The following is a 205877-nucleotide window of genomic DNA, read 5'->3' as shown; positions in this document are numbered from 1 at the left end:
GGTGCGCTACGTCCAGAGTGTGCAGCTGGGCGGTGGCTGCAAGACGTGCCACCGTGCACCAACCGCCCTGGCGTCCTTGAGTTCATGCTCCCCTTCTAGAAGGATGCTTCTGAGTCACAAGGAGCTGGTCATTTGCTCAGCCTTTGGTCTCCCTCCACGGTGGGAGGCTCTCTTCGCTTTTTTAATCAAAATCTCAGCTGACATCTCATTATGTTACAAATTCAAGATTAAAAGCGGTATTTTGTTGTTCTAAATTACAAATGCACACCAGTTCCTTAGAAAGCTAATGAGAAAAGGCTGTGGTGAGGACTATAAAAATTTATAATCAGGGCAACAGATGATGGAGGCAGAGCCTCAGCACCCCATTGATTTCTGTACTCTGGGCTGTCCAACAGCAAGAAGGTCCTGATTTGCACAGAGAAAAGGGGGTATCTTACTCCTCTAGTTTTAGGACAGTGGGTGTGCCTCGGCCTAAACCATGAAATCCTGGAGCCGTCTTCACCTTCACGAGGTCTACAAGAAGTTCAGGCAGCAGACGCATCACTCCTGAGGTTTGAACAGAAATGAGGCCACCCGACCGCTCCCACTAACCCACTGGGATGCGTTAGGGGTTTCTTTCAGGTTGTATTGGTTTTTAAATACCATACATTTATACACACTTTTTTTTTCTTTTGAAGTGAATGTTTATGGAAACTTGAATTGGTTCCAACAGAATGCCAGGTCCCACAGGACAATCTGAAGATCACGGCCGGAGCCCCAACCTGCCCAGGTATCTTGAGAGCCTTTGGCAAGCTGTCATCTCATCTCCTTTCCCGCTCCGGCCTTTTCCTCCCAAATGTCAGGCTCAATGTTATCCATCAATATTTCCTGAGTGCCTGTCCCCGCAGAGGCATGGCCCCGTGCTTCGTTTAAGAATGATGATAGCGTTAATATCGTGAAAACAAATGAACCGTCTGCTCGGAGCTTAGAGTTGGTGGGGAGCATCCAAGTTCGGTCTAGTTGGGCAAAGTCGTTCAGACCGGGGCCCAGGCAACATCCGGCTGGATTTACAGGGTCCCCCGAAATTGCTTCCACCTCAGAGGGGCCCTTGAACAGAGTTGTCGCTTCCCCTGTGGCCCCCCAGCTATCTTGCTCCCTAGCGGCAATGCGCCCGCTGGTTGAGAAAGAAAATGTATGATCGCAGAAGTAGGTTTGTGTTCACGCGGAAGGGCATTTGGTGGCGGAGAGTTGTGCTTCTCGCTGCAAAGCTGCCCTCTCAAAGACTTTGGGCCCTTCCCGTAACCGGGAGGGAGAGAACAGCATGGATGAAGACCGGGCTGTTGGTGCTAAGAATCCTGGAGGCCCGAGGAGCCGAAGAAAGCCTATATAGTATGCCAACTGGCTGAAAAATTATCCCGTAGCAGGGGGAAAAATTATTCACAGAGCAGGAGGAGAGAGAGGATGGTAGGGGTGACCCACCCAGAGAGGAAAATCACAGTCCCTCTCGGTGTAACTTTCACCAACTCTGTAGGCCAGGAAGGCAGGAAGGCAGGAAGGCAGTATTCAATTTGGATTCTTGTAAAACAGGAAACACAAGTAGTAGTATGCAAGACAGTAGGTAAATCACACCTGAACCAACAAGAAGCTGCTGAGAGTTGGGAGTCATGGCTGAAACACCAAGCAGCTTTGAAACTAGGAGGTGCTCTAGTCACTTTCCATCGAACCAGCATTTCTGTCTCAGCGGTCTTCTGGAATGATCCAAGGTTATGGTAGGTGTCAACCCGTATCGGCATAGGAGATGGGGGTTGAGCAAACAGCTGGATGAGGCAATCATATTGCCCACCCCCACGCATCCTGGCGGAGTAGGAAGGGCGTCTCGGCTGGAAAGAGTGGGAAAACCCCATCTTTCTGGAAGGGCAGTACTAGTGTGAGTAATGCACACATTTCCCCAAACTTTCTCCACTTCACACATTCAAATGAATTCCAGGAACTCTGGCCAGGGACAGTGGTGGGTGGCCATAGTCACCCCTGTACATGAAGCCATACCCCTTGGTGACCTGGTTTGTGTTTACCTTGCCCAGCAGACGTGGTCCATGGTACACATGAATGATGGGGATGGAAGGGGGGCACAGGGTTGATACTGCTACTCAAGTAGGGTGGGATCGCTCTGGTGGGGTAGACAGGCCGAACTAGCTCCTTCTTTGTACTCCAGAAGAATCTGCGGCCTTGGAAAAGGTCAAATCGAAATTGCTCTGGTGGAGTAGATGAACCAAACTGGCTCCTTCTTCCCCCATTTTGGTTTATACCACTCCAGAAGAATCTGCAGGCTTGGAGAAGGTCAAATCGAAATCGCTAATAGTCAGTTGGAGGCTGGGAAAGTGCAGGCGACACCCTCGTTTCTAAGGAAGGCTACACAGTGAGTCCCACAAGCAGGGTACCAGGACACTTGCGAGGTAAAAAGAAACTCCCTTCTTTTCACCTCCTTTGTTTGACATTTTCTTTTATTGAGATGAAATTCATATTAAGTACAATGAGCCACTGCAAAACACACAATTCAGTGATATTTAGTGGATTCACAATGCCGTGCAACCACAAGCTTGCTCTAGTTTAAAACTTTTTCATCAATCCATAAAAACACCCCATCCCCATAAGAGGTGACTCCTCCTTCTCCCCTTGCCCATCCCCTAAGTAACCTCTAATCTTCTTTTGGTCTCTCCCGGAATTGACCTATCCTGGATATATATCATACACATGGAGTCATACAAAATGTGACCTTCTGTCCCTAGCTTCTTTTACTTAGCAAAATGTGTTTGAGGTCCATCTAAGTCATGGCTCACTGATATTTTATGGCTGAATGATATTTCATTGTATGGCTCTACCACAACCGGCTTATCCATTTATCCACCAATGAACATTTGGGCTGTTTCAAACATGTGGCTCTTATGAATAGTGCTGCTGTAAACATTTGTGTCTAAGTTTCTGTGGGTACATGCATTTTCATCTCTCTTGGGTATATACTTAGGCTTGGGATTGCTGGCTCATAAGATCATTCTCTGTTTACCTTTTGGAGGAACCATCAAACTTTTCCCACCAGTCGTGTATGCCGGTTCCAGTTTCACTACATCCTCACCAATACCCAGTTAGAGTTGGTCTGATCATGGTCATTCTTGTGGGTGTGAACTGATGTCTCACTGTGATTTTAATTTGCATTTCGTTAATGACCAGTGAGTTTGAAACACCTTTTCATGTGCTAATCTGTCCACTTGTAGTTCTTCTTTGGAAAAATGTCTATTCAAGTCCTTTGCCCAGTTTTTAATTGGGTTGTTTGTCTTTTGTCTTATACAATATGTATACTGTAATGGTATACATATGTATGTATACTGGTGTGTGTGTGTGTGTGTGTGTGTGTGTGTGTGTGTGTATTGGATATTAAACCCTTATCAGAGAAATAATTTGAAAATACTTTATTCCACTCTGTAGTTGGTCTTTTTCACATTCTTTATAATGTCCTTTAATGAACAAAACTTTCTATTTTGATGAAATCCAGTGTATCTATGTTTTTCTTCTGTTGCTCATGTTTTTGGTGTCAAACCTGAGAATCAATTGCCAAGTGCTGGATCATAAAGATTTACCCCTATGTTTTCTTTTAATAATTTTAGCCCTTCTGTTTAGGTTGTTGATCTGTTTTGGGTTAATGTTTACATGTGGTTTGAGGGAGAGGCCCCAATCTCATTCTTTTGAACATGGTTATCCAGTTATCCTGATACTGTTTACTGAAAAACCTATTCTTTTCCCCATGGAATGGTCTGGGCACCCCTGTCGAAAATCAATTGGCCATGGAGGTTTGGGCTTCTTTCTGGACTCTCAGTTCTATTTCCTTGGTCTATATGTCTACCCTTATGCCAGTACCACGCTGTTTTGATCACTCTAGTTTTGTAGTAAGATTTGAAATTGGGAAGCGTGAGTCCCCCTGCCCCGTTTTTCTTTTTCACTATTGTTTGAGCTATTCAAGGATCCTTGAGATTTCTTATATATTTGAGGGTTGGCCTTTCCATTTATGAAAAAAAAAATTGATTTCTAATGGGGATCTCTTTGAATTTGTAGATTGCTTTAGGGACTGTTGCCATCTCACTATTAAGTCTTTCAACCCATGAGCATGAGATGCCTTCCCATTTATTTGTCTTCTTTCATTTCTTTCATAAATATGGTTTTCAGTTATAAGCCTTTTACCACCTTGGTTAGATTTATTCCAAGGAATCTTATTCTTTTGGGTGCTATTTTAAATGGAATTGTTTCTCTTAACTTCCTTTTTAGATCATTCATTACTGGCATATAGAAACACCACTGATTTTAGTGCACTGATCTTATATCTGGCAACTAAACTAACCTTGTCTTTCTTTTTCTTTCTTCTTTCCTTTCTTCCTTTCTTGTCCTTCTCTTTTTCTTTTCTTTTTTTCCTTCCTTCCTTTCTTCCCTTCCTCCCTACCTTCCTTCCTTTCTTAATTATACACTACGTGTGTGTGTGTGTGTGTGTGTGTGTGTGTGTGTTATGGGATTTTATATAGAGAGAATCGTATCACCTGCAAATATAGTTTTACTTCTTCCTTTCCATTTTGGGTGTCATCTCGGGGGAAAACTTTCAGTCTTACACTACTGGATATGATGTTAGCTGTGGGTTTCTCATAAATGCCCTTTATCATATTGAGGTACTTGCATTTGATTCCTAGTTTGTTTGATGTTTTTGTCATGAAAGCTTGTTGCCTTTTGTCAAATGCCTTTTCTGCCTTCTGAAATGATCACTTCTCCTTTCTTCTATTAATGTGGTGTACTTAACACTGCTTGATGTTTTAAGTAGGCTCCATATCCAATGTGGAATCCAATGCAGGGCTTGAACTCACGATTCTGAGATCAAGACCTGAGCTAAGATCAAGAGTCAGAAGCCTAACTGGCTGAGCCATGCAGGCACTCCACTGGTTGATTTTCTTATGTTGAACCACCCCTTCATGTCCGGGATAAATTCCACATGGTCATGTGTAAGATCCTCTTAATGTGCTGTTGGATTTTGTTTGATGATATTTTGTTGAGGACTTTAGTGTCTATACTCAAAATGGATATTGGTCCATGGTTTCTTTCTTTATGGTATCTTTGTCTGGCTTTTGTATTGGGGTACTGCAGGCTTTATAGAATGTGTTAGGAAGTGTTGCTTTTTCTTCTGTTTTTTAGAAGAGTTTGAATAGGATTACTGTCAAATCTCTGACTGTTTGGTAGAATTCACCAGTGAATCCTGGGTTTTTCCTAGTTGGGAGGTTTTTGATTCTCATTCCATCTCTTTATCTATTACAGGTCTATTGAGCTTTTCTATTTTTTCTTGAGTCAATTTTGGTAATTTGTGTGTTTCTGGGAACTTGTCCATTTCCTGAAGACTATCTAATTTATTGGCATACAGCTGCTTATAGAGTTCTTTGATAATCCTTAAAATTTTTGTAAGGTTGGTGGTAACATCCATGTTTCATTTCCAATTTTAGTTATTTATGCCTTTTTCTTCTAATGAGTGTAGCTCAAGTGTTGTCAATTTTGTTGAACTTTTTAAAGAGCCAGCTATCAGTTTCATTGACTTCATTTTTTTTTCTATTCTTTTTTCATTAACTCTGTCCTCATCTTTATTATTTCCTTCTTTCTGTCGGCTTCAGGTTTAATTTTTCTTTTTCGTAGTTCCTCAAGGTATAAAGTTAAGGTGTTGATTTCAAAGCTTCCTTTTTAATGTAAGTGTTTACAGCTACAAATTCAATTCTGAACCTGCCCGTCACTATATCCTGTGTGTTTTGGTATACTGGGTTTTCATTCATCACAGAACATTTTCTAAGTTCCCTAGTGACTTCTTTAACCCACTGGTTAAGAGTATATTGCTTAATTTCCACATATTTGTGGGATTTTTTTTTTCAGTTTTCCTTCTGTTATTGATTTCTAGTTTCATTCCATTTGGTCAGAGAAGATACTCTGTATGATTTTCATCTTCTAAAATTTGTTGAGAATTGCTTTATGTCCTAACATATGGCCCATCCTGGAGGATGTTCCATGTACACTGGGGAAGAATGTGTGCTCTGCTCTTGTTGGGTAGAGTATGCTGTGTATGACTTTGATGTCTAGGTGGTTTATAGTGCCGTTCAAGTCCTCTATTCCTTATTGATCTATTGTCTAAGTGTCCTATCTATTATATAAAGCAGGGTACAGAAGTTGCCACCTATTATTGTAAAACTGTCTATTTCTCCCTTCAATTCTGTCAGTTTCCTTCATATCTTTTAAATCTCTGTTGTTTGGTGTCTATGTTTATAATTGTTACAACTTCTGGATGAATTGATCCTTCTATCAATAAAAATGCTCTTCTTGGCCTCTTATAACAATTTTTCACTTAAAATCTATCTGCCCTGCTGTGATTTAGCCACCCCAGCTCTCCTTCGGTGACCACTATTTCCACTGAATATCTTTTTCATCCTTTCACTTTCAACCTATTTGTGTCTTTGGGTCTACACTGAGTATTTTGTAAGCAGCATATAGAGCTTGTCTTTGTCATCCACTTTGCTAATCTTTCTTTTAATTGGCAAGTTTAACCCATTTACGTTTAGTGACTCCTGATAATGAAGGATTTTTTTTCTGCTGTTGTGCTATGTGTTTTCTATGTGGCATATCTCTTTTCATTCCTCAGTTCCTCCATTACTGCCTTCTTTTATGTCTGATTTTTTTTTCTTGTGAATCATTTTGATTCCCTTGTCCTTTTCTGTATCTTTCATTTATCTTCTTTGTGGTTACCATGGGGATTATGTTAATATCCTAAATTTATAACAATCTAGTTTGATCACCTTTTTGTTTTTCTTTCCTTTCAAACAGACTGTAATTTTAATGCAGTTTTAGGTTCACAGCAAAGTTAAGCAGAAAACAGAGTTCCCATATACTCACTGCCTGCCACCCTGCTCTCTGCAAATGGCCTCTCCCCTGACCCCGCCACTATCAGTACCCCCCCACCCCAGAGAGGTGTATTTGTTACAACTGATGAACCTACACTGATAATGTCATTATCACCCAAAGTCCAGCATTTACATTAGGGTTCACTCTTGATGCTGTACATTCTATGAATTCAGATCAATGTTTAATGACATGTGTCTACCATTATATTATCATACAGAGAGCAGTTTCACTGCCCCAAAAAGCCTACTTCATCTATTCATCTCTCCCTACCCCAGCCCCCGGCAACCACTGGTCTTGATCACGCCTTTTAAATAATTAAAATAACCAACCTTCACTGAGTGCTTCCTGTGTGATGAGGACCATGGTATGTACTTTCCAACAGCCTTATAAAGTTCCCATCTTAAAGCACAAGAATCTAGTTAAAGAAATTATCAACTGTCTAAGGCCACCCAGCTATAAAATGGCAGAGCTAGGATTCAGACCAAGTTTGTCAGGCTCCAGAGACTGAGCTTTCTGGCATTCACACTGATGTCTGGATGAGGATAAGGATGAGGATGAGGGTGGCAATGGTGGTGGTGGCAGTGGTGGCAATGACAGCAGACAGCATTTAACATTGATGGAAACAGTGCTTACGATGTGCTGGCCCTGTGCCAAGTGCCTTCTGTGCCTTATCTCTTCAATCTTCCCCCCAGTTCTGTGAGGTAGGCACTATTATTATTGCCATTTTACAGACGAGTAAACTGAGACTCAGAGAAGTTAAATCGCAATCTCCCTCAAACGCCCAGAACCTACTTAATGGAGGCTGGTGACTATCACTGAAGGCTTTGACTTGACACTCTGCCAACCCTCTCTAGGGCTGGAGATGGCAAAGACAAGGAACAAGGTCCTTGGCTGAAAACTGGTTGGTTTGGGTTTTTGAAGTTCAAAGTCCAAGCACTTAGATTTGACGTTATTTGACTTTTTCTTTTACAAGGACACACGAGGTCTGACAGCACTTCTCTCCCACAGGCACGGCAGACTCTGCCCTTGGCTGTCTAGCCTTAGTTATTGTCTTTCTTGTCACAGGGAGGATGGCCCTCAGGCTTCTGGGTACACAACTAGGGCTCAGAAATAGCCTCCTAATCGGCCTCATCAGCTTTGAAGGAGGCCACTGCAGGAGGGGCCTAAGTAGGCCAACACTTTAACCCAGTTATATGAGGGCAGCTGTAATCCAGGCTGATCATGTCTTGTTAAGCTCTTGTGAGGGGGTGGGGGGGTTGGGGGGGAGGAGGGGATATCCACATACTGCTTTCTGTGCCCAAGTATCCCTGGGTCTCCCTGCAGACACTCCTTCCCCTTCTGGAAGAGCTTGGCCTAAAGGCCACAGAGGCCAAGGTTAATGAGAGTGGCTGCCAGCACCCAGGGAAGGTTGGTGGCCATTTCCCACTGTGGTCAATGTCCATGGCTCATGCTGCTCCAGGCCAAGGTGCTGCTTTTCCTTGAAAGGCCCACTGCCTAACTCTTCTGCCTTGTGGGACAAGGTGAGGAAATCATTGTCTTCCTCCATGCGGGCCAGACAGCTGCTCATGTCAACCCCAGGAGTTCAGAGCAAGGCTGGGCTCCTGCCCCCTACAGCCTTCTTGGCTCACCTCTGGCGATGACTGGCCCTGGGAATTCCCCACGGAAGCAGGCTGAGCTGTCTGGCCAGGTTGTGGTTGGGAAATAAAGAAACCAGAGCTGTCGGGGATGGCAAGCCTGGCTTTTCTGGCTCCCTACCCAACTCTCTTTCTGGCTTCCTCCTTCCCTCCCTCCCTCTGTCCCTGATGGTTGGCACCATGGGTTTTCTTATGCAGGTGTGCTCCGCCCCCTCCCCTCCATGGCCCACAAACCATCTGCCCCAAGAGGCAGCCCAGCAAAGTGAGCCCCCCTCTGGTCAGGAAGCAGAGAGCTTGCCTGGCCTGCCTGGACGCTGGCAGGAAAGGAGGAGGAGATGGAGTGTTGAAGTTTGTAAGTTTTTCCGAAAGGGTTTCCTCTACCAGGAGGGTGACTCTCCTGGGGGCCAGCAAGGGGAATTAAAGGGAACAATTCTGGCATCTCAGCTACTCTAAGGCACCTTGGGTTGTAAGTTGTCCCCAGTTTATCTGCCTCTGGAAAAGAAACTGAGCTCTGCTCGAACTATGTCATGCCATGGATTGTAAGCTGCAGCCCAGATTTAGAGATGTTAAAACTCAAAAAAAAAAAAGAGGACGGAGAGGCCTTAGAGTCCATGAAATACAGAAACATTGTTTAAAACTGAGGCATCTAAGAATGGAATAGCACTAAAAAAAAAAAAAAAAAAAAAACCCAAACCAAAACAAAACAAAACCGAGGCATCACCTCTGCTACACACCCCAGAGATGCCCAACCACACAGGGCACATTAAGGCACAGTGGGTAAGTGTAGTCAAAACCCCAAAGACCCTTTGTGCTCTGAGAATAAGCATCGTAACTACAGTGTCTGGAAATAGGGCCCCTCTCTGACACCAAACAGGCCTTTACAAAGCCATCTTTCTCCCTGGGTGTCCCACAGCCACCTTGGAGTTGAGAGAGGTAAGATTCGGCCAAGGGCACCTGGGGCCTTAGAGGGGGCGGAGAACAGCGGAGTGCTACTCCAGTGGTTTCTTCAACTATCACATGACGACCGCAATCGAGGGCTGGTGAGCGTGGAAAGAAGTGACTTCAACGTCTTTCCTGATGGAATTATTTACAGAACCTTAAGGTATCGAACGGAACAAAATTGGGAGTTGTTCCAGGTGAAGCAAGAGAAAAAGGCCAGAACCTCACATGCCCAGCCCCCACCCATCCCTCATCCCCAGGTGGCCTCTCCAGACCCCTTGTGGCTCTGAGGAACACTCTTCAAGTTTCCAGAGTGAGGGGGCTCCCACTGTGTCAGCAAGGTTCTTTTTAGGAAGCTGAATTTTGGTATTATTCTTCAGACCTTTTTGGCAGGTCTTAAAAATCTCATTTATAAGAGGCCCGGGAGTAGAGGGTCAGGGCAAAGAGATGACTCACAACCCAGCCTGGAAGCCTCAAGTGAAAACAAAACAAAACAAAAGTTTGCTTTGCATCATGAGTTGGGGTGAGGCCTGGGCACTGGGAGTGCGGTTAAACTCCCGCGATGATTCTAACACAGGACAATCTACAGGCTCCTGTCTTTGAGGTTCTCTATCTTGTCAGCTCCAATGTTCTCGAAATCTGGGGGTGTGTTCTGGACGGCACAGGAAGGTCCCTCCATTCCCAGGGCGGGCAGGAAACCCGAGAGCCCAGAGCCGCCTTCTAAAAATTTCCTAGGGAAGGCATTGGGGACTCCTGGAAAGTAGGGAAGAAACAGCCACAGGGACAGCCTAAGCAGGCAGCACCCCTGCCAACCCCTTGAAGGCGAGGAGAGTGGGGAGAGGCAGGAGAGACCAGGGAGCAGAGGGGCAGCTGGGGAGGCGTCGCTGGAAAGAACACCCACGCAGCTCACGCCACTGGCCCCATGACCTATCAGAGCTTGGTCAAGGAAGCGTCTGACCTCCTTGCCAAGACCTGCCTCGTCGTGAGACTCCAGGGCTACTGGCTGGCTGAGATGCAGGAGGAGCTGTGCTGAAGTGAGGACATCGGCTGCAAAGGGCCAAGCCCTCTGGGCCATCCGGGAGCCACAGGAGTGGCCTTCCCTGTCGCCTCCCCGGCAGACGCTGAGCCCTCTTTGCCAGGCGGCTCAGACACCCCAGATGTGCCATCCAGATGCTGGGCAAACGCTGACTGGGAGGGGGGGTGGAGATTGGCGGTAACAGAGAGTCCTTGACTTTGGACGAGGCCTGCCTTGTCCGTTGCCAAGGTTAGCAAACCACATATCCTTTGAATAAGCCACTGCGTTTGTCAGACTGACGTGGATCTCTGCCCCTCCACTGGCCTCGGCAAAGCAGGACAAGGGGAAAACTCAGTGAGGGATAATCACGGTGTAACCATCCCAAGCCACTCCTTCCCCCTCAGAGGGGCTCTGGCCATGCCAATACCAACTCCGTGCAGCCCAGGGAACAGAGGGGTGACCCTGGTGGGGACTGAACAGCTAGCAAAGATACGGAGAAGAAGTTGGAAGCCTTGGTTACCTTCCACCCAGGGGCCCGGAGAAGGCTGGGCGCGGAGGCCCACAGAAAGGCACACAGCTCCACATGGGAGAGCCCATGGGGTGAGGGACAGCTGATGTGGCAGAGTTCCTCCCTCGGGGGGCAGTGCAGCCGCCCACCGTGTTGCATCTCTCTGGGATGAGCTGGGTGGTCACTGAGCACCTGCTATGGAACAGGTCCTGTGCCGGGGACAGGAGAATGAATGAGTCCCCACCCTGTCCTCCAGGAGCTCAGTCTGCAGAGGGACAGACAGCCGGAATGCACTGCCTAGTTGGGGGTGAACCTGCAGTGAGAACCAGGAGCGGGACAGGAGCGGGGTGGCAGGGAGCAGGCAGCGGCAAAAGCCAAGCTGAGAGGTACCTAAGTCAGACCGGGGCTCAGGGAAGCCTGGCCCAGGAGCAGACACTTGAGCTCAGGCTTTTGGACAAGAAGGGAGACCGGGGAACTGAGAGACCCATGCAAAGAAAAAAGGCGAAGGGGAAGACAGCCAGCGGGAAAAGTGGACCAGGAGATGTTGGGAGCAAAGGGTCTCTCCCTGTGTGTGGTCCTGGGGTACATGGGGCTGTGGGGGCAGATGTTTACAGGGCTGAGGGAAGCTGTGCAGTCGGATCTGCATTTGTCGCCTGCAGTAGGGGGGGCCAGACTGGAGCAGAGAAGGCCCAGGGCAGAGAAGGCACGGCCTAGGTCACTGCCATCCAGCTCTTTCTAAAAAGGGAGACATGTAGAAAGGCCATGTGACCCATCTTTCTGTTCTGGGCCAATTCTTGCCCCCCTTTACCCCTGTGCATTTCGGCTATGTTCTGGGGCTCTCCCCGGGGTCACAGGATGGGTTTGGCTCCTCTGCTTTGCACATTCGTGGGGCTCCCCTTCCTCTCTCTTGCCTTCCACATTGCCGCCTGGCTCTACTCCTACTCCTCTCGGGGCTGGGGGTCCCCGGGCAGGGTTTGGCCCAGTAATCACAGCCCCCCAGACGGGCAGCAGAGTCCTGGGAGAGCACAAAGCACATGGGCTGTGGAACTTAACACCCAGCATTCTCCCAGAGACTGCTCTCTGGGTGTCTGCCCATCCACTGGGGACAGCATTACCAGCCAGCTCGGCCTTCTGCTGCAGGGATCACAGGAGGGAATGTGTGTGCAGGGATTTAGCGCCTTGCCGGGCACCCGGATGTAGCCATCCTTCTACAGGTGGAGAACCGGGGGACGTGGCTCAGCCTGAGCTAGCGGTTCTGTGGCCCCAAAACTGCATGGCCCTGGCTTAATTATAGCCTGGCCCAGTGCGCCTGGCGGGGCGGGGTGCTGGATGAAGCCAGCGGATGGCCCCAGAAGACAGTCCCTGCCAAGAGCAAAAGACTTCCTGTGTCGCTGGTGGAAGCAGGCAGCATGCGTGGGAATTTCTGGGTGCGTGGCTCCCAGGGCAGAGCTGCCCTTTGGTGGTCCACCACGGTGTGGGGTGCGAATGGCCCCTTTGGTCTCCTTTTCAAAGCAGAGGGACTTCCGAGAGGGTTCTGGGAAGGAAGGCCAAGACGCCTAGGTTCTCATGAATCTTTTAATGAGAGTAAATGAAGAAAACATTGTAACATGAAGTCCCATGGTCAGGGGGTCCTTTATTATTCGGGGATCTTCAACCACAGAAACACCTAAGACTAAAATTCTAGAATGCTAGGTACACAATTTAATGACCATTTATTTCCAAAGGTGACTGCAGAAACTATTTCCGTACACAATCAAAAGGCTTTTACAAAACAGAGAAAACACATTACCAAATGTCCCAGGGAAGTGGGCAAACTGGTTGTGGGGGGTGCAGCACAGAGCACCTGAGAACCAGCTTGGCAAAAATAGTCCCCCTGCTGCTGTCTAGGAGCTTGAGAAGACTGGTTCTACAGGGGGCCCTCAGGAGGGGGTATGCGGAGTGCCGGGGGGTCTGCCCACAACACAGCAGATTTACCTGGGGATGGGGAAGGAAGGAAGAGTGAGCCCAGGGCAGAGGCGTTTGCCAATTTCCCGGCAAAAATCAGACTATCTCATTCTCTCTACCACAATAACACGGATATAAATGAAGAATTCTTCATAGTACAAAACTCACACCGAAAGAAAGCCAGTTCCCAAAACAACAGCTTTGCTTGAGACGACTTTTGCTTTGCTTTGTTTCTTGCCATGAGGAGCAAACCAGTGTACCAAAAAAAAAAAAAAAAAAGTCATAGACAAGAGCAACCACAAGTGACTAGGTTTTCCTGAGCACAGACTGGTTCACTCTATATACAGAAGGTGGCGGCTCACTCCCTCTCGCGGACTCTGCCCCGTCTGACAGGGCAGGGTAGGGCAAGGCCTGCAGTGAGGGACCCCTCTCCACATGGGGGCCTGCTGATCTACTGAAACCAGCACCCGCATCTTGTCCCTCGTCTCCTCCCCTACCGCCCCCTCAGTCTCCCAAAGAGGACAGAGAACTCTGGATCAAAGGCAACAAATCCAGGGAGGTCTTTTTGGCCCAGAGAGGGAGAGGAAGGACTTTCGGGTACCCCCACCCCCACCATGCCCCAACACCAATGTGCAGAGATAGACTGACCATTTGCTGGTGATGAGGAGGAGGGGAGCTGGGCCCACACCACACAACGCTGAATTAGCAAGGAGTACGGACTGCAGAACCCTGACGGAGGCTAGGCTGGAGGTAGCAGACGGCAAAGTCAGCCGACCGTCCCGCTGAACCCCACCGTCCTCCAAGCAGACAAACGAACCCGTTCCCGGGCCTCTGGGAAGAAAATGGGCCAGACCATATTTGGTGTATGGAACCAAATACTGGGAACAGGGATGGGGCTATAAGCAGGTGCTATCATCTCTGCTATTCTGAGCTGCTGCCTACGCTCTCAGACTCTCTCTCTCTCTCTCTCTCTCTCTCTCTCACACACACACACACACACGGTGATCTCCCCCACGCTGGCAAATGGCATCTGAAAAGTTGGCCAAGGTGGCCAGGGAACCTCCTTGGTGCCACCAGGAAAGCCCTAGGCAGGAGCTGGGAAGCCTGGGCCCCCTGGTATGGGGGGCCACCCTCCAAGGCAGGCTGCCTTAGGTGGGCTCAGACCATGTCAGGTACTTGCCACACCCCAACCCCTTGAATAGAAGCCGCGGGTCCCCTTTGTCTGCCTGTTTCTGAGCCCCCCTGGCCCTAGGGCTCCCCCTGCTGCTCCCTCTTTCCCTGAAAGGTGGAGCTGCCTCTGCCCCAGCCAGGCACATGGCTTCTTTCCCTTCCTTCTTTCCTTCCAGGCAGCAGAGAGGACCAGCCAGAATAGGGCACCGAGCCATAGCCAGGGAAAAGGCGAGCTTCTAGAAGCATGCCACCGCTGGAAAGACTGGGCTGACTGGCCACCCATGCCCCAAAGACAGGGAGGAAGGGCAAGCGTGCAGAGTCTCTGCGCCACCGCGGCATTTGGATGCCAAGCATCCGCCTACAGGACTCCGTGTTCTGGAAGGAGACAGAACGTGCCGCCAGGGGCTCCTCCTGTGACCTCCTTTTAATCTCTCCTTTTGTAAAGAGCCAAGGGGCACTGAGGCCTTGCGTGTTTTCTTATCAGTCATCCCTACACGCAGCAGCTCGATGATCGCCAGGGTGGATCCAGCTGCTCAAGAGGGACCCCTTCCAGAGGACAACCCTATGGTGAGAGACACTGAGACAAACTTGACCAAGCCCTTGGGGGGAGGGAGAGGCAGAAAATGGAGTACATCATGAGGAGGTCAAGGGGAGTAAGAGTACTCGGTGTTCCCCCTCCAGCTCCCCCACGTCCTGGGAACTGATCGTCCCCTGTGCCAGCAGCCTCTGCAGCAGGGCAGCTCCTCCCGCAGCTGCTTCCCAGACCTCACCTTGCTCCAAGAGACTCTCCTGCACCCCGCTGCCTTCTGTAGGTCTGTCTGCTCAGATCACGACCACCGAGTCACTGAAGCTGAATCTAGGTCTTTACAGTACAGTAACACCTGGAATACGGGACCCAGGCCAGGACTACTGGGTTGCCTAGAGTGGGGCGGGGGGTAGGGCCATCAGAGGAAGTCATCGAACCAGGTTTTCTGTTCTTAGGCAAACCTGTTCTTAGTTAAAACCCACAAGGAGTCAGCAAATGCCCAGCCACTGGTTCTCTCCTTGAAGTCTGTGTGACTGAGCTCAAGTCTTTATGCCAAAGGTTTTCCTTTTGAAGCACTTGAACCTGCACCCATGGGGACCTGATTTCTTGGTACCTCCTTTGCAACCCAGACATTGGCTTTGGGGGTGGGCCAGGTCGGCAGGGAAGTGTGTGAAGCCCCACCATGTGAAACAATTCGGCATGGAATCTGGCTGCGGTGATGATACATGGCCCTAGGGTAACAACACCAGCAGGATCTGTATCTTCCCCCAACCCAGGATGCTGACATAGCCTGTGAAAGCACAGAATGCATGGATAGGAGCCCCTGCGGAGATGGGCCCCTGACCCAAGGATTCTCTGAGTTCAAACATCCAAAAACAAGGGAGCAAACAAATTAAAAAAAAAAAAAACCCAAAAAGCAAAAAACCCAACTCCAGCTCACCCTTCCCTGAAGCTGCCTTTTAGAGAGAGAGAAATATTTAAGGGGTATTCAAGATTAAAATGGCATCTACTATCAAACATTCAACTAAAATGGAGCATATGATTCAAATCACAGTTTTCTCAAGTTATCACTTCCATTGATTAATTTCTAACGCTCACTTCTGATAGGGATATGGGTCACTTTTTGGCTCCCTCAGGCAGAATTTACCCAGGGTCCTGCCTAGTAAGAGTGGTGGATATTTTCAACTTGTTCACTTTGGATCTGCTATCCCAACAGCTCTCCATTCCCCTCAATGGAATCTAGCCCTGGGGCCAAGGAGTGCCCCCACCTCCCAACACAGGCAGCATCTTGGAGGGAGTGGCTGGTTGGCTGCTTGCTTTGAGTCATGGGACACCAGTGGGAAGACTCTGGCAGGTTCTATTTTGGCCAAGAGCTGGGAAATCCCTTGGCTCTCGGCTTGCCGCTGGTATAGAAACAAGGCCTCGGTCCCATTATGGTGGGGGCTGTGCTGGAGACAAAGGGGGACCCCAGAGTAAGCCTGGAGGTCCCTGGCAGTGGAGAAATGAAACCCAACCCAATCTCATCACTTCAGTGCCAAGAGAACTGCTGCTTGTTGTTCCCCATCCCCTCAACCAGCTGTCATTAAAGCACCAACAAGCAGAGTGAAAACCACTGACTACCATCGCCCACGTAAGGCCACTAGGAGCAGGGAGGAAGAGCCAAAGGGGAGGAGGAGGAAGAATCCAGCCCTTGGCACGATCCCCCACCCCCAGGCTCCAGGAGATGTCCTGGGGGTTAGAGCTGGGGAAGGAAGCACGGTGGAAGAAAGTGACAGAGAGGAGGGGAAAAAGAAATACACCAAACATCCTACTGCCCTCTCCCCATGATTTCATCAAGAACTGGGTGTTCTCCAAGTCAAGTCAGGACTTGCTTCCTCAGGGAGGAAAAAAAAAAAAAAGACAAGCACCTTCAGTCTATTTTCTTGGCTGGAAGCCGGAGCAAATCCAGCAGATATTTACACAAGGGCCCAGCCATGTATGAGAACAGGATGACCAGCTTCCCGTGGGTCATGGTCATGAGAGTCTGGTGTCCCGAGGCCCAGATGCGATACCAGGGGCCGTAGAATGGGTCTGAGATGGCCGGACACAGCATGTTGTTCAAATTCACTTCGGTGACCTGCAGGGACAAGGGAGGTAGAGTGAGCGTTCACCATCCTGAGGCTTTCTCTGGCTTCTGCCAGTTCAGCCATCTCTACCTAATGGGGGGCTAGACAAGGAGGGATTGACCAATCCCCACCTGTTCATGATGGGATTTCTCTGCCCTAGGGTTTTGGGGGTGGGTCAAGGCTAGAGCCCTTGGGAGGTGATGGGGGAGGCCATCCAATGGAAAAGCTGTTTGGAGTTGCTCAATCTTGCCTTCCCATTGGGTCCAGAGCCTGCTGTCATTCCTAAGCATCTACCACGTGCCTAGTCCCCGGAGAGGTGACAGGGGATGACAGAACAGTCAACGGCATGGTCCCTGCCTCCACTTATAACTGGCCACCAACCGAGTTGGTATGGGCAACCACATCTGACCTCAAACCAGACGGTGCTCACCAGGTTTCCCCCACCAGGAGATCTGGGGGGAGGGTACAGAATGGGCACTGAGTTCTCAGAGAAGATTTCATGAAGGAAGTGGCACCCTGAATGGACTCATGAAGGATGGATGGGGGTCATGGCGAGGAATGGAGCGAGCGGGGCCTTCCTTGTAGGAGGTGCGGCCTGACCCAGGCCTGCAGGTGGGACTGAGCATGGTTTGTATGGTGACATGAGGACACGGACCCCTCTGGAATCAAGCAGTCCCAGTGGAGAGCGCTCAGAGCCATGTGTGAAAGTCATCCTGTTGCCTTCCTCAAGTGTGGGAGCATTCATGCCACTGGCCAAGAGCTCCAGCTGTCCCCCAGGCAAACCAGAGCAGAGCAGAATGCCAGGACTGGTGACCTCGGTCATGTGCCTTAGTCCGGCCAGGCCCCACGAGGCCCCACATGGCTGATGCTGCATTCATGCTGCTCGCACACAAAATCAGACACGCCGCTCCTGCCCCGAAGACGGCTGCGGCACCTGCCTTCCAAAGCCCTTCCAGCCCACACGTTAGAGACAAGTCCTCACCACCTCTTGGGGAGGCTGGCGGTTTGGTTCCATGTCTCAGAGAGGGGCCAGCTCTCTGCCCTCGACGGGGAGGTGACTCACCCAGAATGGTGGCAGAGCCGGGACTTGAATTGGGTCTCCTGACCCCCCATAGCCCCAAGTTCTTCCTCCTTCACTTTGCCACCAATATAGACAACCATGCACTCAGCAATGTTGGGCTCTGGATAACTCAACTACTGAGTCCAGCCTTCATCCACGCTCCGGGCGGGTCTGAACACCCCAGAATGCCATGGGAGTCCCCCCGACACGGCACTTCCACTGGCCACACAGCTCAGGGCCTGGGAGTTGGCCCAGAATGGACCTAAGGTTGGAAGCCTCCTCTCCAGGCCCAGGCCAGGGTGGAGGTCCTGCCTTCACTCCCCACGGGGTATGTAACAAACCACTTTCCAGCCGCAGCTCGCTGTTTGCAACCTGGGTGGTCGTGAGCGAAGGGCATCTTTGCCTCCCCAGGGATGAAAGAAACGGTCAATACTGTAGATTTCCGAAAACCCTTTGGAGAGGCCCAGGCCATGGAGCATAAATCAGCAACCCAGACACAACAATCTGACATCCTGGCCTTTGGCATCTTGTATTTTCGAAACAAAACGATACACCAGCGCCAACCAGGATTATGAAGATTTATGGAGAACTCTGCACAGAGGGGGATCGGAGGGGACCAAACCAAACTTACCAGGCCCAGGATCTGTAAGATGCTGAAGTGGTAAAAGAACATGAGGCCAGTTGAGAGAAGGGCCCACCGGAAACTGCTGAGGGGCTCTGGGGTGTAAGCACCTGGAGGAAAAGGGGACACGGTGAGACTCACTTCTCCTTTGCTCCTTGAGGTTACAGGTGCCGAGGCCGCAGCCACCACTGGCCAATTGGCCCCTGTCGCTACTTAGAAGATGGGCCCGCTGACATACCAGGGCCATTACGGAGGGAGGATTTTTTTTTGGGGGGGGATGATGAAAGGAATGCATGATCGTTAGAGGAAATTTAGAAAATGTTACAGGAGTGGCAACGAGATGGGGAAAATGAAGAGCACCACATCCCCGGCCCTCTACTCCCCACATGCGGCGCTGCTGGCTTTTGGGTGTGCATGCCGGCTGGACTGCCCTATGCCTCAGGAGTTGGTTTGCTTTTTTTTTCTTCTTAATTACTAATTGGAGTCTAACTGTATATATAATCAAGCACCCTTCCCTTTCACATTGACTTTCGTCATTCCCTCACATTTCTAAAGAGAGAGCTCTTTGAGGAAGTGTGGCAGCATAGTGGTTGGAACGGTCCACTTCCATGGCCCACGGATTTGGGCTCAAATCTAGATTCTACCACGTCTGGGCTATGTGGCCCTGGATAAGTTGTGGAAATTCCCTAAGTCTCAGTTTTCCTGCCTGTAGATCGAGGATACCAGTCCTACCCTCTCCTTAGCACTGTGGCAAGGAATGAAGGGAATAAGCTACCGGATGCTCGTGGTCTAGACTTGGGTACCACATGAGTGTTCCACGGGTGTGAGGTGCTACCATGAGCACACCATGATCATGCTTCCAACAACGACAGAATGTGCTGTATCCAACGGCTGTGCCATTTCCCAACTGTTGCTCAACTTCTTCCCCCGCCCCAGAACAGCAAGAATGATATATTTTCCCTCTAGCCTCCCTAGGAACGAGCCTCCAGGGAGGCATGGATGCATTCCAGAGCTGGCAGAGCTGGAGTATGGCTTATAGGATGCTGTGGGGTGTCACTCGGAATGGAAGGCTTGGAGATGGGGGTACTCCAGAATGAAAGGAAGCTGGAACCCTCCCTCCCAAGCAAGTGCGTGGCAACATTACATCCTGGAGTAGTATCTTCCCAAGTCAGTCTTTCACTGATTCATCCATTCATTCACTAGTTATCAGGCACCTATTATGTTTCCAAGCTTCATGCTAACCTTTGGGGTATAGGAAGATAAAGAAGACAGGCTCCCTACAATTCCAGACTCCTAGTCTGCGGGGGGAGGCAGACATGCCAATTGACAATTAGAACCCAGTACAATGGTGGGATGCCTGTGTTCTGTGCCCCATTATCAAGGGAGGACAGAACTCAGCTGGAGGCGGAGGAGGAGGGAGTTGTAGGAACAAGGACTGCTTCTCAGTAGAAGGGGCACAGAGCAATCTCGAAGGACCAACGGGACTTAACCAGGGGCCCAGGCATTCTAGAGCCAGCAGCTTGCGCAAAGGCAGACATGCAGACATGAGCCCCGAGTGTAAGGCAATTCAGAGAACTATGGGTAAGAGTTGGGGCCGCGTGGAAGGTGTGGCGGGGTGGTGAGCAGGAGTAAGACTCGGATGTTGGTTGAGGGATGGCTTGGGCTTCAGCCCATACCTGCAGGGTCATGAGCCCCAATGCCACAAGGCTCAGGTAGGCAACTGGGAGAAGAAAGCCCGATCCCCTTCTAAAGATGGCAACCACCACTCGGCTCCATCCAACCACTGCCCTACTGGGACATGTTCCCAGAGTTGCCATTTTTTTCAGTTTTGCAAGAGGAGCCAGAAATACAAACCTGTGTGTGGAATTTCCTGATTTTTAAATGTTGGCAAATAATTCTGAATGTTTTAAGAATTCTCAATGGACCGAACAACACATGTCTTCTTGGATGGATTTCAGCGCATGGATGGCGAGCTCGGAGCTGTGCTGCCGAGCCACAGGAAGGAGCAGGAAAGTGATGTAATCAGACATGTGCTTGACAAAGGTCCCGCTGGCTGGTGCAGGGGAAGGACTGGAGCAGAGAACATCGAGGCAGGGAGACGGATAAGGAGGCTGCTGCAGGAACCCAAAGAGGGAAGGGGACAGACGGCCCTCAAAGGTCATAGAGGAAGGGCTGGAGAGAAGTGGAAGAAGATCTCAGCAGATATGAGTCATGGATGCTGGGGAGCAAGAATGAGGACGGACAAATCTAGAAAGGCCTCCAGCTTGGGCCTCATTGGGTTGATGGTACCATTGATTGTGATGGAGAAGAAAGGAGAAGGCAAGAGGAGGCAGAAGGCAGGGAGATGATGAGGCCAATTTCAGACATATTGAAATCGAGGCGTCTGCGGAATATCCAAGTGGACACGTCTTGGTCAGTTTCACTCATCTATAAAATGGCATGCCACTGCCCACTTCATAAGGCTGTTGGGTAGATGAGATGACTTAATTTAAGTCACGTCTCACACTCAATGGAGAAGATGGGGCTGAACATCCAGATGTAGGTGTCAGCAGCACCCACCAGCTACTAAAGACACAAGGGCACATGTGGACTGGGAGAGACTGGGAGAGGAAGGCCAGAGGCAGAACACCAAGGAACACCTCAGGGGCAAGGTAGAGTGGGGTGGGGTGGGGTGTGGCAGGAAGAAGGAGTGAGGTGGGGTGACTGAAGCCAGGTAGGTCTTCTGGGGGAAAAGCTCGGGCTTGTAATGGGCACATGAGCCAGGCTCACAGCATCTGTAAGTCACAAGGCCCTTGGAGGGCATCAAACTCACTCTTCCAGGTTAGAGATGGAGACACCAAAGGCCAGGAGATTTGTGGTGCCACCGCCAAAGTAAGAGCAGGGCGCTGGGCTCTTGGACGCTGCCAGGCCGCTCACTGCTCAGTGCCCCTGTTGCCACTTGTCCAGACCACCACCATACCAAGTCATAAGGTCTCTTTCCTTGTCTGTTTTCCTCCCTGGACCAGAGCTCCACGGGGAGGGGGACCTTGTCAGACTCGTTTCTGTGCCCCTAGCTTCTAGCACAGCGCTTGGCTTGCAAAAAGGCACTGGGCTGCGCACTGAAATTCTGCGCACCTTCCTGTCTGCTGAAATGAATGGGAATCGGGCACTGTGTTGTCTCCCTGGCTGCTGGGGTGTTAAGAGGAAGAGCGGACCTGGAGGACCCGCAGGTGCCTCTCAAGGCTGGAGCTATTTCCCTCCATCCTCTGCTTGCTCTCCCTAGTGGCAGCTGGGCAGCAGTAAGCAGTCCAGTGGGTCACGGGGTCCCTGGAGGAAAAGGACAGGAGAGGGCAGCCAGGAGGTCTTTAGCCTCGAGGTAGCTCAGCCACTGGACTGGGGAAAGCCGGGATGAGGCCCCTCTCCTCATCATGCTCCTCCCTGCCTTGCAGTCCCTGCCAAACGCTATGGGGGAGAGGCACACTCAGACACAGCCAGGGGTCCACATTTTCACTACCCCTTGCCCCAGCCCCCACTTTCCTACAACCACTTTGAGTTGCCCCATCCGCCCCACACCAGATTGTCAGTTCCATGAATGAGGGGCCATTTCGGAATCCCCCCTTTACCTCCAGCACCTGGTACACAGTAGGCACTCCAAAATTCAGCCCAGTGTGAGCGATTGAACGGCACAGCCCTTCTGGAGAAATCATCAAACTCTATAAAACCCTTTGGCCTGGCAATCCTACTTTGAGGACTTCCGTCAAATACCTAAAGAAACCAACAGACCACCCTTATTTGCACAGAGATGTTTACACCTGCACCACCTGTAACACTGAGGACCTGGAAACAAACCAAGTGGGGAAATAAGGTGAACTCTGGCCCCTTGGTATTGTGCAACCACCATTCAAATGACAACCAAACCATGTGTGTGAGGAAAAGTCCCTGGCTTGTAGTGGCATATGTCGAAGGCAGAACACCAAACAACATGCCAGGGATGGAAAGTAGAGCTGAAGAGGTGAAAACAAAGGGCTTGGAGGTGGACAGCCCTGGGTGTGAATCCCCTGTCTGCCACTGCCTGGGGTCAGGGCAGGGGGGCAGCGGGGCGGGGGGGGGGGGGGGGGGAGGGGAGGGAGGAGGGTGTGTCCCTGGGGCAGATCCTGTTGCATGGCCCTCTCAGACCGTTTCCTGTATGAAGACTGGAGGTAACATCCACCTCTCAGGGCCGTAAATCTGCCTCTCAGGGCCGCCAAGTAGAATAAGAGATACAGAAAAGTAAACAGAGCAGCTTGCTTGGCACACAGCAAGGGGCTGCTACTTTTATCATGGAGAAACCATAGCCATCCAAAATCTCCAAAAAGACTGGGAGAAGCCAGGGAATCTTGCAAAGAAGTGATCTCTGTGAAGGGCTGGGGGAGGGGGTCTTGACTACGGTTTCTACTGTCTTTCCACTGTTGTTGGTTCTTTTCGTTGTACAGATAATCAAAGATTCAATTTCTCAGAAACTTTAAAAAAAAAAAAAAAGGAAAAGAAAAGAAACCAGAAAGAGAGCCAGTCAGGAAGCAAGCAAGCAAGCACCCTGAGAATAAACGATCCACTCCACATAGATATATGCAAATGGTATGCAAACGCGCATCATTCCTTTTTTTCTCCATATACCTGAATGTGGCCCTTGGGATAATCCGAGTGAAAAACCAGTTTTCTTCTAAAGGAAAAGAGAAACTTAAGCACTTTTGGAAAAATTAAACACATAAAACTTTTTTTTTCTACTCTAAGAAAGAAATGTGACATTTTTCTGTTAGCATCGTGTATCCCAGGAGGATAGAAGCGTTTCATCTCTAAAGGTGGGGGGAGCGAAGATAATAGCTTTTTCTGAAATCGATTTCTGCCAGAAGGAAGCGTCACACGTGCTGGGAAAGAAGTCACCTGTACCACCAGCAGCAGCAAAGACAGATCCCGAGAGGCCTCCCAGGGGCCGTTCTCCCATCCTATAATCCCACCCAGGAAGGACTTAGACCAAGGAGTTGAGGCTGGGCAGGGTGGCATCCTGTTCTCTGGTCTTTGTCCTGCTTCCTTCGACCCATTCACTTCATCCAACGCTGGGCACCAGATCCCATGGCTAGGCAGTGGGGAGAAGGGGGAAAAGACAGTCCCCGCTCCTGACAACTGCCCGGCACTTACAAGTGAACAATGAGGGGAGCACCTAGGTGGCTCAGTGGGTTATGCGTCCAACTCTTGATTTTGGCTCAGGTCTTGATCTCAGGTCTTGATCTCAGGGTCCTGGGATCGAGCCCTACATCGGGCTCTGTGCTAAGCGTGGAGTCTGCTTGTCCCCCTCCCTCCACTCATGTTCGCTCTCTCTCAAACAAATAAATAAAATCTTTTATAAATAAAAGAGTGAATCACGAGATGGTGTAGGCAGGTAAGCACAGGAAGTAAGGGGGCACAGAGGAAGGGTAGCTGGAGACGACAGCTGAGGTGGGTTTTGAAGAAGCACAGGGAGGAGCTGGGGACAGAGCGTGCAGGAGGGAAAGGGTACTCCACGTGGTGGGTACAGCCCGCCAAGAGGTGTGGAGGCATGACGTGGCACACTGTTTGCATGTCATCTCAAGCAGGTCTGGGTCACCGGAGCATAAAGTGGGAGGGGACACGTGTCAAGAGATGAAGCTGGAGAGACCAGTGGGTGGGGTCAGGCCATGAAGAACCTCATTCGCCATGGTCAAGAACTTGGCCTTGATCCTGAACATGATGAGATGCCACTGAGAGGTTTTACACAGGGGAGTACAGGTCAGATTTCTGTTCAGGACGGCTAGGGAGGCAGGCCAGGTGGCTTCCAAGTCTATGACTTCAGAATTTACTACAAGTCTTACGTCAGTAACTGAGTTGAATTAGGGAAAAGAGGAGTTCAATGTGGAATGCGCTGACACCGAATTCCTTTGGGGTGTCCCCGTGGAGAGCTTGGGAGAGAAATGGCATGGACAGAGCTTGGAGTGGAGAGATCAATGAGAAGAGTCTGTGGAATGAGAGTAAAGCACCGATCGTTGCCAGAAGAAAGTGGACCCCCTGCCCAAGAAGACAGGATCGAAGACAAGATGAGCCCGCCAGCCACACGTGACAATTTACTAAAGGAATTAAAATTAGATAAAATCAGAAATTTGATTCCTCGGCTGTGCCAGCTGCATTTCTAAGTGCTCACATGAGTAGTGGCTACCCTATGGGGCAGGGCAAAAGCAGAACGTTCCTACCATCAACGAACATTCCACTGGGAGCACACTTCTCTATAGAGGTAGAGACCAACACCTCCCCTGGCTTTAGCGACATGCTGGCCATGTACTCTCAGCAATAGCAATTTCAGGAAAATAGTGATACAGGAGCTAGGTGGTCACAGCTAAAGAGTTTTTTCAGGTGTACAAGGAAAGGAATTCCAGGGGAAGGGAACAGGATCTGCAAAGGCACAGAGAAATCATTACTCAAATCCCCAATACTTCATTCACGTCTCTGAATGTCCCCTTCATCCTTTGGCTCACACCCACCCTGCCTCTGCCCACGAGGAGCCTGCTTCCCCTCTGGCCTTCAAAAGCAGTCTCACTCGTTTTTCTCCTTTGGCCCACGTAGGTAGGGTGGGTAACTTCTTACTTTGCACTGCTGTTCCCAGACCACTGGCCCTCCTCTCTCCCTGAAACCTTACAACCACCATCCCATACCACCCCACTATTCTTCCCTTTTATGGCTGTCTACAAACATCTGCATCATGGCCCTCAATATCCCTTGAGGATGTTAGTACCTGGCTTGGTACCACTCTCTCCAAAACCATCCCTGTCCTATTTCTTGATAATTTCCACACATGCCTGGATGAACCTTCTAGGACCCTGGTCTCTCGGTTCCTTGCCCCCCCCCAACTCCTCAGTCCCCTTGTCCTCTCTAGCACACCAGCCGCTCACTCCCATGCTCATGCATGAGACCTCAGAATTGTGAATATCTGCAACCCCCTCTAAGTCAAACATTCCTTCTTCAACTACGACTTCTTCTTTCAGGCTTACACTCTTACCCTGACCCTGACACTTTGACACAGCCAGAATCTGCGATCAGTAGGTCCCACCATCTCTCTGCTGTCTCTCGTGGCTCCTGCTTCCCTCCTTACATTCCGCGGCCCATCAATCGAAAGATCCCTGGCACCCTCCTTTCACTTCACAGTGCCTGTCAGGATCGTACTCATCTTGGTGGGGGGGGAACCCAACAACCCAGCCCTGGTTAAATTCCAACGTGTTCCTCTTCCTTGCTTGCACCCACACAGCTGAATGTGTCTGGAGAAAAACAACAGTGCTGACTGTTCTCACTTCGAATTCGTGCTCACAGACCTCAAGTGCATCCTTCGTGTTGCCAGGCAATCATGCTTTATCTCCCCTGTCCATTCACTCTCTCAGGCAACAATTTCATATGGACTCCTCTCTTCTCAAACCTCCCACAGGGCTAGCCCATCCGCATTCTCAGATGATGCCCTTGCCTCCTACTTCACTGAGAAAAAAACGAATCAGGCAAAAAAAAAAAAAAAAAACCCTCTTAAATCTGGGGCACCTGGGTGGCTCAGTCAGGTGTCTGCCTTCAGCTCAGGTCATGATCCTGGAGTCCTGGGACTGAGCCCCTCATAGGGCCCCCTGCTCAACAGGGAGTCTGCTTCTCCCACTGCCCCCACTCATGTTCTCTCTCTCTCTCTCTGTCTCTCTCTCTCTCTCTGAAATAAACACAATCCAATCTTTAAAAAAATTTTTTTTCTCAAAGCTCTCACGATTGCCTCTAACTACGTACCTGCCTCAGCAACTGATGTGCTCTGCCTTCACCCCGCTGGCCATGGACGTCCTGCCCAAGACCCCAGCCAAGGCCAGCCTTCCCCTTTGTATCCAGATCCCATCCTCTTTCACCTAGTCAGTATCGCTACAGCCGCTACAAACACCTGACTTTGCTTCCCCTTCCATCCCCAGCCCCTCTTTAGAGCAAAACTCCTTGAAAGACTCCTTTATACGTGGATCATCCAGTATGGCAGCTACTGGCCACGTGTGGTTACTGAGCCCTCGGGAGGTGGCTAGTGTGAACTGACATGAGCCGTTAGTGTAAAATACACACTGGGTTTCAAAGGATGTAAAATATCCTGGTAGTGATTTTATTATGCTGGTTACATTGGAATGAGAATGTTTTGGATATACTGGGTTAAATAAAATAGAAGAGATGTTGTTAAAATTAATGGCACCAGTTTCTTTAACATTTTCTGAGTGTGGCTACTAGAATATTAGATTATTTTCACAGCTCACAGCTGTGAGCTCCATTTTTTTTTTTGACAATACTTGTCCATACTTCCTGTCCACAATTCCTCTCATCCCATTCTCTCTTAACCTGCTCTAATTCGGCTTCTGCTCCTACCTCCCCCCTCTACTCACTCCCCCCAAACGGCTCCCCACAGGGTCACAAATAACCTTTCCACTGCTGAATCCAACGGTCAATTCTCAGGCTTCATCTTCCGCATCCTTTTGTTCTGGAAATGTTCTTCATCTGGAGTCCAGGATACTGCTCTCCTTTCATTTTCCTCCTGCTCCACAACCTGCTACTTCTCCGTCCCCTCTAGCAGTTTCTCCCCCTCTCTGTGACCTCTAAATGATGGAGGGTCAGGCTGCAGAACTCGGAGGTTTTCTCTTCCCTATACACTTTCATTCCCTGAGCAGTTTCAACCGATCTCATGGCTTGAAGGCGATCTATGCACTGATGACTCCAACATGCACATCTCAGCCCGGACCTCTGCCTCGAATTCCAGGCTCACACATCTCACAGGTTGCTCACTATCTGCACTGGGGTACGCAAATGGGCATCTCCTGTTCTCGAACCCAGCTTCGGACCTTAGCTCCTATGGTAGATGATTACCGTACTGGCTCCCAGTAAGTCATACCCTCCCAGTATCCACACCCTCATGTGCTCCTCTCCCATGCTGATCAGGCCACGTGACCCATGTGGCTCAGCCATGCAACTTGCTTTGACCCACGGGATTACATCAAAAAAGTTGCCAATGGAGGCGTGATAAGCACCTGTACCTAGGAGTGTGCCCTCTTGGAATGCTGCCCTGAGAACCCTGTGCCATGAAAGGCCATGAGGATAGAGAGGGCCAGCTATCCCAACTGCTCCAGGCGAGCCCAGGCAAGACCAGTAGAAAACTATCTCAGTCAGCAAGGGCTGCCATAACAAAACACCATAGACTGGGTGGTTTAAACAACAGATGTTTCTTTTTTCAGTTCTGAAAGCTATAAAGTCTAAGATCAAGCGCACAGGCAGATTCATGTCTAGGGAGAGCCCACTTTCTGATTCACAGGACAGCCATCTTTTTGCTGTAGCCTCACAAGATGGGAGGGGCTAGGGAGCTCTCTGGCCTCTCCTTCTCCAATCCCATTCATGAGGGCCCCGCCCTCATGACCTAATTGAACCCCAATTACTGCCCAAAGGCTCTATGTCCAAATACAAGCACACTGGGAGTTAGGATTTCAACATAAGAATTTGCCGGGGCTGGGGCACAAACATTTGGTCCATAACAATGAATGACCCAGTCTACCCACACAGTTGTGAAGAAAAGGATGTCGCTGGGGGGTTTATTTTGGGTTCCTCTTAATCCCTCTTCACCAATTTTGCCCACCCCCCCCCAAAGCCCCTTCCCTCTGGCAACCACAAGTCTGTTCTCTGTATTTAAGAGTCTATTTCTGTTTGTTCATCTGCGTTGTTTTTAAGATTCTACATATAAATGAAATCATACGGTATTTGCCCTTTTTTGGGGCTTACTTAGCAAAATACTTTTCAGGTCCATCGGTTTTGTCACAAACTGCAAGGTCTCCTTTTCTTATGGCTGAGTAATATTCCACTGTGTGTGTGTGTATCTCACAGCTTCTTTATCTAGTCATCTACTGATGGACACTCGGGTCACTTCCCTACCTTGGCTATTGTCAACAATGCTGCAATAAAAACAGGAGTGTGTAGATCTTTTCCAATTAGTGTTTTCAGTTTCCTCAGATAGATACCCATTAGTGGAATTACTGGCTTGTACAGTATTTCTATTTTTAATGTCTTGAGGAACCCCCATGCTGTTTTCCACAGTGGCTGCACCAGCCTGCATTCCCACTGGCGGTGTAGGAGGGTGACCTTTTCTCCCCGTCCTCGCCAATACTTGCTTCTTGTCTTTGATACTAGGAATTCTGACAGGTGCGAGGTGGTATCTCACTGTGGTTTAGACTTGCATTTCCCTGATGACGCATCATACTGGGCACCTCTTCATGGGTCTGTTGGCCATCTGGGTGTCTTCTTTGGGAAAAAAATGTCTATTCAGGTCTTTGGCCCATTTTTAATTGGATTATTTGGTCTTCTGGTGGTTAGCTGTGTAAGTTCTTCATAAATCTTGGCTACTAACCCTTTAGCAGATATGTCATTTGCAAATCTCTGCTCCCATTCAGTAGGCTGCCTTTTTGTTTTGTTATCGTTGCCTTCAGTGTGCAAGAGCTTTTTAGTTTGGTGTCATCCAATAATAAGTGCTTTAAGCTATTATGTTTTGGGATGTTTGTTACTTCCATTCCCTATCCCCCCCTCCCAAAACCAATGAACAAGAACAGAGCCCTTTTCCTAGTCTTCCTGATCTCAATTAATGATCGTCCATCTAAGTTACTCAGGTCATAGCCTTCAGGAGTCACCCTTGACCCCTCCTTCTCTCATACCCTATATCTGATCCATCAGCAAATCCTGCTGGCTGCACCTTCAGCATGTATCCCAAACCCAACAACTCTCCTCTGGCTCTCCTGTCAGTACCCTAGCCACTAGCTTCTCCTGCCTGAGTTACTATACACATCACTTACAGGTCTTCCTGCTTCCATCCCTGTCCCCCTGCGGTCTAATTTCAGCACAGCAACTGGGTGACCCCTTTAAAAATTCATTCGGGGGACGCCTGGGTGGCTCAGTTGGTTGGGCGGCTGCCTTCGGCTCAGGTCGTGATCCCAGCGTCCTGGGATCGAGTCCCGCATCGGGCTCCTTGCTCCGCGGAGAGCCTGCTTCTCCCTCTGCCACTCTGTCTGCCTGTGCTCACTCTCTCTCTCTCTCTCTCTCTGACAAATAAATAAATAAAATCTTAAAAAAAAATTAAAAATTCATTCGGATCGTCTGAGTCCATGGCTCAAAACCCTCCAATGGCTGCCCATCTCCCCAAAAGTAAACTGCCAAGTCCTTCCTGTGGTCTGTGAGGCCTTCTATATAATCTGCCCCTCATCTACAGCACCTTTCTGACCTCGTCTCCTACAACGTAACCCCTTCCTTCACATGGCTCTAGACACACTGACCTATTTGCTGTTGCTGGATTATTCTAGAAACATTCCATGTCAGGGCCTGTACACTTCTTTGCTCTTCTTGGCATATTCCTCCTCTAGGTATCCGATGGCTCAGTCCCTTGCCTTACAAACCTTCACTCAAATGTCACATTCTTAGTGAGACCTTCTCTTTAAGTGAGGCTACCTCATTTAAAACTTCAGCCTCCCTAGTCATTCAGCGTCCCTGTACTCCTTACCCTGCTTCAGCTTTTCCTCTCTGACACTTAACATTATCTGACTTACTAGACACTTCACTTGATTCTTTACTGTCTCCTTCCACAAAAATGTAAACTCCCTGAAAGCAAACATGTGTGTCTGTTTGGCTCACTGCTTTATCCCCAGCAAGTGCTTGATGCAAAGTAGGGGTTCGAAAAATATTTGCAGAACAAATGAAGTGAGCAGCCCCACATGTTTGAGAATTTTCGGCAGCTCAGTATCACTGGACTATCATATCAGAGGGAGGGATAAAGAGGAGATGGGAGCTGGTTCGTGAAGAATTCTGCTTGCCACATTAGATATTTTGGACATTACAAATCACCTAGAGATCTTGGTAAAGGGCAGGTGCAGTGTGTCTGGGGTACAGATCTAGGGTCTGTGTTTGTAACTGACTCCCGAGTGCTGTGGGCCCACAGACCACACTTTGAAGCAAGGGGCAGAGCTTGCGGTCTGGCTGCTGACTGAAGTAGAGTGAGGCTAGAGGCAGGGATCGAACAAGTCAGGCATGATCCAGTCTGAACTAAAAGTGGAGTACAGGGAATAAATTTGAAAAATGATCAGGAGGTCGAATTGACAGCATTTGGTCAATGACTGGATGTGGGGGAGAAGGGGAGTGAAGCGCCGATGACTCTCTGCAGATCTCTGGCCCGGGTGATGAGTGGATGATGGTACCACTCGATGGGATGGGGACCATGAGAGAAGGTGAGGGCTTGGGAACAGGGAAGAGAGTGACTAATTTAGCTCCCAACAACAATGCCATCCCAAACCTTTGTGCCCTCTACACGAGACGCCTCCATTTCGAGCTTTTGCGAGGCTATGCCACCCAGGGATGATCCCAAGATGACCACGGATATGGGATTTCCCATTCTCACCACTGAGCACAGGCCCAAGTCAGGTTCCCCTTCATCCAGGCATTTGACCAAATGAACTGCGCCTTCTAGTCTGTTTAACGTGTAAGAGGCTGTCCTGAGGTAGATGTCCAGGTGGAACGTCCATCTGGTAACCTCCTATCCTGAGGGGCTGCAGAGCCCCCTCGGGCCATGCCACCTCTGGCTAAGGCAACTTAAAGACCCCCCAAATCTCCGAGGATCCCAGCCAGCCCTCCGACAACCGCCCATGGAGTGAGGGCCCTGAGCTGGCAAAGTATCCAAGAGGTAGGCCCGGCCTAGCAGCTTCAGCACTGGAGTCCAGAGACCCCGGTCCCAGTGTCCACTCTCATCCATGTGGTGTGGATCAAAACCCGTCTAAGCAGCACTGCCCCACTTGCAGGTCCTCTCTACCCTGCAGGAGCACATAGAAAAGCTATTCTACATGGAGCTATTCTACACAAAAATGGTATTGAAACCCGTAACACACCACAGCACCTTGCACACGGTTAGTGTCAGCAAGTAGGGGGCCACTCTTGGATCATTTGAGGCAATGAGGCCTAAGCTTCAGCCTGTATCCAAATCCCTTAAGGGAGTGGTGCTCAGACTTCAGCTGGCCTCAGAAACCCCTTGAGGGCTTGATACAAGGGAGCTTTGCAGCCACCACCCCAGGGTTTCTGACTCAGTGGGTCTGGGGTGGGACCCAGAGTCAGGAACCTGAGAATCAGTATTCCTAATAAGTTTCCCAGTTAGGCGGCAGCTGCTGCTGGTCTGGGGAGCACCCTGTGAGCACCTCTGTTCTTGAGAACTTGTAGGAAAAGCAGATGTCTGGGCCCTGCCCCAGAGACCTCAGTCCAGGAGAGGGGCCCCAATCTGTCCCTGTCTGAGAAGCAGTGCCTCCTGGAAGCAGGTAAAATTACAATGGGAAGTACTTCCCTTAATTCTCCAAAGCATGCTTGAGCCCCAATTCCTTCCTCTTCCAGGGGGAAAATCCCATGGTCGTTAGAAACTCTCCAATCCATCCCCCAGCACAAGCCTCAGCCCCTGGCCAGTTTTTCAAATTCCCCAGCCGTCCCCTCACCCCATGGGCCCTGCAGGAGCCTTCAGAATCTGCCTGAGCCTGGGTCCCCAAGCCTTTCCCCTGCCCTCTGCCTGGCCCGCAAAGTGGAAGTGGGAAGCCAGAGACAGAGAACTTTCCCAGCACCTTAAGACTAGTTAGTCAAGAGAGGGAGATGAGCTAAAGGGCTGGGGGCAGGGGGACAGGCAGACTGAGGTCAGTATGACCTTGGGGTCAGTTTTCAAGCCCTCACTGGCCACAGTACTCTTGCTTTAACTGTCCTAGAAACTAGCACACTGGCTGTGTCCCAACCCTCATCCTCCAAGAGGTAAGCTTAAAGCTTATCTCCAGAGACTCGTGGCTTGCCCGTGTAAACCTTGGGGTTCTCACACCCCAGTTTCCTGAAATGTCCCCAAAGGACATCTGATCTGCTGTGCTTCAAAACACCTTTCTTACCCTGTGTCAGGCCTGAGTCCCTGGCTCCCCAATTTTGAAACAAGAGCTCCCTCTAGTGAAGTAGAAAGGGGTTTCCAAGTAGCCTGGAGGCTCCTTCACCCTGGGGGGGCCCCTCCAGGAGCCCCTCTGGGAGCCCCTCTGGGAGCCCCTCCAGGAGCGGGGCCCAGATCCCCCTGGCAGCATGGGACACCAGTGAAACCCTCCCCAGAAGGGGGTTTTGAAGGCATAAAAGGCAAAGTGTTACAGGAGAAGCCAGTGATATTAAAACAGAGTCATCAAAATAGGAGAAAAAAATCTTTAACACAGTCCTCGCATGTTTCTTTACTAATGCATTTAATGAGCTCTAGCAGCGAGTAGAACCACTACCATGATTTCAAGGCAGTGGTGAGCATCAACTTTTCTCACCCAAGTTCATGAACCCCTTATTCCCTATTCATGAACCTCACGTTAAGAACCCCTGCCTAAATAAAACCACCGCACCCACCCAACTGAAATCATCCACGGGGATGAAGAAAAGGGGAGGGAGTTCCTAGAGTGGGAAATTGGGTCACCAGCCCCGTGGGTCCGAAAGCGGGGTGGGCGCTCTCCTCCACCCCTCCTGCAGCCTCCTTCCCTCCAAACCATCCCAATGGAACCTCTGGAAACCTGATCCTGGTACTTCCTTACCCTGTGGAGCCCTGGCTCTCCCCCAGAACACTGCTCCTCCCTCGAGCTGCTCTGAGCCAAGGCTCTTCCTCTGCCTTGTCCTGTGCTCGCAGCCAGCTTGTGTGGGGAGAATGGGGGTTGAAGATCCCCCCTCCCATTACTGCTTCTGGATGCTTACTCTCGTCTTCTTGCAAGCTTCACCTTCTCTTTGTCCCCATGGTCCTGCCCCACCCAACCTCGTCCTTCAGGTCACTGTCACACTCCTCCCAGATCACTCTCGCTGAGCTTACAGTCCCCCTTTACATCAGGCCTTTTCCTGCCAGCACTGCTCTGGGGGATCTCACCACCCTTGCGGCTTTCACTTCTAACATCCTAACCTCCAGGTCTCCTTTCCCTCCTTAATTCCATATACCCGCACCTTCATGCCACCTTCTTACTCATAATCAGCTTCAGGGAGCACCCCTGGCCAGTCTGCCTCAGTTCTAGTCCTCTGACCACAACCTCCCGTGGTTGCAGATTCCATACCCTCATTTCTACCGGGCACGAGCCCGCTCACCTCCTGGTGACTTCTGATCCCTTGATTCCGACCCCACCCCCATCCCCATGGACGTCCTCCTCCTTCTTCCTTCCATACCATCTGCGACAGCATGACCGATCACTTGAACTAGCCCCCTCAGCTCCCAGTCGGGCGGAGGTTGCTCTTTATCCCGGTTGCTCCACACTTCTCCCTACCCCCTCACTAGCTCATCCCCAAGGGGTGGCCTACTAAGGGCAAGAACCTAAGAAACGGCTCTAACCACACTTTAGGAGACTGGTAGGCAGAGTCACGGTACCTTAGCAAACAGAAACCATATGAAGAGCAAATTTACATAGTGGGAACAAAGTGATGGGCATTATTCCTATTTTACAGATAAAGAAACTGAAGCCCAGGGAAGTTCAGGAATTTCACTAAGGTCACATGGTTCGTAAGCCACAAAACTGAGGTTTGAAAGCAGGTTAGTCCTGCTTCGACAGGGCCGTATCTCAAAACTGTCTCATCCAACAGCCAGCAGCCAGGCCTGTCCAAATTTCCTCTCGAGCTCCTCAGTTCCTTTGCCTGGGCTGGGAAAAAGGTCAAGGCCGGTGTACAAACCTGGCCACTTCAGATGGTCGGGGTCCAGAACAGAAAGCTCAAGTAGGTGTCTAAACCAAAGCTGCAGGCTCTAGCCTCACCTGCCAAGGCAGCCTTGCCAGTTCATAGCAAAGTAAGCACTCTGCTTCCTGTTCTGTTATTGTTCCTTGGGTGACCTGCCCTTGGTCAGAAAGCCGAAAGGAGGAAAGTGAGTGACAAGGTTACTTACCAAAACCCTGTCCCAAACCCCCAAACCCCCCTGCTTTCTGGATCTTCAACACTATCAATCCAACCTTGGATAGATACCTCAAATCCAATGTTCTGCCCCTCCACACAGGCTGCTAAGCCTTCCTGGAGAAAACACGGTCACTGTACAGACCAGTGCCGGAAAACTGCAAGGAAATCTGTTTCAGGAGGGTCCCCTCAGCGCAACTCACCAAATTTCTGGAGCTACACTGTCGGACATGGTGGCAAAACCATGCCTCGGTCCTAGTTCCTGGGCTGCACTAGCCCTGTGCCCTCTGCTTGGGACCACATGGAGCGAGCGGCGACCACACTGAGCACAGCAATCTCCGTCAGCGCAGAGAATTCTATCGGACAGTGCGTGAACAGTCCAGACTTCTCTCCTGCTCCCATCTCCCGCCACGCCCCACCTCCATCCACTGCAAAGCCCCTTCCTTCTCAGCAGGGGCCAGTACCTGTGGTTCCTCCACTCCCCTACCTCCCTAGTACCTTCAAATTACTCCCTCTCACTACTGGCCTTCATTTTAGCACCTAAATGTGCCCAGCCTTGGGCAGAGAGGAAAGGGGATGACGGGAAAAGGAAAGGCAGGGAAAAGGCTGGGGTAAGGGGAGAGAAATTGCTCCCTTAGCTCTACAACAGCCTTAACCACTCCTTCCTTAACACCCTGCCCTTTCCCTCCCATCCCCACTTCTCCAACGGCCTTACTTCACTAGAACTCTCTGAACCGACGTGGTGTTCCTGATCACTACCACCTGATGAACCTTTCTCCTGCCTCGGTTTCCAGGACAAAAGCCTACTCCTTCTTGCAATCCCCTAACACTCCTCTTCCTTTTTCTCCTATTCACAGGTTGATGTTCCCTGAGGCCTTTTCTCCAAGTTCTATTTCTTCCCCACTGGACGTAGCTACTCCAGACCATCTCATTCACTTCCCTGTACGTGTGTGCACCACCTTTAAACCAATGATACGGAAGTCAGCCTCCAACCCACACTCCCCTAAATGCCTCCAGAATATTCCATCCAACTGCATCCTGGACATCTCAGCCTGATAGCCTAGAAGTGTCTCAAACTCAAGTTTTAAAAAAAAATCTTGTGGGGTGCCTGGGTGGCTCAGATGGTTAAGCGTCTGCCTTTGGTTTAGGTCATGATCTCTGGGTCATGGGTTCAAGGCTCATGTCAGGCTCCCTGCTCAGTGGAGAGTCTGCTTCTCCCTCTGCCTCTCCCCCTGCCTGTACTCTATCTGTCTCTCTCTCAAATGAATAAATAAAATCTTTTTTAAAAAAATCCTCCCTCCTAAAACATGTTCCTTTCCTTCTGTGGCTCTTGTCCATTAGTGGTACCCTACCTCCCCCTACAACCCGGGCAGAAATCCTGGGGCCTCATAGACTTTGCCCTCTCCCTCGCTCCCATAGCATCTTAACTATAATAAATACTATCAGCTTAATTATTTAGGATTATTAATATAAATTAACATAACAACGATCTTAATTTGTAGAGCCTCGGTTCCTGAAAAGACAAAAAGAGGAGACTACTGCCACCTTGTGGCAAAACACTGATAAACACTCTGATGAGGCCGTTGCAGTGCTCAAGGCAAATGAAAGTATAAAGAGAACGTTCGGGAAAGAGTGCTTCAGGCTGCTTAAGGAAGTCAGACACAACTCCGGAGAGGACAGGGCAGCATCGCTGAGCTAATGTTCAAGGAGGACATGGAGTTTGCCAGGTTCCAGGTAGACAAGCTGTTGTGTGCGCGGACATGGTGTTGGGGGCAGGTGGACCAAACCCAGCAACAGATTTATTCATTTGGAAGGTAAAGTAATGGGAGTTGAAATCTCAGCGATGGGAAATGAGGTCAAAGAGACAGATAAGGGTAGAACTGTAACCATCTTGAATGCCATGTAAAGGAGTGTGGTCTGCCTCCCAGACAGGATTTCTTTTTTTAAGATTTTATTTATTTATTTGACGGAGAGAGAGATCACAAGTAGGCAGAGAAGCAGGCAGAGAGAGAGGGGAGAAGCAGGCTCCCTGCTGAGGAGAGAGCCTGATGTGGGGCTCAATCCCAGGACCCCGAGATCATGACCTGAGCCGAAGGCAGAGGCTTAACCCACTGAGCCACCCAGGCACCCCACCAGACAGGATTTTTAAGCAGGGGAGCAAAATCTGATCAAATAGGCTATTCCGGACACTGGAGGGAGGACAGATAGGGGGAGACGTAGGGGGCAATCGAGGGGCAGGGACCTGAGAGAGAAAACTAACTAGTCCCTGGCAACAGAGGCTGAGAGCCTAGACTCGGGCAGGGAGGGATGGAAACAGAGAAAAAGAGCTGAATTTGCAAGTATTTTGAGAATCTGGATCATCAGGAAACCTCTGAACTGAATGGCGTCAGGGCTGAGGCAGAGGAAGAGATCCAGAAAGTTTCTGGCCAGGTTTTTGGCTTTGGCCCTGGGTGGATGGTGGAGTTAGTAATACAGGAAAGAAAAGAGGAGGAGAAAGAGCAGCTGGGAAGAAGGCGTATGGAACTGAGTAGTCTAACTGTAGTTTCCTTTGGAGGACCTGTGGTGTTTCTTGAGCCTGCGGTGAGATCTGGGGTGGAGAACACCAGGATCTCTGGGGCAGGCAGAGCAAAGGGGCCCAAAGACCACCCACCAGAGGAGAGAACCAGGAGACAGGGGTGTCATGCAGCTCAAAGGAGAAGCAGGCATCAAAGGGACGCCAGCAAGGTTAAACCTGCTGACAAACACGAACTCCATAGGCACAAGGCTCTGTCACTTCAGAATTAAGCAAGGACCAATCCTGACCTCAAGAGCCACAGAGGAGGAAGACAAATGCATAGTTAACAAGAGGCAGTACTGCGGTAGTTAATAATAAAAGTACGTAACACCAGGTGCCAGGCATGGTTCTATGTATTTACATGTATGAGCTCATTGAACCCTCACGGCACCCCTGTGAGATAGGGACTATTCCTGTCCTCCTTTTACAATTGAGAAACAGATGCAGAGAGATTTAAGACACCAGTCTAAGTGTCAAACTCAGGATTCGAACCCACAATCCATCTGAATCCAGTGACGACATGCAGAAGCAGCGCTGGGTGGTGGTGAAGCTTGCTCGCCTGGTTTCCGGTGCCAGATGAAACTCTAGTGCTCCTAACCTTTGTGGTGCTATGGATTCCTTGGGCAATTTGGGGCCTCCCCTCTCAGGATAAAGGTTTTGGTTGTTTGTTTTTTGTTTGTTTGTTTGTTTAAAGATTTTATTTATTTATTTGTCAGACAGCGAGCACAAGCAGAGGGAGTGGCTGGCAGAAGGAGAAGCAGGCTCTCCGCTGAACAAGGAGCCCAAAGCAGGGCTCCATCCCAGGACCCCGGGATTATGACCTGAGAGCCCAAGGCAGATGCTTAGCCGACTGAGCCACCCAGGCGCCCTGGCGGGATGAAGTTTTTAAGGAGACAAAATAAGAGACACAGGATTAGAAAACAGTAATACTGAAATAGTGAGATACTTGAAAAAATCAAGGCTTTGAAATGTTTAGGTAATGATGAAGTGAAAATGGTTTTGTGAAATCCTTACAGCAGCCAAAATGGAAGAACAATTGACATTGACAACAGCACCCTGAGTCCTGTGGACGGTTGCCTACGATTCGGCACTGAAGGAAACGCTGGACGTCAGTTGTAGTTAATGCAAATGAAGATGTGATTTTTTCTCTCATCCAAGGTCATGGGCCCCATAAGTCTCGTGGACTTACAAGGATTAAATGGGATCAAGATCAGGCAAGTAAAACACTTACCCAGTGCCTAGTTAGTGGAAAGTGCAAAATAAACGTTAGCTTGTAAGATATGTACAATGTGCTGTGTGTGGCGATAGAGTCCTTTATTCATTCAGCCCCAAAAGACCAAGAACAGAAGAAGGGTTCCTGTCCTCATGCAGACAGGCAGACACCTGCACTGCAGTGTGAAAGGGACAATCGCAGAAGTTCCAGGGCCTGCCTGGAGAAACTAACAGCCAAGGTAGAGTTTTGCAGACAGAACGGGTTCCAGGCCACCAACCTGGAGAAGGGCATTCCCGGTAGAAGTCTTGCAATCTTCAGGGCATGGAGGCATGAAAGTTGCACGGGAAATATAGGGGACCCTAAGGATTTTGGTATCCCCTGAGTGTGGGGGACAAGGAAGGGAGGAGCATAAAGAGAAGAAGCTAGGGAAAAGGGATCAGGCCAGGTCGCACTGGACCTTTTGTGCCTTCTGGAAAATCCACTGTTATCCGGGGACAAGGGGGAGCCACTGGAAGTTTCTGGAGCAGGGAAGTGCCTGATCCTATCTGGGCTTTTGGCACAGCTTTGGAAGCTACAGGAACAGGTTGTTGGGTGGAGACAGGGAGGCTGGAGGTGGGGGGAGACCACGTGGAGTCAACTGTCATGGTTGAGGTGAGAGAGGAGTAAGGCCCAGGCCAGGGTAGGAAGACTGATGGACTTGAGAAAAACTGGGGAGGTCAAAGCAGAAGAACATGGCGATCTCTCTGCCCAGCAGCCAGAATGATCTTTCCCAAAAGCATACCTGATCATGCCCGACTGTCCGCTCAACCATTTGGGGACAAACGAGAAACCATCTGGAAATAAAGTCGGATACTTATTGCACATTGTCTACTGGGATAAATTCCAAGTGGATGAAAGATTAAAAGCTTTAAAAGAAAAATGAACTATTAACACAGAAAAGGAAAAATATGGTATATATTTTTTGTAGCCTGGTAGTGGAGAAGGATTTCCTCACCATGACTCCAAATTCAGAAGCTATATGGTAAGAGCCAGATAAATTACACAGAAATGTAAACACCCTACCCAAAGAAATCATAAGTTAAAAGATGACTGAGAAAATGGGGAAAAATACCCACAACTCAGATCACAAAGCGTGAACTCCTAATACTCATATACAAATAAACTGAAATATATTTCAATTATATAGAAATAGAAATAGAAAGTATATATAGAAATGTATAGAAATCTAGAAATAGAAATATTTATTTCTATTACATATGAATATACAGAAATATAAACAAATATATAGATTATAAAGAGCTCCTAAGATTCAATTTTTTTAAAGATTTATTTATTTGAGAGAGAGAGAGAAAGAGCACAAGCAGGGGGAGAGGCAGAGGGAGAGTGAGAGGCAGGCTCCCCCCTGAGCAGGGAGACCAACTTGGGGCTCGATCCCAGGACCCTGGGATCACGACCTGAGCCAAAGGCAGACCCATTAACCCACTGAGCCACCCAGGCGCCCCTCCTAAGATTCCATTTTGTTAAAAAGGCCAACAACGCAAGGAAATGATGAGCACATGAGAGGAACATGGAGTTCAAAGAAGAGGAAACTGAATGCCAGTTCAAACATGTAAAAAGATGTTCCCTTCACCCAAAGTAAAAGAAATTCAAATTAAGTCTGAATTGCTACACCATTATTTTTACCCATCAGATTGGCAAAAACTGAAAAATGCTGAGAATCCACTCTTTTGGGGAGGGTGTGTGGAAACAGGCACCCTTACCCACTACCGGTGGGCATTTACATTCATCTGACCTTTATGAATTTGGAAACACCCATCAACATTATGAACACACATACTTTTGATTCAGCAATTCTACTTAGGGGGATTGATCATATTTGAGACCCTCACACACACACAAATTTGCGTGGGTACCAGATCACACAGCACAGTGTTATTTGTATTAGCTGAAGATTTGAAACAACCTAAATGTCTACCAACAGGAGACAAAATAAATAAATTATGGTGTACTGTCATAGCCTTATGACCCCAAGAACCCTGGAGACATACCAGTGGGTTCAAATCCCTGGTCTTCCCCCTTACTAGTGGAGCTCCAGTTTCCTCATCTGTAAAAGGGATGTAACAGCAGCCCTTCCTAAGAGGACTGTGGTGGGGATGAAACGAGTTCATGTGTGCGAAGAGCTTGAAACAATGGCTGGCACCTCCTAGTGCTCTATAAAGCATAGCTATTTCGATTAGACTGTATTTTATCATCCACACAATGGAACACATGGGCTACTGTGTAAAAGAACGAGGAAGCTTCCTATGGGCTTACAGGAAGAGCTGTCTAAAGAAATCCTGTGAAGGTAAAATAGAAACAACAACAAAACAGTTGTGCAGTATGCTATTTTGGGATGTGTGTCTTACAGAGGAGGGAAAAGAAAAGAGTTTTTGAATTTACTTATATATGTGAGAAGAAACTCTGGGAGGAGATGCAAAAAACCAAAATGGCGGCTACCTGGGGAGTGGTAGGGCATACCGTGTGGATGGGTAAAGGGTGGGAAGGTGATCTGTTACAGAATGATCTTCTGGATTTTAGAGTTTGAACTCTGTAAAGGATTTACATAGAAGAAGAATCAACAGGAAAGCAAGCTGGTGTTATGACCCTTCTTAAAACTTTCACTGGCTCTCCATAGTTCTTAGAATAAAGGCCAAATCCCTGACCATGGCTGACAAAGCCCTCCATATCTGACCCCTGCCTGCCCCTCAGGCCGTGTCATCCAACCTCTCCCTGGCTCTCCTTCCTGACACAGTGCTGTCACACGTGTGTTTTCGTGAGGTTATAAGGGTGCACCCCCCCCCACCCTACTCTTGCCTAGTGAACCCCCAGTGATACGTATCCTTCAGACTTCAGATGAAAGGTCACTTCTTCACAGAACTCTCCCCAAACCTCCAAAGTAGGTGTAAGTTTTATTCTTAGCCCTCATTAAAGCATGTTCCCTTCCTTCAGAGTACTTACCTCAGTTGTCACTATATATTTATTTGATTATTCGATTCATACCTGTCTCCTCCCATTACATTATAAACTCTATCAGGGAAGGGATGGTATCTGGTTTTCACTGATCAGGGCATCCCAAAAGCCAGTGGAGAGCCTGGCAGAAAGAAAGAGTATACAAATAGCTTGCTTTGGTTTGAATGTCTGTGCCCTTCCACATTCATATGATGAAATCCTCACCACCAAAGATGGATGGTTTTGGGGGTGGAGCCTCTAGAAGGTGTCTTAGGTCATGAGAGTGGAGCCCCCACGAATGGGATTAGTGCCTTATAACAGGGACCCCCGAGAGCTCCCTTGCCCCATCCACCATGTGAGGACGTGGCAAGAATGGGCCAGCTGGGAACCAGGAAGAGGGTCCTCCCAAGAAGGCAACCATGCTGGTGACTTGATCTTGGACTTTTCAGCCTCTGGAGCTGAGAACAAGAAATTTATGTCGTTTATAAGCTACCCAGTTGGTGGTATTTTGTTATGGCAGCCAGAGAGGAGTAAGACGTATGTGTTAGATGAAGGGATAAAATAGGTGCGGGGGTAGGGGGATGATTTCCAGGTTCCAGCTGGAGTGATGGGGTGGTACCATCTATCAAGGACCACAGGGAGAGTAGCGGGGCTGACGGGAAAAATAACGAGTGCAGCACAGACAGACTGAGTTGGAGGTGTGCTGGAGCTTTCAGGTGGAGATGCTGAGTAAACTACACGAAACTAAAATCTCATTAAATCTGGGCTGCCTACAGCAACATGGCGGCCATGACTCTTCCGGCTGGTGGCTGACCTGTGTGAACACGTGACTACTTGGGGAGCAGCAGAGCCAAGAGGGAAGCCCAGAACAGAACTCTGGGGAAACGAACATGTCAGGGAGACAGGGGAAAAAGAACCCCCAATGGAAATGTGTGGAGGCATGGTCAGTGAGGCAGGTGAGCCAGGAGTGGGAGAGACTTCGGAGGCCCTCAGAGCAGAGCCATCCAAAGAGGAGAGATCAACATCCACCATAGCAGAGAACTCCAACAGGAGCTGAGAGGGAGCTGTTAGGTTTCGTCAGGTAGACACAGTCAGTCATCGTCAGCAGTGTTATTTCCGTGAACAGGTGGGCTGCAGGGGCGGGGGGGGGTAGATACCCCATGACAATGTTCTAACGGATGGGAGGTGATTGAGTAGATGGGGTCATGAAATGCAGGCAAGTGCCACCCACGGTTATGTTCTGTTCCTGGGGTGATTTCAGGTGGTAAACAGGGAAACATTTCATTTTTAATAGCTATGTATTTAAAAACATTAAATATGCACTAAAAATATTAAATATTAAAAATATGTCACCAGTGTACTAAATCTAGTATTTTATTAAGTACAAACATATTTTAGAAAAACAATATATATATTTAAAAATTCATATATAAAAATATATAGTTTTAAGTATATATATTTATAAATACATATAAATATATATATAATATATATATTTTTTAAGACTTTTATTTGAAAGAGAGCAGGGGAGGGGGTTGTCGGGGCGGGGGGTGGGGGAGTAAGTAGAATCCCCGCTGAACAGGGAGCCTGGCGCGGAAATCAATCCCAGGATCCTGAGATCATGACCTGAGCCAAAGGCAGACACTTTAAGTGACTGAGCCACCCAGGTGCCACGAAAACAAATATATTTCAGGAAAAAGAAAAATCAGTAGATTTAAAGACATACGTAGATAATAATACAGATGGCTCTGTGGATAAGGCACAAATTATCATACCCAAAGAACTGAGTTTTAGGAAATCTTGTTTGGCTAATAATCTTTGAAGATGCTTAGTTGTGGAGAGAAGATGAAAAATGATGGTGTAGGGTTGAGAGAAACATTTTTTTTTTCTTTTTTAGAATGGGAAGACTTCAGCATCCCTCTTGGCTGAAAAGCCAGGAGTGACAAAAAGAGTTGAAAATCCAGGTAAACAAAAACAAGAGAAGACAAAAAGAGAAGAAAATCCAAGTAAAGGAGTGAGACTTGATGGCATGAAGTTCCAGGGGTTGGGGAGGAAGGCGAGATAAGGACAACACAGCTTCCTCCAAGATGCGGGCTGGAGTGCAAGGACAAAGGATGGGAGTGGGGAGAAGCAGCTTTTAGAGCAGAGGGAAATAACAGAGGGAATCCCTGCCAGGAAGTCACTGTGTTCTCAGTCCTTGGTAGACAGTGGGGAGGACGGGGAGTTTGAGGAGGGTGGTAAAGGTTCAGCCCATGACTTCTCAGGGCAATGTGTAGCACAGCTGACCAAAGACAGAACACAAGAGCAATGGTGTTAAGGGCACAATTATAATAGACCATGAAATCTGAGGGGCCCCAAATCTAAATGACTTGAGAGATTTCCCCCAGGAGGCCAAGACGGGGCATTGGGACTGGACGATGATGCCTATGAGAGGGATGAGGGGCTGAGGCACTTTTAGGAGCTGGTGAAACGAAATTTCCAGTAATTGGTTACAGTGGGACGAGCTGATTTAGGAGGGTGAGGAGGCTGGAAGGAGTAGAGATTCGGGTCACAGAAAGGGACATAGGAGCTAAGGATCTTAGATAGACGAGTTTTAGGGGGAGGGGGAAGGCAAGGCCGGGTGGCGAAGACAAGAGGACACAGAAGTCACTGCACGGGAGAAGTCCAAGCTCTGAGAAGCAGGAGTGGTTCGAGTGGTCTTCACTGGAAACCTCTATGGTTGCTGGCCAGAGTCGGAATAGAAAAGCTTGAGTGCCAGGCATCTAAAGGCATCCAAAGGCATGTAGGAATATGGGAGAAGTGGCCAAGAGTGGTCATAGTGAGGAAAAGGAAAGGTGGAGAGAATGGTAAAGGAGAAAGCATTTTCACTGAAGGGAGAGATGGAACATTGGTCTGGAAGAGACAGGGGGGGCCCCAACAGGCCATGGAGCTGAGCAGGGAGAGCGACGTCCATTAGGGGGCGCTTCAGGCAAGAGATAGAGGGACTTGGTGTTCCATGGAGAGCTGGTTAGTCCGAAGGGATGGGGTTCTAAAAATACATATGGTTGACCCTTGAACACCACGGGTTTGAACCTGGCAGGTCCACTGAGATGCAGACTTTTTTTCTGACAGATGCAGAAAAGTACCATAAATGTGTTTGCTCTTCCTTATGATTTTCTTCAAAACATTTTCTTTTCTCCAGCTTATTTTGTTGTAGGAATATAGTACCTAATACATGTGACATAGAAACTAGGTGCTAAGAGACAGTTTCTCTTACCAGTAAGGCTTCTTGGTCAAGAGGAGGCTATTAAGGATTTAAGTCTGGGGGGAGTCCAAAGTTGTGCATGGGTATTAGGGCTGTGCCGTGGGGAGGGGACTACATTCCTAAGCTGCACATTGTTCCTGATCAACTGTAGCTCCAGAGAGCCAAAGGTAAGGCACTGGGAGAAAAGGAAACAGAAATCAAGAGGCAGGCTGGAGGAAGAATAGAACAGTGGGGGAGAAAGGATGTCCTGTTTCCTACAGCGGTGCCAAAGGACCACAGAAGTGAAGGAGGGACGGGATCCCACTGAGCACCAGCCAGCTACCCCCAAGCCACAGAAAGCAGCGGGACCTTGGCTTTCAGGAAAACAGGGCTCCTGGCCGTGGGCGGTATCTGCAGGACAGCTGTCTTGCCTTGGATAGACACTTGGAACTCGGTTATTTCTGGAAAATTACACGACTTCTAGGAAAGTGAATCCTCCAACCCCTCAGCTGTTTTGATTGATAGGGAATCTTCTTGTCCCTGCTCACTCCAGAAGGATTTGCCCTCTGCAAGGCCCAGGTCCAAGGCTCAGGAGCAAAGGTGAAGTCAGCCTTAGGAAACCTAGCCTTTTCTCGAAGTGCGCATAATTTCCCCCAAGCGAACAGCAGATGACAGCAAAGAGCCAGAAAGGAAGCAGAGGCGTCACAAGAGCCCAGAAATGGTGAGGAATAAATCGGATTATGTTCCCCCAGTGCCCTCTGTTGCACTTAACCCTGATGTAGTAAAAATACAACGCTCTCTTCCCCCCTAGACAGGAACACTCTGCACCGGGGCGTCTCTGATTCCCTAGTGCAAATGCTGGGCACGTAGTAGGTGTTCAACGAATACGCTGTGGGGGCAGCTGGCTGGAGGGGAGACCCCCTGACCGGATGTAATTAGGAAACAGACACCTGCCTTTTAGGACAACAAGGTGTGTGGGGGGAAAGTGCTCATCTGAGAAGGAATCTAGGCCAGGCTTTGAATCCTGGCTCTGCTACTTAAGGCCGGGAGCAAGATACCTAGCATTTCTGATCCCCAGTTTTCTTCTCTATAGAAGGGGCATTTTCCACCAGGGCTGATTATGATGAGAGAACACACAAAACGGGTCTAGCAGAGCATCTCACACACAGGAAACACTCAAAAAGTTGGTGTTCACCGTGGTTATAATTACTGTTAGAGTTTTTAGAGGCAGCAGAGGAGAGAGGAAAGAATCACTAACAGTTAGTGAGAAATAAATTGGAATGAGGCCTTGGAATCCCTACTTCCTCTGCTCGGTTCCCCCCAAACAGTGCAACAACAGATCCAACAGAAGGCTGCATTGGCATCTATCACTTCTAGAAGCTGCAGCTTCCCAGACTGTGGGGTTTTTTTGTGGGGGGGTGCCGGGGGTAGTGGGGATGCCTACTTGGTATTTGCCAGGTCAAAATAGTCAGCTCAGCTACCTAACAGATTGTTGTGGGCACCTCAGAGCACCTTTGGCCAGAACTTGACTCACAGGCCCCAGAAAGGGGAGGTGGTTCTGGGGCTCTGAGACAGCTGCCTGCCTGGTTCTAGTCAGAATGAATGTAACCCTCAGACTCAAATATTATTAGGAAGCTGTTTCCTGCGCCACAGGAGACAGACCTGAAAAATGGCCCAGGGCTCCTGGCTACTGAGACATTCCTTAGAGTTTACATGGGGGAATAGTGCATTGAGAGCAAATTAAAAGGAAGTGCTGACTTGGTGAGACCCCAAGTGGCTGCACAGCATAAAAACAGCCTCAAAGAAGACATATCCCAAGACGCTGACAGAAACCAGGGCACAGGGGGCCAGCCTCTCCAACAGCAGGAGACTCCAAGGGGAGCAACTGTGCCCATTCTCCAGTGTGTGTCTTGAGGCTGGCTGGTCCTTGAGGCTAGCTTAGGCCAGAAGTTCTCGAGATTTGCCAGGATTCCTGAGTTAGAGGAAGCAGGACTTCCATCCAAACTGTCCTCCAGTGGCCCCAAGGGCCCGTGTAGCTGTCATTTTTAATGTGTAGAAATGAAGCCCTTGCTGCTTGAATTGAGGTGGGGGTGGTCTGGACTCCCTGAAAGTCCCAGCAACTAACACAGAGAGGCTAGTAGCTGAGACTAAAAGGGGATGCCTTCCAGGTATAGGCCTTTGAGGAAGGTTAGAGCCCTGAGAGGGAGGGCTCTCACAACTCTTCTAGAAGGGATGGGAACTCCCCTTTCATCTACCACATGATAGAGGAGGGAAGGGATACTTTAAGCGTCACTGTGAGGTCACAAAGAGTTCAGTCAACTTTCCTAGACTGTCTCAACCAAGTTGGCGGTCTCTCCCTTGTGACGAAATCAAGGTCAATGGTTTATTTTACAAGGTAATCCCTGTTCTCTTACCTGCTTCTCTCCATCCTATAACCCCACAGTCCCTGAATTTCTTGCCGCTCTCAATATCTTCTTTGCTTCTGACAGGATGGGTATAATGAGCAAGGGCATACAGTCCCTCTCTTGAGGAGGTCAGGGGGCTTCCGTCTCTCCTACTCTATGCTGCACACTGAGGCAGGGGGAAGGCACAGCATGAGCGAGCGACAAAGTGTGTGGGTACAGGGAGGCTCCCTGTAAGCCCAACACCACCACAGACAACGAGCCCAAGGCCTAGACCCTAGGACACACAATCAGCGGCAGTGTGCTCGCCCACAAAGGATGGTTCTGAAAAGCCCCCCAGGACTCTTTGCAGGCCTTATCCGTGCCCATCTCCCAGCCCCTGGCGTATAGCAGAAGACATCCTGCAGACACCCAGCCAGGCAGCAGCCCAAGATCCTGGTAGGCACCCAATACACTGCGATTCCCCCAAACAGAAGGGAGCGGCGAGGTGTGACAGGGACACGAAGGTGTGGTTTGCTGGCCTTACCTCCTTTCCAAAGCAGGTAGATGGGCACCACGTAGAGCATAACATGCTGAATGTAGTAAATCTCCAATTCGAAGGGGAGCTGGAGGGACAGGAGGAGGAGAGGTGTTTCAGAGCAGGAAGCACTCACGTCAATAGCTTCTCAAGTTGAACGCCCTTGCTCTCTGGGACCCGCATCATGACCCCCCGCCCAGTGAGTCAGGGGCTCACTTCCCTTCACCATGAGGGAAAAAAAAGAATGGAAGGGATGGACACTTAGGACCTAGGCTGGCATCTTTCAAAACATATTTGGCAGAGATGGTGCTTGCAGAATGTTCCACGAAGAAAGCTGGTTACAACAGAAGAAATGTCACACAGATCAGGTACCCTGGAGAGCCACCGTGTATCCTCGTGGTAGAGTGAGGATCTGGGTCGTCTCTGCAACTACAAAACCGGCTTACCATGGTCTACCTAGTGTTTCCCAACCTTAGTGAGCCTATGCCTTTTTGTTCACGTAACACTCAGTACTCTGTGGGATATACTCAAACAAACACAACCTGAAGTCCCTCCTTGCTCCTGGGGAGGAGGCAGCAAACAGTTTAAAAGCTTATTCCTTGGCTGACATGAAGAATGTGTGGAATAGGATTTCTTACTCCCATTTTCCGGGTTAAAAAAAAAAAGTAATTGCTAGGTCTGGCCTGGTCTAGATCCAAGCATAAAGAGTTTCCCCACTGGATATCTGGGGTCAGTCCAGAGTTAGCCCTCCTTTTGGGTGAAGACCAAGCAGCTGGGCCGATTCTGACAATGGCTTGCCAGAGAGAGCATCCCCACCCTCACTCCCTCCCTGGGACGGGCGGGCTCGCTCACTGCTGCTTTCCACCTCTCTCAAAATGGAAGCTCCAGGTTCTCGAAGCAGAGCACGGTTTCCACCTGGCACAGGGACCACTACAGAGTTTGGCAGAGGGCAAAGGAATGGAAACAGCTGGATGGCTAACTCAATTCTAGAGGAGGGGAAAAAAAAACTTCAGCAGCTGGCACAAGGCCTGGCCGCTGGGGCTTCCACAGCCCACAATACACACACACACACACACACACACACACACACACACGCCTCTAAAGGGAAGCCCAGAGAGACAAGGACACCCTGGGGGAAGGGTCAGCTGCCTCCCTGTTCCCTACAAGGCAAGCACAGAACCCAGACTGTGTGCTAATGACAGCCCAAGCCTGCCTTGTGCCAAGGGCTGGAACCAAAAGATGGCAGAGCGCCCAGAATGGGGGCTGGGATGACTGTGGACCCTGAACAGAGACGCTGGCTCTGGCCCTTGAAAATAAAAGCCCACGCAGAAGGAAAATTTCCCGCGGATCCAGACGAGGCCCAACTACTATTTTATGCTCACAGAGGGATGTGAAATCTCCAAAAAAGAGATGAGGTTCTACGGGGCTCTGTGGACTGTGCTGGAATTGCTAGAAAAGGCCTGATAATGGACATCACTAGCATGAGCTCTGGAGGCCTCGGAGGTCTGCGTTGGAGCCTGGCAGTAAGAGGATCTGGGCTCGCCCTCCCTTCTGGAATTGGAGACTGCTTCATGCTTTTTCAACTATTTCCAGATCCATGAGCCACTGACGCCTCTCGAAAACCCCATGAGGTAGGCAGGCCAAGTATCCCTCTCCTCCTTTGACAGATGAGGAAAGCGGTCAAACGGGCTTGACTGCGGTAACCCAGAAAACAGGCAAGGGGGACAAGTTCCTATCTAAGGGATTTGACCTCTCCCTGGAATAGGTCTGGGGAGCCAGGCAGCTGTACCCCAGGACGGAGCCAGCCATGTCCTCAAGCAGGATCTCTGTTTGCTTCCTGGACTCGAGCTGCTGTATCCCCTCTGAACTCCCAGTGCCCACTTGCTTTTCCCTCCCTTCCAGCCCTCCTGGCCTCCTGGAATCGCACCCTTCACCTGCATGTCCCCGGAGGCAGTTCAGGACTGCGGCTACGAGCCCCAATTTGGGAAGCCATCAAGTCTGTGCTTCTAGATTTCATTATGCCCTTAATAGCCTGGTGGACTCACTCTGGCAAGCCACGTCACCTCTCCGCCTCTTCCGGCACCAGTAAAATGAAAACGGTTACACTGCTCTCAGATTATTGTAATTTTTTTTAACTTTTATAGGTCGATCCTTTTTTTTTTTTTAATTTTATTCATTTGTCAGAGAGAAAGTGCAAGCAGGGGGAGCGGCGGCAGGCAGAGGGAGAAGCAGGCTCCCCACTGAGCAAGAAGCCTGATGTGGGGCTCGATCCCAGGACTCTGGGATTATGACCTGCGCCGAAGGCAGATTCTTAACTGACTGGGCTATCTAGGTATCTCAATTTTTAATTTTTAATATAACAAACATGCGTACAATACTCATGTGCCTAGAACAAGTAAGCACTTTCTTCACTATCAAGTCACCCAGTCCTCATAACAACTATGCTGTTCCAGTCATCTCCAGATATGAGAAACTGAGGCACAGAAAGGTTTGCTGACCAAGTCTACCCAGCTCATGTGGTAACAGAGCCACGATCCTATCCCCAGGCAGTCTGGCTCTAGAGTTTACAGGATCATCCAGCACACTGCACTACTCCTGCCCCGCTCCCTCCTCTACTCAAAAAGCCTGACACCGCTGTGATCAGTGGATGTGTGGTAACCCTCCACATGGGAACTGGGCCCAGCCCCTCCCTGTTCACATGCTCTTCACCTCCGTGGCCTGCGCTGGCCCACTGTGATCCCACTGTGAGCCCACATCATGCCATGGCCAGGCCTGGCCGACCACACAGGCCTCTCAGCCCCCAAGGCTCTTGTCACTAGCCCGCCGAGGCTCTGTAGGCACCCTGGAGACAGTGGCCTCCAGAAACATTTTCCTTCCTCAGAGGGCCACCTCACCCCCTATTCCAAGAGTTCCCCACCTCAGAAGGCCACGGAGAGTATAAAACGAGGTGTGGGCACTGGCGACAGCTCCGGCCAGAGAGGAGAAAGAGGATAGAGGCAAAGGAGGATATGTGTGTGTGGCAAGGGAGGGCAACAGGGAGTGGAAGGGAGGGAGGAGATGAAAGAGAAAGGGGCAGCATAAGAAAAAAACACCCAAGTGGCAGGAAGAAGGGAGTAGAATGGGAACAAGAAAATGACCCCTCGTCATTTCATAATACTTACTAAATACTTATGTGCCATGCGTGGGGTTACATAATTTTACATGCACTATCTCACTTAACTATTACAAGTCTCTGTGTAGCAAGAACAATGGTCATTCCCATTTGACAGATAAGGAAACTGAGGCACAATGCTGTGAAATGACATCCAAAGAAGAAACAGGGCAGGGCGCCTGGGTGGCTCAGTCAGGTGAGTGTACGAGTATGGGTTTCATTCAGCTCAGGTCATGATCTCAGGGTAGTGGGATCGAGCCCCATGGTAGGCTCTGTGCTAAGCATGGAGTCTGTTTCAAATTCTCTCTCCCTCTACCCTTCCCCCAACTCGAGTACACTCTGTCTCTCAAATAAATAAAATCTTAAAAAAAAAAAAAAGAAGAGACTGGGCAAGGATGGCATTAAAGGACATTCAGCACTGAAGAAAATGGGTAGTTTTCTTTACTGAACACTGGATCTGTCCTGAGTTCCCCAAAACTTTCTCACAGAGCCTCCCCCATCTTCTCTTCCCCATTTCACAAACACGATCTGGAAAGTGCTATACTTCCCTCAGCAGAAGTTCTGCTTTGCTGATTCATTTCTGCTCTACAGAACTCACAACTGGAATGCTACTCCAACATACCTATCCTGGTGCCTTTTTAGATGGAAGATTCTGGACGCTTTAGACCAAAAGTCCTATATCACCGCAAGTAAAAGCCAAAAATCACTAACAGTGTTTGAAACCACACAGGTCATTAGCTTCCTTCTCACAACCAAGTCAACATCCATCTATCTATCTATCTTTCTTTCTTTCTTCCTTTCTTCCTTCCTTCCTTCCCTCCTTCCTTCCTTCCTTCTTTCTTTTTTCTTTCTTTCTTTCTTTCTTTCTTTTAAAGATTTTATTTATTTATTTGACAGACAGAAATCACAAGTAGGCAGAGAGGCAGGCAGAGAGAGAGGGAGGAAGCAGGCTCTCCGCCAAGCAGAGAGCCCGATGCGGGGCTCGATCCCAAGACCCTGAGATCATGACCTGAGTCAAAGGCAGAGGTTTTAACCCACTGAGCCACCCAGGCGCCCCCAACATCTTTATTTTATTTTATTTTTTAAATCCAAAGAGCAGACTGATAAACCCCAGCAGGCCTCTGGGCTCAGACTGCATAAAACATGAGGGGCATGGACTCTGTCCATGATCAGAGCGTGACTCCCTTTCTCCCAGTGAGCAACCCTGCCAGCCACACCACCACACTCTGCCATGGAGACAAGCAATCCCATCATGCCCTCCATCCCTGGTCATCTAAGTCACTATAAGAAGCCCCAAACACTGGGGCACCTGGGTGGCTCAGTCGGTTAAGCACCCAACTCTTGGTTTTGGCTCAGGTTGTGATCTCGGGATTGTTGGATTGGGCCCTGAGTTGGACTCCATGATCAGCATGGAGCCTGCTTGGATTCTTTCCCTCTCCTCCTCCTCTGCAACGCACCCCCCCCAACCCGGCCACTTGTGTGTGAACTTGCAATAAAAAAACAAATCAATAAAACAAATCAATAAATCAATAAAACCTTAAAAAAAAAAGCCCCAAACTCCCAGGTCACCATGTAACACCTGAATTCTAATCCCCTCCTACCACAATCTGACCTCATCAGCCACCTTCCCTCAATTCTAGAAACTCCGGCAGCCGACCCTCTGGAATCCACAGACTCTTCTTTAGCAAAATCCCCTGTATCCTCACTGTCCTCTGAGCAGTCCCTTCACCTTCTCGCTTTAACAAAAACCCGGTTCCCTCTCCCTCTGAGAACGCTGCCCTCCCAACAGCCCCCTCCAGTGCTGGGTGGTTTGCCTGCCATGTTGCCTTGTGCCATGGGGGCCAGGAGGGGTCCTGCCTGCTTGCTCTCTCCTGCTGCTTCTTCATTGGTGCTTTCACGATCATTCTCTCTGCTTCCTTCCTCACCACTCCCCTGATTTCAATCTCATTCCCTTGGCCTTTGCCACCCACCACTTTTCCCGCTGCAGTCACCTACAGACCCTCTCCCCAGGCATTCCCCTTCCTCCTCGAAGACCGTGCCTCCTGCCTCCCTTGCCATTTTTTTGCAACACTCCCATGTCAAAACCCATGTGTTCTCAACCGCCACCTCCTACCTAGCCAACTCACCCGCCTCCTATCCACCTTCCAACCTCACTGGCACCTCCGGTCCACTGATCCCACCACCTTTTTACTGCCCCTGACTGGCCAGCAGTCCTCAGTTCCACACTTGCTTATCAATCCCTTCACCATATTCTCAGCTCTCCCAACACTCTCTCCCCCACATGCTACTTGCCTTGCAAAGCCACAATGCTGGTAAAATCTGCCAGAGAAAAATACGAAGCTATGCGGTTGACCCTTTAAATTCATGACTACCAGTTGGGAGCCAGCCCCTAATGCTACCCTATCATCCATCTACATTCCCAGATGCATTCGCTCCCCTCTCTCCTGGGCAACTATTTCACAACCTATCCAACTTTCCTCAAACCTCCCCCCATCCTCCTCCATGGTGATAAGGTGTCCTATTCCATTTGAGGGGGAGAAAACAAATCAACTACAATTTCTCTCATCAGAAGAGAGAAAAACTCTTGCCCCACTTCACCCTTGCCCAGGTGAATTCTTTGTACAAACTTTAAATAGCCACCCCTTCTTCACCCCCATGCCAGGGTGTCAAGAAGATCTTCGGCACCTCGTGCAGTCAACAACATACTGGTCCTGCAGGTGATCGTTCTCTCGTCCTTGAAACACTTTCTGCACTAGGCTTCCAGAATACCCCTCTCTGTTCTTCCCCTGCCTCAATGACTCCCCTTTGCAACCCCCTTTACTGCATCTTCCTTCTGTGCCTCATATTGGAGGGGCCCAGAACCAAGTCCTTGGCTCTCTTTTAGAGCTACTCTCACTCACTAGATCATCTTACCCAGGGTCCTGGCTCTAAAGGCCATGTGGATACTGATGACTTCCAAACGAGTATGTGCAGCCTAGAGTCAGGCTGCTAAGACTGAAACTACAGCTCCATCATTTGGTTGCACTGTACTTTGGGGCCAATCCCTTAGTCTTGCTGAGCTTCACCTGGCTCATTTGTAAAATGGGAATGATAATGATAATGATGCCGATCGCATCAAGTTGCGGTGAAATTGGGTGAGGTATGGCATGTAGGGTTCTTGGCCCAGCGCTGGCACACGGCACGTACGCAACATTAGTGCCGAAGAGGAAGATGGCATTAATCCAGCCAATAAGCAGTAAAGGCAAAATTTCAATTCCAGCTAAGACTGGTTTTCTAAGATTTTATTTATTTGACAGAGAGAGAGTGAGTGAGAGAGACAAGGAGCAGGGGGAGGGGCAACAGGAGAGGGAGAAGCAGACTCCCTGCTGAGCAGGGAACCCGATGTGGGGCTCGATCCTACGACTCCAGGATCATGACCTGAGCTGAAGGCAGACACTTAACCTACTGAGCCACCCGGGCATCCCTCCAGCCAATAAGACTTAATGTCAGGCCTCTCTGGGTCAAAAGCAGGAGTTGTTTTTACTTCATCATCCTGTGTTAGCAAGAGCCCCCAGCAAGAGATGGTGGAGTTTGGACCTGTTCCATAGCCCAAAGTCACACATCGATGTATTTGTCAGATGATGACCAAGATAAATTTTAGCTTCCCAATGTGATTCATTCTTTGGGCCCATCTCTAGGTGAGTTTTCCCTGAGACTTTTTTATTTCTCAAAGGTATGTCAATACCACTCTCCTCTTCTTACCCATGACAGTCCTATTCTTACTATCAACCAGTTAGTAGAAAAAAAAAACACTTACTGAGATACTACTGGGTGGCAGAGAATGTTCCTGGCTCTGGATATACAGCCATGATGAACACACAGTCCCCACCCTACGAGAGTGCGTAGTCTAGTCAAGGAGGCGAATGGATAAAGGGATGAGGTCAGTGTAGCAAATGATCACAGAAAAACCTACAGATCAAGCATGGGATCTGGTTTGAGTTTTCTCTAAAAGTGAGGGAGAGGGGCGCCTGGGTGGCTCAGCTGGTTGTGTATCTGACTCTTGATTTCAGCTCAGGTCATGATCTCAGGGTCATGAGATCCAACCCTGCATCAGGCTCCATGCTCAGCAGGGAGTCTGCTTGGGATTCTCTCTCTCCCTCTGCCCCTCCCCACCCACCCCCACCCTGTCATGCTCTCTAGCTCACAGGGGACCCACAACAGGAATGTCTAAATCAAACTCAAGATGGAGGGAGCAAGAGAAGGGAGGGTGGGTAGCTGTGAGAGAAGGTAAGGGAGCTGATTCACCAAGACTGACTGATTGGACAGGAGGAAGAAAGAAGCCAAAGGTGACCCTAGGACCAAGGGCCTAGATGGTTAGTAGGATGTTGGGGCTTCCTCTTATGTTGGGGCCTATAGTCAAGGAAGCAGATTGAAGGAGACTAAGAAAAGCAGCTAGGCTCATGCTGAGTTTGAGGCCAGTCTGCTAGCCTGGCAGAGGAACGCCTACCTCAGTGGGAATGTGGGGCTACATCTTAGGGAGGCCGGAAAGTTGCAAGGCAAATGATATACATGTGTAATGGTATGTTTTGATCTAGACATGTACATTATAAAACACTGGCATGGAAAAATAAGAAGATGAAACTCTGGATGCAGAGAAGTGCTAGTATTTCCTTTAAGCCTCCTGAGAACATCTATGCACTCCACTTCGCAGATCCCTGGACCATGGTCCTTTCAACAAGAGAGTGTGGGTGGAGAGAGATGGAAATCATAACCCCAGGTTAGTAACCACAGAGAAATAACTGTGAAGAATGGGACAGACTGGAACATATTGTTGGGGTGAGGGAAAGAGCCAGTGGAGAGGGAGAAGCCAGAGAAGCAGGACAAGCAGGAGGCACTGGACAGTGAGAGGGCCTATAGCAGGCACGGGCTGGGACTGGGGGCATGGGAGAGGATTAGCTTGGGCTCCAGGAGATGAGGAGGGAAGGCTGAGCCAACGTGAGAATAACATAACTGTATGAGGGAGGGGCACGGAAAAAGTCCAGGGAGCTCACAACCTCGGAGCCCATGCTACACAGCAAGAGATTTGGCCTTACCAGAAGAATCCACGGCTGATGATGAGGTACAGAATTAGGAAGAGGTGGTTACAGAGGGCAGACCCTGGTCTAAGCTCAGCCCCACATTGCAGAATCCCAAAAGAAGTCAGAGAATCAGACAAGATCATTGCTGACAGTCTGAATGTTGTGTCTCTTCCCCTAAATTCATGCCCCGATGTGATGGTCTTAGGAGGTGGGGCTTTAGGATGTGATCAGGTCATGAGGGGGGATCCCCTGTGAATGGGATCAGGGCCCCTGTAAGAGGGCCCAGAGAGCTCCCTCACCCCTTCTACCCCGTGAGGACCTAGCAAGAAGCCTGCAGTCCAGAAGAGGGCCCTCACCCAACCACTCAGACTTCCAGCCTCCAGAACCATGAGAAATACTTATCCATTGTAGAAGCTACTCAGCTCATGGTATTTTGTTATGGCAGCTGAATGGACCAAAACAAGAATCTATCTCCCGTAGAGGGGAAAGGGAAGGGGAAAGGAGGTGACCCACTCTTAACTGAGGCCTTGGGTAATGTTCCTGCCACTTGAGTCTGGCTTTGGAACACTTTGTCTTCATTAACTGACCACAGACTTGCACTGTGGGCTATGGGTGCCACAAACTCCTTGCCACTAAATGCCACTTGTTAGAGGAGCTGCGAAAGGAATACCCACGACCTAAAATAAACCACAAGATACTCATGGAACAGAATAGCAATCTGCCATTAAAAACAACAATGTGCCATAAGCAGACAGCCTGGCAAATCCAGAACGTGGAAGAGTCTGTAAAAAGACTGGCCCGGATTCGTCAGGATATCAGTGCCATGCAAAAAGAAGGCGGGGGACCATTTGCAGATTTTAAAAAAATAAACAAACAAACACTAAATAGACCAGTCAAAAGCAATCTTGAAACCTGACTGAATCCTGATTACAAAAAAAAGAAAAAATTAAAGCCATTCTTGGACCGATTGGGAGAAATTTCAATATAAACTGATTATCAGATAAAGTAGACAGTATTATAGGATTGTTGATAATTTTCTTGAGTGCAATCACAGTATTGTGGTTGTACAAGAGCCCTTCTTTATCTTTATTCTTGGGGGCTGCAGCAAGTCTTTCGAACTGAAGTGTCAGGATGTCTGTGACTCTGTTTTGGAAAAGAAGAGATTGTGATAGAAACAGAATATGGAGAAATGTTTAGTTGTTACATCTAGCTGAAGGGCACATGTTGTTGTTCACCATACTATCATTTCAACTCTTTGCTACAAAAATTCCAACAATAAGAAGTTGGGAAATTTTAAAACTTTAAATAAATTTAATTAAGGTAAATTTGTACGACCTAATATGGTAGAGACCCTAAGATATACAAATGGGAGGGAAAAACAAGGTGCATTCATTTGGGAGAATAACTGGTCAATATTTACCCAAATTTTTAAATACCCATTCACTTTGACTCACTTTTATGAATTTATATTAACAGCAATGCTTGTATTCACACCCAGAACCGTATGTGTAATGATGCTCAATGCAAAGTCATTTGTAATAACAAAAAGTACACAACAACAAAAAAGTAAACTGTCCATTAGTGGGAAAGTCATCAAAAAATACTGTGGAGGACAAACTATGCAACCATTTACAAAAAAGGGAGGTGCAACCATTTACAAAAAAGGTAGGTACAACCATTTATCGGTAAAACTGAGCAAATCTAGGGGCGCCTGGGTGGTGCAATCACTGAGTGCCCGACTCTTGGTTTCGGCTCAGGTCATGATCTCAGGGTTGTGAGGTCGAGCCCCATGTCAGGCTCCATGTTGAGTGCAGAGTCAGCTTAAGACTCTCTCTCTTTCCCACTGCCCCTGCTCTCACTTGTTCTCTCTCTCACTCTCAAATCAACAAATCTTAAAAAAAAAAAACCTGAGCAAATCTACATTGTACAAAGCATGATCCTTTTTGTAGAAGAAAAAGGACTGATGAGTATTTGTGCTTTTAGGTGTATGTAAAATGCATAATGCAAGGACTGGGAGGATATTTAGCAAACTAGGCAGAGGGACAGGGTTGGGGAGGAGAGGCTGGGATAGGGGAAACCTTGACTTTGGATCTGAGAGACATGTACAGTTGGAGCTTTGTGACAAATGAATATATTCCTTTATTAAGCATGAAGCTAAAAGTTTTTAAAAGTCAAAGACAAGGTCAAATGATGAATGTACTGAACTGTTAGCAGCAATTGCCTCTGTGGAGTGGGAGGGGAGAACTTTCGTGTTATATAGCCTCCTTATCTCTACACTGCAGGAATCCTTAACTAGAAGGACGCATTCAGCTATTAGGGATGATTACAGTGAATTTTTCTACCTTCTACGAAGCCCCCTCTCAGAGTATCTGAGCATGTAGAGAAAAGAACACGTAACGTAACGAGAGTTGGGGGAGGGTCTCTAGACACCCACCCCCAACGCCCGCCAAAATCCTTTGTTCTCCCAGGATCTTCCCTTATGACCCACTTCCAGCCCCAGTAAAGACAGCTGCCCACAGCCTGACCAAACCCAGGGTATTCCATCCTATTCTCACCGTCTGATGTGGAGAGAGGGACTGGTGAGAGGGGAGACAGGTAGGGGGGAGACTGATCCTTGGTTTCAGAGTCCAAATCCCATCAGGGCTGCTCCTGACTTCCTCCTCAGTGCTCAGAGGCCACAGAAGAGCAGAACAGAGTCATGGTTGTCAGGAAGCTGCCTCAGGTCAGCTCCCTAATGTCAGAACAAAATGTTTTCAACCCGTGAAAGATGCTGTCTGCTCTGGTGGCCCAGCTACTTGCGGAAGCGCCTTTTGGGGTATGAGATACAGCAGCCCAGAGTGGACTGCCTCGGCGTGGCGTGCCTGTAACAGAACTTAGACTAAGTGGCAATCTGGGGTCAGTCAGCCATCATGCATGCTGCAAGGCCTCACTCAACTATTCCCTTTATGTAAGATGAAAATGATATCCCCTAGCTCTTCTTCCTTCTCCTACCTCTAACAGACTCAGGAATTAGTCAGGAGGGGAGTTAGGGCTTAGGAATTGGGAGGACAATGTGGGGAAGGAAGATAATGGTGCTCATAATGGATTATGCTTACTAACTTTTATGGGGTTGTGTCCCCACCCCCACCAAATTCGTATGTTGAAGTCCTAACCCCCAGTACCTCAGAATGTGACTGGCTTTGGAGACAGGGCCTGTCTCCAAAGGAAGTAAAGATAATAAAATGAGGCCCAATGGGTGAGGCCTAGCCTAATGCCTGCTGTCCCCACAGGAAGAGGAAAGTAAGACACAGAGACGCAGAGCAAAGACCACGGGAAGACAGCCAAAGAAGACCGCCATCTACAAGCAAAAGAGAGAGACCCTCAGAAGAAACAACCACTACTGACACCTTGATCTTAGACTTCTAGCCCCCCAAACTGTGAGGAAATAAGTTTCTACTGTTTAAGCCATCCAGTCTATGGTATCCATCATGACAGCGTGAGCAAAAGCAAATGAAGACACTGACCCACCATATACTACTGAGCCAGGCCCTGTACTAAAGCACTTCACACCTGTGAACTCCTTCCATCTTCCCAACACACTTATAACGTAGCTCCCATTGCTATTCTCCAGTTTTAAGAGGAGGAAATTGAGGCATAGAGAGGTTTTCTTGTAATAGCAAGGTACTAGGAATGACCAAATGCCCATCTAAAGGAGAATGGAGAAAGACATTGGGGTCTATTCATAGGACGGAATGCTTTGCCCCAATGAAAACGTAACTAGACTTACACTCAGTAACAGGGATGAATCTTAGTCATATAATGTTGAAGAAAACAAGCAAATCCTAGAAGACTGTATACAATATAATAACATTTTCATGAGGGTCAAAAAAAGAAAAAAAAAACAACTAAAATGTACAATGTAATACCGTTTTTATAGGGGTAGAGAACAACTAAAATTAAATATCTTATGTAGGAATATATATATATATATGTATATATGTACATGTATATATTCATTCATATGTACATACGAGAGAGAAAGATAAAGCTTTTCAAAAACAGCAAAGCAATAATGACCAAAATTCAGGTTAGTGGTTCCATCAAAGTGGGTAAGGAGGAAGGGAGCCGGGTGGGGGAAGCACACACAGCAGACGTCTGTACTATTAATGGGGCTGGTTCGTGGGTTGGGCGCATAGCAACGGCTTATTACGTTATGCATAAATAAATAAATGCACCCATGAAGAAAATTAAAGCAAGCCATGCACGGACCACTGGTGGAGTCCGCTAGGAGTTAAGGATTATAAATATGATTACCACAATTGTGGGCACCCCATGTGGGTTTAGAAAGAAAAGGGGGTGGGGGTTCAATCAAATAACTTCCCCCAGATCTCAAGTCTCATTAAATGGACTTCCTGATACCTCCTAGAACTTGGCACAATACTAGACACACAGATTAGTGGGTATTTATCAACTTATTTAGAGATATGGCAGGAGAGCACTGAGAACAGACAGATGGTCAGACCCATGAAGAGAATTAGAATGCCCTCCTGACTGCCCCCAAGAATAAGGACACCACTGCAGAAGGCTGGACTGTGTGGACCACACAAGACCCAGACTTCCATTTCTGGTAATACTCAATGGAAGACCGAATATAGCCACGAGTGGCCCCTGGGCACTCCATCATAGACAGGGTCCCTGGAGCTCTCTCTCTAGGGGAGCCTGCTGTCACAGGATACAGTGTTGTGCTATGGTTGTTCCATCTACTGAAACTGATTGATGGGAACGTGGTCTATTGGATGAACAGACAGAGAAGGCAGAGCTCCACCAATCCTGGCTGGAGAGTGGGGATCTCAGATCTCCCACCCTTCTCTCCCAGTTCCTTTTCCCTTTCCACACTGCCACTGCAGCACAGAGGGAGTGAAATTCAAACGTATCTGGAATGATAATTCTCGCTTAACGGCCTATTCGGTTCAAGAAGAAAAAGAATTTTTCTCTTGGTTCCCATCTTTGGTACTAAGAGTTGGGTCTTGAGGCACACCAAAACACCTCGCCAGGACCAAGTTCGAGGAGATTATTTTCTCGGGACAGCTCAGCTCAGGCCACACATGTGCTATCAGTGCCACCTGGACCTTGCTCCATGGGAAAAGCATCCATCCCTCCTCTCAAGACAGGGCCTGTACTCTCTGGCCCAAGTTGCAGCTGACCTTTGGCCTAGCTTGGAAACTGAGCAACACCAGTTGCATGCAGTGAATGTGGCATGAGGCCCAAATGGGAGTGGTCTGATTCTTTCGACACCATCTAGACCAATGACAAACTGGCCTCTTCATTATCAGTCACATCACGAACACCCACTCCATACAGAACCTCGTGTCCTCCCACCTCTCCAACACATACACAGATTTCCCAAAGCCCTCTTCATGAATTCCTGTTTGCACTGTTTGTGTCTCAGGGTGGGACTCGGGAAAATGGAGGGGGAGAACAGTAGTTAATGTCTATTTGGAAGAGAATTCTGGAAAGCAGAAAGCCATAGATAGGCCTATTTCCGAGCCAAAGCAAAGCCTGAGCTCAGCAGAAGATGTCCAGATGGCTCCCAGAGCCAACAGTCTGTCACCGTCACAGGGCAGGAGCTGCTGGGAGCCCACAGATGAGAGTTCCTCATGCTTAGAGACTCCCTGTCCTTGGGAGAGGGGAGAGGTATGTTTGGGATCAGCAAGAGGAATCGAAGTAGGACTCCCCCGACCCTTCTGTCAGTCCCTACTCTGCCCCTATGGAACAGACCCCAGAGGGCAGCCCACGAGTCAGGTGAGAAGCAGGGAGGAACCAAGGAGCTTCTGAAAGATTCCGTCTCTTCTCTTCCTTTCTGTTTCCCCACCAAAGAGGCATTTTAAGTTGCTGTCATCTCAGAATAACATGATCCTGGTCTATATAGACATGTTTCACTTCTCTAGAGCCCACTCCCCCCCTGCCACCCACAACCTATTTTGGGCCAACATAATTTACAATTCCCAGAAATGTCTGAGAAGTGGCGTACACACTTCTGGTGCCAAAGCCTGGCCGGTTTTACAGATTTTCATTTAGCAGGTGTCTGTTGCTAAATCAGTAGCAGCTGCTAATTGCTTTTCCTCCCTCGAACCTTCAGACAGAATGAAACATCTGGTGTTCTCTCACTTCGGGTTAAAATCAGATACCTTATCATTCCTCCTTTGGGTGCCATTTTTATTAGAACGCTTTCAGCTGACGCCTGGAACAGGCCACACACAGCACTGTCACCTCAGAAGATTTGGGGGGGGGGCAATTCAAAGGACACCACCACCACAGGACACCCCTACCTTGTGCCTCTAGGCCTCCTACCCAGCTTCGGGGTTGCTGGCCTCTCGCCACAAGGTGGAGCTTTAAGCCCATAACCGCCCAGGGAACCAGGGCCTCAGGATGGTCCAGGTCACCAGAAAGCGATGAGAGGGGAGGGGGATGCGCGGAGTGGGGAATCCTGAGCCAGGCCCACTGACCTCTGCAAAAGGGTGGCTATGGATCGGGCTCTGTTAGAAAAACTCTTGAACAAGAACTGATGAGCTTGTTGGCTGGTGAAAACATCTGCCTGTCAGGTGAATGGCACACCCTCCTTCCATTGTGGACAGAGGCTCCCGCACTTAGGACCCTTCTGAACTCTACCCTATATACCTCTTCATCTGGCTGCCCTCCGAAGATCCTTTCCAATAAACTGGTAAACATCAGTCCATGTTTCTGACTTCGGTGAGCTGCTCTAGCAAGTTCATCGAACCTGAGGAGGGGGTCATGGGAAACTCCAATTTACAGCCAGTCAGAAGCACAGGTCACAAGCTGGACTTATGACTGGGATTGGAGATGGGGGCAGTCTTATAGGACGGAGCCCTTAACCTGTGAGATCTGATGCTATTGCCAGGCAGTGTCAGAATGAGTTAAATGGTAGGATACCCACCTGGTATCACACAACTGTCTGGTGTGGGGACACACCACACCACACACACACACACACAGAGCATCCCATTCAGTACTTATGTGACAGGGGAGTCAGAAAGAGCACTGGTCTTGGAGTCAGGAGACCTGAGTTCTGGTCATAAAGCTGTCGTTCACTGGCCATACGACCTAGTCATTCCCCTTTCCTGGGCTCTGTCATGTGCAGTATGATGTAGTTAGATAACCTGAATTTCTCAGGACCTCCCAAGCTCGAAAGTGCTAGGATCCAGTTGGTTTTCTGAAGCCAGTATTTGACTCCCATAAAATTTGGAGCCACCTGGACTCCCATAAAATGTCCTTTCTGTTCCTCAGGTGCTACCTTTTAGGATGTTTTGGAATATCAGCACTGTCCCCAACATAGCCGTCTTTCCCAGCTTTGGGGCACAAGCAAATCTGGCCCTTTGGGGAGTCCTCTGTGCCCTGATCTGAGTCACCATCAACCCCTTAAATTAGTTTAACAAACCATGAAGCCAGCTAACTGCACTGTCTGTTACTAAGACCTTAATACTCTCTAGCTTGTCTAGCTTGGTTCTTGGGAAAATGACTTACCAACATCCAGATTATACTCTGGCTTCCCCTAATAAACGTCAGAGTAATCCTATCAAAACAAAACGTGGTAAGTTTCACAGTAATGTATTTTGGGGAGCCTACGCTGGCTCCTGGTCCTGTTCCACGTGACTGGAGACCAACTGCCTCAGACACCGTTCCTCAGTTTGGCTGGAGGCTGTTCTGAATGGGTATCTCTTAGATCTAGAACTCCCAGTGTTTAACCTTTGCTCCTTTCAAAAATCGAAAGAGCTAGGGTGCCTGGGTGGCTCAATGGATTAAGCCTCTGCCTTGAGCTCAGGTCATGATCTCAGGGTCCTGGGATCAAGCCCCACATCGGGCTCTCTGCTCAGCAGGGAGCCTGCTTCCCCCCTCACTCTCCACCTGACTCTCCACCTACTTTTGATCTCTCTCTGTCAAATAAATAAATAAATAAATAAATCTTTTAAAAAATCAAAAGAGCTATTCAACCTTGCTTTGGGTTCCCTCACCTAGTTATGCTCTATGAATTGTCAAATTCACCTGCAGTGGATTTTAGGATTTCAGGTCCTAATATTCTTTCTTTTTTGTTGAGGTATAACTTACATACCGTAAAGTACAAAACACCTCCATTTTTGTCAAGCCCTGTAGTCTGGGCCTCAGTTACAACAGCTGGGGCCCTGATCAGGAAGACCTCCATTTTTACCATGTATGCTCTGCCCACAACTGCTGGAAGATAGGGATCCTTAAAGGACGGAACAGTAGCAGAACAAGAGCCGAGTAGGACGGAGTTGCCTCTGCTCCTTTGTACACTATCTCGGTCATTTGCTTCCTCTCCATCTTGCTTCCCAGGCCTTTTAAAAATTCCGCCTGCACACCAATCCCCAGGAGATCTTGTTAAAACGCAGACTATAGGTCTAGATGGGGCCCAAGACTGAATTTGTAGTAAGTTCCCAGGGGAGGCCAATTCTGCTGGCTGGTGGGCCACACTTTAAGTGTCAAGGACCTAGGATACACGATGGAAGGTGGGGTGGTGTACTGGAAAGAGAATGGGTTTTGGAAACAGAAACATGGGTTCTAATTTGCAAGTTGGCCACTCACTAGCTCAGTGCCTTTAGGTGATTTGCTTAATCTCTCTGCTCCTGTAGGCAGGCAGATTTTGCTACCCCAAGGTTTGCCTCTTGGGCAAATTGGTTATTCTAAGCCGGTTAATTCGAAAAAACCTGCAGACACAAAAGCAACTCTGAAAATGGAGTCCATTACCCATCGTAAGAGACATTTACATCTGTTATGGTGATCTGAACTGACTAATATACCTACCTAAGTATAGGGACTATTCTGTAACCATAGCCACTATATGCCAGCACTGAAGGATCCTTTTTTTTAAAAAAAAGAATTTATTTATTTGACAGAGAGAGATCACAAGTAGGCAGAGAGGCAGGCAGAGAGAAGGGGGGAAGCAGGCTCCCCACTGAGCAGAGAGCCCGATGCGGGACTCGATCCCAGGACCCTGAGATCATGACCTGAGCCAAAGGCAGAGGCTTAACCCACTGAGCCACCCAGGCGCCCTGGGGGACCCTTTTTATTTGCCTTTAATTCTCTCAGGGCAATGCAGTAGCACTGTAATTTAAGAGAAACTCTATTAGCTTTATCTGTTCTTTCAAATATGCTTACGCTTTCATATTTTAATTTGAATGTACATGACTCCGAGCCCCTGAAGTATTGCAATGCCTCCCTTGGGATGAAATGACATTTTCTCACCCAAAGCAATTCCAAACTTTGAATGACTAAGTAACTCCACATCGAGCAATATCCTACCACCCACAGTTCTCCAATAGTGAACATTTATTAAAGGTCACTGAAGACACTTCCTCAACCTGATAAGGGCATCTGTGAAAAACCCAGAGTTCAAATCGTACTTGATGATGAAAGACCGATGCTTTCCCCTTAAGATGAGGAAAGACAAGGATGTCCACTCTTGTCACTTCTATTCAACACTGTACTAAAGGTTCCAGCCAGGGCAACTGGGCAAAAAGAACAAATACAAGGCATCCAGATGGGAAAGGAGAAGTAAAACTACCTCTATTTGCAGATGACATGATCTTATCTATTTAAAAAAAATTGAAAAATACATACATACACAAAAATATTAGCAGTAATAAATGAGTTCTGAAAGTTTACAGGATACAAGATCAATTCAGAAAAAATGAACTGTATTTCTAGAGTAGCAAAGAGCAATCTGAAAACAAAATTAACAATTCCATTTGCAATACCATTAAAAGGAATAAAATACAGAGGTGGCTGGATGGCTCAGGCGGTTAAGCATCTGCCTTCAGCTCAGGTCCGGATCCCAGGGTCCTGGGAAGGAGTCAGGTTCCCTACTCAGCAGGGAGCCTGCCTCTCCCTCTTCCTCTGCCCTGCTCATGTTTTCTCTTGTTCTCTCTCTCAAATACATAAACTCTTTTTTTAAAAAAAGAGGGAAATACATAAGAATAGATACAACAAAAGAAGGGTAAAGCCTATATTCTAAAAACTACAAAACATCATTGAAAAAATTAAAGACCTAAATACATAGATAGAACACATCCTGTGTTCACAGACTGGAGGGCTTAATATTGCTAAGAGAGCAATATTCTTCAAACTGATCTACGTTTAATGCCACCCTTATGACCGCTTTGTAGAAATTAACAAGATGATCCTGAAATTCATGTGGAAATGCAGGGCACCAGAATGGCCAAAACAACCTTGAAAAAGACGAACAACTCTGGAGTACCCACACTTCCCAGTTTCAAAGCTTTCTACAAAGCTACAATAATCAAGACAGTGTGGCACTGGCATAAGGAGAGACATATACGTCAATGGGATAGAATTGATGGCCCAGAAATAAACCCTTACTTTCATTTTTGAATGAGTCTTGAAAAGAGTTCCAAGACATTTCAACAGGAAAGAGTCTTTCAACAAATGGTGCCAGGACAACTAGATATCCATATGCAAAAGAATGAATTTGGACCCCTTCCTCACACCATATAAAAATTAACTTGAAATGGATCATAGACCTAAATGTAACAGCTAACGCCATGAAACTCTTACAAGAAAACAATCATAAGACTTCATGGCAGTGGATTTAGGCAATAGTTTCTTACACAGGATACGAAAATTGCAAGCAACCAAAATAAAATTAGAGATTTGACTTCATCAGAGCTTAAAGATTTTGTGCTTCAAAGGATACCATAAATAAAATGCAAAGGCAACCCACAGAATGGGAGAAAATGTTTCAAATCGCCTATCTGATAAGAGTCTAGCATCCAAAATACATAAGAACTGTCACAACAATAAAGAACAAATAACCCAACAAAAAAATGGGAAAGAATTTGAAAAGACATTTCCCCAGAGAAGATATACAAATGGCTAATAAGTATATGATAAAGTATTTAACATCATTCATCATCAGGGAAATGCAAATCAATCCTACAGTGAGTCATCACTTCACAGTCATTAGGATGGTTATAATAAAAAAGGCCCAACAATACAAAGTTGGTGAGAATGCAGAGAAGCTAGAGCCCTCATATACTGCTGGAAGGAATATAAAACTGCACGGCCACTTTGAAGAAGAATCTGGCAGCTCTTCAAAAGGTTAAAAAACCGAGTTACCATCTGATCCAGCAATTCCACTTCTAGGTGTCTACCCAAAAGCTGACATTCAAACAGATACTTTTACAAGAATGTTTACCGTGGCATTATTCACAATGGTCAAAAGGTGGAAACAACCCAATGGCCATCAGTGGATAAATGGAGCAACAAAATGTGGCCTATCATACAAAGGAATATTATTCACCCATGAAAAAGAATGAAGTACTGATACATGCCACAAGAACAGTGGATGAACTTGAAACTTTATGTTGAATGGAAGAAGTCACTCAGAAAAGGCCACACAGTATAGGATTCCAATTAAATGAAAAGTCCAGAATAGGCAAATCCATAAAGACAGAAAGTTCATCAGTAATGGGCAAGATCCTAGAGAGGGAATAGAGAGACATCACTAATAGGTAGTGGGGGCCCAGGGCAGTGGCCCCAAGATATGCTTTGGTGGCATATTGATTATTTTAAATTAAAGTTACTTAAGAAACAGCCAGTGTAAGGAAACTCAGTCTCCCCGCCTTTTGTCTCCAGAAAGCAAGAAATACATTTTCCATGTGAAAGGTACCTTCCCTGCACCAGAAAGCAGAGGGACATCCTTATCAGCAAAGGCAATGAATCTAGGGCCAAAGAAGCCTATATAAAGAAATCTTATTACTTCTGGTAATTTACTACCCAAATTCTGTTTAGAATGCCTTACAAATTAAAGGTCTCAAACGTAAGTTTTCCTTGTCAAGTCCTCATAAATTTATTGTTTCTTTGCGTAAAAAGTATAAAAGCTGCCTCTTAGTTACTTCTTAGGTCCCATATTTATGAGACCTCTGTATGTACAAAGGAATTTTTTTCTCCTGCTAATCATCTTGTGTCCGTTTAATTCTTAGACCAGCCAGAAGAACATTGAAGGGTAAAGTGTTTCCTTACCAACAGGTACACAATGCTGCTTTGGGGGATGATGACGATGTCCTAAAATTAAATATAGTGGTGATGACTGCACAACTCTGAAAACACACTAAAAATATTGAATTGTACATTTTAATAGGATAGATTTATGGCATATGAATTATGTCCTAAGTAAACCCCCCCTTAAAAAAGTGACTGAAGGGAGGGCGCCTGGGTAGCTCAGTGAGTTAAGCCGCTGCCTTCAGCTTGGGTCATGGTCTCAGGGTCCTGGGATCGAGTCCCGCATCGGGCTTTCTGCTCAGCAGGGAGCCTGCTTCCCTCTCTCTCTCTCTCTGCCTGCCTCTCTGCCTACCTGTGACCTCTCTCTGTCAGATAAATAAATAAAATCTTTAAAAAAAAAAGTGACTGAAGGGAGAGATAACAAGGCAATTACTCATCTGTGTAGTGCTTTTAACCTTCCAAAGCTCTTTGCTATCTCTTTGTTATCTCTTCTTATCCACTATCCCTTCTTCATGACTGTGAGGTAGAGAGAGCAGATATTACTAATCCCATTTGAGAAATGAGGAAAGGGGAGGGCTCAATGAAGCAACATTATATCATTCAAAGTGCCAAGTGGCACTCAGCAGCAGGTTGGGACTGGAACAGGATGCCTGGCAGAGCTGCACATTGGATTTACCTGGGTGATTTTTGAAAATGAGTATGTTTTTAAATCGGCTCTGGTGTTTCTAACTATGTGGCAGGGGTCAAGAACAACTGCTCCACAGGGGCGCCTGGGTGGCTCAGTCCATTAAGCGTCTGCCTTCAGCTCAGGTCATGATCCCAGGGGTCCTGGGATCCAGCCCTGCTGTGGACTCCCTGCTCAGCAGGGGGGCTCTGCTTCTCCCTCTTTCTCTGTCCCTCCTCGCCACTTGGGTGCTCCCTCACTCTCTGCCTTTCAAATAAATGAAATTTTACAAAAAAGAAAAAGAACTGGCCCACAGACTGGAGAAAGTGATACCACCCACCAGAGAAGGCTTTTATTGCATAAAGATACACTGCTTGGGGTTAGTGGCTCAAGGCTGGATGAGAAGCACTGGTTACAACTGCTGGAGGCTGGCCCTTCTAATCTCATTTTAAGAAAACAAAACAAAGGCAGACAACTGCAAGCTCTGGAGGCAAGAAGGCTACTGCCGGGTGCTCCCTGCTGTCCCTCCCTCCACAGGCTGAAAGGCTTGGGCCTCACTGGCAAACCCAAAGGTCTGGATAGTTTCTTCCAAGTAGAAGAAAAACCAGGAGGAGGCCTAATTCACCTGTTAGCATGGAGGAGAGAGAGCTGGCCAGTTCTCAAATCAAACAGGCGGCCTTTGAAACACATGCAAAAAATAACAGTGCAGTTAGTGTGGAAAAAGAAGCCTGCCAGGGAATTTTAATCTTGCTTAGCATGGCTAATTCCGAAACAAAGCCCCCTTTGCTTCACCATCACCCAACAGCTTAAGGAGCAGGGGTGGGGGTGGGGCGCAAAGTTCTGAAGACAAACATCACAAAAAACGCATGCCAGCAGGAACAACGCCCCTTGATTTCTAAGATAATATTGGGAACTGCAGTAACGACAACAGCATCTGACACTATATACCAGGCGCTGGGTGTGGACTGCTTACCACACATAATCTCCATTCACCTGCACACCATGTCATAGATAAGAAAATGAGTTCACAGAAGCCAGGGAACTTTTGCAAGGTCCCATGGCTAAAGGCAGGGGGCCAGGCACAAAACCACAGACAGGGTGGCTCCAGCATTGACACATGTGTGTGACCCCTACACCAGACTAACTCTTCACATCTACGCAGAGACAGAAGACTTTGAGACTACGCAGCAAACAATGTTTAACCATCGTTATGGCTCAATGACGTGCTTTATTCTGGTGTTTTTCTGTAGTCTCTATTTTTTTTCCATTATGAACAGATATTACTTTTATAAATAAAACAGTTATACATTTGTAAAGATAAAGGCACAAACATCTCACACTTGTTGTTGTTGTTGTTGTTGTTGTTTAAATGAATTGAAAAGGGGCACCTGGGTGGCTCAGGCGGTTAAGCGTCTGCCTTTTGGCTCAGGTCATGATCCCGGGGTCCTGACATTGTGCCCTGCATCCAGCTCCCTGCTCAGTGGGGAGTCTGCTTCTCCCTCTTGCTCGGCTCCTGCCCCCAGCTCATTCTCTCACTCACTCTCTCAAACAAGTAAATAAAATCTTAAAACAAAATAAAATGCATTGAAAAGTAACCACCTTTGCACTGATGGTGATTTTTATTTTTCACATATACTTTCATGTATTTCATAAATTCTCCCCCATACACATGTCTTTTGCTGTAATCAGGAAAACAGTATTATTATAAGTGGTTCAAAAAAAATAATTCACCTGGGAAAAATATCATCTATCATCCCTCTGTCTTCACTCTCAAGATCTCAAGACACATGTGAGAGGGATCCCTGGGATTTCCCTGAGCAGAACAGAGGGTTAGACTGGCCAACGAATTCATTTATTCTCTGTGGATACTTACTATATACTAGGTGTAAGGTCCTACAGAGGACAGACTCCACAAAAGTCTCCACCCTTGCCCACCAAGACTAGTTAAGATGTAGTGCTGGGAACCCAGAGAGGACTGGCTGAATACAGAGTCCAACCCAACTACAGAGTGCTAGGCAGCCACGTAAAAGAACGAGTTACATCCATTATCTACAGTGATCACTGATCACCCACTGTTAACTTAAAGGAAAATACACTGGAGCAATGTTTACAGTGTAATGTAAATTGTGTAGGAAACCTACACCCAAACAAACCAACAACCCTAGAAATACAAAAACTCTTTCTCAGCATTTATGAGCAAAAGAAAAATGTAGAAAGATACACAAGCCTTTATCACAACTTATCCCTGGGGCACAGCGGGGCGGGGGTGGGATTGAACATTGGTGGGTAAAATGATGAGCTTTCTCTTTATGTTCCTATTGGTTTTGCAAAGAGTATATCCTATTTTTATTAAAAACAAGCTTAAAAGTATAATCAATCCCCCAAATCTCTAATGGGTATTGTATAAAATTTACCACAAAGAGTTGATTTGGATCAATAACTGAAAATCAATGTAAGTAATTAGGAAAGAGGAGGAAGTCCATGAGCTTTGTATCAGAAAGACCAATGCTCTCAGACCAGTTCTGTCTCTGTGTCCCTATACAAGCTACTGAAAACTTTGGATGGCTCGAGGCACCTGGGTGGCTCAGATGGTTGGGTGTCTCCCTCAGCTCAGGTAGTGATCTCCAGGTCCTGGGATCAAGTCCTACATCGGGCTCCCTGCTCAGCAAAGAGAATGTTTCTCCCTCTCCCTCTGCCTCTCCCCCACCCTTGTGTGCTCTCTCCGTCTCTCTCTCTCAAGTGAATAAATAAAATCTTTTAAAAAACAATAATTTTGGAGGGCCCAATCTATAAAACAGTTATGCTAATTCTACCTCACAGGATTTCTGTGAGGATCCCAGACTAATAACTAACAGCTAACCCTGATTGAGAGCTTCCAGTTTGCCAGGTGCTGACCTACATGCTTTACCCATATTAATGACTTAATCTCGGGATAGTTTTAAAAGGTAAACATTACTATCAACCTTCCTTTTATAGATGGGAGAACCCTGGTCCACAGAAGTTAAGTAACTTGGCCAAGTTCCCTCTCTCTCCCTGTTTCCCTCCCCCTCTCCCTTTTTCACAGGTGTGCACACACATGGCCAGGGGCACGGGCACGGCACACATACACGCACAGGAGAGTAGCACAGCTAGGATGTGAACCTACATCCATACCCTTGCTCCCGGCATCCACATTCTTTTTTTTTTTTTTTAAGGTTTTTTAATTTACTTATTTGTCAGAGAGAGAGAGAACACAAGCAGGGGGAGCAGCAGGCAGAAGGAGAAGGAGAAGCAGGTTCCCCGCTGGACAAGGAGCCTGATGCGGGACTCGATCCCAGGACCGTGGGATCATGACCTGAGCCAGGGGCAGACGCCTAACCAACTGAGCCACGCAGGCATTCCCTACCCCCACCCCGGACATCCATATTCTTAATACACTAGGGTGAGATATTTGTGCAAGAGCTTTTCTGGCTACGAAGTCCCATCCACCTGTAAGGAATTCTTATCAGTAGAGGTGGAAAAGATAAGAAATGCCCAGGAATCCAAAGGCGGTGATAAAGGGTGAAAAGACGTAACAGAAGCAGGGTTGTGGATATCATCTGGTGGCCTGCAAATAAGTGCCAATGTCTCCACATACAACGAGAATTATGATTCTCCATCCTGCTTCTCAGACTCTCGGGGACAGGATGAGTGCACGGTGATGAATGCTTGGTATCATACCCGCCCCTCGCCAGCCCCCACCCTGTGCTCCCGCCACAGCCATGGTCACCATATTCCCTTAGTTGAACCACTTTGTTCCTCTGCAACTGCGTGCATATTCTAATCACCCTCTGGGGCTCAGCTGGGGCTTTATTTCTCAGTGAGACTTTTTCAGATCGCTTAATCCACTGGTCTCTCCAGGAGGCAGTGTATGAGCATGCCCGGGGCATGGGTTTAGCTGCAGCATTTTAGAAACCATGTAACTCGGGCACCTGCGTGGCTCAGTTGGTTAAGTGACTGCCTTAGGCTCAGGTCATGGTCCTGGGGTCTGCATTTCCCTCTGACCCTCCCCCTTCTCATGCTCTCTCTCTTTCTCTCATGCATTCTCTCTCTTGCTCGCTCAAATAAATAAACCCTTTTAAAAAAAGAAAAGAAAAAGGAGCCATGTAACCCTGAGGAAGTTATTCAACCTCTCTGAACCCATTTTGTCATAGGTAAAACAGGGCTCTTGTGCAAGTTAAATGCTAACATATGTAAATTACGTAACACACAGTAGGTGCCTGAGAAATGCCGCACACAGCACAATGCATCACACCAAAACATGCTCATAGAAGTCTGGATGGACTGCTGGGTTGGGACAGACTCACGGAGGACCGAAGACGCTCCAAGATTAATCTTGAAATAAAGGCAGGGATTAGACATATTCTAGAATAGTCCCTAGCATTTGGTTTAGTTTGGCCCAGGAACACTGGACTCTTGTCCACATCTGAGGCACAGTTTTGCCCACATCGAGGCTCCAGAAAGCAAAGGCCTCTTCTGAAATGAAGCTTTTCATCATTTAAGTACTCTCAGGAAAGCAAAGGGCCATTCTGTCCCTAGTTGAGGTCCAAAATTCAAAGTATACGTTTTTTAAATAGCTCAACTTGCCAGTCACAGAAATAACTTTTCTAGGTCAATTAGCACATTTCAATGTGCCAATTAGCAAAGAGTAAGATTCTCAAGGCGAAGAGGCAGACATGGGGACGAGGTGTGCCAGTGGTAAAGCTGCGTCTTGAGTACATTAACATAATGACTGTGGAAGCTGGGGAGCCACCCCAGTAACGGAAACAATCATTACTAACCCCTTCCCCTTGGTCTCGGAGTTAGGGACATTCAGGAGAACCATCTAACAGCACAGTAGCTGGGCAAAAGGGGAAGAAGGGGAAAAAGAACTAACATAAGAGATCAACAGGGATGTACAATAATGGGCAATTTTGATAATGAGATAATAATACACACAAGGCTTTGGGCTTTGAAGAAGAAAGGAGCTTGATGAAAAGAATCATTACCATTCTTCTTATTATTATTCTCGTAGAAGACAGATGGCTGCAACCGCAAATAGAGGCCCGGCTATAGTCTTCAGTCAGGGAAGGGGGCTGGTACGGTGTTTTGGAAGTTCGTTTTCTGTTTCCACTCCCCCTTGCTCAGAACACTCTGCTTTCTGAAGGGACTCTTGTGGGCATTTGAGGACAAAAGGCACAGGGCTGGGGATGCAGCTTCTGCCCAGTGCCTCACTCTGAGGACCAGATCAACCTTGCAAGGTACAAGATGGAACTGAAAATCTAATATGTAACCAGGTTCCATGGGCGCCCCACTTAGCTCCTGCCTCTTGGCTTTCACTTTCCAGAAGGTGTTTTGGCCTTGAAGAGACATGTTCTGTTAAGTTACAGGCAATAGGTAAGGAACCCAGCCTCAACACCAGCTGCAAAGCCAATGGCTATGACAAGGAGCTCATAAACTAGGCAGCATCTGTTCTTCAAACCATGGACTACTGCCAGCTTGGGTGGGGGATCTTAACATGGGCTCCACAGATGGGCTAGGGGTCGGTGGCGGGGGGTAAGGGTGTGGAGGGACAGCAGGTGACAGTCTCCTGAAATTACCTGCAAAACCGTGTTTGTGCATTTATCTGGGAAAGACGCTCTACGGTATTCTTCAGCTTCTCAAAGAAACCTACGGCCCAACTCTTTTAGGTGGACTGAAGCTAAGAAGCATCTCCAGCATCTGGACTCACCAGCTTTCAAACTCGCCCTGAACTGCAGTCATAGAATAGGAAAAGAGCTCTGAGGTCATGTGAGTCAGGAGAGCTGGATTTTAGAGGCAACCACCTTGGCTCCTAAGGCAAGGCATTAATCCATCGAAGGACCCCGTCTAGAAGGTAAGATGAGACCAGACAAGCCTTTAGCTCCCTGCTAATATAATAATCAATAGTTCCATGATCCATTTCCTCTCCTTCCCTCTAAGAAGCAAAAAATTGCCCTTAAGACACGTTATCGGAAGCCAGAAACAGACCTACTCCAGAATCCCGGCAGCAAAGACCATTTCCTTGTAATATGAGCCGTTGGAATACTTGTTCCTTCCTCCAAGGTGTCAGCTTCTAGGATGGAGAGCCAGGAGAAACTGGAACCCAGGCATTCTCTAGCTGGTCTGCAAATCCCAGAGCCCGTAAGGTACAGGACAGAGCTCAGCAAATGGAAATCCACTGATGACCCCAAATCCTTCAGCTGACCATGGCAACTTCTTGGAACTCCCTCCTTCTCTGTCCTTATATACCTGAGTATATGTTTGACTGTGTTACTGACGTACACACTAGCTCACTGTCTTTTCCTTGCTTCCATATAACTACTCAGAAAAACAACAAAAGAAGATTAAAAAGAAAGGGTCAAGAAGAAAGAGCAAAGAGAAGTCAAAAGCTAAGTTCTTACCTAATTGGATCATCAGGCTTAAAAAAGAGTTGCCTGGAGCACCTAGGTGGCTCAGTGGTTAAGCCCCTGCCTTCGGCTCAGGTCATGATCTCAGGGTCCTGGGATCAAGCCCCGCATAGGGCTCTCTGCTCAGCAGGGAGCCTGCTTCCCCCTCTCTCTCTGCCTGCCTCTCTGCCTACTTGTGATCTGTCAAATAAATAAATAAAATCTTAAAAAAAAAGAGTTGCCTGCTTCCTGTGTCTTATTTTAAGTCAATCTGAGCTCAGCTAAGGGGTTACAAAGCAGAAAGTCCTAATGGCCAGAGGTAGCCCAGGAGAGGTCCCAACCATTTAAAATAACCAAGTCAACACCAGCTGACAAGACACTTGCAAACAGAGCCCTGACTCTGAGCTCTTCTCAGCTTCAGCTTAGAAAAAAGGGCAACAAGATTATTTACCAGAGTGATTGGAATCACTCATTAAGCTCATCAAGGAAATTTCAGTGTTAAAGAAAGTTACCTGAACATTCCTGATGAGCTGGTTGGCTATAGCTTGATATGTAATTAGAAAGTACTAGGTGTTACAGCAACTATAATAGCAAATCTGCCATGAGAAAGGGGAAGAAGGGGAGAGGGAGAAAGAGAAAGAAGGGCGGGCGGGGAGGAGAGAGAAACATTGCTTTCTGTACAGAGTAGAAAGCCGTTAGGGGCTGAATTATGTCCCCACCAAAATTCATATGTTGAAGACCTAATCTCAGAATGTCACTACATTTGGAAATACCTCCTTTAAAGAAGTGACTAAGTCAAAAGGAGGCCATTAGGTGGCCCTAATCCAATCTGACTGGCACCCTCATAAGAGGAGAAAATTTGGACACACAGAAAGGTATGAGGGATGTGAATGCACAGAGAAAAGACCACGTGAAAAGGCATCAAGATGGCGGCCATCCACAAGCCAAAGAGAGAGGCTTCAGAGAAAACCAACCCTGCCAGCCCCTTGATCTCGGGGATAATTATCAGTGCCTTGCCTCAGAAGTTTATTGTGAGGATCAAATACATTAGCCCACATAGAGCACTACCAGACTCAAGGTAAATGCTCCAAAAGTGTCAGCTGGCCCAGTGCAGACAGGCCACTGTGGTGTGACAATACCGGCTGAAGGAAAACTTCACCACTGCTGTTCTGACTTCAGGTGTCTGAATGAGCTCTGGCGGGGGGTGAGGGGCCTTTATTTTCAAGCTCGCATGACGGGAATCATCAAGTCTGCTGATGCTCAGTGGTTCTGCAAGGCAAAGACTATCTGGTTTTCCTTAGGGAGAAGGTCCCACTAGGAAGAGAGACGCATGTGACCTGTTTAGAGGAACCACACCCGCCTCCACTGATGGTAGAGATGGATCAAAGCTGTGGGCTGGAAGCTCTCAGACTCAGGGCCACTGACTATATGAGCCCAGGGCACGGAGAGGGGGCATTTTCTGGTGCACCACCCCTTCCTAGAATCTGACAGAGCTGCTGAAACTGAAGGAGAGCAGCTTTTTCTCTGCCCTACCTCTTCATCCGAGAGAACAGTGACAGGGTGAATGGACAGGTGGGATAAGATAGCGCAGGATCCTCCGCTGTGCCTTAGCCCGGGACCTCCAAGGGCAGGGAGCAGACCCCGCCTCCAGTGCTGTTCCACGTCCCTGAGCCAGGGAAGAATCTGTTTTCAGTGTGTTTGCTTTGCGCCATTCTTGGGTACCTCTCCCCCACAGCTCTGAGACCACTGCAGGAGATCTGCTGAAAGACTCGGATGAAGTCAGGCAAGTCATAGATTGTGGGGAATACAGAAGGCGGAGCAAAGGTAGCTAAGTTAGCAGCCTGTGCCTGCTCACAGGGGAACACTTGGCTGAGTGTGCTGGCCTTTCATGACAGAGACGATCCCACCTGCCCCTCTCCCACCCTGGTGTTACCCTCCTCAGGAGGTCCTACGGTATCCTACACAAAGATGTTCTTTGGAAGAAAGAGGGGGAGGCCCTCTAAACCACCTGTTAAAATGCAGATTCCCATGCAGCAGGTTGGAGGTCGGGCTGAAAATTCTTTCTTTCTCACAGGGAGCACCTGCGTGATGCTGGTCTTCAGACCTCAACTGGAATTCCACACTTGGAATAACTTGGGATCATGATCACCTAGGATGCTGATTCTCCAAGAGTGGTCCGAGGACCCCAGCAGTCAACATTACTTGGGGACTTACGACCAGTGCTCATTTCCTGGTATCACTCCAGATCCTCTTAATCTGACCTTCTGGGGATGAGGTCTGGCAAGCCTCATTTCTCAGCCATTTTCTCGGGTGACTGCTATAGACAGACTAAGTTTCAGAGGCATTGCTCAAAATCGGTGGTCCTCAGCTCCACATTAGAAACACTTTTCAAAAACACTATGCCCAGGCTGTGTCACAGATTAAGAACTCAGACACTCAAAGGGAGGGGCCAGGGTGTCAGTCCTTTAGGTCTGTTTGTTTTTCATTGTTGTGTTCATCTTTTGGTTTGGTTTGGTTTGGTTTGGCTCAAAGCACCCCTACATGAGCTGAAGGCAAAATTTTGAGCCTGGGTTCAAAATCACTGCTTTAGATGAATGCTTCTTTTAATTTCTATTGATGCACAATATGCACCTAGAAACATACAACAATCATAGGGATATATATGAATATTTGTGGGGAGGGTGTGACTACATCTTTGGAGAGAGCGAAGTATATCTGTGCTTGTAGGGCCTAGAGGCTTCTCCACTCCTAACTCTGCCACTTAGAACTTGTGTGTCTCCCTGAGTGTCAGTGTCTTCCTCTGTAACAAGAGGCCATAATGCTTGCCTTTACCTACCTCACACAGCTGTCATGTGAAAAAACCCTGTAAACTATAAAATGCTATCCAAAGAGGAAGGATTATCATTTTGAGATTTAAACTACGATCTTCAATGCATGAGGCAAATTTAAGCCATGAAAGTAGAAAGCAGTAGGAAGGATTTTACAGGTGATTTCTTTCCCTGTGCTTTCTAACATGGCTGGCTAATCCCTCCACAGTCCCACATGAGGAAGTCTAAGGACAGGGCCCTGCCACCCCAGCCCTATAGCTCCCTCTTGTCTCTATGTTTGCTTAATACCCAGCCCCTGGCTATAGCGGGATTCTGCAGGCTAGCCACTGGGTATGGGGTGGCCCAGCCCACCCTGTGGGTTTGGCTAAATGGGGAAAGAAACTAATTCTTGCCCAACAGGGCCCTTGGCAAAGCAGACAGGCTTTGAGTCTCCCCGTCAGATTATTCTGGGCCAATGTGGCTGAGTCCAAACTAGAGCCCCTTAGAACATCTGGAAACCTCTAATGAGTGGGGCTCCCAGCCCCTCTTCTCTCCACCAAACCTCTCAAGAGCTCCTGTAGGCTTTTTCGGTCTCTCCTGGTTCTGGCCTGAACATTTAATGCAGCCCCAGAGTTCCATCAGACACTCCCACACCTACCTACCAAGCTCCCCTGCACCCAAGAAGGGCGATGTCAAAGTGCAATAGTAAATACACATGTATTTTAAAGCTCACATGGGTACATGAGCCCAGGCCAAGGGCAAGCCCTGGATAAGGAAGGAGGGAGCAAACCACTCGTTTATAGGTTGGCGGTACATTCTTATAAGACGCTACTCACCAGCCGGGTATTTACCACAGGAAACACCAGGGCAAGAAGTGCTCCATTCAGCATGTGCATCTGGAGCCTGGAGGAGGAGAAAAGAGAAAAAAAAATGTTAAAGTCCAGGTCACACTCTGACTCTGTTGCACAGGCAGGCAAAAATGTGCCACGTTATGCCCTGCCATATGGGAGGGCATGTAAAGAAGTGGCTCTCGGTGTAAGAATGGCCCTAGAGTTGGTGCGCACAGAGTCAATTTCAAGCGGCCTATTCCACGCTAATGAAATGTTCTGAGCACTGCCTTAAAAATCCCCCAGATGCTCCCTGAACGCACTTGGGCTACAACACTTGATTACAGAATGAGCTCTGTGCTCCCTAATGTCCAGTGGGCCGCCAGCAGCAGCTTCGGCCACTGCAGCTCAGGCAAGAGGTGAAAACACGGGCTCCACCAAGCGAGGAGGGCCCTATGATTCGAGTACAGTCCTGGGATACCTGTTTCGTGTAACATGGCTGTTTGTTTACACAGCCAGGCCCAATCCTTTCGCCCAAACAGCGTCCCAGGCATGAAAAGGCGAGTCAAACCAGCCAGCAGACTGCAGTGCTTTGTCAACTACGGTCCCCGACTTTCTTAGAAATGTCCTCAGGGCTGCTGCAGGAGGTGGGGACGGCAGAAGTGGCAGGCTTCCAGGCTTGCTTTGATTGATTTTACAGACTGGGTTTTATGACTTAAAAGCAAAACAAAAAAGAAAAACTTCAGGGGGAGGGAGGCGGGAAGAAGAAGAAGAAAACCACTGGTCTCTAGCATCGGGTAATAATCGTTTCCTAATACCAGACTTGTTGAAGCATATGCTAGAAACCCTTTATAACTCAAGAACAACCAGGCCAGGAACCAACTGCCTGAGAGCTCAGAGGAGGGACTTAAGCAGTTTCTTTCATCATTCAAGGCAAATGGTCCTTTACTACTGAGGGAGAAGAAAAGAATGACACACAGTCTTCCTCCTGAAGAAAAGCAGATTTGATAGGTCAGCGCTCGCTCTCTCTCTCTCTCTCTCTCTCTCTCTCGTGCACACACACACTCTCACACACAGCAGCACTGCAACACCAGGATTTCCACACTCCCTGAATGGGAAAGCAGTCCATACTTTTTGTTTTTTAAGATTTATTTATTTGAGGCGGGGAGAGCACACATGCACAAGAAGGGGGTAGGGGCAGAGGGAGAGGGAGAAGCAGACTCCCCACTGGGAGCCCGATGCAGGACTCGATCCCAGGACCCTGGGATCATGATCTGAGCCCAAGGCAGACACTTAACTACTGAGCCACCCAGGCGCCCTTTGAAGACACTCAAGTACTCTAGGTATTCTCTCGAAGCTCACAGATATGTGCCTAAGACTGAGAGACATTACAAGGAGACCCACAAGAACTGCACAGAAGCCCCAAGGATGGTTTTCATTTCCCACAGTCTGTTTATTACTGTTGCTCATTTTTACCAGTGCCACAAGGATGGCGATAATGTGCACTTAGCATCATCTAGGCAAGTTATCTAATTAACTGCTTTACATAAATTCTCTCGCTCAATTTTTACATCAATCTTCTGAGACAGGTACAATTACTTTTCCCATTTCTTGAAGAGGCAACCAAGTTCAGAAAAGCAAAGTGGCCTGGTTCATGTCACACATAAGCTAGAAGAGCCAAGATTTAAGCCCAGGTTTATCTAACTTGAGACCCCAAACTCTTATATCTCTCCTGCTGCCTGATACCAGAGCTCCCCCTCCCCTGCCACCGTCCCTCACAAATGTGACCTCAGGTGGGGAGTCAGAGAGACTCCTGTCTCCTCCCTTTGGGTTTCAGGGGTCTCTATACCACCTTAGCCATCCCCTGGCCTAGGCGTAATATGCTTTCAGGGTGGTGACCAAGGAGAGAATGCTCCGAGAACTGACTGCTGAAGACTCTTGTTCGAGCCTCAAGTGCCTAGAGCAGGGGTCATTAGTGGCCATTCCAGGCCTGGCCTAACTCTGTCCCTGGGCCTGCCTATGGGAGGCCCAGGACATAAGTATTCTTGTTTAACCACAGCATAAACATTCACCCGGGAAAGAGAAACATCACATTAATAGTCCAGATAAAGCCGGACTCTGGTCCATGCTTTGCCACTGGCCTTAAAAGAACTCTGGCACATACACAAAGCCAATTAGCTAGGTGGGCGCCATAAGTTAATCATCATTGTGAGGATGGTGGAATTGATCCCAAGGGCCCACAAAAGGCCAGAAATAGAGAAGATACAACCAACGTCCAGATTCCAAACAACTAAGAAATTCCCAGATAAAGACAAGCCTGGGTCCTCAAAATTCAGTTCTACAAGCTACCAGATAAAGACAAGTTCTGGGTCCTCAAAATTCAGTTCTACAAGCTACTATATATACCAAAGCATGGATTGTCCCTAATACTTAACAAGGTCTTATACATCAATAATTACAAAAGGATTGAACATGTACAGAGCATTTCTACATGCCAGTCACTGGGTTAAATACTCAAATGCATCATCTGATTTATCCTTCAGTTTTTATTATAATCATTATCTTCTTTAATTTCACGGCTGAGAACATCAAAACACTGAGTGATTACATGACTTGCCACAAATCGCTGAGTTTCGAGACTGTGCTTTTGCCACTGTACCTTGCTTTAAATCCAAGACCTGAACCATGAACATTATACATGTTCCATGAGTGAGTGTGTATGAGAGAGAGAGAGAGAGAGAGAGTCAGACTGTAGGACAGGTAGGAAAAGATTCTGGGCTGCCCATTGAGAGAGAGGGTCACACCTAAGGGCAACAGAACTCCCTGGGCATTTTGCAGCAAAGCTATCCCTCAATTATATACCTGCTCTGCCTTCTATAGACCCTGAGCACAGCCCAACAGGTAAAGTGACTGGCCGTATGAAAGGCAAAGGCTTTTGTTTTCACTTTATATCCACCTTTGGCCTGCCACTCAGATTTCTGTTGTGTGTGGGAAATGGATAATGGGCCACTAGAAAGTCCTGTGGGAGTTGCCTCATCTGTACAACGGGAACAACAGTACCCAACTTATAGGACTGTTTTGAGGAGTTAACATGTATAAAGTGCTTAGAAGAGCACATGGTATATAGTAAGACTCACATATGTGTTTCATAAACAAATGGTAAGGAGTTCGCCTAAATCTTCAAGATGTAAAGGGCGGGGAGGGGAAAAAGGGAAATCATGTGAGAGAGTCAAACTGTAACAAATTCCAAGTATGAGGATGTCCACGGAGAGCAAAAGCACAGACTGAAGACCAGAACTAAACAGCACAACCTGGAGATGGACCCCTGTTCAGTCAGTAATACTTGTACATCTCCTTGACAGCTCAAAGCCTTGGCCATTATGATTGTCACAAATATTTTGTCAGCTTTTTTGTTTTTGTGCAGGAGAGTGAGCTAAATTAGCTTAGTTGGTAAGAAACTGGCAAATGTCACAGGTTTAATTCTCTTTCAGGTCAGTTCATGCCATTAAATTGAGTTCCACAAACATAAATCAATCCACTACTATGTGTCTAACATGGTTCCAGGTGCTGTAGAGAAAAGGAGATCAGTATAAGACATAGTTTCTGCCTTCAAGAACATAACATCTTACTGACAAGGCAAGAAATGAAATACTGAAAGGAAATGTAGTATAATGGTGAAGAAGTCAGGGTTTGGCAACAAACCTACACTCAATTTCCAGATCTACCACATTGTGGTTGAGTGACTCAGGACAAGTGACTTAAAATACGTGTGTTAGTTTCCTCAATCATAAAGTGGGGCTAGTAACAGTACCTCGCTGAAAAGTTTGTTGAGAGAATTTAATGAGACCATGTGAACTGATCAACACAGTGCTTAGGACATAGTAAACACTCAATATATGGCAGCTACAATTATCCTTAATAAAGCAATGTAAATGAATATCACATTACTATTCATAACAACAAAAGAAGCTACAAAAAACCTTCGTGAGATGACTTATATTTCACCTTAATGCACTTGATTACCACCAAGAACCAAAAAGTGCAGAACAGATGGCAAGTTATCTAAGTGACTAGAAAAGCAAGTTCATAGAGAGGAATTCTCAAAGGGAATTACAAAATACCTTGAACTGGACAAAAATAAAAATATAACATATCAAAATGTGTTGGATGCTTTTAACATAAAATTAGAGATTAGGAAAAAAAAGAATCATTTCAACTCAGTAATCCAAGCTTCTGCCATAAAAAATCCAGAGAACAAGAGCAAGATAAACCAAAAGCAAGCAGAAGGAATGAAACAATAATAGAAGCAATAATCATTAAAAGTAGAAACAAAAACAATAGGGAAAAATCAATGAAACTGAAAGCTTGCCTTTGAAAAAGTCAATACCATCGATAAACTTCTAGGAAGAATGACATGCACAAAAGGAGAGAAGACAGGACTTACAATGTCAGGAAGGAAATCAGAGATATCACTGCAGAATCCCCCCCCCAGGAATTAAAATAATAATAAGGAGAAACTTGGAACAATCTATGCACAGAAATTTGACAACTTCAATAAAATGGAGAATTTCCTCTAAAACAACAAATTAACGAAACTCCCCCAAGATGAAACTGATAACCTGAACAATCCTACTAAAGAAATTGAGTATATATACAACAGACTTTTATTCAGCCATAAAAAAAAAGGAAATCTTGCCATTTGCAACACCAATGGCCCCTGAGGAAATTATGCTAAGGGAAATAAGTCAGATGGAGAAAGACAAATGCCATACAATTTCGCTCACATGTGAAACATAAAAAACAAAAACAAAAATTGAGCTCACAGATACAGAGAACAGACTGGTGGTTGACAGAGGCAGAGTCAAGGTGGGCAAAATGGGTGAAGGTGGTCAAAAGCCACAAAGTTCCAGTTATACAATAAATAAGTGACGGGGATGTAATGTACAGCATGGTGACTATAGTTAATAATACTGTATTGTATATTTGAAAGTTGTTAAGAGAGCAGATCTTAGAAGTTGCCACCACAAAAAAATTATAACTGTGTGGTGATGGATATTAACTAGATTTATTATGATGAGTGTTTCAGAATATATAAAAATATCAAATCATAATGTTGTATACCTGAAACTAATATACCACATGTCAAGCATATGTCATTTTTAAAAAACTGAATTTGTAGTTAAAATCTTCTGAGTAAGAAATCTCCGGACTCAAATGGTTTCTGTGACTAAGTCTGCCAAATATTTATACAGTCTTGTCCAGAAAATAAAACAGAAGGAAACATTTCCCAACTCATCTGATGAGGCTATTATGCAGACAACAAACCAGACAAATATGGTACAAAAAAAAGAAAGAAAATCAAACCTAAATGAATATCCCTCATGAATGCAGAAACAAAACTACTCAGTAAAATTTTAGCAAATCTAATGCAGCAATATAAAAAGATTAAGATTCTGCAGGCGCCTGGGTGGCTCAGTTGATTAAGCATCCAAGTCTTAATCTCAGCTTAGGTCTTGATCTCAGGGTCATGAGTTCAAGCCCTGCACTGGGCTCCACACATATGGAGCCTAATTTAAAAAAAATGAATAATATTTTGTGACCTAGTGTTTTTTGTCCTGGTAATGAAAAGTTGATTCAATGTTTGAAATTCAATTAATAAATTCCAACAGGTTAACAGTATAAAGACTACAAAGTACATGGTCATATCAATTGATACAGAAAAGACATCTGCCACAATTCAACATCTATTTAGATAAAAAATAAATACCAACAAATTAGGAATAGTAGGTAACTTCCTCAACCTGATAAAGAACATCTAAAAAAAAATACTACACCCAACATCATAATTACTGATGAAAAAACTGAATGCTTCCCCCACTAACATCAGGAACAAGAGTGTCCACTCTCTAAATCAATAAGGCAACAAAGGGAAAAGAAGAAATAAAACTGTCCCTATTTGCAAAGAACATGATTATATATGTAGAAAATCTCAGAGCCTACCAAAAAACTCTTAGAACTGATGCATGAATTTAGCAAGGTTGTAGGATTGTAAAGCCAACACATAGACATCAATAATATTTCTACATAATAACAGTGCAAAATTAGAAACAATTTTTTTAAGATTTTATTTATGTATTTGAAAGAAAGAGTGAGCAAATGGGAGGGCAGAGGGAGAGGGAGAGACAGATAATCTCTAGCAGAGCCACTTATGTGCCCCCGGAAACCAGTTTCTTTAAACTATTTATAATATCTCCCCCCCAAACTGAAATACTTAAGTCTAAGAAAATATGTATAGAACCTATATACAGAGAACTGTAAAAAGTTTATAAAAGAAATGAAGGAGGACCTAAATAAATAGACATACCACATTCAAAGACTGAAAGGATTAACACAGAAAAGATGTCAATTCTCACCAAAACTATCTGTAGATTCAATGTACTTCTGTACATTCAATATACTATCTGTACAGGATATTTTGCATTCAGATAAACTTACTCTAAAATGTATATGGAAGGGTAAAGAAAGTAGAATAACTAAAATAATTTTGTAAAAGGAGAAGAATGATGAAAGAATCATATTATCAGATTTTAAGGCTTACTATAAAGCTACAGCAAGCAGAATAGTATAATACTGGCCAAGAAAAGACATCATTCAGTGAAACAGAATAGTCCAGAAATTGACCCAGAGTGATATAGTCATTTGATTTTTCACAATAGTACAAAAGCAATTCAGTGGAGAAAAGCCATAGCTTTTTCAATAAATGGTATTACAGTAATTTGACATAATATATAAAATAATGTATTAAGCTTAAACCTCACAACTTACATAAAAGCTAAGTCATAGGGGCGCCTGGGTGGCTCAGTGGGTTAAGCCTCTGCCTTCGGCTCAGGTCATGATCCCAGGGTCCTGGGATCGAGCCCCGCATCGGGCTCTCTGCTCGGCAGGGAGCCTGTTTCCCCCCTCTCTCTCTGCCTGCTTCTCTGCCTACTTGTGATCTCTCTCTGTCAAATAAATAAAATCTTTAAAAAAAAAAAAAAAAAAAAAAAAAAAAAAAAAAAAAAGCTAAGTCATAAATCTAAACAGAAAGTGTAGGGGCTCCCGGGTGGCTCTGTCAGTTAAGTATCTGCCTTCAGATCAGGTCATGATCCTGGAGTCCCAGGATCGAGCCCCACATAGGCATTGGGCTCCCTGCTCAGTGGGGGAGTCTGCTTCTCCCTCTCCATCTCTTTCTTCTCCTCCCCTTGCTCATGCTCTCTCTCAAATAAATAAATACAATCTTAAAAACATCTTCAAAGAAAATATAAAATTATAAAACTTTTATAAGAAAACATAGCAGAAAATCTCCATGACCATTACTTAGGCAAGTAGTTCTTAAATATGACACCAAAACACAAAACATTCAAAAAATGATAAACTGAACTTAGTCAAAATTTAAAATTTTGCTCTGTGACAGACACTGACAAAAATGACCACACAAGCTACAGAATGGGAGAAAGCATATGCAAATAACATGCCCAACAAAGGACTTTTACCCAGAGTATATAAGAATACTCACACTCAATAATAAGAAAACAAGCAATCCAACATAAAAAATGGGCTAGAAAACTTGAACAGACACTTCACCAAAAAGGATACATAGAGGGGCACATGGGTGGCTCAGTTGGTTGAGCAACTGCCTTCAGCTCAGGTCGTGATCCTGGAGTTCCTGGATCAAGCCCCAAGTTAGGCTCCCTGCTCAGCAGGGGGTCTGCTTCTCCCTCTGCTCTTCTCCCTCTCATGCTCTCCTTCTCTTTCTCTCTCTCAAATAAATAAATAAAATTTAAAAAAAAAGGATACATGGATGGCAAATAAGCACAGTGAAAGAAGTCCCGTATCATTAGGGAAATGCAAACTAAAACCACAATAAGATACAACTCCTTACCTATAAGAATTGCTAAAATAGAAATACTAACAATAGCAAACGTTAGAGAGACTATAGAGAAATGGCAACTCTCCTAATACATTGCTGGTGGAAATGCAAAAATAATTTGGAAAAGAGTTTGGGAGTTTCTTCTAAAGTTCATATAAGACTTTAAAAGTTATAAATACTTTTATCATTTGACCCAATAATCCTGCCGCTACCTATTTACCCTAGTTTAATGAAAACGTATTTACACAAAAACCTTCACACAGATGGTCACAGCACCTCTAATCATAGTAGCCAAAGTCTGGAATCAGCCCAGATGCCCTTCAAGGGGTGAATGGATGAACAAACTGTGGTACAGATATATCAATAAAATGTGGTATATACATACTCAGCAACAAAAATGAATGAACAAATCATACATACAAGAACTTGGATGAATCTTAAAGCTGTGTGAATAAAGCCAGTCTCAAAAAGTTACATATTACAGGATTCTATTTTGATGATATTCCCTAAACAACAAAACTATAGCAAAGGAGAACAAATCAGCAGTTGCCACGGTTTAGGGATGTGCTATAAGAGTCCTGTAGGTTGAAATAAAAGGACAACAGACCATCACTCAAAGCCATATAAAGAAATAAAGATCATGGTAAAGGTAAATATATGGGCAATTATAAAAGCTGGTATTATCTTAACAACAGTTTATAACTCCGACATTTTGTTTTTTTACATAATTTAAGAGATTAATACATTTAAAAAACCACAGTGTGAAGAACTATTATTATAATTTTTGTTTGTAACTCCACATTTTGTTTTCTGCATAATTTAACAGATTAATGCCTTTGAAAATAATTACTTTACATTTTGGGGCACACACTGCATAAAGATGTAATTTTGTGCCATCGATACCTGAAAGGGGTGGGGATGACACTATAAAGGTGCAGCTCTTTGTATGTCATTTAAATTAAGCTCATATAAACTCAAAGTAAAATGCTATGACTTTAGGTTGTTAAATGTAATCCCCATGATAACCACAAAGAAAACAGTTAAAGAATATACACAAACAGAAATGATAAGGGAATTAAATTGTTAGACTACTAAGAAATCAACCAAATACCAAAGAAGACAGTAATGCAGGAAATGAGGGACAAAAAAATTATACAACATATGGAAAACAATTAGCAAAATTACAGAAGTCTCTCCTTATCAGTAATTACCTTAGATGTAAATGGATTAAAACTGTCCAACTAAAGGACAGAGATTGGCTGACCGAATAAAAAACATGATTCAATTCTAGGCTGTCTACAAGGGACTCACTTTAGATTCAAAGACACAAACAGGTTGAAAGAGAAAGGATGGAAAAAGATACTCCATGCAAATGGTAACCAAAAAAAAAAAAAGCAGGGGCAGCTATACTAATATTAGGCAAAACAGACTATAAATCGGAACAGTTTACAAGAGAGAGAGGATACTATTTATTAATAAAAGGTTCAATACTGCAAAAGATGTAACAATTATAACCTTTTATGTACTTAATAACAGACCATCAGCATCTATAAAGCAAAAACACAAAGATTCAAAGGGAGAAATAGCTCTACCATAATGGCTGGAGACTTCAATACTCCACTCTCAGTACTAAATAGAACAGCAGAGAGAAGAAAAGCAAGGAAATCAAAGACCTGAACAACACAATAAACCAACTATATCTAACAGACATTATAGAAGACACTTTAATCAGCAACAATAGAATTCATTCCTCTCATGTGCCCATGGGACAGACCATATGTTAGGCCATAAATTAACTCTTGACAGATTTTAAAAGGTGGGTATCAGGGTACCTGAGTAGCTCAGTTGGTTAAGCATCTGCCTTCAGCTCGGGTCACGATCTCAGGGTCCTAGGATGGAGCCCCACATCCGGCTCTGTGCTCAATGGGGAGCCTGCTTCTCCTTCTCCCTCTATCCCTCCCCCTACTCATGTTCTCTCTCTCTCAAATCAATAAATAAAATATTTTTTAAAAAATTTAGAAAATGGGGGCGCCTGGGTGGCTCAGTGGGTTAAAGCCTCTGCCTTCAGCTCAGGTCATGATCCCAGCATCCTGGGATCGAGCCCTGCATTGGGCTCCCTGCTCAGCGGGGAGCCTGCTTCCTCCCCTCTATCTCTGCCTGCCTCTCTGCCTACTTGTGATCTCTGTCTGTCAAATAAATAAATAAAAATCTTTTAAAAAAATTTAGAAAATGTAGGTATCATACAAAGTATCTGCTCAAACCACAACATGATAAGGTTAAAAATCAATAATGGAAGTAAAATGGGAAAACTCACAAATTTGTGAAAATTAAATAACACACTCTTAAACAACCAATGGATCAAAGAAGGAATCACATAGGACATTAGAAAATGAAATGCAGAACAAAATCCCAACCAGATACTATCTGACACTATTAGAATGGCTACTACCAAAAAAAAAAAATCCACAGAAAATAACAAATATTGACAAAGACGTGGAGAAACTGGCACTCTTGTACACTCTTGGTGGGAATGTAAAATGGTACAGCAGCTGTGTAAAACAGTTTGGCAGTTCTTTGAAAAATTAAAAATGAAATTACCGTACGATCGAGCAATTCCACTTCTGGGTATATACCCAAAAGAAATGAAAGCAGGGTCTCTAAGGAACATTTGTACACCCACATCATAGCAGCATTATTTACAACAGCAAAGAAGTGGAAGCCACTCTTAGAATTGTATGCCAAAAAGTCAATTTTACAGTATGATAATTAAATTCAAAAATATAGATGAAAAACTTAACACTGAACTCCCCCGGTCTCAACAACCACAAAATAAATACCCCGAGATTCGAAGAAGCCTTTTAAACTATGTTTCTTCCCTCTAGTTCTTTACATAAGAATTTTCTTACATACAGAAAAGTATAAAAAGAGTAAGAACCTCTGTGCCCACCATCCTGCTTTAGACAATTTGAACATTACGGATTCAGCTGAAGCCCTGTGGACCTCTCCTGAATGCTATCCATCCCCCTCTACCCCCTAACCAGAGGAAACTTTAATTCAGAAATAGTGGGATTCCTTTCTATGATTATATAGATTTATTACATTTGTATGTATCCACAAACCCCATGCATTGTTGCTTCCTGATGTACTTTCTCTCTATCTTTCCGCAAATTACATTTTTTGCTCCACACAGCTTGTGTTGTTGATGGACACCTGGGTCTACGTTCTTTCCCTTCAGCCAGAAGCTATGTTGAGATTTATTTTCCACAATTTATATTATACAAACAATAGATCTCTTGCCACTATCCAGAGCCCAGGGTCCTTCTACTCTGACATTATCTCTTCCATCAGCCCTTGGCCTGAGAGCATTCACCTTTTTTTTTTTAAAGATTTTATTTATCCACTTGACAGAGAAAGACAGATTAGAAGCAGGGGGAGTGTGAGAGGGAGAAGCAGCCTCCCCGCCGAGCAGGCAGGCTGACTCTGGGGCCCAATCCCAGGACCCTGAGATCATGACAGGAGCCGAAGGCAGAGGCTCAACCCACGGAGCCACTCAGGCACCCCGAGCGTGCACTTTATGCCCGCCGTGTGAGCTCTGAAGGACAGTGCTGTCAGACAGCAGGAAATGCAGTCAGGACCTCACATTTTTTAACTCACATATCAGAAACCAGGACAAAAATCGTTGAACTTAGGTAGAGATCATACAAGTGTTTGGTGTGCTGCCCTGCTCCCTTTTCTGAATGTTTGAAATTTGTTCAGGATAAGAGCCAGGAAAGAAAAAAAAAAAACAAGAAAAGAAATACAAACAAGTATAACAAGAAGGTCTGACTGGCTTTGCCTGTGGGCACAAAGATAGAAGACTTGAGAGACTATTAAAGATAGAATACAGGACTGATTGTAACCGGCGGTTTCCCACCTGCTTGCTCTCCACCAAATGGGGCAACAATTGCCGAGGTCACAGAACCTTCTTTTCCTGTGAAGTCCAGACGGACAAAGCCCCAATGTGCAAGGCACTCAACTAGTAATATGGGCTACTTATCTGAAAGCAGTCTGCATTCTGAAATTCGGCTTTGTTTGAATGAAAACGGCTTTCATTCCCTGGGACCCTAATTCTAACAGCAGGTAAGTATGCAAGATGGTGAAGCATTGAGACAAAACTCAGGCTATGTATTTTTAACATTCACTGATTAGTCTGTTAGGATCCATGCTAAGAAATGAACATGGAGCAGCTCATTTAATTGTTACCACCACTCAAGGAAGCAGTTGCTATTCATAGCATTCTCTTACCAACGAGGAAATGGAGGCTGATGACTATCAGACTTGCTCAGAAGTCTTAAGAAGTAGCCAAACCACACTAGATAACCTAAGCCATCTACTTGCACAGCACCATGTAAGGTTCCTTTAAAACAGTATCTGGTCATCGAAGCCCATGCCAAATAAGAGGGCACTGTTTAAATAGATCATATTCTGTTCATCTGAATGATCAACTATCAAATACTATGCTGTCATCAGAAATCATGTGCCTTAAGGAGGGCACTTGCAATGAGTACTGGGTGTGATATACAACTGAAGAATTACTACACTCCAGCTCTGAAAATAATAATACATTCTATGTTAATTAATTGAGTTTAAATTAACAACAAAGAAATCACGTGCAGTAGAATTTTTAATGACCTGGGGAAACAAGTATATTAACTTTGGAGAGATTACAAATCGTATCTTTGGAAATGCCTAGAAAAGTCCCAAATTCAGTTTTTAAGAAATGGGTATGGGGGTGCCCGGGTGGCTCAGTTGGTTAAGCGTCGGCCTTCGGCTCAGGTCATAATCCCAGGATCCTGGGATCGAGCCCCATATCAGGCTCCTTGTTCAGTGGGGAGCCTGCTTCTCTCTCTCCCTTGCTCTCTCTGTCTCAAATAAATAAACAAAATCTTAAAAAAAAACTAAAATAAAAAATGGGTATGTACACGCAGAAGCTTGGGAAGACATTATTCCCACATATTTATTACCAGACGAATTACTAGGTACTCTCATTTTCCACATGATTGCTTTCTGTAACGTTTGATGTCTTTCTTCCAGTGATCATGGATGACCTTTATAAAAACAAAATATTTTTATCTCTTCATTACCCACCACATAGCACCTACAGATCTTGTCCAAACCTCATCTATTATGTTGCACTGCTTTTTTTTTTTTCTGGAATTGCTTTCACCTGATGCATAGCATCACAGATATGCCACTTAGCTTCTGTAAGGACTGGGCAGGCTGGCAAAGTAAAAAAGAGGCCCCAAATGATCAGTTCCTATTGTTCTGCTGAATACTGCTTTCCACGCTTTGCTGGACGGGAAAAGTTACCTGCGTCCCCAGCACTCCTTTTACTGGGAGATGATCTACATCCAAACACGTGTTTAAAGCCAAGCAGCCCGAGAGGAAGGAAAAAGGAAAAAGGAAAGGAAAGGAAGAAAAGCAGTCCTGGCTCCAGAAACCTTCAGAGAGATTTCCTGGAGAGGATCTGGTTGGGGCACTGAGAATACTCAGAAAATATGGGCCAGGACTGGAGCAGCCAAAGCTCCCAAGAGAGAACAAAACTGAATACGTACACGTGGGAAGGCAGGCAGCTTCTCGGGTGTACGGAAGGAGAGGAGGCCCTCGGACAACCTGAAAGCATCTTCCCCCTTCTAAGCACTAAGAAAGAAGATGTATGGATGCAAGGCAGCAAGCTGACGGTTAATGGCTCCTAGGAAAGCAGGCGCCAGAGAAGCATTCGGTGTAAGATGAGAAACTGGTCTCCTTGCACAGCCACTTACTTACGATGGATTTTCTCGGTTCCTGGTGTCTCCCCTTTTAAACCTGCAGCATTCACACATAGGGCTTTCTCTCCCTTGCCAGGAGCAGTCTTACTAAAGCTGCTCAGGTCAGAGAGAGTCTCACAAGCACCCTGTGCAGTAAGGCCAAAGCTAAGCCCCAAAGCAGCTACCTCCCAGGTGAGGGTGCCAAAAGGCTGCTCTTTTGGGGGGTCCCAGGGCAGCTGATGGATGTCCTGTGTACTAGAAAAGGGGGTGCTGCGACGGTCAAGCCATTCCGAGACTTTAAGGCACAGGAGGTCCAACCTGAGCCCCCCCTCCCCTCCTGAACTCGGGACGGTCCCAGCAACAGGAAGGCTCCCTGCCCCAAGTCCCGCTGTTTAAAAATTGGAAAGTACAATAAGCGGGATCTAGAAAAAGAAAAGGTCGCAGGGCTACCGATCTCTCGTAGTATCACGTGGCCTAAAGGCCAACAGGGCACCGATCTTACAACACCAAGATCACATGTCAGGCTGCCCTCATTCCCCTCACCCAGCCCCATGCTTCCCTCACCTACCTTGGCTCCACACCCGGCCTACGGTCCTCTCTCCAGCCAGCAACGCGCCCCCTGCTCTCTGCAGCACAGATGAAATTTCATCTCATCTCCTTCAAAATCCTCACCAGACTGAGTCAGCAAATACTCATGACCACATAATCCCACTTGCATCACAGATCTACTCCTCTCCATGTGGACAAGAAAATGAGCAGATTGAAGGGTTTCCGCTTGCTCATGGGGGAAGGGCCATGGTACACTTCCCGAGGCAGAAGATGTGTGCTAGCTTCTCTGCTATGCACTTTTCTTATGGGGCAGGGCGGGGGAAGAGTGCCCTGCCATTCAGTCGCCCGGCTCAGTGACTCACTCACTCCCTGAGGGCCCCCTACCCTTGCGGCACACACTCAGACAACCAGGCTCATTAAGTCGTGGTTGCTCACAAGGCAGCTGAACTGTCTGATCACAACCCAAAGCCAGGGAAATCTTAACAGCTACTCCCTTTCCCTTCGTTTGGTCCTTCAAAATACCCCAGCTCAGACAGAACAGAGTTCCAAAAGGCTGGCTTCCCTAAGAGGCCCCCAGTCCCTGGTGAAACCAAGAATTTCATCCTCTTCAAAAAAACAAAAACAAAAACAAAAACACCAGCAGCCAGGATGCCAGTGAGTAAGCTGAAAACTAAGAGGCTGACTGCACTCAGAGCGCTCTGCTGTGCTGGGATCCATGGAGACTGGGAAGGGGGAGCGAGTGCGTGCCACCACGTGGTGATAACACCCTCCTTCAGCCAGGATAACAGACCCACCAGAGACCAGGAAAGTCCAAACCACCGCGTGCTGGGAGGGGGACCTCCATTTGCTAACTCTGCTCCAAGAACAGCATTAAATGCACCAGAGACCTGCTTGGGGCTCGTTCAAGGTCTTGGCCAAGCTAAGCTCAGGAGGCCGAGGCTGGAGCCAGAAAGCAGGAGTCTCCTGTCCACACTGCTGAGAGAAAAGCGGTGTGGGGTCCCCCGAACGGCATTGTTCCCGGTGCCCAGGGCCCGGGTCTCCAGTTGACAGGTGAATCCTGATGGCTCAGGAATCTTGGCAAGGAGGTCAGAATCAGCTGACTCTGACCCGTGGCTCCTCTTTTTTATCCAGCGAGTCTGCTATGGTTAATAACTAAAAAGCTAGGATTCTCTAGCCCCGGGAAGAGACCCCATTACCTACAGGAAGCATCACCAGTCACCTAGAAGGAAGAGCTGGCTGGCTGTTCAGTTGTCTCAGGAAGAGAAAAATCCTTGATCTGATCCTTATGCCGAAAAGTGTGACTACGAACTCTGTGTCTCTCTATCCCTAAAGACCAAGGGCTGATGTCACCACAATGAATTGCAGTTTTCCGGAACCTGACCCCACTCTCGCTGAGGTATTCCTCAACAGTGTCACTGTCCTGCTGAATACATTTAATTTCTTCCTCCCCGCCTCCCTCCCTCTCTTTCCATGCGCTAGATTTAATTGCTCTAAACTCAGGGTCAGCAAGATATGGTTGCCCTGTTATGTTCTGGGGGTTTTTTGGGGGGGGGTGGTAAAATAGACATATCAAAATTTACCATCATAACTATCTTTAAGTCGACAGTTCTGTGGCATTAACCATTCACACTGCTATACAACCATCACCATTATCCAGCTCCAGAACTTTTTCATCGGGTTGTCCTGTGTTTATAAATAAAAGTTTTATTGGAACATAGCCAAGCCCATTCACTTAGGTACTATCTATGGTGCTTTCAAGGTACAAAAAAACTTACATGGGTAAAACACAGATCACATGGCCCACAACATTCAGAAAGTTTACTATCTGGCCCTTTACAGAAAAAGATTGCCGACCTCTGCTCTAAACCAAAATATACACTGAATTTCTACTTTAAAGTAGAACTTGGCTAACATCCAATAACACAGCCCCTCCCAGCTTTCTACTAAAATTCCTATGAGAAGACAGAAAAAGGTAAAAAAAAAAAAAAGCAGTTAAAAGACCCTAAATCACTGCAAACTTAGACTGATAGTCATCCTATTACAAGACTCTGGAAGAAATCTCCACTATGAATAAGGCTAGTGCTGAAATGAGAAAAAAATGTGGCATGCAGCGGAAACCTGAAACAAGACAGGAAGACACTGAGTCCTTCCTGCCACTGTCGGCCTCTTGGTGTAGAAATCCCACAACCAGCACGCTGGGCAGTCATGTCTCCACTCCAGGACTACTGCTTGCAAAGGAAATCAGACTGCTCTACATGCATCTGGAGATTGACTCCTACTCCCTCAAATCCAAAAGGCGGGAAGTGATGGCTTGGGGCTGGCATACTGTGTCCTGGAAGTGGAAGTCTGCCCAAGTAGAACTCAGGTGGCAGTGCGTGTAGGAGGTTGTAATTTCTCGTCTACCGTATCTGCTCAGAGTATCAGAGAACCTAGTGGTAGGGGTAAGTGATTCTGTCCAAGTCTGGCAAGAACCCACTAGATGAAGCTGGCAAACAGGCTAAGAAGCCATGGATGTCTGTCTACCTTTCACCAAGATGAGGAGCTGAGAAGGGCTTCTGGCCAATACCAAAGAGAACATGAGAATACTCAAAGGAAATCCAGAGACCCTACCTTGAACAAATAATAAATAAATCCTCCTTTCAATATGTATAAGCATACCCAAAAAACCAGTATGGTTCCTAGGAGAGCCTCTAGCAGCAGAAGTGCCCATTATTTTTATTTAGACAAAAGTCTAAATTTAGTGTCTGAACCGGAAGAAGTATTTTACAAAACCGGAAGAAGTATTTTACAAAATGGCATCCTCCATAGAATCTGAGAAAACATGGACTTGCTGAAACAGGTAGAGAATGCTATCAGAATAAAGCATATGTGGGAGGGGTGCCTGGCTGGCTCAGTCGGTGATGCGTGCGACTCTTGATTCTTGGGGTTGTGAGCTTGAGCCCCACGCTGGGTGCAGAGATGACTTAAAAAAAAGTACTGATAAGGAAAGACACCAAACTGGTGAGAAAGAGAGTAGCAAAGCAAGAAAGAATTAGAAAGAAATTAAGATTGTAGCAGCAGAAATAAGTATCACATTCAAGATGGCAAAGAGCAAAATCAATCAAATTCGAAGTACGGGATCCAATCCTGAATCTCTCCCAGACATGCAGAGGGAAAGGAAAGCTGAACTTAGAAATCCAACAAAGGTTGTTATTAGGAAATCTATTCATTTAACATACCAAATGGGGAGGTCAAAGGAGAAAACTCAAATGAACCTCTCAACTTATTCTTAAAAACTATTAGCCTGGGGCGCCTGGGTGGCTCAGTGGGTTAAAGCCTCTGCCTTCAGCTCAGGTCATGATCCCAGGGTCCTGGGATCAAGCCCCCGCATCAGGCTCTCTGCTCTGCAGGGAGCCTGCTTCCTTCTCTCTCTGCCAGCCTCTCTGCCTACTTGTGATCTCTGTCTGTCAAATAAATAAACAAAATCTTTAAAAAAAAACTATTAGCTAAATTAGCTACATTTGACAACCAGTTCTGATTAAAAAAAAAAAAACTTGGTAATTTAAGAATAAGAGAATTCCTTAACATTATAAAGGACATCTAAACTAACCAACAAAGTTCATCAGAATCAACAGTGAAACACTAGAACCATTTTCATTAAAATCAGAAGCAGGGCAGCAATTCCTGCCAGTATCACTATTATTTAATACTGTCCTAGAAGTTCTAGCTAATACAATCAGGCTTGAAATAGGGGTGGGGAGTGGGGGGGAGTTTCACTCTTTATAAGGAGCTAAGATTACCATATGGGTGTTGACACCATTAATTTCCAAAATAATCCAAGTGAAGCAACTGAAAAACTATTAAAATAGTTAAGCATGGTGGCCAAAGACAAAATGAACATGTAGAATCAAAATTTGTCCTGTGTACCAGTAATAACTGTGTACCAGTAATAACTACTTTGAAAATATAATATATCATAAATATACCATAAACTACAAATTGTCCACGAATGACCCTGATGAGAAACACGTGGGATACACACATACACACTCACCCTTAACACAAAAGAAGAGTTGGATACATTAAGAAATTTACCACATCTTTTCCTATACATACAGACTCTGTATTATAGTGATGTTAATGGCATTTTAGGTTAAAGTCATTTCTGTCAAAACTAATAGAATTTGAAGGAGAATCTGACAAAAAAATTCTAAGTTCATTTGGAAGGAAAAAGTGGTTCAGACTAGCTAAGAAAAAAAGTATGGGTAAAGTAACAGGCTATGAACAATGGCAAAGAGAAATCCGGCCTGCTAGCTGTTGCAAAGAGGAGAGTATGAAACTGGCGAGGATCCAAAAGAGAAATCAATGGAATACTACAACAAGCCCCCAAAATAAATCCTAGCATACATAATAATTTAAGTACACAACGGCAATAATCACAGGGAATGGTTATTCAATAAACAGTGCTCCAAAAAATGAGAATTTGAGGAAAAAAATATAAAGTATATCCCTACCTCATACTAGGCACAAAATGAATTTTAGATGAACTGACAGCTAAATACTTTTTAAAAAACAATTTAAAAACCAGAATGTCAGGGCACCTGGGTGGCTCAGTCAGTTAAGTGTCCAACTCCTGATTTTGGCTCAGGTCATGAACTCAGGATTGTGAGACTGAACCCCACGTCAGCTCCACACTCAGCATGGAGTTTGCTTAAAATTCTCTCTCTCCCTCTCCCTCTGCCCCTCCCCCTGCTCTCTCTCACTTTCTCTAAAAATAAATGAAAAACAAAACAAAACAAAACAAAAAAGCCCAAACAAACAAAAAAGAAAACCAGATTGTCCACCTGATCTTTGAAGGGGAAAATTTTCAGGCATAAAAACACCAGAAGAGGGGAGGAGTCAAGATGGCGGAGAAGTAGCAGCTGAGACGACATCGGGTAGCAGGAGATCAGCTAGATAGCTTATCTAACCATTGTGAACACCTATAAATCCAACGGGAAATCGAAGAGAAGAAGAGCAACAATCCCAGAAACAGAAAATCGATCACTTTCTGAAAGGTAGGACCTGCGGAGAAGTGAATCCAAAGCGACGGGAAGATAGACCCCGGGGGGAGGGGCCGGCACCCGGCAAGCGGCGGAGCGACGGAGCACAAAATCGGGACTTTTAAAAGTCGGCTCCACTGGGAGACATCGCTCCAGAGGCTAAACTGGGGGGAAACCCAGGCGGGGTCAGCATAACCCAAGGACCCGCAGGGTCACAGAAGGACTGGGGATGTCTGAGTGCCGCAGAGCTCGCAGGTATTAGAGCGCGGAAGCCGGCTACAGCGACAAAGCCGAGGAGTGAGCTCTAAGCCCGGGGTTACCTTGTGCCGGTTGCAGGCTGGGTGGGCTCGGAGCGCGGCCGGAGGCCACGGAGACAAAAGCGACCCGGCGCTTTTCTCCAGCTCCAACAATTGACTGCTTTCCTCGAGGCGCGACCGCAAGCCAGGGAGGCGGGGCTGTTGGGCGCTTTGCTCTGAGAGCGCACTGAGGAGCGGAACCCCAAGCTCTCGGCTCCTCCGGGCTGGAGACTGGGAGGCCGCCATCTTCATTCCCGTCCTCCGGACTCTACGGAAAGCGCTCAGGGGCCAAAAGCTCCCGAAAGCGAACCCGAGCGGATTACTTAGCCCGGCCCCTGGCAAGGGCGGTGCAATTCTGCCTGCGGCAAAGACACTTGAGAATCACTACAACAGGCCCCTCCCCCAGAAGATCAACAAGAAACCATCCAAAACCAACTTCAGTCACCAAGAACAGCGGAATTCCACAGCAGAAGAAAGCAAATCCTACCTGGACAAAATGACAAGGCGGAAAAACTCACCTCAAAAAAAAGAACAAGAGGCCGTACCGAAGGCTGGAGACCTAATCAATACAGACATAGGTAGCATGACAGATCTAGAGTTCAGAATGACAATTCTCAAGGTTCTAGCCGGGCTCGAAAAAGGCATAGAAGATATTAGAGAAACCCTCTCCGGAGAGATAAAAGCCCTTTCTGGAGAAATAAAAGAACTAAAATCTAACCAAGTTGAAATCAAAAAAGCTATTCATGAGGTGCAATCAAAAATGGAAGCTCTCACTGCCAGGATAAATGAGGCAGAAGAAAGAATTAGTGACATAGAAGACCAAATGACAGAGAATAAAGAAGCTGAGCAAAAGAGAGACAAACAACTACTGGAACACGAGGAGAGGATTCGAGAGATAAGTGACACCATAAGACGACACAACATTAGAATAATTGGGATTCCAGAAGAAGAAGAAAGAGAGAGGGGAGCAGAAGGTATATTGGAGACAATTATTGGAGAGAATTTCCCTAATATGGCAAAGGGAACAAACATCAAAATCCAGGAGATGCTAAGAACGCCCCTCAAAATCAATAAAAATAGGTCCACACCTCGTCACCTGATAGTAAAATTTACAAGTCTTAGCGACAAAGAGAAAATCCTGAAAGCAGCCCGGGAAAAGAAGTCTGTAACATACAAGGGTAAAAACATTAGATTGGCAGCGGACCTATCCACAGAGACCTGGCAGGCCAGAAAGAACTGGCATGATATATTCAGAGCACTAAACGAGAAAAACATGCAGCCAAGAATACTATATCCGGCTAGGCTATCACTGAAAATAGAAGGAGAGATAAAGAGCTTCCAGGACAAACAAAAGCTGAAAGAATTTGCAAACACCAAACCAGCTCTACAGGAAATATTGAAAGGGGTCCTCTAAGCAAAGAGAGACCCTAAAAGTAGTAGATCAGAAAGAAACAGAAACAATATACAGTAACAATCATCTTACAGGCAATACAATGGCACTAAATTCATATCTCTCAATAGTTACCCTGAATGTTAATGGGCTCAATGCCCCAATCAAAAGACACAGGGTATCAGAATGGATAAAAAAACAAAACCCATCCATATGCTGCCTACAAGAAACTCATTTTAGACCCAAAGACACCTCCAGATTTAAAGTGAGGGGGTGGAAAACAATGTACCATGCTAATGGACATCAGAAGAAAGCTGGGGTGGCAATCCTTATATCAGATCAATTAGATTTTAAGCCAAAGACTATAATAAGAGATGAGGAAGGACACTATATCATACTCAAAGGGTCTGTCCAACAAGAAGATCTAACAATCTTAAATATCTATGCCCCTAACATGGGAGCAGCCAACTATATAAACCAATTAATAACAAAATCAAAGAAATACATCAACAGTAATACAATAATAGCAGGGGACTTTAACACTCCCCTCACTGAAATGGACAGATCATCTAAGCAAAAGATCAACAAGGAAATAAAGGCCTTAAATGACACACTGGACCAGATGGACATCACAGATATATTCAGAACATTCCATCCCAAAGCAACAGAATATACATTCTTCTCTAGTCCACATGGAACATTCTCCAGAATAGACCACATCCTGGGTCATAAATCAGGTCTCAATCGGTACCAAAAGATCGAGATCATTCCCTGCATATTTTCAGACCACAATGCTCTGAAGCTCGAACTCAATCACAAGAGGAAATTTGGAAAGAACGCAAATACATGGAGACTAAACAGCATCCTTCTAAAAAATGAATGGGTCAACCAGGAAATTAAAGAAGAATTGAAAAAATTCATGGAAACAAATGATAATGAAAACACAACCGTTCAAAATCTGTGGGACACAACAAAGGCAGTCCTGAGAGGAAAATATATAGCAGTGCAAGCCTTTCTCAAGAAACAAGAAAGGTCTCAAATACACAACCTAACCCTACACCTAAAGGAGCTGGAGAGAGAACAACAAAGAAAGCCTAAACCCAGCAGGAGAAGAGAAATCATAAAGATCAGAGCAGAAATCAATGAAATAGAAACTAAAAAAACAATAGAACAAATCAACAAAACTAGGAGCTGGTTCTTTGAAAGAATTAATAAGATTGATAAGCCCCTGGCCAGACTTATCAAAAAGAAAAGAGAAAGGACGCAAATAAATAAAATCATGAATGAAAGAGGAGAGATCACAACCAACACCAAAGAAATACAAACAATTATAAGAACATACTACGAGCAACTCTATGGCAACAAATTTGACAACCTGGAAGAAATGGATACATTTCTAGAGATATATAAACTACCACAACTGAACCAGGAAGAAATAGATAACCTGAACAGACCCATAACCAGTAAGGAGATTGAAACAGTCATCAAAAATCTCCAAACAAACAAAAGTCCAGGACCAGACGGCTTCCCAGGGGAATTCTACCAAACATTTAAAGAAGAATTAATTCCTATTCTCCTGAAACTGTTCCAAAAAATAGAAATGGAAGGAAAACTTCCAAACTCATTCTATGAGGCCAGCATCACCTTGATCCCAAAACCAGACAAGGATCCCACCAAAAAAGAGAATTACAGACCAATATCCTTGATGAACACAGATGCAAAAATTCTCACCAAAATACTGGCCAATAGGATCCAACAGTACATTAAAAGGATTATTCACCACGACCAAGTGGGATTTATTCCAGGGCTGCAAGGTTGGTTCAACATCAGCAAATCCATCAATGTGATACAATACATTAATAAAAGAAAGAGTAAGAACCATATGATACTCTCAATAGATGCTGAAAAAGCATTTGACAAAGTGCAGCATCCCTTCCTGATTAAAACTCTTCAAAGTGTAGGGATAGAAGGCACATACCTCAATATTATCAAAGCCATCTATGAAAAACCCACCGCAAATATCATTCTCAATGGAGAAAAACTGAAAGCTTTTCCGCTAAGGTCAGGAACACGGCAGGGATGTCCGTTATCACCACTGCTGTTCAACATAGTACTAGAAGTCCTAGCCTCAGCAATCAGACAACAAAAAGAAATTAAAGGCATCCAAATCGGCAAAGAAGAAGTCAAACTATCACTCTTTGCAGATGATATGATACTATATGTGGAAAACCCAAAAGGCTCCACTCCAAAACTGCTAGAACTTATACAGGAATTCAGTAAAGTGTCAGGATATAAAGTCAATGCACAGAAATCAGTCGCATTTCTTTACACTAACAACAAGACAGAAGAAAGAGAAATTGAGGAGTCAGTCCCATTTACAATCGTACCCAAAACCATAAGATACCTAGGAATAAATCTAACCAAAGAGGCAAAGAATCTATACTCAGAAAACTATAAAGTACTCATGAAAGAAATTGAGGAAGACACAAAGAAATGGAAAAATATTCCATGCTCATGGATTGGAAGAACAAATATTGTGAAAATGTCTATTTTACCTAAAGCAATCTACACATTTAATGCAATCCCTATCAAAATCCCATCCATTTTTTTTAAAGAAATAGAACAAATAATCCTAAAATTTATATGGAACCAGAAAAGACCTCGAATAGCCAAAGGAATATTGAAAAAGAAAGCCAAAGTCGGTGGTATCACAATTCCAGACTTCAAGCTCTATTACAAAGCTGTCATCATCAAGACAGTATGGTACTGGCACAAAAACAGACATATAGACCAATGGAACAGAATAGAGAGCCCAGAAATAGACCCTCAACTCTATGGTCAACTAATCTTCGACAAAGCAGGAAAGAATATCCAATGGAAAAAAGACAGCCTCTTCAACAAATGGTGCTGGGAAAATTGGACAGCCACATGCAGAAAAATGAAATTGGACTATTTCCTTACACCACACACGAAAATAGACTCAAAGTGGATGAAGGACCTCAATGTGCGAAAGGAATCTATCAAAATCCTTGAGGAGAATGCAGGCAGCAACCTCTTTGACCTCCACCGCAGCAACTTCTTCCTAGGAACATCGCCAAAGGCAACAGAAGCAAGGGCAAAAATGAACTATTGGGATTTCATCAAGATCAAAAGCTTTTGCACAGCAAAGGAAACAGTTAACAAAACCAAAAGACAACTGACAGAATGGGAGAAGATATTTGCAAACGACATATCAGATAAAGGGCTAGTATCCAAAATCTATAAAGAGCTTATCAAACTCAATACCCAAAGAACAAATAATCCAGTCAAGAAATGGGCAGAGGACATGAACAGACATTTCTGCAAGGAAGACATCCAGATGGCCAACAGACACATGAAAAAATGCTCCACATCACTCGGCATCAGGGAAATACAAATCAAAACCACAATGAGATACCACCTCACACCAGTCAGAATGGCTAAAATTAACAAGTCAAGAAATGACAGATGCTGGCGAGGATGCGGAGAGAGGGGAACCCTCCTACACTGTTGGTGGGAATGCAAGCTGGTGCAACCACTCTGGAAAACAGTGTGGAGGTTCCTCAAAAAACTGAAAATAGAGCTACCCTACGACCCAGCAATTGCACTCCTGGGTATATATCCTAAAGATACAAACGTGGTGCTCCGAAGGGGCACGTGCACCCGAATGTTTATAGCAGCAATGTCCACAATAGCCAAACTGTGGAAAGCGCCTAGATGTCCATCAACAGATGAATGGATAAAGAAGATGTGGTATATATACACAATGGAATACTATGCAGCCATCAAAAGACATGAAATCTTGCCATTTGCGACGACGTGGATGGAACTAGAGGGTATCATGCTTAGCGAAATAAGTCAATCGGAGAAATATAACTATCATATGATCTCTTTGATATGAGGAAGTGGAGATGCAAGGTGGGGGGGTTTGGGGGGAGGTAGGAAAAGAAAAAATGAAAAGATGGGATTGGGAGGGAGACAAACCATAAAAGACTCAATCTCAAGAAACAGACTGAGGGTTGCGGGGGGGAAGGGGGACGGGAGAGGGTGGTGGGGAAATGGACATTGGGGAGGGTATGTGCTATGATGAGTGCTGTGAAATGTGTAAACCAGACGATTCACAGACCTGTACCCCTGGGGATAAAAATACATTATATGTTTATTAAAATAAAAAAATTAAAAAAAAAAAAATAAAACATGTTTTCAAATTCAAAAAAAAAAAAAAAAAAAAAAAAAAAAAAACACCAGAAGAAATTGCCATGGTCTGAAGGCAGCTTGGAAACCAAGCAATTTGTCCAATAAAAGCATCAATGGTGTATCAAAAGCAACATCAACAAGTTAGAATACAATCTGGGGCAAACACTTCTGCAAACTTGATAAAGGATTAATGCTCTATATACAGATGATTTGTGCAGACCAACAAGAGGAGAAATACTCCTATGTAATAACTGGGCAGAGAACACAAAGTGACAATACACAGATTAAAATATATAATGAGTAACTGGCATAACGTGTACAGGTTTGGAGCTTTCTATAATGAAATTTGAAGGGTATGGAGAGCTGTGTAGGACCTGGCTACCCTGTGACAAGGCCCTCCTTCCACTTCCTTAGGTTCGCAAAAGGGTGTCTTATGCATCAAGAACCTTGATCCATCAATGGATGGATACAAAAGCTACAGTCTGGAAAGATGATGGAATATTACTCAGCCATCAAAAAGGAAGATATCGTGCCACTTGCAACAACTCAGATGGACCTAGAGAGTATTATGCTAAGTGAAATAAGTCAGTCAGAAAAAGACAAATACCATATGACTGCACTTACACGTAGAATCCAGAAAACAAAACAAAGAAACAAACCAAAAAACAAAATCAGAAAAAGACTCATAAATGCAGAGAATAAACTGGCGATGGCCAGACTGGAGGAGGGTAGGGGGATAGGCACTATGGGTGAAGGAGATCAAGAGGTACAGACTTGCAGTTATAAAATAATAAAGTCACAGGGACGAAAAGTACAGCACAGGGGCTATAATCAATACTAGTGTAATAACTTTATGTGGTGACAGATAGTAACTACACTTACCCCAGTGAGCATTTTATAATATATATAATTGTTGCATCACTATATTATATACCTAAATTAACATTATATGTCAATAATACCTCAATTAATTAATTAATTATGAACTGGTGACACAGCCTGGTTCATATTATGGAGCTGGGTATGTGTAATCAAGGTGATTGAGACAGGTAGCTTTTTTTGAATTTTGTAGCAAGATAGTACACCCAGAACAGTCTCTAAGAATATACGGGTTTTGCTCAAAGCTGAGTAAGAGAGGATGAATTCTGTGGCTTGGATATTGAAGGTACCAGGATATGGCTCTTCAGGGAATAAACACACAACACAACAGGCAGTTTGGGTGCTGTTCTATGAGCATCTGCCTGTTGTGCTGTGTGTGTACCTGGAGCACTGTTCTCTACCTCTTTGAATCTGAGCCACTTTCTTTTCACTCATTTTGGCTGTTTTGAGTGGTTCTTCCCTGAAGAGCCATATCCTGGTACCTTCAATATCCAAGCCATTGTATTCATCGTCTCTCAGAAGAGCACCATGCCCAAGGTTGCTGTGATGGTGGGCCAGGGAGGAATCCCTGCTGTCTTCAGCTCTGTCCTCCGCATACATGCTTTCTGCTGAGGAAGCCTTTCTTAGTTGCAGACTTAGCCAGTCACATATCAACAGAGGGGCACATAAGTGAAGCACTCTGGGATCCAGCCAGAACACGGGGGAACCACCATTCCCTCTTGTCAAGTGTACCATGGGAACCCTGTGGAGAATCCCACCCCCTGCCCTCCCTAAAAAGAATCGCCAGCCCCTGCCCAGCATGGGGCAGGCAGCCTCCTGGGCACATGATACCCCTCCCCTGCAGTGTCTGGGCATGCCTCCAAGAAGTACATGCCAGCCCCTGCTTTGCTGGGAAGCAGACAAACTCATGCTTGGCTGGCACAGCAAAGGGCCAATAGAAAAAAACAAGAGATGGGACTATAGTGCTAGTCAATGCAACCTCCAAAACATACTGGCATAAAGACCACAGTGGTGCCCACTGGTGTACACTGAGATTTGTGGAGTTTTCAATAGGATGCTTTCATGGTTCTAATGCCTTAAATAATTAAAGAAGAGCAGAAGAGCAGAAAACACCTAGGTCACTTCAACTTCCTAAGCCTCCATTTACTTGATGTAACTGGGGATACAATTTCTACCACCCACGTAAATTTGCTGGAAGAACTAAATGAGATAACCCATGTTAAGTGTTTCCCCCCATCCCTAGGCACACAGTAAATCTGATTATGAGCATTAGCAGGAAAAGAAGAAGAGAATCCTGGTTCTGCCACTCTGTAATGTTAGGCAAGCTATCTAATACCTCTTGGCCCCAACTGTTTGATTTGTAGTATGAATAATGTAGTCCCTATCTCATGGCATTATTTGAAGGATTAGATGAGCTCATTTAAGACAAAGTACTTTGAAAACAGGAAGGACCTATACTGATGTAAGGTGCAGTTATTATTTTGAGAACTATTTTCTGAAATACTGATTTTTAACTTTGCACTGCATGTTGTAGTTCCACACTGTGGAATAGTATGCACCCGTGAAAAATTATGCTTACGATTAAAACCTTGGATGGATCTGCAAGGAATTATAAGTTTAAAAAAGGCCAGTCCTGGGGCACCTGGGTGGCTTGGTGGGTTAAGCCCCTGCCTTCGGCTCAGGTCATGATCTCAGGGTCCTGGGATGGAGCCCCACATCAGGCTCTCTGCTCAGTGGGAAGCCTGCTTCCCCCTCTCTCTCTGCCTGCTGCTCTGCCTACTTGTGATCTCTGTCAAATAGATAAATATTTTTTTTAAAAGGCAATCCTGAAGGTAACACACTGTATGACTCCATTCATATAGCATTCTTGAAATAACAAAATTTCAGACATGGAGAACAGATGAGTTGCCAGGGGTCAGGGAAAGGATGCAGGTGGGAGAGTAGTGAGCATGGCTGTAAAAGGGCAACAGTAGGGGCGCCTGGGTGGCTCAGTCCCTTAAGCATCCAATTCTTGGTCTCAGCTCAGGTCATGATCTCAGGGTCACGAGATCAAGCTCCAAGTTGAGCTCCACACTCAGCACGGAGTCTGCATGTGATTCTCCCTCTTCCCCTCTCACTCATGCTCGCTCTCTCTTGCTCTCTCTCAAATAAATGAATAAATCTTTTAAAAAATAAAAAAAATAAATAAAAAGGCAACAGGGAAGCCCTGCATGGTGATAGAACTGTGCTATACCTCGACAGTGCCAATGTCAATATCCTGGTTCTCACACTGTACTACAGTTTTGCAAGCGGTTACTACTGGAGGGAACTAAGTGAAGGGTACCTACCATCTCTCTGTAGTCTTCTTACAACTGCATCCGTATTATGATATGATATTCATTATATTATATAATTATCTCAAAATATAGAAAGTTTAATTTTAAAATGACGTGGATGATGAGTTTGTAATAAAATGGGGGTAATGATATTAAGTAAATAAAGCAGAATAGAAAATGATGACTAAAGAAGGCAAAGAGGAATAAATACACACCTTTTGACCGTGTAGATATAGAACTATATCCAAAACCAGGTTCTATAAAGCAACCAAAAATAGATAAAGTACTTACTAACCTGACTAAACTATAAATAATGAAAACACAAAGACAGACAAGATTAAACCCAAGAAAGAAGACATGACTATAGATGAGGACAGAGTTTTTAAAATTATAAAATAAGAGGCGACTACATGCTCCACTCAACTCATGGCAACAAATCTGAAAACTCAGAAGAAATGGGTAACTTCCCAATAAAAGATAAATGACCACAATTGACTCAAAGATCTGAATAGATAAATTACCACAGAAGACACTGGAAAGGTGATTATGAGTGTACCAAATGAAAAAGGCACTAGGACCAGATGAGCTTTGCAGTTGAGTTTTACCTGATCATTCAAAAAACAAACAAACCATATAATTTCTAAAATAACAACAGGGGCGCCTGGGTGGCTCAGTGGTTAAAGCCGCTGCCTTCGGCTCGGGTCATGATCCCAGTGTCCTGGGATCGAGCCCCGCATCGGGCTCTCTGCTCAGCAGGGAGCCTGCTTCCTCCCTTCTCTCTCTGCCTGCCTCTCTGCCTACTTGTGATCTGTCTGTCAAATAAATAAATAAAATCTTTAAAAAAAAATAAATAAAATAAAATAAAATAACAACAACCACCCAAGAAAGGAAAGAAAAGTAATTTTTAAAAGTAGGAAAAAAATAACACATAACTTCCATGGGTAATTAAATTATTCTAGGCCAGAGAAGGAGAAGAAGTACTCTGCAATTCCATTTTAATCCTTACACTGTAAAGAATCCAAAAAAATGACTCCCATCTCACTTATGAATTCTGAGGCAAGGGTTCTAAAAAACGGATTGACAAATGGATTCCAGCAATGCATCATAATAATATACTATGACTAGCAGGACTTATGTCAGTATATAACAGTAATTTGAAATCAGGGAATTCTTCAACATAACTCGCTGTATCAAATACTTTAACAGAAAAAAAAGCATACTCAAGAGACATGAAAAAGCGTTTGATAAAATGCAGGAACTGTTTTATTTGAAAATACCTCTAAGTAAATGTGGAAACTCTTTACATGTAATAGGCTAACAAACACCAACAGCAAATATGGAGACACACAGAGGCATTCTCCATTTAAAATCACTTTAGAGACAGTGGCCCACCAACACCATTTTTATTTCACTCTGAGTTTCAAGCAAAAGCAAAAACCAAAGAAAATAACCGGTATAACCATCAGAAAGATGGGATAAAATGAAAATAAATTTTACCAAAACTAATAAGAGAGTCTGGTAAGATGGTGAGATATGAAGACTACTGTTAAAATCAATAAGCTTTTTCTATTCTAGCAAGAAGCACTTCAGAATGGAAAGGTGAGCAATATTCAACTCATAATGGACAGAAAAGCTATTATTCTTTAGGAATAAATGTATCAAGAAAGGCATAAAACAAGAGCTGAACAGATGGAAAAAAAACACAATTTCTTAGATTACATTATATTACATTATATCACAGCTACATAATTTTAAAACATCAGCTCTCACAAAACCAAAATATACATTTAATGCAATTCTAATTAGAATCCAAACAGGGCTGGTGGGGAGGGTTGAATAAAAGTGATCTTCAAATTTACATGTAAGAAGAAAATGCTGATAAATAGATAAGAAAAATATTCTTTAAGCTAATATAATCAAATCAATATGATCTGAGTACACAAATAGACAAACAGATGGAACCGAATAGAGAAACTATGAGTGGAGCCTCATATGTAAAAAGTTTAATAGGTGAGAAAAATGGTAGTTCAGTTCACAGGGGAAAGTAGGGATTATGTAATACATCATGCTAGCACAACCAGGTAGCCATCTTTAAGAAAATCATCTTAACTAAAACTGGGAACCCAGAAGCTATAAGAAAGTAATCATACTTGAATATAAAAAAATGTAAAAAAACACATAGCAAAATATACAATCAGCCAAGTCAGCACATACGGATTTGGGAACTATATCTATCATAATGCCGATAGACAAAGGGCCAATATCCAAAACATACAAGGAAGTCTTACAAATTAAGAAAACCTAAGCAACCCATAAGAAAGGGGCAGATGGTATGAACAGACAATTCAAAGAATAAATTTAATTGGATAAAAAATTATGAGATAATACTGAATTCATTAGTAGCCAAGGAAACGCACCCATTAAGTTGTCAAAATTATAAAAGAATCATAACACCTTATGCTGGTATGGATGTGAAGAAAAGAATAACCTCATGTTTTACATACAAAAGGGAAAAGTGAATTATTACAGCCTGTTTTTGTATATCAGAATGGAAATATGTATTAACATAAATATGTATATTTATATGTAAACATTTGTGTGTGTGTGTGTGTGTATATATATATATATATATATTTACAAATTGAAAGCACCAGTATTTAAGGGCATATGCACAAAAATGTTGATTTCAGCACTGGTTAGAGTAGCAGCAATACGGAAAGAATGAATACAAACATTCAAGAATAGAAGAATAACTAGGGAACCCTGGCTGGCTCGGTCAGTGGAGCACATGACTCTTGATCTCAGGGTCATAGGTTTGAGCCTCACATTGGATGGAGAGATTACTTAAAAGTAAAATCTTAAAAAGGAATGAGAAGAATGGCTAAATAAGTTGTGCATTCATGAAATATTTCACAGCTTCATAAAGGAATAAGATATACCAATAAGCTTTAATAGATTCCCGTGAGATATTGTTGGGTGAAAAAGCAAGATGTATTACAGTTAATATAACATTCTATTTTTGTAAAACCATCAATGAACAACAACAGTAAAACATTCCAAAATCCCTCTGTGTGTGTGTGTGTATGTGTGTGTGTGTGTGTGTGTGTGTGTGTGTGTGTACCAAATGAGTATAGAGTAAAATCTGGAAGGATACATACTGGTTTGGTAATCTGCAGGTCTGGAAAGGCAGAAGTAGGAGTCAAACAAAACAAGGACAAGAGGGAAAAAAAAAAAAAAGAGCCACTCTAAAAAAAAATCTAGCAGTCATGTTTATGTACTTTCATATGCATACATATATACAAATCGAATTAAATTTAGAAGACACAGTAAGAATCCTAAATATGATCTCTGCTTCTTAAAAAAAAAAAAAAGCAGTAACCAAAATTATGTCTTAGTGGTAGATTAAGGGTGATGTTTATTTTCTTTTTTATGTGTCTCTGTATTTCCTATAATGAGAGTTGTTACTTTAATAATAATGAAATAAAACCAATAAATGTTACCTTAAAACATTACACTGAAAAATAGAGCTCATTTTGGGAAATGAAGGGAGGGAAACAGGGTTAAATAGCCTTCCACTTAGGAGCTTTTCAAGTACAAGATATGTGAGATCAGGATCCATTTGCCCTCATCCGGTAGAAAGTTACTCACCTAAGGCAAGAGACTAAGTGGCTATTCCAAGGAGCTGTTCGAAGCAGCAAATGGGGTATATTTCCCCCTACCTAACACTTTAATGACTTAAGTAAATCAGAAAGCCATTTACACCACTCTTCCATTACCCAAGGATCTGCTGGGCCCCTTACTTCCTGTCTCCTCCTTCTGGCCTGCAGCCATTTTACCGCTCAGGAACAGCTCCAAAATGGGGGCCAGGGAAGGGGGAAAGAGATGAAATTAATTTGGTCAATTTAGCTTCTCATTAGCAACTCCAATAAAAGGCTTGATAAATGAGATGGTCACAACTCATGGTTAAAAGGAGGGCTCTGGGTCTCTTGAGAATTTCCTTAAAGCAAATTTGCCTTCAGATAACATGATTTGCCTGCAGTACACTTTAATGGATTTGATGCTTGCTATTTTTTAAGAAAATCAGGACTGGTAAAGGTGATATTTTCTTCCCCTTACTTTAATTTGCACTTTAAGGAAAAAAAATTCCACAGAAACAGAAGAACAAAGGTCTTCAAAGTATAGAAGTACAGAAACAGAAACAAAGTACAGAAACAGAAGAACAAAGGTCTTCAGGGGAGCAGCTGGACCACAAAGCAATGATTCTTAAGAGGAGGGAAGCTGTGTGGCCCCCAGCATGCTCTCAAGAGAAACTGCAGGAAGCCAGAAACCTTCCAAGGGAGCAGGACTTGGCCAGAAACCACCACCACAAATACTAACTAAAGAGGACTTGTCAGGGCTTGACCAAAGCCCAGTCTCTGCATGTCATAGCCCAGTGTTTCACTGGGCCGAGTAGACTTTTGTTCCTTGGGAAGCCCAGAGACAAAGCCGGGCAGGCCCAAGATGTTCACGTCAACACGCTCATCAACCTTTGTTATCAAGAAGACCGAACATTTGGAATAGCAATGGCAACAGAGCAAAAACCGATTTTCCCTTACTTGAAGACAACGATAGCTCCAGGACACGGAGGGCAGGCCAGGAGAAAGATCTGCAATTGAAAAAGAGTTAAGTATGGTTATCAAGAGCAGTACTGGACACAGACAATGTGATTTCAATAACAATAGTAAAATGATCATAGTAACAATAAATAACCAGACTCTAACACAAAGAATGCAATATAAAATAAAAACCTGAAAAGGCAAGCACGTGGTCTTCCAAACGTGTTTCTGTTTTCACAGGCATCTAGGTGCGTGGACGTGTGCATGTGTACATGTGCATGTGTGTGCGTGTGTGTGTGAGAGAGAGCTACAGTGGGGGAAAGGGAGAGAGACAGAGAGTGAGGGAGTGTTTGGGGGCAAGATAGGAAAAGCCTTTCTTGGGCTTTTGGGGGGGTGTCTCTAGAACACTTCCTTTTAATCTCTAGAACAAGACTCAATTTTTCAACTCCTCAATGTCAATATGATATAGTAGCCAGTCTGAGAAGCTTTTAACCCAAGACAAACAAAAATATATTCCATGAATGGGACAAAGCATATAAATGCCAGCTGCTTTGCCTCCCACAGGGGAAGGTGGGTTAATCAATACCCAGCACTGCCAGATTTAGCAAATAAAAACACAGGAGGCCCTGTTAAATTTGAATTTCAGATAAACAATGAATAATGTTTTTGTGTAAGTATGTTCCGTGCAATATTTAGGATATACTTATATAAAAACATTATTCACTGTTTATCTGAAATTCAAATTTAAGTGGGCCTCCAGTGTTCTATCTGGCAACCCTACCAATACTGCCATCCCCAGGCTCCAAACCTCCCTTTGATTTTGAAGGGGAGCAGAATTTGCCACCCTGAAATATGTCTCTTTGGCATAAGGATTATTTTAGGCTGGTTATTTTTTAAGAAACAGCAGACATAGGAAAAACACTGAAAAGTAATTAAAAGTTACCCTTTTGTAGGAGATATTTACATTTATAAGGAAAATCTCCATTTGTAAGAATTGTTCCCCCTCTGTATCAGGAAAAGAAGGATGACTTAAACTCTAGACACTCTTATCAATGGAGAAGACACTGACCTCAACCTGCATAATGACCTTACCCTTGATTACCATGCTTTTCCTGGTCCCCTCCCATAACTGGCCTTCTGCCCTACACTACCCCCACCACCCAATGTCTTCCCTTTGTCTCTAAGCTAGAGATGGTATTTAAGATGGTGGCTTGGGCCATTTCAGGGAGTTACTCAACTTTCCTGGGTCTCTCCCATGTCTGCAGGAGGTACACATGGTATTAAACCTCCATTTGTCTTTCTCCTGTCAATTGGTCTTTTATTACATTGGCCGGGTGGGTTGGAGGGCTAGGAGGAGGAGGTCTCGGTGAAGAACCTAGAAGGGTAGAGGGAAAATTACTTTTCCTCCCCCACATTTGATTGTCTTATTTCTAACCATGACCAGGTAGTTCTACTCTTCTATTCTCCCTGGGGGCAAACCAAACAAGAACCTCGTCCTTCTAAGAGACAAATTGGTTCCATGCTACTTGGTTTGACCTAGGCCTGGGTTATAGAACAACTGCATCTGTATGACTTTCATCAGAGCACTGGTTCTCAAGTGAGACAATGAAACCTCTGCAGAGCAACTGGTTGAACATGCAGATTCCTGGGCTCCACATTAGGAATGCTGACTCCAAAAGTCTGGGACTCCAGGAATCTGCATGTTTAACAAATGCCCCAGGAGACTCGACTACTCCTGGCAGCCAGATATGATGACTGTTTGACCTTGGCCTGGACTACTACAGGAATCAGAGACATTCAACAGGACTAAGGATTAATGAAAGAATGAAGCTCATGTTTGTGGAGTTCCCTCCTCTACAGTGATTTAATGGTGTGGTTTACAAAGTCACTGATACATGTCCCTCTCTAGTGAGCATTTATTAAAATAGATTATCTCTGCGGGGCACCTGGATGTCTCAGTTGTCGGGCATCTGTCTTCAGCTCAGGTTGTGGTCCCAGGATCCTGGGATCAAGCCCTGCATCAGGCTCCCTGCTCAGTGGGAAGCCTGCTTCTCCCTCTCCCACTCCCCCTGATTGTATTCCCTCTCTTGCTGTCTCCCTGTTAAATAAATAAAATCTTTTAAAAATTTTAAAAAAATAAGCTATCTGCATTATAAACTTGTTTGGCTCTGTCATGTGTATATTCTTTAGCATTTGTCTCTTCGGTTTCCTCGAAATCTACATTTAGAAATAAAAGGTACTATAAGGAAAATCACTACAAAGAAAGACACCTGCTTGAATCCCTACCAAGAGGAAGAGAAAGAAGAATGGAAAAGAGAACGGGTCTTGAAAGGAACGTGGCCAGGAGTCCATCACCTGAAAAATACCTGATCAGAGAACCCAGAAAAGGAAATATCCACTGAGAACGAACCTTTTCCCCCGTGGATCAATTTGATTAATAGTGCAAAACCAGTGACAGTTACAGGCCCATAATCCTTCACTGGTAACGCCAAATCCAAAAAGCTCTAAAAACCAAAAAATGGGTTTTTTCAAAGCTAATTTCATAGCAAGTATGACTTGAACTGAGCTGAAACTATTCACGGACTCCTTTATTCCACTTATGCTGAGTATTCATATAGCTTCCATAAAAATAATATCTTTTGGGGGCACCTGGGTGGTCAGTCCATTGATCACCCAACTCTTGATTTTTGGCTCAGGTCATGATATCAGGGGTCCTGAGATCAAGCCCCGCATTAGGCTCCTTGCTCAGCAGGGAGTCTGCTGGAGATGCTCTCTTTCCCTCTCCCCTTGCTGTTCCCCTGTTCATTCTCTCTTTCTCAATTTCTCTCTCTCTCTCTCTCTCTCTCAAATAAATAAATAAATAAATCTTTAAAATAACAATAATAGTAATAATAAATAATAAGCTTTTGATTATGGGGTGTTACCCCAGATCCCACTGGGAGGATATATAAAATACTCCATATTCACTATATTGCCTTTCTGATTTACTTTAAGTAAGCTCTACACCCAACATGGGGCTTGAATTTATAACCATGAGATCAAGAGTCAAGTGTTCAACCAAATAAGCCACCCAGGTTCCCCTGTATTACCTTGAAATCCAAAAATTTCTGACTTCTGAAATACATCTGACCTGAATGGTTTGGGATAAGGACTCTCAATTTGGATTCTCAATCATCCGAACATTAATTTATCCCCACTCCCCACCCTACTCTTCAGGAGCAATCCAAGAAAGAAAGAAACAAAGCTGGTATTCTCTACCCCTGACCCAGCAGTAAAGTTACTCACCTGAAGCAAGGGACCAAGTTGGAGGTTGCACTCAGTTACCCAGCATCAGGCCCATCAAAGGCTACACTCACAAGGTACAGAATACAGAGAATAGACAGGGGCCCCCAACCACCTTGGAAAAGTCCTCAATACTTTTGGAGTCACCTAAGAGCCATGACAGCAGCCTTCCTGAGATTCTGGAATAGCCAAGATACTTCATGCTAACATGCTAAACAGAGAAGCAAAAATACAACACTGGGCCCCACAGTTAACTCTAACTTTTCCCATAGCCAAGGAGAGATGACCAGATTCCTGGGACAGATTCCCCTATACCTGCTCCATTTGGCTGCCCCTGACTCATGATAGCCCTATGGCAAAAGCCCAGAAACCTACTAAAGGGAGCAAAGCCTCCAGCCCCAACCCAACGATGGGTCTAATCTCTTTTGAGGCAGCTAATCAATCTAGTTTTGACCCTAAATGAGTTCTCCAACAGTTTCACATGTCCAAGCCACTCCTATCAACACTTTGGCCTTTCTCATCTGGTGCGTCTATTCCCATCACCAAGATAGAGTATCTTCTTTGAGCAACCTTTAAATCAGGTACATGTAGACATGCCGCATCAGCAGATCTGAAAAAGGACCCCAAACCCATCCTATTCCATTTCCAGTAAACTCAAGGCCTCCCTCAGCAACTTCAAAGATTTATGACATTGAACCTCTCTGCCCTAGCATTCTGGAGCCACATCCATAATCACCATTAACCAAAGGAGCCACGTGAAAATAACATTTTAATTCAGAGGCCCAGTGAGCCCCCAGCCTTGGACTGAACATCCCTGCTTTCTTCCTTGCTGGGCTGCCATTTGCCTCCAAATTTTGGTAGCATGTTTTAGACCAGCAGATGGAAAGTTAATGGATCCTTTCAGTTGCAAATAGGGTGGGAAGAAAGGAGACTCAGAAGCACAAACAAGGACAGTACGAAGATGGGAATGTGTCTGAGCATATCCCATCACCAAGTTGGTGCTTCTGTACTCATGCTGAAATCTACCCCGTTCAACACCTGAAGAAAAGGACAAGGACAGGGGGTAACAGACAGAGGGATGTGTTACAGAACACTTCTAGTCTCCCATTGTTTGAGAGATGAGCAGGGCCTTGTTATTAAATTCCACTTCACAGATGAAGGAACCTAAGGGAAAACATTCCAACCAGTACCCAGATCCCCTAAACTCCCAGTTCAGCACACCTTCCACCTCACACCTGACACAGTCCACACCTTACAGTGTTCTCTTCTTTAGACTCTAGCCCTGCCCCTTGACCCAATGGCACATGGAGAGTCACCCCAATGCCCCCACACCTGTACCACCACACAGTTCACAAGATGTAGTCGCTATAAGGTGAGACCTCTCCAAACACAACCAAACTGGGCAGCAAATTAAATTTATATAGATGGGCTGCAGAGTCCAGCATTCCCTAAAGACATGCTCATCTTAGCCCCAAGCCACCTCCTTCAGAACCAGGTCTGCTGGGCTCTGATATTCTTTGGATCCTTACAAAATGGAGGTCTTTTTCTGGAAAAAAGGTACAGGTTCCATTCAAAACCATACCCTCTCAGATTCTGCCAGAAAGGTCCCTGTACTACTTCAAGGTTCTCCTTCCCACTGCTAAAAGAAAGCCACAGGCCCAAGGTGGAGTCACTCACCTCCAAGATAACAAACCAAGACTTAACTGCAGTTCCAACTCCCCCCAGTAGAATTTTAAGCCAATCAATCTGGAATTTTCTGGCCAGCACCAGAGAAATACTCCATTCTCCAAAGAAAGATGATATAATCCAGCTAATAAAACCCTCTGCCCTTCCCCCTAAGGGAAGGGGACCTTGCCTGAAACAATCCTTTCTTTCCTTTTTTCTCCTTCGCTAATAACTCCCTTGCCCCACCCTACTTCCTATAGAAACCAACTGTTTTGTACAACTCCCCTCCCCTGGCTGGATGGGATGCTGCCTGACTCATGAATCTCTTAATAAAGCCAATTAGATCTTCAAATTTACCCTGTTGAATTTTGTTCTCTAACATTGGCGATTTGTAAATTCAGCTCTTTTCAAAGCACATAATCTAGGCAGCTGTCCCAGTTCCTCCTCTACCTCTGAACTGCTCTGGTTTCCCACCCAACCCACCCCTCTGGTATCACTTGTCCTCCTTTCTGTTCCTGTCCTCACAAGTTCCAAGTTCATTGGCATCATTGTCCAGCCTCCCATCAACTGCTTCACCCCAACATTAAACCTGATAAACCCCCATCTTCATGACGCCTAAGGAAGATTAAATTTTGTTCATAGGAGGAAGTGTCGGTACTATGGCAATGTAATCGGGAAGAAAAGCCACTTGCCAAGACCATTCTAAATGAGGGACTAGCCAGGTAAATCAGTGAAGAGAGTAGGAAAACTAAATGAAACAGAAACCATGGAAGAGGACCAGGTGAGTGGTGTTTGGCCTGGTGCACAATCTTCTCAGGCCCGGTCCTCTGGCTCTAGTTCCCTTGGTCCTATCTCCTATGATGGTACACAGCAATTTAGGGATTCCTGAGTGCTTATAACCATTACCAACCATCGAGAAGATCCATTCCTTAAACTGCCCAAAGACTGTCCTAGGCTCTAGTCACTAATGATCATACCCTTGGACCCACATCCTCTCTCCCTGGACCACTGAGATAATCTCTTCACTGGTCTCCCACCTCCAGATACACTGCTGGAAGACAGATCTACCTAAAACACTGTTCTGATCTGCCACTTAAAATCCTACAAAACGACTTGCCAGTTTCTACGAAAAATTCCAAGCTTCTTAGCATTGCAGGCAACACTTTCTCTGCTCCAGACCCTGTCTACCTCTTCAACCTGGAAGCTTCACGCTTTGTGCCAAATTGTACCCTGAATATACTCCATGTCGATAAACACACTTCTACAACCTCATTTTCTAATTGCTCCATTTCGTTCAATTATAGATATGCAACAATTTACTCAACCAATCTCCTCCTACTGCACATGTTATGTCTACGTTTTCAGATCCTTTACTATTTCCTTAGTCTACATTTGTGCAAGGAGGATTTCTAGGTCTTCAAAGGGAATATACATTTTAAGGCTTTTAACCTATAATTCTAAACTGCCTTCGAGAAAATTTCTTTGAATTTATACTCCCACCAGCAACATATGAGAAAGTGTTTCTGCTACAACCTGTTTAAAAGGCAAAACACGGAATGGGAGCAGAATTTGCCACCCTGAAATAAGTCTCTCTGGCATAAGGATTATTTTAGGCTGGTTATTTAAACACACACACACACACACACACACACAACAGCAGACATGGGACAAGCTCTGAAAAGTGAGTAGAAGTTACCCTTTTGTAGGAGATATTTACATTTATAAGGAAAATCTCCATTTGTAAGAATTGTTCCCCCTCTGTATCAGGAAAAGAAGGATGACTTAAACTCTAGACACTCTTATCAATGGAGAAGACACTGACCTCAACCTGCATAATGACCTTACCCTTGATTACCATGCTTTTCCTGGTCCCCTCCCATAACTGGCCTTCTGCCCTACACTACCCCCACCACCCAATGTCTTCCCTTTGTCTCTAAGCTAGAGATGGTATTTAAGATGGTGGCTTGGGCCATTTCAGGGAGTTACTCAATTTTCTTGGGTCTCTCCCATGTCTGCAGGAGGCATACATGCTATTAAACTTCCATTTGTTTTTCTCTCCTGTTAATCGGGTCTTTAATTATGGGGTCGGGGGAGAGGATCTCTGCCAAGAACCTAGAAGGGTAGAGAGAAAATTATTTTCCTCCCCACTAACACACACATTCAACTTATTCCTTTAATTGGCATGTTTCAAATGAACAAAAATGTTTGACTATTTTCTAACATGTTTTTTGGACAGCTGTATTTCTTCTTTGGGTATGTGACCACCTGTGGCCTTTGTCTATTTTATAACTGGTATTTTTTTTCCTTACTGGATTATAAGAGCCATTTATGTTTTAATGATATTTTATACAGATTATTTGATATTTATTGCAAATATTTTCCCCAGGATGTCAGTGTTGTCGCTTTGCTTATGTTAGTTTTTTGGTATACAGAAGTTTTTTATCTTTATGTAATCAGATATATTTGTCACTTCCTTTATGGCTTCTGTCTTTGATGTCATGTTTAAAAGTCTTACAACCCTGGGATTATAGAAGAGTCACCTACTATTTTCATAATTTTATTTTTAAAATTTCAATCTCTACTGCTAATATGATTCACTCTTCCAGAATGGCCTTCTCATCTTAAATTTCCTGGCCAATCCCTATTTATCCTTCAAATACAAAATTAAGCACCATTTTCTCCAGGAAGCCTTTGGTTAAATGCCCACCCTCTATCCTTCCATTAACTCCTTCTGCTTACCTCTTTCTGAGAAATTACCAATTTTGTCAGTGTAAAGAACTTATGAAAAGAGAGCTTTCTCTTAAGAATTTAGAAAAAAAAGAAAATAAGCATACTTATAAAGAGTTGGGTTTTAGAATCAACCTAAAATGGATTTAAAAGATTATAAGGTCATCTTAAAACCAGAATGGTTCCTAGGCTTCAAAGAACAGATTGTAACCTGCTTGAATTATACCTTAAAAAAGAATGGGGTGGGGCACCTGGGTGGCTCAGTGGGTTAAAGCCTCTGCCTTAGGCTCAGGTCATGATCCCAGGGTCCTGGGATCGAGCCCCACATTGGGCTCTCTGCTCCACGGGGAGCCTGCTTCCTCCTCTCTTTCTCTACCTACTTCTCTGCCTACTTGTGATCTCTGTCAAATAAATAAATAAAATCTAAAAAAAAAAAAAACAAATGGGTTTGCTCAACCACTGAGGTATCGAATAAGGAGAGTCACAGAGAGGTGTATTTTGTCGTGTCCACACCCAAGCACTAGCAAGGGGCTAGAGAAACTTAGCTCATAAACACCAAGCTTTCTGGTCCCACTGGAAAATTCATCCCTATTAAGAGAATGAAAGCAAGACAGGTAGCATTGCTAAGTGGTTCAGATTATGGGTTTTAGAGTTAAAACAAACTTGGGTCCACAGGCTGGCTCTGCCACTCATGGCACAGTGAGCTTGGGCAAGGAACTGGAGGAATTCCGTTTCTCAAATAGGGACAAAAATAGTATCTACGTCTCACAAGGTTTTGGAGAGGATCAAATGTGATAGAGCAAGCAAAGCTCTTGGCACAATGCCTAGAGTATAGCTAGCACTCAATATCTAAGAACTATAATTGTTCTGATCTCAATAGAAAAATCCATCCCTACTGTGAGCTACATCAGCACAGCTCATGTTAAATTTCCAGGAAAAACAGGAACTTCATGGTGGAGAAATCTGGCAGACGCTGTGTTGACCGAATGACTGTGGTTAACATCACCGGTAATAAGACATATCATCGTGTACTCCCTGAAATGATACACAAAAAGGGTAAAGCCTCACTTCTGTGCTGTTTTTGTCTATAACTGCCAAAATCTGAACAAGAAAAAAATCAGATAAATCTAAATTAGGGACACTTTACAAAGGAACTTACCAGTGTTCTTCAAACTGTCAAGGTAATGAAAGACAGAATGGTAAACTGTCATGGACAGAAAAGACTAAGAAGACATGACAACTAAATATAATATGGGATCCTGGATTGGACCCTGGAATAGTAAAGGGATGTTTGTGAAAAAACTGGTGAAATCAGAATACAATCTATAGTTCAGTTCATAGCACCAATGACAATTTCTCAGTGTTAATAATTTTACCATGATTATGCAAGATGTTAACATTAGGGAAGCTGAGTGAGAGTATACAGAAATTTTCTGTAATATTCTTTACAAGTCTTCTGTAAATCAAAAATAATTTTAGGGGCACGTGGGAGGCTCAGTCAGCTAAATGTCCAACTCTTGATTCCAGCTCAGGTCATGATCTCAGTCAGGGTCATGAGATCAAGCCCCGCACTGGGCTCTGCACCAAGCGTGGAGATTGCTTAAGATTTCCTTTCTCGCTCTGCCCTTTACCCTCCCCCACAACATGCACGTGCATGCACATGCTCTCTCTCTCTCAAAAAAAAAAAAAAAAGAAAGAAAGAAAGAAAGAAAAGAAAAGAAAGAAAGAAAAATAAATAAAACACAGAGCTTATAAAAGTACTGTCATCTAATCAGTTAGCCTATTTTCAAACTTTGGAGCTATCGTTCATGGCACCCCCTTCTTCTGCCTCCACATGTAGTCAGTCCCCAAGTCCTATCATGTTGACACCTCAACCTTTTCAATATATCTCACATTTATCCTCAACATCTTTTCCTCGTTTAGTCCCTCTCATTTTCTTGAACTACTATAACAATTTCCTATCTGATCTCCAGGTCTCCAGTATCTCCCCTCCTTTACTCTAGGGTTCATATATTACTATCAGGTTCTTATTCTTAAAATAGAGCCCTCATAATGTTATGTTCCTCCTTAAAATTTTCAGATGACCAATTTGACACAATCACTATTGGAATCTCGGCTGACTTCTTTGTAGAAAATGACAAGCTAATTCTAAAATTCTTATGGAATTGTAAGGGACTCCAAATAGCCAAAACAAGGCGAAAAGAACAAGAAGAAGGACCCACATGACTTGATTTCCAAACTCCTTACAAAGCAATAATAAAGATTGCATGGTACTGGCATAAGGAGAGACACACAGGCTAATGGAATGGAGTTGAAACTTCAAAAATAAACACAAATGATTTTCAACAAGGGTGCCAAGACCGTTCAATGGCGGAAACAGTCTCTTCAACAAATGGTCCTGAGACAAGTGGACCCATGCATACGGATGGGTGAACCCCATCTCACAACCACATACAAAAGTTAAGTCAAATTCAACCAAAGACCTAAATGTAAAAGCAAGAACTATAAAACTCTTAAATGTAAACAGAGTAGGGGCACCTGGGTGGCTCAGTGGGTTAAAGCCTCTGCCTTCAGCTCAGGTCATGATCCCAGGGTCCTGGGATCAAGCCCCGCATCGGGCTCCCTGCTCAGCAGGGAGCCTGCCTCCCCTCCCTCTCTCTGCCTGCCTCTCTGCCTACTTGTGATCTCTGTCTGTCAAATAAATAAATAAAATCTTAAAAAATCTTAAAAAAAAAAAAGGCAGCTCAGAACTGCCTTCAGCTTGGGTCATGATCCCAGGGTTCTGGGATGGAGGCTTGCATCGGGCTCCCTGCTCAGCGGGGGCCTGCTTCTCCCTCTCCCTCTGTTGCTCCCACTGCTTGTGTTCTCCTGCTCTCTCGATCTGTCAAATAAGTAAATAAAATCTTTTTTAAAAAGTAAACATAATAGTCAATCTTCACGACCCCAGACTTGGGAATGGATTCTTAGATGTGACACAGAAAGCAAAAGCAACAAAAGATAAAAACAGCTAAATGGGACTTCATGAAAATTAAAATCTTCTGTGATTCAAAGGACACCATTAAGAAAGAAAAGAGACAACACAAAGAATGAGAGAAAATTTTTGCAAATCCGATCTCTGACAAGGGTCTCTTATCCAGAATACATAAAACCCTTGAAACACAACAATAAAATGATAAACAACCCAATTAAAAGTGGGCTCAGGATCTGAATAGATATTTGTCCAAAGAACACAAGCAAATAGCCAATGCACTCATGAAAAGATGCTCCATATCATTAGCCGTTAGAGAAATGAAAACCAAACCACAAGGACATACCACTTCATGCCCATAAGAAAGGCTAAGATAAAAGACAATCACAGGTGTTTGTAATGATGGGGAAAAACTCAAACCTCATACAGACACACCTCATTTTATCCTGCTTTGCTTTATTGCACTTTGTAGATACTGCATTTTTTTTAATTTTTTTGTTTTTACTAATGGAAGGTCAATGGCAAACTTGCATTGAACAAGTCTATCAGTGCCATTCTTCCAACAGCATCTGTTCACTTTGTATCACTGTGTCACATTTTGGTAATTCTTAAATATTTCAAACTTTTTCATTATTTGTTAAGGTGATCTGTTATAGTGATCTTTGTTGTTATACTGTAATTTTTTTCAGACGCCACAAACAGCGCTCACCATGAGACAGCGAACTTAATCGACACATGTTGTCTGTGTTCTGACTGCTCCACTGACCAACTGTTCCCCCATCGCTCACCCTCTCCTTGGGCCTCCCTATTCCCTGAGACACAATACAGACGTTAGGCCATTTACTAACCCTACAGGGGCGTCTAAATGTTCAAGTGAAAGGAAGAGTCGCACACCTCTTACTTTGAATCAAAAGCTAGAAATGATTAAATTTTGTGAGAAAGGCATGTTGAAAGCCAGTAGGCCGAAAGCGGGGCCTCTTAAGCCAAGCAGCTGGCCAAGCTGGGACTACAAAGGAAAAGTTCTTGAAGGAAATTAAAAGTGCTACTCTAGTGAACACATGAATGGTTAAGAAAGTAAAACAACTTTTGGTGAATACAGAGAAAGCTGGAGTGGTCTGGACAGAAGATCCAAAGAGCCACCACATTCCCCTAAGCCAAAGCCTAATCCGGAGCAAAGCTCTGACTCTCTTCAATTCCATGAAGGCCAAAGGAGGTAAGGAAGCTGTAAAGAAAAATGTGCAGCTAGCAGAGGATGGTTCATGAGGTTTAAGTAAAGTTGTCTCCTTAAGTGCTGACGTAGAAGCTGCAGCAGGTTCTCTAGAAGGTCTAGCTAAGATAGTTAATGAAGGTGGCCACACTAAACAACAGATTGTCAAGGCAGATCAAACAGACTTTTATTGGAAGAAGATGCCATCCCGGGCTATCATAGCTAGAGAGGAAAAGTCAACGCCCGACTTCAAAGCTTCAGAGAACAGGCTGACTCTCTTACTAAGTGCTAAAGCAGCTGGTTACAGATGTTCGAAACCAAAGCTTGAAGTCGAAGCCATTCCAGAAATCCTAGGGCACTTAAGAATTATGCTAAATTTCCTCTGCCTATGCTCTATAAATGGAACGCCAGCCTGGATGACAGCACATCTGTTCGCAACATGGTTTGCTGAGTATTTAAAGCCTACTGTTGAGACCTACCGCTCGGGGGGAAAAAAAAAAAAACTCTTTTCTAAATCTTCCTGCTCACTGACAATGCACCTGGTCACCCAAAAGCTCTGGTGGAAATGTGTGCAATTAATGTTATTTTCATGCCTGCTAACATGACATCCATTTTGCGACCTGTGGTTCAAGGAGTCATTTCGAATTTCCAGTCTTATTATTGAAGAAATACATTTCACAAGGTTATCTAGCTGCCATAGAAAGTGATTCCTCTGATGGATCTGGGCAAAGTGAAGTGAAAACCTTCTGGGAAGGATTCACTCTTCTAGATGCTATTAAGAATATTTGTGATTCATGGGAAGAGGTCAAAATTCCAACATGAATGGGAGTTTGGAAAAAGTTGACCCCAACCCTCGTGGATGACTTTGAGGGGGTCAAAACTTCCAAAGAGAAAAGAACTACAGATGCAAAGGAAAGAGCAAGAAAACTAGAATCAGAAGTGGAGCCTGAAGGAGCACCTGGGTGGCTCAGTGAGTTAAGCATCTGCCTTTGGCTTGGGTCATGATCCCAGGGTCCTGGGATTGAGCCCTGCATCAGGCTCCCTGCTTGGCAGAAAGCCTGCTTCCCCTCTCCCACTCTCCCTGCTTATGTTCCTGCTCTCTCTATCTCTCTGTCAAATAAATAAATAAAATCTTAAAAAAAAAAAAAGAAAGAAAGAAGTGGAGCCTGAAGATGGGACTGAACTGCTGCCATCTCATGATTGAACTTGAATGGCTGAGGAGCTGCTTCTTATGGATGGGCAAAGAAACAGGTTTCTTGAGATGGAACCTACTCCTGGTGAAGATGCTGTGAAGAGTGTTGAGATGACAACATAGGATTGAGTCCAATTTTTGTAGAAGTTCTACTGTGGTAAAATGCTCTCACACAGCATCACATGCTACACTGAAATCATTTGTGAAAGGAAGAGTCCATCAGTGCAGCAAAGCTCAGTGTTGTCTCATTTTAAGAAACTGCCCCGACCACACCAGTCTTCAGCAACCACCACTCTGATCAGTCAGTGGCCATCAACATCGAGGCAAGACCATCCACCAGCAGAAAGATTATGACTCACCAAAGACTCAGATGGTTATTAACATTTTTCACAATAAAGTATTTTTTTAAATTAAGATACATGCATTGTATGCTTGGACATAATGGTATTGCAAACTTAGCAGACCATGGCATAGTGTAAACATTACTTTTATATATATGGGGAAACCAACAAAGTCATTTAACTTGCTCTACTGTGATATTTGCTTCACTGCAGTGGTCTGGAATGGAACCTCCGAGGTACGGCTGTACACTGTAAAATGGCACCACCACGCTGGAAAATGGTCTGGTAGTTCCTCAAAAGACTAAACATAGTTATCATATGACCCAGCAACTCCATTTCCATGTATATGTCCAAGAGAAATGTCCACATAAAAACTTATACATGGATGTTCATTCCATTTCTATGTATATGTCCAAGAGAAATGTCCACATGAAAACTCATACACGGATATTTATGGCAGCCATATTTACAACTGCCAGAAGGCGGAAACAACGTAAACACTCCTCAGTGAATGAATAGATAAACAAAATGTGGTGCACCCTCACAATGGAACATTATTGGGCCACTAAAAGGCATGAAGTTCTTATCCATGCTACAATATGGACAAAACTTAAACACATACTAAGTGAAAGAAACCAGTCAGAGAAGACAGTGTATTATATGACTCCATCGCTATGAAACGTCTAGACCAGGCACATCTATACAGACAGAAAACAGATTAGTCATTGCTTAGACCAGGGGCAGGGGGAAGGACAGGTACGGGAGTGACAGCTAAATGGTACATAACTTCTTTTTGAGGTGATGAAAATATTCAAAATTGTGGTGATGGCTGTACATAACTGTGAATATACTAAAAACCACCAACTGAACACTTCAAATGGGTGAACTGTACAGTAAGTGTTATATCTCAATAAACTATTTTAAAAAACAACAAATTTAGGTTGGCTCCTTAATGCTTATTAAATGAAGCCCAAACTCCTTAATTTGGCATCCAAGATCCTCCCCTCCCCCTTCATCATTTGACACCTCCTGCCCCCAACCAGCATTACTGCTTACTACTCTTCTTCATGTGCCTTTCTATAAAACCAAAAGAATTTCTCCCCATTACCCACATATCCCACCATGCAGTTTCCCAACTGTCTTCCCTCCCCCTCTTCCCTTTCCCCGGAACTCTGTTCTCACAACCCATTTTCACCTGTTATTTTCCTGCTTCTTTCATAAAGCCCAGTTCAAATGCTCCCTCCTGTGCAAATCCTTCCCTGTTCTTCACCCTTCATATGGTAGTCCCTCAAAAAATGATTTACTGAAAGAGTGAAGGTCAGTAGTCCTCCCACAGGAGAAAGGACTTCCACCTCAAAACCACAAGCAGTAATGCAGGACTCTCCAAAGGCTGGAGATACTGCCAGAGGATAATCCCCTCAAAGCCACAAGTGCACTTCTCTCTTCCTTTCCGAATCACAGTGGCAGCTCACTGCTTCAGCCCCCTTACCAAGTCCTGGAGAACATTCCAAACTGCTACTCTCGACCTTTCCCCAAAACCCTGCCCTTGATGAAAAAAGCACTGATATTATGCCAGGGCTGCCGAGTAGAGTTGTGTAGGTTGTGCACTGCACAACCCTAGTGGCGCCATTCAATTATAGTCTATGTGAATGGCACCCTCTCCTAGGGTTGTGCAGTGCAAAGCCATTCGTGGCAGCCCTGCTTAGAAACATCAGTACGATTTAGGAACAAAGCCAAAAAAGAACCCTCAATGAGAGAATCACTGCATCTATATTGCTATTGAGAAGTGGATATTCTCCAAATCTTATCAAGAAGATTTTTAAAAAAACGGGGGTGGGGGGCAGAAAAAGAACATGGTCATAGCATGCACACAGTATTACCATGGAGTTAGAAAATGGAAACACCCAAGAGAAAAATCGTCATTAATGTTTTCCCAGCACTGTAGAGAAAAAAGGATACACATTCTGGTCAATACAGCGGTTTGATGTACCTATGCCATCTCTCTTGAAACCCTTCAACCCCTGCTAGGTTATGATTTTAGGTTACCAAACAAGTCCCTGATTAATCTGGCTTCAAGAACCTGGTTATCAGGAAGGATATGACCCAACTGATAGACACAAGTGTTGTCTCTACATGGGTCCCTCCCCCATTGTCAATCCATTCTCCCACCTTGTGGTTTATTGCAAAGTCTCCCCTAAGGTTGCAGAGTATGAAACCAACCTCCCTGGGTGAGCTGATAAAAACTAGGCCGTGAGGGGCGCCTGGGTGGCTCAGTGGGTTGGAGCCTCTGCCTTCGGCTCGGGTCGTAATCCCGGGGTCCTGGGATCGAGCCCTGCTCGATCGACTCTCTGCTCGCCAGGGAGCCTGTTTCCTCCTCTCTCTCTCTGACTGCCTCTCTGCCTACTTGTGATCTCTGTCTGTCAAATAAATAAATAAATAAAAATAAATAAATAAAAATCTTTTAAAAAATTAAAAATTTAGAATTAAAAAAAAAAAACAAACTAGGCCTTGGACCCGCAAACCAAGTTGCAGAGTCAGGGCCCACATCAAACACTCTAAAGCTCAGCCAGAGCAGCCAGCCAATAAGGATCCCCTCTAAACTGCAAGTAGTAAAGCAGGACCCTCCAAATGGGTAGTCATAAAGGGCTGGAGGTGATTATCTGTAAATACAGGTGAGCTGCTGGTCAAGACTAAATATGCCCAACGGCGACTTCGTTCCTTCTTTTGGGCCCCCGCTCCAACTCAGTTCAGCCTCCCACATTTCATTCCATTTCTCCTCCCTCCTCCAGAGACTTCCCCTGGATCACCCACCAAAACTGATCATTCCTTTTCTGAACTACACTGGTGCTTACTGGTGCTACACACTTATTACTCCATTAGTCTCCTACAACTGTAAATAATAATGACAGTGGCAACAGCAGTAATAATAATAATAGTAATGGCAGTACCTGTGCCTGGCCCTACATTCAGCACCTTCCTTGTACTGTTTCATGTATTCCTCACAGCCATCCTTGGAGATCAGGGCTATTCCCCACCCCGCCCCTATTTACACGAGAGGAAATGGAGCTAATAATGAAAGTAACTTGCCCAAGGTCACACAACTACTAAGTAGGGGAGTCCGGCTTGGAACCTGGGACTGGTTCCAAAGATCACGTCCGTAGCCAATACCACCTTCTATCTCCCCTATATGTTACTTTGGCATTTAAAGAATTGCCTCTGCCTCCACTCCTCAAAGTGTATAACACAGTGTGGGATGCATAAATGTTCCCCAGGAAACACACGCGATCGCGAGTCTGCTCCCCAGCCAGAACCCAGCTGAGGACACCAGCTGGAAGAGAAGGAAAGAGGGGTAACGTGTCCGGAGAGGCTCAACCTTTCAAGGAGCCACGGGAGTCCGCCTCCTCTGACCCATTTAAGAGAGGATCATGCTGCTGACTTGACCTCAATCCCAGAAAAATATTTAGAATAGAATGACCTGGTTGTCTTAAAATCGCTTCCAGACAACTGGGAGGGAATAGAGCCTAGGCCAGCCCATGGGAGGGACGGAGGGTATCCAGTTCCCCACAGGAAGGGGACCAACTATGTCAGGGTCACAGCCATGCGGGCCAGCTAATACTGGTGGAGCCCTGCCACCGAGAAGCTATCTGACTGTGGTCAAGGATCGTGGGGCAGGAGGAGAAATACAGGAGCATTAATTTTAAAGGAGGAAGGTTTTTCCAACTTCCTTGGGTCCTGGTTGTTTTCATCTTTAAAAATAGGAAGAGGACTACCTGCTACGTGCAGTGCAGCCAAGGTATCAAATAGGAACGTAAGTCAAGTATATGGGGCCTAATGCCTATGTCAGTTTGTCCTTGCCGGGGTCCTGGGCTTCCAGCGAGATGAAGGACACAGTTCCTAGCCACAAGAAGTTCACGGTCCGTCTACAAAAGTTTTCTGACCTACAGTACCACTAGCACTCCACCTACCAGTGACAAAGCTGGTTGGATTACCCTAACTCCCAGTAAGGCTGTTTTGTCAGACAAAAACTCTGGTGGGGAGAGAAGAAAATCGCCAGCAAGGATCAAGGTCGGGGAGTTATGTCTCTGCTGCCAATCTCCCATCCATGCCTCTGTATGAGGAAACTGGGGAAGGGGACTCTGGATCACTATTCGAAAAGCGACATATATAAACCCTGTCCTTTTCCTTCACAACACTTGCTACTGTTTCTCACTTTATAGCAGCCGTGTTCCTTGTTTGTTTGTTTTTTTTTAATGTCCATCTTCCCTGCTAGAATGTCAGCTCTTGGAGGCCAGTGGCTGTGTGCTGATCCTTGTTGTAGCTTCAGAAGCTAACACAGTGCCCGGAACATACGAGTCGCTCAACATGTACCCGTGTGCTCCTTGCATTTATTCACGCGACAAGTATTTGTTGAGCGTCTCTGGTACACGGGATAGCATTGGGCACTCTAAAATACTCAAGCCTTGCTTATGTATAGAATGCCTCTCAAGATTTCTAAGCAACTGGTAATGGTGGTTCGTTTGTAGGGAAAAGAAATAGTGGGGGAGTCGGGTCGGGGGGTTGGAAGGAATCCTACATCCTAGTCTGCTCCTTTCAAATTGAGTTTTTAAATAACAACTAATTGAACATGAAACCTGCAGGGAACACATGCTTACAGGGTCTAATCTCTGGGAGATAAACTTCTCAGGGGCTTTTTATTTGTCATGTGTCCTATTCTTGTCATGTTGCAGGCTTAGATCGGGAGCTTGTGCTGCTTTTATGATAGAATCGCACAATAAAAAGGCAATTTTGCAAAGAACAAAGATATGGTGCCTAGCTCTGCTAACCACTCGGGGTATAGAAAGGGAGACTGCTAGAAATTGGGGTGGGTTCAAAAACCCAGGAAACTTTGTCCAAATGGCAGTGGGGAGTGAAACTCCTGGTCTTCCCCACAAATAAGCTCCTTCTTCAAGCAACTGGAAAGATTTATTTTAATCCCCGAGACGGCCTCCAGCCACTGTTAACAGCCCAGACACCAAGCCAGCTAGATAATTGGATTTTTTTTTTCTGAAGGGAAGGTGTCGCATTTTTGTCTGTGACAGTAATGATGGGGCCCTCACAGTGGGCTTGTAACTCCTCAAGATTTCCTGGTCCCATCTTCTAAGCAGGAAACACTAACGTACAGAAAAGCTGATCCTCTTTCAACAGCCCAGAACCCAGGTTGTTGGCTTTGCTGTTAAAACGCAATGGTTCTACATGCTGAAGGCACCTTGGACTCATCCGGACAGTTCATTGAAAGTAAAAATACCAATTCTTGGGGCCCATGCCTCAAGACCCTGACTCACCTGGTCAGGCCTGGGGCTGGGGCAGTCCTATCTTAGAGGTGATTTTCAACATACAACCACCTTTGCAAACCACAGTTCTCTCCACTGCTGAACAGCCCGGCAGCCTTGAAGAAGAGAGAGTCCTTACTCACTATTTTTAAAACTCTTCTTCGAGCAGTATATTCCCCCTCCCCCCCCCAAAAAAAAAAAAAAAGGAGGCAGGATGAAGAAGTCTGTAACCAAGACAAGAAGCCAGGAGCAGCACAAAGAGATAGGTCTTCTGTGATTTGAAACCAAAGGAAGTGGAAGAAGAAGAGCAGAGGAGGCTGAACACAGACACCGAGTAACAGACCAGGAAGCTAAAAGTTGAACAAAAGCATGGTGTCCGAGCGAGCACCCAAACGCCGAAACCTCAGGCTCCTGCTCCATCGTCCCAACTGGGTACCCTGAACATAGCCACTCAAGCTGGAAAGGAACCCTGAATTAGTAAACTACACCCTTAAAAAAAAATGCTTTCTTCTGAATCAGACTTCTGGGACGAGGTAGGGGGAGTGGGACCGGAAGGTCTGCTTTGGCTGAGGTTACAAACTACCTTTTTCCCCCCTTCAAACCCTCCCTCCCTTCCCTATCTGCCCTGACCAGTATGACAATGAAACATGAAATTTGCATGTGCTCAGGTGGGTTTAAAAAAAAAAAAAAAAGCACTTCTCCTCTGGCTGCGCCCTGACCCCGGAGCTCAGGTTTTGTTCACAAGCAGGGAAGCACGGAGATGGATAAAAGGGCTGTGGCGGCTGGAAATTGAAAGGCGCAGAGTTGGCCTTTTGTTCTCCTTTTCAGGCAGGGGCTATTCTGGAAAGCAGACATCAAAAGGAAAATTCAGCCTGCGATGAGCTGAAATTGGACAAAATGTGATGAGGCCTAAGTAGGGGGGAAAAAAGCAAAGAAAAGAAAGAAAAGAGAAAGAGGAAAAAGGGCTTTTCATTACCAGAAGGGGCTCTTTTCTGAAAACTGCCTCAAATTACAGCGCCTTCCACATTTGGTGCACTCCAGGAAGCTTTGCATTGTACCTAGAACCAAGATACTTTTGGCAGAGTGTTATGAGGAGGAACTGAGGCAGATGCAAATGGCCCAGAATTTTGTGGTTTGGGAGACACAAGGGGGAAGGAAATGCAGGACTTCTGGGCACTTTCTGCTTCCCTCTATCCAGACGGACAGAGGAGCATTTCAGGGTGATGGCAAGGAAGTGAACCGTTCAGCAAGCAAAACTGCCCTGGGAAGCAAACTCCTGGTGGCTGGAGGGAATGCAAAGCCAGGCATTACCTTTTCTTAAAGGGACTCTAGGAATGGTGCTTTCCTTTATTATCCCTTAGGATATGGACCCATCCATCTCTGGAGGATTTGGGGTGGGCCCCATGGAAGGACGCTTGGCTCTCACAAGCCTTTGAACTTTTTGGCTTCTGGGCTTATGATATTTTTTTAATTAGCCATGTGCCAGCAGTTTCCTTTGCCATGGGGAGAAAGAACCAGCCTGATGGGGGACTCCCGAAGTGTATCCTAGTGGAAGGCAGGTAGAGAAATGAGCTACACTGTCCAGCCACGTACCTTCTGCAAGAATCCAACCCTGGTTCATAGGCCTATACCTGGAAAAGCACTGCTTTCCTGTCCTCTCCAGGGACCTACAGATGGGCCTTTTTCCTAAATGCTTTTGAACTTGATCTCTGTGACCCATTAGGCTGTGTCCTTTCATTAAGTCCTATGGTAGCTTCTATTCTGAGCAGAAGAAACCCACAGGAGTACTAATGAGAAACACAAATAACATTTAGCAACATGTATTTAAGGCACTATATAATTTTTAATAGCTGAAGCAGACCCTCAAACCAAATGGCCTGAAGGCCCCTCCTAGCTTTATGGAACTACATAAAATTCATGACAGAAACAACTTTAAGCAAATCTCCTGCTGACCAATTAAATGTTTGGTGGTGTTAAAAAAACAACAACAACAACAACAACTCTAAACAGCTTTCTCATCACACCAGCAGAGCAATTTCAGTCGATCACATAATCAAGAAATACCCACTGATCATATAGTCATGTTCTCCACTCTCCATAGCTATGGAATTCTGGAACAATGAAAAGCCACATGTTATGTCTCAACTCCGTAAGCAAAGCTTTGGGTAAGCTGTACTCCCTTAGCTCTCCTCCAGACCCAGCATTAATAAGCCCAACCTAAAATACAGAATGTACTTTCCGAACTACTTCACTCTCCCACTTCCCCCCAACCCAGCCCCAGCAGTGACCCTGGCCAAGTGATTTGAGACTGCCTCCAATATCCACAGACAAGCTGTTTCAGGGCCGGCAGACTTTATTTCAAGAATGTCTACTTCTAGAAGAAAATACAACGGCCTGAGAGAACCCTAGGCCATAACCCCAGAACGGCTGCTAAAGCAGGCCAAAGACTTGCCCTTTCTAAATCTCAGAGCCCACATCTGTGAGCGGGTTGGACTAGACTGGGGCTTTTCTCAGCGTAGCTCAATGTCTCATTGGGTGAGAGAGGTGTGGCAAGTGATTGGTTATGAATAACAGTTAAAACACTGAAGTTTGCAAATTACTTGCATATATATTCCTCTGCAAGTTCTCCCTCTCATCGTTCACTTTCTTGCTTGCACTCCTGTAATGCTCCCTTCGGTCAGAGAGCAAAGGTAAGTAGCCGAGACAGCAGGTGGGAATTCTATATAACCTACATACTGCATCTTCTTGTTGATGTGGCCCTTAGCTGAGTCTGTTGAGCACATGAAGACCATCCATTATGTGCACAGCAGCCACAAAAAGGTTAAGAGCCCCCAGACTAAATGATTCATTCACTTGCCACATAGTTAGTAAGAAACTGCCATATACTAGGCTAAGTGCTGGGGGTACCAGAGCAATTAACAGACATGGTAGTAGCTTTCGTGGAGTGTTCAGGTTGGCAGGACGGAAGAGAAATGGCATAAAACATACAAATCATATTCTAAAATAAAAACTGTGATCAGGGACGCCTGGACGGCTCAGTCGCTTAAACCGCTGCCTTCGGCTCAGGTCATGAACCCAGGGTCCTGGGATCAAGTCCTGCATTGGGCTCCTTGCTCAGTGGGGAGTCTGCTTAGCTCTCAGCCTCTGCCTGCCACTCTGCCTGCTTGTGTGCTGGCTCTCTATCTCCCTCTGACAAATAAGTAAATAAATAAAATCTTAAAAAAAAAAAACCTGTGATCAGATTTCTCAGAGCCTGTAACTGAGCCATCAACTGGGTATCAGGCAAGGGGAGGGGGTTCTGGGCAGTGGGAAAGCATGGGTAAAAGCTTCAATGGCCCAGAGGCTACACAGAGAAGTTGAGGGAACTTGAAGGAGCTCCTTTTACCTGGATCATATAGAGTGCCAGGGAAACATGGTAAGAAATGATGCTGTAGGGGGGCCTGGCTGGCTTAGCTGGTAGAGCACGAAACTCTTGATGTTGGGGTAATGAGTTCAAGCCCTACACTGGGCATAGAGCTTATTTAACAAAGAAGAAAGAAAGAAGAAAGAAAGAAAGGAGGGATGAAGGGAAGAAAGAAAAAAGGGGCAGGGAGGAAGGAAGAGGAGGAGGAAGGAAGGAAAAGAGGGAGGGATGGAGGGAGGGGAAGGAAAAGGAAGTAAGGAAGGAAAAAGAAAAGAAAAGAAAGAAAAGGGAGAGAGAAAGAAAGAGAAAAAGAAAGAGAGAAGGAAGGAAGGAGGGAGGGAGGGAAGAAAGGAGGGAGGACAGATACTGTAAGAAAGAAAAGGAAAGAAAAGAAGAAAAGAAAGAAAGAGAGAGGGCTGGGGGGAAGGTGAGAGCATGGGAGGGAGGAAGGATGGATGGATATTATAGAAAGAAAGGGGGGGGAAGAATGAAAGAGACAAGAGAAAGAGGGAAGGAGGGAGGGAGGAAAGATGGATAGATGGATAGATGGATGGATGGATGGATGGATGGATGAATACCATAGAGGTGAACAGAAGCCAGATCATACAAGGCCTAGGAAGCCAGGTTGAGGAGTCTGAACTGTTTCCTCACACCCTAAATCCCTAGGATTCTGCCCATGGACTGATGCTTGGATGTGTGTCTAGCACCACAGGCCTGAAACCCTGGTGCTTTTTCCCTTAAAAAAAACACTGTCAGGAGCCCTCATTCGTGGCTAGGGGACTGCTCTTCCATTCTACTTCACATTAAATAGACTTTTGCCAGCTGGTCTGGGAACCTGACCCTCAAGTATAGTGTGTCCACGGGAAAATGCAATCTGAATTCTAAGCAGACTTCCAAAGAAACTTTTGGAACAAAACCCATTAAACAGTTGTTTGGGAATGCCCGGAAAGCAATGAAACATAGGACCTTGCTTTACTCCTCAGAGCCAGTGTTCAGAAAGGAAAAAAAAGAAAAAAGACTGAACACTCTAACCACAGTCTTAAAATAAACATAATATCCTCATTTTGATTAGGAGGGTTATATTTAGGTACAATCACTGAAAGGCATCATGCAGTTCCTATTTATATATTTAAATTACCACAAAACCCCAAATATGTTGGTGATGACTAGCTGTCCTTATTTGAAGTACAGACAATGCAGTAATGGAGAAGGGGGTGGTCTCTTTCGAAGGAAACATGTAAAGCAAGCCTGTAGCGTACACACACATCATCCTGCGTCCCTGCTGAACCAACTCTCAATACTCGAGACGGTAATTCGACCAATACTTGAGGGTTAAGAAGCGTTGCATTTTGCATGGTGGCTGGCAGCACCCGTTCTTCTGGGCATTCCTTTCAACGGAGAATCCCTACCTATTTGTGCTCAGAAAAACACCCCGTGACACCCGCCATGCCCCACCTTCTCCCCACCCCCTCACTTGGTCTACTAGCAGTGAGGGTCACAGAAGTGCTGGCAATTTCTCATTTTATAGCCTGGTCATTCACAAAGTGGGGTGTGCCTAAAAATCACCTGGAGAGAGGGGTGGGTTACAACTCAAATTCCCAGACCGATTCCCTTCCCCCAGATCTGGGCTCAATAGGTCTGAGGTGAAGGCCGAAGAATCAACATTTAATAAGCATCCCCCCATGCCACACACACAAACACATACACACACGTAAGTGGCTCAAGGACCAAATTTTGAGAAACCCCACCACAGTTATCTTCACTAGCTGAGTCCCAAATCCTGAACTGAGAATAATGGCCACCAGTCAGAAAGCTGGCTGGCTCTGAGGCACAATGCCAACACAGGGTAGAATAGATGGGAGAGAAAAAAACCAGCATCCCCAACGACTTGGCCCCAACCACATTTTAGTCTTTAAAAATCCCGTATTTTTACTTCAATCAAACAGATGGCGTCTCCTTTCCGGCAATCTCCTACAGGCACCAGAAAAGGAACTCAAGAGGGACCATTTAGAAGGAAGGTATAAAAGTGGGAGAAGAAACAATGTTAATTTGCTTGGCCCTGCCCCAGCTTTGCTGAGCCTCCTTACCTCTCCTGCTAGTTGGTTTCCATTTCTGGAACTCAGTGCCGCCGTAGCAGGGAAGAGAGGCCAAGGTGGGGCAGTCTTCTATTATTCACATTAATGCTTCCCTCTATTACATGAATAATCAAGAGTTGACTGGAAAGAGGAATAAATCAAAGGCAAATATTCCACTGAGAGGTTAAATAGGATAAAGAAGGCCCCCTGTTGGTTGAGAGCTGTGAGGTGATAAATGAACAGTCAGGATCCCTGCCTCTTTCCATTCTCACCATTTGCCAGGAACACAGATTTAAAGCTCATACGTCAGCGCTGAGCTTGAGAGAAATAATGAGGTATCTGTGTTTTTCCACTGCTCCCCATAATACCTAGAACAGACTCTGGCACTTAATGTTAACCCTAAATATTAACCAACTGTTGTCAATTCACCTGCAACGTCTATAGTCGGAACGGTCGAGGCCTAGACCTAGGCGTGACGATTTAATTTTATTTTATTGTGGTAAGAACATTTTATGTAAGATCTACCCTCTTAACAAAGTGCACAATACAGTACTAACTATAGGCACTATGTCGTACAACAGGTCTCTAGAACCTGTTCATCTTATATAATCAAAACTTTATGCCCATTGACTAGCAATTTCCCAGCCCTCCATAATGCCTAATAGCCACCCTTCTACTCTTTGATTGGATGAGTCTGACTCTTCAAACACCTCCAGTATTTATCCTCCTTTTTGAAGGCTGAATAATATTCCATGGTACTTACATACCTTCTCTTTATCCATTCATCCATCAATGGACATTTAGGTTGTTTCCTACATCTTGCCTATTGTGAATAGTGCTGCAGCGAACACTGGCAGGCTAATATCTGAGGTCTCAATTTCAATTCTTTTAGATAAATAGCCAGAATTGGGATTGCTGGATCAAACGACAGGTCTGTTTTTAAATTTTGGAGATACCTTCATGCTATTTTCCAGAGCGGCTGCACCATTCTGCTTTCCCGCCAACAGTGTACAAGGGTCCGGGTTTCTCTACATCCTTACCAACCCTAGTTATCTTTTCTTCTCCACTATTACCAAAACCACAGAAGACAATAAGGGCTGGTCTGGCAATTTTTATTGCAAGAAAACAGAGTCCTCCTCAAGCTGGCTCAAGAAAAGGGAGGTTTACGACTAAAAACAGAAACAGTTATCCCATGAGAATCCTACTGCAGGATAAAGCTTGGCCTCGGGAGAACTGGAAAGCAGTTCTGGGTTCAAGGTGGTTGTGGGAAACAGCTGCTCTGTCTCTCAGGGCATCTCTATTCCTCTTATTAGCTTCTTTCGTTTACTCATGGTTTCTGTCTCTTCCTAACTCCAGCATGGATGTGGCCTGATGTGATGCTCCCCTCCCCATCATCTTTTGGCTCTTGTCCCTGCTGTGGACTGTCTTAGTCACTCAGCTTCATGAGTCTAACTTCCTAGAAGAGAAATACAATTGGCCCAGCTCATCCTGTTAAACACTTGTTGCTTGCCAGGTGATGAATGGGCTGTTTTGGGGACAGATGGCCAACTCTTGGTCCAATCAACCAGGAGGCAGGTTCCTCACAGATCATGGCCACTGCCTCCCAGCACAGCTGGCACAGAGCAGTTTGCCTTCGAAGGGGATATGGGCCAGAAGGCACAGTAAAATATGTATGTACAAGCCTGTTGCTTAGCATGTGATCTGAAAGATCACGGCAAGTCCATTCATTAACTACAGACACCCATATTCTTCTTACCTTCTTAGGAAGAATGATAGCATCCGACCCCCACCCAAATCTCTTAGCACCCGCCCCCCACCCCTACTAAACTAACTTCTCCAAGCCGGTAAAAGAATGAGAATGTGTCCTATTCCAGGAGGGAACACCATGCTGCCAACTCTCTTAGGTAAACAAGAAAGGGGAAGAGAGCACGAGATAGACAAATGTTGATCAACTGATACCACTGGCCTTTGGCCCATGTCTGGGCAGGCCTTCAGTCAGTTCACTTTACGCCCAGTAATCATCTTATCTTCCTCTAAGTTTCCCCGAGTGCCGCGAGTGGCGCGTGAGGTCAGCATTCAATGTTAACCAGAACAAGGCAGGCAGCATCACAAACTGACAGATGGCAATTGGGAGCTTATCATTCTTGGATTATTTCATTCCCTGGAGTAGGGACATGCTGGAGAGTAAAGCATGTTATTTTGACAGCCACCTAATAATGGCTGTCAGACACTTCTACTACGTCTACCCTTCCCCAAGATAACCTTCTTTTGTCCTATCAATCCCTAGGAGCAACAATAATAAATGCCTCCCCGGATAAAGTCAGTAGGAGCTTTGCTAGTGACAGGGGCCTGGACAGAGGAGAAAACAAAGAAACGCTGATGACCACTGAGAACAAGGAAACCCAACAGGTTCTTCAGATGAAGAGGAATTAAAAGGCTGGGCTGCCTTCAGGACAATGTTTCTTGAACTCAGACCAGAGCCTGCTGGACTTGAGGAGATTTTTAAAAAGATTTTAGTTATTTATTTATTTATTTGAGAGAGAGCACGCATGAGCACGAGTGGGGGAGGGGCAGAGGCAGAGGGAGAAGTAGGTTCGCCGCTGAGCAGGGAGCCGGATGCAGGGCTCAATCCCAGGACCCTGAGATCATGGCCTGAGCCAAAGGCAGAGGGTCCCCAGACTGAGCCACCCAGGTGCCCCTCTGGAGTTGAAGAGATTCTAAATAGGGTTTTGAAAGACCAGAGCTGTCCACCTGAAACTAATATAACACTGTATGTTAGCTATACCGGAATTAAAATTTAAAAAAATAAAAAGGAAAGACCAGAGCTGCAAAGCGCTATGCAAGAATTTGATGCATACTTTTACCTCACAACTATCCCTATGGGGCTTAAGAGATTTCCTGTAACTCTTGACATTGACTTTCACCTTATCATTCCGGGTAAGTTATGGTAACTCTGGAGGGGGAGAGCAGACAAAATGATGCTGTTTGGGATACCCAGCAGTGGTTATCAACCTTTTTGTGCCATAAGCTACCTATCACCCCTTCTTCAAAACAACCCTTCACGATCCTTTACACTCCTGTCACATGACAGATATTACGTAGCTGGTAAAAGGAACAAAGTAGGGCTACAGGCACCAGTGTCTGACTGTGTCATCCAGTGAAGGAAGTTTCCAATGGTAAAGCAGCATCCCATTTTTGTAAAACAATAAAGATGTAAAGGAAAAGATTTGACATCATAAATGTTCACTGTTAAGGTGGGTGGAATAATGGAGGACTTTCACTTTCTATTTTTGGCCATTTCTGACTTGCTTACATTTTCCTTATAAAACATGTGCGTTTTTTTGGGTGGGGGGTGTTTGTTTGTTTGGAATCCAGAAAACAATATTTGTGAACTTCCACAGTCCATCAACTGGTGGATGACAGCTTTAGCTTTCACTTTCAATCCTCCAAAATAGATTTTTAGGAAGGGTGGAGGGTACAGAGTAACAAAGGAGTGTGTCTGGGGTTAAAAGAAAGTTATTCGCTCTTGTTTATGGTAGTGGGCACTCAGGAAGTAAAACCCATGTGTGGGACACAAAGCAGTGACACGTGCATTAAACATTTGGAACATGCCTAGCATATGACATGCTCAACAAATGGTAGCTATTCTTACTTTCAATGAGGGAGCTCAAGTATTATAATTGAAAGTCATTCTCATTTACTTTTAGTTGCGACGTCTGCAAATTCATTTAAAATATGTTCAACATAGACACTGTGACACGTGTGTGTCTGTGTCTGTGTATTAGTTTCTTTCTACACTGTAGGGTGGTTGGAAGCCTAGCACTTGCTAGCCAGAGTTGATTATGTGCATCTCTTCCCACTCCCTTATTACTTTATTATTTAAAAGATTCTATCTATCTACATATATATTTAACTATTTAATAGAAAGAGAGATCACAAGTAGGCCAAGAGACAAGCTGGGGGGAGGGGGGAGCAGGCTCCCTGCTGAGCAGAGAGCCTGATGCAGGGCTCGATCCCAGGACCCTGAGATCATGACCTGGGCTGAAGGCAGAGGCTTAACCCACTGAGCCACCCAGGCAACCCTCTTTCGTAACTTTAATAAGGACAGACTGGTAACTTGAAATGGACCATGGAAACTGGCAAATGCTCTAAATCAGGGCTTTAAAACATTTACCAGAACACTGCAGTTAACATCTAAAAAACCCTAATTGAGAACACACACTCCAGGGGTGATTAGTTAATAACTGAAATCTCTAATCAAAGCCCAGAATCGTGAACTTAACAACAAAAGGACAAACAATTCAGTTTTTAAAAAATGGGCAAAGGACACAAACAGGCATTTCTCCAAAGAAGATGCAAATGGCCACTGAGCACAGAAAAAGGTGCTCGACATCATTAGTCATTGGAGAAATGCAAAACAAAACTGCAAGGCAATACCACTTCACAGCTACCAGTAAGGCAAGATTTTGAGAGATGGAAAGTAAGTGCTGGAGAGGATGTGAAGAGCTTGGAATCCTTGTACATCACTGGTGGGTATCAAATGGCTCAGGGGTTGTGAAACTGTGCAGCTCCTCTACATGCTCAACACCAAATTACCATGTGACCCAACAACTCCACTCCTGGGTATACACCAGCAGTGTATACTCTTGAAACCATGGAGTTTCAAGAATCAAAAAGAGGGACTCAAACAAGACACTTGTAAGCCAGCATTCATTGCACAGGAGTATTCATGATGGCCAAAAAGAAAAAGAAGCCAAGTGTCCACAGATGGATGAGTGGGTTATTCATAGAGTATCATTCAGCCTTAAAAAGGAATGAAGGACTGATATATGCCACATGAGTCAGCCTGGAAAATGGTATATGAAGTGAAGTAAACCAGACATAGAAGAGCAAATACTGTATGGTTCCACTTCTATGGGGTACCTAGTTAAATATAGCCTTAGAGACGAAAAGTAGAACAGTGGTTACCAGGAAGCAATGGGCAGTCGTCGCTTAATGGGTACAGAGTTTCTGTTTGGGGTGACGAAGAAAAGTGGTGATGGTTGCAGGACACTGTGAATGTAATTGGTGCCACCCAGTGACACACTTACGAATGGATAAAATGGCATATTTTAAGTCATAGATACATTTTACCACTGTTTTAAAAAATGAATAATTCTCAAAAAAAAACCCCACTGGATTGTATACTTTAAATAGGCGAATTGTACGGTAGATGAATTCTACCTCAATAAAGCTGTTTATTTTGAAAAGACCACAAGCAAGTAATGGGGAATTTGGGGGGTGGGGGGGGGGCTGATGGAAGCAGTTCTTGATCTTGATTAGGGCATATGCCTTTGCCCAAACTCACAGAACTGTATCCTAAAAAGAAGGTAAAATATGCCTTAATTTTTTTTAATGGTAAAAAAGCCATACTCAGGGGCACCTGGGTGGTTCAGTGGGTTAAAGCCTCCGCCTTCAGCTCAGGTCATGATCCCAGGGTCCTGGGATCGAGCCCCGCATCGGGCTCTCTGCTCAGCGGGAAGCCTGCTTCCCTTCCTCTCACTCTGCCTGCCTCTCTGCCTACTTGTGATCTCTGTCTGTCAAATAAATAAATAAAAATCTTTAAAAAAAAAAAGCCACACTCAAATGCTTCAGCTCCAAAATCCTTCAGATGACTTGTTAATTAGAACAACAGATATTAGAAATTATGCTTCATTGGGGGATGTCTTGGTGCTCGAGATAGGTAGACCAGTTAGAAATGTCATTCAGGTAAGATCCACCCTTGCATGAATTGGAGGGAAGACTCTGGTTGGCCCAATGTCCTTCACCCCTTCGGAATGACACCTTCAGGCTCAGGAGTTGCAACAAATCTCATGCTCTGACACTTAATTTGAATGTGCCCTTTAATGGGAAGGTAACGTGAATCCCACTACTAGAAGAGCGCCATGTCTGCCTCCAGGGAACCTTTCACCTGAGATAGTGATTGGAAATAAGAGGAGATAGAATGGCTCTGGACATACAGATCAGGCTGTATGACTGTTTTCTGCCTGACTGTTCATAATGTTTGTGGGGCAGAATTAGATCTGAACTGCTTTCACTGTAATACACTGGTTGTGGAGAAGAAACATATAGCTCTCACGTACCTCTTAACTACAAGAGATCCATGATACACACCAAAATAGAATCTAGAAACTAGAGACAACCAAACTGGCTTTTCAGATCAGTTTGCGACAAAAATTATTGAGACTTCTGTACAAACAGGAATGTGTCTGATCTGAGAATTCACTTCAGGCACAAATCAAACAAAAGAAATATAAAAAAATGGCCTACTTCCCCATTCTGGCTCTACAACTAGCAGGGAAGAAGGAATGTGCATCATTAGTGTTTGTTACTTATTTACAAGGTCATACTGTCAAATGGATTTGTTTCATGGAAAGATTTCCCATTTGACCTGTTGTTCACAGAAGTGTTTTATCCAAAGAGTCAGAGCCAAAACTCACAATATGGATCCAGGAACAAAAGAGGATATCTAGCAGTGGCATCTCCCTAAATCCAGCTAAAAGTCAGGACCCAAATGTCAGTTTTCAGGTGTGTCCTCTTAGCCTCAGAAGCAACATGGCCTTAGCATCTGAGCCGAAGCAGCAGTTAACCTCAGATGGTGGGTGAACAAGGTGGGGAAGGAAATTCAGCAAAACAAGAGAAGTCAAAGACCAGTAGAAGGAAGTAAGCAAAGGTCACTCAGTTCTTTTTTTTTTTTTTTTTAATCATATCACTCTGTGTTCTGTCATCATGAAAAGTGATACATACAACTCCTTAAAATAAAGGTAGGGAAAAGCTGCTTGGGAACCCTCAATTCTAACTGAACTAACCGACTTACCGCTATAACTCTAAGGTCTTAAGTCTCCAGGGACCTAGATCAAGTGAAACCATGACACTGGTTTCAGTTCTCTGAGTACTTTATAATACCTTCTTGTTTCACGAAAAGGAAGCTGTAGCCTAAAAATTAGGCAGACTTTGCTTGAAGCAAACCCGACACATTGAAATCAAGATTTAATAACCAGGAAATCCCAAGGCTATAATTCATATTACCAACGGATTTTTTTTTCCTAAGAGGTGTTCCATGGAATTCCTTACTTTTGCAAGCTGCCCCTCCACACCTGAAGTAGGATTTTAACACACACATTTGTACCACAAGCAACCTTTCAAGAGTACATTTCTTCTCATGATTGCAAAAGAAATCCTGGTCCCGGTAGTACAGAAAATCAAAATCTAGACCCACAGCATCCCAAGAACGTGACTCTGCTAAGAGAGGGCTAGTTAGTGTTCTAAGGGAGATGATAGCCTAACTGATTTCCAGTGCAATTTCTGAAGATTAAGAGATCAACTGGAAAGCTTCCCTTAAAGCCAGGGCAACAGAGCATCCCAAGGTGGGGCAACCAGGACTCCCCAACTCAAAAGCAATATCCCCCACACACCACCCCATCAACTGCAGAAAGTAGAGGCCATTTTCCCTGGACCTGATTCTTTTTTTTTTAAGATTTTATTTATTTATTTGACAAACAGAGATCACAAGCAGGCGGGGTGGCGGGGGGAGGCAGGTTCCCCCATGAGCAGAGAGCCCTATGCGGGGCTCGATCCCAGGACCCCCCCACCTGATTCTTAAAAAGGCCAGGAGGAGGCACTGTCATCAACCACACCCCACCCAGGCCCTCAGGGCAGAAACCTCTCAGACAGGTGGCAATTGCCTTAGGTTTCCTTAGCAAAGGCGGCTCAAGAGTCTTCCTCACTCACCCACTACCTAGGTAGGGCCCCTCTTTCTGTCAAGAAAATCTTTCTTATTAAATTCATCACACCCAATGCTTTCCATTCTGATGATATGTACCCCCAGGAAGGCAAAAGCAAGCACCCCGAGGAATGAGGGAAAAAGGACACTGGGTCAATGGGCTTGACCTTGAAGCCATTACAAACAGGATAATAATAACTACCTCCTACTGAGTCCTTACTAGGTCCCAGGAACTGTACTCTATAGACCCTCTCTAATTCTTACAACAACCATGCAAGGGAAGCATCCTTGCTTCCATTCTATGGACAGATAAACTGAAGTTCAAAGCAGTCAAGAAACTCACCCAAGCTCCAAGAACTAACAACAACTGGCAGAACCCAAAGTTTAATCCACTAGAGTCTGATCCTAGTGTCTAGCAGAATTACTAGCAGATAGTAAACACTCAGTAAGCACATGCTGCAAGAACCCACACTCTTGACCCTTCAACCACACCACCTCCGTGATCGGGAAAGAAACCAGAAGAGGTCATTTATTTTTGCGGAAATCTGCAGTGTGCAGCTCAAGGTCAATTTTTGCTTTGAAATCTCCCCTTTTCCCCCAATGGCAAGTCAAGACAGGAAGTGTTTGCTTTCCTTGCATGGGGCAATATAGCAGGGAGGAAGCTGCTTTACCACGCCAAGAGAGGGAAGTGCTACTCACTCTTAACAGCTGTGTCTCAAGAGAGGGAGGTGAGGGGAAGGCCCGCACAGGACCACCTGCTCTTTCAGGCACAGGCCCCTCAATTTGAATGAAGTGGAGGGGGTGCTCCGTTCTCAAGTGCAGAGCCCCATTGACACATGGAGATGAGACAGTCAAGGCCTTGCCCTGGTCTGTGCTTTCTGAAGACTTCTTTCTAGGTAGGATTTAAGTGGAACGTGTTTTCCCAAAAAGGAGGTAGCTTCTGAGCTGGGCTATCTCCCTGAGCCAAGCTGGACCTGGAGGATGGGCACCCAGGCAGGGTGGACGATGGCCGCAGTGGCATTCACTGGGTGTGTTGGAGAGGGTGAGGATAGGGACGGTCCCTTCGATAATGTCTTTTTCTTAAAAATGAGTCTGCAGGCAGATCTGTAGAACGGTGACAGCTAATTATTATTTTTTTAAGATTTTATTTATTTATTTGACAGACAGATATCACAAGTGGGCAGAGAGGCAGGCAGAGAGAGAGGAGGAAGCAGGCTCCCTGCTGAGCAGAGAGCCCGATGAGGGGCTCGATTCGAGGACGCTCAGATCATGACCTGAGCTGAAGGCAGAGGCTTTGACCCACTGAGCCACCCAGGTGCCGGATGATAGCTAATTATTAAGCCCACATCTTAAAAAGTCATGCCAGGGTTATGGAAAGATAAGCAACGGAACAAGGAGCAGACAGAACAAAGAAATGTAACTGGTCGACGTAAGTGAAAGTGACAAACAGAAATTTCCAATGGGCCCTTCAAGAAAGCAGACAGACCAGGATGGAATGACTGGGCTCCCAGATTGTTTCTGAAAGATTGGAGAGCCTTTCAAGGTACCAGGGCCCCTGGGAGCGATCCTGCCCCTGGAGAAGCAGTGGTGACCTGCCTGTCTCCCCTCAGACAGACAGCCACTCTCTCCCACCTCCCAATGACAAGCCCGAGGCACTCAATGCTGGTGTGTTTCTGAGACACAGGAAGGCACACAATAACTGGAAGCTAATGCGAAAATAAATCACTTGTGTTTTCTGATGTGGCTGGGCTTGATGGAGTTGGTGAATCACTACTGCCCAGCCTATCCAATAAAGGAGGGGCCAATAACTCACATCCTCTCCCAGCAGCCTGCATGCCCCCGGCATGCGTGACCTTGCAACACCACCCTCATCTGTCACTCCCCTTCTCATGAATGTTTAATGATTCCCTATTACCGACCATATCAAGCCCAAATGTCTGCTCCTGGCATGCCAGCTTGCCACACTCTGCCTCCAAACCGACCTGTCTGGCACTATCTCCCCCTCCCCCCCAACACTGGAGGCAGTTACCACTGTGAACCAAACTCACAGCTTCCCCTCTCTCCAAGGTTCTCCCAAGATCTGGAATGCCTCTTCAGACTTCCAGGCAGCCCCCGAAGTCAATATCACTGCAGATTACTATGAATACCAAGCTCTTAGCCATAAAAGAGACTACACCTTTAAATATTCTGTATGATTCTGCACTGTCCAATATGGTAGCCACTACTACCTGTGGCTATTTCCGCTTCAAGTATGTGTGTATATATGTATCTATTTTTTTAAAGATTTTATTCATTTATTTGACAGAGAGAGAGAGAGAGCAGGAGAGCAGAGGCAGGGGGAGCAGCAGACTCCCCATTGAGCGGGGAGCCCAATATGGAACTCGATCCCAGGGCCCCAGGATCATGACCTGAGCCGAAGGCAGTTGCTTAACAAGCTGAGCCACCCAGGTGCCTGAATTTCAAGTATTTAAATAAAATGAAGCACATGTCAAGTGCACAGTCACTACATGGGGCTAGTGGCTACCATACCAGAAAACACAGACAGGAAATGTTTCCATCATCACAGATGCTTCTAACAGCATAATACAGTACTATACTGTATATGCGAGAGAAGAGTAGCCCGATGGGTGCTAAAATTGTTGTGTATCGGGGCGCCTGGGTGGCTCAGGCAGTTTTCCCTCTCCCTCTGCCGGCTGCTCCCCCTGCTTATGCAAGCTCGTGCTCTCAGTCAAATAAATAAATAAAAGCTTTAAAAAACTAAAAATGTTGCATATCATCACTTGGAAAACTTGAGAGTCCACATTTCACAAAAAGGAGTGCACAGGACTTAGGGATACAGCCCATCTGAAGTAACCAGAAAAGCATTCTTATCAGTGATCCCAACTAGTTCTGTAAACATTACAGGCGATTGCAACACCATGCTTTTAATTTTTTTCCAAAACGACACATGCAGCAGACCTCAGGAACCTCTCAACAAAGTTCTAGAAGATTAGTCAGGCCCCTGGATACTAAGCTCTCTGCTAGGTTCTGGGAACCAAGACAAATAACACCGTCCAGTCCCTGCTCTGGAGAGAAAGCCCATACAAAGAAAACCACACGGAGGCAGGAAGTTATATAAAGGTCCTAAGAGATACTATGGGGAGCAAAGAGATCAAATAAGTAAGAAGAATGAGAGAGGACTGCATGGACAGGGAGATGAATTCAGCTTTGGATGGGGCCCTAAAGGATGAGTACAATTTTCATGCAGGAGGTCAGGGGATGAAAGGGGAAAACTGCATTAGCAAAAGGGGGAGCAAGTTAGGGCCCAAGGCGCATTTACAGACAAGCAAGCCAAAGAAGAAATATGGCAGCTTAACAACCATCACTTGAAATTTGTTTCCAACCACCCTAATAATCAAAGAATTACATATTAACTTAGACGCCATTTTGAAAAAAGACTTCGCTTTTGTGAGAGTATCTGCAGGCAAGATGAGGAGGAACAGACTGTCTTCTGCACTGCCGGTGGGAACATAAACGGGCACTACCTTTTCGGAAAGCCAGTATTAAGCTTCTTAAAAGCATTCAGACCCCTGGCCTGATCATTCCACTTCAAGGAAAAGGGGTACAGAATAATCTGAAATACAAAGATTTATGCAAATGGAAGCTTTTTTCAATGTCATTTATAATTGAGAAAACAATAGGAAATGATTGGGTAAATTATGATCTAGTTATTGAATGGATTATTATATAGCCATTAAGAATTATGCTTCTGACAAGTTTGGGACGCTTGGGTGGCTCAGTCGGTTGGGTATCTGATTTTGGCTCAGGTCATGATATTGGGGTCCTGGGATAGAGCCCCGAGTCAGGCTCCTCGCTCAGCAGGGAGTCTGTTGTCCCTCTGCCCCTCCTCCTGCTCATACACACACACACTCTCTTTCTCAAATAAGTAAATAAAATCTTTTTTTAAAAAAGGATTATGCTTCTGACAAGTTTTAAATGACAAGGAAAATGTTACAGGAACGTTAAGTGAAAAAAATCTGGGCACAAAATTGGTAGTATAGAATACATAGTCAACAACCATGCAAAACAATATGAATAAAAGGAGAAAAATAAGCAAAAATGTTTGCATTTTGGTAGCACGATTACAAGTGATTTTTATTCCCTATACCAGGATTCAGCAAACTATGTCCCACAAACCAAGCCTGACTGATTTGCCTATAAAGTTTTATTGGAACACAAACACGCACATTCATTTCCATAATGCCATTGTCCATGGCTGATTCTGGGCTACAAAGGCAGAGTTGAGTAGTTGTGACAGACACAAAAATATCGACTATCTGGCCCTTTACAGAAAAAAACTTGCCAACTCTTCTACTTTCCAAATATTCCATGAGTATGTGTTACTTTTGCAATCTTTTCTCTAAAAGGCCTATTTCCGCACCGCGGAGGGCCACAAGGAGCAGGCAAACAACATCACAGTTTCATCTTGTAACTGGGAGCACTAGAAGTTTCTGAGGACAGTGGAACATGATCTGACATGATGCCCACTAATAAAACACAAAACATCAAATCTTTTAAAGGGATGGAATTTAAACAGCATGCCAGGCAGAGTCTGTGATTCATCAACAGCTGTGATTCTGGGCTACTCCCCATTTAAAGGGGAAGGTTAACTTAAGATTTGGCTTGTTATTGTTTTCAAACTTCCTCCTCTTACTAACCCCTATGTAATGGCCTCCTCCCCATCCTAATGACCCACCAAATTCTTCCTTCCAAAGAGAGGGGGAGGCCATATGCAAATTTGTGACTTCTGTGACCATTTGAAAGTTTAGGATGGTACTCCTGTCTTCTTGAAGTCAGTCCTCCATCTTCCAAGCTTTTTCCCTTCTCCTACTTTTCTTTCCTACTCTAGAAGGACACAGGAAGAGATGTGATAATGGCTAAAGGGGAAGGAGGGATGGAAAAAGACACAAAAAGGAAAGAAAATGAAGCATCTGAAGCTTCCAGTCTCAAAAGCCCTCAAGGAGCCCCTGGGATTTACACAGCCTTAGAACCTGGTCAAGACCCTAAAACCTGCCTCCAAGGAATAGAAGCTAACAGGAAGTCTCTACACTCACAGGCTTTCTGTGGGTTCTCTATGCCTTGACCACCTGCCCCAGACACGTTGCAAATAACCATTCCATACAAACTACTGTTTCATTGTTTTCTCAGGTGAGAACACGGTGGAAGTATGGAAATGATCTTAAGAGTAGTTTCCTTTCAAATAAACACACTCCTAATCACCAAGATGATTAATTACCTACAGAAGGAAAAACTCCAAACTACCGTAATTTCAGGTCTGGATGGAATAAAGCCAAAGGAAATAGGTCTCGGGATATGGTGTTTGTTGTTGCTTTATTTTTAATTTGAAATACATGACATTTTGGGGACTGCCACAAATTAAAGCTGTGAATTTCATTTGCGGCACCCTCGAAAACAGAACAATTCACCTGTAAATCCGCTAGCTCTTTTTCCTAAAATCTATTTATGTTGTGTTATGTTATTGGTTCAGGAGAGAGGAGATATGAGAAACGCACCAAGGTACTCAATTATTTAACAGATCATACTTAACATTTTATATTTTAACATATACCCACTGCCAACAATTGTTCTCACGAGCTTTTTGAAACATTAAGCTGCACTGCGCTCCTTCTTCTAAATCAAATATAAGTAATTTGTTGTCATAGCAATGCTTCTTCCCACTCCAAAATAGTTCAATACAGGCTTTGTTTGAGCAGGCAACTATCTATCTACCAAAAATTGGTCATTATCTTCTCTCTTCTTGACAAATGTCTTATTAAATTTAGCTGCCTGGTTTTACAGGTATCAGGAGACTGCTTTTCGGTGGCATTTTCTCGCACCTGGACGGGAAAGGAGCTCATAGAACTGCCTGGAAGCGTATTACAGTTAAGTCGCTGGGTGACAGCCAATCTCGCTAGTCATGATGACAACGGTCCTTTGCATTATTACCCAGCTTTACAGTTTAGAGAGTGTTGTCTGTCACCCACTTTACTGAACTAGGAGATGCTTACACATTTCTTCAATTCCTGACACCAGGTGGGTTAATTTCACTGTGCGCATCAGCAGGAAGTTACACTTGTTCTGGGTCTTTCTTCTGGAAGCTTGAGCTCTGCTTTTCTACCCCATTGTTGTGGTACATTTTAAGATAATGAGGGCAATTAAAGTAGCTTTTGGAACTGCCAGTGGATACCATTTTGTCAGTTCCTGTGCAAAGGTCCACTGAGAGATATTTATTAGCTGTTCCGACGAACACCCAAGCCCACACCCCAGGGCCAGTAACAATATTAATGCTAATCTCAGATTTGTAGAGCACGTTAGAGTTTACAAAGCAAAGTCACAAAAAATGATCTAATTTGGACTGCCTCTCTTCTCTACCCATCCCCCCAACACATATAAACAGAGCTGGATCTTATTCCAGGCCTTACAAAAATTTATCCATTTTTAAAATAACGGTGAAACCACTGGTGTTTCCAAATCCAGTTCCTTCCAGCCTTGACCTTTACTTCATGCAGCCAGATTCTGTTGAATCCAGAGTTCTGCCCTCCAACCCCCAACATCCCTCCCCAACCATTAGGCTGGAATTTCTTTTGCACTAAGCTCTTGGGAGAAAAGCAAATTTGAAGAATCAGAAGGTAGGGAGGGGAGATTCTTTGACATGAGCCAAGGTCTTTAAAAAGGAAGAGAACCAGGGTGGGAAGATGAAGTCCCAGAAACTTTCACTTTTTAAAATACATTCCTGTATTTTTTTGAAAGTTTTTACATTTATGGTCATGTGTTACTTCTGTATTTCAAATAAACACAAGCTTGTTTTCAAAAATGAAGAAGGGGGAAAAAGAGCAGTATAGTTGCATGTAAATGAAAGGACAGGCAGAAACAGGGGATCCTAACTGGTTCACCTGCTCCCCCATCTTTGAAATGCTCTGGGAGGGAAGGAGGCTCTAGCGGAGGACCAGCTCAGAGCACTCAGTTAGGAAATATAATCAGAATCAGGGGTTGCCCTAACAGAGCCTGAAAATGAAATTTCACAGAACCATGTAGGCTCCAGAGCTGGAGCTGAAAAGTTCCATTCCCACCCAAATGTGACCAAATGTAATTTGTCTCTCTGTATGACTTCCAGCTTCATGTAGTCTGATTCCCCTCGAAAATCTAATAAAAGGTGTAGTCATTGCCGTCATTCCTGTTGATTGGTCCTTGTGAGCACTTGTCTCCCACAGACTTTTTTTCCTGCAGAATGAGCAGAGGAGCTGATGAATTATTTAGAACCCCCATGCAACTATTATTTCAACTTCTGCACATCTCACCTCTGTCAGGTGGAAGGGGAGTGAGGACTACCCACATAATTACAGGCACTGAGCCTTAAAAAGGCAGAGAGGTAAGAGGATTTGGGCCAGGTCCCACAGAAAATGCTAGGCAGTAGGAAGAAAAATGCCTAAGGGTCTGAAACCTGTCTGACCAGCCAACAGTAATATCTATAAGGCCCAAGAGAAATAAAGCTCTCCTTCCCAACCTCTTGCCCAACCCAAAAGGAATAAGGCTTTCAAAACTGTTTTAATGATGACAAAAGCCTCTGGCACTAGAGGATATGAGAGTGTTAATTTTGTTTGGCAAAGTCAAATTGCTTTAAGAATTTAATTCTATAACCAGGAAGGTGCAATTCTGATTCTAAATGTGTTTCTTCCCTGGAGCTCAAAATCCAATTTACCAGCCCACCTAGAGGGATGCTTTTGCTTTCACCAAGTCATCCTTATTAATCTATCTACAGGCTAAGTTGCAGTGGGAACCCCTATATTGAACATTTGATCAATGGATGTAACAAAGAAATGTAAAAAGTAACCTACTACACCTATCAACCTAGCTTCAAAAAATACAAAGTAACATTGATAGTACTAAGGGAAGAAATAGATAAATCCACATTTGTGGTGGGAATTTTAACAACTCTCCCAACCAATGACAGAGGAAGCAGACAAAAAAATGGGTTAAGGATGTCCGAGAGCAGCAAATTTAACAAGGTTGATCTAGTGGACACTGGCCTCACGCCAGGGCACAAAGCAAGTCTCGACAAATTTCTAGAAACAGACCACGCAGACTACATTCTCTGACCACAATATTATTAAGCTAGGAATCAACAAATCAAACATTTCTAAACAAATGCTCAGGGAAAAAAATGTTTTAATCCTTCTGAACACCAGGGGTTAAGAAATCACATTGAAAATTATGAAATACTTAGAAACCGACCAACATAACAAAATACTACGTATTGAAATTTGTGGGATCTAGCTGAAGCAGTAGGTAGCATAAAATTACTAGCCTTTCATACTTACAGTCAAATAAGCAAGCCTGAAAATAAATGAGCTAAGCATCCAACTTAAGTTAGGAAAAGAACAGGAGATAAAAACTCAAAGACAATATGAAGGATAAAATGATTTTAAAAATGAGCAGAAATGAACAAAATAGAAGATTAACATACTCCAGAGAGGATTAACAAAGTCCAAATTGCTTCCTATAGAAGATAAATAAAACTTAAAGTTTCGGGAGAGACTGATTTTTTTGAAAAATAAGAAGTCAGTCAGAGAAAGACAAATACCATGTGATTTCCCTCATATGTAGAATGTAAGAAACAAAACAAATGAACAAAGAAAAAAAGAGACAGAAAACCAGACTCTTAACTATAGAGAACATACTGATGTTTCAGGGCAGGAGGTAGGTAGGGGGGAGGAATGTGGAGCCCCTGGGTGGTGCAGTTGCTTAAGCGTGCGATTCTTGGTTTTGGCTCAGTTCATGATCTCAGGGTCGTGGGATCAAGCCCCACATTGGGCTCCATGTTCAGAGTACAGCCTGCTTGAGATTCTGTACCTCTGTCCCCCCACACCCAGCTCCACTCTCTCACTCTCTCTCAATAAATAAATCTTTTAAAAAAAAAGTACACATATGTGATGAGCACTGAGTAATGTATAGAATTGTTGAATCACTACATTGTACAGCTGGAACTATTATAACACTGTACGTTAATTGTACTGGAATTAAAAAATAAATATAACTTTTGGGGGCACCTGGGTGGCTCAGTGGGTTGGGCCTCTGCCTTTCGCTCAGGTCTTGATCCCAGGGTCCTGGGATCAAGTCCCGTATCAGGCTCTCTGCTCGGCGTGGAGCCTGCTTCCCCCTCTCTCTCTGCCTGCTGCTCTGCCTACTTGTGATCTCTGTCTGTCAAATAAATAAATAAATAAAAATTTTTTTTGAAAAGTTAGTAATATTAGGAATGGAACAGGGGATATCTTTCTAATATCTGCAGTTTCTAGTTAAGAGGCTTTTATCAACAATGTTAAACCAATTGATTTGAAAATGTAGACATGATGGTTACTATGTTCATAGATAAACAAACCCACAACACTAACTAAAGAATACTTGAAAATTCGTATTGTCATGAGAGGAACTGAATCAGTAGTCCCAAATCCTCCTATGAAGAAGACACCAAAGCCCAGATAGTTTTACTAGCAAGTTCCAGCAAGCATTCAAGAAACAAATAACTCCAATCTCAGACAAACTATTCCAAAGTTCAGAAAGAGAGAAAGCACTACCCAACCCTTTTGATGAAGCTGGCATGAACTTAATACCAAAACCTGACAAGGACGATATAAAAAAGGAAAACAAGAGCCAGACTGATTCACAAACCTAGTTGTAAAAACATCAAGTCAAATACTAGCAACCCATATTCAGGAGCAAAAAACGGAATATATCATGACCATGGTGATGTGATTCCAGAAATGTAAAGTTGGTTTAATAAATCAACCAAGGTAATTCACCACAGTGAAAGATTAAAGAACCAAAGTCACCTCAATAGATGAAGAAAAAGGCCTTTGTTAAAATGCAATATCCACTCATGACTAAAAAACAACTTAAGAAACTCAGGGGAGAAAGGAACGTCTATAGTCTGATAACAGACACCAACAACAAAATCTACAGCAAACATCACACTTAATGGGGAAAACACCGTAAAGATATGAAAGCATATCTTTCAACACAGGGATCAAGATAAAGGCACCCACCATTGCCACTTCTATTAAACATTATCCTAAGGGTCTTAACCAGATCAGTAACACAAGAAAAAGAGATTTTTAAAAAGACAATGGCTGCCAAGAAAGAGACAAGGGTCTCATAATTTGTAGATGATGATTACCAACATAGAGAACCCAAAAGAATCCTCAGATAAATTAATAAGCATTAATGTAAAAGCATTTAGCAAGGTCGCTACATACAAAAATAATGAACAAAAATCTACTGCATTCCTAGACACCAGCAACTGATGATTACAACACGTAAGTTAAGAAAGAAAGAAAAAGGGCCACCTGGGTGCCTCAGTCGGTTAAGTCTCTGCCTTCGGCTCAGGTCATGATCTCCAGGTCCTGGAAGTGAGCCCCACATAGGGCTCCCTGCTCAGTGGGGAGTTTGCTTCTCTCTCTCCCTTTCCCTCTGTGTGTATGCCCTCTCCCGCTCTCCCTCTCTCTCAAATACATAAAATCTTAAAAAACAAAAGAAAGAAAAATGACTAGATCCTGTACAGGGTAGTTGGTGAAGGCCCTGGTCTGGTGTCTAAAACCAGCTCTACCACTAGCTATGTGACCTTGGGCCATCTATTCAGTTGTTCTGTGCTCTACCTGTTACAATTCTTGCGAAGATTAAATGAGTTAATACATGTAAGGCACTTAGACCTGCCTGGCACAAAGTCGGCACTAAATAAACACGAACTGATCTTATTAATGTGAAGAAGTAGCTAATGGGCCTATTACCAAGAGCTCCAAGGTTCTAACTATTGGACTCCAAGCCATCTCAGGAGAAAAAGGTCAGGGAGCCACCTGTCACAGGAGTGAATGACACTCACCCATATTTTCCCTAAGGCTGGGCAGCGAACTCCCGAACTCCCACACCCAATATACAGCTCATTACCCACACACCCTGCAGTCTACAGGGCAATCAGCAGAAGCACATGCCCTTTCTCTGGAGGCCTCTGCCCGGATCTTAGCGACTCTGTCATTGGCAGCACAACAATGTCAGGCTTCCCCTGAGCATGCAATCTAGAGCTCTTGAGGGCTCCTTTTCATCAAAAGAAAAGGGTAAACCTCAGCCTCTTAGTTCACACCAATGCCAGAAAGCCTTTGTGAGGTTTTAAGAAGACAAGCTTTTTACCACCAGCTCCATTTCTTGGGGGGAAGGAGGAACACAGAACCAAATAATCTGAACACCTACCACACACTTTTCTCCGGGCTTCCCAAGTAAGAACTCATTTCATTTGCTCCATAACCTGATGCGGTAGATGGAATTCTTGGCCCCGTTTTATTAGTGAGAAACAGGGTGACGGGGATGATTTGACTTGCTGAAAGGCCCAGAGCTCATGAGTGATAGAAATCAGCTTCAAACCCCAATCTGTCTGACTCCAACACCAACCCCCCTACCGCCACGGAGCTTAAATAAAAGAAAGAATGGAAACTCATTCCTGAAATGAATGAGGGGAGTGGCACTGCGTATAGGAAGCTATGGAGTTTGTTTCTCCTTCTCCTTCTGAAAACAGAGGCCAAAATTAGAAGGGGAATGCAAACAATCATCATGAGGAGAGAAGGCTGAAAATCAACAAACCAGCAGGGTATCTGAGTGAGTGTTTGTGATGTCACCAGATGACACACTGGTGCCATTTCATGGCATGACTGAGCAATATTTGAAAAAACTCACAGAAAGCCTGCCATTTCACCAAACCTGTTTCTGAAAGCCAGGCTGTTAGGGCTGGAACATACATTCCATATGCGCCGACCCAAACGCGGGTGCGAAGAAGGTAATATTGGCCTGGGGTCTGGGACCGGGAGCTGAAGAACAGGATGCGCGCACAGCTTCAGCTTTGACGCCTGCTGGGCTAATGCACTTGATTGCCCACTAGTGATGAGCATCCCAAGGGCTTTAATCTGGGGCCGGGAAGCTTAAGGCTCACATGTGTGCGGTGCTGATCACGAACCAAGCGCCACTGCCATCATAACCCACCTGTCAGGACTTCCCGTCTCTGGCCCCAGGTCAACGAGTCTGTTCCTCCTAATGGTGGAATCTAATCTGAACAGACAGAAGAGGCTGGCTCTGGGGGGAGCCTTTCAGAGCCCTGCCTGACTCAAGTGGATACACACACCAGGTAAGGGCCTCCAGGTTTGAGAACACACACCCCACACACCCCAACGAAAACATAAAAATATTTCTAAGATCATAGCTACCATTCTAACTATGGCATCACCTATGCCTTACAGATTATTAACCTTAGGGGCACCTGGGGTGGCTCAGTCGGTTAAGTGTCTGCCTTTGGCTTAGGTTAAGATCCCAGGGTCCTGGGGAATGAGCCCCACGTTGGGCTCCCTGCTCAATGCAGAGCCTGCTTCTCCGTCTGCCTTCCCCCTGCTTGTGTTCCCTCTCTCTCAAATAAATAAAATCCCATACGTAAGTGCCCTACTACCGTTCAGTCTTCATTTGATCTTTAGAAATACTCTGAGAGATTACAAAGCCTGAAATTAAATAATAACCTCTATAAGAAAGCTAGTAGTTTCTGATGTGAGTAACTGAAAAGAAACTATTTCTTCATAAATTCCCAAGGGAACACAGAACCAACGTGTTACTGCCTAAGCATGGTAAAGCCATTTGAGGTTAATTGTTCCATCCAGGAAGCTCCTGGGAGCACATTTGATTCTCCCTGCTTTTGCATTTCTCCCCATGATGCATTTTGTCCGTCATCCAGTTCTCTGATTTTTTTCAGTCTGCCAGGAAGAGAAATGAACCAAAGTGTCACGAAAGTGTCAGAGGTGGAAAGGAGCTCATGTGTCTGGTCCAACCCTCTGTTTTAAAGATGTGGAGAGTGAATTTGATGGAAGGGGAGTGACTTAACCTCATGTGGCAGGTGTCCTGACATACTGTGCCCGACAGTGGAACAGAACTGCACACAGGATTCTTCTCACTAGTTATCTCTTAAATGGGTTTTTTTTTAAAGATTTTATTTATTTGACAGACAGATCACAAGTAGGCAGAGAGACAGGCAGAGAGGCAGGCAGAGAGAGAGAAGGGGGGAAGCAGGCTCCCCGCTGAGCAGAGAGCCCGATGCAGGGCTCGATCCCAGGACCCTGGGATCATGACCTGAGCCAAAGGCAGAGGCTTTAACCCACTGAGCCACCCAGGTGCCCCTCTTAAATGCGTTTTGCAGAAAACTGGCAGATCGTTCTTCACCAATACAAATATATGTATACCCACACACAAACATACTTGATAACCTCTTTAAATGATAGGCTCTCTTACCCTACTAGTTAACAACACCAGCTTGGGAGTCATCCAGACCTAGGTGTCCACTACCAGCTTGAGCACTTTCTAGCTGTGTGACCTTGGATATGTCACTTGACTTCTCTGAATCTTGTGATCCTCACCCATAAAATAGGAGTGCCAGTAAAAGCATCAACCTACAGGGTGCCTGGGCCATCGTAAGCATTCAATTAATATTAGTTGTGACTATGCCCACCGGACGGCCCTAATTCTGTGAATGCTGGGAGAAGGTTTTGGGAAGAGCAACCCAGTGTCTCTATGGTGAATAACCTACCCCCCTGCCTCTTCAGAGAAGGTCCCAGACTTGGAAGTGAACTTCTGATTTGGAAATAGACAGGGAACAGGGCTAAAAGGACCAGCCCAATGCTGGCACCACTGGAAGCCCACCACGTTGCACTGATTCTCAGGGGCACACACCAAACCATGCACCTCCTACCCCTCGGGTACATTTCACAACCGGTTTATCTTACAAAGAACAACTGAGGGGTGCCTGGGTGGCTCAGTTGGTTAAGCGTCTGCCTTAGGCTCAGGACATGATCCCGGGGTCCTCAGATCAAGCCACGCATTGTGCTCTTTGCTCAGCGGGGAGCCTACTTTTCCTTCTGACTGCTGCTCCCCCAGCTTGTGCGTTTGCTCACTCTCTCTTTCCCTGGCAAGTAAATAAATAAAATCTTTAAAAAAAAAAAAAAAGAACTGAGGAAGAAAAGTCATCAACACACTAAGTTTGGGAAAGCCCCCTAGAAGAGTAGTAAAGTGCCATGATTAGACACAGGGACCGGGGATTGGGACTTAGACAGAGTCATAGAGTCACTGGCTGTTTCGGGAAAGGGAAAATTTGCCATTTTTATGCCTCTTGGGCCTGAGCCTCAGCACTGGTCCTCCCCAGGCAAGGTTTTAGGAAAGACTCAACGTCAGAGTCCCGCTCCCTCAACTGTAAGGAAGCTTTGGAAGCATAAAGCACTAAAGGGAAATCCCGTTCGGGTTTTCACCTGGGCCATTAGGTTCCCTTATCTTTCAAAGGAGGCACAGAACAATGTAATCCCACCACGAAGGGAGGTGGTCTGGAACACCAGCCCTGGCTGCACTGTTCCCTAGTGGCATGACCTTGGGCAAGTAGCTGCCCGCTCTGGACTTCTTTCCCTAGCTGCGAAATGGAGGGCTTGGAGTACAGGCACTCGGAAGGGCCTCCAACATTTTCCTGCTTGAAGTTCTGCACCAATCCTGCCACCTAAAAATGCAGGAATTAAGACCATAAATGAGTCTTGATAATAAGCTCCCTGGGGAGCAGAAACCTTATCTGCTATTGCTTGTGCATCTCAGGGTCCCCAAGATGATGTGAGGCCCAGAGTAATTGCCTAATAAATGGTGAGTGATACCGGCTCGCTGCATGGTGCCTTTCGCATCGTATATGCTTTCCCCATGCCAGGCAGCACTCCTCCAGGCTCTCCCCCAGCCAGACTTTTCGAAGAGGTCAGATTTTCCCATTCTAGTCTTTTAATTGAAAAAGAAGCACTGCATAAGAAAACAAAGCTCCTTGTGACTTCACGTGACAATGATTAAACACCTAGGTGCCAGGCGCTCTGCTCTGTACTGGAAAAGGGGAAGGCCAGGGCCCCAGGGCTGGCACTCGTCCTACAGGCTGTGTGGGTCAGGGCAAGGCAACCCACCCAGCCCACTGCCAGGCCCGGTAAGCATAGAAGCTATTACTGAGGAACTCCTGAATCTTACAGGCCTCGATCTCTCCTGGCAGGCTAGCAACCATGAAATGGGATGCGCCCTCTACCAGAGATCACCCACTTCAGGCACCGTCCCCACTAGCAGTGCGTCACCCGGGTGGCCCGTCGGAATCACTTGAGGAGCTTTTAGAAAAAGGCTGATGCCCAGGCCCCTCCCCAATTATGTAAGAATGGGGTGGACAGGGCAGGCATTGGATGTACTCCTGGCCGCCTCCCATCTTCTCCGCCTCCACTTCTAGCCCCCAACTCAGTGACAGGTCCAGCAGATAACTAACTTCAAGGCCCGCAAGGGCCCCCAGAATTCCACCTCCATCACTCACCAGACTGTTCTCTGAGCCATAAGAGAACTCTGTCAATGTGGCCACATTTCTGGCAACCAAAACTTAACTGAAAAGAGGCTTTCTGAACCAACCCTCAGTCTCAGAGAAGGCAATTAGCTAGTCAGTCTATGCCCCAACCATTCCATTTACTGGAGGCTTCATTGGCCTGAGATCTCATCCTTCTTTTTGGAAGCTTCTTTAGTCCTAGGATTGACCCTTAATTTGTCTCTTCTCAAGTGCCCTACTCCCTGCCCCATACTGATGCTTCTCACTCCCTCCGCTCAGCGCCCAGTCTCTCCCTGACACCACTTCCACCTCCACCCCTGCTCCTATATCACTCTCTCCCTCTCCCTCTTTCCCCATCTCTCTCTCCCTTCCCAAATCCCCTGGCCTCCCTCTGGTGGGATTTGCTTTTTTAATTCCCTCTTAATCAGCCTCTGCGTACTCTCAGCTACTTCACTATTCTTTCCCCCCTTCTTCCTCCCCCTTTCAGCTGAACCTCCTGGCAACAAGGTAGCTGCCACCTTCCAGTGGTCAGTCGTCTCTCCCAAACACGTGGCAACAAACATTTTGCCAAATCTTCTCTCGTGAGCTGGCTTCCTTCTTCCACTGGACCTCTTCTAGTGAAACAGTTTTCCCAGGCTGCCAGTCATCTCCTTTCTTTCTTTAAAAAGTCTTTTTTTTCTTAACTGCCCAAGAAATTTGTACTTGCATTGAACACACATGACACAGAAGTGCATTAAGTAAAAAGTGAGCATGCTTCCCCCGATCACTCAGCACTAAGCACCATTTGGGATACGTTCTAGACTTCTACAGTGCACTCACAGCCATGCACACATAAGAAGGGTTTGTTTGTTTTCTTAGGGAGTGGGTTTCTATCACACATACTGCTCTGCAACTAGTTTTATTTTTTAATCTTTAGGTAATCTCTATACCCAACGTGGGGCTTGAACTCATGATCCCAAGATCAAGAGTCACCTGCCCTACTGACTGAGCCAGTCAGATGCCCCTGCAACTTATTTTGGTGTGTGTGTGTTTTTTTTTAATTTTTAACAATACATCATGTACATCTTTCAAAGTGAATGCAGAGGTCAGCCTCCCTGTGAAAAGCTGCATAGCCCTGGCCTGATGGGCCATTCTGCTACTGGTGGGCTGATTCCCAACATTCTCTATTTACCTACACTGAGGCCATAAATGTCCTTGTATGAGACGCCTCCCACTCAAACATTTCTAGGTGACTATTTAGAAGTGGGTGGGCGGCTGGCCACAGGACTAGCCTATACTCACCAATTCCAATTGCCCTTTCTCAAGGCCTCTCGGGTCTCTCCCTCTTTACGTCATACGGCACAGGGGACCTGCTCCTGCTTCCTGAACCTCCTTCCACTTCCTGGATGACTCCTTCGCTGAGTCTTCTCTCTGCTCCCCAGCGCAGGCATTCCACGGAATATTCCTCTTCCTTCTCGTTCCTAACTGGCATGACCTTCTTGCCTTCTCTTTTTATCCCCTCTAGACAGCTTCCTAAATCGACATTTCTCCATCTAACCACAACTCAATTGCCAGCTGGCCATTCCAGCATCTATGTCTCAAGCCTCAGAAGCTGAACAAGTCCCACAATGAACTTGTGACCCTTTTCCTCTAAGCCTCAGTTCCCTCATCTGAAAAAGACAGGGATTTTTCCAAACTAGGAGTCTAGTAGGCACTAGATGGTGTGAGGGATGCAGCAATTCATAAAAACACAGGCTTTGCATTCAGGGAACATACACTTTAAGGAGCGAGGAAGATACATAAACAATTATGTAATACAAGGCAGAATTAAATGCTAAAATAGACAAGAGTGGCTAAATCTGGGGTGGAGGCTTGAAGAGAGCTTCACAAGAGGCAGTGTTTGGGCTGAGCCTTGAATGATGACTAGCATTTCAACAGGAAGAGGAAAGAGTATTTCTGGCTGAGCGTATGGCATGAACAGTGTATAAACTTGGAGAGGCGCACAGGGAAAAGAATGCACTAGAGCATAAGGCGGGCAAGAAAGACCGTAGGAGGCCCTGAATCCTATCATCATAAGGAGTTCAGGCTTTCTCTGCAGAGTTTATCTATTTTCCAGCCCTAGTCTGTGTGCGAACTCCAAATGACTGACCATCACTGCCTAAAATGCTATGCTAAAACGGATTTGGGACCTAAGTGGGGACTCATTGGGAAAGCGTGCCTATCAATGACTGGCAAAAGCAGCCCAGGGCACCATCAGGTATATGCATAAGACATAAGGTAACAGGGAGCTATGGAAGGCTTTTGAGCAATAGAGTCCCATGCCCCAGCAGGTGAGTCGCTTGTGTCATTCTGACAGCTGTGTAAAGGATAAACAGAGCAGGAATCAGTCAGGAGGCTACCATAATAAGCCAGATGGCAACGGTGATGGTGACAAACAACCAAATGAATTAGGGCAGAGGAATCAAAGATGGAAGAGACAGACGGAAGAGATGATGAAAGACAGAATCAAGATCACTCCGACACGGTGATGATAGAAGGCAGGAAGAGGGAGGAACGGAAATGTGTCCCGGTTTTAAGGGAGTTACCCGGGGTCACAAGAAGGCCTGCAGGGCCATCGACTAAGATAGGAGCATTGAGGGAAGAGTATAATTGCTTCTCATTTCAAGTCCTCAAACCACTTTACTTGAGGTGCACGACTCTCAAGCACAGTATGCATGACTTGATGGCCTCACATTTTCATCAAATATAAGCCTACCGGATCACCAGAGAAATATCCGTGAAGTATCTGATCCTATACACAAGATGCGAATAAACCTTTGAATGCACGTCCTCTCGAAAGAGAATTCCTCCCACTGAGCGAGCGCTTGTGATTCACAGACCTTATTTCCCATGTTGCCCATGCTGACCCTATGAATTAGGAAAGGCAGAAATCATCCGTTTCCTATGGTGGTAACAGCCATCGCTCATACTTAACGAAGTTCTTGGGGCGCACCAGACACCATTCTAAATACTTTACATGTAGGGACTCATGGGTGGCTCAATCAGTCAAGCATCTGACTTTCGCTCAGGTCATGATCCCGGGGTCCTGGGACCGAGTCCCGCACCTGGCTCCTTGCTGAGTGGGGAGCCTGCTTCTCCCTCTGCCCCTCCCCCTGCTCATGCTTTCTTCCTCTCTTTCTCTCAAACAAATAAATAAAATGTTTAAATAAATACTTTACATGTAGCGATACATTTCATTCTCACAAGAACCTTACGAAGTAGATACTATTCTCCCCATTTTACAGAGTAAAAAACAAACAGTCCCAGAAATGTCACTGAACCTGCCCATGGCCTTGACACAGTTGGAACGCAAGTGCTGGAATCTGAACCCGGCCGGTCTGGCTCCAGAGCCTGCATTCTTAACTACCACGCTCCAGGTGTTCTAAGACTAGAGCACAGAGAGGTTCCCCCTGACTAGCCAGCACTACTAGGTTCCCTCAGCCAGTTAGTGATGAGTTCTATAACCAAGGCCCAGGGCTGGTTTCGATGACTTCATTGTTTACCTACCTCTCCCATGGAGCTGACAGATTACTCTGACCTTCTTCCCCTTTGCCCTTTGTCACCCTGCTATGCTAGTCTAGCCAAGGTTTCTGAGTCCTGCTCAAACAACACAAGATTTCTCTCCCTCTACTGGTGGGCAAGAACAGAAGTCCAGGTCCTTTCGTGCTGGATTGGTTAACAGTGGAAGGGGGCCATGTGTGGCATAAGACAGAGATCGTGAACGGGGGAGTCTGGGAGACTCGGCTGTGCTTCGGTGTGGCTGGGTGACTTTGTACAGATGACTTCACTTCTCTGGATCTCTATTTGCTCGCGCAGAACAATGAGGGAGGAGGTGAACCAGATGGATCCCTGGGGTCTCCTTCAGCTCTGACTTGACACCACTCCGCCATTTTGGCAAACCCGAGGAAGGATCACTAGAATATGTTATATGGGATCTTTCGTCAACCAAAGGGAAAATCGATTAGAACCGAGGCAAAGAAATAATTAGATAAAACAAAACTGACCTTTGTTGAAGGCTGCAAATGAGGTACTGTGTGGGCAGCATACCTAGCACCTTGCCTGGGGAGGAGCCTAGGCTCAAAAATGTTAACAAGGGTTATTATTACTACTAATTTTTGGAGAGTATACAGAGATGACAGAAAATTCTAGTGAGATCTTTCTCCTAAATTTGATTTTTTTGCCCACTTGACTCTGCTCTGGGATTTATATTGTGTTTAAAAGGTCTGGGCAGATGGTGAAGCAGGGGTGGGGGGTGGGGGGAGGGTGGCCTACAGGAGCCGAGGCATGGACTATCCTCATGGTGATGGACAGCTGTGACTAGAGAGCAAGACCCTGAGCCCAAGGGGAAGGTAAAGAGAGAATGTAAGTGCAAGGGGCCAGGGTTAATTCTCAGTTCACTGAAAACTGTCCATGGAAAGATGGGGTGTCATGTTGGGAGGTTACAAAAAAAAAACAAAAACAGGTGCAGACCACAGTGTACTCTGCAAATTGTTTTTCTAGGACAGACCCAAAGCGGGGAGTAAGAAACTTGGGAAGATGATCCCAGCCTGGTTTCCACGTGTGTCCATCTGAGCAAACACAGCACCCCCTCCACCCCCCCCCCCCCGCTGTGAAGTACGACCAAACACCCCGCAGCAGTCAGGAGCCCCGATGTGGGGCTTCGCATTCTTCTCCAAGAGTCCACTGCAGCCTTGTCCCAAAGGACACCCCTGACCTCCTGGGTCAGAGCCAGCAACACCCGCATACCCACCCCAACAGAGCCCCGCCCAGGGAGGACAGCCTGGGGGCTGGGAGGGGGGCAATCTGTTCTCTTCCCTCACTGGCCAAAAACCTCTCAAGCAAACGCAGAAACATGACCTTGGCTAGGTGCTAAGCTTGCAGGGCTATTCTGAGGAGGGCTGAGCTGGAAAATCCAGTGAGGTGCTACGAAGGTAAAAGCAGCCCCACTCCTCAAGATGTCCCACTCTTCCTTGCAGGCCAGGGAGCCCAGGAAGGAGGGAGAAATGCCCACTTGAAGCTGCAGCCAGAGGAGTTAAGTGGAAAAATGCAGAAGATAATAAGGCACTTAGGCACATGACCCTCAGCAACATTCCTGCAGGGCTCCAAGAATAAAGGGCAGTGACAGGCGTGCGGGCGCACACTCAAGTGCCCTGGAACTTAAAATAGGAAACTCTTTTAACAAATGCAAGTGGACGAGGAGCAAGTAGTGATATGAAGAGGGCCCTTTGTTGCCATCTCCCCTAGGTCTTGGAACGGGTGACCTTCCATTTCTGAAAGCTGCCGTGTCTTCGGGCCACTGTTTGTTTTAGAAAAGCCCTCTAAGCCAGCTCCAGCCAGGGAACCAGGATTGTTACAGAAAACATGACCTTAGCCTTCCCAGTTCTCTCAACTCCAAAGCTAAGAAACTGCCTATTTACCCACAATGCTTGGGAATATGCCTGGAGGCCTTCCAATGGTGGGGGTGGGTGTCTAAGAGGAGCACACCCCTCACTCTAAGACTGTGAAGGCACATGACCATGGCCTTGGCCCTGGAAGGCCGCACTTAAAGGGGGCTTAACCCCCAGAGCAAAGGCAGCTCTGACAGAGTTAGCCAGTCTTGAAAATGTGAGAGGTTAACCATATTGCAGAGTTATCATGATTGTCTACTTTTTTTTCTGTCCATTTGCTGACAGGTAAGGCAAGGCACTTGTCTCCTTCAAACCCACCTTCATCATCCCAGGAGCTTTGGGAGCAGCCTTCTCCTCTGATAATTACCTAACCCCAGTAACAAGTGGCACTTGAAAAAGTTACACTCCCCTCAATCAGAAGAAATTAATATAAAAGAAAAAAAATTAATAAACCCACACACCTGTCTCTGTCCACCCCTCAAACCACTCCTTCCATACTTCTGTCCTGCATTCACTGGTTTCCTAGGCTACCAATCTCAAGAGAGTCTGCCCCACAACGTCAGCCCAGTGATGAAGAGCAGCCCAGAGGTCATTGGAAAGCCAAACTCCTACGAGGGACAGCCATCCTCCAAATTCTTCAGCCAGGACTGGATGATTGCAAGTAACTTTTTAAAAAAATTTTTTTAAATATTTTATTTATTTATTTGACAGAGAGACGAGAGAGAGCACAAGTACGCAGAGCGGCAGGCAAAGAAAGAGGGAGAAGCAGACTCCCCTCCAACCAGGGAGCCCAATGCAGGACTCAATCCCAGGACTCTGGGATCAAGATTCGAGTCCAAGGCAGATGCTTAACCGACTGAGCCACCCAGGCGCCCCACAAGTAACTTTTCAAATTACCCAGGAAGCTGTCCTTAGGCCTCAGGCAGCCAAGCAACCCTGCCGCAAGGAGATTACCTGGCCACTAACATCATGAACCAGTATTTTTGCCCACGATGTGAAACGAAGATGCCAGGAGAGCTTTTCTTAGATGAGCTTCCCTTACAGCTGCCTTCCTGGATCTAATCCTTCTCGTCTCATCCCAACATCAGGCACCCAAGATCCCAGGAGCTCCAGCCATAATGATAATGATGATGATCCTTGCTGGCATCCTCTTCATCACAGCTGAAACTGACTAAATGTTTACTATGTGCCAGATACTATCTTAAGTGCTTTACGAGTGTTTTCTCCTTTTCTCCCACTTCATCTTCACAACAGCCCGGCAGGGTAGGTAGGTATGGTTATTAGTCCACATTACACATGTGGCAACAGAGGCTCAGAGAGGTTAAGTAACTTGCCCAGGGCTAGACAGGTGGTGATAAGATTTGAACCCGGGCCTTTACCACCCTAGACTCTGGGCTCTCACCCAGTACACCACTGCTGCCTTGAAACACATCGAAGTAATAGTGCTACTATGAGAAACTGCTGACATTTACTGCATGCTCACAGTGAGCCACAATGTCCCCTAAATGCTAAATGTATTTCGGTAAATCCTCACAACAACCCTAGGAGGGAGGTACTACTATTCCCATTTTACAGATGAGAGAAACTGAGGTTCAACGCGGTCAAGTAATATGTCTAACATCACGTGGTGAGGCGGCTCAAATGGAAACCTGGGGAATACGGTCCAAAGGCTCGAGCCACTCGGCTGAACTCACATTAGGAAAAGGAGGCATTTCTGCTGCCCTACTTACTCAGGCTCCTTGCAGCGGCCCAGTGAGAATCTGGCAAGTAAAGGCCAATGAGGAAGTCTGTCTAGCCCTTCCATGTCAATTCGAATAGGATTCAGCTAGGACAAGAGGAGCAAGACTCTTTCCAGAAGCCTCTCCTCACCCCCATCTTCATCGCCACCCGACTTCTGAAGAAAGCCCCTCACATCCAGCAGCCTCGGCTACTGCTCTGCCCAGAACATCTAATAAGTGTTTACCCAGGGCTCCCAGAGCCATAGTTAAGGGCCTTACTGTGCAATCTGGCTCTGCGCCTTATTTAATCAGCACCTGAATGAAATGTCTCTTTGCCAGCAACAGCCAGAGCACAGGCAGTCAGAGTCTTTCTGCAAACACAGCTGGTCGATTGGCAAAGGCGATTTAACACACAGGCAAAATACACCCTGAGTTTATACCACCACAGATATGTGACAGAGATGGGGAGACGGAAGGCATCGGGATGGAATTAGAATGGGCTCATGCTTCCTGCATTCTCCTCCAGAGGATTTTGCCTCTCCCTCTTCTACCCTCCTAAACACCTGCCCGCAGGGCAGAGCTCTCCAACCTCCTGGCTCCTGCTGTCCATTCCCGGCCCTGAGAACCTCCAGGCCCAGGACAAAACTCATCCTACCTTCTTCCCTTCAGCATTTCCTCCAGCAGCTACTGGAAAGGAAGCACGGCCAACTGAGAGATGCCCCAAACCCTCCCCTTCAGGATCTCAAGCTGCCAATGGGTCAAGGTCCCCTGACATACGGTGTGCTGATGGATGGGCAAGCCATGCCCTGTTCAGCTGGCAGCCCTTTCCCTGGGAAGCAGCTAAGTAAACAGAGGGGGCTGAGACCCAGGAGAGGAGGAGTCCTCCCCAAGCCTTCAGACTGAACTGCTACATCCAAGCAGGGAGACGTCCCCTGGGGGTCAGCCAGTTGGGTGGCAAGACAATCTCTGTTCTTGGGGGGGGGGGGGGGGTCAAAAACTGGGCAAGGAACATGGGAAAGGCCACCTGCTCGTAAACACTGCGACGTGCCCCACCAATTTAAGATCAGGTTGGGGTAGTGAGGCCCTTTTGAAAAATCATCTCCCAGGGCACCTGGGTGGCTCAATCGGGGAAGCATCTGCCTTGGGCTCAGGTCATGATCTCCCGGTCCTGGAATCAAGCCCCGCATGGGGCTCCTTCCTCAGCTGGGAGCCTGCTTCCCCTTCTCCTTCTGCCCACCCCCCTCACCACACTCACGTGCTTGCTCTCTCTCTCTCTAATAAAAAAATACAATCTTTAATAAAAAAAATCCTCTCCCCTACTCCTGGTTGGGTTTATGAGTCATTCATGCTTCAGTATGAACCTCTTCAATGGAAATGTTTCCTTCTTCACTCCCCTGTGGACATCACCTCTTCTGATGGAATGGGCATTTTTGGACTGCAGAAGGGACTGTTGTGCAACCTGGATTATTCTGGAAGGGGGCAAGCTTGGATGGGCAGGGCTGGAGGAGAGACCTGTAAGCAGGGCAGAAGGAATAGGAAAAGGAAAGGCAGCGTGATAGCATCACATTGCATGAGTTCAGTTCTGCTGTGGATCTTAGTCGGGGGTAGCAACCATCCTAGGAGCTGCTAAAAATTATCTTCTGGTCACAGGTGGGATGCCTGCTAGCTCATTTCCTGTATTTAATGCCTGCTCGCTCTCATCAATGTTCTTTGTGTCTGTCCTTGACAGGGCAGGCCCTCCTTGGGACAGTACAAGGAACTCAATGCTCCAGCTCACTAGAGTTCCTGCCTGAGCACTGAGGAGCAACTGCTGTTGTCTTATCAACGGCGCAGAAATGACAGAGCAGTTCTGGAGTTTTATTCGGTTCGCCAAGGGAGAAATAAGATGCGATATGTCCCCTGATAATCACGTGTGAATTACTCCGGGTTACAGTCAAGATGCTTTCTTGTGCTTTGCATATATATTGGTTCCTATGACTGCAACTCCCTTCCTTCCTGCGACACCCAATGAACACCGACCGATTCATTCCCATGTGTTTACTGAGCACCTACTATGAGCCAGGGCCTATTAGAGGCCCTAGAATAGAAAACAAAAGAGTCCCTGCTCTTGTACACCTATCTCCTTCATGAGCCAGCTCAAACGTCACCTCTTCTAGAAGGCCTTCCTTAATTGCAGTAGGTAAAAACAAACAAGCAAACAAAACACCCAGACCCTCTGTGCTCTATGTTTTGTTCAAATCTGTCACTGTACCTATAATATTGTTACTTAGTTGCTCTCCTTCCTGTCTCATCTAAACTGAACAACAAGAGGAGAAAGAATGTTTCTTATTTATCTTTGAGTCTCTAGCAGCTGGCACACAGTGTATCACACACAAGGGGCATTTGAAAAATAGGTGCCGAATGGGTGCAAGAATGAATAAATTCCCGTGAGCCTTTAAAACAAGTGTCCTGGAGCGCCTGGGTGGCTCAGTCAATTGGTTAAGCGACTGACTTGATTTCGGCTCAGATCATGATCTCAGGGTAGTGAGAGGGAGCCTTGCGTAGGGCTCCACACTGGATCTGGAGCCTGCTTGTGATTTAAGATTTTTTTCTTTGCTGTTCCCTTCCTCTCCCCCTCCTTAAAATCAATCAATCAATCAATCAATCAATTAATCAATCAAACAGGCGGCCTGCAAACAGAGAGTTAGCATTCAACAACTATCTGTCAATATCTCCTCCCCTGGGTTGCCAAAGACCTTAGAGACTACGAGGGAGGGAATGTAGAAGGACTGGAAGGTGATGGTGGCCTGGCTGAAATACTTCAGTGACAGAACTCCCACTCACCAAACAAGCCACTAGAATGCCAAAGCTACCTTAAAATCTACCTCACAATAACTGGGGGCCCTCCACTTCTAATTGCAGCCACGTTATTTAACGCCTACATAATATACACTGAGGCTCTGCCAGGAGGCTAAATGCCTGGCCCATAGGCCACCCAGATTCACGCCAGTCAGGAGGAGCTTCCAAACCAACTTGCCACCCAATACTTTAGCTACTAGATAATGTTTCTCAACGTAGGGACTAAGGCTCACCAGCATCAGAATTACTAGGGAGCTTGTTATAAATGCAGATTCTCTTCCTCGTCCTCCACCTACTCAGAGTCAGCGCTGGCGTAGAGAGCCAGGCATCTGCATTATAACACGTTTCCAAGGGCACCTTTCACAAACAAAGCTCCAGAATCACTTCTCTCCCCATGTATAGTCTCTTCATGTCCACTCTACCAGTTACTGGCAGAAGAGGAAGCACCTAGGACAAGATATTCTCAATTTAACAAAAGATACATAAGACTGTGAATGCATCAACTCAACGAAGGGTAGCCCTTTTACAATGTGTGTACATCAAATCATCACGTTGTATGCTTTAAGAGTCTTACAACTTTCTTTGTCAATAATAGCTCAATAAAGCTGAAAAAAAAAGAAAGTATCAAAAAAAAAAAAGATCTGAAAGACAGGAGAAGTTGACAAACCTGGCTCTTCCTCTAAAGGGTACTTCAAAGAGGCAGGATGACAATGAGCTACCCACAGAAAAATCCAGAAAGAGATGGAAAGTGAATCACTAGCCTAATAACATTTCTTTAATTTATAGGATATTAAGGAAGGAAAAGAGGAAAGTAGGCCCGTCCAGATGTCTGCCAAGGGATTAAGATCAAGATCCAACAGCATAATTTCTTCACTAGGATGAAAGCGAGCAGATACTTTGGGCAGAGAGCAGGCTGTAGGTCTCATAACTGGCTCTTTGTGATGGAAATTCAACAAAAAATTTGTGTGAGCCAGAGCCGAAACCACCTCTCTCCTCTGGCTATTTCAAAAACCAGACAGAAGATTCTCCTAATGGGCACAAGAGACACAGGAGCCCTGCCCGTCAGACCTCAAGGGAACACAGGGCCACCAGAGGGAAACAACAACAACAAAAAAAAAACAATTTAAAAAAAAGTAAAAAAAGACAGCTCTGTCAGTCAGTCAGTCAGTCAGCATTATCCAGGTACACATTAAACAACTAATAATGTACACAGACGATTTTGTATTAAACTCTGCAGGGAGTTACAAAGGGTGTAAAAAAAAAAACACTACTCCTTTCCATTAAAGAAAAATCTGTTTGCGCTAATGGTGGAGACTGAACAAACATGCAAAAACAAGTCAAACACAAAATTACCTAAAAGTATACAAAGGTGTGTATCAACCAGCCAAAGAGTCTGAGAAACATGCAGAGGGTTGACAAAGGGAGACAGAAGGTGTTACCAGAATGACTGGAATAACTGGACTCGGGGCCGGGTCAGCACCCCGTGGGCAGGAGCCAGCAACGTACTGGTACTTAAAACAGGTGCCACGCTGGGCTGTATCAGCAGGTGCTGGGGATGGACTGATTGGGGCGCAGTGCCCAGTTTCAGAGGCTGTACCTTAGGAGGGTACGCAGGTGTGGGCTGGGAACTGGAAAAAAGCACCAGAAATGCTTAGAGGAATGAATTCCAAAAGCTAACAAGAAAGATGCAAAGGAGTTGAGGTTTGTCAGTTTCTGAGTTTGAGATTTAAAAAAAATATACATATACATATGCATATACATACACACATCTCATCTGCCAGCTCTGATCAGCTCTGCCCAGCTTCTCTGTTTAAGTGACCACAGTCACTCAGAGGCTTAAAATGCTCTACCCTTCCACACAGCCAGTTTCACCGAGAAGGCGGAGACAGGAAACGATGAGATAATTTGCTCAGGTTCCCATAGCAAGCCATGAGCCAAACTCGCATCATAAGGGTCAATCCCAGGGCCGTCTGTGGGGTGTTTGATCCACCAATCCACACCACTTCTCCTTAAAATGGATGCCCCCAAAAGACCGTGACAATGGAAGGTGGAAAAATTCTCTGTGCATTTCCTTGGGGGAGAAATAAAACAAACTAAAAAGGAATGTCATGCCTCACTGCTGAGGCCCACATAAACATCATCTTCTTGTGTCCCCCTAGACACATGACACAGGACGCAGTCCATCTGATAAGCTGTCAGCAGATGGCTGGATCCCTCATTGTACCCATTTACCCACCGACGTCAATTCCAAGCAGAAGCTGTTATCCGTGCTCCAGACAACAGATGGGGATGAGGAGGTGTGGCTGGTCTCTCAAGTCAAGGAGTCGGGGGTGGGTGGGGGTCACAAAAAGCCCCATTCTCAAATCCATCAGGTCCTTCTCTAGAACAAATCCAAGACGGGGGCAAATGGAACACACCACTGTTTATTCAGGCCGTTCCAAAAGGTATGACAAAAAGCTCAGCACCACTTTGAATCTGTGCCATTCTTCCACTTTCAGCAAGGGAGGAGGAAGTAGGATAATCGAACAGTGAAGCAAAAGCACGCCAGCCACATTTGGTGGAAATTAGACTTGGAATAGAGTGTAAAGAAGATAGGACACCCAGAGCAAAGGCAAATCTAAAAAAAAAATTGTATGAAACCATAAAAGATCCCATTAGTGCCTTCTTTCTGTGCTGTCCCTAAGACAGAGACGTGATGACTGGATGCAAGGGTGATAAAGGGTCACGAGTTGAAGAACCCCAGCCTTTCCAAGATACAAGCAGTCAAATGTTTAGCATTTTAACACTCCCGCTGAGAAGTTATAGACTTTGGGACTTGAGTAGCTCTGAGAATCTTTTTCTGCTGAGGCCTCCATTCCCACAATGGCAGCCCAGTCCTAAAGCCACCTCTGCTACTAACTTGCTGGGGTATTTGGGGCAATTAGTATAATCGCTGAGTAAATTCATTCCCTATCACTCCTACCTGCCCAAAATAACATGCAAGAGGGAAGTAGCAACGCTTGAAGAAATATGTACTGGTGTGGTTGGTAAACACCACAGATATTCACCAAGGGGCCTAACCCCGGTGTGTGGGGCCTGCCGCTCCCGGGAACCCTCACACGTCCTGGCTTACGCTGACAGGGGAGATGCTGGCACTCAGACGACACAAAGCGCTGTCATCCACAGTCCTGGGGCCTTTGAAAAAGCAGATGAGACCAAAACCAAACCGTACAGCAGGAATATCAATCAAGACCAGAACTCGGCCACAAGAATGGCCCTTCCTTCTGCTTCTGAGGCTGGCAGTCACCCAAGTGCAGCATGGCCATGATGAGGGGCTGTTTAAAAAGGCCTTGGGAATAAATACTTGACGGACTGAAAAAATGAGAGATGGGGAGACGAACCAATTTCCCTCCAAGCCTCCCACTTCCTGGCCTAAAGCAGTACCGTCCTTGTTAGAAACATACATAGACTCTGAGGAACAAGGCCTTTCTACGAAGCCCAAATGGAGTCATCCTGTGGTGAGAAACACATCAGAAATGTTTCTGCTAAGCTGTCCCTTTCCTTTCAGCCAATGTCTCCCTTGCCTTTTCAGGACCTCTGAACTCCACAGAACGTCCTGCCATCGTGTAGCCTAATTCAGCAAGTTCACTTGCCAAAGCATTTCTCTGTACTCAACATCGCCCCTTTGGAATATACACAGCCAAAGGAAACATTTCAACATCTCTCTTTCTAGGCCCCAGCTAACCTAGCATGGCCCTGCACAAGATCAAGTCATTGGAAGGGCCTCATAAACACTAACGTGTCAGGGAAGTGTGAGGTATGATTAACCAGATAAGCTATCCTTAGTCCTTGCTGCAGTCAAGTCAGAAAACAGTTTCCAACCATCTGCTGTTCATTTGTCTTCAAGGACTCATACCAACTTTCAAAAATCCCAGCTTCCCGGCTTCCCAGGAGGAGCCATAGGTAGGGTATAGGCTCTGGGACTGACCAAAGGCTGCAGCCCACAGCAGGCCTATTTAATTGACTATTTAAATGACACAAAGCAGTGTGACAGGAGAAAAGAGTAAAGGAGAATAATCCTGTTTGGGATCAAGAATTCCTTAGCCTGACTCTGTTCTCTGCTTCCACCCTAGGGCTTCAGAGTTGAAGCGAAGCACAGGACAAAAGAAAGAGTACAGGTGACAGGAATCAGTCCCTAGAGTGCCACCCCCCCCCCCGCCCCCACCAAAGTGTCCACTCCTCTGCCAGCCCTACATGCCATCATCATCTATATGTGCGTCCAAGGGTGGCCTGGTCAGGTTGACTTTACCGGGGAGATACAGGAAACAGAAGATGAACAAGGACCCCTGACCTCGGCAAAGAAGAAACAAGTTTCCTTTTCCCACACACGGAGGCCAGCAGCATTTCCAGAGGACCTCTCTGTTGCTTCCCTGGCCACTGCTTAAGGAGAAAAGAATCAGAGAACGCTGACTGCCCCAACCTGGGAATGCAGCTCTGTCTCATTTTGCAGATGGGCAAACTGAGGCCCAGCAAGTGGACTTTTCCTCAAAGTTGCACAACTAATTAATGCCAGCACCAAGTCTCCAGAGGCTTGTGAAAGCTTCTAAAAACCTTTCCACTGAAAAGCCTGGTGCTGCCAGGTTTGATGTCATCCCACCAGCAGCAGCCCCAGTCAGGCTGAATTTAGTCCTTTGTTGACCTTCTAGATATGCGGCTGCCAGAGGGCTCAAGACCCCTTTGTAGAAGAGGCACCCTCTGACCCTCACCACCTGCTATCCAAAAAAAGCACTCCTGTCCCAAGAGCCTCACGTAGCAGCGGCTGAGATGTGTTGTTTCCTCTCATTAACAAAAAGCCCATTCATACAAAAGAAAGAAAGAGGACTGGCTCAAATTTACCCAGAAGGTCTAGCTGGGAGAGCCACAGGCTTCCTGTGAATGGCATCACATCCCAAGAAACCCTCTCTAAAAAAAAAAAATGCTGCCCTCCAGCCCTGCCCGGTGCTGACAGCCATCCCACGAATAACAGCCTCTTTATTCCACAGCTATCCACACCTCCCTGCCACATATGCAAAGACCAGAAGGGCCGCTAGGCCACTGAGTACATTTTACAGACTGGGAAACTGAGGCCAGGAACCTGCAATCAAGAGTACATGGAACACAGACCCAGCAAGCATCGGAGCCACAAGTAGGCAGTGCCATGCTGATCAGCCTCAGCCTCCCGCCCCCCTCCCCAGCCCTGTCATTTTACTGACAGCCTGCAACCCCAAAGAGGGTGGGTTAGTTTTCCAACCCTGATGCTAATTCATCTTTTGGCTGCAGGTGAGTGACCTCTGGTCCCTGGGCCCCACCAGTCCTGTAAAACCGACATAATAATCTCAACCTCGTGCCCCACACAGGGTTGTCACAAGTCTCCTGAGAATAAACTTCTACAAATATAAAAAGCAATAAAGATGCTAATGACAGGTTTCCAAACCATCCCTGAATAAAACACACCAGGTTTCTCACAGCCTGAAATCTAAAAAAGATTTTTTTTCCTTTTCTCCTCTTCCTTCTCCTCCATGATTTTATAGTTTTAGAACATCTCTCCAAACAGGCGGAGTACAGAAAGACAGTCTCACTCTTGGTGCTCACCCAGATTATTTTTATGTATCTGGCAACTTTCCTTTTCAATCCCATTTGTTTTTCTTAGTCCCGCTAATGGGAGGTAAAGAAAACAGCTCTCTGAGCACCCCAGACCATGACCACAGGAAATAGAGTATGAGGAAAAGATGGAGAGGTCTGCAAAAAATAAACACCCTCTCACCATGGATAGAGGACACCAGCCCAAAGTTCAGGAGTCAGCCTGTTTCAGAGCACACTTAGTAGGGGCTCAGAGTTGAAAGGCAGACCTTGCCCTAAGAGCTAAAACTCCCAAATGAAAGAGTCATTAAGGGAAACCCATTAAAGTATTTCCCCAAAGTACCACAGTGGAGACAAGGAACCTTACATGACCACCTCCAGGAAAGAGTGTCATCAGGTCTCTGGGAAATTAACTGCAGCAGAGGATATGGGGGCAGGCTGTGGTCCCCAGATGTGACCCAGAAAGGGCACCTCGCTGGGGCTGCACTTCCAGATTGTGAAAGGCCAGGGCTGGGGTGGGGGGGCGGTGACAGACTACCAGTATGCCAGTGGGTTCCTAGGGCTCTATCACTATGCTCCTCACCTTCACTGCAGGGCTGACACATTGTGCAAAGGTTAGAGGAAGCCAAATCTGGAATCTGCACAAAACCAGCCACTCTTGGAAAACATTTTTAAGGGTCCCACTTCCCGCAGGATGAAGTGCCCTACACTTCCGAGTGTCCTGAGCACACAAAATGACTCTTATCGCTACGGCTGCCGGGGGGGAAAAAGTCAACAGACTCACATGCATCATGGTGACCAGGTGACAAGGGTTGAGCAGGTAGATGACGGTCTTGGTGGCGAACTTAAAGCCCACCTCCACCCCGAAGGTCAGGCACAGGGCTACTAAGAGCAGATTCTTGCTCAGGCTCTCCTTGCCTTCCTCTGGCCGCTGGGTCACCTTATCTGGCTGGCTGCCACGGCCATCCCTACCGTCCTCCTTCGTCTGCCTCAGGATGTGCCGCAGGGCCACCAGGATCTCCAACAGGGCCAGGGTCAGGACCACCACACTTTCCAGCAGCCGCTGCTGCCAAGAGAGGAAGGCAGCACAGTCGGGGCCCCCATTGCCTGCAAAGCTGGGGTCCACGCCCCCATAGAGCCAGTCCAGGAGACTTTGGTAGCTATACCGGGACATGATGCCAAGTGGTTCCCCTCGACCACCGTGCCGGAAGCGAGAGCGAGATGGAACACAAGCCCCAAGGGTTGCCCGGGTGCTGGGACATGTACGGAGAGCACACCCCCGAACCCGCGCTGACCCCCTCCGGACACCGGGGCACCTAGAGCAGGGGGGAGGGAAGCTACACGCGGGGCCCGGGGTCAAGTGCTGGCTCTAACTTGTCCCCACGGCTGCCTGGGGAGCCCCCCGCGCTTCTCCAGTGGCCACCAACGAGGCAGGGTTGAAAGGAGCCGTTGGCCAATCTAAAAGGAAGGAGAGGAAAAAAAAAAAAGGTCTCAAAGAGGCAATTGCATCGGGAATTACGAAGCGGGGCGGGGTAACTAGCGAGTGCAGAAAAGGGGAACAAGGGCAGTGGCGAAGCAGGCGGGGGTCAGGGGAAGCCGGAGGCCGGAAGGGTCAGGGCGAAGGCCGAGGGGACCCGGCAGCGCCGCGGGACCCAAGCGGGGAGCAGCGCGGGTGAGAGCGAGGGGACACGCGGAGGCCAGGAGAGGAGCTAGCGGAGCCAGTCAGGCGGGGAGGGCGACGGGGATGGCAGGGACGCCGGACTCCTCGTCTCACGCACTCGCCACAGGGGGATCGCTTACTCCTGCAACCGCGTGGCCGTCTCTGCCCCCAGCTAGCAACTTCGCCGCCGACGGGCCCCTCCGGCCAATTTAGCGCCGTCCCGGGCCGGCCTCCCGCCCCCGGGTCCACCCCCGAGCCCCCAGCTCCACCCCCGGCTCCAGACGCCCGCCCTCGGGCAGCACCTCCCCCCCACCGCCCGCGGCCCGCCCGGGACCTGCCCCCCTGGCGCAAGCGGCGGCGGGAGGAAGCCGCGGGGAGTGGAGGGGGGGCGGGAGGCCGGGCCAGCCGGGGGGCTGGGCTTCGGCCGGCCCCCTCCCTCCGCCCCGGCGCCGCATCTGCCCGCGTCTCCCGCCCGGCCCCGGGAACCGGCCGCCGCGCCCCTCGGGGCTCCACTCACCCGCAGCTCGGCCAGCGGCCCCGGCTCGGCGGCCGCTCGGCTCCCCGCGCTCCCCGCGCCCGGGCGCTCGGCTCCCCCGGCGGCCGCAGCTGCCGCCGCCGCCACCGCCACCGCGCGCGGCTCCTCCTCCCGGTCTTCCTCCCCCTGCCGCGGCCGCGCTTGCTTCCTCCTTCTTCCCCTCCCTCTCTCCTCCCCCTCCCCTCCCCCTCCCCTCCCCCTCCCACCAACCCTTCCCCGGAGTCCCGCGCAGCCTCGCGCCACCCCCCCCAAAACGCCCTCAGGCTGCGAATGCCCCGCCTCGCCGCCTCCCCGCCGCGACCTCGAGCGCTCCCCCTACCACCGCTCGCACCGTTCACACCTCCCACCCTCCCTCCACGCGGTCCCTCCGCCCAGCCTTCCTCCTCCTCCCTCCTCAGGCCTCAGTCCCCGCCTCCTTCCCCTCCTCCCCGGCCTGCCTCGCGTTCAGCGCTCCTCCAGCCTGCGAGCGTGCACCTCCACCTTCCTTCACCGCCGTCTACACAGTTCGCCCCTTCCGTGAAGCCTTTTTGGCCGACTCCAACTCCCGTGTCCCGGTTCCCCCCGGCGCGTCTTAGTCCGCCAAGCACATAGTAGGCGCTCAGCAGGCCCTCCCCAGGCTCTTGGGGAATGAATAAGCCTGTCTAGCGCGGAGGGGCAGTGCCGGCTTGGCTTCGCGGGGTGTTTGCTGGGTATGACCTTCTCCTTGGCGCGTCTCCTCCTTTCCGCCCTGAAACTAGACTCCTGCGGGACCACGATGTCCCCTTCCCTTCCCTTTTTTAGCCACAGTCCCACTCCCCACTTCAGAGCCTGAAGATTAAGGCCCTTTTGCCCTCTTGGCTCTTCCACCTCCTAGGTCTGCTCCAGCAGTTTTCTCTCTTTACCTCAGGCCACAGCCACTCCCTCCCCGGGCCCTCCTGCTCCCTTTTGCTCCTGCCATGCCCTCCGGGGTAGACTTGCTGCCTCAAAAGAAGCTCCCCTGACCTTTTTCCCTCCCCTCTCCCTGCAGGGGAGCTGCTGCTTCCCATCCCACATGGGGCTCAGTGTCCTGCCCCTGAAGACCAGCCAGGACCATGTGGGTATTGGTGAGACCAAGGAATGGGATAAGATCCTCTGATTGGAACAGCGTCCCCCTCTGCCTTGCTTTCTATCCTCAGACTTTGCTCTTCTTGGGACAAGGAAGCAGAACAGGGACCTCAGCACCTACCTCATGTTGGTTTAATATTGAAGACTCACAGTGAGTTAGGAGAATATCCAGAAAAACAGGCACTTTGCCTAGGAAACACTTTCGGGTGTTGGCTGCAAGCCAGACTCAAAACATAAAACACAATCTACTGTATTATCAGGCCATTGTCCTCCCATCCTTTCCAAGTCTGGTTTTCCCGACAAAAAGAGCTTCAGAGCAGGATAGCTTTATCTAATTCCAAGCTTTGTATGGTCTCCACCACAGGCCTGAGGCTCTTCAAGTGCTAATTAATAAAGAACAGCAACAAACAGGAATTAATTCTAGGGCCACTCCATTCTCCTTAGGTGCTTTTTTAAATCCTCTGCAACATAACCAAGGACCATTAAGGATCAGGTTGTGGGGCTCCTAGCGGAGACCTCAAGTTCCTATTTCCAAGGAAGTGAGAATGAGGTTATAAAATTCAGTAAATGGCTTCATTAATTGCTCCAGTTTTCATGCTGAACCTCGGTTGGCAATGTGGCCTAGAGGGGCCCTGTGTTTGCAAAATGACCGTCTTTCATGACTGTAGCCCGGCCAACTTCCACACCTGAGTCCCGAATTCCTCTTTTTCACAGGTAGGAGAGTCCAGTGGTTTTAGGCCCCGGGCTGTAATTGCCTTTACTGGCCCCGTCACCCTAGGCCACTTATGGAACCACTTTGTGCCTCAATTTCCATTCACTGAAGGGCTATCGGTTATCCTCCAATTCCTAGGGTGATGCACTTGTAAATGAGTTGAATTTTGTGGAACCCTCTGTAGTATCCTCTGCAGAGAAAGTGAATGAATGCTACCCATCATCTTTACCCAGTTCTGCATCCGCATGCGCTGGTCCACATGGGGGCCTACACCCTCCAGTTTAGTGCCCTCCCCCACATCTACATAAACAGTCCTACCCAACCTTCAGATCCCCTGTGACGCTGCTGGCTCCCCAGTCCCCAGCCCCAGCTCCCAGTGCTTTCTCCCTCCTCTGAACTTCTATACCAGTTACTGCCTGCACTACTCATTTTATCCTGAATCACAGACTGCCTCCCATTGTTCTCGCATTGTTAGTCCTGTCTCCCACACTCAGATCTCTGACAGCAGGGGATGGGTCTTAATCTTTTCTAGTCCCCTCCCCCCACCGCACCTAGCAGAGTGGCAAATACAGGAGGCACTAAGACAGAGGCTAGGAGATTGTTGCCCCGCCTGGGTAAAAGGGGAGCAATAAATGAACCGAAATGGTGAGTCAAATTTTAGAAACCCGAAAAGACTCAGACAAATGTCCTGATCGTTTCCTTGCTGGGACACAGGCCAGGGGCTTCTTGTCTCCAGTCATAAGAGCAAATGAACTTCGCTTTTTAAGTGGAGATTTGCAGGACACGGTGAAAAGACAACCTGGAATCCAGCTCCCTTCAGGGAGACCATGGGGGAAAATCAGCTCTCCCCGCTTCAGGGTACTCGGGTAAAATGAAGAGGTCGAACTAGAATGGTTTTTAAGACATCTGCCGGCTCTGATAGTCTATGATTCTCAGAACTCAACCTTCTAGCCTTTTCATCCAAATCCAGTTTGAATCTAAAAGTAGAAAGCTGATCCACCCGGCCCAGCCTCGGCCTGCTGGTACAATACCCTAAATTCTTTTGTCCAAAGGACCTTCCCAGGTGTGAGCTCAGCTGACCTCCCGTGGCAGAAATTATAATATCTTGTGTACCGTGGACAAATGGAGGCTCAGAAAGGTGAAGTGAGGGGCGCCTGGGTGGCTCAATGGGTTAAAGCATCTGCCTTCGGCTCAGGTCATGATCTCAGGGTCCTGGAATCGAGCCCCACATCGGGCTCTCTGCTCCGCAGGGAGCCTACTTCCTCCGCTCTCTCTGCCTGCCTCTCTGCCTACTTGTGATCTCTGTCTGTCAAATAAATAAATAAAATCTTAAAAAGAAAGAAAGAAAGGTGAAGTGAGTTGCCCAAGATCACACAAATTAGTAACAGAACGAAGACTAGACCAGAGTCTAGCCTTTCTAGAGAAAACTCTTTCTCTTTGACTTGGCCATCTGACCTTTCTCCCCCTGCCCCTTCTATTCTTCCAGTCCACTCCTGTCTCTCTACCCACAGTCTAACCTGAAAGTCAAACGCGTGCATGACCACCCACCAGTAAAAAACAATGCACAATCCTGATATTATATGAAGTATTATCAGTAAAAATAAAATGCATGTGTACAGGGGAAAATGAAGAGAGAAGCCATTGTCTTCACTATCTACTTACAGCTTCTCCCCCCTGCCAACTCATTCAACACCAGCTTTCATTCCATTCATATTTACTGAACCTCTCTTCTGTGCATAAGGATATGCTAGACGTGTGGGCAATTTCTGCCTTCAAGGAGCTTAAAATCCAGCTCAGGGGACGTGACTCTGAAACAGGGAAGGTTAGATAGCAGTTCTTGTGGGAGGTATAAATAAATACAAGGAAAGCAAACAGAAATCACCACCACAAGAGCTAATCTCATGCAGTATCGAGTGAGCTGACCAGACAAGGAAAGGCAAGAAGAATTCAGAGGTAGTTTGACACCAGGCAAAACTCAGCTATGGGGAGAAAGGTCCAGAGGGTGGTAAAGGGAAGCAGAACTTGTCACCCCACCTCTTTGGCATAAAGTGTAGTTTAGGCTGATTATATTTTAAAAACAGCAGACACCAGAAAAGCTCTGAAAACTGAGAAGTTACCCTTCTGTTAAGAGACATTTACAAAGGAAATCTCTATTTGCCTTGGGTCCTTGACCTGCTGCCTTGACTTGCTGTCCTCATAGTTGGCAGAAAGGTACAAATCCCAACCTCTCTCTATTTCACAAGAATATGACTGAGACAAAGAAGATTACACACATGAGGCCCTTTGTAATCTTGCTGATATAGAATCCAAAAGATTATCATCCTTATATCTTAAGTAATGGAAAAGTCATGCTTTCACAAGGGAAGCCACTTAGAAGGACACGTGTCACATCCCTACTAAGAAAAGAAAAACTTCAGTGACAGGACACACACACACACACCCCAAAATGGTCTTTGGTTTGGGGTAAACTAACTTTGAACAGAAACTGACATTGTTAACGCTTTTATTTATAATCTGGAAATCCTGAGCCAAGTTGAAGAAAAAGTGCAAGACGAAAATTTGGTCCTCAAGCTTCCAAATGTAAACCTGCCCTTAATTCCGTTCATTAACCATCAGTGGAAAAATGTTTTCTTGGCTTGTGGTCCCAAAGCTACCACTTACTCTGTCATCAGAAATTCAATTTGGCATTATTTGGCTATTTAAATCATGAAGCAGTCAGGTGGTTGTCTTTTGTCCAGGGGTTCCAAAAAAGGTCCATAGTTAAATGTCCCAGGCTCAGGCAGAGCCAAAAATTTGCTGTAGCATACTGGGCAAAGGAGGACCCTCTTCAGGACCTGGGCTGCTTCCTCCGCTCTTGACACAACCCAGTATTATATTGAAAGCATAGGGGACTGGCAGCCAGGACACCTGGGTTGGATTTGACTAGCTTGGGCCAATCCCTCCCTTTCTTGGGTCTCAGCTCTGTCTTTTGGAATCCGAAAGGACTTCAGTCACTGCCTCTAAATTCCCTTCTGGCATCAATATTCCCTGAAAATAATGGGGGAGTGTTAATGTGGGAGAACTGGCGTTACACAGTCGGGCAGCAGTCTGGAATCCTGGATACCCATTTTCTTGTCTATATCATGATGTGGTAATGAAGGAATTGCTTCATTGAATAGAGGCATATAGCCATTCATTGCAGGCTGAGTTAGTCACAGGTGCATGGAAATGGCAGACCCAGCACCTTCCTGAGGGAGGCTCATTTCTCCTGGCTGTACTTCCTCATACCCTTCCTTACTGGTTTTTTTTTTTTTTTAAATATTTTATTTATTTGACAGACAGAAATCACAACTAGGCAGAGAGGCAGGCGGAGAGAGAGAGAGGGGGAAGCAGGCTCCCTGCAGAGCAGAGAGCCCGACATGGGGCTCGATCCCAAGACCCTGGGATCATGACCTGAGCCGAAGGCAGAGGCTTTAACCCACTGAGCCACCCAGGTGCCCCTCCTTACTGGTTTTTTTAATAAATACATATTAAGGGACACTATGTGCTAGGTAAAATGTGCAAACAGGTATTTTATAGCTGAGATTTCACAGAAAACATCTTTTGAGCATTAGAATCAAAAGCACATTCCTTTTTTGGGCAAAAGTTGAGTATTGCAGGAAATATTTTAAGACCCAGTGCCAAAATTAACATGAAAGTATCAACATTGTTTTATGTATCAATATTGGAGTAACAAAGTAAATGAACAAACTGGCCCTGAAATCAGATACACATGGATTCAATTCCTTGGCAACAATGAGCTTTTGCAACCCCAGGCAAGTGACTTAACCTCTCAGAGCCTTTTTTTCCTCCTATGTGGTATATGTTATTTGCAGTATTTACCTTGCAGGGTGGTGGTGAGGATCAATGTGGTAATATATATGGAAAGTAGCTAGCACCCTGTCTGGCAAGTAAGGGACTCCATAACTGTTTGCTTTAGGGATTTTCCCCCTTTTCAATACCAAAAAAATTCATGCTTTAATCCTAAGGCAGAAATAAAATCTACCCCGAGTAGGTCAAGTGGACCAATTTTCTGTTGAATGCCCTTTCGCAGCTGTAGCCTCAGGTGGAACTGACATCCTGTCCTGCCACAACATAGCCGTGCTGTTATTAGGAACCGCACGCTTTCCCACAGGGGAAGAAGAAAGGAAAGAAGGAAAGAAAACCAAGCATCTGGTACATGTGCGATTGATTTTGAGATGTGGGCAAGCTGGCGGTTTGTAGTTGCTCTTTTCCTGAATTGCAACGCTGTCAGAAATCAATATGCTGAAAGCAGTTTTGGAAAGCTTGCCTGGGAACCCCTGGAGGATTCTGAGAGCTGTAACCGCATCCTTTCTAGCTCTAGGCAAGTCCCTAACCCTAACCTGGTTCTCCCTTTGTAAGATAAGCAGTCAGGGCACTATCTCCTCCCTGTTACAGTGAAGATAAAGTGATTGGGCTCCCCTTCCAGCGGTGGAGCCAGACTGAAGAAAAAAGATAGACTTCATTTGACTTGATATTACGAAGGAGTATTGATAATAACAAGCCCCCCTCCCCCCTTCCCCGCCTGGAGCCTGTTAGAAAGTATCCAGGGCCAGGTGAATTTGCATCTCTTCTGAGAATTCGTGAGCGGAAGCAAGCACGGCAGTAGCAATCAGCTTCCAAATTTACACTTAGTGTCTCAATCCACACCTGAGAATAACAACATTATTAACAATAATGAAAAACAGTAACAACTGTCATTTATTGAGTAGTTAGGTGCTAAATTATCTCAGCCCTGGGGGCGGGGGGAACCAAGGCTTAAGGGGAGAGAGAGACACAGAGACAGAGAGAGAATAAGTAATTAGCTTAAGGTGCCAGTGGTAATAGATGGAAGGACAAGTTTCCAAGCCAGATCTATCCAAACGCAGAGTCTGACCCCCTCGCTACCCTGCCTCCTGCCCAAAGAGTCTCACATGACCTGTGGCTTGTTTTTGCAAAAGAACTGACTGGGTGTGGAGGACTAATTTGTGAAGAGGAGTACAGTCTCTACTGTTTGGACCTGGGGAGTTGAGAGGCAAATGAGCCACACACAGTTTGCACCCAGGATCTCAGCCTCATGATCACAAGATTTTAATTATCTGAGCATTTGGTGATACCTCCTACCTTTCAAAATGGGTATGCTTTTTTATTTGCTGCTTCAAATCAGGAAATGATTTGCTCTTTCAAGGATTCATTTGGCATAGCTGGCATCTGTTTTCAAAACCCTTGGGGACTGAATATCTTCAGAGCAGTTCCCTCTTGGATGGGGTTCTCCGGATATTGATGGATTTGTTTCTAAGTAAACAGAGACAGAAAGACCAGAGAAATAAGACACAGGAGTCCCCATTTTGCTGATGGATTGGATATGCCAGAGCATGCTAACCACATATATACACCAAGAGTTCAAAAAATGACCATTCTATCCTCAGCTTCTTAGTTTATCTGCATGCACTCCCCCTGTTGGCACGACCCATTGTGGCAATGCCTTAATTTCAGGGCCACTTCCCGCTGTTTTCTTCCATCTATTCTTCTATTTGTTCTTTCTGACCCATGGAGACCATGATGCACTGTTAGTCCCCTGCACAATTACAGATTCCTTTCCTTTCCATATCTGATGGTTCCTTTACTCTGGCTTACGACGATTTGCAGGAACTCCATGTAGGGAAAGGTACAATTTATCATCACAGCAGGTGACTAATAAGATGCGGTGACAGCATAAGACTCAGAATCTTTCTGTTTTTCTGCTTCAGAATGGGTCATCTCTGATGCGACATTTCCTACGTTTTCAGAGGTTGTGTAGCAGAACATTTATGAACTTCATCATGCAGGTGAAGAGTGACAGGCGACGGACTTTAAAAAGTAAATACAGTACAGCATCGTGCCTGTAATTAACAATGCTGTATTACATACTTAAACATTTGCTAAGAGGGTCGATCTCATATGAAGTTTTTTTTTCCCATACAAAAAAATAAATCATGAAGAGGGTAACAGGAAACTGCACATGAACCTACAATTATCTTCAAGTAAGGAGTTTAATTTTTAAAAAGCAAATGAAAATTCTTACCTACAGGATTTGGTCCTGAGTTTCTAAAAGAGAGAGATGAGTGGATGAATGGGTCCAAAAAGTTCTCTTTCCCTCACAGGTCAAAGGAACTCCAATTCTGAGTGCAGAATCCATGCCTCTATTAATAGTTCATTATTTTAATTTTTATGTATTTATCTTTTAGAGAGGGGGAGAGAGAGAAGCATGAGCAGGGTGGGGAGGAGCAGAGAGAGGGGAAAAGAGGGGGAGGGGGGGAGAGAGGGAATCTTAAGCAGACTCTACACCCAGCATGGAGCCCAGCCCAATGCAGGGCTCAATCTCAGGACCCTGAGATCATGACCTGAGTCAAAATCAAGAGTTGACCACTTAACTGACTGAGCCACCCAGGCACCCCTCAATTCTTTTGAGGTAAAAGAAGGAAAGAAGAAAAAAAAAAACAGATGCAAAAAATATAAAGAATGAGATCTATCTCATGGTGTTGTTTATTCTCTTTTTGCCCTAGGCGGGATTCTTTCCCCCTCAGTTGGGTCTACTGCAATAACCAGAGCTTATTTTAACCCAGCTATGTCATCTGTTTGAGATGGTCATATCAACCATCGATGGAAGGTATCTTTCCAAAATGCTGCCTCTGGGGGAAAAAAAAAAAAAGGATTTATCTGCCCTCTAGGGCCATTTGCATTTGTTGGGCCCCTCCTATCCCTGTCTGCTTTTCTCCCCCTTTCTCAACACATCATCTGAAGATTGGTTTTCATTCTGTTTTCTATAGGAGACAGACCAGGCTTGCCTGGAAAGAAAACATCTCTGTAGAAATTAGACTCTGACTAATTCTCATTTCCAGCATCTAAAGGCAGAGGATTAGATTAAGAAATAAATAACATAATACTGTGCTCCAATTGCACTATTCAAGCTCTCTAATATATGGCATTTTTAACGGATGCCAGCCAAGGTGGTTCTTAGGAGCAGATGGTGAGTACTACATTGGTCAAAAGACCCTGCACACCTAGGAAGAGGACAAAAGGAATAACTTAGATTTAAACCAGAAAAATGACTTCTTGCTCTGATGTAAATGTTCGAAGTCGTAAGTTTCACACCGAAGTGTGTGTATTTGTGCAAGCTGGAGGGGGTAGGGCAAAAATGGCTATCTTATTATAGCCAGCACCCAGGACTAAAAGGAGCCAAATAGCTAGCAGCAGGCAGGATCAGCCTGGGTTTTCACTTCCAGTTCTTCTGCCATCCCTCCAAATGTCTGTCACTGCTCCTTCCTTCTTGCTTTTTTCTTTTCTCTTCCTTACCCTGTCTCCTTCCCTTACCTTCTCCTTATCTTCTCCTTTTCCCTTGGCCCAGAAAATTATACTTTCTTTTTTTAATTTAAATTTAATTAGCCAACATAAAGTACCTCATTAGTTTCAGAGGTAGAGTTCAGCGATTCATCAGTTGCATGTGACACCCAGTGCTCATCACATCACGTGGCCTTATTAATGCCCATCACCCAGTTACCCCATCCCCCACCCATCTGCCTTTCCCCAGCCCTCAGTTTGTCTCCTGGAGTCAAGTGTCTCTCATGGTTTGTCTCCCTCTCTGATTTGTTCCCATTGAGTTTCCTCTCCCTTCCCCTATGAGCCTCTGTGCTATTTCTTGTACTCCACATATGACTGAAATCATATGATAATTGCCTTTCTCTGCTTGACTCATTCACTTAGCATAATACCCTCCAGTTCCATCAACACTGAGGCAAATGGTAGGTATTCATCCTTTCTGATGAGTGAGTAATATTCCATTGTATATACGAACCACATCTTCTTTATCCATTCACCTGTTGAAGGACATCTTGGCTCCTTCTACAGTTTGGCTATCGTGGACATTACTGCTATGAACATTGGGTTGCGGGTGCCCCTTCAAATCACTACATCTGTATATATTTACTTCCAAACACAGCCTAAAATGTTCAAATAGTGCCACCTCACTGGGAAACCTGGCCCGTATTCTTGGTCCATCTCTTGTCATTGGCTCACATCTCTGGGATGGGCCATCCCAGCCACCCCAAATGGCCCACAGAGTAAGCATATCTGTATCTGGCTGCCTTGTGAGAATAATGACTTGCCTTTTGCTAAGGGGACTTCCTGGGTGATTCTTATACCCTACAGAAAAGCACAATTCCAACAGGGTGGTTCTGACATTTCCCTGCTTCCCACCCTCCTTCTTACTCCCATCTGCCAAGATTCTTGCCTATTCTTCTGGGCAGGTGAAAAAAGGACCTGCAGAAATGACTATGGTTCCTTGCATTGCTATAATAACCAGCAAGAGCAACATTAGAGTTCTGTAGAGGATAACAGGGGAGAAACAGAAGAGAGACAACTGGTACAATCTGCCCATTAGGCCAGTATTACAAATAAGACTGAATAGTCACTGGCCTTTCTTATAGAGCCCATTTTTTTCCCCATAGTGACAAATGAAATCAGATAGGGAGACGGAAGGGCTTTTAAGGAATCAGAAGATAAGCTGAAATCATGTTTCCTCAATTTAATTCTTCGCCTCATGAAAGGCAAGTGGGAATGGTGGCCTGAGTCCCAAGTGCAGGTCCTTGGGTATGCCATGAAAAGAGCAGAACCAACTTCCGGGCGATGCCTGATGGGTATTCTCCAAGTAGCCCTGTAGCATTGTGGTGGAGAGTAGGAGGTTTTGAAGGAAGGGAGAGCTCGCTCAAATCCTGGCTCCTTCACTAATTCCATTTACACCCTTAATCTCACTTTCTCCCACCTGCTTAAGGACATGGCTCCAGAAATTCTCACCTCTCTGGCATCAATAATTTCTTCCTATTTACATGCTGTAGCATCTACCATTTAAAAAATCAAGTCCTCCATTTACCCCACATCCCCACCACCACTGATCCCCTAGCTTCTGTCCCATTTCTCTTCTCCATGTGACAGCAAAATTCCTCAAAATAGCTGTCTATATTCACTGTTTCTAATTTTTCTCCACTTCTCCTTTGAATCATCTCCAATCAGGCTTCTGCCTCTTTCACTTCATCGAAGTAGCTCTTCCCAGGTCACAATTGAACCTCCATGTCGTCAGATCAAATGGTCCATTCCTAGTCCTCATCCTGCTTGATATTTCATCAGCATCCCAAACAGAAACACTCTCCCTTGAAACACCTTCTCCACATGGCTTGCAGGACAATATTCTGTCACCATCTGCCCCCTGACTGCTCCTACCCAGTGTCTTTTCTTGGTTTCTCCTCTCATTCCCAACCTCTACCATTGCATTGCCCCAGAATTCAGATCTCAGACTATTTATTTTCTTGATACTTTCCCCCAGGTGGTCATATCTGGCACCATAGCTTTAACTACTCTGGATACATTAAAGATTTCCAAATTTGTATCAGAGGTTCCAGCTTTTCTCAGCTCAACATGCAGTCTCTCCAACTCCATACTCAGCTTTCCCTCTTAGAGATCTAATAGTCACATTTAATGTGACATATTGAGATTTTCAGATCCCTCTTCCACAAACTTGGTTCTCCTTCAATCCTTACCATTTCTGTTGATGGCAGCTCCGTCCTTCCAACTGTTGAAGTAAAAAAACCTTGGAGTTATCCTTGACTCCTTTTTTTCCCACATTCCATCCCCAAGATGCCTGCAAAACATATCAGACTTTTCTTTAAAATAATATTAGAATCGGACTGGGTATCCCCATCTCAGTCCCTTCCACCCTGATCCTGGCCGCCATCATCTCCTATTTGACTACTGCAATAGCCTCCCAGCTGGGCTCCTTCTTTCTGTCCTTGATTTCTCTTGTTTTTTAAGATTTTATTCATTCATTTTAGTGGGGGAGGGGCAAAGGGAGAGGGAGAAAGACTCTGAGGCGGACTCCACACTGAGTGCAGAGCCCAACGTGGGGCTCTATCCCACAACCATGAGATCATAACCAGAGCAGAAAGCAAGAGTCTGACGCTCAACTGACTGATCCACCCAGGCGGCCCTCTGCCCTTAATCTCTTAAAGTCTATTCTCACTCAACCTACTAGCTAGAGCAACTTACTCAAAATTTAATTCCTCTCTGACTATTCTTCCATGGCTCTCAGTTTCATTCAGAGTGAAAGCCAAAGCCCTGCAAAGCCCTACATGATTTTGGTCCCCCTCTCATTCTTGCTATTTTAGCATTCTGCCCCAGTCACACCAGTCTCTTTGATGTTCCCTAAACATACCACACGTTTCCACTTTTGGACCATTGCACTAGCTGTGCATCTGCCTGGAAAACTTTTTCCCTGGATATCCACATAGATCATCCCTTTGCTTTCTGCAGGTCTCTGCTCAAATGCTATCTCTACTGAGAGTTTATTGTTTCCCTTGAGAAATATCCCTATCTGCTATATTATAATTTTAGTTGATTAATGTCTGTCTCTTCCCAATGTAAACTTCTTGGGAGCAGAGACTTCATTTTACTCACTGCTCTACTCATCAGCACTTAGAATAGTGCCTGGCACATATTTTCAATTAATTCTTGCTAAATGAGTGAATGAATGAATAGATGGATCGAATAAGAATCTTCCAAACAGTATCACATAAAACAAGACCTCAACAATTCTGTACCTACTTTTTAGCCTAATCCTCATACCTGGAAGTAGAGATGAAGCTTTATTTTACAGATGAAGAAAACGATGAGGCTCGGAGAATCTAAGCAACTTTCCAAGGCCACCTAGTTGGTAAAATTCCTCCCTTCATCCCTTCCTTTGCTCATTTCTTCAACAAATATTATTGAGCCCTTACCATCTGCCCAAGCACTGTTCTAGACACTGAAAATACAGCAGCGAATAAGGCACATGAATTTTCTGCCCTTCATGGAGCTCTTCATGGAGTAAGTGATCCTATAAGCAGAAGATGCTTAAATGTTGTTTCATTGACTTGATCCATTGATAGTGGGTCAGCCAATACCCGTAGATCAGATTGTTTTACAATGTAGATTCCCATCCACCAGGTTAGGGGAAGGGCCCAATTTTCTGCATTTTTCAAAAGCTCTCAGGTGCTACTCATACTGCTGGTCCACAGACCACACATTGAACAATGTCTTAGCATAAACCGTACCACCCAGGGAATCAGAACATCTATTTGGTCCCTGTCTTTTCATGTAACACATCCTAGACAGAAGAACTAATTCAAAAGGTAGAGTAAGTTTCAGGGGACCAGGACTTGGAATTTCCTGACAAGTGTGTTAAACAGAGCACTGGGAACTCTAGAACCATTTGGTGTTCGGAGATACAGGAAGCATTGGGGAAGTCACAAGTTTGCAAAGCCACAGCCATTGGAGAATTCCAATTCCTGCAGTGGGGATGGGAAACAACTGGCAGAACAGAACAGATTCCCAGTTATGGAGAATTATCAAGGCCCAAACATGCTCAGGAATGAAAGGCCAGAATCCAAACACAGACAGAAGATAAAGGGCTTGGACTCAGGATGAAGTTTGTGTCATAGCAGGACTTGACTTGAACCTGAGCATTGACTTAGAGGCCCTTTAATTGCTGGAGGGCAGGGTTCATCCCAGAGATGGGGCAAAATTCACTGCCTTGTAGATTGGGGGTTATGTGGCTCCAAGGGGGCACTGTGGAGACAGGAGGGCTTCGGGAACAGGGAACCCAGCAGATTCCACACCGCTCCTATCAGAAATTCTTAGAACTCATGAGGCAGCAAAAAGTATGTTGGGCTATTGTTTTGAATGGCATGATCCAAAAAGAGGAAATTTAATACTGACTATTGGCCAGAGATAATACACACACATACACACACACAATGATTTCTCTCTTATCTGTCAGGCTAGAAAGCACTTGGATATGAAGAATATTAAACTAATATTGGAAAGGAAGAGATAGTAGAGAGCTGTGTTGAGAGTGAACTGCTGGAAGAGATTGACAAAAGGAATCTGGTATTTATAAAACTATGTCCTTGATGAGATAAGAAGAAATGCAGGAAGAACCTGAGGGAGCCCGAACATAAGGCCGTGAATGTCACACCAGTCTGTGCACTCCAAGTGACCTTCTCAAATAAAAGTGACTAAAGCCCCAGGTTCCTGGAAAGTCACTGAGTAGTCACTGGATCAAGAGAGTCTGACATCTCTCCTTCACAATGAGCCAGAAAAGCAGCGTGGCACCCCAAGTCAGAGTTACACAGCAGCCGCAGTATTGGTTACAAGCATGGCTTCTTTTTTTTTTTTTTTTTTCAAGCATGGCTTCTTGAGCCAGACAGACATGGCTCCATATTCCAGCTCTGCCTTTTAACTTCTCTGGGCCTCAGTTTTCTCATCTGTAGATTGGGATGATAATACAAATCACCTACATCACGGAGCTACAGTGAGATAAATCACTCCATGCACGTAAGTGCCTCGAGCGGTGCCTAGCACATTGTTAGCGCTCCATCACTGTGGGTATTAGTCGTTACGGTTGTTTCAACGAGGAAGAGCTAGAAGAGACACCCAAGTTCAACCCCCCTCATTTGCTAGAAAAGAAGCATGAAGTCCAGAGAAGTAGAGAATTGTTCCAGGTCACCAACAAGCTCATACACACCAGGGCTAAGAACAGAAACCAGGCCTCCTGAGGTCAACATCAACTTTTCAAGGGAGTAGCTTCCCAACTTCTCAGATCACAAATACCTTGTACGCTGCAATCCGTACAGGTACAACATGTATATAATTGATACGAAATGTGCATGAAATAATACTTCAACATACTAGTTCACTGTAATATTTTCTATTTGATTTTTGAGACTGAAACAAAAAATAATGATAATAATGGCGGGGGGGGGGGACTCATGAGGGTCAGGAGCCAGAGTGAAGCCAGCTGGGAATATCACACCTGTGAGGGGTGACATACCTAAGAACCCATGAGACACACATGGATGCCTATCACAGAACAAAATTGACCAAATCTGCCCCAGTTACACTGTATAACCATATCCCTTTCTTCTGATTATATCATGTTGCCTTCATTCTGGAATAATCAGAAGCATTAGGGGAGGATGCCTGGTGGCTCAGTCAGTTGAGAATCTACCTTTGGCTCAGGTGATGATCTCAGGGTCTTAGGATCGAGCCCTGCATCGGACTCCTGCTCAGCTCCCTGCTCAGCAGGGAGTCTGCTTCTCCCCTTCCTTCCCACCCCTTCTCATGCTCTCTCAAATAAATGAATAAAATCTTAAAAAAAGAAGCATTAGGGGAGAGGGATGGAAGAACAGACAGAGCTCAAGTCCCTCTGACCACAGGGCATGCCTGAGCTGAGGGGCATAGGAAAATAGCCCAAATCAGAAATGAGAGTGAAGATTTCAAGTCAGACACTAATGGATTAAACATATCCTATAAAATTGGCTAGAAAACCAGGAATGCTGCCCACATGACCTTATTTATAAGAAGAGAAGGAGCTTCGAGCTAATTTAAAACATTAATTGGAGAAGGAAACATTTCATGTTTGTCCCCCTGTGTTCAGATAGCTCACTAAATTCTTGGCATTTGTAGTAGTATACAAAAGTACATACTCATGCACAAAGAGAAACCATGTGTTCTTTAATAGAGAATTGATTATATAAATTACTATGCAACTGTATGATGGATTGAAAATATAATGTATGCCTGTATCTGCTGATCAAAAATCTCAAACATATATATTCTTCTTGACAGAAAGAAAACACAGAGGAGTGTCTATGGATTCGGCTATTCTGGACATTTGTTATGAATGTAACCGTGCAACAGATGATATGTTATGTTGGGCTTCTTTCACTTAACAGAATGTTTTTCAAGGTTCACCCATGCTGTAGAATGTATCATTACTTTGTTCCTTTTGATGACCAAATAACATTCTATTGCATGGCTATACTACATTTTGTCCATCCATTCACAAATTGATGGACATCTGGCTTATTTCCAATTTTGGGGTTTTTTTTTTCAAATAATGCTGCTATAAACATTGATGTATAAGTTTATGGATAAACATGTATTTTAAATTCTCCTGGGTGTATACCTAGGACTGGACTTGTTGCATCATATGGTAATCCTATAACTTTTTGAGGAATTGCCAAATTGTTTTCCAAAGTGGCCGCACATTCTCCCCAACAATGTACAAAGGTTCCAGTTTCTCCAGATCCTCATTGACATTTCTTAGTATCTGTCTTTTTGATTATAGCTATCCTAGTGGATGTGAAGTGCTATCTCATTATGATTTTGATTTGCATTTCTCTAATGATTTAGTAATGTTGAGCACCATCTTTTCATGTGCTTATTAACCGTTTGCATATCTTCTTTGGAGAAATGTTTATTCAAATCCTTTGCTCATTTAAAAAACTGAATTATACAAATTTGAGATGGCAAAATAAGAAAGTGTTTTTTTTAAGATTTTATTTATTTATTTGAGAAAGAGAGAAAAAACGAGCAGGGGGGAAGGGCAGAGGCAGAGGGACAAGCAGATTTCCCACCAAATGGGGAGCCCAATGGGGCCTCGATCCCAGGACCCTGAGATCATGACCTGAGCTGAAGGCAGATGCTTAACTGGCTGAGCCACCCAGGTGCCCCCCACATATGAAAGTATTAGTAAAGCCTCAACTTGGCAGCAAAATTTGATACAATGCAATCCCCAAATTAAAAATTGTCAAGGCCAACACCAAAGAAATACAAACAATTATAAGAACATACTACGAGCAACTCTACGCCAACAAATTTGACAACCTGAAAGAAATGGATACATTTCTAGAGACATATAAACTACCACAACTGAACCAGGAAGAAATAGAAAACCTGAACAGACCCATAAACAGTAAGGAGATTGAAACAGTCATCAAAAATCTCCAAACAAACAAAAGTCCAGGACCAGACGGCTTCCCAGGGGAATTCTACCAAACATTTAAAGAAGAATTAATTCCTATTCTCCTGAAACTGTTCCAAAAAATAGAAATGGAAGCAAAACTTCCAAACTCATTTTATGAGGCCAGCATCACCTTGAACCCAAAACCAGACAAGGATCCCACCAAAAAAGAGAATTACAGACCAATATCCTTGATGAACACAGATGCGAAAATTCTCACCAAAATACTGGCCAATAGGATCCAACAGTACATTAAAAGGATTATTCACCACGACCTAGTGGGATTTATTCCAGGGCTGCAAGGTTGGTTCAACATCCACAAATCCATCAATGTGATACAATACATTAATAAAAGAAAGAATAAGAACCATATGATACTCTCAATAGATGCTGAAAAAGCATTTGACAAAGTGCAGCATCCCTTCCTGATTAAAACTCTTCAAAGTGTAGGGATAGAAGGCACATACCTCAATATCATCAAAGCCATCTATGAAAAACCCACCGCAAATATCATTCTCAATGGAGAAAACCTGAAAGCTTTTCCGCTAAGGTCAGGAACACGGCAGGGATGTCCATTATCACCACTGCTGTTCAACATAGTACTAGAAGTCCTAGCCTCAGCAATCAGACAACAAAAAGAAATTAAAGGCATCCAAATTGGCAAAGAAGAAGTCAAACTATCCCTCTTTGCAGATGATATGATACTATATGTGGAAAACCCAAAAGGCTCCACTCCAAAACTGCTAGAACTTGTACAGGAATTCAGTAAAGTGTCAGGATATAAAGTCAATGCACAGAAATCAGTCGCATTTCTTTACATTAACAACAAGACAGAAGAAAGAGAAATTGAGGAGCCAGTCCCATTTACAATCGCACCCAAAACCATAAGATACCTAGGAATAAATCTAACCAAAGAGGCAAAGAATCTATACTCAGAAAACTATAAAGTACTCGTGAAAAAAATTGAGGAAGACACAAAGAAATGGAAAAATATTCCATGCTCATGGATTGGAAGAACAAATATTGTGAAAATGTCTATTCTACCTAAAGCAATCTACACATTTAATGCAATCCCTATCCCATCCATTTTTTTTCAAAGAAATAGAACAAATAATCCTAAAATTTATATGGAACCAGAAAAGACCTCAAATAGCCAAAGGAATATTGAAAAAGAAAGCCAAAGTTGGTGGCATCACAATTCCAGACTTCAAGCTCTATTACAAAGCTGTCATCATCAAGACAGTATGGTACTGGCACAAAAACAGATATATAGATCAATGGAACAGAATAGAGAGCCCAGAAATAGACCCTCAACTCTATGGTCAACTAATCTTCGACAAAGCAGGAAGGAATGTCCAATGGAAAAAAGACAGCCTCTTCAACAAATGGTGCTGGGAAAATTGGACAGCCACATGCAGAAAAATGAAATTGGACTATTTCCTTACACCACACACGAAAATAGACTCAAAATGGATGAAGGACCTCAATGTGAGAAAGGAATCCATCAAAATCCTTGAGGAGAATGTAGGCAGCAACCTCTTTGACCTCAACCGCAGCAACTTCTTCCTAGGAACCTTGCCAAAGGCAACAGAAGCAAGGGCGAAAATGAACTATTGGGATTTCATCAAGATCAAAAGCTTTTGCACAGCAAAGGAAACAGTTAACAAAACCAAAAGACAACTGACAGAATGGGAGAAGATATTTGCAAACGACATATCAGATAAAGGGCTAGTATCCAAAATCTATAAAGAGCTTAGCAAACTCAACACCCAAAGAACAAATAATCCAATCAAGAAATGGGCAGAGGACATGAACAGACATTTCTGCAAAGAAGACATCCAGATGGCCAACAGACACATGAAAAAATGCTCCACATCACTTGGCATCAGGGAAATACAAATCAAAACCACAATGAGATACCACCTCACACCAGTGAGAATGGGTAAAATTAACAAGTCAAGAAATGACAGATGCTGGTGAGGATGCAGAGAGAGGGGAACCCTCCTACACTGCTGGTGGGAATGCAAGCTGGTGCAACCACTCTGGAAAACAGTGTGGAGGTTCCTCAAAAAACTGAAAATAGAGCTACCCTATGACCCAGCGATTGCACTCCTGGGTATATATCCTAAAGATACAAACGTGGTGCTCCGAAGGGGCACGTGCACCCAAATGTTTATAGCAGCAATGTCCACAATAGCCAAACTGTGGAAAGAACCTAGATGTCCATCAACAGATGAATGGATAAAGAAGATGTGGTATATATACACAATACTATGCAGCCATCAAAAGAAATGAAATCTTGCCTTTTGTGACGACGTGGATGGAACTAGAGGGTATTATGCTTAGCGAAATAAGTCAATCGGAGAAAGATAACTATCATATGATCTCTTTGATATGAGAAAGTGGAGATGCAATGTGGGAGGGTTGGGGGGAGGTAGGAAAAGAAAAAATGAAACGATGGGATTGGGAGGGAGACAGACCATAAAAGACTCAATCTCAAAAAACAGACTGAGGGTTGCTGGGGGGAGGGGCAACGGGAGAGGGTGGTGGGGATATGGACATTGGGGAGGGTATGTGCTATGATGAGTGCTGTGAAATGGGTAAACCTGGCGATTCACAGACCTGTACTCCTGGGGATAAAAATACATTGTATGTTTATTAAAATAAATTAAAAATTAAAAATTAAAAAAAAAACAGTATTCCATCAAACATGTTTTTTAAAAACTTTCCTTGCCAAAGTCATTATATAACAGAAAGGCAGGAAATGTCTCTATTACTGCCTCTACTCCTTTTTTGAAAAAAAAATTGTCAAGGAAGACATTATTTTAAAGAGGATGGGTAGAGAGAATTTAAACTGTACTTAACCATTGCCACATGCTGTGATCCTACCTAGAGAACAGAGATCACTGCTAGACTTTCACAGAATTATTCTTAAATTATTAGAGATGTAAATGTTGCAAAACCCTCATAAAGACTCTGGAATAAAAGGCAACCACCTTCTGCAATCTGAAAACATTTCTTCTCTTTTTTAAAAATTTTTAAAAGATTTTATTTATTTATTTATTTATCAGAGAGAGCATGCACAAGCAGGGGGAGCAGCAGGCAGAAGGAGAAGCAGGCTCCCTGCTGAGCAAGGAGCCTGATGGGGGACTTGATCCCAAGATGCTGGGATCATGACCTGAGTAGAAGGCAGATGCTTAACTGACTGAGACACCCAGGCATCCCTGAAAATCTTTCCAAAAGAAAATATTGTGGTTGCCTTTTAAAAAAATATTTTAAGGGGCACCTCCGTGGCTCAGTCAGTTTAAACGTCTGACTCTTACCTTCAGCTAAGGTCATGATCTCAGGGTCCTGGGATTAAGCCCCAAGTCGGACTCCATGCTCAGCAAGGAGTCTGCTTGAAGATTCTCTCTCCCTTGCCCTCTGCCTTTCTCCCTGATGCTCTCCTCTCTCTCTCAAAAATATTAAAAAATTAAAAATTAAAAATATTATAAGATGTCTGACATATACATTAAAAGCAAACCCAAAGTCCTAATCATAAGTGAACAGCTCCATGAAATTTTATGTATATATATACTTGTGTAATCCCTACCCGGATTAAGACATGGAACAATTTTGTAATTCCTCGTGCCCCTTTCTAGCCTATAACCCCACCTCAGAAGTTAACATTATTTTGACTGGTGTTGCCATTAATTATTATGGCCTATTATCCACATCCACTTAAATGGAATCAAGAAGTTATATTCTTTTGTATCTGTCTTCTTTTGCTCAATGTAATATTCATGAGATTCATACACATTGTTATGTGTGGAATGAGAAGGGAATCTGTAGGCAGAAATTCTGATAGCAGAGATGGGAGTTTGGTTTACATACAGTAAGATTAAGGATGAAGGGGGTCAAGTGTCTCACTGTTCAAGAAGGGAGTTACAAATAAGGAAAAGGGTAAAACTAAAACGAACCTTGAAATACTGTGTTGGACTTGGAGGTATTGATATGAACTCATGATGTATGAATTTCTCGCTGTAGCAAATTATCCCAAACTTAGTGCCTTAAATGATTTGTTCTCTGACAGTTCTGGAGGTCAAAATGCTAAAATCAAGGTGTCAGCAGGACTGTATTTGCTCTGGAAAGTTCTAGAAACTTGTTTCCTTGCTTTTTTCCAGTTTCTGGAAGCCACCTACATTCTTTGATTCATGGTGTCTTTCCTCCATCTTTAAAGAGTATCATCCTAACCTCTGCTTCCATCATCACATCTCCATTTTCTCTTGTCACGTCCCCTTCTGCCTCCCTCTCATAAGGACACTTATGGTTACATCAGGCCTACCCAGGTAATCCTAGAGATACTCTCATTTCAAGATCTTTAACTTAATCACATCTGCAAATTTCCTTTTACTATGTAAAGGAACATATTCACAGGATCTGGGGTTATTATTCAGCCTACCATAGGTGGTATAGATATATACTTGGCCAAGTATAGAAATAAATATAGAGGGACATCTGGGTGGCTCAGTTGGTTGTGTCTGGCTCTCTGTTTGGATGCAGGTCGTGATCTTAGGGTCATAAGATTGAGCCCCACATAGGGCTCCACACTCAGTGTGGAGTCTGCTTAAGACACTCTCTCCCCCTCTCTCTGCCCCTTCCGCTCTTTCTCTCACTCAAATAAATAAATGAATATCTACCAAAAAAGAGAGAGAGAGAAAGAGAGAGAGAGAAATAGCTATAGCTGATTCCAAAGCTATGTCAAGAAAAAGTACAAGATGAGCCTGGAAAATCTTATTGTACTTTTAAAAAGCAAGGAAGTACTCAAAAGATAACAGAGACATGTGAAAAGAAATACAAGCCAGGAAGCTCCTATTGGCCAAAGTGCGACACTCGGTGCATTCAAATAAACAATGAAAGTATCTGATTGTAACACACTGAATTAAATAGGAAACTATGAGTCCATACTGATATAAAGAAATGAATGAGGAACTGGACAAAAATACACAGAGTGGGATTAATAACAGATTAGACATTGCAGAGGGAAAAAAATAGTGAACTACTTATTGCATAATAAATCACCTCAAAATGTAGCTGCTTGAAACAGCAAATCAGTGTATTATCTCTGTTTCTATGGAACTGAAATCTAGGTACAATTTACCTGAGTCATTCAGCTCAGGGTCTCCCACAAGACTTCAAACAAGTTGTGGGTTTGGGCCTTGGTCATTTCAAGGCTCAACTGGGGCAGGATTCACTTCAAAGTTCATTCACTAGTTATTGTCAGAATTGAGTTCCTCATGGGCCATTGGATTGAGGACCTCAGTTCCTCGCTGGCTATTGGCCAGAAACCACCCTCAGTTTCTTACCACATAAGTTTTCCCATATGGACTTTCCTACAGCCTGTCAGCTGATTTCATCATAACAAGCCAGTGAGAGAGACCAAGAGAATGCACAAGGTGGATATTATAATCATTTATAAACCAATATTAGAAATGGCATCCCTTTACTTTTTCTAAATTCTGTTTGTTTGTTAGAGGCAAATCACTAGGTCCAACCCCATCTCAAAGGGAAGCAATTACACAAGGATGTGAATACCAGGAGGTAGGGATCTTTGTCAGAAGCTGTCTAGCACAGTCTGCCCTCTATCCTCCAATGATTCATGTCCTTTCCACAGGCCAAGTATATTCACCCACTGCTCAGATTCCTTAAAATCTCATCTCATTGTACCAACAGCTCAAAGCCCAGAATATTTTCATTTAAATGAGATCCAGGGTGCTTGATGTTCCTCAAATGTACTTCCTTATATACAACTACCAATGCCTCTTGAATTGAAGATCTGTAAAACAAAAGAGACAAGTTCTCTGTCCCCTAACTCCCATGCAAACACCCAACAGACAATGATGGATCGGGCATAGAATAACTGCTATAGATGTCCCTCTTCAAAATGGAAGGAAATGAAATGCACAAAGGCACCCCTGGGCCATAACAATTCTGAAATCTACCAGGAAAATGTTAGCACATAATTAAGTTTGGAGTCCCCGGAATAATTCTGCATGGCACATGGCTGTACTGTCTGTGCTCTTGGATCTACCCTCTGAGTTGTCCTTTTTTCATGAAAGGTGGCCATTCTCAGATGAGTAGTCTTGTCAGTCTCCTTATTGCCAGTAGAATTCTGGGCTGTTCTTGTTTAGTACCATCTCTCTCTCTCTCTTTCAGTCAAAGCCAAAAGTGTTTCTGCTGACAGAGTTGTCTCGAAAAGTTTGTGGGGCTTTTGTGAATCTCTTTAGAGTTTACTTCATTAGATAAAAACATAATTAAAAATCTCTAAAATTATCCCTTCTCTACCTTGAGACTCTGCTGAGCAAGCTGAGGGACAATGTCCTCAAGGTTCTGAGAGCCCTACTGTTCAATTAGAGAATTTGTGAAATGGACACTTACTTGCTTAGTGGGCCTTTGGTGTTAGTGAAGAGTACTCTGACTCCTTTGATCCTTCCAAGGTCCTAACAAAAGGTTGCATAGTCACACATTTAGACCATTTTTCCTCAGAGTGCCAGGAAGCTATTTCTTTCTTCTTCTTCTTCTTCCTCCTCCTCCTCTTCCTCCTCCTCCTCCTCCCCTCCTCCTCCTCCTCCTCCTCCTCCTCCTCCTCCTCCTCCTCCTTCTTCTTCTTCTTCTTCCTCTTCTTCTTTTTCTCCTTCTCCTCCTCCTCCTCCTCCTTCGTCTTCTTCAACTTATTTTTCACTAACCTTCTGAGCACATAGTGTGTTCCTTTAAGCAGAGAACTCCTGCTATTATATTTCTGAAAAATCTTAATGTTTCCTCCTAAATCGGGCCTTCTCCATCACTTCCTTTAGTTCTTCCTCTGGAAACTCATTAAGACATATGTTAGAGCTGGTCGACTCAACTCTCATGTCTTTTGATGTCTCATGATTTCATTCTTCCTTTCTTTTAATACCACATTCCAGGTGACAGTCTCTATTTTAGTCCTCAATTCCCTATTTAGCAGTGAGCATCTAAGATATTATAGTGTCTATTGGGTTATTGAAATGACTACATATGTTTTTATTTGCTATGATATAACATTTCCATTTATTAATCCAGATCTGGTGAATAGAATTAAATTTTTTTTATTTATATGGATGTTGTACTTTATCTCTGTGAGGAGTCTAAATTTACTTACTTTATAGCATCTGTATTGCATTCAAATTTCTTCTAGATAAAATATATTTTTATTGTTTATTTTTTGGTTGTCTTTCTTGAAATTCTTGGATTTTAGAATGTTACTTGTCGGTTCCCTTTGAATGCTTGTATGTGCGTGCATATGTGTGTGTGCATGTGGGTGTGCATGTATGTGTGTACGTGCCTGTGTGTGTGTGTTTCCCCCCTCTTTCTCAGCTCCCTTCTTTCTTGCCTGGTAGATTTGCAGTTGACTTCTGACCCCCTGCGGTTCTCATTCAAACCAGGCTTTGCTATATACCTGGGTATCCTTTCCTGTGACTATATTAGATATATTATAGACTTGATATCCAATCAGTGATCAATTTGTTCAGGTCTTAATTATGGACTGGTTCACCTGCCTCTCTAAAGTGATCTGATTCATATAATAAGTCAGGGACTCAGAAAGTGATCAGCTCAGGTTTTTAAGTCATTTTCTTAGATGGGGGTGTGTCAAATCAGATTTTGTTTTAAGTCAATGAGCCCAGACATTTTTTTTTTAATTTTTTATTTCTTTTCAGTGTAACAGTATTCATTGTTTTTTCACCACACCCAGTGCTCCATGCAATCCGTTCCCTTCCTATTACCCACCACCTGGTTCCCCCAACCTCCCACCTCCTGCCCCATCCAAACCCTCAGGTTGTTTTTCAGAGTCCATAGTCTCTCATGGTTCACCTCCCCTTCCAATTTCCCTCAACTCCCTTCTCCTCTCCATCGAGCCCAGACGTTTTTATTCCCTATCTATGGAGATATTATGTTGGCCCCTCTTTATCCGCTATTGTGGCATGTATTCTAATCCTTTGGGGGGTAATTCAGTATAAAATAAAACAAAATTTGTATTTATGCTAGGTTGGAACTTGGTGTTTTGGTGTCTCTACTTCTGCCTTATTCCAGTGGCAAAAATTCCAACTACTATGTTGTTGGAAGGGCAAGATAGGGTAAGTGCCCTTCATGGTTAGATATGCTTGGGTATGAATCTCAGTTATGCCATACAGTAGCAGCATAACTCATTATATTCATATGTAAAGTGGGGGTAGTCTTGTGAGAACTAAAAAAGATAATACATGTAAATACATGTAAATGCAGGCTCTATAAACAATGGATTGCCTCCACCTGAAGGATGCTTGAGTTTTTCCACAGCCCACACAACAAGGCTTTTCCCCTCTCAACTTTAGCCAACTTGTAGTATCTTAATATTAGCATCTTTTGCTCTCTGGAGAGCCTGAAAATTTTCAAGACCACCAGTTTCTGGCTGCCTTTTGTTTAACAGTTCTATCCTCAATTTGTCTCTCTCCTCTCATGTTTTACTTCAAGTGGGAAGAAGGAAACAAGTAGTACCTTTAAAACTTTCCTTGGAAATGTCTTGAGCATAGTGAATCATTAAATCAGGTGATTAACCATGACGCATGCATTCTGCTCTCCATGTAATTGCTGACAACAACGTCACCAAGTTTTCTGCCACTATACAACGAGGCTCCAAAGCCACTCTTACACTTTCATGCATTTTGATAAGCAGTGGTCACTCCTTGATATTAAAATCTGTATTCATTATCTGATGCTGCAGAACAAATCATCCCCAAGTTTTTAGAAGCTTGAAAAATGTTTAGAACAGTTTTTGTATGTCTAACAAGCCAGATATACCTTGCTGGGTCCTCTGTTTCTAGATCTGTCACAGGCTGCAGTCATCTCTATACCTGACTGGGTAAGAATCTGCTTCTAAGCTCTCTGATATTGTTGCTGGCAGGACGTGATTCCTCCCTGGTTGTTGGATGGATGGCCTCAGATCATCCATGGCAACTGGTCAGATGTTGCCCTTATTTCCTTGCCTCATGGGCCTGTCCAGAGGGTAGCGCACAACATGGCAGCATGTTTCATCAGAGCAAACCAGCAAGATGAACCAGAAAGAGAGAGTGAAGGTAAAAGGGAAGTCACATTCTTTAAAACCTAATCTTAGAGAAGACATCCCACCAGCTTTGCTTTCATCTATTCATTAAAAGCAAGCCATTAGTTTCAGCCTACCTTCTCATCATCACAAGAAGTGAATACAGTACAGCAAACTCTTGAGAGAGAGAGCATATTCACATAACTTTTATTACAGAATATTGTTATAATTGCGTTATTTTGTTATTGTTGTTACTCTCTTACTATGCCTAATGTATAAGTTAGACTTTGTCATAGGTATGCGTGGATGGGAAGATAACATGGTGTATTAGGGTTCACTACTACGCATGCCTTCAGTTATCTACTGGGAGTCTTGGAACCTACTCCCCATGAACTGAAGGCGGGGGGACCACTCTATTGAAAAAGTAATCAACTTAGAGTTCCATACCAAGTGAAAACACCTTTCAAAACAAAATATTCCTTTTTATCACAAGAAAAAACATTTTATAACTATGTATGAACATTTCACAGTGTGTACAAATATTGGATTATTAGGTTGTACACCTGAAATTAATATGTTATAGTCCAGTTATACCCCAATTAAAAAAACCCATACCAGTGCTTTAAGAAATTAAAAAAGACATAAATAAATGGAAACACATCCCACGTTCATGGATTGGAAGATATATTTTGTTTTTATTTCCTTCAGATTTATTTTTTGAAATAAATGGGCTTTTTAAAATTGATAATAGTTAACTACCATATTAACTGTTCACTGAACATTTTGGGGTATCTCATTTTTTCTCTATCTGAAGTTACTTTTTCTCATTTTCTTCTCTCATTTGCACATTTCCCCAAAGAAACACTGAAAACTTTCTCCCTGTTCCTCACTAGGCAGCAATTCTCTTGAGTTCCTCTCAAGAAATCATGGAAATCAAAACACATTATATAATAGGAGTCTCAGCATTATCTAAACAAAAGAATTCCAAGTCCCAGCACTTGAAGCAACAATATAGAATCATAGAACTCTTGAGGTGACAGGTACCTTACAGATCACAGTAATGCAGTAAGATTTTGAATACATTTAAAACCAGAACATCTTGTTAGAATTTGTTAAGACCATTGGCGACAGATCTCTTCCATCCTAAATCCTTATATCCAATAGCTGGAAACTTTTCAGAAATTCCTTCTGATCCCAACGGAGGGGAACCCCATCCTGTCACCAAATGCACATTGAAGTCCTTCATCTACCACTGGGGATCTCTTCCCTTATTCCAGGAATATTTACCAAAGATCTATCAAGTGTTGGCACTGAGATTTAATGGATCCAATCTCTAGGTGACAACTCTCTTTCCTCAATACCCAGATGTATTGAGGTATAATCGATAAATAGAATTATATATCTTTAAAGTATGCAATATGATTATTTGATACATGTACACATTATTAAATGATTACCAAAGTCAAGTTCATTGACACATCCTTCACATCACATAGTTGCCTTTTTTTCTTTGATGAGAATGCTTCAGAGCTACTCTCTTAGTAAATTTCAAGTATACAATACAGTATTAACTATAGTCATCGTGCTGTACATTAAAATTATTCATCTTATAACAGGAAGTTTGTATCCTCTGACCGACATTTCCCCATATCCCCCATCTCCAGGCAGCCACCATTCTCCTTTCTGTTTGGCGGAAACAGAGTTTGGCAGTTATTTATTTGTTTGTTAATTTAGATTCCACATATAAGTGATACCATGCAGTATTTGTGTTGGTCTGCCTGGTTCATTTCACTTATCGTAGTGCCCGAGGTTCATCCATGTTGTCATAAATGGCCAGATTTCCTTTTGTTTTAACGTCTGAGTAACATTCCAGTGTGTGTGTGTGTGTGTGTGTGTGTGCGCGCCACATCTTTATCCGTTTCATTTGTTGATGAACACTTAGGTTGTTTCCATGTCTTAGCCACCATGAATAATGCCTCAGCGAACATGGGGGTGCAGATATCTCTTTGAGATAGTGATTTCATTTCCTTCAGTTATATACCCAGAAGTAAAATTGTTATTTTTAAATTTTTTTCATGAACTTACTTCTATACTGTTTTCCAAATTGGCTGTAGTAATTTACATTCCTACCAACAGTATACAAGAGTCCCCTTTGCTCCACATCCTTGCCAACATTTGCTATCTCTTATCTTTTTTATGATAGTCATTCTAATAGGTGTGAGGGGATATAGCATTGGGGTTTTGATTTGCCTTTCCCTGATGATTCATGATGTTGAATACCTTAACATGTACCTGCTGGCCATTTGTATATTTTGTTTGGAAAAACACCTATTCAGATCCTTTGCCCACTTTAAATCAGATTATTTATTCATTTGCTATTGAGTTATGTGAGTTCTTTATATATTTTAAGTATTACCCCCTTATCAGATATATGGTTTGCAAATATTTTCTTCCATTCCATAGGTCGCTTTTGTATTTTGTTGATGGTTTCCTTTGCTGTGCAGAAGCATTTAGTTTGATGTGGCTGCACTTGTTTATTTTTAATTTTTTATTTTTTTTGGTTATGTTTTAATGCCCTACTTAAAAAAAAAAAATCATTGCCAAGACCAATATCAAGGGGGCTTTTCCTCTATGTTTTGTTCTGGCAGTTTTACAGTTTTAGGTCTTACATTTAAGTCTTTAATTCATTTCAAGTTACTTTTTGTGAATGGCCTAAAATAGGGATCCAGTTTTATTCTTTAGCATGTGGTTCTCCAGTTTTCCCAACATGATTGAAAGATTTAATATTAAGATGTCAAGCGATGCCTGGGTGCCTCCGTTGGTTAAGCATCTGCCTTTGGCTCATGTCATGATCCCAGGGTCCTGGAATCGAGTCCCACATTGGACTCCTTGCTCAGTGGGGAGCCTGCCTCTCCCTCTGCTTGCTGTTCCCTCTGCTTGTGCTCTCTCTATTTCTGACAAATAAATCAATACAATCTTTAAAAAAATATTAAGATGTCAATACTATCAGGGCATCTGGGTGACTCAGTCAGTTTAGTGCCTGCCTTTGGCTCAGGTTGTGATCCTGGGCTTCCGGATGGAGCCCCATATCAGGCTCCCTACTCAGCGGGGAGTCTGCTTGTCCCTCTAACTCTCCCATGCTTGTGCTCTCTCTCTCTCTCAAATAGATAAAATATTTTTTAAAAAAAAGATGTCAATGTTTTTTGCGGAAATGAAAAAAAAAGCCCATCCTAAAATCCTAAAATTTATATGGAATCTCCAGGGACCTGAATAGCCAAAACAGTCTTGAAAAAGAAGAACAGGGGTGCCTGGGGGCTCAGTGGGTTAAAGCCTCTGTCTTCAGCTCAGGTCATGATCCCAGGGTTCTGGGATCGAGCCCCGCATCAGGCTCTCTGCTCAGCAGGGAGACTGCTTCCCACCCCCACGCCTGCCTGACTCTCTGCCTACTTGTGATCTGTCTGTCAAATAAATAAATAAAATCTTTAAAAAAAAAGAAAAAGAAGAAAAAGAAGAACAAAGCTGGCAGATTCATGCTTCCTAATTTCAAAACAAATACTACAAAACTATAGTAATCAAAACACTATGGTACTGAAAATATAAAATGTTAGGATACTGAAAAGGTTTTCTGCAATTATTCTAAAATATTTACCCAAGCTTATAGCAATTTCTATTCCATAATTGCAATACAAATAAAAAATAATATGGTACTGGCATAAATACAGACACACAGACCAGTTAAATAGAATAGAGAGCTCAGAAATAAACTGTCACACATACACTCAGATGATTCATACCGAGACCACTA

General features: G+C 45.2%; 1 protein-coding gene across 1 annotated transcript; it reads right to left on the bottom strand.

Moving 5' to 3' along the window:
• Nucleotides 1-12601: 12601 nt before the first annotated feature.
• TMEM164 (transmembrane protein 164) lies at nucleotides 12602-176416 on the bottom strand. The gene is made up of 7 exons (XM_080794884.1): nucleotides 176294-176416; nucleotides 174901-175574; nucleotides 111197-111246; nucleotides 78251-78317; nucleotides 47308-47386; nucleotides 18475-18575; nucleotides 12602-16794 (listed from the first exon to the last, which is right to left on the bottom strand). The coding sequence occupies exons 2-7, from the start codon at nucleotides 175288-175290 to the stop codon at nucleotides 16588-16590; spliced, it is 894 nt and encodes a 297-aa protein (XP_080651010.1). The 5' UTR covers nucleotides 175291-175574; nucleotides 176294-176416; the 3' UTR covers nucleotides 12602-16587.
• Between the last annotated feature and the right edge of the window lie 29461 nt (nucleotides 176417-205877).

Source organism: Martes martes, assembly GCF_963455335.1.
Source record: "Martes martes genome assembly, chromosome: X".
Lineage (NCBI taxonomy): Eukaryota > Metazoa > Chordata > Mammalia > Carnivora > Mustelidae > Martes > Martes martes.
This window is presented reverse-complemented; position numbering and strand designations above follow the sequence as displayed.

Bases quoted from the DNA above. Each gene is read 5' to 3' on its own strand.
- TMEM164 (XM_080794884.1), bottom strand. From the start codon at position 175,290: ATGTCCCGGTATAGCTACCAAAGTCTCCTGGACTGGCTCTATGGGGGC. The intron at 111,247-174,900 runs GTGAGTCTGTTG...TTTCAATTGCAG, and splicing joins ACCTGGTCACCATGATGCAT to ATCTTTCTCCTGGCCTGCCC. The intron at 18,576-47,307 runs GTAAGGCCAGCA...CTTTTCCTCCAG, and splicing joins CTACCTGCTTTGGAAAGGAG to GTGCTTACACCCCAGAGCCC.